Raw genomic sequence first — 288,358 nt, 5'->3', positions numbered from 1 at the left:
CCCAATATTACCTTCATCTTTCTCCAGAATTTCATCCTCATCTGGGAACTTGACATTCTTCTTTTTCTTCTTTTTATTGCCAAGCATAATGTCAAGGTCATCCTCTGGTTCAGCTGGTTCTTGAACATCACTTTCAATCTTAAGATCCTAAGAAATTAAGAAACAGTTTTGATGTTTTGATACTAGGACTTAAAACAACAACAACAACAAAAACAAAACATGGGCTGACATCCTTTTAGAGGAAAAAAATTAATATTTAAAATTTAAGTAACATATAAGAAATGTCTCTCACAGGTGAGCCAAATGGCTTAGCGAGTCTCTGTCATTTACACTGGAAATTCAAAACAGTTTTGTGGGATCTTTTCCTTTCTATTATTCACCAGCCTTGGATCTGAAAATTATTGTCCATATTTCCAAACCAGGCCACTGTCAGAATCACCTGGGAAACTTAAAAAGATTCTTAAATCTTTTGACTGACAATCTTTAGCAGAAACAGGGGTCAAGGAGTATCTTACAGAAGTTCCTAAGTATTCTGATACAGTGGGAGGGCTTTCTCCTCCAGACACCCAATATATGGTGTTTTCCTGCACCAATTCTTCAGCTCTCTGACACTGACTAGGTGACCTATAATTCATTTCAATTCTGAAACTACCTATAGTTAGTGACAGACTCCACAGGTTTAAGGGCTCAGTCCCACAATACTGTCCTCACCTCAGAGGCCAGTCACAAGCATCGGGTCCCCAGGTTACCCACACATATTTCTGACTTGGCTACAGATTTAGAGGTTCCCACAAACCCCTCCCTGCAAAGACGGATAATTTGCTAGAATGACTCAGAAGTCAGAAGTACGTAACTATTACCAGTTTGTTAGAAAGGAGGCAACACAAGAACAGCCAAAAGGGAGAGACAAACAGGGAAAGAGAGCTGGTGCAAAACTTCTATGACCTGTCCAGGTTACGCCACTCTCCCAACACCCTGCTTTGTTTGCCAACCCTGAAGTTCTCTAAACCCCATCATTTTATGAGTTTTTATGGAGTACTCATCATGCAGTAATGACTAATTAAGTCATTGACCACTGGTGACTGAACTCAATCTCCAACCCCTTTCTGCAGGGGATTAGGACGTGAGGGTGGCCCAGTATATATGAAACTTCCAATCATCTAATTATGGCTTAATCTTTCTGATGACCCATCCTGAAGTTATTCAGGAGCTTCCAACCACCAGTCATCTCAAAAGATACTTTCATCATTCCAAAGATTCCAAGGGTTTTAGGAGGTATGAGCGAGGAACCAGAGACAAAGACCAAATATTTTTTTATTATAAGCTTTACAACCAGACTGCAAATAGGTTTTTGGGCATCAGTTAATAGATGACATCATGAAAGGGGAAAGGCAGAACCCATGGAGAATTAGGATCATATGATGGATGGATGGAAACATCCATCCATCATATGATCCTGAAGAGCTGAAGAATTGGTGCAGGAAAACACCATATATTGGGTGTCTGGAGGAGAAAGCCCTCCCACTGTATCAGAATACTTAGGAACTTCTGTAAGATACTCCTTGACCCCTGTTTCTGCTAAAGATTGTCAGTCAAAAGATTTAAGAATCTTTTTAAGTTTCCCAGGTGATTCTGACAGTGGCCTGGTTTGGAAATATGGACAATAATTTTCAGATAATTTTCAGGTAAAGGTTTATCCCAAGATTAGTTGCTATAAACATGGATGTAAATAGGGCATATCACAGCCCAGAAATGAGTCATAAATACCCAAGAAGAGCAGAAAGGGTCAGTTTCGGTCTCCAATATCCTAATCAATCCCTCCTTTCACCAATTTATCCAGCTCCCTACCCTGAAATGTGCTGTCCACATTATCTATCAATATCTATTTGTGTGTACCTACACATTGAACTAGTATGCAATGGCTATAGTAATTTCAGAAATATTATCTGTAGAAAAGTTTAAATAGCTGGAATAAATGAAGCTCAGCTTTGGGATCTCATATCCAGCTATGTAGTTTCAGTGCCACATTCAGTCATCAAAGACCAAACAGCCCATGTGTATTAGCTGGATAACATATAAACAAGAAACCAGTTAGTGACCTAGTCTCTAAGATGACAGTCAATAAGTGAGAAACTCAGATATGCCAAATATAAAGTAGCACACACCAGCCAGCTTTCTAGTCCTGTACAATTATTTCACCCCAGTAAGATCTACTTCCAGACTCAGGCTAAGTCCTGCTGAAAGACAGCAATTAGCAGTGTTTTTCAAGATTTTTCAAAAGCCCTATGATAGTCTGAAAATTTGGATGTGAGAGTAACCAATGACGATCTTAACAATTAACGTCCATACAGTGCCTGATAAAGATATTTATAACATCTTATGTTATGAATTCAGTAGCAGAGAAAAAAGTATCCAAGCACTTAATTAGAATAGAGTTTATATAAGTGACTCTTGAGAACAAAAGCTACTATAGGAATCAACCAAAACAACTTTGTGAACCACGATTTTCTGTGGTTCATCTCTATGTGTCATTTTGTTACTCAGGATATTTAAACTTTGCTTGTTCAATATAATTTGAGCATTTCTCTTTTCCTCAATTTCCCTGCAATAGTAGGAAGAGAAGACAATCCCCAAACAGGGAGAGAATAGTATAAATCCAGGTAAAATAATCTTGTTCTAAAGGACTCCAAATTATCCCAGAAAACAGGAAAAATATCTCATTTCAGTACCTTAGCAATTAGCACACAATGCCTGATGACTCATTGTACTCACCAATACATATTTGCTGAATTAACCAAGTCATCAAAATTGTGAGTTGCCAAAATTTAATGAATTACTATATACATTCCCTGATACATATGGGATATACCTTAAGTATGAACAAATAAATCAAAGAAAAATTTGAGTAGAGGATGCAAAACAGGACCCTTAGTGCATGTGTATGTATGTTCTCAACTCCTGCTCTTTCTGTGTATACATAAAATCACTACTATCCTGGGTTTTATGAACAGATGTATGAGATCTGCTCAAGGTTCCCAGACAGGGTCTTTAAAATGGTAGCTCTAAATAAGGGAAGAACAGACTTTTAGCTAACCTCTTCATCCATCCTATTCACCTACCTACTCACCCATCTATCTATCTGTTCAAAACAATTATGAAATATTTGTATTAGAAATTGATCTAAGCCCTGGCTGGCGTAGCTCAGTGGATTGAGCATGGGCTTCGAACCAAGGTGTCGCAGGTTCGATTCCCAGCCAGGGTACATGCCTGGGTTGCAGGCCATAGCCCCCAGCAACCACACATTGATGTTTCTCTCTCTCTTTCTCCCTCCCTTCCCTCTCTATAAATAAACAAACAAACAAACAAACAAAAAACCAAATTTTATCTGATATTAAGACAATTCTTAAGATCAGAGAATTCCATAAAAACAGCCTGAGTGCTCTGATTCCCCCTACAGGCCATAAGATCATCAGCCACCAATCTCCACAGGCAGGGATTCATTTGGCTGCTCAGAGGTACACATAAATTTGTACCTCTTCAACATGCCACCAAAGTTTAACAAAGGAAACCATGAGAATATCTGCTTCACAGGATTTCTCACTTATTGAAATATCTCTCCCTCAGCCAATCTCAATGTAGTTAAAGACAAAGAGCATTTTGTAATCGATTTACAGGCACACAATACAATATATAAAACCTAAATTTACATGCCTTTGAGTCATAATCCCTTTAGAATACCTTAGTCAGACATAATGACCCTCACGGTGGTGATTAAGTACGTAGCAAAAGCAATGCTAGCAAGAGCTGAGACAAAGAGGGAGAAATATCAGCCATTTATCAACCTTTCAAGAGGTCAAATTTTACCTTCAATAAGAAAGCAATACTACCTTTACACCTTCTTCAGCCTCATCAATATCAAATATCTTTTTTGTTTTTTTCTTCTTTTTCTTTTGATTAAAGAAGTTCAAGTCATCTAGATCATCAGAAGCATCTAAAAAGACAGGTAATTGAAATGATCAATTATTAACAAATAGAAAGCAAAGCATCTAATTATGAGTTAAACCAACATTTCATCTATTAATGAATCAAGTCAACAGAATAAAGAGATTAAGTATTTATTAGTACCCTGGGTTCCTCCTCAGCCACAACGGTTATGGTTCGGAAAAACTCAAAGCTTTGTAGGTAAAATCTGGTTAGGGAACCATGTTGAGCGTATTTATGAATCTGATCATATCATGCCTCACTGTTTCCAAGACAAAGTCAGGGTTTTAACACAATTTCCAAGGCTCTCCAGCTTTCTCTCTCCAGTTCTGCTTTCCATCTCATCTCCCCTACCTCAATCCCTTGTCCCAGCCCAAATGAACTACTTCCACTTTAGTGGAGTGTTCGTGGTCTCTCACCTCTAACCCTTCCCATGGAACCTCCCAGGTAGCTTTACCTACCTTTAATCTTGGTTAAAAGTTACTTCCACCAAGAGGCCTTCTCTCTAAACCTACCGATACCACCTTTTTCTCAATTGGGTACCCCCCCAGATGCTTCGATAGTACCTTCTTTCACCCCAACAGAGGTATTTAACAGCTTGCTTATTTATCTCCCTACTAAATATTAAGGTGCTAATTAATGCCTTGTTTACCTAAATCCCAGTGCCTAACTCTACATGCTATTGTATCAATCAATCAATCAATCAATCAACAAAAGGCCTTATAAAGTATTTCACATTCTTTAAATGAGACTACAATATGAATATAATTTTAGCTATCACTAGCAAGTAATAATAGGTTTCATTCAAAATGTTTTCCATTTGTTCTGCCCTGTTGTACTCTAGGAATATTTTAGGATCCCTTGGCTACAAAGTTTTTCTTCAAGGGGTTATTTTAGAATTCATTTTGTCTTACTACAAGAATGACTTACTTTCCAAGTTTGTTTTAAACCTATGAAGGGGGACCCCAAAAATGGAATTTATTTATAAAAATTGTGTATTTTATTTTTACATACTTAAACTTTAGTCACCTTCAAACTACTCTCCATTTCATGCAATACACCTGTCGAGATTTTTTTCTCCACTACTCAAAAAAGTTTTTGAACTCAGCTATTTTGATGCTTTTTAGTACTTCTACCATTTTTTGTCCCACCTCTTCCACACCAGCAAAACGTTTCCCTTTGAGGACTTTTTTCATCCAGGGAAACAAAAAAAAAAAACCAATTACTCGTGGTGAGATCCGGTGAATAGGGAGGGTGAGGCACGGGGAATCATGCCATTTTGGCGGAAAACTGGTGAACATTCAGCATGGTGTGAGCAGGTGCACTTTTGGGGCAAAAGTGTTGAAAGAGTCTTCAAAAAAAATTCACTGAACCCAAACACAGCCTCTCACAACAATGCCAGCTGGTACCCTGACACAGGTGAATTCCTAGAACACTCACCCAGTGGAAAAGCTTATAATACAAGGGGCCCGCCCTCCAGAAGATAATTCCAGTTCTGGGAGTGTCTCCCCCTCACATACACAATGCTAAGCACAATAGATGTTCAAGGAATGTCAGTTCTCTATCCCCTGCACAGTGTCTTATATTCAACAGACATTATGTTTACTGATACTTTATTTCCAACAGTCAAATGGTATCTATGTTAAAGCACAAGAGTGGATAATTAATGATGGTGTCTAAACTGAAACATTTAAAAATAATTTTAATTTGTTTTATATGGTTTCAGACTTGCTAAGACACAAAACTGCCTATCTTGGTCCTATTTCTTTCGCCCCTACTCAAATACAACCCCTATTAAAATGTGAAAAGAGACCTGACAGGTTAGATTGGAAAATCAGCCCTGGAATGACAAGGTTTTGTCACTTCTGCCACTTGTGGATACAATGGGAATTTCCCTGTGTCTATCAGAAATCTGGCAAGGTCCAGTGCACACAGATGGTGGATAGTTTCAACTTTCGCTGGAATGGCTTCATCAGGCTGAGAGGTCAATGCATGCACAAAATCCAAAACTCCAATGGAAGAGAACCAGGTTTTCCAGTAAGACAGTGACTCTCGCCTTTACTGCTCACCTTTTTTCCTACTGTCCTCTTCATCAGCTTCTATATCTTTGTCCTCAGTTGGCTCTGGCTCCACTTCTTTTGTTTCTGAGGGCTGAGTTTCTTCCGTCTGGGCATCCCCTTCCTCATCTAGCATAAAAGGCTTCTTCTTCTTCTTTTTCTTCTTGCTCATAGTAGGATCAAAAATCATCTGTTTAAAAGACAATAAAAAGGGGACCAAGTGATTGTTTTTAACCATCCTTATATTCCAAACATGCTGTATCCTCAAAAGACACACTCTTAAGAGTATTTGATGCACTAAAGTACCAAAATTAGGATTAAAAAAGTCTACCCAACCTTCCTTATACTCATAAACACAGGGTAGGGGTCGAGGGTAGTCTTTAAACATGTATGCCTACCTTTCAATTTTTAAATTATCGCAAGACAGGAACTTCACTTTTAGTTTCATGAGCAAATATGCAGACTTTATAATGAATTAATCATGGAATTTAGGGAAGGGACATTAATAACAACCTATGCTACTCCTCTCGCTTTGTGGATGACAAGACCAATGCCTAAGCAGGTTATACACATTTAAGGTTGACAACCTGGGGTTGCTATGCCAGGAGACGACCTCATTTTTTTAAGTGTTTTTAAAATTATATCCTGAAGTTCAGACAAAACTTTAAGGAAACCCATTAGCAACCCTTCATATAGCAAATCTGTATCTGAATAAGAGAAACTTCTACACAACCTTTTACTCTCCTTTTTGTTTCTGGAACATTAAAAGTTTTCTGAGGTTATTTTTATCTAATGTCCACTACAGAATAAGTGAAAAACTAACTTAAAACTTTTTGTAGACTATATGTTTTTACTAATCACTTGGGAAAAATAGTTATTTTAGACATAATAGTTTAAATAACATATAGGGTAGATGTCAGTAGAGTAGAAAGAGTGAGGTCTTTGAAGTCAAACAGAACTGGATTAAAATCCCAAGTATTTCTTCTCTAACTCCCTTACCAATCTTTTGTCCAAATTCTACCATGCTTAAATTCAGCATTTCCCCCAATGAATTGCTGTTGACAGTGCAGTGAAGCGTCTGGAGCCTAAATGACTAAATTCAAATCTGCCTCTGGCTCTTACTTGAATTACCCCAGATAAGTTCTTGCCCTCTCCATGCCTCATCTGTAAAGTGTGGAGAGCAGTGGCAAAACCAAAACCAAACCTTGTAATAAGATTACTGGGAGGATTAAATGAGTAAATAAATATAAAACAACTGACACAGTACCAGGCACAATAGTACTCAATGTTAGCAATTATCATAATTTATATAATGCTTTACAGTTCATAAAGCATGGTATCTCTTCAGTCCTATTCTGAAATTTCATCAACTCAGGGTGATCTAATTTCCAAAACATAAAATGAAATTCTCAAAATAATTCCCCAAACAATTTTAATTATAGGGTAGTCATCTTCAATACATTCTGGAAATTGATACAGCCTCATTTCAAAGTCATCCTCTTCTATTTTAATAAGGATCTAACTGTATAAATGAACAATTCCAAAATGCAGTCAGTCTGAAGAATTTTTAATTTGGCAAACTTAAAGAAGAGAGAAGAATCCAGAGGCAAAGTTCCCCACTGCTAAACTCCTAGGCTGCAAGTCAGCCTACGTGGAGTGTTGCTATCTGTTCCAAGGAGGTAGCTACAATTCATCCACACTCTGGAGACATGTAGATTTGGCCAAAGGACAGTCAGCACTCGAGGCACTGTAAGTCTGGTTGTCTGGCAGGGCTTACAATTCATTTATTGCATTTTTTTCAAGGAGCAACTGCCCTAGAACATTAATTATCTTTTAACTATTACTCAGCAAGACAGACCAAAGATGGGAGGGATCCTGAAATCAGAAGACAGTAGCTTCACAACTGCCTTCTTATCCTCTGAAAAACATTCATATTTAGGCCTGCAGGTTAACAGTTTGGTTGTAGCCTTGTAAAGGGTATGAAACATGCAGGAATTATACAATGAAATTATTAACATCTCTCTTAAGTACTGTCTCTGGGTACTTAAGACATCCGCTCATCACCTCATTTTATTCACACCACTGCTCACAGAGTTAAAAATAAGGAAACCAGGGATTCTAAAGCAGTGCTCAAAGAAGCCCTCTACCAAACGGCAAGACCATGTTCAATCTTGACTAAAAAAATGGTTTAAGCCTTTCAAAGGACAACAAATTATCACATTCCAAATGTTTTGTTTATGAGACTAACTTGAATTTGAAAAGTAAATAGCTGCTGACAGTGCACTTATGGAAAAACCACAGACTCTCTTGATTTTTTTTTTTTTTATAAGTCCACAACAAAGCCTTCGAAGTTTTCCATTTCTATCTTTCCACTCAGAGCTGGGCTGGAGATGAGAAAAAGGAATATCAGCAAAAATTACCCTAATAACAGCCTAACATGCTTCATCAAATTGGAAACCTACTCCCAAACATCATACCTTACCCAAGATGTTAACTTTATGGACATACCACACCAGGAAGGGAAGTGTGAGTTACAAAAGAACTGGAGAAGCAAGGTGAACAGAACAAATGCCAAGTGTTGTCATCTCTGGGTAATAGGATTCTGGGAGATTTTAATTTCTCTTTGTATTCTTCTGTTTTGTAAACTTAGTACACCCCACATTCCATTTTTAATCAGAAACTTCTTTTTTGAGCTTAAAGCTTCTTTTGTAAACCACCTTATAGTGCTGCGTGGAAGCCCAATGTTCTGACACCTAATGAATAGGGTCTGGTATTGTAATAAGCAATGATCTTAAGTATGGACAACACTTTTTAAAAATTGGTCTGAAAAATAATGAACACCTGCAGATTAGGGGATTTTTTTCATATGTCTAGAATGCTGCTTTTTAAAAGTCTTGGTTCTATTACATTAAAAGAGGTTATGTTTTAGTGAGTTTTGGCTTATTGCCAAATTTAAAAAGAAATACGTACAGTGTAATTATTTCTTTGTGCAGATCTTCATTTATCTGTAAAGTAGTCAGAAATTAAGGATTGTCCTAAGAATACTTATCTAGTCAACAGTACTGGAGGAACCAGAACCTTCATATACCTCCAGGGTGGAAGCCAAAGGCTGGTTCTAGGCCCATTAATTCGCTGTGATCTTGAGCAAGTTAACTTCCATGGGGCTTAGCTTCCTATCTATAAAACAAAGTTGGATCTAAAAGTGCCAAGACGCTTATACTTTATTGGCTTCCAAAAGTTCTCTACTGGAACGCTGGTTCTGCCATATTTCAGTTCCTTCAAAACCTGATCCCACTGTTAAAACTGAATCCTCCAGCCCCATGAATCTGTGTAGGTGGTTCTTTCTACCTCCTGTAGAAACTGGCTGATCTCTTACCTCCCCCAAACAGTTGTGAGCACTTTGCCAGAGAAACCACACAAACAACAGCACACTACAGTACTCTGCACTATATTAGTGCTTTATTTGTTATGAAAGGCTTAGAAAATGGGTAGAAACAAAACAAGTGTGAAACACAGCCACTCTCAGAACCTTTGAAGAACAGTAGTCCAGAGCAATGTCCACCATGACTTCCCAAGCAAGGACTACCTACTTCCTTTAGACTCTCAATTTCTACCAAAGAGCCTTCTTAGTCACCTAGATAGAGGAACTACATAGATCTGGAATTCTACCACTGACTCAGCCACTTACTGTTTGATCATGGACATGATACAACACTCCAAGTCTGGTTTCTAATCCATAAAACGGGCCCAACAATAATACATATCTTACAGGGTTGTGGAAATCAACTGGAGTTCCCTCAGAATAAATCCAAATTGCTTAATTTGGTCTTCAAATCCAGTCATGAACTAGTCACTAGCGACATTTCAAGGAATTAGCTCTTACCAAATTGGGGAGCACTCTACTTTCTGTGAGCACGCCTACTTGCCTTCTTAACTGTGATCAGGCCTTTCCAAAAGGCAAGTCTAGGGACCGTTCAGGGACTACTTCAGAAGTCAATGCTCGAGAAAGCCTCGAATTTTTCCTCTTCCTTCTCTCCGAGGCCCTAAAGGCCAAGCACTCAAATGTTTACAGAAGTGAATTATAAATTCAAGAGCCTTTTTTTGGGGGGGGGGGCGGGTGAGAAGAGCTGGCCGGGAAGCGGTAGCTCACCCCCCAGTATTAATCAATACCTACAACTCTTAAAATCTAATTTCACTTTAGGCCTTTTAATTTTACATGTACCGGCATAAAGATGGCCAAAGGGAATTTGAGTAAATTTGCTGAGGTACAAGGACGACAGCAGTAGTGAAAGATGCAGCCAGCTTCGCAGCCGGGACTTCCCGCTCCCGTCGTTGTGAACTCTGTGAAGGAAACAGGGACTCTGTCCTAAAACTTTCCGAGGCTAGTCACTTCTCGAGGCTGAAGCATCTTTTCCTCTCGTCCTATCTACCCCACTCTCTGGTCTTTTTAAGAAATAATGCTGGAGAAAACGAGGGCTGATACCGGCCAGGACAAGACAACCTGCGAAAGTTTCTAACGAGAGCACTCCACCGGAGCTCAGGGAGGCTCCTCTTGGCACCCCCGGCACCCAGCGAGGAATGTTAGAGCTGCAGTGTCAAATCCAAAGGAATACGGAGGTCCCCAGTCCCAATCTCGTTCACTCGGGGCACTGCCGGCATTCAAGCCCAATTCTGCGAGGGCGACTCAACGTGCTCTCCATTCCGGAAATGCCGGCATCAGCGCCGCCACCCTGAGGAGAGCCGGGCGCGGCCAAGCCCGCGGCTCCGGAGTCCTCGCTGGCTCTACCGCTCCGGGACACCTAGGCCCGGGGGCCCCACATGGCGGCCGGCCGCTAGGCCGCAGACCGGGTCTCCCTCCCACATTGGGATGGGTTCGGCTACCCGCCTCAGTCCCCAGCCCCAGCGCCAGACTTAGGCCCTCACCTCGTCTCCGGACATGACTGCAGCTCCAGTAGGCTCGGCACGGACGGGACGTCAGACGGGTCAGCCCTGGGCCTCAGCGACGGAACAAACCTCACCTACACCTCTCCCACCACCGCACTCGGCTCTTGCATCAGCGAAAGGGAGCGACACCCCGCCCTCCCCTCCCAAGCGTTGAAATGCGCCTGCGCAGAGCCCGCCAGGGCGCAGGCGCGCGGAGGAGCTGACCTAGGGCGTTCTGGCGCGAGTTACCGGCGACACCGGGGCTCCAGGCAAGCCGGGACTTGTAGTCCCCCTAGAAGAGGCGAGCAGTTTCACGGCGGCCGCCCAGCGACCCCTGCGTGTGCGTGACGTCTGAGGAAGACAGTCGGGAAGGCTGGGTGTTACAGGTGGTGGCTTTTACCTCAGCCTTTCGCGGGTGTAGGGTCCGCGCTTTTTCCGCACTGCTTGTAAAGTGATTTGGGGGCCGTTTATCCTGGGTTAGGGTAGTGAGTGAGACACTCAGTAATATGAACCTGTTGAGGGTGTTTCAGTGTTTGAGAAACTTTTTTTTTAAGATTTTATTTATTTATTTTCAGAGAGAGAGGGGAGGGAGGGAGACAGAGGAGAGAGAGAGAGAGACAGAGAGACAGAGAGAGAGAGAGAGAGAGAAACATCAATGTGCGGTTGCTGGGGGTCATGGCCTGCCTGCAACCCAGGCATGTACCCTGACTGGGAATCAAACCTGCGACACTTTGGTTCACAGCCCGTGCTCAATCCACTGAGCTACGCTAGCCAGGGCCTGAGAAACTCTTAAGTTGGAGCTGGAGGCGCGCACTAGGGGTGTCTACTTCATGGGGAAGTTAACCTAACATTCTGGATTTCCACTTGGAAGGAAAACCAAAAGCCTCCTCTAAAAGAAAAGACGCAAGCTAAGGAGAAACGGCCTGGCAAGGGGCAGGCTGTCGGGAAGCCTCAAAACACTTCTTTATGAATTCTCTGCTTGAATGTGGTGGGCGCATCATGCAGTTCCCCTTGAGGTATAATCATAGCAACTGCCCTTTGGGGAGCTCCCGCTTTTGTTAATGCTCTCCAGCCAAAGGCCACCGAGAACACGCCTATAGTTGAATAAAGTTGGGCGTATTGTTTCCTTGCAAGGAGGGGAGACACATCATAAAGGACAGTGGGCATCTCATAAAAAGGGTGCTGGAAATGTTTACAGGGTTTAGGCTTGTGTTAGGTAATTGGGAGGAAGGTTCAAGGAAACAAGGCTTCTCTTTGGATGCTATTAGGAGGTGGAGCTAATTCTATGATGGGGTATTTGTCAATTCTTAATCTATAAAGGGAGAAGAACCAAGAGAGGCTGAGGCAATGATTGGTTAAGAAGCATCAGTACTTCATGCTAGCCAGGGTAGGGGGATATTTGGTCTTTTTGTGGTTGGGACAGTGTTCTTTTTTTGTTTGTATTCAGACGTGATTACAGAGTGGTTTTTTTTTGTTTTGTTTTGTTTTTGTCTTGATCCATCGTGGTTACAGAGTAGCTTTGTCTGATGTTGGTGTCCTGTGAAATTGTTTTTGTTCAACAGGGCAGCATATCCTAGCTAATAGTGTCAGCCTAGCCCCCACCCTTAGGGCTGCTTTTCTCCTCACTGTGCTTCATGTCACTAGTATGTATTCTCTGCTTCAGGCCTCAAAACAACTGTGGGTGACAATCTGCAGATATTTAGTACTCCCCATTGGGTACTGGTCCCTAATCTAAGCACGGACAGGTAAAATTAGGTTCCTGCCTCCAAAGAGCTTATAGCTTAATGAGAATGATACTTTATTAGCCCCCTTTTCCAGATGAGAAAACTGTACTTCCATGGCATTGAATAATTAATCCAAAATCATACAGCCAGCAAAAGCAGGGAACCTGGGAATAAAGTCCAGACAATTTGATGCCAGTGGCTGCCACCTTACCACCTTGAGGATCTACATCCCTAAGGAGGCTGTGCTGCCTCCTCAATAATCTTTACTGATATCTGTATATACCAGGGTTTCTCAACAGCAGCATTGTTGACGTTTTGGGCCAGCTAATTCTTTGTTGTTGGGAGCTGTTCTATGCATTGTAGGATTTTTTAATAGCATCCCTGGTCTCTACACACTAGATCAGTGATATTCAGCTTTTTTCATATTATTAGTTTATGGCACACATAAACTTTTACTAAAATTCTGCGGCACACTAACCTAACAAAAAAATAGGTATAATTTTTATTCATTTTCACTGGATGGCTATTGTTGTGTTGGCTGTTGTCATTTTTTTATTTGACAATCTAAGGGAAAAGAGGTCAGGTCCCCTGATTAAACAGTCAAGTAGTAAATGTTTTTAAAAGTCTTGGCTGCACACTAATGTGCCACAGCACACAGGGTTGAAAATCACTGCACTAAATTACAACAGCACTCTCCCCCTAGCTGTGACAACCAAAAATGTCTCCAGACGTTACAAAATTACCTCTGGTTGAGAGCCACTGGTGTATACACATTTATCTCCTCCTGGGCGCATGACAATCTCCAAGTCGCTTTGAGTGGGAAGGCCAGGCCTAGAAGAGAGAGGAAACAATGTGGCCTAAGTTTTTGAAAAGCCTTTTTGACTAGGAAAATGAAGACTGAGATAAGGCAAATGAAATGGGGGAGGAGGAACAATGATAGGGAGAAAAATGATAGAGGTGGAGAGGAGCTCATAGGAACTGTATAACCTTAAGTTATACAGTTCACACTAACAAAGACACATAAAGTCTTAATGAGGCCTCTTGTACCTCTCTTCCCTGTTTGGGAAATGCTGGTATGCTCAGCAAATAGTCTTGACCACTTGTGTGAAAAGATTTATTTTCCTTATAGCATGATATCAGGTATGACCCTAAACTGGCTACTTGCAGCAGAATTTCTTCAGAGATTTTCCCAAAGGTAGTTTTCCAGGGAAAGTCAAAATTCCCTAGGGAATTGGCAAAAGTCACAAAGCAATCAATGGTAGCCAAGCTTTTTCAGTTTTCCAAGAGATAGATCCTACTTAGACGAAGCTAATAACAGCATCAACACAAATCATTTGTATGTTCCTGAGCTCTTTCATCTAGGAACCTATGCAAATCACAGGCATTTATTAATTTCTTCCCATAATGGTGAGGGACATCATTGTGATTTTCCTGTTGTATAGATACAGAAGCCAAATTATGGAGTCCACAGAAAATAGTGAGAAATCCAAAAACAGACTACTAGAATGTTTATTCTGGAACATTCTTGATGCTCAGCACCACCCCAGGTCTCCAGCTGCCCAATAGTAAGCTAATGATTATAATCCTTCAATTGTATCCTAAATTTTATGTTTTCATAGGCTTTGAAATATTCCATAGTCTCTTCACTTGACCCATAAAATAGCAGGCCTATAGAGACTGTAACTCTTATAGTGACAGTACTTGAACTAGAACCCAGATCTCATGATTTACATACTCCTTTAAAAAGAGGTGGTAACCATCTTCTTGATAGATTAGCAGGCTCTTAGAAAGAAATATTTCAGCACACATGTATGCACTCAATACCTTGGATTGTCACTACTCATTCTCCATCTTCCTGCCTTGCTCTAGAGAGACCTAGTAACCCCAACACCCAGCACAGTGTCTAGAATTTATTAGGATCCCAATAAGCGTTTGTTGAAAGAATGCATGAATTCATATTTGAAATAAAAAAGTAATTTCCTCCCCTCTTCTTGTGGATAATTTACATCCTCCCTTTTAAAATGTTTGAGGTGCTATTTGCTCTTTAAAGCCTTTTCTAATCAGGCCAGACTACTATAATTTAACCTTCTCTATCTTCATGTAATACTTATAATTTCAACTATGCTATCTTGAATAATTTATTTTTTAAAATTATTTATTTACCTTTAGAGATGGGGGAAGAAGGGAGGGAGAAAGAGAGGGAGAGAAACATCCATCAGCTGCCACTCACAGGCCCCCAACCAAGGACCTGGCCCATAACCTAGGCTTGTGCCCTGACTGAGAATTGAACTGGCAACCTTTCAATTTGCAATATGATACCCCACCAACTGAGCCACAGCAATCTGGACTCATTATTTATTTTTAAATCCATGTGTCCTTTGTTTTCAGCTAGATTATGAAATCCTTGATGGCAAGGACTTTGTGTACTGTTGCCTCCTACAATGTCTTAAATCTAGTAGCATCTTAATACTGTAAATTGTTGGTGATGTTACCAAGGGTTACTTAGTGTTTTGGCATCTCTGCAGAAGACTTCAAAACTCTTAAGAAAAACCACAATGTGATTCCACCTCACACTCAACTTCTAGGTTTGTGTGAAGATCAAATAGGGAAAAAAAGTAACCAGTTACTCTTAAGATAATTTTTTTAGTCTTTTTCCAGTATTCTAGTGTCCCTGGTATCTTTTAATATTCATTGTAAGTTTCGCGTCTTATTTCATAACAAAATACTCCTAAAGATGCCTCAGCAATAACCTTTTACCACTTCAAAGGATATGAATGCTGAACTCTCAATTTGGGCTGCTCACCTTATAATTTAGTTCCAGGAAAACAGCAAATAAACAGTTTTTATGAGGACTATTGATGACCTAAGATGCTAATTACTAATGTAGTTTAGCATTAATTGAGGAAATACAAGCTAAGGATTTTCATGTGAGCATAAGAAAGCTGGTCCCAAACTGGCAGTAGAAGAGGAAGAATTAACATCTGCTGAGTACATACTAAGTGTCAGGCCCTACAGCAGATGTTTTACATGCATTATTTCATTTAATCCTCACAACAGACTTGTCAGGTTAATAATGTTATACTAGTTTTATAAACAGAAAAATGAAGCAGAGAGAGGTTAAGTCACCCAAGATCACACAATGAATGACGGAGACAAAATTCGAGTCTGAGTCTGTGTGACTCATACTCTTTCTACTCTGTTACACTGCCTCTCAAAAAATATCTGACTTTCCGATTGGTAATAGAGTTAATGAGAAATGATATATAGATATCTTAATATATTTGGACATTCACATCATTTATCTTATTTGGTCATTACAAATAAAATAGGCTGTGTAAGGGTGATTGTCATATTACAGATGAATAAACAGATAGTCAAAACATTTAACTTACCTAACATCAACCGACCAAGAAATGATAATAACAAGACATGAAAACAAGTACTACAGTTCTCAGACCCAGGCTCTTTTCACACCAGCATCATGAGAGTGGAATTTTACTTCTAAATTTTCTGTTTTTGACACTTATGGGAACAAAAGCAAGCATTTTGACAGTCTTGTGACTCTTGTTTTATATGGCCAGATTAAACACATGTTCATTTCTATTGTTTTTATCATTCCCAAATCACAGTGAGTTAATATTTTAAAGTTATTCACTCATGAGGACAGGGAGAATAAAAAAATAATAGCAAATGAAAGATATCAACAAATTTTTGAAAGATGGAAATGGAGCTGAAAAAATGAATTCCAAATGCTTGAGAGGGGTGTATTAACAGGAGGCCAGCAGCCTCTAGTGTTCCACTGCAGAACACTAGAGTTCCAGGAGTGGGAAGGAGCAGATACTGCAGCAGCAGGGATATTTGAGGAGCTGAAAAGAGGGGATTAGCTGAAAGTCTATATAAGAAGTTAAATCACCAGTTCCCCACTTGATCCTGCTTAGTTAGGCTACTATCCTTCCACCTCCTTAGCAGAACCCTGGGAATTTATTCTGTGGGGGAAAAAAATTGAACTAAAGAAGGCTCAGACTGATATACCTAGTACAACTAAAGATTATAGCTGGGGAGGCTGGATACCACACTGAAAGCAGAGATCAGATAATGCCTATGTACTGAATGATGAAACTTACCCAGTCCTCTTGCTCTGTTTTACTCCAAAAATTCTAACAGCAAGACATATTCTTCACACAGAATAGCAGAGAATTAATTTTGGGAGAAACTTAAAATTGAATAACTCCAGAAAAAAGATATAGAGATACTGATAATTGAGGGTCTCCTCACAAAACAAATAGGTCCCAATTTTATCATCCTATAATGAAGCTCACCAATTGACAAGCTCTTCTTGTTAACAGTTTCCAAATACCTTTGTAGTGTCTCACTCATACATGAAGGGACAGCAAAGGATCACCAGATAGTTGAGAGAAACCTTCACCAAGAATGACATTATCAAATAGAAATGGAAAAGAAAAAAGAGACTTCTGGCTAAGATGGAGGCATAGGTAGATACACTTTGCTCTCTTGCACAACCAAAGGAAGGACAACAACAAATTTAAAAACAAAAGATAACCAGAATAAGGTTAACATGCTATAATTAGGTTAACATGAAACATTGATTTAACTTAAAATATGGTAGTATAGCAATATTGGGAGGCTAGAGGGAGGGAAAAGAAAAGATGTTGGATCTTGATCTTTTATATTAGGTGCTGTTTAAAATTTACAAATCAAGAAATAGTGTAGACATTTAGGAAAAGGTTGGTAAATATGAAAAGAAGCAAGCAAAAGATTCTGGAGGGAGTCTCAGGTTTTGGGGAGACCACTGCTTTCTTTGTTGTTGTTATTAAGACTGTGTGTATGTGTGAAAATATACTCCTGCTACAATTTTTAGGAGCCTTATAGTTTCACATGACCTTTTATTTTAATCACATGACTTTCAAAGTATTTACATGTCTTATTTTGAGAGAGAGAGAGAGAGAATATTTTGTGTCAATCTAGACCTATGGTGTAAAACGACCTTGTGAATTTCCTTTATAGAGAAGTCCTAGAGGAATACTAGAAAATAACAACCTCAGATATTTGAGAAGAATACAACCTTAACTATTTAGACCATTTTCTTTGAGGTATCACATTTAGTTTGGGGTGTCACAGATACTCCTTTCCCCAAAATGAAAGAAAGAAGGTGGAATGCTAGAGCATTGCTCTCTTCTGAGTTCTAATCAGTCTTACTGGCTGATTTTTTAAAAAGTTGTAAATTAAATGAATTTTATAGATCTGGAATCTCAAGAAGGTGTTACCCTCAAGATTAATATTGTGAGATTGTCTTACATGTGAAATTAGGAGACCTATGTTTAAGTTCCCTTTCTATGACTTAGTGGTTTGTGATCTTAGCTATACTATTTTTTCTAGATTCCCCATTTCTTCTATTTACTCCAGAAACTAAATTGCAATGGATAATATTCAAAAAGAACTGCTTTGCCCTGGCAGGTGTGGCTCAGTGGATTGAGTGCCTGTCTGCAAACCAAAGGGTCGTCAGTTCACTTCCCAGTCAGTACATGCCTGGGTTGCAGGCCACATCCCCAAGTGAGGGGCATGCGAGAGGCAACCACGAATTGATGTGTCTCTGCTTCTCTTTCTCCCTCCTTTCTTCTCTCCGGAAATAAATAAATAAAGTCTTAAAAAAACCCAGATTGTTAAAAAAAAAAAAACTGCTTCATGCCAAATCCATCTGATAATAAATATGCTATGGGGTACTTCTTAGGGATTATTCAGTCTCCTCTATTAAATTATAAGAACTTCAAAAGTACCAGCTATGTATGTCTTTGCTTCTGAAATTTCCCACATGTCCTGTTATTACTGTTCTCTGCTTTTAATGGGCACCAAATTAATGTTTCCAGAAATTTATTGAGTGGTATTGTGAGGAGAATGTTTGTAATTAAATGTTCCTGTAATTCTGTGTTTGAAAAAGACAGAAAATTCCATATGCTCCTGGGAAATTCTATATTCATTATTAGAATTAGACCTAAGTTGGAGCTAACAATAAAGTAAAAACAAAATATTGTTTTCTTTCAAAGAAAGACCTTCTTAATAATTTATATTTTTTATAAAAAAGAAAGATTTTATCCAAGACACTGGAGTACCCCACAGATTTGGTAAACTTAATTCTTACTCTTATTTTTACTCCTGTTCTTATAAGTATTAACAGAAGAATCTGTCACCTATCTAAACAAATAAAAACTATAGCATGGAAAGATGAAGCCTATTGAAGGAGATAAAGAGGGCAGAATCCCCCCAAAACCATAGTTATCTTCTGGAGGGCAGTCCCCTTGTGGTACAGGCTGCCCCAGCTAGGTGAATGTTCTAGGAACCCAACTGGCATTGTTGTGAGAGGCAGTCTTCAGCTTCAGTGAAATTTTTGTGAAGACTCTTAATTTTTTTGCCCATTTTATGATGGATGATTTTGGAGCACACCTGCCCACACTGTGCTGAGTGTTCAGCAGTTTTTGACCAAAAATAACATGACCCCTCTGCCCCACCCTCCCTATTCACCCAATCTCACTTCGAGTGACTTTTCTTTGTTTCCCCAATGAGTAAAGTTCTCAAAGGGAAACATTTGCTGCTGTGGAAGAAATGAAACAAAAAACAGCAGAAGACTAAAAGGCATCAAAATTGATGAGTTCAAAAACCGTTTTGAGCAATAAAAAAAAGTCTCAATAGGTGTATTGCATCAAATGGAGAGTACTTTGAAGGTGACTGAAATTTAAGCATGTAAGAATAAAATACACAGTATTTTATAAATACCAGTTGTTTTGGGTTCCCCTCATATGAAGAGAGTTTTTATGATCTTGAAAAGTATAAAAAGAGTGAGACTCAATTTTTTGAACAATAACTAGCATTTGAAAACTTCAGATCATCATTGCAAATTTTATTTTGGGAAAATAGAAATAAAAGTAAAATGCCCTCTAGGTAGTGGATCTTACATTTATAGAATGAACCATTTCATATATTTTAGAATACTATGATTTTTCAATTAAGATTGTATTATTATAGCTGATATTTATTGCTTCCTTTTGAACACTTCTAAAATCCTTAATATATTATCTTATTTTCCTATTTCAAAAGCCCCTGTGTTTTTCTCAAATTCCAATTTGAACCTCACTGTGTACAGTGGCAGTGGATCAAATGTATTCTAAATGTGTCCGTTGACAAATTTCTTGGAAATTTAATTACCTCTAGAGCAGCAGGAGAGATCTAGAGTGAACATATTCAGTCATTTTGGAAGGCAGTGGTGATCTCTTCAGGGATGTTATTTTAAAACCAAAGCAACTGTCTGTGATGAAGAACGTCTCCATTTCAAAGCATCCCTTGAAATTAAACAGACTTTGTATTAGAGTATTTCTCAGAGTGTGGCTTGAAAAACAATTGCATGGGGAAGTCAGGGTGTTTGGGTTTGGGAGCTGCTGAGGATGGAGGAGATTGTTAACATTGTAGTTTCTTGGATCCCATGTCTGTGGGATGGGGTGAGACCTGACATCTAAATACTTTATAGATGTTCCAGGTGATTTTTAAAGCTTTTGTTATGAAAAATATTAATGATATACAAAAAAACCCCCCAGAAAACAGTGTCATAAATACCATTGTACCCATTCCACAGCTTAACAACTCATGGTCTCTCTCTTCTGTATCTTTTATAGCTCCTGCCACTGGACTATTTTGAAATAAGGTATATTATTTATTATTTTTATTTATTATATTGTTTCATCTGTAAATATTTTAGTATTTATCCCTACATGATAAATACTAAAAAAGCATAATCATGCTTTTTTATGATAAAAAAGCATAATCATGAACTATTATCATGCTAAGCAATTCTTGGTTACACTAAAGATCTACTTAAATCATTGAAAAATTACGAGGTTGTGCCCCCGTTTCCATTCAAGGTCACAAGGTTGTATATATCTCGCTAATATATCATCTCCCCAAGGCTCAAGATTATTGTTTATACAATGGCAGGTAGGTGTTTAAAATCGTAAATGAGTGTTGAATTTTGTTTAATTTTTTTTAATACATATTGAGATCGTTATACAGTTTTAAATTGCATCTGACTTCACCTTGGGTTTCAACATTTTTTTAACCACTCTCATCATTTATTTCTGACACCCAGGGATTTCTTTTTGTGGTTTTGGAAATCAAATATGTATTAAAAATGTTTTTGTAAATTTTATCCATGATTTTTAATCAGTTGTGTCTGTATTGCTTAGAAAAGGCAAGAGGACTTCCTGCCTCAGTTTAGACTGCCAAATTTGCCAAAAGTTCCATATATGCTAAGCCTGTCTCTTCTCCAATCTCACCTCTTACCATTCTTCTATTCTCTCAGTAAGTTTTAACCACATTGGCTTCTTTCCTGCCTAGGGGTCTTTCAAACAGCTCTTTCCTCTGCCTCTAAATCTTTACATGGCTGGCAACTTATTGTCATTCAAGTCAAATATCATTTAGGTGTTCTCAGACAATATAATCAAAATTGTTCCTCCTCACCCCTATAGTCTATTCCATCACCTTCTTCTGTTTTTTGTTTTTTTTTTTTCATAGCAGAGTCATTAGGTGAGTGACTGTTCTTTCCAGTCTCCAAGTAGGTTCTCTTTTTTTGGGACTGTGTCCATGAGTGGTCCTTCAGCTTTCATCGCTGTGTGTACTGCTTTGCGAAGCTTTGGCTTTTGCTTAGTACTGTGGTTCCTGAATACTATTGTTAAAGACAAGTTTCTCCATTTCCAGTCCTTGAACATTTTTCTCCATCTTGTTTTTGAGTATAGCCAAAGAAATATATATACAGTTTTGTCTATCATTTTAGAGGTTTGTAGCAGAAGAGAGGAGATTGCAACATGTGTAAATCTGACAATGACATAGAAGTCACAGCTATTAAAAAAAGGAATGAAGTGATTTTCATAGCTTTCACTGATCTTTTTCAATAAGTAACACAACTCCCCTGATGACATCAAAGGACTCAGGCCTGTCTAGGAACAACAGTGGGAGGCTTCTTCCTATTCCAGTGAGCTGATTTGGGTTCACTAAAATAGACGATCTGTTTTTATGGCCTTGTACCCTATTTCCCCTACGCTTCTCATTGGTGTTACAGACTGATTGATTGATAACTGCACATAGCTGCACTCTACCACTGTTTGATCTGTCTCCTTCCATCGTCTGTGAACAGCAGTCTTTGCTTTACCTCCACTCCTATCTCACCTCGTTCCAGCACACAAGCCTGCCTGATTCACTGCTTTGATTGCTTTCCTTCTGGGCTTGGGGGCCAGGAGTTAGGTAGAAGTTGGTAAGAAAAGTGTTGAAGAGTTGTGTCCAAGTGAAGTAAGTGGTTCACTACTTTAATTTGCTTTATATATGCGCCCCAAAAGGAAATCACCTTCCCTAAAACAGAAAATGCAGTTATAACCACCTATATATTTATTATGTAACTATATCCTATCATTCCATATTCAATAAAATACAAATGTGGCACAGATTCTTTGGGAAGATGAGAAGCTGAATGATTCTGAAGAGCAAGTCTTTTTTTATCTGTTTCTTAGGTAATGGCCACATTCAGTTCAAGAAATATTTTTGAGCAATTAGTACTAGCTCATAGTGCAAAAAGTACTAAGCTGCTATTGCAGAAAGACCCAAACCCAGTTACTTACATAAGATGTATATTTCTTCCTCATATAACAACTTGGAAGGCAAGTTTTCCAGCAAGGAAAATGGATATTGAGAGATGATGGAATCTCTGCTGTACCAACCTTGTGGTGAGCCCAGAGGCAGATCCAGCTCTTGTGGCTCCTGAGACATACAAATTTGGAGGCCTTCTTTCTGTAAAAGAATCTAGAATTATAGATACAAAATTAAGTACAGTGAAAAAGCTAGTGAAAGTCCCTAAAGTGAAAGTTTAATTGGCTTTTCAGTAAATCCAACTGTGTAGACTCCTGCCCTCCAGGCAAGATCTTCCCTTGAAGAAGATAGAGACCTACATAAGTTGGTGTATTATAGTACTGTCATTGACAAGTGGTCTGAAATAATTTCAGAATATTTTGCTGTACTTAAGGGTTATGAATAGTCATGAAGTGTTGAGAAAAGGGGAAGAGGAATGTTTGTTGAAGGTACCCATAAAGGCTTCATAAATGTGTAGCCAAGACCTCAAAGGATGAGTAGGACTTGGAAAGGCAGAATGAAGGAAAGAGGCTATTCCTGGTAAGGGATACACATATGCAAAGTCCTGAAGGTAGGAAAGAGCAGAGCAATTGGGAAATGGGGGACACTTAGACTGGGATTAGACTTAATGTTGGGGAACAATAGAAGATTAGGCAGAGACAAATGATAACATGCCCTGCTAAGATGCCAGAGTGAGGCTTTAAGATTTGCTCAGATAGACCAGAGGTTGGCAAACTATAGTAAGATGGCAGGCCAAATATGGCCCACCTTCTGTTTTTGTAAATAAATTGTTATTGGAACGCAGCTGTGCCCACATTTTTACATATTTCTGTGGCTGCTTTCTGGCAAAGACAGAGTTGCCATAGAGATGTTATGGCCCACAAAGCCTTTACAGAAAGTTTGCTGGTCCCTGAGATAAAGATTTAATGAAGGTAGGATTTTAGAGAAAGGCTTTCATTCAAACAATTTAAGACTATAAGCTAAAACTGATCTAAGATTTTGGATGTTTTCAGAAGCTTTCACACCAAAATAATGAGAATCTTAGGCCAAAGAATAAGGAAATATAAAACCCTCTAATAGGGACAAGAATTAAAGTTTTATCTAAGACAATTTTAAACAAATCTGGTATGTTTACAGATTTTTAAATAAAACTCCAAGGCAAGTTTAGAAAAACTTTAATTGAAATGTTTTTGTAGTTTGCAGAGAGTGTGCCTTAAGGAATAATTTAGGTTGAAATGAATTTCATTGTCATTCTTTAACAGTTCTTGAGCCATTATTTGTTTCCCCCACACCCCCTGGTGTTCTTTTGTTTATGAATCTTTCACACCAGTTGGGGCCAATTATCTTACATGCAATTAAAATCAAATAGTTTGTGCTTTTTAATGCAACCATTTCTTCTTAATCTTGGGCATTTTTTATGACACTATTTTCCCTCTTAACTAAAGCTCTCTCATCCTGTGATGGAGGTATCTGCAAATTAACATTCCCGGTAGACATTTTGTAGGGTTCAAGCTTTTCTGAATAGTATCTTCTCCCCTGTATTGATAGCCCAAGAGCTCCCTCAAGTTTAATAAAGTGTTATTTATTTTATTTTTAGAGAGGGAAGGGGGAGAGAGAGAAACATCAATGTGCGGTTGCTGGGGGCCATGGCCTGCAACCTAGGCATGTGCCCTGACTGGGAATCGAACCTCTGATGCCTGGTTCGCAGCCTGCGCTCAATCCACTGAGCTACACCAGCCAGTGCAATAAAGTGTTACTTTTATATTCATTTTTTATTTCACTAATGACATGCAGCAGAAGAAACAGGTAGGCTATAGATAGGAAGTGTAACTAAGAAATAAAAATGTAACATTTACGATGATGACAAAATATTCCCCTAGAAAATTACTTTCACTTGCTGACCCAAATTCCCACATTTTCACAATCAACATTACAATGTGCATGGCAATGGAGACTCAAAGAGGCATAAGACCTACTTCCTGACCCCTTTAAATTCTTAGACTTTTGGTTTCAGGACCTCTTTATATTCTGCAAAATTTGAGCATCCCTAAGAGCTCCTGTTTATGTGAATTTTATCTATTAATATTTACTGTGTTAGAAATTGAAAATGGGAAACTGTGTAAATATTTATTTATTTAAAAATAACAATAATATATATATGACAATGTAAATATTATAGCTTTATAAAAACTATTCTTTTGAAAACAAAAAGTTGTGAAAAATGGCCAAAATCAGTCAGGATGACCACATTTTTTCAGTTTTTTAAAACCTATTACTCACACCTGGCTGGTGTGACTCAGTGGATTGAGTTCTGGCCTGTGAACTGAAAGGTTGCCAGTTCTATTCCTACTCAGGGCACATTCCTGGGTTGCAGAACAGGTCCCCAGTTGGGGGCGTGCAAGAGGCAACCAGTGGACATTGCTTTCTCTCACACATAGATGTTTCTCTCCCTCTCTTTCTTCCTCCCTTCCCTCCAATAAACAAAATCTTTAAAAAAAGAAAAGCTAATGTTTTTTAAAAAATAAAAAAATAAAACCTATGTCTCTTTTAGTATATTGAATATCTTTCTTAAACTATACATAATCTCTTTTAAAATTCCCCCATCTTGAGAAACCCTGCAGCAGAAGAATAAACTGCAGCAGTTTTTTAATGGGATGTATTAACACCCAGCAAGGGCTATCAAGATGGGTTCTTTTTTTTAAATTTTTTTTATTGTTGTTCAAGTACAGTTTTCTTCCTTTTCCCCCCATCCCACCTCCCTCCCTTGTTTCTACCCCCACCCCACCCCCGTTATTGTCCATGTGTCCTTTATAATTGTATCTGCAAACCCTTCACCCTTTTTGCCTGAAATTTCCTGCCCTCTCCCCTCCGGTCACTTAAGGAGGGATTTTCATAGCATATGTAAAGAGAGGAGTGTCAACATGATGATGTTACATTTTGCATACTGTGGCTATCATACACAACTTGGAATGTGAATTTTAGGAGTAGTTTACAAAGCAGAATTTATAAGTATATTTAGTTCATTGACCTGAAGTTTCCTCTCCCAGTAATATAAGGGTCATACAGTTTTATAAATAACCATATTTATCTGTGCCATTAAACACAAATATAGCATTATCATTCATAATTGCAATATTTTGGAAGCAAATGATGTAAAAAAAAAACCTATGAAAAGTTTACATTTCTGTGAATCTCTTTCATGTCCGTCTTAATAAAAAACTAGATTTTTTAAAAAGAATTTATTTATTTATTTATTTATTTATTTAGATGGAAGGAAAGGGAGGGAGAAAGAAGGGAGAGAAACATTGATGTGAGAAATGTAAGGAGTAGGGAAAAACTTAGACCATGAGAAAATAGGAACCTAGCTAGCTAGAGCCAGGAGATTACTAGGTTAATGAATAAACATCCTGCCTTCCCGTCTTATACAAGAATGCTTGGTTTGAAATTCCTACATGCGGTCTTTGTAAGCGAATTGCTAACTGCCACGTCTGCTTCTGTATAACGCTTGCTTGCCCGCCCCTATATAAGGACTTAGTTGTAAGCAGCTCTCGTTTGCAGCTCCTTGTGGGCACTGTGTCGCTGGACACTTTGAGAGTTCGCCCCTGTGCAGGTTAAACTTGGCCAATAAAGTAACATCTTTGATACCCTGAAAGTCTCCGATATTTGTTCTCGCGTTTGCTGGATGCTACAAGAAACATTGACTCGGTTGCCTCTTCCATGCCTCCAACCCAGGCCCACAACCCAGGCATGTGCCCTGACTGGACATCAACCAGCAACTTTTCTCTTTGCGGTGTGAGGATCAACCAAGTGAGCCGTGACAGCCAGGGCAAGACAACTGGATTATCATATCTGCTTCTGTATTTAACCTGTTGAAATATCACATCATGCAGCATCTAGAACAGGGGTGTCAAACTCATTTTCACCGGGGGCCACATCAGCCTGGCAGTTGCCTTCAAAGGGCTGAATGTAATTTTAGGACTGTATAAATGCATCTACTCCTTAACTAGGGGCAAGGAGCTCTGCATTGCTGCTGGGTAGAAACAAGGTGCCAGGCTGGATAAAACAAGGTGGAGGGCCAGATTCAACCCACAGGCCTTGTGTTTGCCACCTGCGATCTAGAAAATTCTACCTGTGAGAGATTCAGAGTAAAAAAGGCAAATAATATCTTAGGGTTATTTTGAAAATAGTTTTGATCTCATGTACCCACTAAAAGGTAAGGCCTTGGATTACTCTTTGGGAACCCCTGTCTATGGTGAGAAAAGGGATCTGTATATGAAAAAGAAAATGAAAAAATAGGCAGTACATTTCAGGTGACAAAGAAAAGAGATTTCAGAGCAAGGAGCTATAATAACACTGGGAAAAAGATAACGAAGTAGGAAAAGGCTTTGGGAAGTAAGTAGGATTGGTGCTTGGCCTGGAAGGAATCATAGGACTAATACCTGGAGATCTTAGAGAAGGCCTTCCAAAGAAGTAACTGAATAAAATTTTAACTTGTCTGATGCAACATTATACTCCGTGTCTTGGGACTGTCTTATTTCTTTTGTTCTGTGAAGTCCATTGTGTCCCAAACGTCAATAAAAGTGATGCTTTTATTTACAAATAAATAAGTAAATAGATTTATAATAAATTAGAAGCTGTTAACAGTGTGTTCAAGCTTGAAAAGTGAATATCCTGGGAAATGACAAAATGTCATCTTGCTCCAGATACATTAATTTCAGGACCAAGAAGCCACCTAGAATAACCAATATAACAGAAGTCAGGAACCGTGAATTAGCAGGAATATCTTATATCAATCACCTGATCCTCCTAGTCATTTGATAAACAAACCAGATGTTGCATCTAGGATATCTCTGAATCCCACAAAAAAAGAAAAAAGAAACTGGATTGACAATAATGATGGGAATGTGAAATAGCCTGATATGAGAGCACTGGAGAAGAAATCAAGACCTCAAGTATAGTTCATAATTCTTCCACTAACTAGCTTTGTAAACCACTTAATTGCTCTAGGGTAGTTTTTTTTTTAATATAGAAAATCAATTTTATATATTAAATTATCTTGAAGAGCTCTTCCAATAATAAAGTTTTGTGAGATGGAAAGGTAAATAAAATTGGAGAAGCATCGCTTAGTAAAGGTCTTCTATGTCCTTTTTATGCCCAAAATGGTCATATTGTGCTCAAGGATAGAAGATAGAAAGTGCTGCTTCCCTTGCTTATTTGTCTCATTTGTTTTTCGGGAGGGATCAAAGCCTCCCTGGAATATCTTTCAGCAGAAGAATGCCTGTGGTGTCTAGCATTTCAGTTCGTGAAGGGAATGACTCCATGCACTCCAGAATACTGTCGGGACAGCTTTCAAGTCCAATAAGATGACTATACAAATTAGTAAAAGATAATGTACAGAGGAAAGAAAATTGTTTTGTGTGCATCACACTCTGTGTAATTAGTAATCACACTAATATCTTTATATAGCTATCTCATTAACATTTTTCATATGATGTAGATTTACTGTCCCCATTTTTTTTTAATTTAAACTTTTGGATAGAGAAGAAAGTGGTCACAAAGTTTAAGTGATTGGAAGCACATATTCTTTGCATATTCCATCCCATCTCTGTTTAAACAGCCAAATTCTTTCATGGAACCTTTCTATTCCTTGCATAGAAACTTCTTTGACCACACTGGCTGACAGTGATTTCTTCTTCTTCTGAGCTTCTCTAGTGTGTAATAACTATACTACCAATTTCACATCTATAACTTTTTGCAATGTTGGTTATATTTGATTCATGTGTTAATCAGTAAGCAATTATTAAATAGCCATCGTGGAACCCCATTAGGCAGTGGGGATACACAGATGAATAAAACATAGTCCCTGCCTTCAGGAATTAAAATCTAGTAGACAACACAACCCCATTAGCAGTTTATTAGCATCCCAATCCATTCTAAGATTAAATCATTCTCTCTGCTTCTCTCTCCTATAGTTTGGTACATTCCCATTTCAGCTCTGAGGCCAAAAAAACAAAAGTGAAACCAATAAGCCTGAGAGTAGCAAAATTAAGCCTTAAGAGAAAGGAGAATTTTAATTAATGAATTATATTAGCAAATAACCTATAAGTATCAAGGACAAAGCATAGAGGAGGTAATAATTGATAGAGAAACTTAAATTCTCCTAAGCAAATAGCACTCTTCCCAGGCAGAGAGGGTTTGAGCCAAGTTCCCAGCTCTGTGGCATTACAGAACAGCTGGTGGCACACTGCTGTCTTAACCCATCCCACAGGGGGAAGAAAAGTCTTATTACTAGGCTGGTGATTAGACATGGCCATAGGAACAAGACTGTCTATTCCAGCCAGTGTTGTAGACAGTTGAGCTGCTACAACATATTCCTAAAATAGTCTTCTTCAGTGCAATGACAACTTGCTAGCAGATGGTGAAAGTCCATAGATGAAAGTTGTATGGGCGAAGTCTGGTTCATAGAAAAGATTCTGCCCTGCTTTGGTTTCTTTCTGGTTTTTTTAGTCAGTTTGGATGTTGTTTTCTAACTATGTTAAGTTCCATTTTTTTTCTTCAGTTTCAGGTTCTAGGATACTAAATCCATTCAATCCAATTTAATGAGCATCTTCAATGTACAAAAGAATATAGTAGGTACTTAAGGTAGGTAAACTTGAATAAGAGAGGATTCCTCTTTTAAAGGGTTGAGAGTCATGTAGGTAATTATCTAGTATATGAGCCTGATAATGTCATGCTCTTGTGACAAGTATTTCTGTGCTTAAGACCCATCTATAAAAGCCAGATATGTAGCCTGGTACATTCCACCTTATATTGTAAGATGAAAATCACTGCCATCTCCAAGGTTCTGGGCTGGGCTATATTAATGAGTCCTGGCCATAATTCCTAATAGGCTTGTCCCAGAAATGAACATTGCAAGCATTCTCTGAAGTGGAGCTGAATTCAGAGGATTTCTTGGTCTTACCATTGTAACTTAGGATCTGAGAAAGAGAGAGACCAATCCTATGACTTTCTAGAGTGTTTACCCAACATCCTTCTTAGAGGTGTCCCTGAGGAATTTTTCTATCCAAGCCCCATCCTGCCTACTAAGCAAGAGGTAAAGCAGATGAAAAGATTTCCTCTAAAAATGTACAGAGTAGAGTTAGGAAACTGAAATTCATTGAGCATCTACCATGTATTATACATATCATATTTCATCTATGTGAAGTATCATTGCCCCCATTTTATATCTGAGGAAACTGAGGCCCAAAGAGGTTAAATAACTTGTCCAATGCCACATAGCTAGTAAATGGTATTAAATCAGCTTGGAGAATGGCATTGGTTGGAGTCCTACTTCAGAAATCTGTTGGCTTCTGACTCCACCAGGGATCTGTCATGGTTAAATGATGTTAAATTATCAAACTGCTCCAAAGCCATGGGCAGGAGGCCCCACACAGCACACTCGATCTCAGGAGCACCCAGACAGCACCAGAAATTTAATTGCACCAAATTTCTTTGGTTTCCAAAATTCGGTTACTTTGCACCTTAATTTCAGGTTGCCTTCAGATTAGAAATGTGATAGTTCAGTTGTCATAAAGCAAAAGAACTCACACCAGGGAATCTCCTGCTGAGTTGGCAGCACCCTGGGAGGTGGATATCTATAAGGCAGAGGAAGAGAGGGAGCAAGAGAATATAGAGGCCCCTTTGTCCTGAAAGCACAGATGATCTGGGAGGCCAGGCAGTCCCTTTCAGAAAACCTGTCTTCCTCTGGGGCTCCCAGAATCCAGTTTGGATGAGTTGTTCTAATACCATTTTATTCAGTCAGTCAGCTCCAGACATTTACTGAGCTTCTGTTATGCATGCCACCCTCCTAGGTACTACAGGGCATGCAAAAAGAGAAATCTTACACAAGGTTGTAAGAGCATTTACACAAACTTGTAAAGAAAGTAAAGTTGGCCTTTGAAGATTCTCCAGTTTATTTCTTTGATTTACTTGTAGTACTCAATAGCCCTAGTTTTAGCCCCCATATCCCAGGCCTGATTTACCCTCATGAACCAGATCTTCTGTTTCAAAAAGTTCAGGACAGGTACCAGTGGTTGTACATGAGATGACTTTAAGTTGCATAGGACATGATTTTAGGTGGTATGTGGGCAAACATAAAATAACAAAGAGTTATATCATGAAAAAGTAATTCCCTTTGCAGTTCTCTTTCAAGCATGATTACATGTAGAAGAAAGTCTCATTTGGGCCTAATAAGTCATTAACATATTCTTAATCTCCTCTTTAACCAAGAAAATAGACCACAGACCTGGAGTTTTCTTCTGGCAGTAGCTGTGTATTGTTTAATGCCACTGTTTTATGCATTTTCTTTTCTAGGGTTATATTATGTTTCTAAGCAATGACACTGATATAAATTTTTCTTTTTACATGTATATACATTTTTTGAAAAGTTAGTTGATTTAAAGAAAAATATTAAATAAGTAATAATTTAGGCAGTATGGGGATATGGTTGAGATCCTGATGATGCTATCCAAATGACTGAAGTTTGGGAAACACTCCTTTTTCTCACCTCCAGTTCCACCAAGGTTACTGTTGGTGATCCATTCCTGCCCTTTGCTTGACCTAAACCAATCCAAGATCATGATAATGACTGACAATGGGTTAGACTCATACATCTCTCCTATAAACACTACAATAGGACTTTCAGGTCTTGGGCCTGAAGAAATAATTGTCATGGTAGAAATTTTTCATGGTAGAAATTTTTCATGGTAGAAATTTTTCATAAAAAGATAAGTAAGATAAGATATTTGTAGTAAATTAAAATTTCACAATGATAATACTAAGTGCTGCCATTTATTTGGGTTTTTTGAGCATTCTCTAATCCTCACAACCCTGTGAAGCATTTATCAGATGAAGAAACTGAGGCATAGGGAGGTTGAACAAAACTTTTTCTTGGTCATTCAACCAGTAAGAATCAGAGCCAAGATTCAGGCCAAGGTTTTTTCACTACTCATTCTGTCTCTGGTCCCGGAATTTCTGGCCACATGGGTATCTGGTTCCCCTAAACCATAAGGCAAAACCTAGAAAATCTACTTAGAGAAACCCTAGAAAAGCCTGAAGAATTCAAAGGAGTACGTGAACATGTACAGTGAGGTAACACAGTGAAACTGAGATATGTAGAAGCATGTTCAGAGTGGGTGAGACTACCTGGAGGAAGTGAGGGCTCTATCAAAGGAGTGAGAAGTCACTTTACTGCATTCATCTCTGCCCTGCCTTCTGCCACGTGGCTCACAGACCTCTTTGTAGGGCCAGGCCAGGCTTTCTGCCTCCTGCTGACTTCAAGTACACAGGAAGGAGCAAGTGTTCTTGCTGCCTTATTTCTATCTCTGGAAAGGATACCTTTCCTCCCAGCCTGCAGCCCTTCCTCAGCTGGGGCTGGGGGACTGCTGCCTTCAGGACAATGCAGAGGCAGGCAGGATGCATCTGCTTCTACAGATGAGCCCCTTGTGGAGCTCTTGTCAGCTCGGCCACTGTCCCTTCAAGCCCAGGATCACAAGCCAGCTGTGTTCTTAACCAGGAGTCTAGGCAGAAATTTCAAGTCCTTTTAGGATTCTTATGTCATGTTAACCTGGAGATTCAAGTCAACAATTGGAATGTGCTCTGTGACATTATGTAAGGAGGGGATGCTGAATCAATCCCACTTCCTGCCCATCCAATGGATCAAAGTCAGCCTTGCCATCATAACAGTTACACCTAACTTTACCAGTTAGTTTACAGAACCTGATGAGAATTGAGTAAGAAAATAGGTATGAAAGCAGTTGGTAAATTCCAAAGCCCCAGAAAAGTGTGCAAGTGATGCTACCAGAGCTTTCCTAGCCTATTCCAGAGTTTAGCCCTTGGATCTCCATCCTTTTCTCTATTCTTATTCTCCCTGGGTGGTCTCTTCTGTTCCCCAGGTTTTAATTATGATCTGTATGCCAATAACACCCACATCTGCAGGTCTAGCTTAGATATCTATGCAGAACTTTAGTTTTTATTTCTAACATATACTTAGATATATCTCAGCATATCCCATATTGGAGTAAAAATAATTGACCCCTTCCCTCACTAAGCCCTGCTTTTCCTTTGGAAGTCAGCATCTAATTGGTGATAGCATCAGCCACACAGTCAGTCACCTGAGCTAGACCCTGAGAGCCTGTCTTGATGTTTTGTTTGCCCTCATCCCTTTGCAGCCAAGGTCCTTAGATCTCTTGCTTCTTCCCCAAACTCACTACTTCAGGTGCTCCTTTGTCTTTCCCCTGTATTATCCTGCTTTAACTTAGGTTATTTGCTTTGGTCTCCATGTCTTCCTCACATCAATCTATTCTCACACCTCTGCTAGCATGATATTTATAAAATTAAATCTGACTGTATATCTTCCCTGCTAAAAAAACCCTTCAGTGACGCCGAGGATATGATCCAGGCTCCTTCATCTGATATTTGTAAGGCCCTCCCTGTCTGCTTCTTCTGACCCTTGGGTCCCTCCTACTGCTACTCTCGTTTCCCTCCAGGTCTTTGCTATTGCTGGCTTTTCTATCTGAAATGTGGTCTTCTTCTGTTATCAACCCCCTGCCCCCGCATAGATAATCCTTTTTATCATGTAAGAGTCAATTCACATATCAGTTCTTCAGGAAGCCTTCACTGAGTAGCCCCATCCCCTGGTTCATTAGGTGCTTACATATCTTATGTATACCTCTATCAGTACACAGACCTCATTTATTATTATTTATTATAATTACATTATACTTATGCATCTCTTCTCCTGAACTATTAACTCTTTGTATGCAAAGACAATGCCTTTAATCTCCCATTTCTAGTATAGTGCATGGCATCAACTAAGCCCCCAATAATTGTTTGAATGATTGAATGTTAGAAAAGTAGCCAGCTTTTAAAATAGGTCTTCAATGGTAAAAACTGAAAAATTACTTTAGCTAAACCTCAGTTATTTAGCATTCTCTTGCCCCAAATCCCTGAGCATTGTAGCTAGTGAACTGAATAGATATTTCAAGTTTGTATGAATGTATTTTAAGTTTACGACAAAATTACAAAGTGACACTGCAAAAAGACATTCCTTAAACATTCCAAGGCCCAATTTGGTGATTGTGGGTCTTAGATTCTCTTCTTGTTTCCTGTTGCCGGGTATTCCCCAAAGACTTCCAGCTGGAAGAGACACACACACAGCTCAGATATTCTTCTCCCCAAAGTGTGGGGCAGAGCTCTGGTGTGGCAACCTGAAAAAGTGGAGACTTGTAGGTGGGTTTCACAGCAAGTTTTGGGGAGCCCCAGTACTGAGCAATCCCAGTTTTGTGTGCCACTCTGCCCAGCTCCCTTTCTTCCCACTTCCAGAGCATGTCCCTTGCCAAGTTTACCTTTGACTCAGCCTCCCATTGTCTTGGTAATGGGGGGACTGGAATGTTGCTCAGTAATGAGGCATGCTCACAGAGCAGCATGCATGCCTGTATACACAGATTCTGGAACACTTTTAGCCTCTCACTTCTGAGAAGCACGGTTTAAACACATCAAGCTGGAGGTTTCTTTTTTTATTGTTATTTTTTATTTTTCAATTACAGTTGACATACAATATTATATTAGTTTCAGGTATACAACCCAGAGGTTAAACATTATATAACTTATTAATCTCATATCCATCTGACACCATACACAGTTATGACATAGAATATTATTGACTATATTCCCTATGCTGCACTTTATATTCCTATGACTATTGTATAACAACCAATTAGTACTTCTTAATCCCCACCTTTTTCACCCATCCCCAAAACCCACTCCTATCTGGCAGCCATCAAAATAATTGGTGCAATTTGTCTGTTTCTGTTCTGCTTGTTCATTTATTTTTATTTTTAGATTCAATTGTTGATAGATACGTATTTATTGCCATTTTATTCATATTTTTTTTTCTTCTTCTGATTTGGTGGTGATGAACGCCTTTAGCTTTTTCTTGTCTGGAAAACTCTTTGTCTGTCCTTTGATTCTAAATGCTAGCTTTGCCAGGTAGAGTAATCTTGGTTGTAGGTCCTTGCTTTTCATCACTTTGAATATCTTTTGCCAGGCCCTTCTGGCCCGCAAAGTTTCTGTTAAGAAATCAGCTGACATTCTTATGGGAGCTCCCTTGTAGGTAACTAACTATATTTCTCTTGCTGCTTTTAAGATTCTTTCTTTATCTTTAATGTTTGACATTTTAATTATGATGTGTATTGGTGTAGGCCTCTGTGGGTTCATCTTGTTTTGGACTCTCTGCACTTCCTGGATTTATGTCTATTTTCTTCACCAGGTTAGGGAAGTTTTCTGTCATTATTTTTTCAAATAAGTTTTCAATTTCTTGCTCTGTGTTTTTTCCTTTTGCCACCTCCATGATGTGAATGTTGGTACACTTGAAGTTGTCCCAGAAGCTCCATATTATTTTCATTTTTTTTAATTCTTTTTCTTTTTTGCTGTTTGATTGGATGTTTTTTGCTTCCTTATATTCCAAATCACTGATTTGATTCTCAGTGTCATCTACTGTTGATGCCCTATAAATTATTCTTCATTTTAGTTAGTATATCCTTTATTTCTGATTGGTTCTTTTTTATGGTTTCTATGTCCTTTTTCATGCTGTTGAAGTTCTCACTAAGTTCCTTGAGCATCCTTATAACCATTGTTTTGAATTTTGTATCTTGTATTTTGCTTGCCTTCATTTCATTTGTTGTTTTTCTGGAGTTTTGTTCTGTCCTTGCATTTGTTTGTTTCCACATTTTGGCTGCTTCCCTATGTTTGTTTCTATGTATTAAGTAGAACTGCTCCACCTCCCAGACCTGATAGAGTAGCCTTGTGTAGTAGGCATCTTTTAGGGCCCAGTGGTGCAGCCTCCCAGTTACCCAAGCTACGTGCTCCAGGTCCGCCCCTGAGTGGGCTGTGTACACTGACCTGTTGTAGTTGAGCCTTGATTGCTGTTGGCGTCCCTGAGAGGGATTGACCCCAGGCCGATTGGCTGCAAGGACTGGCTATGACTACAGTTGAAGAGCTGCTGTGCTGGAGCTTACCCTGTGGAGCAGGACTTGGCTTGTGGGGCTTTAGTGCTCACCAAGTCTGCACCTTGAGTATGTCACTCAAGGTGGTGGGAGGGTTGTAACCCAGTGTGGTCTGACACTGTGCACTGGGCATACTGGGTCTGGGGCCTTCTGGGTGGTGCAAGGTCTGCCACTGCCTGTGACCTGCCTGGGCCCACCCATCACAAGCTACAGAGAGATCTTCAGATGGCTGCTACTTGTGCTAGGTTTGGAGGTGCCCAGGCAAGGCCAAGCTGCAAACCAAGGCAGGCTACTGCTAGTGCTGGGCCTGGGGCCACTTAGAAAGAGGTACAGGGTATGCAGAGGCCAGATGCTGCTTGTCTGAGAGATTTTAGGAAAGTCCAAAGCATAAGGCAGGAGAGGCCAGTTGTTTGACAAAGCCAGTGGAAATGGCTTGGATGGGCCTGAAAGCTGGGTGGGACAAGGTCTTAGGCAATCACCAGGGCTGGTCAAAAGTGTGAGCCAAGCTAATGGAGACTCAGATATGGCATCCGCCTGTCAACACTGTGTGTGTATGGGAGAGTGTCTAAGAAAAACACCCCCCAGCACTCACCTGAATTCCAGACAATTCAGTTCCTCACAGTATGTCCCTGGTTCCTTTCAAGCTGCTGCCCCAGTGCTGCAGCTCAGAGGGAATGAGTTGGAGTAAGTCTGCACAGTCCATTTAAGAGGACCTTCCTGGGACTCCAAAAGCCCTCCTTCTGACTCAGCCACAATTCCTGCTGGTTTCTACAGCCTAAAACTATGGGGACTTCTCTTCCTGGCACTTGAACCCTCAGCTGGAAGGCCTGGTGTGGGCCTGAGACCCCTTGTTCCTCAGGGGGGACCTCTGCTGCCATAATGTCCCTCCCGATTTTAAACCACCACATATGGGTGTGGGACCAGCCTGGTCTTCATCTCCATCCCTCCTACCAGTCTCAATGTGGCTTCTTTAAATTCTTAATTGTAGGACTTCCATTCAGCCAGATTTCAGGCAGTTCTAAATGATGGTTGTTCTGTAGTTTAGTTGTAATTTTGATGCGGTGTGGCAGTGTTCAAGTATCATATCTTAGCCAGAAGATTTCTTTAGTTTTCTAAATTAAATATCTTTGGTTGCCATCCACGTGTGGGTAGAAAATCCAACCTTGGTCCTTTTTCAGGAATGTACTGGTACTTGGGAGAAGATGTCTTTCAGTCAGTGACTGCCACCGTTGGTGCAATTTGTCAGTGACAATTGTCTATTCTAGGTTCTTTTCTCTAGGCCTACTGGGGTCATGGAGACTACATGAGACCTCTGCTGAGGCTTTCAAATAGCAGTGCCTTTGCTTACCTCCCTGACCGCACAGTATCTGCATGAAGGTCTCGCTGTTCCAGGGGTCTCTGGGAGAGCAGGAGCAGGATCTGGCTATACAAGAGGGTTCTTTGGCACCATCCCCTTCAGAGGCAGACTCAGGAAATTCTCTTTCTTCCCTCTTCCAATCCCAAGAGCCCTTTTCTCTCTCAAACAGCACAACTTTGTTACCTCTGAGATCCCAGGCAATTTTCAAAAACAAAAGTCTGTTGATTTTTTTTTTCCTGAAGTGAGAGAAAGTCTGATCTCCAGAACAAAAGGCCCTGATTACTCTTTTGGGAGCGGGGTATGTGGAGGAAGATATGACTGGCTCATTTTTTCACAAAGAACAGAAATGGCTGACACCACAGAAAATAAAACAGTTAATCCTGAAGCAGGTTAGCCCATCACCAGTGAAGCAATGCTTATCTCATACCTTGTTCCCAGGGTATGGAGCCTCTCCAGGAAGAGGCAGTAGGCCAAACTATGGATAGAGATCCACCTTGGTAATATTACAGCTTCAGACTGGGGGGTGCTTCAAGTAAGCAGGAAATGTAGGCTCCCCCCGTCCCACCTTCTGTGTAGATCCCAGATTAACTGGGCTGGGTGGAGCTGGTACCTCCAGATTTCAATTCCCTAGGTCTAGTTTATTTAGGCTTCCCATTTTCTGATCTCACCGGAAAGTAGTTTAAAGAATCCATGAGAGCCATAGTTAGCGTGGCTCAATGTATTGAGCACCGGCCTGCGAACCAAAGGGTCACCGGTTCAATTCCCGGTCAGGGTACATGCCTTGGTTGCGGGCCAGGTCCCCAGTAGGGGGCATGCAAGAGGCAACCACACATTGATGTTTCTCTTCTTCTCTTTCTCTTCCACTTCCCCTCTCTAAAAATAAATACATAAAATCTAAAAACAAGAGAATCCATGGGAGAATTACCCCAGTCCACATATAACCTTTGAATAATGAGCTGGGTAGTAGAGTAATAGAAGAGAGCTCCCTTGATCGTTGATTACATTTGCATAGATTTTTTAAATATTTCACTAAAATATCATTATTTTAGTGCCCCCTTAAATTTTGCACTCAAGATGCATGCCTTCCTTTTTTTACCCCACTCCCTGGATGGCTTCCCCTGCCTTAGCTACCTGAAGCTCTTGTGGTTTACAGGATGTGGGGACCTCATGAACCTGGTCCTCACTGTGTGAGACCATTGGTGGGATAAAAGCATCTCAGCCTGACCTTGGGTTAGAGTTAGGGGCTCAACATCCTGGTCTAGCACTTCTCCCACACCCTCAGCTGGACTGTATTGAGGTCACACCTATGAGGTACACTGAAACTTCTATGCGTCAAACCAAGAGTTCTTTGATTGATAATTGTCATAGGAGAGAATTTGCTAATATACCACTATTGATCAGGAAGCATATGAGGATCCAAGAATTTTACTCCAAAATTCAGATTGTTCTGATTTAGCTAAGTGCACATTCATTAGCATGTCCCCTAATAGGCCAACCCTTCACCACTTTATTCCACCTGTGTTTCTAGCCTCATGTGTAGTCATTTCACCATGCATACTCTGTTCTCATCACAGTAAGCAATTTAGTCTACTTGCTGTTTTCCAAATGTAACAAGTACTTTCATGCTTCCATGCCACTTCTTATGATATTTCCTTACCTGGAATATTCTTTTTCTTCCTCTCTGCATGATGAATTCTTTATTTATCTTCAAGGCCCAAATCAAATGTTATCTCCCTTGTAGTTTCCCCTGACATGTTCCCCTTATTGAAATTCACCAATACTACTCATAATCCCTGCTCCATTTTTACATAGCTGTTTTTTATATGTCTGCTTATAAGGTGGTGAACTTGGTGAGTAGCTTGAGAACTCAGGAGAGAGCAACTCCTGACTTTGTGTCCTCTCCCCATCCTCTTCAACCTATTACTTTATTCATCTTTGACTCTGCAGCTCTTAATATAATGCTGGGCGCATAGTAAGTACTTAACAAAAGTTTATTGAATATGATGAAAGCTGGAAGGTATCAAACAACATGTGGTTGTTCTTTATTTCCACTTCTCAGAAGATTTTGGTTATTGAGCTCAGTTTCCTCTCCTGATTATTTCTTTCCTTTCTAGCCACATGCATCCTATTCTGATTTTACCTAGCTTTCTTTGGCTAGCTCCCCCAGCCCTAACACTCCACTCATATATTCCCTCATTCAGCATTTATTTGTTGAACTCCTGCTGTTCTGCAGGCACTATTCTAGGCATTGAGGAATTAACAGTGAACAAGATAGATGGAATATTTTCATGGAGATTACATTATGGTTGGAAAACTAAACCAAAACTAGTAAGCAAACAAGATAATTTCAAATAATGATAAATTATCTGAAGAGAATAAAGTGATGTGATAGGCAGTGAGGTGGGAATCAAACTCTTCGAGTTTGGTCAGGTAAGCCCTTCCTGAGGAGGAGACATTTGAAATCTGGAGGACAAGGAGATGGCCATATGGGGATCTGCTGGAAAAACATTTCAAGTGGAAAAGTGAGCAAGTACACAGGCCCAGAGACGAGAACAAATGACTGAAAATTATAAAGCATTGTATAAATAAACAAGATGATTAAGGCCTTCCACAGTCTGTCACCATCCCTTCACCCCTTCCATACAAGAGTAGCATTGAGAAAGAAGCTGCTGGGGGCCTCTGCGCTGACAAACGGGAGTGTTGGTGATGATCTGAGATATCACTGACAAACTGGGAACTGGGGAGATGGCCGAGACTGACCCCAAGACCCCCTCACCTCGGTGGTGCAGACATTCCTGCAACAGACGCAAGATAAATTTCAGACCGTGTCCGACCAGATCATTGGAAGAATTGATGATATGAGTAGTCGCATTGATGACCTGGAGAGGAACATTGCAGACCTCATGACACAGGCTGGGGTAGAAGAACTGAAGCTGAAAACAAGATACCTGCTACACAGAAGAGCTGAAGGCTGCTAATTTACACTGAAATCTGGAATATTGTTTTTACAAGCCAAGAGAAAACCAAATGGCTTTGTGCAACTAATTACTATGTGTAGACAGGTTTTATATTATAAAGTGTGCATTATTCTGATCACATACTATATAGTGAGTTGATAGAGTGATTCTACCTACCTCCGGTTTCTTGAACATGGTACCTTCGCATCTTGGACCTTGGTCAGATATTAAATATTAAACACTAAAACTTTGATGGTTCCTACATAAAATTGTCAATTTTTTTAGTGTAAAAAAACAAAAAAGTAGTATTGATCCGTTTTTGCAAAATGACTGACTTCCTGTAGCCTTTGTCTTGCCTACCACTCAAATCGGATAATTTTCTTCCATTGAATCCCATTGAAGCTCATCTGAATTTTCCTAACTATAGTCATCCTGGTGACTGACACCCCAGTCTGGGATTAGAAGATTTGTGTGGTCCCTTGTGTCATACAATACTTCCCTCCCCTATCTCTTTCAGGAGGACTAGGTCCTGGTCTCCCATCTCCAGGGAAGGGTCATCTCACAGGGACTCAGATGAAACCCAAGGGTAGAATGGAGGGGAAACTCAATTTTTTGGACAACAACTCACAGGGGCCTGAAACTGGAGTTCACCTCTATGGATCCCAGAAGTCTCTTCCACCTTACAGTAATTCTGGCTTCCCTTCCTCCACTGAGCATTATCCTCCACTGGGCTGCCATGTCCAGCTGGTGAGAGTCTAAGAGATCTAGCTTCCTCTCTTAGATGCCAGAGTAGCTGCTTAAAGAGGCTGGAGGGCTTCCTGCCACTGGAGGCATGAAACACACTCAGTAAGCCAGGAGCCAAGATCAAAATCATATGGTTTGCTTTGTAGTGAAGTTCACAGGGCCTGAGGAAGGAGGGCCCAAAGAACAAGCTTTCTAGGGTATGGGCAATGCATCTACCCCAATCCTAGCAGCCCTGTACTCACAGTACTGCACTCCTGCCTCAGAGGTCTTCTGCCCTTGGATTCCCGGCCCACTTGGACTCTCTTCTGGCCCAGGCTGGTGGAACTTCAAACAGTTAAGCCTGGAAGAATGAGACTACCTACTCCCTAGAACTTCAGGGTCCATTTAAAGGCCTCCTGACCAGATGCCTTCAAAATGAAAACTGTCCCTATTTACTCTTTTCTCTAAAGAACTGACATACCCCACAAATTAGAAATACTGAGCAAGCAGCCCTTTATCTGCTTGTTTACTCTGGATCTAAATAGATATACTAAGTTCTCTAAGAAGGAGTTTTACTTTTTCCAACTTACTCCTGAGATAGAATCCCCACAAGCATTAAAAAGAAATTCATAATAATGACTCCTTCTAGAAGGATAAACAACATGTGCCCAGTGTGCCAAGCCTAGAACTGCATCTGCTTTTTTTTTTTAGTTGAATTTATTGGTGTGATATTGGTAAATAAAATTATATAGGTTTCAGGTATACAATTCTACAGTACATCATCTGAATGTTGTATTGTGTGTTTACCACTCTAAGTTAAGTCTCCTTTCATCACCATTTATCCCCCCACTTTGCTTGTGGACTTTAAATGCCAGGGTTTGCGTTAGTTCTAGTGGGTTCCTGTCCTTACTAATATGTGAGTAGGTATTGTTTATGGACAACTTGGGGAGGAGATGCTGCATCCCTGCAACTCAGATAGTTGCTTCTGTCTATTCAGACCAAGGCTAAGACACCTGAGAAAAGGTGGACTCCTAATTCTCACTGTCCATCTACTGCCTCTCTGCTCCACCACCCTGACCTACCACTTCAGTGTCTCCATGCAAAAGGCAGCACTTTTGGGAAAAGATCTTTGTCCAAATGTCCCGATGTCCATGCAGAAGAGTTTGGAGCAGATGCTTTGCTTTACAGCCCAGGCAAACCCATCAATGAGAGGAATGTTCTAAGCAGTCCTTTGCTGTGAGAAGTGGGTAAAGCCTCAGTGCCTCATTGTTCAGAGCCTGCTCCGTAAACCTCTCCCCTAACTGTACACCAGTGCAGGTCTGCAATATGCTGAGCCATAAAAGAAAAAAGCAAAAGTAAAAACAAAGCAAACAGGTTTTCCTAACTTTCTTCTACATTTATTTAACTTGGATGGGAAGGAAAACAAGTCTGTTAAAGAGGATGGTTCCCTTTCTGGGCTACTGTTAAAAGTGAATGTTTAAAAGGTTAGTGATTTGAGGGAAGGACTTTGTGTTAGCTTCCCAAAGTTGTAAGGATGACCCCGTCTACCTCCCAGGCCCCCTAACTTGCTCCACTGTATGCTAATGTCAGAGCATGAAGCAAGCTCCTGAAACCCTTTGGCTCCAAACGGGTCCCTTTCAGTCATCAAAGATATGACCCTAGTTATAGAAGCTTCAACCATGCATTCACAGGAGATTAGAAAAGCTGGAGCTAAGCCTTAGCTCATCTCCTGATGTTATTTCTCATTGCCCTTCATGGGTTACCCACAGAATCCAAGGGACTGGCTATTTGAGTAAGTTCAGTGGGGGCATTGCCAGTTATAGTTCATTCTTGTCAGTCACAGAAATGGGGTTAAGTTGTGTATTAGACACTGCTAGACTGATAGGATTGTTTAAAGTTTTTGACCAAAATAAGTAATATTTTTATACATTTTATATATTTTGTATAGACCCATCTTATTTAAGCTTTACAATAGTACTGTGCTTTGGAAAGGGGAAGTATGAGTATCCCTATTACATAGGTGAGAAAAGCAATTAAATGGCTTTCCCAAACTTATCTACCTCTGTTGTTACCAGAATCAAGACTAAGACATTGATTAACTTCCAGTTCAGTGCTTTTTCCACAATTCCACCTTAAAACAAGCATCCTATGAAATGTTACAATAAGACAGGGATACTTGGCAATAATTGAACCCCTTTCCTGGGCTCCCATTTTAATTGTAGGGTCTTCCTCTTTCAAGGCAGTGTCCTCTTTTGCTATAATGTGCTCCCCCAGATTTGCAGGCACTTCATATGCATGGAGCTCCACTTATCACTTTATATACCATTATCTCAATTCGTTCCCCAGTATCTCCATTATTACTTATCCACTGATAAAGAAACTGAAGCACAGAGAAGGCAGATAAATTAGCTTAAAATCCCAGAGTTTGTCAGTGGTAGTCTGGTCCTCTTTCTACTAAACCCTAGGGATCCAGAAATATTAGCTATAGTAAGAATCAAACATAGATTTTCTCCTAAAGACACAAGTGGATTCATGGACTTTACCTGCCTGAGGCAGATTTTGAGGCTAGGATATCATGCCTCCAGTTTCCCCAGAAGGACAAATACCTGTCTCACTGGGTATCCACACAGAAACATGAGCACGCTTACATGGTGTGTGCTGCTCCATCTTACCCTGCCCAGGATTTGGTCATAGCTACAGCATCTTGACAAATGTATTTAAACCAACTTGCACTAACTGGTGGCAAGGTATCATTCCCTGACAGGCTGAATCATTGAGCCTTTGCAGACTTTGGAAGAGGGAATCATTAGCCAAAAACATTAGAGAACCAAAGGGTCCCACAGAGGTTTATAATAATTTCATCCAGATGTTGGAATTGGTTTTCTTTCTTTTTCTTCTTTTTTTAATCACATTCAAAGAGTGACCAAGTTGTTTTCATTTTATTAGTTAAACAAGATGGAAAGAATTTAACTTCCTTTACTCTTGAGTTGGGCTGCACCAAAGGATGGAGAGGGCTAACAGCATCTGGGTAATTCAGGGAGGTACCTGAATTATTAGAGAGTACTTTGCACACATGACAGAATTATCCAAACACATAAATGGTGTTTCAAGTATGAGGCAGCCACTGGCCTACAGTGACTGAGAATGCTGCAGCTACTCATGATATGAGAGAAATACACACAGACGACCAAGTCCTGTGGAGGAATAGGAATGGCATGGCCACTCTCTCTAGTGAAGAGTGCACTGAGCCACCACCTAAGTAGGCTTTTTATTAGGCAGTATTGGGTAGGGGTACGGATACAGTTTGTGGATTATAGTCTGGCAGGGAAGATCAAATGAGTAGGTATCTTTCAAAGAGTTGACAGAGCTCATGCTGAGTTTGAGGTTTTATCACTTAAAAAGCTAGAGGGCTAGTTTCATCTCCTGCTCGTGTCTTCATATTCAAGAGCATCCTCAGCAAGCAGGTCTCACAGGATCTTGCATATTCTATGCTCAGGTCTAATTCCCCTGGGGGTCCGCCGACTCTGGTCTGGACTTCACTGCCCCTGTTATTTCTGCAGGCCTGAGTCAACAGAGGAGACAAAGGCAGCCGGGAGACTTGGATTTCTCACAGCCAGAACAAGGACTCAGGCTTTGTCAAAGCCAAGGGGTCAGGGGTTGACGTCAATCACCCCCTCATTTCCACAGCCCCCTGAGTCTCTTCCCTGGGGCCTCCACATGATCATGCGTATCTTAGGTGATTCCCCCCTTAGGGAATCCTACCCATCATTGGCTAACTGATCAAGCATTGGGGGCCAGGCAAGGAGCAAAAGCAGCATTCCTACCAGGGAGATAAGCTTGTCTCCTTAGTGGCTCCTGGTCCAGAGGTCTTTCACTCAGCCTTAGGCATGGGGATGGGGGGGGGGTGCAGCTTCCTGAGACCAGGCAGGGTGGACCCCAACACAAGTACATCAGCAAAATCCAACGGAAGCCTCCAAGTTCATTTTAATTTATAGTGTCCACACTATTTACCTGCAGCATAGGCAGCCCATTTGTTTTGAAGTCCTTCTAAGAAACTATGGCTGTGCAAATTGATCCAGCAAATAGCTGAATGTGCACGTTGCTCCTGTAGAGAGGGGAAGGCAGATATAGCCACAAGTATATTTTATCTCATAGCATCTGAGCAGCCTGGATGGCCTGGCAGCTTTGTTGTGCTATATGACTATCAATCAGGGCATTTGATAACGCATAAAACTCCTCTCTAGCAGCACAGGCTCCCCTGAGGTTAACTCTTGCCGTGGAGCTAGGATGAGGAAAAGCAAATCTTAAACTACGACTGCAATTGACAATCCCCTTACTCCATACCTGAGCTCTCACTCCCTGGAATCATTAGCCAAAAACATCCAGGAACCAAATGGTCCCAGAGAGGTTTCAAGACAGCTGTGGCACCAGAGAAAGTTTCTTCTTGGCAATGGCTGCTTCAGAGCTGTGGGCTCTGAGCTAGAAAGCAGTGCTGAGAGGAAGGGCCAGGAAATAAGTGACACTGGGAAATGGGAAACTCAGGGTAAGAAAGGAGCTGGCTTTCCTCCCCTCAAAAAGATGTGCTTTGCAAAGTTTATCTTTTCACCTGGCCTGATGAATCTCAAGATTTTTAGTCAAGCTACTTGAGCAGAAAAGATTCTGCTGTATTTACATCTATTCACTAGATTAAGTGAACAAGCCAGCAAACAAAAAACAAAAAAACCCTTTTGAGGTGTTTTTGCTGAATCCCTGTTATTATTTGTAGTTACTTATTTTTTTAATGTCCCCTATTTTTTTCAATTTTTTACTGAAGTTACTGGTGTGACATTGGTTAATAAAATTATATAGGTTTCAGGTGTACAATTCTATAATACATCATCTGTATATTGTATTATGTGTTCACTACCTCAAGTCAAGTCTCCCTCCATCACCATTTACGCCCCCCCCATATCCTCTTCTACCTCCCCCCACCCCCTTTCCCTCTGGTAACCACCGTACTGTTGTGTCTATGAGGTCTTTTTCTTTGCTTAATCCCTTCACCTTTTATACCCAACCCCCCTTTGACGGGTTTCTGTCTGTTCTCTGTATCTATGAGTCTGTTTTTAAACATGCTTCCTTTGACACTTTTAAGTTTTGATTGAAATCTGCAGTGAAAAATGTTTCAATGGAGTGGGGGATCACCCAACACACTTCTGTGCCTTGCATTTTAACCCAGCCCACAGAACAATTGGAAGAATCTTTGCAGACCTACTAGAGATCCTCAGATTCCATTGGAGAACAATTGATCTAAAATCATCATGATTTCAGAACCCTGTTGATTTGGAATTATCTGTCATTGACCACAGAGAGCAACTACTTACGATTCCTGGGAAAAGGCCCTGTATAGTGAGAAGTGAGCCCCAGTGTGGGAAGAATATCTTTCTCCTTCTCAGTGGTGTTTTTGTACAGTATGATATTTATGCCTAGTGTGCTATCTCTGGGCTCAATTTCTTCTCCTTTGCCTTCTCTTCTTCATCCTTCTTGTTTTCTCCTCCTTCTTTCTCCTCATCTTCTATTTTTTGTTTGTTTTCTTATTCTATTATAAAAATGTCCCCAAGTTGTGAGTGCCTAGATGATTTTTGCCTGGTATATTCTGCTAACTGGAGTTTTGGAATCACAGTTTCTTATTCTAGTGCAGAATTTTCCCAAATATTTAACCATCTAAATTGTTGTAAAAGCAGCTGGCCATGGCCCATTCCTTGTAGACAGGTTGCTGAGATGGTACCAGAGAAGAGAAGGCTGCAAGCCTATACCCTTTGCTGTACCAGAGTGCAGAGCTCTGTTGAGATACATTTGGGAAAAAAAGAATGTTTATGGAGGCAGCAGCTGTGTTGCAATGAGCTGACAACACAGACAATATAAAGAGCAAGTTCAGGGAGTAATGGAACCATACCCTGGAAGCATGAAATTACAAATCTCACAACGAAGTTGACCCTGAGAATGAGATAGTTTCTTTGGTCAAACTGCTCTGAAAAAATTTTAAAAACAGACTTCCGTTGAAGGTAGGGAGTGTATCTGTGTCCCCCCTGCTAAAACAATAGAGATCTCAGTAAGGATCTGGGCACTAACACTGATGGCTTCACTTTGGCCACAGCCCTCCACAGGATGGCTCTATGCAAGGGTGATAACCAATAATAAGGGTGGGAGGCATGGTAGCCTCTTGATTTGATCACTTAAACATCCTGTCAGATAGGTAGATGTAGAAAGGAGACCGACCCTTACCTCAAAAGAAGTAAATTGTAGGTTGAAGTATTTGGTTTTAGTTTCTGTCAGGTTGAGGCTTTGAAAAACAGATCTGCGGGTCTAGGAAACCAAATACCAGATGGTATGGTTTTGGAGCTCTGTGAATTCAAGGATATAAAGAAATGTATAATCCAAACTGAGACCGTTACTTTTAATAATTGGTTGTATTACTGTTGAGTGCAGTAACCCCCATCTTGTGAAAATGGCTCTGTGTTGGAATGCCATCTGGGAAAAGGGTTGTTTCTGGATCTTCAAGACAGTCTAGAGAAATCTTGAAAGTTAAAATGTAGTAGTCACCTTTCATTTGCAAGGGATATGTTCCAAGACCTCCAGTGAATGCCAAGAAGTGAGGATAGCACCAGACCCTAAATATACTATGTTTTTTCCATACACATACATACCTATGATAAAGTTTAATTTGTAAATTAAGCACAGTAAGAGCTAAACAACAATAGCTAATAATAAAATTGAACAGTTAAAATAATATACTGTAATAACAGTTATGTGAATGTGGTCTCTCTCATAATATCTCATTGCACTGTCCTCTTCCTTCTTCTGATGATATGAGGTGATAAAATGCATTAAGTTGACAACTTTTGTTTTCAGTTAAATGAAGCGCTTTATGGGTTCTCTTTGGCATGTCTGAATTGCCAGTATCACTTCTCTTGTCCTTTGAGGCCATTATTAAGTAAAATAAGGGTGACTTGAATACAAGCACTGTGTTAACTGTGACTGATAACCAAGAGGGCTACTAAGTGACTAATGGGAAGGTAGAGTATACAGTGTGGAGATGCTAGACAAAGGGATGATTCACATCCCGGGCAGGATGAAGTGAGATAGCAGGAGATTTTATTATGCTGCTCAGAATGACATGCAATTCAAAATTTATGAATTGTTTATTTCTGGAATTGTACCACTTAGTATTTTCAGACTACAGTTGACCACAAGTAACTGAAACCACGGAAAGCAAAAATGCAGATAAGGGGAACTATTGTAACATAAAACTTTCCATCTCTCCATTATACCATAAATACTTTTCTCTTCCAAGCACTTTGTACATGGTAAGCATTGTAGCAAAGATGTTGTTTCAGTCCAGCACAGGGAAGCAAAGGAACAAAGTGTTCAGAGTTAGGCAAGAGAGGTAAGGAACCAGAGCCAGGACACAAGTCAAAAAGAGAGGAGTTCTCACAAAAGACAAATAGAAAGTAGGAACCAAAAAGATTAGGTCTCAGGGGTGGGGAGGCGGGGAATAGGGTAGGGTGTCATCTTTGATTGAGATAAGAACACATTTCGGGGGAAGTGCACAAAGAACACACTGTAGTTGTGAGAAAACTGACTTTAGTTGGGTAGGGAAGATTATTCAGATTTGGGGGAAAATATTGTAGAGGACTGTAAAGCTAGAGTCTGTATCCAATTTACATACCTATGCAGTTGGGTCTGGGGGCCAAAATAGTCCCTAGAGCCCTTAAAGGTCTGAATTTTGCTCATAGGGCAGTTGTCTTGAGGAAAAATCAGAGGAAAGGGGGCATTGAAGAAGGAGAAAAGTTCCATAATTCCCTCTCATGTTCCCCACGAAGATAAGATCCAGACAGAAATTGCCTGCTAGACATCCACCAGTTCTGTCTCCATCTGTTCTCCAAACCCATGCTTAAAGATTAATTATTTATATTCAGCTGTTTTTAAGAAAACTCAGCTTGGAACAAATGTACTAAATGCAAAACATTCTAACTCACAATTTGAATCTTGTTTAAAAGATGAAAGGATAAGAAGTGTGACTACTCACTTGTTTAGAAATAATTGTTGTAGACAGGATTCCAGGCATTGTGCGTTTCACTCTTCCCTTGGTTAGGTCTGCGCTCAAGTACCTTTGGGCCTCATTCAATAGTCAGTAATGGGGCTTTTAGAAGGGCAAAATATTGTTTAAAATTACCTCTTTATGTCCCGTATTTGTGTCCTTTGACATTTGCCTCCAGGAAAGTGTACACAGGGATGACTGACTGGATGTCTGCTTTGTCAGTTCATACTGTGAAATAAATTAGGAGGCCATCTCCATCTTTGGCGTCACTGTAAATCAGAGAGATAGAGTCAAAGCATTCTCTGCTCAGAGCCTAGCCTCAGCGTAGTCAGGTGGTCTGACCCACAGGAGCAGCAGGCCTGGTGCACAAAACTCAGGAGCAGGAATTAAGCGGCCAGTTTCTGGTCCTGCATTCACCTCTAATAGCCTGTGAGGCTTTAATCTAGTTCTCCTCAGAGCTGCCACATTTCTGTGGATCAAATAGAAAAACAAAGATAAAATGACAACTGAAAGTCTCTGCCATAGCTGGGGGAGCAGGAATGGAGCCAGAGAGAAAGTGTGTTGTGAAAACTGATTTCTCACTTGATTTTTTTAATCCTCATCTCCTTCTTCCCTGGGATCCTGAATGATCTGAACGCACTTTTATTTTCTCTTAAGTGAAGTTTTTATTGAAAGTCTTTATGTTTTTAGTGAAGAAAAAAGTCTTCGGCTCGATGAAGTTTCACCATTTGAACACAACTTGGAAAACTGAACCTAGATCTAAAAATAGGACATTACCAGCACCCAGAGCCCCATCATACCCTCTTAAAGTCCCTATCTTTCCAGGGTAACCGCTAACCTGGGTAACCGGGGTAACCTTTACATATGTGTATGTGCTTTTATGTGTAACATCTTCTGCTTAATATTAAGTTTGTAAGATTCATTTATATTGTTGTATGTAGTAATATTTTGTTTATTCTCATAGTATTTTATGAGTTAATATTACCACAATTTACCCATTTCCTTAATGGGCATTTGGGCTATTATCAACAGTGCTACTAGGAACATTCTTGACCAGTTTTTGGATGAACATATGAATGTTTTCCTGTTCACTATATCTAGGACTGGAATTGCTGAATCAGAGAATACCTGTAAGTTCTGCTTTAATTGATACTGCCAGTTTAAAAAAGTAGTCCTATCATTTTACATTCCCACTAGTCATTTCTGAGATTTGTTTTTTCTACATTCTCACCAATACTTGGTATTATGTCTTTTCTTTTAATTTTTTATTTATTTTATTTTTAGACAGAGGGGAAAGGAGGAAGAAAGAGAGGGAAAGAAACATCAGTGTGTGGCCTGCAACCCAGGCATGTGCCCTGACTGGGAATCTAACCAATGACCCTTTGGTCACAGGCCAGCACTCAATCCACTGAGCCACACCAACCAGGGCAGTATCACCATTTTATAGGTGGGGAAACTGAGGCACAGAGAGATTGCTTGGCTCTCAGCTGGCTTTCAGTCACTTCTCCCCACTACCCACAAGGAAATCGGGCTCTTCTGGTGCTGATTTCCAGGTGGATGAATTTGTGTACATTCTAGAACCCTGTGGGTCTCTCTAATAAACTCTCCTGTGAGGCCGGGGGTTTCTCCCACCACTGCAACCCCACAGGTTTTTACAACCATAGGTTTTGAGGCTTTCTTTTCCTGCACTGGAACCTCAGGTTGTGAGGTCTGTCTCATTCCCCAGTTATTCCTCCCAGGTTATCAGCATACAAATGTGGGACTGCCTGGTTCTCCAACCACCAGCTTGCTGTGCATCCTCTCAGCACTGGCTGCCCATCTCCACCCCTCTTACCAGTCTGAATGAATGTTTCTTTTTTAACTCCTTGGCTGTCAGACTTCCATACAGGTTGATTTTCTGGCAGTTCTGGTTATTTTTTGTTTTTAAATTTGTTGTTGTCCTTCTTTTGGTTGTGTGGGGAGGCAAAGCATACCTACCTACACCTCCATCTTGGCCTGATGTCTGCATTTTTCTTAATAGCCCACACTGGGAGCAACTCACATGACCATCATAGTAAAATGCAAATAAATAATTATGGGATATTCACACAACTTAATACCATATACCAGCAAAAATAATTAAACAGCATCTTTACACAGTAATAGGTAAAACAAAAGAAGCAAGTCCCACATTAAACAAGCAAGGGAATTATTCAACTGAAATTCAAGATAATAATTTTGTAGTGTCTAGAAGACCATAAAAGGGTGGTGCTACCTCCAGGTAGAGGTAAGATTTAATTAAGGAAGATATTTTCCCATAGAAGGGCTTGGGGCCTCTTCAATAGGACCAGAGGGGATCTAGGATCCTGCCCCCGTAAGGGTGGTCCAAGCCTTACCTCTCAGAGCTACTTTCTTCCAACTCAGCAAAGATGAGTACAGCCCTCAAGACAGTCCTGCCCATAGAAAAACTATTTCAACCAGTTCCAGATATGGTTCAGAAATGGCATCATCACCACCACAGGCAGGCCACATGGCCCCTGCCTATCTCACCCTACACAGGAAGCTGTATCCTGAATGGAGTTGCCAATGGCCTGTTCAGAATCTCTCTGGAAATGCTGTGCAGCATTTCCAAGTTTTTAGATAGTTCACAAGCATCCCCTCATCACGTCTTCACAATCTTGTGACATGGCCCTTGACTTTGGAGAACTTCTCAAACACTATACTTATTAGAAGTCCTCTGGTCACCTACATTATACACCTGTGAAAACCAGCTGATGGCCTCTTGAGAGATGAGTCACTCAACTCTACCAATATGAGAAAACCAGGAGGGTCTTCAAAACTAACTGAAATGTCAGCATCCTTGGGAATAGAGATTAATTACCTACATCTGTACCAAGAACAATAAAAAAATGAAATATATTAGATGTCTGTAAGACTTCAGAAAACTTTGAGAAAGAGAAGGAAATTAATATTTATTAAGCAGCTATTATGTGCCTGGCACTGTTTAGAGCTGTTTATGGGTGCTTAATAAATATTTGCTAAATAAATTAATTTCTCACAATAATACTATAAGATCCCCGTTTTCAGATGAGGGATTCAGAGAGATTTAATAACTTGTCCAAAATTACATGACTAACTAATAAATGGCAGAGCTAACATTGAAACCCATGTTTTTCTGGCACTTGCTCTTTCCTTTCAACATACTCCACTGCCTTTGAAGAGCTGGAATGGTAGGGAAGGAAAACAGAGTGTTTCCTCTTGATAAGACTATTTATAGCCTGAAGTCAGAATCAATAGCTGTAATATAGGATTTTTAAGTGATCTTAAATATGTATTCATTTTATTCATTTGATGGTGAAAAGCTTCCTAATATGCATATGGTAATGTATATTACATCTATTAGTGTTCTTAGAATGAATGATTAACTATAAAAATGTGAGATTTCCTTTACTGTGTTTTCTTCATAGTTGATTATGAGTCAACTTATGCTTTGATTATGTGTTAAAGAAATATTCATTCTAACTCTCATAAGCAAATCAAATGCATCATGGAAAATAAACAGACATTTACTTATCTTTGAGTATTCACGGATTTAATGAAGATATCGTAAAAACAAACAATCTTGACAATTCAAATATAAACAGAGCAGTACTAAAGGAATTAGCTATTTATTCTTCTCTTGGTTTTCAGCTAAAATAAATAGGTGATGGTCATTTTAGTTGTTAAATGACCATCATCCAGGAGGTCTACAGAAGATGAGAATGAGGCTGATCTATTAGATCACACGCGGCAAACACAAGGCCCACGGGCCAAATCTGGCCCAGCACCTTGTTTCTACCCAGCAGCAGCGCCGAGCTCTCCCTTAACAGTTAAGGAGTAGTTATATTTATACAGTCCTAAAATTACATTCGGCCCTTTGAAGGTGACCATGAGGCTGATGTGGCCCCTGTGAAAATGAGTTTGATACCCCTGTATTAGACCATAACAGGTCTCATTTATCCATAACATTTTAGAGCTGGGCCAGACCTAAAGGAGGTCATCTAAGTCCTCTACAGAAACTCTCACATCTGTGCACAAGAAGATTATATTCAAAGATGGCCACTGACCTAACTATCCCCTCCATAGGGAACTAGTAGCCTAGAGTTAAAATGGATGAACTAAAAATTTTAAGTGTCCACATAAACCTCAGGTAATAGCAGCAAACACATAGTGCTTACTATGTGTAGTCATTATTCCATGGGCTTTACATGTTTTCACTTATTTAACTCTCATAGAAAGCACTATGATGTCAGTACTGTTACTATCCCTATTTTACATATGGGAAACTGAGTCTCAGAGAGGTTAAGCAACTTGCCCAAGATCATGCAGCTAGTAATGGTGAAGACAACATATAAGCTTAGGCTGCATACCCCGGAGTTGACCACCAGGCTATAGTGCTTCTCAATAGTTGAGATATTGCTGAAAAATCAAGATGCAGAAAGATCCATATAGTATAAAACCATTTACATAAATGTTCAAAGCCCTCCAAACATTTCTGTTTTTACAAAAACCATATATGTAGAAATGTAAAAATATTCATGGGAGTGGTACTCACCAACTCAGAATAGTGGTTTCCTCTGGGGGAAGTAGGAGAAATTAATGGGGAGCTATTTATTTCTTTCTTTAAACTTCTGAAGCAAATATGGGGAAGATATTAACATCTGTGGTAAGCACATGGGTAGATAGATATAGCACAGTTTGTGTGACTTTTCCAAGGTCACATATGATAACAAACATGGATTTTTTAAAAAAAGATCAGCTATCTAATTCCCTCATTTGTGGTTTAGAGTCTGTCTTTATAGATTAAGGGACCAACCAGAGAGTAATTTGTTCAGGGTCCTACTGCAAGACAGTGGAAAAAGCCAGGACCCCAGACTTCCAGGGCACTTTTCACCCTTACCCACCATGCCTACCCACATCCTGCCATTCTTATATATCTGTTTTATATCCTGATTTTTCCCCAGAGGTTCATGGTTTTGCCATTGTCCATCTTGTGTTTGTCCTGTGGGCTGATTACTTCTAAGAAAGTAATTCATTCCATTGCTTCATACTCAATAGGATTATATTTTACAGTCATAAACCCTAATCAGTACCAAAGCCAAAGCTTTCTCTAGGAGTTTGATATTTTTTTCTGCTTTTTCTCCTCCTCTTTTTTCTTTTTTCCCACTTAGTTTCACTTCCTATAACCCTGTATTCCCATCACCTAATGTCCATCAGATACAAGATGTTGTTCCCTCCTCCTACCTCCAAATGTGAATTCTTTATTTATCTGAGGAGCTTACATGGTAATGTTAAGGTGGAATGAGCGGCCAGAGGGGAAATATAGGCAAGGCCCTCACCGTTACAATATAACAAAGAATTAATACAAGAAGCTAAAAGCAAAAGCTCACACTTAGACCCAGTAATCCTCAGCCTGTCCGATGAGGCTGCCAGGCGTCCTGAACAACAAGTGAAACTATGATAATGTAGGAGAGGGGGAGCCCTTGAAAGACTGTGTGTATCACCTCCACTAGCTGGGAATAGGAAAACCTTGAAACTGTATATTTGTCCCAAGGCCTGGAAGGGAGAAGGGGAGGAGGTCCACAGTGTCCAAAAGAAAGCTCATAGAACAACTTTTGTTAACTGCCTGCCTCCCATCACATATGTAAAATGAACAAATAGAGTCTGGAGCAAGATAAGGATTCGGGCTAACAGACGACCCACACATACTTAGGTTTGGGTAGCTATATCTCTTCAGGGAGAAGCTGGCACCACCTTTATCCGTCAATCAAAATGTAACTTCTTCATCCTCACCCCATCAACCATATAAGTCCTCAGAACAAAGGACTCTTTCTCTTCTCTTGGCCTCTCAGCTTTTTACCACACGGAGGTGGAAGTGGGCAGATGGTGTGGCTCCCTCACCTCAAACCAAAAGTGGGAGGGCCTTTGTCCCCCCTTTTGGCCTCTGGCCACCCTACTTCTCCCACCCCTGCTCTACTCACACTTATTGTGCTTTCTTATTAGAACTTAGCATTAATAAACTTGACCTCCATGCTAGTAGGCTCACTGGCCTGTAATTCTTCACTGCATCAGTGAGAAGAACCAAATTTCTGGGAGTTTCTCCCATTACCATAGGTCATACAACGAATTAAATTTTAGAAAACATTCACATTTTTGGAGTGCTTCACAGTTTTCAAGGTGTCTGCATGGTCTCATTTGATACTCTTTTCAGCCCAGGGTAGTAGGCAGAGGAGACAGTGGGTTTAGAATGTAACAAAGCTTGATCTCCCCATGCCTTAGTCAGTTCTCCCTCCAATTGCCCCTGTCTCTACAAGCTACCAAAAAGAAGTTGTTCCCTAGAAATAAGGAAAAGCCAGTGTAGTATTGTGTCACACTCTTCCACCACCATCCCCACAAAAACTGACACGGCTCACTGCAGGGCCCTGTGGCAAACTGCTCCCTTCTACAGAGCCTCTAGGCTTCACATCACTCAGGGGGTCATAAATTGTGATCTTGTAAATTCTAGCTCGATCAAGAAAAACCTGAATGAGTAAGAAGAGGAGGACTACAGCCTAATAACTTACAGAGCCAGCAAAAGAACAGCCCCTTCAACTGATGGAAATTTACATAGAAATTTGAAAATTATGAGACCAATATTGAAAGTCCCCAAAGAGATTTTATTAATAAGACAAATAAGATTGCCTTAGTAATCTGTCCTCCTAAGGTTTAACTTTTCTGTGTGCCCCTTAGCCGTCTGAAAGAAGCTGAATTAAACCCTTCTCTAGCAGGATTTGTTTTTCCTCATAATTAACTCATTAGGCCAAAGTTTTATTCTGTCTCCATTCATTCCTTCTTAAATCCTGCCCATGAATATCCTCAGTGCAACTACTTCCCTTCCAACCCCTTCTAACCCCTTTTAACCTCACTGTCAACACCAATTCCAATTCTAAAGACTGGGAAGAAATAAGTATAGGGAGATCAGAGCACACGAAATGTGGCCATCTCTTAAAAGCCAAGAGATGAGCTGGAGAAACTGGTAGGACCCAGGGTCTTTTAAAAATCTCAGCAGTACATCTGGCCTCTGCTGCCTAAGGACAGGGAAGACACTCAGCTCTGGCTTCCCTTAGAGAGGCTGGTAAAGGTGCTGCAAATAGGAGGAAACCAATTTTCTTCCTTCCCTTTTTTTTTTTTTTTTTGCTGCCTATAGATGTTAACAGGAGAAACCTGGTTCTTTTTGCTGACACAGTAAAAAAAACATTACAGATTAGAAAGCCTATTAGCATGCAGGCAAAGTTTATTAGTGCTAAGTTCTGATGGGAGAGCAAAAGCAAGGGTGGCAAGAGCATGGGTGGCCAGCCCCCCCCCCCCCCGCTGTGTGACAAGAAAGGGCCAAAAGGCCAAGAGAACCGAGTACTTTGTTCTGAGGAGTTACATAGTTGGTGGGATGGGGGTGAAGAAGTTACACATTGATGGATGGATAAGGATGGTGCCAGCTTCCCTGGGAAGACGTGACCATCCAAATGAAGGTATGTGTGTGGGGGGGCTCTGTTAGCCTGATCCTTATCTTTTTTTCTTTATCATTTTTTATTGTTTTACAAATACAATTATCTCTGTTTTCCCACCACCACTTTCCCCTGTCCCATCCACCCTCACCTCCTACCCTCCATCCCTCCTTATCTTGCTCCAGACTCCATTTGTTCATTTTGCATACGTGATGCGAGGCAGGCAGTTAACAAAAGTTATTTTGTGGGCTTTTTCTTTGAGCACGGTAGACCCCTTCCCTCCCCCCCTTCTAGGCCTTGGGATGAATACAGTCTTCAAGGGTTTCCCTTTCCTAGCTAGTGGAGATGATACACAGACTTTCAAGGGCTCCCCACTGTACTAGCATAGTTTTGCTTGTTTGGAATGCCTGGCAGCCTTATGGAACCAGGCTCAGGACTACTGGTCAATGGGTAAGGCATGTTTTCCTTTGCTTTTAGCTTCCTGTATTAAGTTCTTGGATAGATTGCAATGGTGAGGGCCCTAACTTTGTTTCCCCTCTGGCCGCTTATTCCTGCTTGCTACCTAACTGCTAAAAGGTGTTGCCTGGCACCACGATAGCCACTGGCCAGCAATGGCAGCACAGTCTCAGGGCTCTTCCTATGCTATCTCCTGCATCATGGAGATCCTATTCTTCTTTAAGTTTGAGTTTCAAATGACCTGGGTTGCTAGAAATCCCTTCTGTAAAATAAATGCTACCCTGTACTTTTGCTTCTTTTATAAAACCTGCTCTTCTGGTCTGCTTGCTGCTGCTTTTCAACTGATGAAACACTTCTTCTTTTCATTGTGAATCGATGAAAATCTTCCTCCTGTGAGACAGAGTGAAGTTTGAAATAATTTTTGTACTATGGTTGGTTGTGTTCTTCTCTTCGAAATTACAGACAAGCAAGCAGAAAGCGCCCTCTCCTGCATAGCAAGAAAGGAAGTTCCTTTGGCCCCTGTTCTTTGCAGGAAGGATATGAGTTTAGTTGGCAACTTAAATATGCTTTTAAAGTGAGTGAAGCTGCTGCTCCTTTGGACAATTTAAAGACCTTGTCAGTCACCTCTCATTTCTTAATTTTCAGGAAAGCTAAACAGACTTTTTTTTGTTTTACTTTTTTTTAGGTCAGAATAGTTAGGAATTTAGAATAAAGAAAGCAGTCTACTTTTCACTAGCTAGTAGCTTCTTATTTCTCTTTACCCTGCTTTTTCCATTTTCTAGCACTAAATTATAAGATTCTTAGAAAGAAGTACCACTTCAAAATCTAAACCCTGGTACAAGAGTCACATTTTAGCACTTCTTTAATGTCTTCAGAAAGTTACTTATGGTATCAGATTTCTAATGACTTTTACAAAGCAGAATTTAGGATTTGGGATTAGTCTGCCTGTGTAGAACTGGTTCATTTCATATTTTTAAAGTTTTTTTTATAGATTTTTATTTATTTATTTTTAGAGAAAGGGAAAGGGAAGCAGAAAGAAAGGGAGAGAAACATCAGTGTGTGGTTGCCTCTCATGTGGCCACCACTGGGGACCCGGCCTAAAACCCAGGCATGTGCCCTAACTGGGAATCGAACCAGAGACCTTTTGGTTTGAAGGCCCACACTCAATCCACTGAGCTACACCAGCCAGGACTCATTTCATATTTATTAGAGCTGAAACAGATAAATAAAATTTGATTTATTGCAAATCCTCATTTTCCTTTCTAAGTTCTTTATTTTTCAGAATGGACGCCTATTTGGGCACATTTTAATGACTGCTAGAGGAAATCTCAGGACAATGTTTTCAATTGTAGATGAGTATGCTCTGCTTTAGTGGCATTGTACATTTGTTCCAGGAGGCTACAGAGAGGGCACACTGGAGTTGCTTTTTGTTTCTTTGGTTGTTTGGGGAGGTCTTTGTGGTGTCGAGAGATCTTGACCCACTCTAAAAAACACTTTAATTTTTTAAAAAGATTTTATTTATTTATTTTTGGAGAGAGGGGAAGGGAGGGAGAAAGAGAGGGAAAGAAACATCAATGTGTGGTTGCCTTCTGCGTGCCCCCTACTGGGAACCTGGCCTGCAACCCAGGTCAGGGAATGTGCCCTGAACTAAGGATCGAACTAGTGACCCTTTGGTTCCTAGGCCAGCACTCAATCCACTGAGCCACACCAGCCAGGGCTGAAAAACACTTTAATAGGTATCTATCTCAAAACCGTTTCTACTTTCTCTAAACAGAACTAATTCATACACAGCCTTAAGGTTTGCTAAGGTGTATTTCCTTAGTTCTGCTTTGATCCTTTTCTGCAGAAAATCTATCTGACATCAAAGCCTCTTCCCTTCCTTCTGCTGTCAAGTTGTTAAGAGATGTAGCAGACTATTGGCTCAGCTTCAGGCCAAGCATAGTGAGTGCAGAATGTACCCCTATGGAAAGTAAAAGGATTTCAGAAAATCAGAAAACAGCGTGATTATTAGGGCTAAGAAACGGGAGAGAAGTAGTTTCTGGAGGGCAAAACCACAATCGATAAAGTCACCCCTATAGTCTTTGTTGAGTGAAGAGCACTAAATCAGGCTGAGGAGAATGATGTCAGGAGATCAATAATTTCAGCAGCTCTCTTCCTTGTACACTGTGGGAATGAGTATCTGGGAAGCCTGAACTCTGATCCCTGTTTCAATAGAACAGGGAGACAGATTTCACACCGACAAGTAGCTGCGTGGATGATTCGTGTCCTTTTGCCCTTTAGGCAGAGCCTGGGCCTGCCACACGTTTCTTAGTCTCAGACAAATCCTGAAGCAGGCTGTCCATACATGACCCAAATCACCCATTAAAATACTATTCAATTTGGCATCTGTTAGTCATAAGAATTAAACTAGTTAATTAAAAAAAAAATTAGCCCTGCTGGTATGGCTCAGTGGATTGAGTACCAGCCTGCGAACCAAGAGGTGGCTGGTTCGATTCCCTATTAGGGCACGTGCCTGGGTTGTGGGCCTGGTTCCTTTTTGGGGGTGTGTGAGAGGCAACTAACTGATGTTTCTCTCACACATTGATGTTTCTCTCCCTTTCTTTCTCCCTCCTTTCTCCCCTCTCTGAAAATAAATAATTAAACCTCTTTAAAATTTTTAAAAATTAACTATTAAAAAAAGACTCATCAATTCAGTCACAACAGGCAAATCAGCCTATGTGTATAGATACAACCCAAGAGATCAATCATTTTGGTGTTGTTAAAGAAAAATTATCATGATGCTTGTTTAATTGGTAAGGAAGACTCTATTGAACACTATCATAATAGGGATATTGCAATGAGGGGTTGAGGGAAGATCAGGCTCACCTTTAATACAGCAAAGAAAGTTAAGGAAGTATAGCCAATGAGCAGAATGAGGAGGTCAGTGAATGAAAATTACTAAGAAGAGACAAAGGGTAGGAGGATTCTTCCAAAATTGACCTAATTGGATTCTTGCTAAAGGCAGGCTTATACAACAAAGGTGGGGGATGAGGAACTTGATCAGATATCAGGTGATCAGATATGAAGGGTAGAGGAATCCTCATTATATTATCAGGATTCTTGCTAAAACTGAGGTAGGTACGCCAAAGATAGAATGAGGGCCAAGGCTGAGGCCTAGCTGAGAAGAGGGTTCAGAGGAGCCTAGCTAAGCATTGGTCAGGGAGAGAGTCTTTCTTAGCATCCACAAGTTTTTTTCTCTTTCTTCCCATCCTTTCCCATCCGGCTTCCCCAACCCCAAAAGCTATAAGAGAGAAGTCTCCACTTTTCTTGATGGCCTGTCCCTTATACTTCCCAGACTTCCTCATTTAAAAAAAACAAAAACAAAAACAAAAAAACCAGCATGCCAGACTCTCGAGACTTCAGATTCAGAATCTAAACCAGCAGATGTGTCTCTGACTCATTCCAGTCCCTGATTGCTAGGGTGGGTTTTCATCCCTAAGGAAAGACCCAAGACCCTCCTCACTTTGGGAAACTTGCTTCCCAGACAGACATGGAGAGCCATCTCTGATGGACCGACAGCAGCAGCCCCCACCTCTGTGGGGAGACTTATCAGTAGAGGAGGAGGAGCTAGTGATTAAGCAAACACATCACCCTCCTCTTGGCTGGCACATTTTCAGGCAATCTAACCATCAACTATTAGTGATGGAACATTGAGTGTACAGAATTGAAGGAATTCTAAAGCCAGGGCTTGAGAAGTGAGGTAAATACTATTTCCTTTTCTCTTTTATTTCTACCATAGCAAGCTGGACTGGGACAGGATGGCAGATCACGAAACCAAGGTGCTTCTAGTTTCCCTTATTTTCACTTCAGGAAAAGATACCAAACTTCTAAAATTAAGCAAACTTGGGCTTGTCTTATCTCTCCTTTACTTACCACCTCTGTCCCTTAGGCTGCTCCAGGTTTCAGTTTCTTCAACTGTGCTGTGTGGCTGGTTAAGAGGATTAAATGTACATAATTGCCTAGAGTCGAGTCTGGCATACAGCAGATACTCAAACGAAGCTATTATGATTCATACTCCTGCCTTTGTCACTAATTAGAAGTTTGAGTTGTCTTACAGTGGAAAGAGTAGCACAGTAGAAGAGGTTCTAGTCTTGGCTCTTACTGATTCGAGTGTCTGCTTGGAAAACCTCCTTCCTACTCTGAGCCTAAGTTTCTTTATTCGTGGAACCTGAATGGATAGACAAACTAAGTGTTTCTCACTCATGGCTGAACATCACAATTGCCTGGAAACTTTTTAATAATGTGTTTCTCATGCCCTATCCCTGTAAATTTGGATTCAGTGGTCCTAGGGCAGGCTTTGGGGTTTACATTTTGTAAAAGCTCCCCAAGAGAATGGGTGAACAAATTTGGTATATATACAGTGAAATACTAATTAGCAATAAGAAAGAGATCAAACTCCTAAGCATACAACAGAATGGATAAATCTGAAAAGTATTATATTGAGAAAAAATGTCAGACACAAAAGACTTCTATCAGTATGATTTCATTTATATGAGTACAGAAACCAACAAAATTGATCCATGGTGCTGGGAGACAGAATAGATGTTGCCTCTAGTGGTGAAAATGGGTACTGACTGGAAAGAGGTACAAGGGAACTTGAGGAGTAAAAAAAAATGTTCTTCTATACCTTGATCTGAGGGTGATTATACAGGTGTATATGTAAGTTAAAATTCATCAAACTGGATACCTAAAATTTATACATTTTACTATATGTAAATTATATCCTAACCAAGTACTATTAGCCTGGGGGCAAAAAGCTCCCATGATAACTTCAATGCATAGCCAGGTTTAAGTTCCCTGACAAGATAATTCCTAAGATCTCATTTGGTTCCAAAGCCTTATGATTCTTTCCTTTTAAAATTGATTTGAGAGAGAGAGAGAGAGAGAGAGAAATGTTGATTTGTGCTCCCACTTATTTATGCATTCATTGGTTAATCTTGTATGTGCCCTGACCAGGGACTAAACCTGCAACCTTGGTTTATAGGGACAATGCTCTAAGCAACTGAGCTACCTGGCCAGGAAGGAGGCCCTATGATTCTTATATCCTCATCTCAGTCTCCTTGCCTGTCACTTTTACTCACAAATTAGATCACCTATTTTACCTTTCTTGATCAATACAAGATCAAAGATATTAAGAAAAGTCAGAGTCCGGAGCCTATCCTACCACTCAGATAAAGGATAGTGATGAAACTTAAGAGTCATCTATGCCCCAGTACTTCAGAACAAAGGCCAAGGAAAAGACATGGAATCACTATCAGTCTGACTGGTAACCTGTCCTCTTAGCCCAACAGGACCAACAAGCCTGAGGATTTTCTGTTGGTTTTCTTTTCTACCCATTCATTCATTTACCAAATATTTGAGTGCCTGCTTTGTGCCAGCTGTTACTTGGTAGTGGGAGCAGCAAAATGAATATGACAAAGGTCCCTGCCCTCAGGCGTTTTAAATTCTATAAGAGAAGGAAAGCCAATATGAAGATAAACAGATAATTGCTAACTGTGGTAAGAGTTATGAAAGAAATAAGATGATGGGATAGGTAAAAACTGGGGAAGAATACTTTTAGATAGAATAATCAAAGAAAGAAGTGATATTTGTACAAAGATTGCCAGTGATCCAGCCATGCAAAGAGCTGAGGGAATCAAGTTCAAGGGCAAGGAGTGAACTTTAGGACCAAGGTAGGAAAGAGCTGAGCATATTCAAGGGTCAGAAAAAGAATTACAATATGTCTAAAATGCAGTAATAGAGAGGGAGAATCTATCAGATGAGGTCAGAGAGAGTAACAGGGCTTTGCAAGCAATTTTTATTTTATTTCAAGAAACTACTAAAGGTTTTAAGCAGGGGTGACTTGAGATTTGAATTGTGCCCCTCCACCTCTCCCCCCAGACCACTTTGGCTGCTACTGGGAATGGATGGAATAGGGCAGGAGTAGAGGCAGGATGTCAACTAACAGATATTAAGAGTTATCCAGGCAACAGTGATGGTGGCTTGACCTAGGGTAGCTTTGGTTAGTGGTGCAGCACGCAGTCAGAACCTCTGGGACTGGGTTAACCAAAGACAGAGAGCAAGAATTGTCCATTTGAGAGGCTGATGAATTCCTCATGCTTAGTTGCCCTTGTCTTTCCATTATTTTTCCCACATGTCATAGATGAGACTAATTAAAGAATTCATTGGGATATTGGGCTCAGTCCCTGAAGTGCCTTTCTTTAAACCCATTCACAAAGTGGCAGTCCTGAGAAGCGAGCCACATTTATGGCAAGGGCTTCTCCGGGCCCTTTTCATCAGCCCCTTCCTACCTTCTGGTGTCCCATCCCCACCCTCAGCAGAATCTGCCTTTCCAACACCATGCACCAAAGTTCCCTGGACCCTTATTTCTTTGCTTCTCCCTTTCTTCCTTTCCTCAGAGGTAGGAAACAGAAAACTAATCCAGTAACACTAATTGCTACCAACCTAATCATGACTGAGAGCATTTTGCACTTTACTCTAGTAGCCCACAAGACATGCTATGGAACCTGGCTGGTTTAAATCCTATTTTGTAAGTTATCCCACTCTGCCTTCCCACAGAACTCAGGCTAGCAGAGAGAGGTTGTCTGAAGAAAAGCATTAACTGGAAACATTGTTGATCTTGGACCATGGTGGTCTGGGTCCTCGGGTAGAGGGATTTGGAACAACATAGGCGGAGACTGGCTTTCCATAGAAACTTTAAGAGATGACAATCCAGGCAGGGGTCTAAGAGACACCACTCTTATCTGGCAGAAGATAAAAGCCCAGAGATAGGCCAGAGAAGAGTGGACCTGGAGAAGGCAGGACTTAAAACAGCTCCTAAAAGGAAGGGTAGGATTTGGAAAAGGAGATGACGAATGGCCATGGCTTCTACACAAGATGAAAAGAAACTCACATTTGCAAACTAGAAGCTACAAGTCCAGAAATGTACAATCTGCCCTTACATTGCTCCCTATTCCCCACCTGTGGTTGTAGAGAAGCATGCTGGGGGTCAAGCATCAGCCAATGTCTGACAACAGCTGACTCTGACCCATGCCGTTGGGGCTGTTTTCCTTCCTTCACTCCCTTCCCCAACTGGGAAAGCTGGAGTCCACTTAGGAATGTGTAACACTAAGTCACAAACCCTAATCTTGTGGGTAAGATGAGCCATGCTGTATTCTGGTTAAAGAGAGCCATCCCATTCACAGAGAAATGGAACTACCATCTTGGCTTGACAGTAAATAATTGCCCCACTCTTAAACCATCTAAAGACCTAAGAGCACTGAACCCCTAATTGACATTTTAAAGGTCCATAATCTAGCAGATAGCAACCAAACTAGAGTACAGTTTACCTCTTTTTTCCCTTTTTAATATTGTAAGAATATTTTTAAATATAGAAAATTTCATGTAACCTCCACCCAGAATCATCCTTAATTATCATATTTGCTTCAAGTCTTTATTTTATTTTATATTTTTTAAGTCTGACTTTTTAAAAGATTTTATTTATTTACTTTTAGAGAGAGGGGAAGGGAGGGAGAAAGAGAGGGAGAGAAACTCGTGAAAGATGCATCATTCGGTTGCCTCTCACATGCCCCCAATTGGGGACCTGGCCTGCAACACAGGCATGTGCCCTGACTGGGAATTGAACCAGCCACTTTTCAGTTGGCAGGCCTGTGCTCAGTCCACTGAGCCACACCAGCCAGGGCCAAGTCTCTATTTTAAAAAGTCACAAATAAAGTTGTTCTTTTTACCCCACAACTCCAATCCCCATAATTCTTCCATTCCTTTGCTTTTTCCTTCCTAGTTTTCTTTCTTTTTCTCCTCTCTACTTTCCTTTTCTGCTTTTTTTATTCTTTTCATATAAATTCTAAAATCTAGTGAGCTTATTATTTTTTTAAAAGAAGACTAATTTACATTGATATTTACTTCTTTAAGGCTTTTGATTACTTTTTGGGTACATATCTGGTCCTCAGTTGAAACAGGCTGCCATCCCCGAGATAAAGGCTGTGATTATTAAGTTACATGGTGCTTTTTCTTATATGATTTTTAAATTGCCCCTGAAGGCATGTCTAGAATTGTGAAGATAGTTTAAGCAACTTGCAGCATGAGGATGAATGTATGGCCTCTCAAGGTGACAACTTTGAGGAAAAACACTCAATTAGCTCTCTTAATTCTGGTTGTGTCAGCTAAAAAATAAAATCATTTTTTAAATTGTGAAATCCCATGATTTGGGCCATACATTATTATCCTTACCATACTTGGCTACAAATCTCTCTCTACTTTCAGAAATTAGATTTATTCCCAAAGGGCAGTTCTTGCCATCAAAAGGAATATTCAAAAGGATGCCTTACAGCCTCTCTAAAGAGGATGCTGCTCATTTGGCATTATAGCAGGTCAGAGTTAGAAGAGAACTTAGACATCTAATTCAGATCCTTTCTCGTATAAGTGAAGAAAAAGATGCACATAGAGAAGAAGTGTCTTGCCAGGAGTTACACAGTGAATTACTTGCAGGGCTGGGTCTAGAACCCGGTCCATTCATTGGCCCTGCTCCACTGAGATGTCTGATGCCTTGGGCCCTGGTTAGGCAGCTGCAAGTGATGCCTACGAGCAGTCCCATTATTACACAACCTACTGCTGACACTAAGTGTATTTTAATGTTTCCCACAACACACAAACTTCTTCATAGCCACCATGCCACATCATCAGTGTCAACCTTCTCAACCTTGAAACCAGAGCTGGCTTCGTGGGGGTGCAGCTTGTGCCGTTGCACAGGCTCCACATTTCAAAGGCCTCACACTCAGTTTAATGTTCTCCTGTAACCTTCTTGAAATTCTTAATTTTCTAACAAGTGGTCCCATATTTTTCTTTTGCATGGAGCCCCCCTGCAAATTAGGTAGTCTGCCTATAACTTACATCCTAGGAGACAGGAACAAGAAGGAAATTGGTCTCCTTGTTTTATTGGGAGAGAGGTAATGAAATGCCTGTAATTATCCCTGGTGAGAGGATCGGGAATTTGGCACCTATAACCCCTGACTCAGGCCACCCACTACTTCCCATTACCCCAGGCTGCTGCCCTGATTTGGATGTGTAGGACCTAAAGGTCTTTCCAGTGTGAAGTTTGGCTTCTTAAGAAAAGGTCTAGCCAATATAACTGATTAAAATAGGATGGATGGAAATCTCAGTTGTTGGCCTTGACTATGCTCACCTGGCTACCACTGGCCTGATAGCTATGAAAGGAAGCCACCCTCTAGGGCAGGAAGTTAAAGGAGACAGCCAAGGGGGAAAGGTGACAGAGGATGGAGAGGAAAGGCTCCCCTGTCTGCCACACAGAACCATGTGAGAGAGGGAGGGCCCGGCAAGAGCAGCACAGAGGTGAGTGTGGGAGTACTCCAGGATCTGCAGCCAAAATTGGAAGGAGGCAAAGGAAATCAGAGAGGTCCTGGCTTGAGAATAACTCACCACATTATCCAAGACACTGTACTGTTTAACCACCCTCTTTCTGCCTACCCGAGGCATTTATTTCTGTTCTCCTCAGCTCCAGTGCTATTCTCCTCCCTTTTTTGTTAGTTGTCTTCCTTGCAGGACCAAAAGTCATTTAAAGACAGAGACTCTGTTATTCATCTACACTGAGCATATAGTAAATTGATTCCATTGAGAGAAACATTAACTGAGGCCTTATTTTGTGCTGTGCATGATGCTAGGCACTAGCACCAGGAGGCAGAGGGACAGGGGTGGGCATGGGGAGGAATAAGGCACAGGCTTTTCTCTTCAGTCTGAAAGAGACAAGCAAATGAACATATCATCACAGTACAATGTAGTACAATGTGTTTAGGGAGGAGGAATAATTAAGTTCCCTGGAGTGGGGGATCATGGAAGGCTTCCCATGGCATTCAAAAAATATTTGTTGCTTGATTAATTATTCCAGGACAAAACTAAGTAGATAAAACATATAACCACCCTCATGCTATCCCAGAAATTATTGTCACAGATAAGCCTGAGTGAACATTAAAGAATGGGCTAGTAGCCCACTGCAACCTCCTAAGCTCAGACCAACTGCACTTATCACAGATGCATACCACCAGCTACCCAAGTGGGTGAAGGTGTGTCGAGCAGTGAGATCCTTTTGTAGCCCTTGAACATCTGGTGGGGGACATCTAGGCAACTATGAGTAAGAGGTATTTCTCCTCTGGCCCTGATCTCAGTATTTGATACAGCTTGTTTGGCAGAGAAACTGAATTACAATAAAAATTGTGTTACCTCTCCCAGGATTTGGTGTATCAGAAACAATGGCTGAAGAACCAATAGAATAACAGGCTTTGAGAGTGTTCCAGGGCAGGTAAGGGGCCCCAGGTAAAAAGAAGATACACTTGGAGAAAGTCCTATGTTTTAGTGACAAAGCAATAGGTGCTGAGAGCAAACTTTACCTTGAATTTGAGGTACAAAGAAGGAGGGAGTTGCTGCACATTCTCTTTCCTTATTGTCACTACTCAAATATAACTCTCTATTCAGCTTCTTTAAATACTTGGATGAGATGTCAAGTGGCATCCAATATTTTATTTATATCATTCTTCATTGTTTTTATTACAAAGTAAATACATGCTTGTAAAAAAATTTCAAATACAGAAGTACATGAAGAAATGTGTGTCTCTACCTCAGTCACATCCTCAATTTCACTCCTGAGAAATAATCATTATTAAATTTTAATGTGTGTCCTTCCAGGCCTTTTTTTTTTTTGCATATGTAAGCATATACACATTTGAGGGAGATTTGATATTTTTCACAAATGTGACCACATTGTTTATAGTCTTCAGTTTGCTTCAATGTTATATTTCTTAAATATATTCTTTTTAAAATTTTATACATTTTATTCAATCTTTGTATTTTTTTCCCATTACCATTTAGTCCTCTTACATTCTTCTCCCTGCATTAAATATATTCTAAATCAGCACTAGTGTGGAATGGTGTGCCCCTTCCAACGAACCCTCTTCCCCAACTCTAGAAGTGAATTTGCCTGAACAGAAAGAAACCGACAGACTCTGCTCTCATGTGCCTGTGATTCTGAGTGAGCCCCACTCAGGTTGCAGGAACATAATATGCAAAGAGAGGGTCTCCATTTTAGCTCCTAGAAGCTGAGTGGTTCCAAGCTTATAGATCCTTTCCTGTCCCACTCAGACCTCCTGAGATGGATGTCACCCACCTGCTCCTGGCCACCCTGCTGGTCTGCCTGTGCTTCCTTGCTGCCTGTAGTCACTTGGCACCTGAGGAGAAGCCCAGAGATGACAGAAACCTGAGATGCAACTCCTCCATGAACCTGCTGGATTCCCCCTCAGTCTCTATCGTGGGTAAGTCACCTGGACCGGGGCCCAGCTTCTGGGCTCTAGCCCATGAGAAGGGGCTTCAAGATGTCAAACATGCTCTCCAGGCTGATACCAGGATCCACTGCCACAGGTCAGGACTCCTTCTTGTTCATTCCATGAAATAATCCTGGAGTATTAAAGCATCTCTTGACTCATTTGTTTTGCAAAAGCCCTGCATGCCACCCATCTAAAATGCAGCTTAGCATGTTAGAGGGTCTGAGAAGCCTTGAAGTTAAGACACTTGATGAACTTGGTGTAACTTAGCATTTCTGGAATTTACTGAATCACAGCACTCCTATCAATGGTAACAAACTTTAGGAAATCCTATAGAATATAACCAAGTGGAATGAACCAGTCTGTCATCCCAGGGTTGAGAATGACTGCTCAGGGAATAAATATATCAGAGCCATTAGAGCTGACACTGGAGACCTTCTGTTTTGACTTCCTCTGGCAATAATAACAATAAACATACTGCTTGTGTGCTAGGCACTGTGAGGTGAGTACTATTTTTACTCCTATTTGACAGTTGAGGAAATTGAAGCTCAGGAAAGTTAAGTAACTAAGATGAGCTCACACAGTTCTCAACTGGCAGAGCCAGAATTCAAACCCAGGTGTTTAACTCCAGAACCTAAAATCAAAACTAATATCTCTTACTGCCTTGCCTCTCACTAGGAAAAGAGGATATTCTAGATATATCAGTGAAGTGAGTCAAGGGAAAGGGTTTGGGCACATCAACACAGATTGATCCCCTTTGATGTGCTAGATTTTCTACTTCACAAACATCCTTATTTATGCTCAAGACAACCCTACAGGGTAGGTATTATAGTAGCTTATCTGCAGATGAGAAAACAGAGTCTTACGAAGGTTAAGTAGATTGGCTAAGGCTATGCAGCTGTTATATGTCAGAGTATGGATTTAAATCAGGTCTGCCTGGCTCCAAAGGTCTGAGAAATGGAAAATAAGACTACATGAAACACAGGTCCATCCATGTATAAGACACTCCAGGTCAGCAGCCAGGATAACAAGAACCTGATGGCCTAAGTACCAATATGTGATTCATCCAGCCAACATCTCAGCTTCTCCCCCCACCCTGGGACTTCCCAGAGCCCCCTCATCTCCTCCTCCTTCACTGCAGCTCAGGGCCCCCAGAAACAACTGTCTTTGCTCTTTCTGTCTCCCTTTGAAGCACTAAACAAGAAATCCAGAAAGATCAGTATAAGAGAGGCAAAAAAGGAGAGATCTTCCAAGGTAGGCCTGGGAGTTCTCACTGTGGATGTGGGACTGGACTTAAAAGGGAAGAACCCCCACGCTTTGGCTAAGAATTAAATGATTTTCTAGGCCTACATGTACAAAACAAGCTGACAGCTACCTAAAGACTTCCTGGCCCTGGCAGGTGTGGCTCAGTTGGTTGGAGCATAGTCCTGTAACTGAAAGGTTGTGGATTCAGTTCCCAGTCAGGCACATACCTACGTTGTGGGTTCGATCCCTGGTCCTGGTGCATGTGGGAGGCAACCAATCAGGGCTTCTTCTCTCTCTCATCAGTGTTTCTTTCTCTCCCTTTCTCCTCTCTCTCTGAAAGCAATGAAAAATGTCCTCCGGTGAGGATAAAAAAATAAAATAAATAAATAAAGGCTTCCTGGCCTTGAGCCCTGAACCAGACCCTCACAGAAGCCCAAGGAACTGAAGTTTGCTGAGTAAAATAGTTTACATGCTAGAAAGCATCTCCCTATACTAGCCAACCCTACAACTTTTGTCGTATCTGTGATTCATCTATTAAGTATACTGGTTTAAAATTAAAACTTAAAAAAAATGTAACTATGATAGAAAACCAGAATCACTTGTTGCAAGTAGAAGGTAACCATAAGTTAAATGAAAACAAAACATTGTTAGTGGATTCTAGCTGAATAGTGTTTCCTGTCAAAGGCTCTAAATCTGAGGCTTGCTCTCTGTGTTAAAAGAAAGATTGGGGAGGCATTGACATACTGGCACCAAACTAGCCTTTCAATTTAGACAAGATTGAAAAAGAATCAATTCTTTCTCACTGGGATTCAGCATTATATAATATTCATGCATCATTTAAAATCATACGACTATGGCCCTGGCTGGTGTAGCTCAGTGGATTGAACTCGGGCCTGTGAACCAAAAGGTCACTGATTCTACTCCCAGTCAGGGCACATGCCTCGGTTGCAGGCCAGGTCCCCAATTGCGGGAGTGCAAGGGGCAACCACACATTGATGTTTCTCTCCCTCTCTTTCTCCTTCCTTTCCCCTCGCTCTAAAAAATAAATAAATAAAATCTTTAAAAAAAATCATACAACTATGGTACACATGCCCATACTTTGGGAAATACTGGAGTAAGGCATTGTTGAAATGCACACATTATTCCTGTCTTAGTGTGCCTCAGTTTATCAGATCAGCTGTAACCACAGCAGGGAGTTCTAGACTAGGAATTAGGAGGTAGAACCTGGCACTGTCTGTCTGATCTTGAGAAAGTCTTTGCTCCTCTCTGGGCCTTCTGTAAAGTGTACAAGCAGATCAGATGATTGACAGATAAAAGTATATAATTGACAAATATGTTTATATGCTAGATACTGGGAATATAGAAGTGAATAAAGGAGATAATATCCCTGCTCTCATGGAGTTTACATTCTTGTGGGGGAAATAGGAAGATAGCAAGTAAACCAACAAATAGGTTAACTACATTTAGATTACAATAAACACTGAAGGAATTAAAGCATGGTAGTGAGGCAGTGAAGGGAAGAGTCGTTAGGGAGGGCCTCTCCAAGGAAGCAGCAATTAAACACGAGACTGAAAATTTCAGTAGTCTTGAACAGCAACACCCAATAGAAATATAATGGGAGTCACATATGATTTTAAATGTTCTAGTAGCCACAGTTTTAAAAAAAATTTTTAAGGTTTTATTTATTTATTTTTAGAGAGGGAAGGGAGGGAGAAAGAGAGAGAGAGAGAAACATCAATGTACGGTTGCTGGGGGCTGTGGCCTAGCAACCCAGGCATGTGCCCTGACTGGGAATCGAACCTGCGACACTTTGGTTCACAGCCCATGCTCAATCCACTGAGTTACACCAGCCAGGTAGTAGCCACATTTTTTAAAAGTAAAAAGAAACACATGTAGTTAACTTAATATTATATTTGACCTAATATATCCAAAACATATCATTTTAGTATGTAGGTAATATAAGAAAGTTGAGATACTTTATATTATTTTTTCTTGTATTAAATCTTTGAAACTTAGTTCATATTTTACACTTACATTTCAGTTCTGATGCTAATTTTTACCAAAGTCAAACATAGTCCTAGAAGAACAATGAAGTGCCCTGGCTGATGTGGCTCAGTTGGCTGGAGCATCATCCTGTAAAATAAAGGCTGCGGGTTGGATTTCCAGTCAGGGCATGCCTAGGTTGCATGTTGGATCCCAGATTCCCAATTTCCCGCCCCCACACTTACACACTGGTCAGGAGGCAACCAACCGATGGATGGGCATCGATATTTCTATCCCTTTCTCCCTTCTCTCTCTAAAAAGCAATAGGGAAAAGAAATGTCCTCGGTTGAGGATTAAAAAAATTTTAGTGTTTAGCGAAAAAAAAATTTTTTACACTGCTTCAGTTTTAAATTAAAATTAAATTTGAAAATCTGGTTCTTCAGTTGAACTACACATTTCAAAGACTCATTAGCCACATACGGCTAGCGGCTACATGTGTGGGGCAGCACAACAAAGCATGTTCAAGGGCCCTGGAGCAGGAGCACCTTTTCTGTGCTTCCTACACAGAAGGGAGGCCAGTGGGGAAGTGTGGGGAAGACAGGGTTGGGTGGGTAGGGGGCAGGTAATGGAGGGGGGTCAAGGGCTAAAGTTTAAGTTTTATTCTAAGCGCAAAGAAAAACCATTGGGGGTGCTTTAAACTAGAGTGGGATGCCATCGTAGGTCTTCTGAGAGGTTCCTTTGGAGCAGTGGAGGGAGCATTGTGAAGGGGTCAGACCAGCAGACAGAACACAGTGTCCTGGAGGACCCAGGACAGCAGAAGTGAAGTGAGTGGACTCCAGATTTATTGTGAAGGCGGAACTGAGAGAGACTGCACGTACACAGGAAGGGAGAAATCAGAGATGGTACTTAAAAACTGTGGAGCTAAATGGCGTCCCCTAGTGAACGAAGAAGGCCAGGCCAGGCCAGGTTAGTTTTGATGAGGATGCAGGAGGGATGTGATTTCGGGGGTAGGCAGGGTTCCCTTGGGCTGCCTGCTAGGCAGGAGTAGAACAGGTGGAGGGCAGTGGGTGGGGATGTCTGGTCCAGGGCCTCCATAGCCCAAAGAGTTCCCATACAGAGGTGAGGACTGGTGGGACAGGAGTGGGTGACTCGGGCAGCCCAGGCATTTCCCCACAGAAAAAGGCTTCAATCAAGAAAGTGGCGCGGCCCCGGGACCCGCCGCTGGTTCCCTGCGTAGTCACCCGTGACAGCTGCAGGCAGCCGGCGCCCGCCTGCCGGGACGCTTGCGCCTCCTGCAAGTGTTGCTTCTTCCACAGCGCGGGTTCCTGCCACGTGCTCAATGCTGCTGCTGGGCGCAGCTTTCAGTTGGCGGCTCTCCGGCAACCCTGGGGACCCTAAGAGGCTGGAGATCTCTAGGAGGTGTGGCTTTTTAGAATTGGATGCAGGCGTGGCTACTAAGGTCGGGACTTAGCTTTTAGAAGGGACTTAAAGGAGATGTGGCGTGGGCCGGGCTAAAATCCAAATAACATTATATATGCAGGCTGATTGAAAGTGTGTGGCTGTTTCTTTAAAGGAACCGAAAGCTCCTTTTCCCTTCGCTGAACCCACATCAGAAGTCCGAGTGTTTGCGCAAACGTTATCTCTGGGACCTGGGGAAAATCCGATTACCCCAACCCTAAATCTGTGCTTCGTTTAAGCCATTCTCCCCATCCTACAGCTAGAGACAATGCTGCCCCCTACCTTTATACTGGGGAACACTCGAATTGCCTTCAAATCCAGGGAATGCAGGCCTCCAGAAAGAAACGAAGCATTAAGGAGCTACCATTCAGTCTTTTCACCTTTCTAAGGAGCTCCCCCTACCCACTCTCAAGACAAACAAGAAAGGCTACAGTTCCGTACACATCTCACTGGGCTGTCTGTCCTGGGGAATCTGCAGACAAAAACAGGTGGTTGTGACGGGGCGATGCCATGGGTCCCTACAGCCAGAAGGTTCTGCCTTAGGAGGCTCCCAAAGATGTCACTTGTGCCCACACCTCCCTTTCTCCCAGAGGTGCAGGGGCCTGGGAGGATTTTCTCCCACTCCCAGGCTAAACACTGACTATTGGTCCCCAAGCATTTTTAACCATGACAGCCAGGAGTTGGGGCTCCCAAGTAAAAAGCAGGGGTTCAGGAATCCTCCCTCACTCATACCCCAGCTCTGTCAGATAGTAACCTGGCAGTGGGCTTGGATCTGGTGCTCTGAAAATAAAAGAAAACCACTAAAATGGAGGCCAGAGGCCAGAAGGAGGAGCTCAAACACAGTACTATTATTAGGCAAATAATTGCCAATTACCTCAACAGAAGAATGAACAGGGAAAACTCAATTATAAGCACCAATAGGAAAGGATGTACATTGCATCTCCTGCAAGAAATCAACTACCCCAGCAACTCAGCCAATGAGAAACCATTATCTCCCTGAAATCTCACTTGTCTCCAGTGGACTTTGGTTCAAAACAACCTCTCCCAACTTCCTCTTTCTCCATAAAATAGTTCCTTTCCTTCATTTGTTGGACGTGTCTCTGTGGCGTTTGTTATAGCATGCTTGTCCTGATTTGCAACTCTACTCTTCCCAAATAAGCCTATTTTGCTAGTAAAATAACTGACTTTTACAAATTTATTTTGTTTTAAAATTTGTATTTAGTGATTTCAGAGAGAGGTAGAGAGATAGAAACATCCTTCTGTTGATCCATTTATTTGTGCATTCATTGGTTGAACCTTGTGTGTGCTGACTGGAAATGGAACCTGCAGTCTTGGCGAACCAGGACAATGAGCTAACAAATGGAGCTACCTTGCCAGGTAAAATAACTGACTTTCATTTTTAAGGTCAAAAGTGAGTAGGCAACAACCTTGGTCCTGAATTATCAGGGTCTGTCACCTAAAATGTCCCAAGCTGTTGCCTGAAGTTTCATTGTTAGAGATTCTGAGTCTTTGAGAAACTGAGTACATCACATCTTTAGAAGGACCCTAGAAAAGGGAACACCTGAAATATTGTTTGGGGGAGACAGGATAGAGGAGGAATAGAGGCGGGAGCAGGGTCTGTGAGGAAGGACCAGCTAAGGTCAAGGATCACATAGAAACTCCCAGCACCTTGAGGCACAAGGGCTGCAAATGACATCATCTGCTTGAACTGCCAGGAGGGGAAAAGCTGAGATGCCACTTGTCAGTGCACCCTGGCAGAATCATTGTAAACGATAAATGGGAAGTTGCAAACTAGTATAAAATGATTTTTTTTTAAATGTGTACAAGAAAGATTCTGAAGGCTGAGACAGAAAAATGTGGAGCAGTTGCCTCAGCCCTGATAACTACCATGTATCTCTGTCCCTGGAGGTGAGGACAGTGAAGCTCAGGGGCCAGCACAGCTGGAGTCACCTTCCCTGCCCACTTGTCCACTCACAATCTTCCACCTCTCAAATTCCTTAAACCCCTCCTTTCCAAGGACCATGAAGACCCAGGTTGTGCCTGCAGTGACACAACCTGTATGCAATAGGGGGCAAACTTCAGAACCTGGACTGGAAGAGCAGGAGCCACCTGAATAGAGTGCAAGAAAAAAGGTGGGTGTTCTGGAGTAGACTAGCAAGGCAGTTCTGTACACTGGGCAAGTCTGTTTCTCTGGCTTTCCTTTTACTTGTCTATAAAGTGGAAGTCCCTACTATTTGATTATTCCTGCTGTTCTTCTTATAAGTCTGAGAGAATGATACTTCTTGTGCCTTAACAAGAAATATGGTAGGCGGGGGTGGGAGGGGAGCTGCCAGTTGCTTGTTTTTTTATCATTTAGGCTGCATGCCCACAGGACAAGAACCTTTTGTACCCTGTACACCACAGCTACTGCTAATAAATGCCATCATTAATGAGAATACTGGGAACATATTGCAGCCACTGCTCCTGTGTTTACCCAACATTGCTCACCAACCAGGCACCATTTGACCCCCAGGGTTGAGGCCAGGGATGCAAAGCCAAAGAAAGACCCAGTCCACTAGTGATAAAACCACTTAGCTGCTGGGTCCAGATGAGTATGTGAAAGACTAACTATTTATGCATTCAGCAAATGTGTACTGAGCAACTACTGTGTGCCAGGTGCTGTGAATACTGTGGACAATTCCAATATGGATCCTCTCCTTACAGAACTTACACTCCAGTGGGCTGTGACCATTGGCCCTGGTAGAGGCTAGAACAATTGTTAGGAATGGTTTCCTTTCTGGAAAAAAAAAAAAATCCAGCCATGGCCAAGTTAGATACTACAGGACCCTCAGCCAATTCCTTCTTTCCCCATGAAGCTTTCTTTGATGGCAGAGCCCAGACATCAGGAGTCAGGGTTGGGTTGGGAGCTTAGGAGACATATCCTCTTTCATTGTGAGTACCTGGTCAGTGTCACCCATGTGACAGATTAGCAGACCCAAGATCAGAGGTAATAAGGCTGAGACCAGACTGGCAGGACACCTCCAAAGAGAAAAGGGAAAAGGGCTTGGATAATAAACCAGAATCCCTGGGGACCAGAAGTTGCGGGGGGGGGGCGCTACATGGGATCTCACAGGTGGGAACATCTGGAAAGGTGTTTCCTGCGTCTGGGTGGAGGCAGACAAGGAAAGGAAGTGTGCTAACACCCAGGCAGGGGCCCCTTAGAGGGAGCAGCGTGGCTATGATGAGAAATAAGGCATTGTTTATCTCTCTGGCTCAGATAAACAATGTCTCCCTCCCCCTTTCCCACTGAGAAGTCATCTTCCCGAACACCACCATGGTAGAGTGGCTGAGGCAGGTGCTGTGGGCAGCACTCTTTGGTGCTAGTCTTGCCTGTAGGGAACTTGTGCTCCAGTTCCAGAGTTACTGCTCCAAGTGTTGGAGGGTCTGAAACCAGGCTCCCTTCCTCCTAAACTGGGGCCTGTGGGTATAAAAAGGACTTGAGGCTGAGAGTTCTACCTAGCACAAAAGCCAGTTCACTCTCATGGTGTCTCTCAGAGCCTGCTTCCTGATTTGTAAAATAGGAATTTAAGTCCCTATAAGGTTATCGTGAAGAATAAATAAGCACCTACTTAGCACAATGCCTGGCACATAATTGTGCAAGAAATAACAGTGGGCATGGTAGTGAACCTTGATCTCTTTTGATCAGTGGTGTCATGATCAGTTAAGAAGTGGGTCCCATGTCATTTTTGACTAATAATCATTTAACCACCAAAGTTGGTAAATTATTTACAGCAGAGTCATATCATATATACATACAACTTACCATATAATCTAGGATCAGCCAGTTTGACCTTTCTGAATCTCTGTCCTCATTAGTAGCATAGGAGTAATAATACCACCTCATAGCCAAAGGCTGAGAACACAAAAATGAATAAGCCACAAGTGTGGAATGTTCAATCAAGAAGGGACATTTCGCCCTGACTGGTGTGTCTCAGTAGGTTGGGCATCATCCCACAGACCGAAAAGTCGTGGGTTTGATCCCCAGTCAGGGCACAGGCCTGGATTGACTGCCAGGTCCCTAGTTGGGGGCATGCAAGAGGCAACCAATCGATGTTTTTCTCCCCCCCTTTCCCTCTCTGTAAAAATAACATCGTTTTTAAAAAAGGACAGCTCAGGAGTCTGCAGCTCAAGGAGTAAAACCAAAGGTCTTCTCTTGATGCTTCAAACCCTCCCTTCCCGTCCCCCAGGCCACCTTTCTAGTCCTCCATCTCATAACTCCCCTAAAGCACAGCCAAACAACTCTCCTACTCCCCACCCCCTCACTCACCCCTGCTTAAGCTGTTCTGCTGCCTGGAATACCCTTGCTTTCAATTCCTTCTGTTAAATTCTCTCTCAAGATCTATTTCAAGTTCCACCTCTTCCCTGCTGCCTTTCTCTTACTGATCCTAAGACTGAGCAGATAAAGATGTACCAGTAGATGGCAAAGCTGCTTGGGTGCTTGCCCATTCCCTCTATCTTGAGATCCCAGCAGGCTGGCATCAGGTCTCAACCATCCCCATCAGGCCTTCCATCCAGCAGATGACCCTTAGAGTAGTTTCCAGTTACCGTTCCCAGGTGGGTTCTTATTTTGCTTTGATTTCCAAGACCAGAACAGGGGTTCAGTAAATGACCATTGAGACAAATAGGAGGGAACCCAACTTTCCACCCACCCTTCTGTGATTTCATTCATGCTAAGGCCTCTTATAAACTGTGTGATTTTAGGAAAGATACTTAACCTCTGTAAGTCTCCATTCTCATCTATAAGATTAGGATGTTAGTGATAAACTTGTGAGAATAAAGAAAGTCAACTACAAAGCTCCTAGCACCCAGTAGGTGCTCAATAAATAATAGTCCTGCAAAGATCAATCCAAAGTGGGTGTGGGAAGAAAAAGAATGAAGTGGGACACAAAAATTAAGGTAGAGGAAATAAATGCAACTAGGAATTATAATAAATATAAAGGGTTAAATTCACCTGTTAAATGACCGTCTTAGATTGGGTTAAAAACAGCTGTTTACCAGAGACAGGCCTAAAGAGGTAAGAGTTCTCTACACTTTACCCATCTTTGCAGGCCCAAGGGTTTGCCTGCAGCACTTATAATCCCACACCACATCTTCATCAGCACACAAATATTACCCCTTGCTCATGGCTGACATTGCTGGCAGCGGATTATCTATAATAAAGGCTCAAACTTCTTTTAGGCACCAAAATTTTTATTTAGTTACCTTTCTGCTCAAACATAAGCATTATACAAATAAACATTATAAACCAAATTAATCTCTTTTTGATCCAGGGTTGTGATAGGAACCATTACAAAGTGGTGGCAGATCTATGCCTGCTTTTAAGATTCTTTGGCCCCTCTCAACCTCTGGCTGTCACTTCTCTTGTCTTTTCTTGGCTATCCCATAACAGTATATTTTATAACCCCTGTAAAATAGGGACTGAAAGTACCAACCTCATTGTTCTGAGGTTTAAGAGAATGTCCAGCACTAACTAAGCCAGACTCTCAGGAGCATTCAAACTCCAAAAGTTCCTCCCTGCCCACTGATACAGCTCCTTCTCATCTGTCACGGGCTGAGGAGCCAGTGAACCTGTAAACCAAGAACGTGGGTACAACATCAATAGGCCAGGTGAGAGGCAGTAAAGTGCACAGGCGTGGTGACCATCACTTCCAACTCCCAGCCTAAGGAAAGACTGACTGAGTGAGCAGTTCTAAAACCCCTGAGCTCTTGGTTCCCATGTATATCACGGTGACCAGGGCTGGAGGAGGGGTTTCTCAATTCCCCCTGCCACACATGGAACAGTATGAGGGATGCAGCGGAGGCCAAAGACTGAGTGAGCAGCCCCAGGAAGTAAATGGGGGGACATTAACAAACCATTCTCAAAGTTGGCGCCATTTGCTCTTGGGGAGGAGAGGTGGGACCTGGGCAAGGACAGCAGCTAGAAGGCAGAAAGGGCAGGCCTGGTCCTCAGTAGCGGTAGTGATCTGGCTTGAAGGGGCCATCACGGGGCATGCCCAGGTACTGGGCCTGCTTCTCAGTCAGCTTGGTCAGTTTCACATTCAGCTTGCCCAGATGAGCTTCAGCTACTGCTTCGTCCAGCTGGGGAGAAACACAAGAAGACGTGGTATCAGGACCATGCTCTGGAACCCTTACCTGCAACCTGCTGCCAATAAAGGTAAGAACTGCTCTGTTGGGGTACATGCCACGTGTTACACATACTACCTCATCCTGTCCTCTTCCTCAAGATGGAGTCATGCTACACCCTCCCCTCCAAGTAACCCTGGGGGGACCATCAGTTACATTTCCTTTCTCACCTTCTACCAACCCAAGAAGCTAGGACATTTTTCTTTTCTTTTTTTTAAAAAAGATCTTTATTATTTATTTTAGATTTTACTTATATTCCAGAGAGAGGGGAATGGAGAGAGAAAGAGGAGAGAAACATCGATTGGTTGCCTCTTGCACAACCCCAGCTGGGGGCTTGGCCTGCAATCCAGGCATGTGCCCCCACTGGGAATCGAACCGGCAACCTTTCAGTTCTCAGGCCAGTGCTGATTCTACTGAGCCACAACCAGCCAGGGAAGACTTTATTTATTAATTTTTAGAGAGAAGGGAATGGAGAGAGAAAGACAGGGAGAAAAACATTGATTAGTTGGGGCCTCTTGCATGCCCCCAACTGGGGACCTGGCCCGCAACCCAGGCATGTGCCCTGACTGGGAATCAAAGCAGAGTCCTATTAGTTTGTAGGTCAAAACTCAATCCACTGAGTCACACCACCCAGAGCCAGAGCAGTTTTCATAGCAGGAGGAGATAGGATCTCTCTAATTTCCCTGGGATTCCTAAACTGGAAGGGTATCAGTCCCAGCCTACTAATGTTAAGTCTATTTGACAAGTGGCATAAATGTTTAAATAAAAATAGTAAGAGACAGAGAAACACAGAGCTCCAATAATCATTGAATCCCTAGGCCCACTATCTGAATCTTGGACTCTTCCATTGTACAGTGTGGGACAAAAGCAGGTTTACAGTCGTGAGTACATGGAACACAGCTTATTCTTATATTACTAATTATTACTTATTGAATTATTTTCCATATGGACAACTGTAAACCTACTTTTGCCTAACCCTGTATAGCCAACAGAGTTTATTTTCAGATTAAATTAGTTGTGGTTGTTTTAAAATATGCTCTTCTTTGTCTAGAAATTGATAATATTCCTTCAAGAGGTAGAGCCTAATTCCTTGCCCCTTGAGTGACTCACTTCTAATGAACAGAATACAGCAGAAGTGATGGTGTGTGACTTGGAGACTAGGTCCTAAAAAACATTGCAGCTACCTTCTTTCCTTTCCTGGACCACTTACTCTGGGGAAAGGCCAGCTGCCATCTCATGAGGACACTTCACCAGCCCTACGGAGATACCCATGCAGCAAGGGCCTAAGACCTCCTGCCAACAGTGAAGTGGTTCTTCCAGCCCCAGCCTGGCCTTCAGACAACTGCAACCTCACGGAGAACCTCAAGTCAGAACCACCCCACCAAAGTGCTCTCAAACTCCTGACCCACACAAACTTAAATAATAAATGTTTACTGTTTTAAGCCACAGATTTTGGGGTTAAATTGTTATCTAGCAATAGATAACACAACAGTTTAAACAGGGTTTCTATCTACCAATTGCCACCAAAAGGATCCTGACCGCTAAAAAATTGCCATCCTATTTTTACAAATGTAAAAATCAAGGCTCAGAAAGGTAAAATCACTTGCCCAAGAGCACATAGTTAGTTACCCTCAGAGCTACGATTTGAACCCTAGTCCAAAACTCCCAAACTTGTCTCAAGTATCTCAACTAATGGACTCCAAGGCAGCTTTGAAAAGATGGAACAGAAACCAAGGAGGACAGAGGCTGGGGTTAGATAAAGCCAATTTCTAGTCTGACCAGTGCCGGAATGCATAAAAGGGTCTGCAAAGAAGGGAAAGTGTTTGCACTTAGAAAAGGGTCAACTGTGTGTTTATGTGTGTGTGGGCAGGATGTCTCACTTTCTCAGTTTCTGGCTCTGGGTGGGGTCTCTATCTCGAATATCCCAAGTCCCATCCTATGATGATACAACAGCTTTGGACCACAGCCCAGCCCCGAGAACTTTTACATTTCCAAGTGGTTTCACATGCACTGTCTCATTAGACCCTCACAAATACCCCTAAGGAGGGCAGGATCTATTCTTCTTTTTAACAGATGAAGAAACTGGGGAGAGGCAGGCAAAGATATGAGCAGAGACCAGGCCCACGTTCATGTTAGTCCTGGAGGCAGAATGAAGGTCTTCAACTCCTGGAGTACACAGTGAATCTTATCTTGGCCTGGCCTAGCCCTGAACACACTTCTTCCTTCTCTCTGTACCCACACTCAAAAGGCAGGGTATCATAATGGTGAACAACTTGGACAGAAAGTAGAGCTGGGTTCTACTCCTGGTCCAGTACTCGACAGCTGTGGGAGCAAGTCAATCTCTGAACCTTAGTTTCCTCATTTGTAGGATGGATCTCTCAATGGCCATTATGAAGATCAATGATAGACTCCTTGGTGCAAGTCAATAGCTTAATAAATGGCGACTGTTCTCTCTGTCATTGTTAACCAAGGTACCTAATCCCTGGCCCACTTATCAGAATGGAAGGCATGAAGCAGAGGGTGTCTTGTCCCCTGTCCATGTCTTGCCATTGACAAAGGAGGGAAGGATGGGGGTCATGTGCTGGGGTGGGAAATGAGATCTTTGCCTTATTACTTCCAATACTAACCTCATTTCAAAGGTTTGTCCAATTTCTCACCATATTCACAGCCATCTTTCCTCCAGGTGGAATCAGTTGGAGGTCAAATGAGACTTTTCTAACTCTACAACAAGGCTGGGCACCTGGCAGGCTGCATAGAACAGGACAGCCCTTGGGGCGCTTATGGGTAAAACATTTGGTCCAAGGGAAGTGCCCAAGGAAAACTAGGGGGAAAGGAGTTGGCTGGCTCTGGGGACAGATAGCTCAGGCCTTGAGAGGACACCGGGCCTCTTCCTATTTCACTTTGCAGGACCAGCCTTTCAAGGGGTGAGAGGAGTAGTCATGGAGACTCCACCACAGCCTCTCCAGTAGCCAAATGCTAGAGAGCAAGAGCTACTCTTACCATTTAGCTGATAGGGAAACTGAGGCCCAGACAGACTATGTGGCAAAGCCATGTTCACCCATGACACTGGCAAAAAGAAAAAAAAAAAGCCAGGACTAAAACATAGCAATTCTGACCCCTGAGGGTATGCACCTTACATGGGGTGTTAGAAGGAGCACTGGGTTTGATGTCAGAGGACCTCCCTGTCACGGTTACTCTGACCACACACCCAGGGTGTGTCAGGTGCTATGCTGGGTGTGTTAGTGGTATCTCATTCCAAGGCCACAGTCCTACAGCCTGCAAACCGCATATGGCTTACAGATATTTCCAAGTTGACCCACCTGGATATTTTTCAAAACTGTAACAAGTTGCCTATATTTAAAAATTGAGTATTTCATACAAAGATCTTAATATCTGGCTTCTCTTAAAATGTCAGGAGCCCTGGTCCAATGGGCCCGGGTTCCAGGTTATCGACAGTTAGAGAACCCCTCCCTGGGGTATGTGCTCTTCTGTTGTAGTCCCCCACAACCCCAGTTCACTCACTCACCTGCCCAATCTCTATGGGCATGTGGGTTTGTGACCCCCAATCCTTACAATCCTTAAAGGAGGGAGAGGAGAAAGTAGGTCTCAAAGAAATTAACTTGCCCCAGTTAGACAGCCTCTAAGCGGTAAGGCTGAGATTCAAACAGGGGTGTGTCTCCCTACAAAGCCCACGCTCCTCTCACCACCTAGCCCAGCCACTCTGGGAATCATTCCCTATCCTGGGCATGAGTTTCCTCCTCTATTAAATGAAAAGAATGATTTCTGCTCTGCGGAATACTGTGTGGATCTCTAAGAGGGTAGAGAAGTGAACTCTGGCAAAACCCTGTGTGGTGAGCCCAGGGTTGGAGGTGGGTACCCACCTTCTTGGGTAGGAAGTGGACCCCAACAGGGTACTTGTCCGGATGGGTCCACAGTTCAATCTGGGCCAGCACCTGGTTGGTGAAGGAGTTGCTCATCACAAAGCTGGGATGCCCCATCGCACAGCCCAGGTTGACCAGCCGGCCCTCGGCCAGCAGGATGATGCGGCGCCCATTCTTCAGCCGGTAGCGATCCACCTGCAGGTGGGTAGAGCAGCACTGAGGGCTGGTAGGGCAATGCTCCCAATGTCCACCCCTGCCTCATCCTACCCTCTTATCCGGCAGGCCTCCCTGCTTCCAACATCACCTGTGAAGGGCCTGGACTGCCCTAGAAATAATAACCTCCAGCATAGTCCCTGGCACATTCAGTAACAGACAGTATTTATCAAGCACCTCTGAGCTACAAATCTCACAGGTCTGCTGTGAGAATTTAAAGAGAATTGTAAGGTACTTGACACACGGCTTAGCACATACCAGGTACTCAATAAGTATTAAGCTAATGTTGTTATTGTCATTATTATTATTATTGCCATGTGCCCTGGGCTAAGAGCATACACATAACTATACCTATATGTATACGTATACAGACGACTAATAACAGCCCCAAGATTTATCGCCACTTGACAGATAAACAAAAATTTAAAGGGTTAAACTTGTCTGCAGTCACATACTAAGGAGGAGCTCCTATCCGAGCCTGGACAGTCTGAGGACAGAGCCCATGCGCTCAAACACCACGCTTAGTAAGTCGAATGCAGTGGCACTAAACCTTGGCTGCACGTCATAGTCATCTCGGGACCTTTAAAAAACGGGATGCCTTGGCCTCACTCTGAAATTCTGATGGAAGTGACCCTGAAACCAAGCCCTCTTCCCCCCATCCTGCTGCCCAGGTTGCCAGAGCCTCCTCATCTGCCCTCCTTTGGTGGCCAGCCCATAAGCATGACCCCCTCAGCCCTCCATCTGCCCTCCCCGCTGGAAGGGCTGGGCCTTCTCACCTGGGGCTTGATGTTCACTTTCTCCACAGCATTCTCATTCAGCCATTTGACATCAATTTCCACATCAAAATGTCCAATGTTACACACAATGGCGTCATCCTTCATCTGCTCAAAGTGTCTATGAGAAGCCCAAACCCATAGGAGACCATCAGGGACAAAGAGCAGCCCCAAGCCAACCCCTTCCCTCACTCCCTAGGAATCCCTACCTGGCACCTACCTGCCGAGGATGATGTCAATGCAGCCTGTGGTGGTGACAAAGATGTTGCCCTCCTGACAGGCCTCGTCCATGGTGGTCACTTCATAGCCTGTGCAGAGACAGTGGCCACAGGTCATTTCGGGTGGCCTTGCCCTTCCTCTGGTCCCAGTGGCTGACAGCCATCCCTCACCCTATCGTACCCTCCATGGCAGCCTGAAGTGCGTTGATGGGGTCAATCTCAGTAATGATGACTCGGGCCCCAAAACCCCTCAGCGCCTGAGCACAACCCTTGCCCACGTCGCCATATCCTGCTACCACTGCCACCTTGCCCGCAATCATCACGTCTGTGGCCCGCTTGATGCCATCCATGAGGGACTCCCGGCAGCCATAGAGGTTGTCAAATTTGCTCTGAAAGGAGAGGGAGCAAGGGGATGATAGGGACAGGCAAGGTCCCGGGGCCTCAGACCCTTTCCCAGAACCTAGGCCTGGTGGGCCTTGTGCTGATCATCTGTGACTTCTCCCCACCAGCTAATGTCCTCATATGCCTCTCACCCTGATCAGCCCCAAGACCTTCTTGCTAGGCTTTCTCTGCTGATCCAGAAGGCTTCTTCAGGATCAATTACTAGGAGAGATTGCCCAGTCAGAGAATCTGCTTCACTTTAAAGCTCCTGATGCCCAGTTCTCACTGTATAGTTCTTCCCCTCTTTAATATACTAATTACCCTCAGTCTACAGTCTCCTTCCTCTCCTCAAATGAACCTTCAAGTCCCTAGCCTGCAGCCTTCCTGGGGGTCCTTACTCTGGGGTCTACTCCTGAGCTGCACTGAGAGCCAACAACTAGAATTGTCATTGCCCCACATGCTCACCTTTGTGACGGAGTCATTGACGTTGATGGCAGGAACCTTCAGGATCCCATTAGCCATCATCTTGTATAGGTTGTGGACCCCCGTTGTGGTTTCCTCAGAGATACCTCGGATGCCTGAACATGAGGAGGAGGGGTGAGCCTCAGGCTTGGAAGGGACTGCTCAAGGGACTGGCCAGGGGAGAGGATCCCTCTGGAATGAAGCCCCAAGAGCCTATACCTTAACTCACCCAAATCCCTCATCTTTGCCCCCTAAAGCCACTCCTCTTTCTGGGTTCAAATCTGTGACTGATACCACAGTCCACACAATCATCCATCACCAGGACACTCCCAAACTTCCCAACTACTTCTGAACTCTCTGTTCCCACTGCCACTGCCCTAGGCCCTGCTACCATCCTCACTCACCTGATCTCCCAGCCACAACCCATCCTCCATACAGCAGGCATTTTGAACATGTACATTGTCAGAGAAATCTTTTCTAAACCCTCCAATTATTTCTATTTGCTATTTCTATTTGCTCTCAAGATCAGGCCAAATTCATTCATTTATTTATTTATCCTCACCTGAGGACAATTTTTTTCATTGTTTTCAGAGAGGGGAGAAGGGGTGAGAGAGAGGAAGAGAGAGAGAGAGACATCAGTTGGTTGCCTTCTCATATGCACCGTGACCGGAATCGAACCTGTGATCATTTGGTCTACAGGACGATGCTCCAACCGAGTCACACCAGCTAGGGCTCAAGCCAAATTCTTTTAGCCTATTAAGTACTCATACATCAGGCCTTCACTAAAGTTCCAGCCACATTCTATAGTACTCCCTCCCAGTGAAGGAAACTACTATGCTGGCTTCCTGTTTCCTGAGTCAGTCCTTTCTTGCTTTAGGGCCTTTGCACTCACTGCCTCCTTCACCCTACTTTCCTCTCTGCACTACTTTGAACAAAGCTGACTCATTCCCAGCCCTGACTTATACTTCCTCTTAAACCACCATCTCAGCCAGACCCCCTGCCCCCACCCTGCCATCACCATTAGAAGTCAGGATGCCCAGGCCCCAGCATGTCTGTGGGGATCTGCCATTCTCCTATCTTTCACAGAATCTGCTGCTTGAAGTGCTGGGAATCCTGCCAGGCCTGCTGCATCCTCACAGGCAAGCAGGCTCCATCTACACTGCCAACACTCAGCCTACCCATCCACCCTACTCACCTGACAAGAGCTGTGGGTACTTGGTATGGATGAGGTTGGTGAGATCGCCGCCATCGTCCAGAATCATGTTGAGAGGCCCATTTTTGAAGTACAAAGTCTGCTCAATGCACCACAGGTACTCTTCATCTGTCTCACCTTTCCAGGCATACACTGGGGAGGGGGGGTGAGTGGCACATCAGGGTCTGCCTTCCTCACTGGTACCTGCTGCAGGGCAACTACCTGGAACAATACTACCTCCTTCCTAATTCCCATGCCCAGACACCTCTAGCCCCTCTAAGGACTCAGCAGTAGTAAGAACACAACTTGGAACCAGAGAGATCTAAGTTCAAATCCTGCCTCTGCACTTGCCAGCTGTGTGATTTTGGGCACATCCCTTCACCTCTCTGAGCCTCAGTTTCTTCATCTGTGAATGGGGAAAACAGTATGGATTAAGTGGGATGGAGGCCGGATATAGGTAACTGGAAATAATTATTTACTTTCCTATCCCCTTCCATCTGGGCACCAAGGACTGGAGCATCAACCCACTGACCAGGTTCCAACTCAAAATGCTGGGACGGGGTGCTGCAGAGGCAGGGTGGCAAACTCAGGTGGACCCACAAGGCAAGATCTAAGGACTGTTCTGCACTGAAAGGACTTGAGGGCCCCACAGTCTCTGTGGTGGGTGGTCTCAGGCAAAGTCTGGCCAAAAAATTACTAATAGCAGCTACTATGTATGAAGCACTTTCTCTGTGCCAGACATTACTGCCAGTCCAGGCTTCTCCCATCACATGGTATGACTAGGACATGTGCTTGGGGCTCCCATGAACCTCCTGTGAGCAAAGGCCACCAGCCAAGCAGGGAAGGCTGCCCCTCTGCCAAACTGGGGTAGACAACAGTCTTCAAAACAAAGCATTTCCCAGAAAAGGGCCATGAAGCCCAACTCAAGGCTGAGAAATGGGAGACATACCTATCCAGCTCCAGTAAGTCTCTGGACGGATCCTCCTGACCCTTTCTTCTTCACCTGAGGCTAGTTAGGACTAATGAAGGTCCTACTTAATCACCATCAGAGCTAACCACTCCCCTCCACAGGCCCAGGAAAACATGCCAATTCCTCCAGCAGCTTATGAAAGTTCTTCCTCCTAGTTTTGGTCATTCCCCAGCATCCTAGACCATCAGACCCCAGGCAATGAACCTCTGGGGCTCTTTTTCTCACCAGTAGTCCCCACCAATTCTTTTGGAAACAGACCCACTTCCTTTAAGGAACTTCCCCTCCTCCACACCAAGTGGTTCCCAACCACAAAATCCTGACCTTGTTGATCACATGACTTAAGCTGGGACAATAAGCACCTCCCATAGAATTTTAGATGACAGTAGGACAAAATAGCTCTTTCCTATGGGTCATCAGGCTAGGATTATGTGGCCATGACTCCTCTCTGCTGCCACAGGGAAGTCTTGACACAGTAGGAGTTAGTGAAGCAAACATGGAGAAGCAGAACCCCTACCCCAGCAGCAAGCAGGACTCACCCGGAATGCCAGCCTTGGCAATGGCAGCTGCTGCGTGGTCCTGGGTGGAGAAGATGTTGCAGCTGGACCACTGCACCTAGAAGAGCCAGCAAGATGGACTGTGGTCACAGAAGCACTACGGTCACTAGACAAGGATAAGGAAAAGCCCTGGAGCTAGAGGTGACAGGCTTGTGATAGAGGCCCAGCCAGCTCTGCGAACATAGAGTGGGGGCCCTGGTGAATGAATGGATGCCAAAGGAGTGACAAGGCCCAACTTATGTTATAAAAACATCACTCTGGTGCTGTGAAGAACAGGTTCACAAGGAAGCAAGGAGACAACTGAAGATGTTGTAAGAGGCCAGAGTAGAGATGTGACAGTGGTCGTGGAGGTGATAATGAGTATATTTTGATGGCTAAGCTAACCAGATTGGCTGCAGGATTAGTTGTGGGAGTGAGAGAGAAAGAAGAGTCAGTGATGACCCCAGGTTCTTGAACTAAGAAAACCTGGAAGGCTTAGTTTCCATTTGCTTATGTGGGAAAGACCACAGAAAGGGGGTGGAGAGTGGCCTATGAAATCATGAATCTGTTTGGACATGCTGAGGTTGATATGTCTATTAGATTTCTTAGTGGATATAACACATCAGCTACTGAATATAAAAGTCCAGAGTTCTGGGGAAAAGTCTAGGCTGGTACATTTTTCTGGGAGTCATCACCATATAGACAGTATTTAAAACCATAAAATCAGATCACCAAGAGTGTGAATGTTGAAAAGAAAGAAGAGGTCCTAGGACTGAGCTCTAGTGTAGTCTGTTAGTTGGTTTTGGCTGCTATACCCTGACCTCCTTAGGAAGCTATCTAGTTCTGAAACTCCTGAAGAGGCTAAAAGAGCTGTCAATCACACACACATGACCCAGGCTGAACCAATCAGAACAACATCCTTCTGGCAGCCATGATTGGCCCAGGGCAGGCAGACAACCCTAGGAGGGCCAATGAGAGCCAGTTCTTTCATGATTCAGTTGACACAGGATCTGAATTTCTCCTACCACAGCTCCTTTATGGAGGATGTGAATTGAGGACTATCTTCCCAGTCAGAAAAAGAATTTGCACAACAGTCACCACAAAAAGTGAAAACACTGTGACAAGGCTGGCGCCCCAGATGGGCCCAAGGGGGCACCGCACTGGATTTCCCACTTTGCACGGAACAGCTGCAGGCCTCACCTCAGCTCCCAGGGCGATGAGGGTCTCAATGAGGACGGCTGTCTCAACGGTCATGTGTAGGCAGCCAGCGATGCGGGCGCCCTTCAGTGGCTTGGAAGCCGAGTACATCTCCCGCATGCGCATCAGGCCCGGCATCTCATTCTCGGCGATGTCCAGGGCCTTGCGTCCCCAAGAGGCCAGGCTGATATCAGCTGCAGGGGCAGGATGGACGGCAGTTCCATGAGCAGCTCACCCCACCAACCAGGCTGAGCAATCTAGTCACTGACTCTCACTCATTCAACAAGGATTTATGGAGCTGAGGCAGTCAAAAAAGAAAGGCACGACCCCTAGCTAACCTCAGTTTATAGTCTTCTGGGAAAACACATTTAATCAAAGAATCACACAGGTACATGTAAATAACACAGGTAAGTACCCTCTTGAAAAATTAGCTATCAGCACGCGCTCGCGCGCGCGCGCACACACACACACACACACACTTCCCACTACCCTTTCTGCTGCCACCTACCAACCTCCTCATTCCCTAACTTTAGTTCCGGCTGTCCATCCATCTTCCACATCATCACTCATGCTGACTTCAACACTCGTGACATTATTTAACACCTTGGATTCCACACAGTTCTTTGATCTCCTTAAAGGTATGAAAACACTTCTCCCCCACTCCTGATGTTTCCCCATGGAGAGAACTCATCTGCGTAAGTGACACTCTCGGCTCCTCTCTGTCCCAAGGGAGGGAGTGACTTGTCTGATTAGTAAACTTGGGAGGAATAAATTGGGCATGCTCAGTTCATCTCTCCCTTCTTTAGCAAACAAGCACCAGTCACCCTGCCTGCAGGAAGCATGTTCTTCCACAGAGACCTACCCGGCCCGCCTCACTTGAAACTGATGTGTAACTGAATTTTGGGGATCATTAGACTGCACACTAATCTACATCCTCTGGCTCCAATGTTATTAGTAATGGAGTTTTATTTTGGCTTCTATCTGCCACCCTAATGTCTCAAATTTGTCCAACTTCTCAGGTAGGAAAAAAGGATACTATTATGAGCTTTATAAAATTTACGTTATGTCACCTCCATCCTTCTGCTAAGGTAAAAAACAAACCTCCAGTGGCTTCCCCTAACCCATGAATAAAATCCCAACTCCTCACATGGCCTCAAGGCCCTACCCACATGACTTCTGAGCTTGTCCACCTACCTCCCCACCTTCTTTCCCCGCCTCCTAGCTGCTTAACCACACGGATCTGCTTACAGGTGGCCTTCAGACAAGCTAATAAGCTCACTCCCACCTCAAGGCTTTAACTCAAGCAGTTTTCTTAGCCTGGATGGCTCCTCCCCAAGCACCTACTACAGACTTGGCACATAGTAGGTGCTCAGCAAAAACCTGGGCATAGGAAAGAACTTGGTATATTCCTGCTGGAGGAACGGAGTGAACCAGGGTGATTCTAGTAGAGGGAGCAGGATAAGTCAGGATTTTATTCTCAGTAAGGTGGGAAGACTACAGAATTTTAAGGGGAAGTATTGTACAATATCATGAATAGTTGGTCTTTTCAAAAGACCTCTTTGGTTGCTGCATGTATCTATGGAGCAAGAGATTGACCCAGACCCAGGAAGAACTGTGAGGTTGACCAGAACTGGGGTGGTGGCTGTGGAGATAGAAGTGGACAGAACTCCACGCTTATAAAATGGGGACAACGATACTACATTACCTGTGTACAAGTCTGTCCCAACCTCATCCTTGAGTCACCTTTGTATATCCAGTGCCCAGCAAGGCCTGGCACAAAGAAGTGGTCAGCAAATGTTTACTGACCATATCTGTTGTTAAGACTGAATGAGAGAAAGTCCTCGAAAGGGGCTGGCACAAGACAGGGGTGGCAAAAAAAAGAAACAAATCTAAACCCTGTACAACTTGCAGCATTTACCAATGAGGAGAGGGCCCAGAGAGGGGTTTGCCCCAGGTTCCACAGCCAGTCAGTGGCAGAAGTGGCACTGGTGGCCAGGAAGAGCTAGAGCCAGAGGCCTTCCCTAGGCTCCTGAGAGGGGCCCAGCAGTAGTGGACAATGGTTGCTGTCCTATCCTGCTAAGCTCCACCCCCTCTGTCACCATCTGTCCCTCTAGCTAAAAATAACTCCCCTCCCCTCCTGGCAACTATGCCAGCTTCAGATTTTCCATGGATCCCTCAACCCCAAAGGCACAGGAGGTCTGGCACCCTAAGCTCTGGGGCTTTTGGTCCTGCAGGAGTTGAGGACTTAAAGAAGTTGCAGGAACACCTGTGCCCGGACAAGCCAAGAAGAATAGCAAGACCCTCTCTGAGCCTCACTTTCTTCATCTGTAAAGTGGGAATAATCATCCCCAACTTTGCTGAGTCCTGAGGATTAAAGATGTCATATGGGTAAGGTCCGACACAGTATGCCCTCCTCAATGGGGGCTTCCTCCCTCCAACCCTACCCAGCTGAGCTACCTCACTTCCAAATGCAGCCTTCTCTCCTCCCACGCAACTTGATGCCCTCAACCCTGACCCATCATTCTCTTAGTAGCCTCTATTCCAACTCTGCCACTAATGTGACCTTGACTTATCCTTTCTGGGCTTTAGTTTCATCATCCACAAAATGGGGACAACAGTCTACTCTGGCCACTAACTACTTCATGAGCTACTACTGATAAGTTATTACAATTGACCCTTGAACAATGCAGGAGTTAGAGGCAATGACCCTGCGCAGCCAAAAATCTGGGTATAACTTCTGACTCCCCCAGACTTCAGTCATCCCTTGGTATCCATAGGGGATTGGTTCCAGGACCCATCCATGTAGATACCAAAATCCATGGATGCTCAAGTCCCTCATATAAAATGGCATAGAACAGTGCATTCAGTTGGCCCTCTGCATGGACTAATTCCACCAACTACTGATGGGAAAATACCATGAATGTGAAACCCAGAGACATAAAGGGCCACCTGTATATTTATTGAAAAAAAGCCACATATATGTGGACCCGCGTTGTACAAAGGTCAACTGTATTTCACAGAATCTCTACAAATCACTTCCCATTAAAGCCCCAGCTTCTTTCTCTGTATAGCACAATGGGATAAAATTCACCTCTTCAAGATTATTCTGTTAACACATGCAAATCACCAGATACACAAATGCTCCATAAATGTTGATGCCTGACCCCAGATTTAAAGTCTTGAATTTACTTTAAAACTTACTAACCAGCCCGAACCGGTTTTTGCTGAAACTTCACTACTAGTGTTGTTCCAAGTGTGTTCACAAATATACACTGGTGAAAAAGCATACTCAGAGGCCTACACAGCCTGGGTTCATATACTGCTCCACCTCGTCCCAGCTGTAAGATTGTAGGCAAGTTACCTTTATTGCCCGTGTTTCAGTATAGCCACCATAAAATGAGGAAGAGTAAAATGAGTTAATCTAGAATAAGGGTAGAAGGTGGAGCCCAGCCCCCAGTGAACGCCCAATAAACGTAAACTATCAGTACATCAGCTTCAATCCATAGGACAGCAGGAAGGATTTTTCTAGTCACTCCAAATTTTCCTCCAGATTCTCTGCAGGTCTTCCCCTGTTGGCCAGGCGGGTGACCCTAGAGGTTAAGTAACAAGCTCAAAGTCCCCTGTGAGCCGACCAGTGAGCAGCCTTGGGCTCGCTGTCCAAGCCTCTCTTCAGCGGCCTTTGGGGGCTCCAGTGTCCTCGCCTTCCATGGAGGAGGCTCAAGAGAGGGACCAGCTCTTGTCCAGGACCACCCAAGTGGCCAAGAGGCCGGTCCAGACCCCGGAAGTTGTTTCCGGACCTCCTAGAGCAGGTTCTGGCATATGCTAGCGGTCCCTCTCTGCCGCCAGGTGCGCACTCCTAGCCTGCTTCAGCAAGCCGTGCAAAACACGACGGCGCTTAGCGGCTCCGCTCCACAACCCGCGCCGCTGCACTAGGCCTCGCGAGACACGCCGGGATTTGTAGTCCGCGGCCGCCTACCACGACTAGCTGGTCACGGCGCGAAAACTCCAACCCCCAAGCCGCCTCGCGCAGCCACAATCGCGCCCAGCCAAGCGATTCAAGGGGGTCTTGAGCCCCCGACTTCATCTCTGCGTTCACCACCGTATAGGCCTCAAGGTGCACATAGCAGAAATGGCCTGCTGCATGTCCTGAAACTCACCAACTTTGTAGGGCAGTTTGTCCGACATGCTGACGGTGACTCCGCACGGAGTGATAGAGGCGAAGGGGGCCGGGCCTCAGACTGGGTATCGGGACTGGGCGGGCTGCAACGGTGAGAGATCTGCGCCTGGCGCCCGCGCCTTTAAATATCTTCCATAGTTTGCATATTCATGATCCCGCTAGGACTGAGCCCTCCGGGGCGGGGCCCAACGCACAAGGGCGGGACCAAGAGCCGAACTCCGATCTCTGCTGAGAAAAGAGCAGGTTTTATCCCACGTGGGTCAGGAAGGGAATCTGAGAGCAAATGAGAGGCCGTTCTTTCGTTCAGCCAGGGAATTGGATGTCAAAAAGAGTGGCATTGAAATTGCAACCAGTTCACGTCCCTGAGCCTCCATTTCCCCATCTGTAAAATGTGCCGAATGATATCTACCACACAGGTTATATGGAAATTTGCAATTTGTCAAGTACCCAGAATTACAGACCTTCCACCCTCTTCCAACCTAACTGATAGGGGACTCAAGACTTGGAAAATTTTAGCTTAAGGTAAAAAGTTATAAGTCTCACTAGTAATGTGTATGTTAAAGCTTTTGTTTTAGAAACTACAGATAAGGCCCATCCTGGTTCCTGGGGAAAACAACCGACCTCCTGGGGCACTGGCTAGAGATTACCGCCTGGGGACAAGTTGGAGGCATCCGGGCCTTTTGTGTGACCACCCCTCCCTTGGGAACAGCTAATTGCCCAGGACAGGAATGTTGCATCTTCTGAATCTCAAAGCCCTCACGGCACCTTGTTTGTCCTCCCCTACCCCCTCTTATAAAAGATCTGGCCAGGAAAGAGAAAGAAAGATGGTTTGTTAGGGTATGAACCTACCATCTTCTTGGGTCGCCAGTCATCTGGATAAAGCGCCCATAAAAGATACAATCACTGTCATTGTTTATTGGATTTGGTAGTGACAGGTAGCCCTAACACCAGTGTCTTTTCCAGTTACATAACCATTATCCTGAGTTTAGATAAGTTTGTATGCGTTTTTATACCTTTACTACATGTGTTTAAATCATTCAATGCTTCATAGAATTTTTGTATTTAAAAATTGGCTGAATCCGGCAGATGTGCCTCAGCCTGCATCCCAACCCATCTATGTGCCCTTGGTTTCCACTCTCCTACCTCTCTTCCCACTGTTCACAGGATTCCTTATCAGGCCTTAGCAACTTCCTCCTTCACTAGCGTCTTCAAGTGTTAATGTTCCCTTTACCTCTTTTTTTTAAATTAAACAATTTTTTAAGATTTTATTTATTTATTTTTTAGAGAGGGGAGGGAGAAAGAGAGAGAGAGAAACATGAATGTGCGGTTGCTGGGGGTCATGGCCTGCAACCCAGGCATGTACCCTGACTGGGAATCAAACCTGCGACACTTTGGTTCGCAGCCCGTACTCGATCCACTGAGCTACGCCAGCCAGGGCTTCCCTTTACCTCTTATTACACTCTATCTTCCTGGGCCATCTCATCCACACTTATGGCCATTGTGACCATATATATTCAGGTAATTCAAGTGTTCATTCAATAAAACACTGTCTTACTCCAGGTGACACCTGTTTCCCTTCTCAGTCACATGCTCCTCCCCAAGCCTGGAGTTATCGCTGCAGTGAATTTTGTCGTAATCTTTTCACCATCACTAAACAATACGTTGTTTAGTACTAAACAATACGTTGTTTAGTTTGACTGTTTTTTGCCTTTTTGTAAATGAAATCATACTGTATCTATTCTTCAACTTGCTTTTCTCTTTCAACGTTACTTTTGAGAGCCATTTGTATAGATGTTGAAAGTTGTGGACTCACTTATTTTCATTTTTGTATAGCCCATTTATTTATTCATTCTATTATTGATGGACTTCGGGTTGTTTTAGTTTTTGTTACTACAGAGAATACTGTTCTAACATTCTGGGATGGAGATGTGTGTGTGTGTGTGTGTGTGTGTGTGTGTGTGTAGTTGCCTGAATGGATGTGCTCATTACCAACTTAACTAGGTAATATGAAACTTTCAGCATGGTTGCATCATCCACATTCTCACCAACAGTGATAAAAATTCTTGTTTTATGCCCTTACCAACACTTCCTATATAAAATTTTTATTTATTTTTGGTCAATCTGGCAGATGTGAAATGATACCTTATTGTGGGTTTAATTTGCATTGCTTTGACTACTAATGAGGTTGAACATTTATTCACATGCTATAACCCATCATGTCTACCCATTTAAAAATAGATGGTTTGCTTTTTCTTTTTAGATAATAGGAATTCTTTACATATTCTGTATACTAGTCCTTTGCTAATTATATATATTGCAAATATCTTCTCCAGGTCTGTAGTTTGTCTTCTCACACTTTTAATGTGTTTTTTTTAACCTTTACCTGAGGAGATTTTTTCATTGCTTTTATTTGAGAGAGAGAAAGGGGGCAGAGAGAGAGAAAGAGAGAGAGAGAAAATATGGAAGTATGAGAGAAACATCGATTGGTTGCCTCTTGTAGGCTCCCTAACTGGGGATTGAACCAGCAACCTAGATAAGTGTCCTGACCAGGAATCAAACCTGCAACCTATTGGTGTATGGGATGACCCACCAACCAACTTATACCAGCAAGAGCCATGTTGTTTTTGGTATTTATTTAGATATTCTTTAATATCTTTCAGTAAAGTTCCATATTTTTCTCCATAAAGATCCTGAATATATTTTTGTTATATTTATTCCTATGTGTTTTTTGTTATTTATTTATTTTTTAAGATTTTATTTATTTTTAACAGAGGGGAGGGGAGGGAGAAAGAGACGGAGAGAAACATCAATCTGTGGTTGTTTCTCATGTGCCCCCCACTGGGACCTGGCCCTCAGCCCAGGCATGTGCCCCGACAGGGAATCGAATCTGCGACTGTTTAGTTCACAGGCTAGCACTCAATCCATTTAGCTACACCAGCCAGGGCTATTTTTTGTTATTTAAAGTTTATCTTTTAATTTTTTTATTTTTCGATGTTTGTGGCAAATATATAGAAAAGAATTGCTTTTAGTAGATTGGTCTATTTTGCAGTTTAATGAATTCCTATTTGCTTATAAATTCTTTGTAATAACTGTGTATACAATCATATTATCTGTAAGAAATAACAGTTTTCTTATTTTTCAGATTCTGACAGTGTTTTGTTTTGCTTTCTATTTTCTCGCCTTACTGCACTGGCTAGACTTCTAGTACAATGGTAAATGGAAAAGGTGGACATGGGTACCCTTATCTTGTCCTACTACTTCTTATGCTCTTCATCTCGTTGACTGACTGGCGCCTCCCTCCATCCAGTACTTTCCCGTTTTATCATCAAAAGAGCCCTTAAATTCATCCCCTTCTATCTACTCCATGGCCAATAGCCTTATTCCAATTTTCATCATATCCCATCTGGATCAGTGTACCAATCTCCTCACTGTTCTCCAGGCATCCAGCCTAGCAGGACCCTTGTTCAAAAACCCGGGAACTAGGGGGCTGAGGACTGGTGGTATGCCATTAAAGGTACTAAAATATAAAGCTTTTGCCTTTCTTCTAAAGTCTCTCTCTTGTCTTGTTATGGGGCTTTAAAATTTGTAATGTCAGTCTAAGTAAAGAAAAAATTTTAAGTTAAATTTTACCATTTATCTTTATATTGTACAATGCCAGTTTTAAAAGTAAATATAAGAGCATTTAATTAATATGCAAAATCACCAAAATTACACAATTTGTATTTCGTAGCTTGTTACATGCATATGTGTTTTGTTCTCCAGAAAGAGGAAATGCTCAAAACCAATTTCGTTTCACTTTTTGGTATGTGCACGTTTTGTCAACACTCTATCTTCAGCTTACTGATGAGCAGGGAAGGTGTTTGGCTAGTGCAAAGTAAGTAACATGGGAAAGACATGACAGGGTCCCTCAGTTGGAAAGTGCCTCTGGGAACTGTCGATACTCCTGCTTATGTAGATTTAACAAGCCTACCTTGTATGTACTCGGGGTGCCAGAAGGAGAAGAGGAAGAGCAAGAAATTGAAAACTTATTTGAAAAAATAATGAAGGAGAACTTTCCCAATCTGGCAAAGGAAATAGACTTCCAGGAAATCCAGCAAGCTCAGAGAGTACCCAAGAAGTTGGACTCAGGGAAGCACACACCAAGGCACATCATAATTACATTAGCCAAGATTAAAGATAAGGAGAGAATCTTAAAAGCAGCAAAAGAAAAGGAGAGAGTTCCCTACAAGAGAGTTTCCATAAGACTGTCAGCTGATTTCTCAAGAGACCTTACAGGCAAGAAGGGGCTGGAAAGAAGTACTGGAAGTCATAAAAGGCAAGGACCTACATCCAAGATTACTCTATCCAGCAAAGCTATTGTCCAGAATGAATGGGCAGATAAAGTGCTTCCCAGATAAGGTCAAGTTAAAGGAGTTCATCATCACCCAGCCTTTATTATATGAAATGCTAAAGGGACTTATCTAAGATAAAAAAGATGATCAAAAATATGAACAGTAAAATGACAACAAACTCACAACTATCAACAACTGAACAAAAAAAAAACAAACAAACACACACAACAAAACAAAACCAGATTGAGCAAACAACTAGAACAGGAACAAAATCCACAGAAATAGAGATCACATGGAGGGTTATCACCAGCAACTGATCTGTTTCTTTCTCTCTCTCTACCCCCACCTTCTTCTCTCCCTAAACTCATAAACATATTCTCTGGTGAGGATTTAAAAAAAAGACAACAGCTGGCACTGGCCAGCTAACTCATGTTGGTTAGAGCATTGACTGGATACACCAAAGTTACGGGTTTGACCCCCAATTAGGGCACATACAAGAACCAACCAGTGTTGCCCTGGCTGGTATGGCTCAGTGGATTGAGTGCTGGCCTGCAAACCCAAAGGTTGCTGGTTCCATTCCCAGTCACGGCACATGCCTGGGTTGAGGGCCAGGTCCCCACATGGGGCATGCAAAAATCAATATATCTCTCACACATTAGTTTTTCTCTCCCTCTCTTTCTCCCTTCCTTCCCTTCTGTCTAAAAATAAATAAATAAAATGTTTTTTAAAGAATAAACTGAGTAAATAAAGAAATAGAACAATGAAGGAATGCTTCTCTCTCTCAAATAAATATTTAAAACAAAATAAAATTGGTTGAAAAAATGACAATAGTCAACACAATAGCTGTCCAGTGTGAATTAATCAAAATTATACCTTTTGTGGGGTCAGATCAGCAGAAATATATGTTTTGGTGTGCTGCAAAATTTTGGTAATTAGTTCATGTGTACCATGAGATGGAAAAGGTAGAAAATCATTGCATTAATTTGACCCCTCTGATGCATTATGGCTTCAGATAAATTTCAAGAAATAGAATTGCTTGCTTAGGGAATATCAATATTTGTCCAAGTCTTGATCCAATTTGCCAAGCTAATTACCCTCTGGAAATGTGGTTCAGTACTCTCTGAAAATGAGTATAATTATGTACTTCAAATATTTCCTAATTTATTGGGTGACAGAACTTTGCAATAAGCTCCACAGCAATAGGCATTACCATTTATTAATTTTTTATTCTCACCCAAGGACATTTTTTTTCATTCCTTTTAGAGAGAGAGGAAGGGAGAGAAACATTGATGCAAGGTAGAAGTACCGATTGGTTGACCATTGGTATGCACCTGGACCTGGACACCTGGACCAGAGATCAAATCCACAACTTAGGTATGTGCCCTGACCAGGAATCAAACTCACAACCTTTTGGTTACAGGAGGATGCTCCAACCAAGTGATCCAGTCTGCCCAGGGCTAAAATCTCTTTTTATTCATTGATTCATGAGACAGCCAGACAGAAACATTGAGTTGTTGTTCCATTTATTTATGCATTCATTTGTTGATTTTTTAAAAAAAATTTAATCATTATTTATTTAATTATTTAGAGGGGGGAATGGAGGGAGAAAGAGAAGGAAACACTGATGTGAGAGAGAAACATCAATTGGATGCACCCGTATCAGGAGTTGAACCTGCAAGCTAGGAATGTGCCCTAATGGAATCAAACTGGTGACCTTTCACTTTCCAGGACAATGCCCACCCAACTGGGCCACACTGGTCAAGCCTGGATTCTTCTTTTTTTTTAAATCCTCACCTGAGGATATGTTTTTGGGGTTTTTAAAATTGATTTTAGAGAGAAAGAATGGGAGAAAGAGAAACATTGATTAGTTGCTTCCCATATGCATCCCGACTGAGATCAAACCCACAACCTAGGTACTTGTCCTATTGGAAAATCAAATCTACAATGGGACGTGTATGGGACGATGCTCCAATCAACTGATCCACCTGGCCAGGGCCATTGGTTGATTCTTGTTTGTGCCCTGACAGGGGAACACCCTTGGCATATGGGGACGATGCTCTAACCTGATCATTCTCAGCTTTTTTCATCTCATGGCATACATAAAATAATTACAAAAATTCTGCAGCACACCAAAAATACATTTTTGCCAATCTGACAAAAAATAGGTATAATTTTGATTCATTTACACTGGGCAGCTATTGTGTTGGCTTCGGGCATTTTTTAAAAAGATTTTACTTACTTATTTTTAGAAGGGGGAAGGGAGGGAGTAGACAGAGAGAAACAATCAGTTGTCTCTTGCACACCCCCAACCAGGGACCTGTCCTGCAACCCAGGTGTGTGCCCTGACTGGGAGTCGAACTGGCAACCTTTTGGCTCATGGGCTGGCACTCAGTCCACTGAGGCACACCAGCTAGGGCTGGTGCTTTTGGTTTTTGTTTTTGTTTTGTTTTTTTGACAATGTAAGGGAAGAGAGGTCAGCGCCCCTGACTAAAGAGCCAGGTATTGCATGTTTTAAAAATTCTTGCGTCACACAGGTTGAAAGTTGCTGCTGGGACCAACTGAGCTACCCAGCCAGGGCGTTTGTTATTGATTACCAAGTTTGATTCCACTGTGATTAGAGAACACATTCTGTATGATTTCAGTTATCTTAAATTTGGTAAGATTTGTTTTATGTCTCAGGATATGGTCAATCATGATATACATAAGTGCTTTTTAAAAAACTTTTTAATTATTTTTTTTATTTTAATCATTGTTCAAGTACAGTTTTCTCCCTTTTACTCCCATTCCAGCCCACCCACCCAACCCTCCCCACTTCCCTCCCATTACCACCCCCCCTTAGTTTTTGTCCATGTGTCCTTTAAATTTGTTCCTGTAAACCCTTCCCATTCTCCCCTGAAATTCCCTCTTCTCTCCCCTCTGGTCACTGTCAGCCTATCCTCTATGTCAGTGTCTTTGGTTATATTTTGCTTGTTTCTTTGTACATAAGTGCTTTGAGCACTGAAAGGAATGTGCATGCACTGTTAGGTGGAGTGTCCTGGATGCATCAGTTCGTACTTGGCTGATGGTGTTGTTGGGTTCTATATCCTTGGGGATTTTCTGTCCAGTTGTTCTGTCAATTGTTGAGAGGTATTGAGGTGTCCAATCATAATTATGAATTTGTCTGTTTCTCCTTTCATTTCAGTTGTGCTTTGTCTTCTTGGTGGGTTGCCCCTATTATTGTTATATAATGGAAAAGAAACAAACAACGACAGAAAAATAAAAACATACCAGGGAGGGGAAGGGATTTCTTAGTAGTGCTAGATGGGGTGGAGTCCAGACTCCTGACGTGGTTGGCTGGTGGGGTCGGGGAGGTAAACTTTGCAAGTGTACCGTCAGATGGATAAAAATGAAGACATGTGATAACTGTTGGTGAGACTTTGGGGAAGCAGGTTCCCTCATACTTTGCTTTCGGGATTGTACTTTAGTCCAACTTTCACGGGCAACACTCCGGTAATAGCTAATATTACAAACTCACATACCCTTTTACCAGCAGTTCCACTTCTAAGAGTTTATCTCAGTGAGATGAAATGCTGTGAGTTAAATGAGGATAAGAACAAAAAACTGGAAACAGTCTAAATGTTGTTTGGTAGGAGACTGGTTACATAAAAAACGGTGCATTCCACCTGGTGGAATGCTGAGGCAGCCACTTTTTAAAAAAGGAGATGTTGCCCTGGCTGGTTCTGGCTCGGTGCATTGAGCACCAGCCTGCGAACTGAAGGGTCTCCAGTTTGATTCCCAGTCGGGGCACATGCCTGGGTTGCATGTTTGGTCCCTGGTTGGGGAGCATCCGAGAGGCAATCAATCGATCAATGTATCTCTCACACGTTGATTTTTCTCTCCCTCTCTTTCTTTCTCCCTTCCCCTCTCTCTAAAAATAAATAAATAAAATCTTCAACAAATAAAGAGGAGATGTTTATCCGTTGATAGGGAATGATCCATTGTCAAGTGAAGAAAAAAGGAAAGCAACATGAACAGTATGTCTACTATGTTGCTAGTTGTATAAAAGGCAAAAAACAGACAAATAGGTATTTTCCTATATGTGCCAACAGGCCAGATACACAAGCAGCTGCTGACAGCACGTCCTCAGGGTTACCCGCTGTCCAACTCCACTGAAGGCTGCCTTGGATAAATAATTGTCAGATTGGCCTTCTTCCAGTCTGGGCACCAGCAGCAGACTGTATGGTGGCTGTGTGTAGGGGGTCCCCCTGAAACAATAGGCAGAGACAGGCCAAGCATGTGGCTGCATTGCCTGCCCTTTGAACCTGCCCTTTCAGTGTTTGCTTTTGTAGACACTGAGATCCCCAGTGTGGAGGCAGGAGAGGGGCGGAGAGGGAAGGAGCCTGCCCATTGGCTGAGGGGCCATCTGTACTGGCCTCGTTCCAGCATCCAGCGCTCAGACTTTGGATTAATTGGGACGCTGTGAGATGGGAGAATCTCCAGATGCTGAAGACACTCACTGGTAAGGATGTGACAGAATAATGCAGTTCTGGGAAGAACCCCCACTGCTCCAATCCTATCATGATGTCTACCTTGTTCCCCAATTCCTTCCACATCTCTCCCTCCAGCCTCCCTTGGATTTATAAACTGTCCTTTGAGTCTGCCCTGATGTCACTGCCTGGGCAGTGGAGTACACAGGTAGGAGGATTTCTTACAGACCTTGGAACAGGGCTCCCTCTCCCTCCAAGCCCCCTCATCCCAGACTGCTCCATTGTGGCTGGTGAGGGAGCTCACGGAAGTTCCAGGAGCTGGCCACACTCTCCACCAACACACTTCTCCCCTTGAAGGAGTCCTCCAGACTTATAGAATACAAGGAAATGTTCCCCACAAGGTGAGTGCTCTCGCTGAGCCTCAGTCATTCTACCTGTAAAATGGGGGTGTGTGTGATTATATGTCATTATGTCAAAATTATGTGATTATGTGTATGGCTGTCCCACTACTTCTGGAAGGGTCAGGAGTGTGTCTGGTTTTGTCTGTTGCTGTATTTCCAATGTCCAGTTCAGGTCCTGGCACACAGAAGGCACCCAGTATTTGTAGAATGAATCGTTGCTCCCAGGTGCCTGCCCAGAAGCTCATGTTGTGGTGTTTCTTGGCTTCAAACTCCAGATCGGCTGTCCTTGGGGTGGAGGTCAGGATGTCCTCCAGTCCAGGCCTCAAATGTCCCCGAATGAGGCTGGAGTCTTCCCCAGAGGGGCTGGCCAATTCCCACTGGAGTCAGTATTTCATTCTTTTATTCTAACATTTGCTGAGAACCTAGTCCAGAGACACTAGGAATTCAACGGTCTGGGGTGCTCCACTCCTTTTCATTTCTCAGATGATCCTTTCCCTTGTGGGAAGATATACATTGCTTAAACAATCCCACAGAGGAATGCAAAATGACACAGAAGCTGCTCTGGAACTTGTAGCAGGGGTTCTCCGCCCAGGCTGGTCCAGGGTCAGGGAAGACGTCCCGAAATGAGATCTGAAGGAGGAGGAGTTTAGCAGGCAGAAAACGGGAGGCAGCTCCTGCTGTGAAGCTGTAAGAGTCCCCTCCCCAGCCCACTGCCCCGTTTGCTGGGTGTCCTGACAGCACCCCTCAACCTCCACCATCAGTCTCTGTCTGGCAGGAGCCAACCATTACCCCATACTGCCAGGAGAGGGCACCCTGCTCCTAGGTTTTGCCTGCCTCGGTTGTGTGATATGTAAACCTCCCAGCTGCCCTGACAGACTGGCAAAAGGCAACTTATTGCTCCCTCTGATACAAGAAACCAGTGCTCAGAGAAGTTTAATGGACTTAGATAGTCAGCAGTTTTTTTACTTGTTTTGGGGGCTTTTAGCCCATGGAAGCATCAGCTCTGGGTGTTGGTCATGACCAACAGGAAGTTCCTTGAGGGCAGGGGCCAGGTTTGAGTCAGCTGTTCTCCCTGGTCGCCTGCCCCTAGCGGGCAGCTGGCAATGTTTGTGGAATGAATGGAAGGGAAGAGGAAGGGAGGGGTGTCATGGTCAGCTCACAGATCACAGGTCGAACCTAGCGCCCCAGGACCCTGACAATTAAAGCACTGGTCTTGAGTAACACCTAACTGTGCATGTCTGAATATGTGTGACTGAGTATATGAGATGTGACTATGAGTGCATTGTGTGAGTGTGAATATATGTGTATGTGTACATTTGTGGTGGTGGGGAAAGTGTATACTGTATGTGTGAATGAATAGGCATCTGAGAGTCTGTATAACTGTATTCATGTGTAAACACACATATGTTCATTTAGATGGAGCTGGGGAGCAGGGTCTTTGTCCCTTTCCTTCTTGTGTCTTTACATCTAGCATTCTCAAATGAATGGGTGGTGGTGTAGTCTACAGCCATACCACCCTGAACGCGCCGGATCTCGTCTGAATGCGTGGTGGCCGGTACAGCGGAGAGTATGATGGGAAAGCAGAGCAGCATAGTGCTTACCAGTAGAAGTTCTGGAATCAGACACCATTGGTGCTTCCTAACTTTGGGCCAATTGACCACAATAAGCCTCATTTTTCTTTCCTCTGTAATATGGATACAATAGCAACACTTACCTTATAGGGCGGAGCATAGGAAGTACTTAATAAATTCTAACTAGTGTCTTTATCCTGTCATGACCAACACCCAGAGCTGATGCTTCCATGGGCTAAAAGCCCTCAGAACAGGGGGGAGAAAGACTCACCAACAATTGCCACAGTCATGGATGCCAGGGCAGGTCTGGGTGGAGCATCTAGAATGGAGGGAGGGGCTCCCCTCCTGGACACACCATTCCTGGGGGCTGTGGGTGGTTTCTCAGAGGAAAAGACTCCCACCTGGGCCAAGGTGAGAAAGCAGAAAGAGACCTACCCAAGTGTGGGGACAATATTTGCGGTCATGGCAGAGTAAAAATGGGGCAGGGGGAGAATAGCCAATATCGGCTCTGGCCAGTTAGCTCAGTTGGTTAGTCAGTTGGTGAGCTCAGTTGGTCATCCGATATGCCAAGGTTGCAGGTTCGATACCCAATCAGAGCACATGCAAGAATTAATCAATGAATACATAAATATGTGGAACAACAAATCGATGTTTCATTCTCTCTTTCTGAAATCAACTTAAAAAATAGCCTATGTCATGAACTGTTTCAAACCCTCTTTGTAGATTATCCTATTTAACCCCCTCAACAACATTGTGGGATAAAAAGATAATTAACTGCATTTTGTAGGTGAGGAAACTGAGGGTGAGGAAGACCCAGCTGGGAAGCTGCAGAGTCAGGATCTGAACCAAGGTCTGCCGGGCTCCAGGGTATAGGCTCATGGCCCCAGGGCTCTGCTGCCTTGACTGTGGTCACTTCTGCTTTGCACACATGTACACCGTCCTTCTCTCTCCCTCTGCTCCTGAAGGGGGTGCTGAGAGGTGCACCAAAGCAGTGTACCCTCCTTACTCCAAAACTCATCTAAGTACCCCGATGCCTCCTTCTGCACCCAGTGTGCCGTTCTGCCCAAGAACTTTTGTGCAGCGTGTCCTTATGGACCACGTGGTTCTGTCTTGTTTTTGGCAGACATCTTTGTAAAATGTGTAATACACGCCCCTAAATTCTTTGTGGAGGACTGAAAGCTCAGAAGACCATGGATTCCTCCAGGCAGCCACCAAACCTTGGGTGTCTCTGCAACCCTGGGCATCCAGCTCCCGGCCTGGCCCCAGGGCAGCTAGCTGGTTAAGGTCTGCAGACTGGCACGGATGATACATGGGTCTGCGCAGAGGTTAGAACATGGTAGTCCTTGGAATTTTTGCCCCAAAGCTAATGTTTTCTGATGTTTTAAATTAGTGTTCAATTTTTAAAAATTGGGGGGATCACAAGGAAATTCATATCTCCAGCTTCTTTTAAAAAATGATCAGATCTGGCAACTGAGCCTAGACTGTCCTATGGCAAAGGGTGGGTGAGCTGGATGTTAGCTACCCTCTTTAGATGGTGTGTAAGCTCTCCAGGCCAACATATATCCCCACCTGACAGCCTGAACTCTGGCTTAAAGTTTTCTCAATAGAATGGAATCCTCATGGATTCCAATGGAACATCCAATCAATGAACATTGGTTGTCTTTCTCATTTGCACAGCACCCATTGAGTTGTTTGTAACTACATTGCAGGACTTCCTGAATTCATCTGTTGGTTATAATTTACCTATCTCCTAGTTGCTAATCTGGATCCTAAAATGCAAGCATTAATAATAACTACTCGCCCTGATTGGTATGGCTCAGTTGGTTGGGTGTCATCTTGCAAAACTAAAGGTTGCTGGTTTGATTCCTGATCAGGGCATATGCCTGGGTTGCAGGCCAAGTCCCTTGTTGGGATACATGCAAGATGCAATTGATCGATGTTTCTCTCTCTCTCCTTCTCCCTACCTTTCTCTCTAAATAAGTGAAATCTTTAAAATAATAATAATAACAACCCCTTAAACTCAAGCTTTCAGACTGGGATCCTTACTCATTCTACAGAAGATGAAACTGAGGGGTGAGTACTTTCCTGAAGCTTCACAGAATCAGCATTGGACGAGAGCCTGGGGCTTGAGGAGCTCAAACCCAAGTCAGCAGATTGATGTTCCAGGGGGCATATGGTGTGCGAATGAAATGGTGAGGGTTGTGCTTGGAGATTCTGGATCTCGGGGGTGGGAGAGGAGGGTCCAGAAGGAGGACAAAGAGCTTGGCATGGCGGTCTGAGGCTAATTGTGGGTAATTCTCTGCCCTGCCATTCAGTTATCCATTACTGTGTAACAAACCACCCATGCTAGTGGCGTAAAACAACAATAATCATTTATTGTTTATTTTTTGGTTTGGGGGGTTGATTTAGCTCAGCTGGGAGGTTCTTGCTTGTGTTCTCTTGCGTGGTTGCAGTCAGACAGTGACTGGGCCCGTGTCATCTTGAAGAAGCTTCCTCACTCATATTGCTGCCAGCGGATGCGGGCTGCCAGCTGGGACCCCAGTGGGGCTGTCAGCAGGAAACCCGAACCTGGCTTCTCCATGTAGCCTGAGCTTCCTCACAGCATGGGAGCTGGGTTCCGAGGCTGAATGTCCCAAGAGAGAGCCAGGCAGAAGTATCACCTTTTAAAATGTGTTATTTATTTATTTACTTATTATTTTAAAAATCCCCTCCCAAGGATATCTTCATTGATATTTTTAGTGAGAGAGAGGAGGTGGGGGGAGGGGGAGAGAGACATCAATGTGAGAGGGAAACACCCATCATTTGCCTCCTGTACGTGCCCCCATCAGACATAGAACATGCAACCTAGGTATGCGTCTGAGTGAGAGCCTAACCCACAACCTTTTGGTGCACAGGACCGTGCTCCAACCAGCTGAGCCACTCAGCCAGGGCAAGTTGCATCATTTTTTAAAAAATATATATATTCTTTTAAAATTTTTTCTGGCTTTATTGAGCTATAGTTGACATATAACCTGGTATAAGTTTAAGATGTGTAATGTTATGATTTGATACACATATATGTTATAAATGATTAATACAGTAAAGTTAATACATCATTGACCTCATGTAATTAATGGTAATTTTCTGTTGTGGTGATGGAGGTAGTGAGAACATTCATGATCTACTCTCTTAGCAACTTTCAAGTATATACTATAGTTAACTACAGTTGCCCTGCTGAACATGAGGTCCCCAGAACTTATTCAGGTTAGGGAGTTTGTGCCTTCGACCAACACCTCCCCATTTTCCCTCCACCTCAGCCCCTGACAACCACCATCCTATTTTATGTTTTTATGAGTTTGGCTGTTTTAGATTCCATATGCAAGTGAGATCACACAATATTTGTCTTTGTCTGGCTTTTTCACTTAGCACAGCACCCTGAAGGTCCATCCATATTATTTAAAATTCCAAGATTTCCTTCTTTTTAGGGCTGAGTAATAATATTCTGGGGTGTGTGTGTGTGTGTGTGCGTGTACCACATTTTCTTTATCTGTTCATCCATCAATGGACATTTAGATTGTTTTTATGTCTTGGCTATTGTATGTGTCACCTTTTATTTTTATTTATTTATTTATTTAAAAGATTTTACTTATTTATTTTTAGAGAGAGGGGAAGGGAGGGAAAAAGAGAGGGAGAGAAACATCAGTGTGTGAGAAAAACATCGATCAGCTGCCTCTCACACATGCCCCATCTGGGGACCAGCCCACAACCCAGGCATGTGCCCTGACAAGGAATTGAACCAGTGACCTTTCACTTTGCAGAACGACGCCCAACCAACTGAGGCACTCTGGCCAAGGCTGTGTCACCTTTTATGATCTAGTCGTAGGATTCTTATGGCATTACTTCCACCATACTGGTAGTTGAAGCAGTCACAAGAAACCAATAAAGTTCAAGAGAAGGGACCATAGACTTGACCTCTGATTGGAAAGTTGCAAGGTTCTAGAAGAACTTGAGGGATAGGAAATATGATTGTTATTATTTTTTAATTTAATTTTTTTTTAAATTGTCGATTACAGTTTGCATTCAATATAATTTTGTATTTGTTTCAGGTGTATAACATAGTGGTTAGACAATCATACACCTTACAAAGTGTTCCCCCCAATATTTCCAGTATCCACCTATCATCAGTGGGGGCCCAAAAAGCCTGGAATTATCTTCTGGAGAATTATCTTCTTCCTTTGTAGTACAGGTTTCCCCCACTAGGTGAGTGTCCTAGGAACCCATCTGTATCTGTACCAGCTGGCATTGTTGTGAGAGGCTGGGTTTGGCTTTTGTTAATTTTTTTTGGAAGGCTCTTTGCATTTGCCCACTTCATGATGGGTAGTTTATGAGTGCACCTGCCCACACCATGCTGAGTGTTCAGCAGTTTTTTACCAAAAATGGCATGATCTCTATGCCCCACTCTCCCTATTCACCCGATCTCACTCCACGTGACTTCCCCCATCCCATTGAAGAAAGTCCTCAACAGAAACATTTTGCCGATGTGGAAGAGGTGAAACAAAAAATGGCAAAAGCATAAAAGGCGTCAAAATCAACAAATTCGAGAACCGTTTTGAGCAGTGGAAAAAAACATCTTGTTAGGTGTATTGTATCAAATGGAGAGTAGCTTGAAGGTGACTAAAGTTCAAATATGTCAGAATAAATACACAATTTTTGTAAATAAATTTGGGGGTGTTGGGTCCCCCCTCATACATAGTTATTACAATATTATTGACTGAATTCCCTCCACTGTGCTTTACATCCCCATCACTGTGATCATTTAAAAAAAATACACTCTGTCACACCAAACGGGGTGAGTTCTGGAGTCAGATGTGTGGGTTAGAATCCCAGCTCTCCCATTCATGGCTCTAAGTCTCATTTTCCTCATCTCCACAGTGGGGCCAATAATAGCACTTACTTCATGTGGTTGCTGTGAGGGTTAAACAAGTTAGGGACCCAAAGTACAAGGTACCTGGCACATGCCTGGGGCTCAGTGGGTATCACCATTGTTGGGACAGGCCATCGCGCTAAGCTCTGATCAGTGTGGTCCATCACACTAGGGCTTTAGCCTGTTTGCGTGTGTATGAGGAAGCCTGGAGGTGTGTTCAAAGCTGTGTGTGCAAGTGGGTCCATGTGCTCATGGCCACAGGAGCTGAAATGAATGTGTGCACCTGTGGTGTTAGTGGGTGGGAACTTGGGTGGAGACCTGCCTGCGCACATGAGAGCACATCAGGACTTTGATGAGTGGGAATGTGTGGGACAGGAGTGGGGATGGCTGAGGCCAGGTGTGAGTGTGTGTCCACAGGGGTGCGAGATTAGCACTGGGTGTGGGCAGACTGAGCCATGAGGGTGTACGAGAGTGTGGGGCACGGCCAAGCATGTGCGTTAGATTGTGTGTGTTTGTGTGCACGGGTGTGCATGTTTTCTAGAAGTTGCCTGTCCCTACTTGGAGCTTGGAAAAAATGAGAAAATGTAGAAACAAAGAACCCTTTCAGAGCTTCCCAGGGATGTTCGAATCAAATGAACCCCTGGTGACTACAACCAGCTGGAAAGACGAGGCGAGCCGGGTGGAGGGGCGTGGGGAAAGGCTTTTCTGAGGTTAGTAATCACGCTTGGGCTGGGAGCCAGGGTTCCTATTAGGGCCAACTGCTTCCCACACAGAGTCGCCTCTTCAGCTTGGATGACAGCTTAGCGTTGCAGCCTTCCTCCTCCTCACTCCCATTGCAATTAGTAGATAATTTGTTCATTTATTCAAATATCTATTGACTACCTACTATGGGCCTGGCACTGTGCTAGAGGCCAGGGATACAGCAGTGAACAAAACCTCCATCCTAGCCCTGGCTGGTGTAGCTCAGTGGATTGAGCACAGGCCTGCAAACCAAAGGGTCACTGGTTCAAATCCTAGTCAAGGAATATGCCTGGGTTGTGGGCCAGGTCCCCAGTTGGGGGCACGTGAGGGGCAACCACACATTGATGTTTCTCTCCCTCTCTTTCTCCCTCTCTTCCCATCTTTCTAAAAAATAAATAAAATCTTTAAAATATATGCTATGAACAAATATAACATCAGGTGGTGATGAGTACCATAAGTAAAAGGGATGGGAGTGACTGACTTGGGAGATGGGAGGTCCTCTAGAGAGGAGATCAGGGCAGCCTCAGAGCGGCCTCTCTGTGGGGCAGACAACTTAAGAGTGCATGAGGGGAAGACATTTAGGCAGAAGGAACAGAAGGAACAGCAAGCATGAGGACCTTAAGGTGAGGATGTGCCTGGCACATTCCAGGAATGCCAAGGAGGTGGTGGAATGACCCGGGGGCAAAGGGGAAGAAGTTGGGTCATAAAGCCACCAGGAGGTAAAGAACCATGAGCTTTTGCAGGGAGGATGAGTCTCCTTCCTTTCCTTTCCCCTTTCCCCTGACCCTGTGTGTGTGTTTCCTGGGGGTGGTGCAGTGAATTACCATGGACTGGTGGTGTAGAATGCAGAAATTTATTCTCTCACAGCTATGAAGACCAGAAGTCCAAGATCACCGTGTCAGCAGGGCCACATTCCCTCCGTAGGCTCCAGGGGAGAATCCATTTTGCCTTTTCCAGCCTCTGGTGGCTCAAAGATTTTACTGGTTTGGGGCTGCCTCAGTCCTGTCTCTGCCTCCTTCTTCACATGGCCTTCTCCTCGTCCTCCTCTGTCTCTCTCCGCTTGTTTCTCCTGGAGCACTTGTTATTATATTTAGGATTTAGGGCCCACCTGGATAAACTCATCTTGAAATCCTTAACCACATCCACAAAGACCCTTCTTCCCAACAAGGTCACAATCACAGGCTCTGAAATTAGGACGTGGATGTATGTTTGGGGGCGGGGTGGGTCACCATTCAACACACTCACTTCATTTTTTCAGGATCTAAGGCAGAGCCAAGTGTGGCCAGCCTGGGTTTCAGTTTCCATCTTTGTAAAAGAAGACAACAGCGTGGGTTCTGAGCATTGTCAAGAGGGAGAGATGTAGCCCTGGCTGGTGTGGTTCAGTGGATTGAGCGCAGGCCTGTGAACCGAAGGGTCGCTAGTTAGATTCCCAGTCAGGGCACATGCCTGTGCTGTGGGCCAGGTCCTCAGTAAGGGGCTCATGAGAGGCAACCACACATTGATGTTTCTCTCCCCCTCTTAAAAAAAAAAAGAGAGAGAGCAAATTAAAAAAAGGGAGAAATATAATGATGAATGTAAAGTGCTTTCACTAGTGCCCCACATATAAAAGCAACTCAATTTTGAATTGTTATTATTTGAGTAATGTCCCCATGAAATTAGGTGACTTGATTAAGTTTCTCAAGCTTCTTTTGAGTACAGATCCTCTACTAGGCACCACGAGAGTCAGAAAGAAGGGGCAGGCCCAGCACAGGAACCTCTGCCTGCAGCTGCTCTGGGCAGCAAAGGGTACCTGCCACCCTCACCCTTTGTGATGGTTAATTTCATGTGTCAACACGACTAGGCCGTAGGATGCCCAGATTAAACATTATCCCTGGGTGTGTCTGTAAATGTATTTCTAGGTGAGATTAGCATTTGGATCAGTGGACTCAGTAAAGTAGGTTGCCCTCCTCAACGTGGGTGGGCATCATCTGATCCATTGGCAGCCTGAATATAACAACAAGCACGGTGCGGGAGGACTCCTTCCTTCCTGACTGCCTGCGTGAGCTGGACGTTGGTCTTCTGCCCGTGAACTAAATTACACCATCAGCTTTCCTGGGTCTTCAGCTTGCAGACGGCAGATCGTGGGACTTCTTAGTCGCTGTAATCATGTGAGCTGATTCCTCAAAATCAATCTCTCTGTCTTTCTCAACATGGATGACTCTCAGATACTGAGTGGTGAGAGAAGCCTAACAAAAAAGAGCACATGCTGTATAATTCCACTTGTATAAAGTTCAAGAACAGGCAAAACTAATTTACGTTTATAGAAATTAGAATAGTAGCTACTTTGGCTGGGAAACTGGGGACTCTCAACTTGGACAGAAATAAACTGGACAGAGGTTACACGGGATTAACAAATGTAAAAATGGATGAAGCTAGACACTGAGGACAATTGCACTTTATTTACTTAACTGCACGTATGTTATATCTCAGCCAAAACATTAACAAGTCTGTCAGTGCTGAGTGTTGGCAAGGATAAGGAGCACCGGGACTTCTGCTTTGTTGGTAGAGAGGAGTAAATGGGTATAAACACTTTGGGGAGCCACTTGGTAATAACTTCCAAGGGTGAAGTTGTGTATGCCCTTTGACCCACTGATTCATTCCCAAATCTATACATGAGAGAAACCCACAAGAGGACATGTACAATGGTGTTCACTGCACCACTGTTAATGCAAAATATTAGAAGGGAGACAAAGGTCCATCAACAGGATAATAAAATGTGGTATACTCATGTAATGTAATGCTACTTTCCAGGTTAGAGAGACGAGGTAAGAGAAACATAGGTAGCAGGTTGAGGAGGGCCTCAGAGATGAGGTCCATGCTCTGCTTTAGACATAAAGAAACTGAGCCTCCGGGAGGTTGACTGATTTGCCTCAGGCCACACAGCAAATTAATGAACAAGTCGTGTTAGGCCTAAATTTTCTCCCAATCCAGCACTCACCCCTGGAGATAGAAAAGGAAATTTGTTTGTTTCCAAATATTACAAATGAGCCCTGGCTGGTGTGGCTCAGTGGATTGAGTGCTGGTCTGTGAACCAAAAGGTCGCCGGTTCCATTCCCAGTCAGGGCACATGCCTGGGTTTCCGGCCAGGTCCCCAGTAGGGGGCACGCAAGAGGCAACCACACACTGATGTTTCTTTCCCTCTCTTCCTCCTACCCTTCCCCTCTGTCTAAAAACAAATAAATAGATTTTTTTAAAAAGACATAAAATATTACTAATGAATTTATTTATAAAACAGAACACATAATCACACATATAACTTGGTCTTACTAGTCCATCTACAAAATATTAAGCTTTTATTTACCAAGGACCAAACAAAATGCTCATTTGGGTATTATTCAAATTGACAACAAAAATAAGGGGAAACCAAGCTTATCTTCATCCCCTTGAACCCAATAGGAAGGAAATTAGTTTTAATCCCAGCCCTGTCTGGGCTGCTGGTGACATCAGGAAGCTTCCGTGGGAGCCACGGGCACAGACATGGTGGGGCAAGTGCAGTCGTGTTTGGGGTGTCCTATGCCCAGGTCAACACCGTGCTGCTCCATTACAAATCTCATGACACCTTTACCACCTCTCTGGGACCAGGCCAGGATTGCTCAGGGACCCTCAGCATTGCTGCCACCAGAGGGGGTTGGGGCAGAGTGATGACGCTGGCGCCAGGTCCTGCCACAGAGACTCTCAACCCCTGGGATCTAAACTCCGTTTCCACCCTGGCCCCACCCCTGCCCTGCCTGGAGTACTCCCACCCTTAACCCTACTGTCACCTTAGCTGCTCCGGGCTTTTCTAACCCTGGTCCCTCCCACAATGGTCCCTGTCTTAGATACTTCCTCTGTGGCCTCTGAGCTGCCTTTTCCATACAAAGTACACTTCTTGACCCTCCTAGCATGTCTCTTTCCTTCAGGGCCTCTGTACAAAAGTAAATGGGGGGCCTGACTCTAGGCTGACTTCAGTAGGAAGAAAGGTGCTTTGCAAATTTGTCCTGGGAGGTGTCCTAATCTTCACAAAGGCTTTTGTGGTGTCTTGTCTCTTCTCCTGAGCCCTTGGAAGCTGAGGCCCCTAATTCCCTGACAATCACGTGCATCTCAGAGCCACCTTCATTCCCCAGTGCTCCTTGCACATTGTTGCTTGTAGTGGGTGTTGAACATTCCTTTTAGATATCCAGAAACTGAACTCCTTTGCTGGGTTGGGGAAAATCCCCTGCCTCTGAGACGGAGCCCTCCTTCCACACTAGAAACTAGAAATGCCACCCTTGCTGTGACCTGACCTAGGCTCCATCAACAGACACTCACAGGTCCACAGAGACTCTGCGTGGGGACAGGTATGTCTGGGCTGCTGGTGACGTCAGTGTTCTTTCTCTTCATAGGGCCAGTTATGGCCTATGCTTTGGGGCACAAACCGTGGCTCAGTAACCTCCAAGCCTGGGTCTGTACACATCCAGAGGATTCTGAGTTATCCATTATCTTTCCGTAAGTGCTTTTTCTGCTAAGTTAGCCAGAACTATTTTTTGTTGTTGTTTATAACCCAAACTGTCCTGATTGATACACTCTTCTTCCTCACATCCAAACCCCAACTCTTAGGGGGTTTGTGCTACTTCATTACATCCCCCTCTACCTGCTTTGCTGTCTACCAATCTCCCCTTCATTCACTGAAGACTTTGGCCCCTGCCCCAAACTCTTCCTCTCCTTTGCAAGTCCTGCCTTCTCATACACTGACCTCCATTTTCCTCATCCTCCTGATTGTTAATGGCCTTCATCTGCACTGCATATCGGCCACCTACTCCAAAGGCCATATCCTAGGCCTTTATCATTTTGCTTGTACTAGTTAGAATTTTGATTGCAGATAACCTAAAACCCAAATAAAATGGCTTTAACAATAAAGGGAATCTGTTACCTCAGGTGACAAGAATCTGGAGATAGAGCGGCTCCAGGGCACATCAGTTCAGGGGCAGCTCTGTGACTTCATCAGGCAACCAGGTTCTTCCTTCTCTCCCTTCTGCTGTCCTCAGGTACGAACTGTCATCAGGCCGGTTCCCCACGTGCTCACGAGATGGCTGCCCCAGGCCCAAATATCACATCCTATGACAATGTTAAGAAGCAGAAGAAAGGGACCTTCTCTTCCTTATGTCATTTTATAAGATGAAAGGAAAACTTTCCTGGGTGTGTTCTCCTCCTCCCACTCCCACCACTTGGCAATAAACTTCCCCAGCAACCAGAACTGCATCATCTACTCATGTCTAAACTAAATCCTACTGTATCAGCAAGAGTTAGACTTAAGTACATGGAACTGAGAGGAAAATTTGGCTTAAAAAAAGAACTAAGTTTTGCTCTGGCCAGGCAGTTCAGTTGGTTAGAGCATCGCCCAGGTACACCAAAGTGGTGGGTATGATCCCCAGTCAGGGCACACACAAGAATCAACCAATGAATGCATAAATAAGTGAAACAACTAATTGATGTTTTCCTCTTTCTCCCTTTCTCTATCTCTCTCTTCCCCTTCTTCTCACTCTCTCAAGTCAATAGATTTTTAAAAAATGTTTTTCAAATCCTTAAAAAGTAACGAAGCTTACCAATTATGTACAAAGATTGGAGGTGACCTGGAAGTAGGCTGTCCAGGGCTATTAATGGCAGCCTTATGGTATCATTAGAAACCCAGAAGCTTATCTTTCCACTCCACCATCCTTAATGGTTTCCATTATTGAAGTCATCTCATAGTTCAAAAGGGCTGCTTGAATTTCAGTCATTGTATTATCTTTCTAAGCAAGAAAAGAAGAAGGAGGAAGGTATGACATCTTCCCACCCCCAACCCCCAGATATCTCAGAAGTCACCACATCTCACAGGCCAGACTTAATCATATGACCACAGCCAGTTGAAAAGGATCGCCACATCTTTCCCTGAACCCAAACTTCCTTTCTTTGGGATGCCAGGAAGCTGGAAGGAGAAACTCATGGTTTGGAGTTGGACATATTTGAAATTGCATCCTTTGGCCAAGTCAGTTGAATTATCTGAACCTCTGTTTTCTCAGTTAAAGTAGATATTGTCAAAGTATTACCAAAGAATGCTCTTGGTTGCAAGTAATAGAAAACTTGACCAATAGTAGATTAGGAGACTTCTTTGTCTTACAGGAAGTCACAACACAGGAAGCTGTTTGTATTGTTTCACTGGCTTAGTGACGTCACGGCCAATCTCTCTGTGATTCTCTTGGACTTTTCCTCATGTTGTAGCTTCACAAAATAAGTTGTTCCATGGATGATATCATGTCCACGTTCTAGGAACAAAGCATGAGCAAACTGAGTTCTTAATTCTCATTCAAAGACATATTCATTGATTTTTAGAGAGAGGGGAAGGGAGAAGACAGACACATTGGTATGAGAAACATCGATCGGTTGCCTCCTGTATATGCCCTGACTGGGATCAAACCTGCAACCTGGGTGTGTGCCCTAATCAGGAATTGAACCAGTGACCCTTTCATGCATGGGACAATGCTCCAGCTAACTGAGCCACACCAGCACGGGCCTGAGTCTCTTCTTCTTTCAGAAAAGCCAACATGTTCCCAGAAGTCTCACCTAACAGATATTCTCTTCTGTCTCATTGTCCAGAACGATATCGCAGGGTTCCCCTTAGCTGGAAGGTAGCTAGAAAGGAATGTGTTGATAAAGTCGGCCACTAACCACTGTCTGCACACACATCTGCCTCTCGGGGGTGACATGAGTATTAACATAGCTTGGTGCCAGTGGAATAGCTAAAACTGGCTATCAAGTGTTGATGAAGATGTGGAGCATTTAGGACTGTCATTTGATACATTAATGGTAAGAGAATAAATTGGCACAACCGCTTTGGAAAACTATTTGGCAATGTATGCTAAAGCTAAATATATACCTCCCTTATGACTCAGAAATGCTTCTAGGTTTATGTATCCAAGATGAGTGATACGTAGGTCTACCAAAAGATGTGTACATGAGTGTTCATAGCAGTCTTCTCTGAAAACAATCCAAATGCCTGTCACCAGCCAGACAGAGAAATTGTGGACTATTCATACACTGGGACACTGCATAGCCAAGAGAGAAGGAGGAAATAGAGGAGGAGGGGGGAAACATGTCCTCAAAAACATGATTTGTCCAGAGTCATGTTGCAAACGCAGGACTCAACCTCAGATATGGTAACTTCAAAGTCTGTGCCTCTTAGAAGTAATCGGTGGGAGTATAGACTAGAAAGGCCTTTTTGAGAGAGGTGTGGCAGTGTCACAATTAATAATGTAATGGCCTTTGACCGAGCAAGTTCACCATCATAACCCATTCCGGGAAACATACCTGTGTGGACATAAGGAAGCTTGTGCAAGGTCTGCCTTGTTTGTAATGGGGAGAAATTGGAAACAACCCAAATATCTTCCATCAGGGTAATGAGTTAAATAAACTGTTCCATTTAGGAAGACAGAAGAGCAATGGTTAAAAGTGTGGACTCTCAGCTCTGGCTGGTGTGGCTCGATTGGTTGGATCATCATTCTGTGGCCAGAAGGTCACTGGTTCGATTCCTGGTCAGGGCACAAAGAAAAAAAAGGATAGACTCTCAGTTCAAATCTTATTTTATTCACTCGGTTAATATACTTAGCCTCGCCAGGCTTCATCTTCTTCATCTTTAAAGTGGAAAGAATGCTAGTGGCCACAGGCAGGAGGGTTAAAATCAGATACACATATGAAGCATGGAAGTTGGGGCCTGGTACCCTGTAGGCTCTTGGGTGTATTTTCCCAATATACATACTGCGGAATACTGGGCAGCAGTTTCAAAGAACTAGTAAATCTATATGTACTACATAGAAAATAAATCTCCAACTCATGAGGTGAAGTGCAAAAGGCTAGTTGCAGAACAACATGACCCCCTTGGAAAGCAAAATGATAGATTTCTATATGTTTATGTCACATATGCATAAAAACAAGACCTAGGATGACATGCATGACATTGATGACAGTGTTACCTCTGGAGCAAAGAAGGCATTTTGCTTTTTTACCCCTGGGCTCTGCTACTTACTAGCTATGTGAACTTGATCAAGTTATAGTGCCTCATCTTTAAAGTGGAGGTACCCTAGTAGCTCCCTGAAAAGTGGCTGTAAGCATTAAATGAGTTAACACGCATAAAACACTTAGAATAGTGCTCGCCTGTTGTGCAGTGTAAGATCATTGTTAGCTATTACTCATGGAATTAAGTTTATTTTTTTCTCCTGTGCCCTTTCCCTGGTCTAAATAACCTCTCTGTCTTCAGCCTCCCACTCACAATTCCTCCAGGGTCTTATGCAGGAAAAAACTTCAAAAAGTCTGAAGGACTATATTGGAGACAACTCCATCTTAATAGGATTAAGACAACACTGCAAGGCAAGAACAAGCTTGTGGGTGTGAAAAGTGGTGGCCAGGGGAGGGGCGGGGAAGGGACGCAGTAGGGCCCAGGCTCCAAGAACAGCACCTGGATTTCACCGTATTTCACCAAATTTAATCCACCATTGTAATGTGCATGATTACTTTATTTTACAAAACACTACATAATTTTTTAAATGCTGCATTTAGTTTATGACTTGTCATCAGCTGTTACATGCATCCCAATTTCAAAGATATTAAAAGGCAAACAGCTCTAACCTGTGTGGCTCAGTTAACTGGGTGTGATTCTGCAAAGCAAAAGGTCATTGGTTCAATTCTCAGTCAGGGCACATACCTGGGTTGCAGGTTCAGTCCCTGATCGGGGCTCATATAAGAGGCAACTGCTTGAGATTTCTCGCTCTCTTTTCCTCCCTCCCTTGACCTCTATCTAAAAATAAATAAATAAAATATTAAAAATAAATAAATGTAAGGCAAACAGATGTGCATTGTAGAATCATTAAAATATGGGTTCCTAGGGCCCTGAAAGATTATAATGTCCTCACCCCAATTTTTTATTATCCCATTAAACTATAAAATAAGTATAAGAGGATTTTCCCCATGATGATTCCTTTGAAGTTTTTTTGGGGGGTGTGGGGGAGAATAGTAAATGTCAAATTCTTTTCCTAAAGCATAGCTCATCTCCTTTGTTCCCCTGCAGGGGCTGAGTCAGCCTGTTGGGTGACCCAGTCCTGCCCTGGGGGAGGAGGGAAGTCACACAACAACTCTTTGAGCTTCTCTACTGCAGCAGCAGCTGGAAAGGGGCCCGGCTTTATGGGGAAACAATGGTGCCAGCCAGCTGCGGGTGAAGCAGAGCTGAGCGGCCTGGCCTGACCTGGCCTGGGTCCAGAAAAGTGACCCTTGCACCTGAGGGTTCCACTTCACTTGGGCAAAAGCCTAAGAGATCCAGGGGCCCTGGAGAGGAAATCCCGTCAGCCTTCCCAATAACTAACTGTACATGGAATCCCAGAACCTCTCAGTCAGGGGACTTCAGGGCCCATGAAATTAATCAAAATGCTCCATTGCACAGACAGGAAAACAAAGGCCTCAAAGGGGCTGCTGCTTGCCCGAGGTCACACAAAAAGTCAGTTGTAAAGACGGAGACAGAATCCAGGTCCCTCTTGACTTACCAAGTTTACTATCAAGTGACGATTTGTGCAATCTTCTCTAAACATGCCCAGGGCATGTTGGTTTGACAGAGTGTCTGTCTGATGTATCAGATAAAGTGGCTGATGTACATGATCCCTGGAATGAGATGCATGTGACCTTTAAGTATGAATACCTCCAGGAAATGGGAGACCTGTGGATACCTGCCTGCCTCTACTCCTTCAGACCAATATTTGCTGTGACATAGTAACTGGCTGGGTTCCACGTCCACCTCTAATGCCTTTCATGTTTTTGACCTTGCATAGATTACTTTGTCAGTGATCCTCACCCCCTGGTATTCATACCCTTGTGTAGCCAGTCCCCTCCCACAACGATTGGGGCCGACCTGTGTAACCACTGGAACAGAGCAGAAATGACAATATGACCTCTGAGGCTAAGTCAGAAAAGACATTTCAACTTCCGGTGTGCTCTCTTGGATCACTTGCTCAGGGGGAAGTCAAGACACATGGTGATGTAAGAAATGCTCAAACCTGTAAGAATTGTTAGGCGTTTATTTGAGCCAAACTGATGACAACTGCCAGCAAGCAAAATCTCAACAGATTGAGAAAATGCTCAAGAGAAAGGCAGTTTTGCACTCTATCGTGTACAATGAAGTCAAAAGGGAAGACATAAGGGCTTACATGAAATTCATTGGTGATGCATCAGGAAGGCAGAAGAACAAAAAGGGAGGGCAGAATCTCTGAGACTGGATGCAAAGAAAACTGAATTAGACACTTCTTTTACATTCTTGGGTATAGGAGTTAACAGTTAATAACACAATTGTAATAACAATGAGGGGTTGTGTGATTTGTGCTCTGGTGCAGTGATTGTGCCCTGAGGGATCTGGAAAAAGGAAATTACCCTGATATTTCAAAGGTATATTTCTGTAGATGCAGAAAACAAAAACAAAACCAAAAAACCAACAACAACATAAGCTCAGTTAAGGTAAAGACTGACCTTTGTCAGGGAAGATACCAGCCTAAGACATGACTACCTGCCATGACCTGCTTTTAGTTAGGAAGTTTTCATTGCAAAGCACCCTATATGGTTACTTCAGGTCTCTGAGTTTGTAAGGCCCACCATGCAGGCCTCCCCTGAGCTTATCAGGTTTAGGTTGTGGCCCCTTTTCCTTCTTCACACTCAAGCAGCCCAATGGAGAGACCCACATGGCGAGTGACTGAAATATTGACCTTGTCCACTGCCAGATCATTTGCCAGTCATGTGAGTGGGCCACCTTGGAATTAGATCCTGCAGCCCCGGTCAAGCTTTAAGAGGACTACAACCCTGGGTGACATTTTGGCTTGGACCTCCTGAGATGCCCCAGGCCAGAATCAGCCAGGTAATCTGCTCTTAAATTCCTGACCCACAGAAAATATGGGAGAGAATAAATGTTTATTGCAGTTGTAAACTAGATAATTTATCATACGGCAACAGATAATAAGTACAGTCACTCCTTGCCTCCATTTCCTCATCTTTAAAATGGAGATGATGATAGTACCTGCTTCATAGAATCATAGTGAGGATTCAACAGGATGATGTCGGGAAAGGGATTGGCTCACAGCAAACACTTGTTGATGGGAGCCAAGTTTGCCGTATTATTTTACGATCCGCATTAATGGAGAGCAGAGGTTAAGTACTGTGTGAGTAAGGGCCAGGAAGGAGGATGAAGTAGCAACGCCCAGTATCTTCTTAATTTTCCCTGCAATTCAGCTTCGACTGTATACTTGCATACTTTCTCCCCAGGCAGAAGTCTGTAGAAGAGACTGTTCGGTGAGGAGACTACTGCCAGACAGAACAGAAATGGTTTCCCATAAATGCTCCCAGAGACTGCCTGATGGACCCCTCCCCTGTGCCTCGTGGGCTGCTGATTCCTGGAACAGCCCACTGCCCTGAAAAGTGAGGGATCTCTCCTTATCTGGGGCAGGTCACATACTAGTACCCCTGTCCACCCTGCCCAGTTCTGTACAATTCTCTTTTAAGACTTTATTTATTTATTTTTAGAGAGAGAGGAAAGGAGGAAGAAAGAGAAACAAAGATGTGAGAGAGAAACATCAATGGGTTGCTTTTTGAACCTGCCCTGTGCAGGACCAAACCTGTAATGCAGGCATATGCCCCGACCGGGAATTGAACTGACGACCTTTTGCTTTGCGGAATGACGTCCAACCAACTGAACCACACCAATCAGGGCTATATAATTCTTCAGTGCCTGTCACACTGTGCAGAGGATATTCGTGTTGTCTTGCCACTGCTCAGGGCGCACGTTGCTAGGAGGCCCTACCAAGGCAATTTGCTTTGAGTCAGCGCTTTGCTGGGATGTTCCCTTACCCCTGGCAGCTAACCTGCTAAGGATTGCTTTCCTCAACTTCCTCTGAGTTTAAATTTTAACTGTGCTACTGATTTGCCCTTTGTCGAGTCAGCCAGCCTCTTAAGCATCATGTTCTCATCTGCCAATCAGAGGCACTGAATTTTGCCTCTGGATTGTTGGGGGAAGAAAATGAAGCAAGACAGTATGAAAACTTTGTTAAATAGAAATAACGAACTGCAGTTGACCTTTGAACAACACTGGTCTGAACTGCACAGGTCCACTGATACACGGATTTTTTTCAATAAATGTACAGTTGGCCCTTACCCTGGAGTTTCTCATCCATGGATTCAACCAACTGCGAACAGAAAACGGTATTTTCTGTCCACAGGTGGGAATCTGTGAATGTGGAGAGCTGCCCACATGCATTGTTCTCTGCCATTTCATGTAAGGGACTTGAGCATCTGCAGATTTGGGTATCTGCTGGGGTCCTGCAAGCATTCCCCCTCATATACGAGGGGCTGTAGTCAGGGTTTGTGGGGAGTCTAAAGTTACAGGTGGATTTTCAACTGCATGGGGGTCAGTGCCCTAAACCACTGAATTGTTCAAGAGTCAACTATGTAAATGCACCCAGTCTGCAGCCCAGCTCCCTGCTCTGCCCATTCTCCCCTTTAGCTAGAGCTACTTAACTCTCACATGCGGGCTCATCCCTGCTCTGGGCTTGAGACCAACTTTGTTTTTTAATCAGGGCAACTTAAAAGAGATTTCATCTCTTTAATCATGAGCTCAGCTATAAGCTGAAAATATGCCATAGTACCTTCGCCAGACAAATAAAATCACAGTATAGAATACTGATCCTGCCCTGGCTGGTGTAGCTCAGTGGATTGAGCGTGGGCTGCTAACCAAAGCATTGCAGGTTTGATTCCCAGTCAGGGCACATGCCTGGGTTGCAGGCTACGGCCCCCAGCAACCGCACATTGATATTTCTCTCTCTCTCTCTTTCTCCCTCTCTTCCCTTTCTGAAAATAAATAAATAAAATCTTAAAAAATTTTTCTTAAAAAAATCTTTCGTTAAAAAAAAGAATACTGATCCTCAAATCTGGATATGGATTAGTTAATGATGCCTGCACCCCACCTTCAGAGATTTTAATTTAATTCTATAGGATGTGACTTGGACATTGGGAATTTTAAAAGCCCCTCTGCCTTACACCCTGAATGAAACAACTCTTCTCAAATCACTGGACTTCAGGTAATGAAGGACAGTGATCGCTGAGACTGGAAACAAATGAAGTAAGACCTATGATTTCCCAAAATTACTGTCTGGAGAGTTTCCAAGCTATGGTGCAAGGAGGTGAACCCAGGTGGAGCCCAGTAGACTCTCCGAGCTGGGGAGACAGAGCCGGTCTGGAGAAACCAAAGATGCTAGAGTTGGCAGAGTACCAGAGAGGAGAGAGCATTGTGTTTAGAGAGAACTCTGGAAATTTACTCAAATAGTCAGCTGAGTACTCACTAGCACGTGCACTAGTGATCACAAACTTGGGACCTGCTCGATGATTTTAAAAGACTATTGAAGGGGCCACTGCATAATTAGGGTTATTATGTGAGGACCTTTTTGCTTATCTGTGGTTATGGATATCATGAAAATTATGCATGGACCTTTTTTGCTCATCAGTTTTCGTTAGTGTTTGTGTATTTAATGTGTGGCCCAAGACAACTTTTCTTCTTCCAGCATGGCCCAGAGATGCCAAAGTTTAGACACCCCTAGACTAAGCACTGCTTTGGTCCTGCCTAATTCTAAAAGCCAGACCCAAAAATAGCAAACAGTTTCCAAATAACTGCCTTCCAGAGCAAAGTTCAAAAATACTTACAAAAATTACAGAAATATCCATCAGCCAACAGGTAACATTCACAATATCTGGCATCCAATAAAAAATTTTACCAGTCATGCAAAGCAGGAAATAATAAGGAGAAAAATGAATTGAAATTGACCCAGAATTGACATAGCTATTAGAATGAGCAAAGACATTAAAACAATTGTTAAAACTGTATTATACATGTCCAAAAGGATAAGCAGAGATATGGAAATATAAAAAAGAAGTCAAACTTCTAGAGATGAGTGAGACTGTTTTTTGAGAAATTAAAGCTTTTTATTTCTTTTTCAAGAGTGTATTTGTTTATTTTTAGACAGAAGGGAAGGAAGGGAGAAAGAGAGGGAGAGAAATATGCATGTGCTAGAGATACAGCCAACCAGCTGACCCACACCGGTCAGACTGTGTATTGATCTTGTTGTTAGTTCTAGTAGTTTTAGAAACAGGTTCCATTGGGCTTTCTTTCTACGTAGACCATTATGTCATCATATTTGGACATTTTTCAGCTATTATTATTTCAAATAATGTTTCTATCCCACCCTCCTCTTTTTCAGAGCCTCTAATTACACAAGTATTAGACTACTTGACGTTATCTCACAGCTCACTGGTGCTCTGTTCTTCATTTTAAAATTCTCTTTTCTCTGTGTTTTCTCCTAGATATTTTCTATTGCTGTATCTTCACATTTATCAACCTTTTCTTCTGTAATGTCCAGTATACTTTTAAATCTCACTCATCTCTAGCTCAGGCTGATGTGGCTCAGTGGATTGAGTGTTGGCCTGTGAACCGAAAGGTCACTGGTTCGATTCCCAATCAGGGCACATGTCTGGGTTGCAGGCCAGATCCCCAGTAGGGGGTATGCAAGAGGCAGCTGATCAGTGTTTCTCTCTCTCTCTTTCTCCTTCCCTTCCTCCCGCTAAGATAAATAAATTAATTGATTGATTTTAAAAAATAACACCTGCTTCTATTACCTTTATCACGCACCTAGCCTGTGCCAGTTGTGGCATGTATCTTCTCTCATTTGGTCCTTATGGCACCTCATTATTTTCCCATTTTACACATGAGGACAAAAGACTCAGGGGAATTAAATCATTTGCCCAAGACCACACAGCCAGGAAGTTGCAGAGCTAAAGTCAGTTCTGAGTATTTCTGGCTCTCATAGTCTTTGCCCTTTGCAGAGTATGAAAATTAAATAAGATAATGGGCATGAGAGCATTTGTACCAGGTTAACACATTCTTATGAAAATGACTTTTAAAAGAATTCCAGCCTGGGCAGTGTGGCTCAGTTGGTTGAACGTTGTCCTACAAAGCCAAAGGTCGCTGGTTTGATTCTGAGTCAGGGCACATGCCTGGGTTACAGGCCTGGTCCCTGGTTAGGGTGCTTGTGAGAGGCAGCTGATGGATGTTTCTCTCTCACATTGATGCTTCTCTCCCTCTCTTTCTCCCTATCTTCCCATCTCTTTAAACTAAATAAAATCTTAAAAGAAAAAAAAATACTCCGCGTTTCCTGGACCCCATCTGGCAAAGCAGGCTGGCACTCCCTGCCAGTTCTCCTCCAAGAATTCCTCTGAATTCTGGGGAATCTTACCTGCATTCCTGTCAGCTGCTACATGACCTTTGCTAACCCTAATTGAATAGGCATTTACAGTGTACCTGGCCTCTGGTACAGCCCTTTACATACATGATTTCCTATAGGTGTTCACACACCCCTAAAATATACAAGTATATTCCTGTTTCACAAATGAGGCACAGAGAAGTAAGGGTGGTAGCTGTTGGTAACATCCCAGGCTCAGGGTGGGCAAAGTGAGCTGTCCTTGCGCTGCATTTGGGACTCGGCATCTTTCCTAGCCTTCCTGAATCTCTGGGGTGATTTTGGGAGTTGCTCCTAACTGCACACAGCCCACAAGCCTAGAGCTCTGACTTTCAGGGAGATTCTTTGAGCCACTCAACATCCTTTAATAAATGTCTTTCTTACTCAAGCTAAAGAGAGTTGGTTTCTCTTATTTCAACTAAGAATCCTGAAATAACTCATAACAACTCTACCAGGTATGTATATCTCTTATATTATTTTAACTATAACTTGCACTTAACTATATGCCCTCCCCCACTCCTGACCCTTTCCCTACCAAGATAACTTTCCTCCTGCATCTTGTGTTTATGGCGCCTCTCTTTTTAACTATTAAAATTTTATATTGAACTATAACATATGTACAGTAAATGGTACAAATATTGTGTACAATTGAATTTATATGTGTGCATATGTAGAAGATTTCTATGTAACCAGATCAGATCAACATATAGAGCATTTCCCATGCCCCTGAAGGCTCCCTCATGACCTCTCCCAGTTAATTCCTGCCACTCCAGAGTAACCAGCATTCTTACCTTTGTCACCTTATGTTTGTTTTACTTGCTCATAAACATTAAAAACAAGTACAGTTTTTTATGGTGTATGTTTTTTTTGTTTGTTTGGCTTCTTTCACTCATCATTATGTTTGTGAAATTCATCTATGTTTTTGTGTGTAGCAGTAGTTTGTCCTTTTTATTGTTCTATGTATTCTATTGGGTGAATATATTATTTTATTCAGTCTCTGTCTTTTTTTTAAAGATTTTATTTATTTCTAGAGAGAGGGTCAGGGAGGGAGAAAGAGAGAAATGTCAGTGTGTGATTGTCTCTCACGCACCCCCGACCGGGGACCCACCCCACAACCCAGGCATGTGTTGTGACTGGGAATTGAACCAGCAACCCTTTGGTTCACAGGCCAGGACTCATCCACTGAGCCATACCAGCCAGGGCTATTCATTCTCTCTTTGATAACATTTGGGTTGTTCCCTTACTGTCTTTTGTATATTGCTTTGTTTTATATGTATATGTTTTGAAAGTATCATTTCCATGTTTATAGCTGAGGCAACTGAGGTTCAGAGAAGTTAGGTGATTTGCAGGAGGTCACACAGCAAATGATTAGAACCAGGATTGACTCCACATCCTGAGTTTTACACCTCAACTGCAGAGGACTCTCTGGGACTGAGGGATTGCCCTGGATGCCCAAAAGACCTGATCAGTGATGCAGTGTGGGAGTTCTGTGGGTTTTTAAAAAAATTTATTTACTAACTTTTAGAGAGAGAAAGTGAGAGAAAGAGATAGAAGCATTGAGTTGCTCCACTTATTCATGCATTCATTGGTTGATTCCTGTATGCGCCCTGACCAGGGATCAAACCCATAACCCTGTTGTAGCAGGACAACACTCCAACAAACTGAGCTCTCCAGCCAGGGCTTTGGGAGCTCTGCGTTTGACGTAAGCCTGTTTTCACCCTCCCAGACAGCAGTCACAAATACCTGGCCAATGGGCCAAGGGTTCCATTGTACATCCATTGTCCTGGTCAATGGGCTCAGGGCTCATGGGCCCAGTCTCTGTCCCTCCCCAAGCGAGGTGGAGCAAGGTGTGGAGTCACCAGGTAGGCTGACCTAGGCCAGCCGCACTGTTAGATGGCTTCAGGTGGGCTCCCAGCCACACGTGTCCACATCCTGTCTCAGTGGTTTGTCTTTCTCTGCATACACTCTATGATGTGACTTACATTTTTCTCTATGTCAATTACATTTTAAACAATTTCAGTTATTTTTTAAAAATCTGTTTTTCAAATAGCTAATACAGGTATCTGATACATTATTCAAAAAGTATGAAAAGCTATTGCCTTGATTGGTGTGGATCAGTTGGTTGGACATTGTTCCACAAAGCCAAAGGCCATCCGTTCGATTCCTGGTCAGAGCACATGCATGGGTTGTGGGTTCGGTCCCTAGTCAGGGTGCATATGAGAGGCAACCCATGGATGGTTATCAGCGGGGAGGGGGGGCAGGATGGGGGAAAAGGTACAGGGAATAAGAAGCATAAATGATAGGTACAAAGTAGACAGGAGGAGGGTAAGAATAGAATAGGAAATAGAGAAGCCAAAGAACTTATATGTACAACCCATGGACATGAACTAAGGTGAGGGAATGCTCGTGGGAGGTGGGTGCAGGGTGGAGGGAGATAAAGGGAAGAAGAAAAATGGGACACTTGTAATAGCATAATCAATAAAATACACTTTACAAAACTTAAAAAAAGAAACCAATGAACTTTTTCCAAAGTGGCTATACCATTTTAGATTTCTACCAGCAATGTTTGAGGCTTCCTGTTTTTCCACATTCTTGTCAGTCTTTGTTCATGTCTGGAGTTTTATTTTTAACAACCATTCTAGGAGTATAAAAATGGCATCTTGTGATTTTAATTTGCATTCATTAATGACTAATGATATTAGACATCTTTTCATGCACATATTGGCAATATCTTGGTGAAATGTTTATTGAAATCTTTTGTCTTAATACTGAGTGTAAAGAGTTTGTGTATTTTGGATAGAAATTCTTTTTTTAAATTTATTTTTAGAAAGAGGGCAAGGGAGGGAGAAAGAGAGGGAGGAAAACATCGAAGTGCAATCAGTTGCCTCTTGCACACCCCCAGCTTTGGACCTGGCCCGAAACCCAGGCATGTGCCCTGACCGGGAATCAAACCAGCAACTTTTTGGTTTCTAGTCAGGCGCTCAGTCCACTGAGCCACACCAACCAGGGGAGAAATTCTTTATTATACATGAGTTTTGCACATATTTTCTCCCTGTCTGTCACTCATGTTTCTTTTTTAAAATTTATTTTTATTTTTATGTTTGATTTTAGAGAGAGGAGAAGGGAGGGAGGAGGAGAAGGGAGGGAGAAGGAGGGGGAGAGAAACTTGATGTGAGAGAGAATATTGATTGGCTGCCTTCTGCTTGTGCCCCGACTGGGGACCAAACCTGCAACTCAGGCATATGCCCAAATCAGACACCTTTTGATTTGTGGGATGATGCCTAACCTACTGAGACACACCAGCAGGGGCTCTGTCACTTGTTTCATTTTTTTTAAAGATTGTTTATTTTTAGACCGAGGAGAAGGGAGGGAGAAGAGAGAGAGAAATATAGATGCGTGGTTGCCTTTTGTGTGCCCCCCATCGGGGACCTGGCCCACAACCCAAGCATGTACCCTGACTGGTAATTAAACCAGCGACCCTTTGGTTTGCAGGCTGGTGCTCAATCCACTGAGCCATGTGTTTCATTTTCTTAACGGAGTCTTTAAAAAAAATGTTATTGAAGTAAAGCTCATGTAACATAATATTAACCATTTAAAACCCAATAATTTATTAATGGTATCTTTTGAAGCAGAAAAAATTTTTAAAATTATTTATTTATTTTTAGAGGGTAAGGGAGAGAGAAAGAAGTATCAATGTGTGGTTGCCTCTTGCACAGTCCTAATTGGGGACCTGGCCCAGAACCCTGGGCATGTGCCCGATTGGGAATTGAACCAGTGACCCTGTGGTTCGCAGGCCGGTGCTCATCCCACTGAGCCACACCAGCCAGGGCTGAAGGACAAAATTTTTTAATTTTGGTGATCTAACTTCTCAATTTTTTCTTGGATGTCAATTTATAGATAATACTTTTTGTTAGGGTGGTTGGTGACAAGGGCTGTGAAAGAATTCACAAAGAGAAGAAAGTGCAGAGAGTAAAGGTTTTATTTTTACTTTCCCAAAGGAGGAAAAGGGCTAGGTGTGGCGAAATGCACCAGCACCAGCACCAGCACCAGCACCAGCACCAGCACTGAGGTGTTCGGGCTTTGAGTTTTTATCCGGTGATGGGGTGACTGTAGAGCAGGATGTTTCAGGTGGGCTGTAACTCGTTTCGATGTTATCTTTGGGTGCAGGGTGCGGTGGTCGTTGAGGTCTGATATGTCTGTTCTGTAAGTTCCCGGGGCCTCTGAGCCTTCAGAGGTCTTCCAGTAACTCTAGTCCTGAGGATAAAGAACAACTGGGGTCAGTTATGCTTTATGGGGTCCAGCTAGCTCTGGGAAAGAGGGCCTGAGAAAGTGGCTTTTGTTCCATTACTTTTGCTGTCATATTTAAGAAACCTTTGCCTAACCCAAGGTCTTAAAGATTTTCCCCCAATATCTTCTTCTAAAAATTTTAGTTTGATTCTTCTGTTTAGGTTTCTGATCCATTTTGAGTTATTTTTTTTTTTGTATATGGTGTGAAATAGGGGTATAAGTTCATCTTTATACATGTGGATATTTTGACATATGTATTTATTTAACTTTAAATTTTTTTGGTATTTATTTGAGACAAAGAGAGGAAAAAAACCCATCAATTTGTTGTTACATTTATTTATGCATTCATTGGTTGATTCTCGTATGTGTCCTAACCAAGGTTTGAACCCACAACCTTGGTATCTTGGAACTGTGCTCTAACCAACTGAGCTACCTGCCTGGGACTATTTTTAATTTTGATAGAGATGGCCAAATTGTCTTCCTGCCACACAACTGGCATCACAATAGTGAGCAGTGAGCCTGGCTGTTTCTCACACCCTTGGTAACACAACTGAGATATCAAATTTTTTGTTTTCGGTCAATAGTGAAAACATAGCATCTCAAGAGTTTTAATTTGCTAAGGTCTTTATCCACATCTTAAGCATTATCTGTGAAATGATCAGCTCAATGTATATTAGCTACATACTGTTTCAGTATACAAACTGAAAAAAACACAACTACTAAGATAAAAAAAAGTTACCATACAATTTACCAAAATAATCACAGATAAAATGATATACTGCCTGGGATTTGCTTCCAAATAAGGTATCAGTGGAGGTAATGGATGAAAGCAGTTTTTTCCTGAGTTGATACTTGAAGCTGGATGAAGCTGGAGATTCATTATAGTATTTTCTTTTTCTTAGATATCTTTGAAATTTTTCATAATGAAAACTGTTTTTTAATGGCCATCGATTGCACCACCTAAAAGCATCTCGTGTACATCCATTAATGCACAAGTCCTTAGGAGATGCTGGCTTAAAGGTTAAGAAAAAGGGCTCTCAATTCAGACTGACCAAGTTTGAGTCTTTCTTCCACCAGTTACTAGCTGATCTCAGGCAAGTCATCAAACTTTTCTGGAAAACAGTTGCCTAATCTGAAAAACAAAGAGCTAACTTTAATCGAACACTTACAATGAATGGTTCGGTGCTGTGTTAATGTTTTCTCATTTTATCCTCCCTACAATCCTCAAGATTCAAGGTATTATTATTAGTCTTGTTTTGCAGATGAGGAAACAGCTTGAATGCAGATGACTGCACCATTTGACCTTAAGTGACCTGCCTCTCCTCCAAGTTTAGAAAATCCTCATGGACTAGAAACAAGGTCACACACCCCTTTGTATTTCAAATTATACTTCTTGCAACCTCAGGAGATGTTTACCTGAATCAGAGATGAGTTCTAAGATTCTCAGGAGCATTTCCAGTCTGACACGCCTTCCCTCCTTGCATATTGCATAAGGTGACCTGGATGCTTTTCACTTGATTCTATCTTTGCCTGAGGAATTTGCAGGCGTGACTTTAACTTATTTTTTTTTTTAAGATTTTATTTACTTATTTTTAACGGGAGAAGGAAGGGAGAAAGAGAGGGAGAGAAACATCAATGTATGATTGCCTCTCGCATGCCCCCTACTGGGGACCTGGCCTGCAGCCCATCCACGTGCCCTGACTGGGAATCGAACCAGCAGCCCTTTGGTTCGCAGGCCAGTGCTCAATCCACTGAGCGACACCAGTCAGGGCTGCTTCTTTTTTTTTTTTTTTTCAAGTGATACAGATTTTGGTTGAGATAGACATTTCCAGTGAAAACTATAGGCAAGAAAGGATTCTGATCTGCAATCTGTAGAGATGGACTCATGGGTCTTTCCTCAGGGGAAGGACACTTTAGGTTTGAAAGCCAGAACAGAGGGAACTGAGGATCATGAGCAGGACTAGAAGTTCTGCCATGCTGTTTATATTTTCTAAGAGAGTTCCTCAGTCCTGCAGTTGCCCATCTGACTGTCATTTCTCCCAAATACTGCAGGAGGAGGGGCTGAGAGCACCTTATGGCTATTTATTTATGTGAATTTTAGAATTTATTAAGAAAGCTGTCAATCTGAACAAGAGGTAAAATTTATTTTAAACAATAACATTTACCAGAAATCAGCCAAAAAGGCAGAGTGCATGATATGCTTCTCTATGTCAAAAAGTAGCTAGGAAAAAAAAAAAGCAAGCTAGAAAGGCAACCTGGGAGACCTTGTGCTAACCTGGGAAGGCTCTGCACAATCTCTGAATTCCTTAATTCTAAACTCCGTTGTACAAAAGGCCACTTGGAATGAGTATCAAAACCCTCTAGCCAAAACCAGTTTTTCAAATCTAAAGGCCTCTAAAAAGGTGAGTTTCGATAGCTTCACAATATGGAATCTGTGCTGACCTTAGTCCCTGTGGGAGGATGGCAGTGTTCTGGCCTGCAACTCAGGCGTGTGCCCTGACAGGGAATCAAACTGGCAATCCTTTGGTTCACGGGCTGGGGCTTAATCCACTGAGCCACACCAGCCAGGGCAGTACCTTTGTTTTCTTATATATAATTTATTTCAGGTATTATATCCAGGTCTTCGATCCATGTTTAGCCAGTTTTGGTGTATGGTGACAATTAGCAGCCTAGTTTCATTCTATGGGACTTTTCAGTTTTCCCAGCACCATTTATCAAAGAGGCTTTCTTTTCTTTACTGTATGTTTTTGGCTCCTTTGTCAAAAATTTAATTCACCATATACATGTGGGTTTCTTTCTGGGATCTCAATTCTGTGTGTCTGTTTTTCTGCCAATACCATGGTATTTTGATTATTGTCACTTTGTAGTATAATTTGAAGTCAGGGAATGTGTATGATACCACTGGCTTTGTTCATTTTTTCTTAAGATTGCTTTGGCTATTTGGAGTCTTTTGTGGTTCCATGCAAATCTGATGACTTTCTGTTCTATTTCTTAAAAAATGCCATTGGGATTTTGATGGGGATTGCATTTAATCTTTGTACTGCTTTGGGTGTTATGGCCATTTTAACTACGTTGATTCTTCCAATCAATGAACATGAAATATCTTTCCATTTCTTTGTGTCTTCAATTTCTTTTAATTATCTCTTGTAGTTTTTAATGTATAGGTCCTTCACATCCTTGATTAAGTTTATTTCTAGTTATCTTATTGTATTTTTTGCAATTGCAAGTGGAATTTTTTTCTTTTCTTTTTCTGAAGTTTCATTGTTAGTATATAGGAACACGATGGATTTTTGTACATTGATTTTTAAATTTTTAATTCTCATTTATTTCTTTGTTTATTTAATTTATTGATTTTAGAGACAGAGAAAGAGAGGAAGGGGGAGAGAGAAAAAATCAATTTGTTGTTCTACTTACTCATTTATGCATTCATTTGTTTATTCTTGTATGTGCCCTGGCTGGGGATCAAACTGACAACCTTGGCATATTGGGGCAACACTCTAAACAACCGAGCAAACTGGCCAGGGCTGGATATTAATTTTGTATTCTGTAATTTTGCTGTATTTGTTTATTGTTTCTAATAGTTTTTTGGTAGAGTCTTCAGGGTTTTTTATATAAAGAATCATGTTGCCCTGATCTGTGTGACTCAGTTGGTTGGACGTCATCCCACAAAGCAAAAAGTTGCTGGTTTGATTCCTGGTCAGGGCACATGCCTGGGCTGTGGGCTCGGTCCCCCATTGTGGCATGTGTGAGTGGCAACCAACAGATGTTTCTCTCACGCATTGATGTTTCTCTCCCTTTCTCCCTTCCCTCTCTCTGAAAATAAATAAATAAATAAAATCTTTAAAAAAGAGAGAATCATGTCATCTGCAGAAAGTGACAATTTTACTTCTGCATTCCTAATTTGGATGCCTTTTGTTGCTTTCTCTTGCCTGATTGATCTGGCCAGGACTTTTACTACTATGTTGAATAATAGTGATGAGAGTGGTCTTGTCCCTTATCTTGGAGGAAAAGCTTTCAGTTTTTCACCACTGAGTATGTTAGCAGCTGAGGGATTGTCATATATGGCCTTCATGGAGCTTTTCAATCATAAATGGATTTGGTATCTTGTCCAATGTTTTTTCTGCATCTGTTGATATCATCATATCAATATCATTTATTTTGTTAATGTGGTGTATCACATTGATTCATCTGCTGATGTTGAACTATCCTTGTGCCCATGGAAAGAACCCCACTTGATTGTGATATGTTATTTTTTTAATGTGTTGTAAATATTTATTTATTTATTTATTTTAGAGAGAGAAGGAAGGAGGGAGAAAGAGAGGGATCGAAAAAACATCGACATGAGAGAGAAACATCGATAGGTTGCCTCTCTCACACAACCTGCCGGGATGGGGATGGAACTACAACCTAGGTATGTGCCCTGACTGGAAAGGAACTGATGACCTTTTGCTTTGCGGGGTGATGCCCAACCAAGCCACACCAGCCAGAGTGATTTGGTACATATATATTGATTTGTTGTGTCTTCTTGATGTATTGTCCCCTTGATCATTATAAAATGTCCATTTTTGTCTCGTTACCTTTTTTATCTTGAAATCTATTTGTCAGATATAAGTACAGCTATACCCACTTTGAGAATACATTCTTAATGGGACAAACATTGGTTGGAGGTGAAGAGGATATTTATAAAAACTTTTTAATGTAAAAACACAGGTATTCATATAGTAAATAGATACATACTATATTTATGATATTAAAATTTCACATGGGGCGGCCCCTGGCTAGGTAGGTCAGTTGGTTAGAGTGTCATCTTGATGTGCCAAGGTTGTGGGTTTGATCCCTCGTCAGGGCACATACAAGAATCGACCAATGAAGCCCTGGCTGGTGTGGCTCAGTGGATTGAGCACTGGCCTGTGAACCAAAGGGTCACCAGTTTGATTCCCAGTCAGGGCACATGCCTGGGTTGCAGACCAGGTCCCCAGTAGGGGGCATGTGACACCTGAAACTAATAGAAAATAGCATTGAATATAAACTAATAGACAATAACATTGAATGTAACCACACATTGATGTTTCTGTCTCTCTCTTTTTCCCTCCTTCCCCTTCTCTAAAAGTAAATAAATAATTTTTTTTTAAAAAGAATCAACCAATGAATGCATAAATAAAGTGGAATAACAAATCAATGTTTCTCTCTCTCTCCCTCAAAAATCTAAAAAAATAAAAGTTTTAAAATGTTATGGGGGAATGATTAGGGAAAAAGTGTCTAAAGATATTCCTTAGAGAGATGATTTAAAAAAAAAGCTGAACACCTGTTAGAATGGCTGTCATCAACAAATCCAGAAACAAATGTTGAGGATGTGGAGAAAAGGGAACCCTCATGCACTGTTGGTGGGAATGTGGATTGGTGTAGCCACTATGGAAAACAGTATGGAGGGTGCTCAATAAGTTAAAAAATTGAATTGTCCTATTCCCCTCGATTCCACTTCTGGGTACATATTGGAAGAAACCCAAAACACTAACTTGAAAGAGTATGTGGGTCTCTATGTTTATTGCAGTGTCGTTTACAATCGTTAACATATGAAAACTACTCAGTTGCCCATCAATAGAGGAGTGGATAAAAAAGTTTTGGTGCATCTATATAATGGATACTACTTGGTCATGAAAAGGAATGAAATCTTACCACTTGTGACAGCATGGATTGACCTAGAGGGCATTATGCTTAGTGAAATAAGTCAATCAGAGAAAGACAAATACCATACAGATTCACTTATATATGAAATCTAAAGAACAAAATAAGTGAACAAATCAAATTGAAACAGACTCACAGACACAGAGAACAGACTGATGGTGTCCAAAAGTGACAGAGGTTAGAGACATGAATGAAAAAGTGAACCGATTAAGAAGTACAAATTGGTGGTTACAAACTAGTCACAGGGATGTAAAGTAGAGCATAGGGAATATAGTCTATAATATTGTAATAATTAAGTATGATGTCAGGTGGGTACTTGTGGGTGGGGGGGACCTGATACCACTTTGCAAAGTATGTGACTGTCTAACCACTATACTGTACACCTGAAACTAATAGAAAATAGCATTGAATATAAACTAATAGACAATAACATTGAATGTAAACTGTAATTGGAAAATAATTTTGAGAAACAGTGCCCTATGGCAGTGATTCTCCATATGTAGTCCTTGATTAAAAATGTACATTTTCAGACCCACCCCAGGGGGACCTACTGAATTGGAAATTATGGGGGTGGAGCCCAGGATTCTACTGTTTAACAAATCCTCCAGGTGATTCTGGTGGGCACTAAAGTCTGCAAATGACTGCTCTAGAGAATCTCCATGGCATACAGGTCTAGGAATCCATATCTTTAACAAAGTCTCCTAAGACATATTTCAGGAAACATTAACATGGAGGATTTAAAAGTACTTTGAAAAGTGTGAGTGACTTTCCAGGTGGTAAAAGATTATTTTCATTAGGAGGAAACATGTTAAACAATAATAACAAAGATCACTAATTACTAAGCCCTTACTTGTGTTTCTGAGTGTAATTGCACAGTATCAGTCTTCATTCTCACAAAGAACCCATGAAGGAAGTTAAGAGGATGGACTCTGAAGCCAGATGACCTGATTTATGCATCTGTAAAGTGAGGATAATGAAGGTACTTCCCTTGTAGATTTGTTGTGAGAATTTAACAAGCTTATTGATCAGCTCTTAGAACATCTGCCAGGTTGTGTAAGCTATTTTCATCATCCCTAAATTCACCCTTGTAAAAGGTAGATTTGAACCCGATCAATGTTAACCCCAGAGTGTACTATAATCCAGTGTTTTTCAAAGTGTGATCCTCCACCAGTAGCACACCACAGAGCTTATTAGAAATGCAAATTATTACAATAGAACCCATCCCAGATCTACTGAATTAGAAACTCTGGGGGTGGGGTCCAGCGGTGTAAGATTTAACAAGTCCTTCGGGAGATTTTGATTCACACTGTAGTTTAGGGACCACAGTTACAGACTTTAGAGATTATGCTGTTGGTGGGGGTGGGTTAAAACAAAAGCCTAGAGATGTCGTGAGCAACTCAAGAGCCCCTCTCACTTGGGAAGGCAAGCAAACCAATCTAGCGTCGTCCACTAACCCCCTGCCTGTTCTGGAGGGCACAGACCAGTGCGCAAGGCCTTCTGGGGATTGTAGTGAGAATCGGTCCAAATCCGGAGGCGCCTGCGCATTGGCCGCCAAGTCGCTCTAGTCGCTGTAGTCGGGTCTTCGTACCGGCTGCCATCTTAGTCGAGGGACTGAAGAGTCGCCGCCGCCCCGAGTCCCGGTAAACACCCACTGGCGGACTGGGGGCATTTCTGGGGAGAGGGGGGAAAAGAGTCTCGGAGGAGAATGAGGAATGGAGGAATGCGGCGCGCAAGCCTTAACCAAGAGCCGCGGCTGCTCCCTCTTCCCTCAGAGCCGGTGCCCATTGGGGGCGCGGAGACCTCGGGCTAGTGGCTGCGGCCGGGTTGGGGGTGGGACGGCCGGACGCGCCGAAGGGCCACTGTCGGGCTGAGACTCTGGAGCTTCTTGGCGCCCCGCGAGCGCCAAGTTATGAGAGGGATGGGCCGTGGCGAGAACCGTCAGGGTCCAGCCCTCCGCCCCGCAGGATCCTGCCCGCGGCCATCCTCTCGCGGCCCGGTCTTAACGCGGGGTCCGGCGGCAGCGGTCGGCGCGGGCGACGTGGCCCTTTAAGGGGCGGTGGCTGGGCCCACCTGCCACCCGGCTGGTCTTCCCGAGAGTTTTTGGAGCCCACAGTCGTGTGGGGGGCCTAGCACAGAGGCTGCTTCCCCTTGTTTCTGTGTTTCCTCCCTCCATTGTCCTCCAGCGTGGTGGTCCCGGCCCGGGCGCCCTCCTTGGTGCCCGCTTCTACCGCGGCCCCGCTGGCGCCTCCCGGCACTAAGTTTTGCAGACGTGGAACTGTCACTGTCCTCCCTCCTCAAAGTGCCCTTTTCTTTAGTAGAGAAAAGAAATGAGTAGCCGTGAATGTATTCTAAGGGCCGAAACAGGATGAGGACATTGAGTTGGTGAGGAACTCAAGTTTTCAGACTTAGTTCCGAGTCGCGATTTACAGAGATAAAACACACGGTCTGTCCGCTGAGGTTGGGCCTGAAGTTAGAGATGTAACCAGGTGAACTTGCAAACTACCCGAAATTCATGATTTCCCAGTAACAACTCAACCATTTTTCTTGGTTATATTCTATCTTAATGTTGTTACATTTTATTGGGGGGAGTGAGGGGTGGAGAGGGAAGAATGGAATTTTTCTTTGAAAATGACTGAGGTACTGGAGTCAGCCGCATATCACTACACTAATTTGGGGTCTCTGACGTCTATTCCTAATGCAAATCGATCTTATGGAAGTATGTAAAGGTTGTATGCATTTCTACCCTCAAAATCGGCCAAGGGTTTTTACTCAGCCAAAATAAAGTTCTTGTGGCAGATCTGGTGAGAAAGCCTGCATTGTGTATTCATGGGTTTACTCACTTAATTTTTAATATTTAGATATGAAAGTGGAAATTCAACCACTTTTTTGAACAATGAATGTAAATTTTGGAGATGTGTGTCGAAAAGGAATTCCTTCATCTTCAGCATGAGCCGGGTCAACAAAAACATGACATGAAAACAAAAGAAAAACCAAGTGCAGAATACTTCCCTAGTGTAGTCTAGTGTAAATTATTCCTACATTCCTTAAACACACACACACGCACACACACACACCTTTACACCTACTGGAAGAGAGAGACAAACAAGTAGTACCCAAATTTGACCATTAGAATAATTAGGGGAACTTTTTATAAGTAGAAATTCCAAGGTTTCATCTCCTGAGATTGATTTAGTACCCCTGGGTTGGACCTGCAGAATTTCATTTTAAAACATGCCTCAAGCAGTTGTGATAGCTTGGGGAACCACTGAGGCAAACAACACTGTGAACATAACAAGGACAGCTCAAAAAACTGTGAGATAGAAGAGGAAGTGACCAGTTCTGTCTGAGGTTGCCAGAGGAGGAGGCAGGACCTACCCATGCCCCTAATATGGGTCTTATTGATAAATGATAAGTAAATGTGATAGGGATGGGGAAAGAGAAGAACAGGGCAGGCAGAGGAAGCACTTTAATGCTTTGTCAATGCTGAGGATTGTGGAAGAAAAGTTTCAGGGAACAGAGTGGAGTGGAGAAGGAGAGCATTATGAGATGTGAGGCCAGAAAAGTACAAGGAGGCAATTATGAAAAGTTGTAAGTATAATGCTAAATATCTTGACTAAATATTAATGCTAAATATCTTATGTTGTTAGCAGTAAATATCAAGTTTTAAATAAGGAAGTGATATGAATACATGTGTGTTTTGATAAGTGAAAGGATGGAATAGTGGTTATTGCAGAGGTCTAGGTGAGAAGTGAAGTCTTGACCTTGGAGACAGGCTGCAGGGATGATCAGAGGGTTGGATTTAGTTCTTTACTGGTGCAATATTGTTGGCATAATTTTGGATGATGATTTTTTTTTTAGGGCCAGTCTGGGTAAAGGGTTCCTTTTCTGTCCGCCCCCCCCAAAAAAAAAAGAAAAAAGAAAGAAAAAAACCATTAGCAAATGTAAATAATGTCAGGCTATATATGTTAATGGTATAGGAGTATATTGTTTATTAGCATCTTTCAAAAATTGGAAAGAACCAGATTGGGTTCAATTTAGAGGAGAACTTGGATTTTAGACTGAAATTTATAACTGTCAACATTATTGATCTAAGCCTGTTAGAAGTGTTTTTCTTCCATCCTCAGAAACTTGGTATTAGAAATTTAGAGATTGCAGAGATTATCTAGTCCACAGTGGCAAATATATTTTGTTTTATGGGCCAACTCTGCTTTGAAGTAGCTTCTGGAAGTAATGTGTTGAGAAAGGATTTTCATCCTATGGGTTCTCTGGGAAAGTGAGTTATGATTGATTGGTGATACCTCCTGTGGACATAGTTCTCTAGTGGGAGGTATATGTATCACATATATGCTAGTCTTAGACTAGTCCATCCTTTTAGTTTTCTGGGGTTTTTTGTTTGTCTTTTTAAATAAAGTCTTAAGCAGGTTAAATTATTTACCTAAAACTAGTTAAGAATCAGAGCTAGAAGTAGAACCAAGCTTTGTAACTTTTTCTGGGTTATTTTCCAGTGTACCAAGATGGAAGTGTGCTACTAAAGAGCTTTTGGTATTAGACCAAGAGAAAAAAAAAGGGTTTTCTAGTCTCTGCCTCTTGACTGTTTAGGCAAGAGTTGAACAACGAACTTTAGCCTAGAAGTAAGTTTTGTTGAATTCATTCTGGCTTAAGAAATTTGTGTTAGTACCGATAAGAATTAGTTAACTGGTTTTTTTTATTATTTTCTTATTTTTCGTCTCTCAATTTTAGGTTTTGGGGGTTGGTTTCCTTTATACAAGTTAAGGCAAAAGTGTATACAGGGTTTTTTTTTTTTTTCTGTATTTATAGTACCTAGTCAAATTCTGGGCTCATAATAAGCGCTCAGTAAAGGCGTGTTGATTTTTGTGGCTGTAAATGATACTGGCTCTGAGTCAATATAAATTAGCAAGGGGGGGTGTTGCGGAGTTGAATTGCAGTATTCTCTGGTTGGGAGGTTGGCACTCAGCTAAAAATGTTCGGTTGGAAACTAGCCTCACAACTAGAAGTACATAGTTAACCAGAAGTTTTTTCTGCTTCTGTCCTTCTTCAGTCTAGCAGTGTACTGACTGTCCTTGGAAAACTGCTGCCAGCTCGGCTCTTTTGCTTCTTTTCAGAACTGACTATAGTCAGATCCTTGGAGTGGTTTTTTAATCCTCCTATTCCTAGGAGCTTCCAGATTGCAGAGACTGTCCTTAGGGTGACTAGAGGTAGAATATGTGTTTATATGGCTACTCTCATTTTTTGCCATGTAGCCATCTTACCCAGAATAACCCACTATGTATGAGTCTCCTGCCTGCCCTGTGAACAATTATCTATCCAGTGAACCTTTAAAAAATACTGTGCTGTCAGATTCCCAAGGTCATTACTAATTTGATGCATTTAACTATAGAAGCAGTGTGTTAATGGACCCTTTTTCCCCTTTCAGGTAACATGCATTTAACAGTGGCCTTCTGGAGACAACATCTTAACCCAAAGAAGTGACTCGTGACTTGAACGGTGAGAACTTCAGGTATGATGGCATGCCTGTGAGAGAGATTGTGGCACAGGAGTGGTGCAGAGGGTGAGCCTTGGTCATATAACTGCTGTGGGAGGCATGGTGATAGAGCACTGTTAATGCTGGCTATATCAGTTAGTTGAAAAAAATAGTTTCTACCTAGATCTGAAACCCAAAGTCTCCCCTATAGGAATTAGCATGTGATCCACACTGTGCTCTTTTTAAAATTTATTTATTTATTTATTTATAGAGGGGAAGGGGAGGAGAAAAAGAAGGAGAGAAAGACGAATGTGTAGTTGCCTCTCGCACACTCCCTACTGGGGACCTGGCCTGCAACCCAGGCATGAGCCCTGACTGGGAATTGAACTGGTGACCCTTTGGTTCACATGCCTGCACCCAGTCCACTGAGCTACACCAGCCGAAGTCATATGGTGCTCTTAATATGGCCCTCTGACTTTTCTGTTTTTCTAGCTTCCTTAGATACACACATACTTTTCCCATTTGTGCTGTTTTATAAACATCTTTGTATACTTGTCTAGGCATTTGCATGTGTATGGTAAAGAAGTGCAGGCATTAAAAAGGCGGCAACATGGTGCAGTGGAAAAAAAATGGAGGACTTGGAAAGATTAGGTCTGGGTTCTCATTTGATTTTTGCCACTGACAAACTGACTTTTCACAAATTACTTAATCTTTCTGGGACTCAGTTTATATTTCCGAAATAGATGTATTTTTACCTGCCTCCCTGGCATTGTTGTAAGGATCAAATAAAGTAATACATATTAAATCTGTAGAAAACAGGAGTTTATAACTTAAGACATTATCTAGATCTACAAAGGGGAGAAGTTGGCAATAATAGTCAAAAAGAATATATGAGGACTGTACAGATTCAATTTAAAAGATCAGGAGAGAGGAAAGGAAGACTACTGGATTAAAAAAAGTAGAACATATAAAAAGACAGCAGTAAGAGAACAGGGAGTAAGTGAAGTAGAGCAGATGAATTGATAGGTAAGGAAGCTGAGTAAGAAGAGAGTGGCCCCTTTCCCTTGCCTAACCTTTACCTTTCTGTTTGTTGTCATTACCACTTCCCTTCACATAAATGTTCTTGTCTCCACTGTAAACATCAATATTTATTATTCAGTCATCTTTAGGAACCTCTGTTTATTTTATTTTTTGTTAACTAATTGCCAAGACTGTGATTTGCTTATTATGGTGTCCCAGTACTATAATCAAATGTGTGCATAATCTGTTCTTTTTTATAATTGTGGAGAAAAAACAAGGAGATGATGGGATGATATGTGAGAGATAGTAGGAAAAAGAATGAGTAAGAAGAAAAGTAGAAATGGTGAAAGGAAGAATTCTTAGAATCTGACAGTGAAAGGAAAGACATGAACATGAAAAGTATATATGTAGAGAAAAAAGGGAGGGAAAGGAGATGCTGTTATCTGCAGTAAAGAAGCATGGCAGCTTTCATTTATTTAATGGTGATGTAATATCTCACAAAAACTTACATTCTGGGAAAGATCATTCTCCATACCAAATTTCTTTAAAATATTTCTAAAAGTATCCACTTCATTCTGAGCTCACAAAGTACTTCTCTGTGGAAAGAAAGCTGGGCGAACATTCAGAAGACCTGGGTTCTAGCCTTGGGTTGCTTGTTACTTAAATTCTGTGATCTTGGGCAATTCACTTAAATCTCTCTGGGCCTCTGTTTCCTCACTTGTGTATTCAAAGTATTAAACATGATCTCTCAGGTTCCTTCTAGCTCACTCTTTGATTATACTTAGTACTTCCTGTACTAGTTCACTAATTTTTCAGGGGCTTTGTTGATAACACAATATAGGACTGGTTTCAGAAATATCTCATAGTAGTACTTCATAATATCCAGTGCTTTATAACTGAGAAGCATTTTAAGCTCTATTTTGAACATAAGTAGAAAGACTCGTAGGGAACCCAGGTAAAGAAATGTTAAGTTTGTAATATTCAGCAAGCATTCATTGAGCTCCTGTTGTGTTAAGTCCCAAAGGTTGCTTAATACAAAACCCCTGCCTCAAGGATTTTCTGTTTTTGTCAGGAAAACACACTTACCAGTAATTATTGTAAAAAGCAAGATGATATAATAAGGATTGCATTGAATTGCAGTTTAAGATATTAACTTTGGGTTTCTTGTTTCTAACATAATTGAATATATATGTTAAGAGCTGCTTTATGCTAGGCATTACAGGGACTCATGATGAAAAAGCAGTCCCTGCCCTAAAGAAACTTGCATTTTATTTCATGTCTATAAACTGTCTACCCTGATAGATAGAAAAAGAAGTTTTGTACATGGAGCTTTTCTCACTCCAGAAATGCCTAATAACATACATACTTTCTGAGAGTTTATTGGATTCCTTAACCCTTTCTCTGTCAATTACAGAGAATTTTTTTCTTGTAAAATAAGGAAAAAATCCATAAATGCCATCTGCATTTGGGTGAACTTTGGTTTACTACTTAGTTATTTGTGCAAAGAAAGACTAGACTCTAAAATTTAGTGTTTTGATTCTTTGTTTCAGAGAATGAGTTTAGTTCGTCACAGAGGAAAGGATTCTAGTCTTAAGGAATCATATAGGGATTAACAGTGTATGCTACAGTTAGATTGTCTGATTTTGAATTTTGGTTCTACCATGTATTGGCAGTATGACTTTGACCAAGTTGCTTAACTTCTCTGTGCCTTAGTTTCTTCATTTGTTGTAAATTAGGAATGGTAAAAGCATATGTCCATAGTGTTGTGTGAATTAAATGAGATAATATATATATATATATATATATATATATATATATATATATATATATTTTAGGGTCCCCTTTTTAAAAAAGATTTTATTTATTTATTTATTTATTTTTAGAGAGAGGGGAAGGGAGGGAGAAGAGGAGAGAAACATCAGCGTGTGGTTGCCTCTTGCGCACCCCCTACTGGGGACCTGGCCCACAACCCAGGCATGTGCCCTGACTGGGAATCAAACTGGTAAACCCTTTGGTTCATAGGCTGGCACTCAATCCACTGAGCCACACCAGCCAGGGCAGAGTCCTTTTTTTAAAAAAAGTATATTTTATTGATTATGCTATTACAGTCCCAGTTTTCTCCTTTTACCCCCCTTCACCTGGTGCCCCCCCTTCCCCTGCAGCAATCCCCCCAGTTAGTTTGTGTCCATGGGTCGTGTGTATTAGTTCTTTGGCATCTCCATTTCCTGTACTATTCTTAACATCCCCCTGTCTATTTTCTTCCAACCAATTATGCTTCTTAATCCCTGCACCATTTCCCCCATTCTCTCCTTTCCCCATCCCAGCTGATAACCCTCCAAATCATCTCCATACCTATGATTCTGTTCCTGTTCTGGTTTTTTGCTTTGTTTTTTTTTTTTTTTAATTATGTTTTATTGATTATGCAATTATAGTTGTCCTGATTTTTCTCCTTTTGCCCCCCTTTACCCAGTGCCCCTGACTCCCTCAGGCAATACTCCCACCATTGTTCATGTCCATGGGTCATACATATAAGTTCTTTGGCTATTCCTTTTCCTATACTGTACTTTACATCCCCATGGCTGTTCTGTAACTACCTATTTGTACTTCTTAATCCCCTCACCTTTTTACCCATTCTCCTGTCCCCTGCTCCCATCTGTCAACCCTCTGGTAGCTAACTTCTTATCTCTTGCTGCTGTTAAGAGTCTCTCTTTATTTTTAACAGGCCTTTTAATCATGAAGTGTTTTGGAGTGGCCCTCTTTGCATCTATCATAATTGGGACTCTCTGTGTTTCCTGGACTTGCAAGTCTATTTCCTTCACCAAATCAGGGAAATTTTCTTTCACTATTTTTTTCAGATAGATTTCCAATTTCTCCTTCTTTCTCTTCTCCATCTGATACCCCTATGATGCAAACATTGGACCTCTTGAAGTTGTCCCAGAGGCTGTTTATGCTATCCTCATTTTTTTTTTATTATTTCTTTTTCTTGTTCTGATTGGTTATTTTTGCCTGTCTTATGTTCCAAATCATTAGTTTTATTCTGGGCTTCATCCACTCTGCTGTTGTTTCCCTATAAATTGTTCTTTATTTCAATTAGTCCACAGGTGGCAAATACAAGATCCTGCGGGCTGAATCCGGCCCTCCACCTTGTTTTATCTGGCCCAGCACCTTGTTTCTACCCGGCAGCAGCACCGAGCTCTTGCTTAACTGTTAAGGAGTAATTACATTTATACAGTTCTAAAGTTACATTCGGTCCTTTGAAGGCAACTGTGAGACTGATGTGGCCCCTGGTTAAACTGAATTTGACACCCCTGAATTAGTCTATCCTTTGTTTCTGACTGGGTCTTTTTTATGCTGCTGAGGTCTTCACTAATTTCCTTGAACATCCTTGTAACCAGTGTTTCGAACTTTGCATTTCGTGTACAGCTTATTTCCGTTTCATTTAGCTCTTTTTGTGGAGTTTTGATCTTTCATTTTGGCCATGTTTCTTTGTCTCCTTGTTGGTAGTGCTGCTTTGACTTGGTGTCTTGGTAGTGTGGCCCAATGTGGTAGGTGTCCTGTAGGGTTCAGTGGCATGGCCTTCCCTACACCCAAGCTGGGTACTTGAGGTGCACCCTCCATGTGGGCTGAGTGCAACCTCCTCTCATCGTTGAGCCTTGGTTGCTGTTGGCAGATCAGTGGGAGGGATTTATCCAGGCCAGTCAGCTGCAAGGACTGGCTGTGACCACTGATCACCAACCTCTGCCCTCTGTGGAGGATCAGCTGTGCAGGGGCAGGGTGATTGTACTCTGAACGTGGTCTGTAGCTGTCCACTGGGTGCACTGGCCCTGAGGATTCCCAGGTGGTGCAGGCCAAGGTCAGTCTCCACCTATTTTTCCCATTGGGGCACCTTGCCCGAGCTGTAAAACAATCTGAGATGGTTGCTGCTTGTGCTGTGCTTAGAGATTCCCAGGTGAAGCCAAGCTGTGAATCTCATATGGCTGCCACTAGGGCTAACTGAAGCCAGTAGGATTTAGGAGCCAAGACCAGCCGTTCTTATGGAAAAGGAGTTTGGTTGGGCCTGCAAGTTAGGTGGGGCAGAGCCTCTGGAGATCTCCAAGGTGGGTCAAACAGTGTTAGCCAGGTTGTTGGAATCTCAGATATGGCACCAGCTTGCCAGCTCTGTGTGGGGTAGGGTTTAGCAAAGGGACAATGGCCTCTGCTCACCCTCATGCCAGACACTTTAGTTTCTCCGTTTGCCACTGGTGCCCTTCAAGCTGCCTCTCTGGTGCTGGAGCTTAGAGGGAATGAGTCTGAGTTAGGTGAGTCTGTGTGTGGGTTCTTTAAGAGGAACTGCTTTTGACTCAATTCCCATTGATTTTTGCAGCCAGAAGTTTTGGGGACTTAAGTACTTGGCACTGGAATCCTGGGCTAGGGGCCTGGTGTGGGTCTGGTACTCCTTGCTCCTGATATATCTCTCTGGAATTTTTATCCACTGTATGTAGATGTGGCTCCTGCCTGTTTGGCATCTGCACCCCTCCTACCATTCTGGATGGATGTGGTTTCTTTAATTCCATAATTGACAGACTTCCATTCAACTTGATTCCTGGTGTTCCTGAGCGATGGTAGTTCTATATTTTAGTTGTAATTTTGATGTGGTTGTGTGAAGAAGTGAGCCATGTCTGCCTATGCTGCCATCTTCAAAAAGATTTCATTTCTGTTTTTTCTTTTTGATTCCATTGTTGATAGTTGTGAATTTGTTGCCTTTTTAATGTTCATGGTTTTGATCTCTTTGTCTTAAATAAGTCCCTTTAACATTTCATGTAATAATGGCTTGGTGATGATGAACTAACTCCTTTAGCTTTACCTTTGTTGGGAAGCACTTTATCTGCCCTTCCATTCTAAATGATAGCTTTGCTGGATAAAGTAATCTAGGTTGTAGGTTCTTGCTTTTCATGACTGTGAATACTTACTTCTTGGCAATCCCTTCTTACCTGCAAAGTTTAATTATGGTGTGTGTTGGTGTGGTCCTCTTTGGGTCCAACTTGTTTGGGACTCTGTGATTCCTGGACTTGTATGTTTATTTCCTTCACCAAATTAGGGAAGTTTTCTTTAATTATTTTTTCAAATAAGTTTTCAATTTCTTGCTCTTCCCCTTCTCCTGGCACCCCTATTATTCAGGTGTTGGTACATTTAAAGTTGTCCCAGAGGTTCCTAAGCCTGTACTAATTTTTTTTTGAATTCTTGTTTGTTCTTTCTGTTCTGGTTGAATGTTTATTTCTTCCTTATGTTCCAAATCATTGATTTGAATCCCAGCTTCCTTCCCTTCATTGTTAGTTCCCTGTGGATGCTTTTTTTATTTCACTTAGTGTAACCATCGTTTCTTCCTTAATGTTTTTGCTGTACTCAGTGAGTTCTCTGAGCACTCTGATCACCAGTACTTTAAATTCTGCATCTGATGGGTTGACTGTCTTTGTTTCATTTAGTCCTTTTCCTGTTTTTTTTTCCCCCCTGTTCCTTCATTTGGGCCATATTTCTTTGTCTCCTTAAATTGGCAGCCTCCCTGTGTTTGTTTCTGTATATTAGGTAGATCTGCTTTGACTCCCTGACTTAGCGCACCTGTTAAGTTGTATGGAGTGGAGCCTCAGGTATTTGCTAGGGTGGGGTGACTTTGTGGCTCTGTGTCTGGGAGGGCCTAGAGAGGGGACAGTGCCGCTGCCTGGTTTTTGGAGGTTTTTCTGGCACTCGCCCCATTCCCAGTCACTTCACCCACTTCCTGTATGCACCTGGCACCCCTCCAGCTACTGCCCTGGTGGTGAAACCCTGAGTGTGTGGGTTTGTATACATTCTAAGTCCGTGCGGGACCTTTAAGTGGTGAAAATCTGGCAGTTTATTCTGCTGCCCCAACCCCACCCTGGTTTCTACAGGCAGAGGTAATGGGGATTTATATTCCTGGTGCTGGAACCCTTGGCTGTGTAGTCTGGCCTGGGGCTGGAATTGCTCGCTCCCAAGGTATCCCTCTTGGTTTTTATCCACTACATGTGAATGTGAGACTGTCCTCTCTGCTATTGCCACCTCTCTTTGCCACACTGTGTCTCTGCCCATGTCTGTGACTCCACCCCTCCTACCTGTCTGGATGAATGTGGTTTCTTTAAATCCTTGGTTGTCAGACTTCCATACAACTAGATTTTCTGACAGTTCTGGGTGTTACTTGTTTTGAGATCTGGTTGCCATTCCTTCTATGGTTGTGCAAGGAGGCAAAGCGTGTCTACCTACACCTCCATCTTGGCCGAAAGTCTGCGATAAAGAATTTTTTTGTACAATAGTTAGCTCAAAATAAGCATGAAATGTTAATTTACTATTATTGTTATTTTTTATCATTATTATCATTACCACCAACCTTGTCATTCTTGAAATTATTGTCAATTTATTCATTCAGTAAGCTTATCCAGGGTGAGCATTATAAATTCAAAAGCCAATAAGGGCTAGATGAACATTTTAAATAGTAAAGATAGATTATATTGGGACTGAAGTGAATGAGGGAATTTATGTCTCTCCAGTGAGACAACTGTTAGGCAGCTTTGATTCACTTTTCTTTTTCCCTTTTTAAAATTTATTGATTTTGGAGAGAGAGATGAACATAGAAACTGAGATACATCGATTTGTTGTTCCATTTATTTATGCATTAATTGGTCAGTTCTTGTATGTGCCCTGACTGGAGATTGAACACACAACCTTGGTGTATCAGGTCCATGCTCTAACTAACTTAGTTACTCGACTAGGGCTCTGACTCATTCTTTTTTTTTTTTTTTTTAATTGAGGTAAAATTCACCATTTTAACCATTTAAAAATATATACTTCAGTGTTGGTTCACTATTGATCTAGCGGAGAGTATAGATTGCCTGTAGTCTAAACATCTTAACTTTTTTCTGAAGAGAAGCTGGAAATTCAGTTTTTGTAAGAACTCTTTATTTTTAAATGTTGGCAACTTATAAATTCATAATATAAACACTGTGGGCCAAACAAATCACCACTGTGGGCTGAATTTATCTTGTGGGTTACCACTTTGCAACCTCTGATCTGGGGCTTGACTTTTTGCAGCATAACCCATATTCCCTGCCCTCTGGGAAGAAAGTCCTTACCCACATAAAGATTTAAGACAGTTCAAGTAATACCTCAAAGCAGTTTAGGGCTATAAGAGGGGTATGTAGAATAATTATTAAGGCAGAGAGAAAAAGTGAAGTTATTTAAGACCGGGATTCATAATGGGCAAGGGTGAAGAGGCAAGAATGAACTTGAGGTGGTGGAAGTGCAGAGAATAGATTAGTTGGAGTTTAGATCAGTCTTGAAAGGGTTTTGTGTGCGCCTGGTAATAGGAGAAAGTTGGGAAGAATTAAGAGACCTTATTTTGGGATAACCTGAAGTCCTATTGGCTGACAAATTTAAATGGGTTTTTATGAAGATTTATTTGATAATATTGAGGTCTACAATATTTACTAGGGTTGGTGGGGTCTGGAGGCAAGGAGACCAGACTAAGGAGGTGGTAGTGGGAATACAAAGGAAGGAACAAAAGCTTGTATTTCGGTTACCCTGTGTCACTAGAACCCTACAGTAGATAAAGAGGGCTAATTTTGAAAGATTTTTTTTCCTATTCATTTTGTAAAAACTGGGGTAAGTGAGGATAACACTGCGTGGACAGGCTATTCCTCTTCTTTCATGTTGTGGTTCTTGCTTCATCACACTCTCAGCACCAGCACACTCCTTAAAGATGGATCACATGTATAGTCTTACAATTTTCCAGTTTGTACAAGTGGAATAGAAAGACAAGTAAGTTTTTATGTGCTATACAAATGGTTGAAGGTTAATTAGCATAACTAAATATAAATGCTGCCAGTTTCTGTCAGACAGTTTTATAAAGTGTACAGATGAATTAGGTAAAACGTAGATCTTTATCTACAAATACACACTTAGGGTTTTTTTGTTTTATGAGACTAGGATTTGGAAAGATTACAGTTTTGAAAAATGGTGTAATATGATGGTTTTAAAGCATGGGATTTGGATTGTCCTCCAGGAATGTACTATAAACATAGATACTCTGACCTTCATTTTTTTTTCCTCTGAAAAATGGGTATAATTTCTACCTCCCACGGTTGTCATGAGACTGCACATTAAAAAATGTTGACTACATGATAGCTATTATTAGTAACCTTGTTTTTAAAAAAGAAAAAGGAAGTATCAAAGTTGTTCAATTGCTTATCACATTTCTAGTTTTTGGATTTTTGGTAATGTCAGTTAACCCCTGGCAAATTTCATTAAACTCATTTATATGTGGAATTTTTGTATCTACTAAGGTTTGGAAATACTGAAAAATGGTTTGGTCATGGAAAAAATATAGAATTTTGCAGCAGATACTTGATACAATAATTAATTTATGATTCAGAATGTTTAAAGAAACTGATAAATATTGTAGAAAGGTGGAATGTGTTTATTCTGTATAACATGAGAAAGTGATTTTTAGGATTTTATTTTCACCAGGCTCTTTGTTCTGTTTCTACTTTATCATGAAATTTTTTTGACGTACACATGAAAGTCATTCCTTATTTTTGGCTAAGATGAAAAATGTAGTCTTGTAAGTAGTTTGTTTGTTTGTTTTTAGTAAGTAAACTGAAAAAATAGTGTTGGATGTAGCCTGAATATAAAATGTTGGAACACTGACTGGTGTGGCTCATTGGATTGAGTGCTGGCCTGAGAACCTCAAAGTCACAGGTTCGATTCCCCATCAGGGCACATGCCTGGGTTGCAGGCCAGGTCCCAGGTTGTAGGCCAGGTTAGGGGCTTGTGAAAGACAACTGATTGATGTATCTCCCAGCACATGGATGTTTCCTTCCCTCCCTCCCTTCTTCCCTTCTCCTCTCTCTCTAAATAAATAAATAAAATGTAAGAAAAATAAAGGAATATTTGAGATACAGTAACATTTCCCTCATTGATGAATAAGAGGACTAAACTGAGCCTCTGAAAAGTACACAAAAGTTGCTGCCATTATAGAGATGTAACAATAGTGTCAAATTGAGCTAAATTTTATTTAAAGAGAAAGGATGTGTTTTTGCTTTTGCTTTTGCTTTTGCTTTTTCTTGAGACTGCCTAACCTAGTTTTTGGAGTTCATTTGTCCTGAACATTAAAAGGGATTTTCAGATCTAATTATAGATCTGCTTTGGAAGTGGGAAGGAAAGGAACATGGGGACATGGGAGAGGGATTAGCTGCATTTGCTTCTGTGAAATGTCAGTAGTTAAAGGGAAATCCCAGACTTTTTTTGTTCTTGAATTTTTTGGAGGAAAGATATTTACTATCAATCAGTCTTAATTAGAAACTATATTTTATGTATATTGAAATGTGCAGAATGTAACTACTACTCCTTTTCATTGTCCAGAATGTTGCTGACATTTAACTGTAGAGCTCTTCTCCCCTTTTGTCTTTGCCCTTAAGGGTTTATACTTTTTTATTCCTTTACTTCATTTTGCCAGGCTTTCATGAGGGAATGAAGATGGAGTACATAAACCATATGAATTGATGCTTTCATCTCTAAGGGACAAAGAAAATGATGAAACTCTCTGTCCTGATTATTATTTTGTTTGTTTCTTATTGTAAAATATACGTACATAAAATTTACTGTTTTAACCATTTTTAAGTGTTTGGTTCAGTAAAATTAAGTATATTCACATTGTTTTTTACCACTGTGCATTTCCGGAACTTTTTTAGCATTCCAAAATGTTACTATTAAACAGTAACTCACAACCTTCTACCCCAGTTGCTGGTAACTACTGTGCTACTTTTTTCTCTATATAGAATGAGACTATTCAAGATACCTAATGTTAGTGGAATCATACAACATTTTTCCTTTGTGTCAGGCTTATTTCACTTAATGTAATGTCTTCAAGAACATTTTTGTAGCATATGTCAAAATTTCATTTCTTTTTAAGTCTGAATATTACTCCATTTTATGTATATGCCACATTGTATTTGTCCATTCACCTGTTGATGGACATTTGGATTATTTCCACTTTTTGGCCATTTTTTTTGAATAATGATGCTATGAATGTGGGTGTACAAATATTTCTTTGTGTCCTTTTTAATTCATTTAGGCGTATTCCTAGAAGTGGACTTGGCTAGATCATGTAGTAGTGCAAGTTTAATTTTTTGAGCAACTACCTTACATAGTTTTCCACAGCAGCTGTGCCATTTTACATTTCTACCAGCAGTGCACAAGAGTTTCCGTTTTCCACACCCATGTCAACATTTGTTGTTTCCTGTTTCTTGATATCTCACTGTGGTTTTGCTTTGCATTTTTCTGTTGAGCACTTTTTATGTTCTTTTTACTATTTGTATATCTTCAGAGAAATGTCTACGAAAGCCCTTTGCCCATTTTTTATTTTTATGTAAATTTAAAAAAATTTATTGATTTTTTTTTTAAGCGAGAGAAAGGGAGGGAGAGTCAGAGAGAGAGAAAGAGACAGAAACACCAGTTTGCTGTCCTACTTATTCATGCATTCATTGGTTGCTTCTTGAATGTGCCCTGACTAGAATCGAACTGCAACCTTGATGTATTGGGAGATGCTGTAAGAATTTAGCTATCTGGCTTGAGCCTTTTGTCCCGTTTTTTAAATTGTTTTGTTTGTTTTTTTGACATCTTAGTAATTTTCCAGGCTGCTGTCCATATCTTTTTTTTTGCTCCTGGTTCTACTGCTGGTCCTCCTTCCCTATTGTTGACAAAGTTACTGGAACCATTCTCAATATATTGTCCTTTGGTAAATGTTTGATGACAAGAGGTTACAAGTGAAGGTGAGTTGGGGCAAGACCTTCATTACATGTTTTTTAAGTTTTGAATTTCTCTGTTCTTCTCTTTTAACCATTTACTTGGTGAGGTAAACATTTATAAAGGATTAAGCCTTTATGAAAGGAAGTGTCCCTGTATCATTTAAATTTTACTTTAGAGAAGGAAAATATACGATCTTGTTAAAAGAAATTTGATTCTTGCTGTTGTTACTGTTTCCCTAAGAAAATATAAGTCAGCCTGAGGCATCAAACAAGGATTTTACCATTCATAATTCTGAGGGGAAAAATTCTGTTTCAGTCATGTCAGTGATTCACTTCTTAACATGATTTCATTGTGTGATGATGAGAAGTTTTGAGATTGTGGTATTTGTTAGGGTTTTTGTCTTTGTCAGGAGAGGGTTGGAGTGATCCTAGACTCAACATACTTTAATAATTTTGAAAAGGACTAAATTGAATAAGTTCAAATATAGCAATAAATGTTTTTTGTTTGTTTCTCTTTTATCTTTTTTGGCTCTTTTATGGAACCATGGTTTTAAATCATGAAATTAACACTGAGCAAGGCTAGAGATCTCAGTTTTTTTGGCATAGCTTATGTTCTGACATTTAATGGTCCATTTTGATTGGGTTGTTTGCCTTATTTTTTAGTTGTGAGAGTTTTTTGGGGGACGTGTGAATTCTGGACATAAATCCTTTATCGGATATGCGACTTACAAAATATATTTTCTCAGCCTTTTGCTTGTCTTTTTTTAAATTATATTTTATTGTTTATGCTATTACAGTTGCTCCAGTTTTCCCCCCTTTTAATAGTGTCTTTTGAAGAGTAAAAGTTTCTAATTTTGACAAGGCTTAATTTCTCAGTTGTTTTTTTGTTTTGTTTTGTGGGTGGTACTTTTGGTGTTACATGTAAGAATTCTTATGTATAGCATATGTAAGAATTCTTTGTCTAGCCCTGGCTGATGTGGCTCAGTGGATTGAGTGCTGGCCTGTGAACCGAAAGATTGCTGGTTAAATTCCTGGTCAGGGCACATGCCTGTGTTGCAGGCCAGGTCCCCCATTGGGGGTGTGCAAGAGGCAACCTTCTCTCGCACATCAGTGTTTCTCTCTCCCTCTCTCTCTCTCCCTTCCCCTATCTCTAAAATATAAATAAATAAAATCTAAAAATAAAAAAAGAATTATTTGCCAAATTAGGCAATCCATTTAACTTTCCTTGATTTCAATTTGTTTACCTGTGAGAACAAAAAGGATGTGTGTGGTATTTTGCCCTCTTTGAAATAATATTTTTATTCAGTTCCTTTTTAGATTCAGTCAAAGTAGAGGGAGTAGTCTTGGAATAAAATAAATAGTAAGGGGAAAGTATACAGACCCAATTTTTTTTCAAGTGTAAAGTTGGCTCTGCTTTCGTAGTCCTGTTTGTTTCTTAATGGGTAAGTGGTAATTTGTCCCATCATTTCTCCCCCCACTATTTAGGGCTCTCAGTGTAAGTGACTCTTTGATTTTTTTTCTGGTTTTAAATACTATCTGAATAACAATTTTTTAAAATTCCTTTTTAGTAAAAATGCATACATTTGTTTCTAAAGTGTGCATAGGTTACTCAGTAACTTACTAGTATTGACACCGAATTTACTTGATAGTTCTTAAGTGTTTAGAAATTATATGAGAAAGCTTGCTGGAAGGTTGAGGATAGAGGACATCAGCGTCTTATATTTTGAGAATTCATGGATATTGAGAGATGATCAGAAACAAGAATGTTTTAGGAATCAGGAAATTAAACTTTACATGTAATGAGGTGGTATATTATTACACAGCATTGTTTATAAAAGAGCAATATTTGTAGTAGCACAACAGTAGTTATATTTATTGTGGCATGTCAAATCCTTTAAACTCAAGCAGTGAGTAATGAAAGCTGAGAAACAACTTGTAATAGTAGTTAATATTAAAATGTTTGTTGGAAAGCTATTTGGGAGAACAGGGAAAAAATTGACTTCTGGAATACTGGTACAGAGTTCAAACCAGCAAATGAATGCTAAAAGTTAAGTTCTGGTGCCAGTTTCCTTAAACTTTGTTTTCATACTATTGAACTTTGAAAGTTGTACCTTCCTGTTTTTCTCTTTTGAATAAGATAATCATATCTGTGTATATTCTTTACAATTCATGCTGATACACTTGGTTGAAAAATGGGAAAGGAGCTTTCAATGAATGACATGTGATGTTCAGAGCCAAGGTGTCACTGTTGTGGGGAGAGAGGATGGTCCATATCCTGCTTCCCTGTTAAGGTAACTTTTTCCAATAAATAGGAAAGCAACTTTTCTCCATCATGTGTGGGTTTGAGTTCATTCCTCCTCTTTTGTTGAGAAATTAAGTTATAGAAATGAGTATTTATTTACTTTCTACCCCAACCCAAAGAACTCTTAGTCTCTATGATGATACCTTCAGCAACCCCATATACCAAGGCCAGCTCCTTTGCTATCACTAGTAAAGAACAAGATCTCAAAACATTGTTCCTTCTAGTCGGTCTCTGTTACTGTGGCCTTAGGGAACAGAATCTAGTTTTCAACCACACTGGGTATTGGTGGCTACTGGTTGCATACACAAGAACCGTCATTAACTCTGTGGTTTCACTTCCAACTGGATTGAAGCTGGAATCCATTCTTCACCGTAGTGGCTGGTGAATGACGACAGATTTTTCAAAACAGGTCCTTTGATACACAGCTCTTTGACTTGAGTCATGGTTTGAGAACATGGCTGAGTGGTGGTCCTATTCAAGGGAGACTACTCAGTATTTACAGTTCCCATTTATGCTTCTGTATTTTAATAAGGCTGTTTGAAGGTTTGACTTCATTAGGTTTTAGCTCTTTGAATACTACTGAGTACTTGAGCTCTGAACTTTGTTCTTTGTTTCAATAACCAGTTTTTCTCCTCATCAGTTTTTTATGTTATCCGAAATGTCTTTTTGGTGGCTTTTAAGGAAATACAGGCCTTATTAAATTATTGAAAGGTCTTTTAGGTCAAAATAGATGTGGCCTATAAAAATAACTGATTGTTAGATATGTTATTTCTGAAAATAAACCAAGTAAATTTCATAATATTCTACTTAATAATTTATAAATAGGATACATATTTTTAAAATAAGGCCAGAAATGTGTTTGCCTCTTTATTGCTTATGGGTCAGGATGTTACTGAAATAGTCTTTTGAATATGTCTCTCTTTTCATATTTTTCTCTCCACTGCCTTTCAGGAAGATGTTAACAGTTTTTACCTCTGGTAATGTTTTAGCACATTTTTTTCTACATTAGATATTTTTTCTTTTTTTTTTTTTAAGATTTTATTTATTTATTTTAGAGAGATGTGGAAGGGAGGGAGAGAGAGAGGGAGTGAAACATCAATGTATGGTTGACTCTAGCACACCCCATACTGGGGATATGGCCTGCAACCCAGGCATGTGCCCTGACTGGGAATCAAACCAGTGATGCTTTGGTTCACAGGCCTGCGCTCAATCCACTGAGCTACACCAGCTAGGGCTACATTAGATTTTCTGTCTGTTGTGTTTTTATAGTGTGATAGTAAACATTACTCAAAATAAATTATATAAAAGTGCTAAGAATTGACTCTATTTTGTTCCTTTGTAACTGACAAGCTAATAGATAATAGATTATTTTAACATTACATCTTATCTTAGATTCAAACTGATACCTTCATTGGTTCAAGTCACAATGGTTTATTAGGTGGAAACACCTAGTAAACCATACCACTGTACTTGATTGTGAAGACTTTTAAAAAAATCACTTCAAAAATCAATTATTTCCATAGGAAATTCATGCAGAGGCATTTACCTCTGCTTCTGTTTTGAATTTTAAAGCTATAGATGGAGGCAAAATTGAAATGGCTTTAAAAATTGGGTGTTGGCCGTGCATCATGGCCAGCTGAGTGATCCTGCTGAGTCTCTGGCCAAGACCTTACCAAAATGCCATCTCAAATGGAACATGCCATGGAAATCATGATGTTCATGTTTTACAAATTTGCTAGGGATAAAGGCTACGTTACAAAGGAGGACCTGAGAGTACTTATGGAAAAGGAGTTCCCTGGATTTTTGGAAGATCAAAAAGACTGTCTGGCTGTAGACAAAATAATGAAGGACCTGGACCAGTGCTGAGAGGGCAGAGTGGGCTTCTAGAACTTCTTTTCACTAATTACTGGGCTCTCCATTGCATGCAGTGACTATTTTGTATTAGGGAAAGAAGTAGGTAGCACTGAGCAGCTATTTCTGCCCTGATAAAGAGTTCTCCAAATTGGTTGCTTAAGGGATTTCTTTCCCACAGCTTCCTCCTATATAAAGTTTTAATGAGCTGATTGGGACCCTTAGAAAAAATGTACAAATAAAATCCTACGCCCATTTGACAACAGAAAGAAAAGTCAACTAAAACTAGATAGGTTTTGATTTTTATATTACTTTCATCCTCTTGCCCTCAATAAACAAATTTATTTTTTAGTTCCCCCACCACCAAAAAAACTGGAGTGTTAGGGGGAGGATGGAAAAGGTGAAAGTAGGATAGATTGTAAGATGAAAGGGACATTAGGAAAGAAAGGTTAATCTAACAGTGAGCTGTGGAGGTAGAAAGGAGCTAGAAATGGGTCTCCTCAGATAAGGAAACTAAGTCGGTTTTCTTTTTGTTGTAGAAACTAGATTAACAGCATTTTTTTGCCATTCACACTGGGAATGCATTTAAAATTTTTTTTATTGATCCTAGAGAGAGAGAGGAAGCAGGGGAAGGGAGGGAAAGAGATTTGTTGTGCCACCCATATATGCACTCATTGGTTGATTCTTGTATGTGTCCTGACTTCGGATCCAACCTGCAACCTTGGCATATTGGGACAATGCTCTAACCAACTAAACTACCTGGCAAGATCAGGGAATATTCTTCTTTTTTTTTTTTTGTCAAGTTTATTGAGATATAATTTATACATAATAAAATTAATTCTTTTCAAGTATACAGGTCTTTGCATTTTGATAAACACTTTACTTGTGCTCCTTTGCAGTCATTCATCTCTTCCCAGTCCTACCCCCTAGGAAGCACTGATGTGTTTTCTTCCCAATAACTTGGTCTTTTCCAGAGTGTCATAAATAGGATCATAGGGTATATTAGTTTCCTAGGGCTGCTGTAACAGATTACTACAACCAAGGTACCTTCTTATTCTTATTATTTTTTAAGATTTTATTTATTTATTTTTAGAGGGGAAGAGGAAGAGAGAACTATTGATCGGTTGCCTCTTGTACATGCCCTGACTGGGGACTGAACTCACAATCCAGGCATGTGCCCTGACTGGAATCAAACCAGCAACCTTTTCCTTTGCAGAATGACACCCAGTCAACTGAGCCACACTGGTCAAGGCTAGGTAGTTTTAGAAACTATAACATCTTTATTGTCTCACAGTTTAGGTGTCCAAATGGCCAAAATAAGGTGTCAGCAAGGTTGGAAACTCTGAGAGGGAGGATCTGTTCCATGACTATACTAGTTTCTGATGGTTGCCTGTAATCATGGGCATTCCTTGGCTTCTGTACACATCTCTCCAGTCTCTGCCTCCATTTTCAAGTAGTATTCTGCCTGTATGTCATCACATCATTTTTACTGTGTGCATGTCTCTATGTTCAGATTTTGGTCTTATAAGGATACCAGTCATTGAATTAGGCCTCACCCTAGTGCAGTTGGACCTTACCCTAAACTGATTGCATCTGCACAGCCCTGTAAGACCTCTGAATAAGGTCACATTCAGAGGGTCCATGTAGACATGAATTTGCAGGGAGACACTGTTCAACTCATATTAATACATGGGTATGTAGCCTTTAAAAATATTTTAAACGTTAACTTTAAAAATTATCATATAATGGACTTCCGGCCAAGATGGAGGCATAGGTGGACGTACCGTACCTCTACACACGACCAAGATTGGAACAACAACAATTTAGAGGCAGAATAACACCCAGAACTGACAGAAAATTTATCTGCATGGAAGTCGGACAGCCAAGAAGTTGAAGTAGACCCGTTCATCCAGACCGGTAGGAGGGGTGGAGATGAGCAGCTGGGCGCGGGTCACAGCGCGGAAAGCAGGGAGAGTTGGGCGCATAAGGCATCTGGGGTACACAAGATCGCAGCAGGTGAACCCTGAGTATGCAAGCGGCAGCTGGCAGACCCACTGAGGCCGCGATTGTGGAGCAGGGCAGAGCGCACAACCCAGGATCCCAGGGAAGGGACTGAGGTCCCACGGAGAACAGAGCTACCGCCATTGTTCCCTCTTGACCCCGCCCTCACATACAATGTCACAATCTAGCGACTGGCGTGCCCATTCCTGGTGAACACCTAAGGCTCCGCCCCTCACCATAATAGGAGTGACCAGACCCCCCCCCCAATAAAAAGAGAGAGAGAGATGGCTCAAATAGAAGAACAAATCAGTGCCCCAGAACTCATCCTTTTGAGCGACCAAGAGATAGCCAATCTATCAGATGCACAGTTCAAAACACTGGTGATCAGGAAGCTCACAGAATTGGTTGATTCTGGGCGTAAATTAGATGAACAAATGCAGGTTACCATAAAAGAAATGAAGGAAAATGCACAGGGAACCAATAGTGATGGGAAGGAAACTGGGACTCAAAACAATAGAGTGGACCAGAAGGAAGAAAGAAACAACCAAACAGGAAAGAATGGAGAATTAAGAATTCAAAAAAAAAAAAGGAGGAGAAGCTTAGGAACCTCCAGGACATCTTTAAACGTTCCAACATCCGAATTATAGGGGTACCAGAAGGGGAAGAGGAAGAGCAACTGATTGAAAACGTATTTGAACAAATAATAAAGGAGAACTTCCCCATTCTGGCAAAGGAAATAGACTTCCAGGAAGTCCAGGAAGCTCTGAGAGTCCCCAAGAAGTTGGACCCAAGAAGAAACACACCAAGGCACATCATAATTACATTAGCCAAGGTAAAAATGAAGGAGAGAATCCTAGAAGCAGCAAGAGATAAGGGGACAGTCACCTACAAAGGAGTTCCCATCAGACTGTTAGCTGATTTCTCAAAAGAGACCTTACAGGCAAGAAGGGGCTGGAAAGAAATATTCCAAGTCATGAAAGGCAAGGTCCTATATCCCAGATTACTCTATCCAGCAAAGCTTTCATTTAGAATGGAAGGGCAGATAAAGTGTTTTTCAGATAAGGTCAAGTTAAAGGAGTTCATCATCACCAAGCCCTTATTTTATGAAATGTTAAAGGGACTTATCTAAGAAAAGAAGATAAAAAGTATGAACAGTAAAATGACAGCAAACTCACAATTATTAACAACCACACCTAAAGCAAAACCAAAAGAAACTAAGCAAACAACTAGAACAGGAACAGAACCACAGAAATGGAGATTACATGGAGGGTTAGCAACAGGGCAGTGGGAGGAGGAGTAAGGGGGAAAAGGTACAGAGAATAAGTAGCATAGATTGTAGGTAGAACATAGACAGTGGGAGGGTAAGAATAGTATGAGAAATGTAGAAGCTAAAGAACTTATAAGTATGACACATGGACATGAACTAAAGGGGGGGAGTAGGTGGGAGAGGGTGTACAGGGTGGAGGGGAGTGAAGGGGGGAAATGGGACAACTGTAATAGCATAATCAATAAAATATATTTAACAAATTATCATATAATAAAATTGGCTTTTTTTGGACATGCAGTTGCATGAATTTTAACACATGTATAGATTCTTAAAACCAACACTACAACCAGGATGCGGAACAATTCCATTATACCCAAAACTTTCCTTATACTGCTTTTTTGTAAACATACTCACCCTCTACTCTTAACCTCTGGTAGCTACAGATTTGTTCTCCCTTTTGGAAACTGTCACAGAAATGGAAAACATGTACCTTTTTGAGACGGTTTCATAACACAGCACGTTACCTTTGAGATTCCTTCAAAGTTTTGCATGTATCAGTACTTTTTTCTTTTTATTGCTGAGTAGTATTCTAGTGTATGAATGTACCACAGTTTATGGTTTACCTGTTGAGCTACTGTAAACATTTTTGTACAGGTTTTATGTGGATATAGTGCTTTTTGTTTGTTTTTCATTCCTCACGGGGGATACATTTATTGATTTGAGAGAGAAAGAAGCATTGATTGGTTGCATCCCATTTGTGCCCTGACTAGAGACGAGGGACAGAACCTGAAACCTGGGTGTATGCCCTGATTAGGAATTGAACCTGTGAACTTTCTGTGCACGGGACGATGCTCCATCCAACCGAGCCACATGGGCCAGAGCTGGACAGAGAGAGAGAGGGGGGGGGGGAGAGGGGGAGAGGGGGAGAGAGAGGAGAGAGAGTTTGAATAGAATATGAAATTTTAAAAATATATATTTTATTGATTATGTTATTACAGTTGTCCCATTTTCCCCCCTTTATTCTCCTCAGCCCTGCACACCCCCTCCCACCCATGTTCCTCCCCTTTAGTTCATGTCCATGGGTCGTCGTACATATAAGTTCTTTGGCTTCTACATTTCCTATACTGTTCTTAATCTCCCCCTGTCTATTTTCTACCTACCATTTATGCTACTTACTCCCTGTACCTTTTCTCCCTCTCTCCCCCTACCACTCCCCCACTGATAACCATCCATGTGATCTCCATTTCTGTGATTCTGTTCCTGTTCTAGTTGTTTGCTTAGTTTGTTTTTTTATAGGTTTGGTTGTTAATAGCTCTGAGTTTGTCATTTTAGCGTTTGTATTTTTGATCCTCTCTTTCTTAGATAAGTCCCTTTAACATTTCATATAATAAGGGCTTGATGATGAGAACTCCTTTAACTTGACCTTATCTGAGAAGCACTTTATGTGCCCTTCCATTCTAAATGATAGTTTTGCTGGATAGAGTAATCTGGGATGTAAATCCTTGCCTTTCATGACTTGGAATACTTCTTTCCAGCCCCTTCTTGCCTGCAAGGTTTCTTTTGAGAAATCAGCTGATAGTCTAATGGGAACTCCTTTGTAGGGAACTGTCTTCTTTTCTCCTGCTGCTTTTAAGATTCTCTCCTTATCTTTAATCTTGGCTAAGTCATCCTCCTCTCCATAAATGAATCTGTCCCCATTTTCCTTGTTAGTTTGGTTCATTAGATTACACATATGAGTGAAATCATATGGTATTTGTGTTTCTCTGACTGGTTTATTTCACCTAGCATAATGTTCTGTAGGTCTATCCATACTGTTGCAAAGGGTAAAATTTTCTTCTCTTTTTTGTGGCCAAGTAGTAGTCTGTTGTATAAATGTCCCATAGTTTTATCCACTCACTTACTGATAGACACTTGTGCTGCTATCATATCTTGGTAATTGTAAATAACACTGCAGTGAACATAGTGGTGCTTATGTTCTTTTGAATTAGTGTTTTGGGTTCCTTCAGATAGAGTCCCAGAAGTAGGATTGCTGGGTCAAAGGCAGATCCATTTTTAATTTTTTGAGGTATCTCCATACTGCTTTCCACAGTGGCTGCATCAATCTGCATTCCTAGCAACAGTGCAAAAAGGTTGCTCTTTCGCCACATCCTCTCCAACACTTACTGTTTGTTGATTTATTGTTGATAGTCATTGTGACAGGTGTGAGATGATATCTCGTTGTGGTTTTAATTTGCATTTCTCTGATGATTAGTGACATTGAGCATCTTTTCATATGTCTGTTGGCCATCTGTATGTCCTCTTTGGAGAAGTGGCTATTCAGGTCCTTTGTCTATTTTTTAATTAGGTTGTTAGTTTTTTTAGTGTTGAGTTTTGTAGGTACTTAATAAATTTTGGATATTAAACCCTTATCACTTATACTAGCAAATTTGTTCGTTGTCTACTCTGTGGATTATTTTTTTTATTTTGTTGATGATTTCCTTTGCTGTGCAAAACCTTTTTAGTTTGATGTAGTCCCATTTGTTTTTGTTTTTTTTTCTTTTGTTTCCCTTGCCTGCATAGGTATATCCAATAAAATACTGCTGGAGCGATATCTGAGATTTTGCTGCCTATGTTTTCTTTTATGATTTTCATGGTTTTGGGTCTAACATTTAAGTCTTTGATCCACTTTGAATTTATTCTTGTGTATGGTGTAAGAAGGTGGTCTAGTTTCATTTTTCTCCACATACCTGTTCAATTTTCTCAACACTATTTGAATAAACTATCTTTAGCCCCCTGTATGCACTTGCTTATTCTTTCAAATATTAACTGACTATAAACGTGTGGGTTTATTTCTGGGCTCTCTATTTTGTTCCATTGGTCTGTGTGTCTGTTTTTATGCCAGTACCATGCAGTTTTCATTACTATGGCCTTATAGTATAGTTTGATATTAGATAGCATGATTCCTCAAACCTTGTTCCTTTCAGGATTGCTGGTTTTTGTGGGATTTTGTGGTTCCATATAAATTTTTGAAATAATTATTCTGGAAGTTCTCTGAAAGATGTCATTGGAATCTTGATAGGAAGTGCATTGAATCTATAGATTGTTTTGGGTAGTATGGACCTTTTGATGACTTTAAGTCTTCCTATCCATGAACATGATATGTGCTTCCACTTACTTGTATCCTTTGTTTCTTTCTTCATTGCCTTACAATTTTTTGAGTGCAGGTCTTTTACATCCTTGGTTAGGTTTATTCCTAGGTATTTTATTCTTTTTGTAGCAATTGTGAATGGGATTATTTTCTTAATTTCCCTTTCTGTTAATTTGTTATTGGCATATAAAAGCACAAGTGATTTCTGGATATTAATTTTGTATCCTGCTACTTTGCTGAATTCATTTATCAGTTCTAGTAGTTTCTTGGTGGAATCTTTGGGATTTTCTATGTACAGTATCTTGTCATCTGCAAATAAAGACAGTTTTAATTCTTTCCTTTCAGTTTGGATGCCTTTTATTTCTTCTTGCCTGGTTGTTGTGGCTAGTACTATGCATTCGAGTATTATGTTGAGTAAGAGAGGTAAAAGTGGAATCCCTGTCTTATTCCCAATTTTAAGGGGTTATAGTTTTTGCTCATTGAATGTGATGCTGGCAGTGGGCTTGTCATATATGGCTTTTATTATGTTTAGGTATGTTCCTGCTAATACCACTTCGCTGAGCGTTTTAATCATAAATGGGTGCTAGATTTTATCAAATGCTTTTTCTGCATCTATTGATACGATTATGTCATTTTTATCCTTCATTTTGTTTATGTGGTGAATCACATTTATTGATTTGCAAATTCTGTACTAACCTAGCATTTCTGGAATAAATCCCACTTGATCATGGTGTATGATCTTTTTGGTGCATTGCTATGTTCACTTTGCTAATGTTTTATTGAGGGTTTTAGTGTCTATGTTTATCAGGGATATTGGCCTATAATTTTATTTCTTGTGTCTTATCTGGTTTTGGAATTAGAATAATGCTGGCGTCCTGAAGTGAGTTTTGGAGTCTTCCTTCTTCTTGAATTTTTTGGAATATTTTCAGAAGGAGAGGTGTTAGTTGTTCTTGAATGTTTCATAAAATTCACCTGTGAAGCCATCAGGTCCAGGACTTTTGTTTGTTGGCAGTTTTTTGATTACTGCTTCAATGTCATTAGATGTAATCTGTCTATTCAGATTCTCTGATTCATCTATGAATTAATTTTAGAAGATTGTATGTTTCTAGAAATTTACCCATTTTGTCAGGTTGTCTAGGTTGTTGGCATATAGTTGTTCATAATATTTTCTTACAGTCCTTTGCATATTTTTGGTGTCAGTTGTTACTTCTCTTTCATTTCTGATTTTATGTATTTGATTCCTTTCTTTTTTTTCTTGATGAGTCTAGTAAAGGGTTTGTCAATCTTGTTTATCTTTTCAAAGAACCAGCTCTTGGATTCATTGATCTTTTATATTGCTTTTTTATACTCTATTTCATTTATTTCTGCCCTGATCTTTATTATTTCCTTCTAATCACTTTGAGCTTTGTTTATTGTTCTTTTTCATGTTCTTTTAAGTGTGAAGTTAGATTGTTGATATGAACTTTTTCTTGTTTTTTGAAATAGGCCTGTAATGTTAGGAATTTCCCTTTTAGGATTGCTTTCTAAGTGTTCCACAGATTTTGGATTGTTGTGTCCTCATTTTCGTTTGTTTCAAGGTGTCTTGATTTCTTTCTCGATCTCGTTGTTTGACCCATTCACAGTTTAATAACATGTACTTTAGCTTCCATGTCTTTGTGTGTTTTTCAGTGTTCTTGTAATTGATTTCTAGTTTCATAGCATTGTAGTCACAGAAGATGCTTGATGTGATTTCAGTCTTCTTAAATTTATTGAGACCTATTTTGTGTCCCAGCATGTGGTGCATCCTAGAAAACATTCCGTGTGCACTTGAAAAGTATGTATATTTTGCTGCTTTGGGGTGAAATGTTCTAAAGATATCAATTAAATACATCTGATCTAGTGTGTCGTTTAAGGCCACTTCATCCTTGTTGATTTTCTGCCTGGAAGATCTATTCATTGAAATCAGTGGGGTTTTACAATCCTGACTATGACCATATGTCTGTAAATCTCTTCCTTTATGTCTATCAAGATTTGCTTCATATGTTTAGGTGCTCCTATGTTGGATGTGGATGTTGTTAGTAAATTTTACTAGGGTTATATCCTCTTGTTTGATTGTTCCCTTTATCATTAGGTAGTGCCCTTATTTGTCTATTACTATTGCCTTGGTTTTAAAGTCTGTTTTGTTGGATATAAGTACTGCTAGTTCAGTATTTTTTTTCCTTTCCATTTGTATGAAATGTCTTTTTCCATCCCTTTACTTTTAGTTTGTGTGTATCTTTTGATCTGAGATGGGTCTCATGGAGGCAGTATGTATATGGGTCTTGTGTTCTTCTTCATTCAGCTATCCTGTGTCTTTTGGTTGGAGCATTTAAGCCATTTATATTTAAGGTGATTATTGATAGATACATATTTAGTGCCATTTTATTGTTAGACTAGTTTCCTCCCCCCATTACTCCCCCCCCCCCCCCCACTTCTTCTTTCTCCCTTTAACATTGCAATACTAGTTTGGTGTTAACAAACTCCTTTAGCTTTTTCTTGTCTGGGAAGCTCCTTATTTTTTCTTAGATTTTAAATAATAGCCTTGCTGGGTAAAGTAGTCTTACTTGCAAGTTTTTGCTTTTCATCACCTTGAATATTTCAGACTACTTCTTTCTGGCCTGAAATGTGTCTGTTGAGAAATCAGATGACAGTCTTAATTGGTGCTCTCTTGTATATAACTACCTGTTTTTCTCTTGAAGCTTTTAGGATTCTCTCCTTGTCTTTAAGCCTTGTCATTTTAATTATGGTGTGTCCCAGTGTAGGCCTCTTTGGGTCCAACTTGTTTGGGACTCTCTGAGCTTCCTGGACTTGAGTGTCCTTTTCTTACACCAGATTAGTGAAGTTTTCAGTCATTATATCTTCACACAGGTTCTTGATCCCTTGCTTGCTCTCCTTTCCTTCTGGTACTCCCATGATGTGGATGTCGTTATGCTTCATGTTGTCCAAAATGTTTTTTAAGCTCTCCTCATTTTTAAAAATTCTTTTTTCTTTTTGCTGCTCTGCCTGTTTTTTTTATTTTCTTCCTTGTCTTTCAAATCACTGATTCAGTCTTCTGCTATATCTAATCTGTTATTTATTCCTTCCAGTGTATTATTAATTTCATTTAAAAAAAAAAAGATTTTTATTATATTTAGAGAAATGGAGGGAGAAAAAAAGGTAGAGAAACATCAGTGTGTGGTTACCTCTTGCACACCCCCAGTTGGGGACCTGACCCGCAACCCAGGCATATGCCCTGACTGGGAACCAAACTGGTGGTGACCCTTTGGTTAGCAGGCTGGTGCTCAACCTACTGAGCCATACCAACCAGGGCCATTACTTATTTCATATATTGCATTTTTTTATTTCTGACTTTTTTTTTATGGTTTCTATGTCTTTTTTCATGCTGTTGAATATCCTTATAATCATTACTCTGAACTCTCAATCTGATAAGTTGCTTGCCTCCATTTCATCTAGTTCTTCTGGGGAATCCTCATGTTCTTTCATTTGGGGTCTGTTTCTTTGTATTTTTTACCTTAGTTGTTAAACTGATTAGTGATATAGCCTCAAGCTATAATCAGCAGCCTGACTTAAGCTCCACAGGGTAGGACAGAGTCATTCCTGCAGGCTGGGCTCTTGCTTCCCCTCAGGCTGATGCCACTTGGAGAGGAGTGCTTTGCCTGACAAAGATGGCTTCTGCTGTATAGGGAATGACTCAGCACAGGGATCCTGGTGGCTGTTCCTTCAGTTTTTTCCCTGGAAACGCCAACCCCAGACTCCCTCCAAGCATCTATAGTACATTCTGCCCTCTCTCTGCCATAGCCCAGGGTAAGTGGCTACAAACCAAATTTTGTACACTGGCCCTTTTAGAGGCTCTTTTGAGTCTCCAGCTGTCTCCTGGCAAGACAGAAACCCAGCTGCTTTTTACAACTGAAATGGTATCTGGGTTCCTTTTCAGGTCTGCTACTGTAGGCTGGGGAGTCCAGCTGGAGGTTTAGACCCCTCACTTCTTAGGTGGAACCCCCTAGCTGTTGAAATATTCCTTCAGAACTTCAGCTGCTGCCCATGGGAGCCCAGCTAGCCCTCTTACACCTCCTCCACACTCCCGACCAGTCTCGTTGTGCTGAAGTGGTTTCTTCTGTCTGTCCATGATTATAAAGTGTCTCTCTAGCTAGTTTTCAGTTGGTTATTCAGGATGATGTCCCTACAGTTTAGTTGTAATTCCAGATTGGTCCAGGAAGGAGGTTAATGTAGCTTCCACTTACTCCTCTACCATCTTGGATCTTTTGATGTTATAGTTCTGTGGCAAATAGCCTTGAGTATTGAGGAGAGGGTAATAACTATATAGAATGTGGTAATGTCATCTTTGAGGGTCCTTTCTATAACAAGCACTTGGAATCAGAAGAGTATCCTATGCAATGCATTATTAAAACTTACCTGTTAACGTCTCATTTTCTTTATATTCTGGGTGACTACTAATGACTTTAGTTGTGGTGTATGCCTTTCCTATTTAAAATAAAAGGGCTCTTTTAGTAAATTGTAGCTTATAAAACCTCTGAAATGGTACAGTTTAAACAAACAAAGGAGGTGAAGGGAAGAATATATATACCAGACTGAGGAATGAGCTTAGTCACTGTAATAAGGCCACATTTTATCTTCGAGTGTTTTCATGTGTAAGTCAAGGAATAAAATGCTGGATTTTCTAGAGTTCATTTCAGTAGGGACTGTTGTTCCATTTCATTTTGAGAGATTTGTGAAGACATCAGAATTGTTTTATATTTAAAATGTTATTAAAGTCTGATTTTTTATAAAGTTTAAGGTAATATTTACAGTTTAATGATATGTCGTTTGCTTTTTTGTATTTGTATACCTATTTTATAGTATCTGGGAAGTAGTGCTAATTAAATTTTTTTTTACTTTAATCTTTACCTTGGCCCACTTAAACTATTTCTAATATTTGCATCCAGTCCCCAAAAGCCCAAGCACAGATTTTTATATTAAAACATACTTAGTTTAATTCAAACATAGTTCATGATGTATTTTTTTCAATTACAGAATCATTTAATCTTGACAACAGCCCTGTGATTTAGAGATGGTATTATCCCCATTTTTCTGGTAGGAAACTGGGACCTCAAGAGGTTGTATAACTAAAACAGTATCATAAAGTAAGTATTAAGCTAGGAAATCAAGCCCAAGTATCCCTACACTTAATAAAATCTTCGTTATACCAATTATGCTGTTTTTACATGGGGATTAACTTGCCTGATTAGGGACTGAAGAAGATAATGTTGCAGTTTTTCATGTGTAATTTACGATAATAGCCATTTCTTTGTTCATTTTATTGAACAGATATTTAAGTATTTGCTGTGTGTCAGGTACTATTTTGGGTTCTGGGTTTCAACAACACAAAATCCCTGCTCACATGGACTTTATAGTCTAGACAAGAACATGAAAACCCATAAACTATGGAGTAAATTACTTAGTGTGTCAGGAGGTGATATATTCTGTAGGAGGAGAAAATGACTTGGATAGGTAGAACAGATTGTAAAATTGCCAAGAAATCAAATAGAATAAAGGTCTCTAAGGCTAGAGCATGCAGGAATCATAAGGAAGTAAGGTGCCTGAGTAGGGGAGGAGGATAGAAGGAAATAGAAATAAGATCAGGAAGTTGTGAGCAGGGGAAGCACATGATACTAGGTCTGTTAGGTCATCGTGTGGAATCAGGCTTTTACTCAATAAAAAGGGAAGCCTTTTATGGGTTTTCAGTATTTTAAAAAGAGTCATCCTGGTTGTGTTAAGAATAGATACTGAGGCTAGGCAAGGGTAGAATGTTAGGTTATTGCAGTAATCTAGGAGATTTACATAATCTAGGCGTGATGTAGGAAAAAGATGGCTGTCAGAGGCAGCTCTGAACACATTAGTGGTAGAGGTAATGAGAAATGTTGGATTCTGGATATGTTTTGCAAACAGAAAGAACAAAATTTGCTTTCAGGTTGGAAGGGAAATATAAAAGAAAGGAGTCAAGGAGTATTTGAAAGTTTTAGCCCTAGCATCTGAAAGGTTGGAGTTGCCATCAACTGAGATAGTTTATAGAGAAGATGAGGAGTTCAGTTTTGGATATGTTAAGTTTGGTATATCTTGAAATACCCAAATAAAGTTGTTTAGAGTTGAGGAGTGAAGTCTGGGATAGAAATGCAAAGTTGGAACTCTTTGTTATATAGATGCTATTTAAAGCCACACCACTGGATGATATTTTTGAGGAAATGAGTATCAAGAAATACAAGGGAACCAATAATTGATCCCTAGATTACTCCAACATTAAAAGAATGGAGAGAAGAGAAAGAATTGTTAGAAGAGAGTAAGAAGGAACAATCATTGAGGTACAACATAAACTTAGAGAAGGTGCCTTGGAAACTCAAGGGAAGAAGGTAAACCTTGGGAAGAGGAATAATCAACTATGTCCAATTTTGTTGCCAATAGATTAGGCAGGATGACTACTAGAATTGAAAATTATATTTAGCAATGTTGAAGGCCACTGGCAGTTTTGTGGCCTTCAGTGGGATGTGGAAATGGCCTGGTTAGCACTATTTATATATTTTTTAAATGGGAATTTTTGATGTTTATAAGTATTTTCTTTGCAATGTTCAGGTTTGCCATCCTATTGGTGGTATGTCTGACAGTGGATCACAACCTGGTTCAATGGGTAGCCTGACCATGAAATCACAACTTCAGATCACTGGTAAGTCTTTAAAAAGACCTACTTTTTTGCCTTCAACATAAAAAACAATCTTAAGAGAAGAAAATCTTTAGTGACTGCTTCATATCAAGTGCTAAATTAATATTTGCATTATGAATGAACAAATAAAATGTGTACATGTGTAAAAATCACATTTTTATTTCAAGGTATTCTCGAGTAGTGTATATTAGTATTTCATTTCTTTTTATTGCCAAATAATATTTCATGTGTGGACATACCACATTTTATTTATACATTTGTCAGTTGATAGATGTTTCGGTTGTTTCCACTTTTTGGTTATTATAAATAATGCTATGAACATTTATGTACAAGTTTTTGTGAAAATTGTATGTTCTTAGTTCTCTTTTGAGTATATACCTAGGAGTGGAATCACTGGATCATATAATACCCATTATTTAGCATTGTGAAGAATCCCAAATTTTCAAAGCATCTCACATCATTCAACATTCTTACCAGCTTTGTATGAAGGTTTCAGTTTCTCCACATCTTTGCCTATATCTGTTGTTTGCTTTTTGATTATAGACATCCTTGTGAGTATAAAGTGGTATCTTGTGTGGGTGTGATTTGCCCTTTTCTGGTGGTAATGATGTTGAGCATCTTTTCCATATGTTGTTGGCCATTTTTATATCTTTTTTGAAGAAATATCTGTTTAAATGCTTTGGTTGCTATTTTTATTTAACTAATATATCTGTCTTTGTTTCTTCCTCTAATCTATTAACCAAGTATAGTACTTTCAGATTAATGTTCTTAACATGCCACCTGATGTTGCATGCCTGCTCAGAAAACCTCAGAGCTTTTCCTTTCCTATGGTATAGAATTTCTTTAGCTTGCACTAAGTTATTGGTCTGGCTCCATATGATCTCTTTGTAGTTCTTTATACATATGAATTATTTGTACTAGTCAAGGTGAATCACTGGATTTTCTTCAGACATGCATGTGTCTCTATCACACAGCAAAATCCCAGTCTCTCCCTTTTAAAGTTAATAGCATTTATTGTTCATAGAACAGTTATCATCTTCTGTATGTTATTTTAGTTTCTACCATACTCACCTATGTATTATGAATTATTAAACTAAAAAATTAGTCTTATTGTCATCCTCAAAAGCTAAAAGTGATTGAAGTATATAAAGTATCACTTCTTAAGGTAACAGGATCTTATGATTTATTTTTGGGAATTCCTTCACTAACTAGAGTCTGTTTCCTAAGAAATGTCTGATTTCCTAAAAAAGATATGTGTGTGTGTGTGTGTGTGTGTGTGTGTTTTGTTTGTTTTTTTGCTGAAGTCAGTTTCTAATTGTTTCCTCTCTTCCCATCCTGAAGTTAGACTGAGTACCTGATTAAATTGGGCCAGGATTCTTATGGCTTTTCTTTTTGAGAGGAAAGCTTAATATTGAGATCTTTAATTGGAACAATCTTTTAAAAAATTCTTTGATTTTCAGATTAGACAAGTATTGGGTTGGCCAAAAAGTTCGTTTATTTTTTTCCATGAAATAAAAGACATTATTCATTTTCACCAGTAACTTTATTGATTTGGATATTTTGAGTATGTCTACTATCTCCTTCTATTGGCTTCTAGTTTGCAGAGGCCAGGGGTGCTGCTAAATGTCTACCAATACACAGGACAACCTCACAGCAAAGAATTATTTGGCCAAAATGTTAGTAATACCAGGAAACTTCACAAACCACCTTTGAGCACTCAGTCAGTCACAGCACCTTCTCCATATAGCACACAAATCATTTTTTGCATTTCAGTTATGTTTTTACCTTTCTTGAAATAATAAAGTATAATATGCTGAAAATGTTGAATATTTTCTTCCATCTTCAGTATGAAAATGGCTACACAAAAATTCACCGATTTTGATGTTTCTTAAAAAATGCACACTGATAAGACAGCTGTCACAATACAACCTAACAATTGTTTTGAAAGAAGTTAAAGACAAGTAAACACTACCAGAACCATCGTGTGGAAAAAAACTAAATAAACTTTTTGGCCAACCCAATAGTATACATTAGTATACATGCTTTTTATTTTTATTTTTATTTATTTATTTATTTATTTACTTACTTACTTACTTATTTATTTAAATCCTCACCCGAGGACATGTTCATTGCTTTTGGAGAAAGAGGAAGGGAGAGAGAGTGAGAGAGAGAAACATCAATCGGTTGCCTCCCCTGCACACCCCAACTGGGGACTGAATCCTCAACCTAGGTATGTGCCCTGACCAGGGATTGAACCTGCAACCTTTTGGTGTATGGGATGGTGCTCCAGCCAACTGAGCCACCAGGCCAGGGCTACATGCTTTTTATTTTAAACACTCAGTAAAATAATGAAGTGAGGAATTCTAATATATCATTTCAGTCTTCAAAGACAAATATTGTTATATTCATTTAAATTTAGGTTTATCTTCCTTTATTTTTTTTTTTTTAATTTACTTTTTAGAGAGAGGGGAAGGGAGGGAGAAAGAGAGGGAAAGAAACATCAATATGTGGTTGCCTCTCAAGTGCCCCTTACTGGGGAGCTGGCCTACAACCCAGGTGTGTTCCCTGATTGGGAATCGAACTGGCAACCCTTTGGTTCGCAGGCTGGCACTCAATCCACTGAACCACACCAACCAGGGCCCTTTCTTTTTTAAAATTATATTTTATTGATTATGCTATTACAGTTGTCCTAGTTTTTCCCTCTTTGTCCCCCTCTACCCAGCATCCCCTACTCCCTCAGGGAATCCACACACCATTGTTCTTGTTCATGGGTCATGTGTATAGGTTATTTGGCAGATGCATTTCGCAGTATACATCTCCTATACTGTACTTCCATAGCCATTCTGTAACTTCCTATTTGTACTTCTTAATCTTCTCACCTCTTTACCCATTCTCCCTTCCATCTGGCAACCATCAAAACACTCTCTGTATCAATGTTTCTGTCTCTTGTTCTTCTTGTTTGCTTAGTTTGTTTTTTGATAGAAATGTATTTGTTGACATTTTATTGTTCATAGGTTTGATCTTCTTTTTCTTAAATAAGTCCCTTTAACATTTCATAAAATAATGCATTGATAATGATGAACTCCTTTGCTTTTTCTTGTCTGGGAAGCTCTTTATCTGCCTTTTGGTTCTAAATGATATCTTTGCTGGGTAGAGCAATCTTGTCTATTGGACCCTCATTTCATGATTTTGTGTATTTCTTGCCAATCCCTTCTAGTCTGCAAGTTTCTTTTGAGAAATAAACTGAAAAACTTATTGGACTGCCCCTATAGGTAACTGCTTTTCTCTTGTTGCTTTTAATATTCTCTTTATCTTTAGCATTTTAATTATGATGTGTCTTGGAGTGGGCCTCTTTGTGTCCATCTTGTTTGGGGTTCTCTCTGGTACTTGGACTTGCTTGTCTATTTCCTTCACCAAATTAGGGAAGTTTTCTTTCATTATGTTTTCAACTAGATTTCCAAATTTCTTGCTCTTTCTTTTCTACATCTGGCACCCCTGTGATGCTAATGTTGTAACATTTGAAGTTGTCCCAGAGGCTGCTTACACTCTTCATTTTTTTGGATTCTTTTTTCTTCTTCTTGTTCTGCGTGGTTATTTTTTGCTTCCTTATGTTCCAAATCATTGATCTGATTCTTGGCCTCATCTACTCTATTGCTGTTTCCCTGTAAATTGTACTTTATTCCAATTAGTGTATCCTTTGTTTCTGGCTGGATGTTTTTTATACTGTGAGGTCCTCACTAAGTTCCTTGAGTATCCCTGTAACCAGTGTTTTGATCTCTGCACCAGTGTTCTTTTTCTGGAGTTTTGCTCTGTTCTTTCATTTGGGCCATGTTTCTTTGTCTCCTTGTTTTCGCAACCTCCCAGTGTTCATTTGTTTGTATGTATTAGATAGAGCTGCTGTGACTCCCTGTCTTGGTAGTGTGACTTGTAGAGTCCAGTTGCATAGCCTCCCCTATCACCCAAGCTGGATACTGGAGGTGCACTCTTCATGTGGGCTGAGTACACCCTCCTACTGTAAGGGAGCCTTGATTGCTGTTGGCAGGTCAATGGGAGGGATTTATCCAGGCCAGTCAGCTGCAAGGACTGATTGTAACCACTGTCCACCAGCCTCCGCCCTCTGTGGAGGATCAGCTGTGCAGGGGCAGGGTGGTTATACTCTGACATGGTCTGTAGCTGTCGACTGGGTGCTCATCCTCTGGGTTTTCCCTGGGTGGTACAGGCCAGCGTCAGCCTCACCTGTGTTTTGCCTGGGGCCACCCTGCCTGAGCTAAAAAGCAGCCTGAGATGGCTGCTACTTGTGCTGAACTTGGAGATTCCCAGTTGAAGATAAGCCAAGAGTCTAGTTTGTCTGCTGTTAGTGCCTGCCTGGGCCACTTAGCAAGAGGTATGGGGTTGGTGATTCAGGTGAGGCTGGCTGTTGCCTGTTTGAGAGGATTTAGGAAGTTGTGAAGCATGAGCCAAGACTAGCCATTATATGGAAAAGCAGCTTGAGTGGGCCCATAAATTGGGTGGAGTCTCTGGGAATCTCAAGCCTAGGGCAAACTCTTTGATGGAGTCTTTAGATTGGTGGCACCAGCCTGCTGTCTCTGTGGCCCTGCGGTGGGAGGGTTCAGGAAATGGATAATAGACTCTGCCTGCCTTTCTATCTGGGAGAAAACTGTTCCCCAGCTCTTGCCTTCATGCAAGACAGATCAAGCCTCCCCCGTATGCCACTGTTGCCTTTCAAACAGCTACTCTTGTGCTGGATCTCAGAAGGAGGAGTGAGTCTGAGTTAAGTCCGTGTGTGGGTTCTATGAGAGAAACTGCTTAGGACTCTAGAAGTTTCTTCCACCAACTTAGTCCCCCCTGTTTTTTGCAGCCCGAAGTTATGGGGACTACCCTCTATAGGGACTACTTTCCTGGCACTTGAACCCTTGGTTGGGGGTCTAGTATGTGGCTGAGACTCCTCGATTCCAAAATATCTCGCCCAAATTTTTATTCACCACTACCCGACCTGCACTTTCTGCATCTCTGCCCCTCCTACCAGTCTGTATGGGTTTGGTTTCTTTAATTCAGCAGTTGTCAAGTTCCATTCAACTCAATCTGACAGTTCTGAGTGATGGTTGTTGTATATTTTAGTTGTAATTTTGATGTGGTTGTATGAGTAGGTAAGTTGTATTTACCTATGCTTCCATCTTGACCAGAAGTCCCTTTGTTTATATTCCTTAGACTTTCTTTTCATAAAGTAACTGTCTGATTTATCATTAACATATTATCATAGTAAGAAAAATATTTAATAAATGCCAGAAGACATATCAAGATGTGTAATCCTCAGCCATTTAAAAGTTTTTAATCTTGGGTCTAAAAATTCTGAGAATGCAAGAGTTTAGGGTAAAAACAATTTAATAAAAACAAAATCTTGAATAATGGATAAAAGTTATTTATTTAGCAAACATCATTAGTATGAGACAAATGGAAAGCACAAGATAATCAACAATAAAGTGGCAAGTTGAATAGAAACAAGTGCCCTTCATAATTCATTGTTTACTTTTCTGCTTTTAATGCTGGGACCTGCAGATCTAAGGGTTTATTTGCACAAATCTCCTTAATGACATTGTGTTTTTTATCCTGTGTTAATGAATCTTATAGTATTTTTTTGTTGTCGTCGTTGTAAGCTGCTTTGACATCTTTCTAGAATTGAGGAAAGCATAAGTACGTAGGTGTAAAAAATAATTGCCATGGTGGATGGTAATGGCCAGAAGAGATAATAAGTTTGGTCACGAAAGAGAGATCACTATTTGGCTAGAATAGCTGGCAAAAGAGGTGGTGCTTGAAGCATTGCTTCTGTTTAAATGTAGAGAGGTAGAACAGGATCCTTGCAGGAGAGAATATGAGAAAAAGGAATGAAGAAATGCACAAGCTTTCCCTTTATGCCCCCAAAAGCTACTGCTGCATAGAGGGGGCGTCATGAGAATTAATGGAGGTGGATCATCATCTTTAAGTATGTCAGAGCTACAAAAAAATCATTGCTAAGGGAGATTGGAAGTAATTAGAGTTTTTAACGAAGAACAGTCATTCGGATTTGTGTTTTTATAAAATTGATTTGAAAGACTGATAGAATTTAGAATCAGAAGTTAAAATTCTACTCTGTGGTTCTGATCAAATTTATTTTCTTAACTCTCTGATACATACACACATACATATATTCCTGTTATTTGTTTACAATATATATTTGCTAATTTGTTTTACCAGATTAAGAAAGGGCAAGTGGAACACTTATTTCAGAGAAATGACATCTATATACATTGTAGCAAAATAGAGGTTTAAAAAAATAATTCATAGTGGTGTTGATCAATGGATTGTTGGATGAGCTTCATCAACTTGGGTGAACTTTAATATCCCTGAATTTTTTATAGGAGTATCAAACGAAAGGCAGCCTCACCTTTCCTTTTCAGTATTTACACAAAATAAAGAAGTGTAGTACCAGTGCATTAGTTAATACCTTCTATAACTTGAATCTAATATATGGACATAAGCTGAAAGCCATTTAGCTGTTCAGGTTTGAGTTGAGTAGGAAAGATTATCATTTTTGCTGCTCTTTCACATAGATTCCAGGCAGTTCACTGAGGTATTCCCTTTGGGAAGTTCCATTGGCTTTTAAATGATCTTAACATTTTGTCTGGTATTGAATATACTTGTATTGTCCTTGTGTTGGACAGTAGCTTAGCTGTATAATTTGACAGATAGATGCAAAAATTGTATTTTCTTTACCTTTTTGTTTATTATCCTTTGCATCCCTGCCCATCATTAGATTCTGCTGATTTTTACTTTTGCATTTCCTGGATCATGTACTCTTTTTCTCTAATCCTGTTGTGTGGATACCTTACCTTGGATGTAAGTCTATTTTCTTACATCCTTTTCTGTCTTTAGCCATTTCCTGTTTAATTATGTTCTATACATAACCTCAGTTATACTGAATTTATCTCTGTTTTTTATTTGATGTTTGCTGTTTGCTATCATTATACTATATTGACAAAATAAGTACTTTGGTATTTTCTAGAAATTTCTTAGTCTCAATCTCTACTCAAAACTCATTTTTTAAAAATACTCACTCAAGGACATTTTTTCCGTTGCTTTTTTTAGAGAGGAAAGGAGAGAGAGGGAAACATTAATGCGAGAGAGAAACATCAATTGATTGCCTCCCATGAGTGTAGGGACTAGGGATCAAACCTGCAACCTTTTGTTACTGGACAATATTCCAACCAACTGAGCCATACCAGCCGCGGCTCAAAACTCATTATATGAGGAAAAGAAATCATCTTATTGTAATTATTAATAATTGGAATTAAACATTACTGTATTTGCCTAAATTTACTGGAATACCATATATTTAGCTCTGATTGTTTGGTCCTTCATAATTAAAATTTAAAGTCAAGAATATATATCCAATTCTACCCAGCCATGACGTAATTCTGCCAGAGGCCTGTCATGACTTTTAACTACAGAGGTAGCCCTTTCCTAATTGGTTTTATCTTTTATCAGCTCATCATATGGCTAATTTGTCTAGTCTTAGCACCTTTTAATTGTTTTCCCTTGTTCACTATAGCCTCCTGGTTCCAAAAATAGTTTAGATAAGTTAAGGAGTCACTTTTGTTTTTCTTGATATTTAAATTATCAAAGTTTTTATTTTGTATTAGAGAAACAAGATGAGGAACTGAAATTAGGTCAAAGCATTTATTGATCAGAACAATACTAATATGTACCACAAACTGTATATGCAGTAGATATTGTATGTGTATGAGAGAGAAATAGACAGAGACAGACTGACCATAAAGCAGGGAAACTTGTTTTCTACTATGACTAATCATTTGGTTCAACAAATGTATTAAATGTTTCTGAGGTTTATTTAAATCACTAAGTGTTGTAGGAGTTATAAAGACTGACTACACTCTTACCATGATGGTTATTACAGGGTGAATTAAACAAGTATAAACTAATAAACTTTCTGAAAAACTAGGGATGAAAAGTTCTAGGAGGCATACATAAATACAAAAATGCTATGGAAGCCTGGAGATGGGAACAATGAGCTTTGTAGGTTTATAGAAGTATTCAGACAAAGAGAAGGAAGCATTTGTCTTTTAAGAAGTTGGATTTTTTTTTTTTTTTTTTGCCCTGGCCAATGAGGCTTGGTTGGAGTATTGTCCCATGAGCCGAATGTTTACAGGTTCAATTCCCAGTCAGAGCACATATCCAAGTTGTGAGTTCGATCCTCTGTTGGGGCACATTTTAGAAGGCAACCAAGGGCAACCAGTTGATATCTCTCTCTTTCTCCGTCCATCCATGTGTGTGTATGTGTGTGTGTATGTGTCAGCAATGAAAAAATGTCTTTGGCTGAGGATAAAAAAAGAAGTAGGATTTTATTGAGTTGAAAAGGGGAAAAGATAGAGTACACAGAGGCATGAAAAGTGCTTGGCACTTGTGAAGGAAAGCAAACAACTAATGATAGTTAGAATGCCAGGTGGGATTTGGTATAGGAGAAGGCTGGAACAGTACATAGTAAAAAATGTAAAATGCTCCAGAAGAGTTTAAACTTCATTTTGCAGAAATTAGGGAATCATTGAAAAATATTGACATGATCATATCTGTTTGAGGAAGATAATTCTAAGAGCTGTGAGGGATTGGATTAGAGAAGTGAGAGTAAAATCAGACAATTATTAGAGGTCTCTTGAAGTGGCCTAAGTAACAGATAATACTAACTTTTTTCTAGTTCCTTTTCTTCCAGTTTACAATTGGCAGTTAATTTTATTGTTAATTTATTATGAAAATTTAAATTCCAGTATCCTGTCGAGGGTTTGCAGTAACCTTTCAGTAAACTTTTAAATTTTGTTGAGCTTGTTTTTTGATGTTTAAAAATTAAGATCGTAATACCTACCTCACAGAATAGTCATGAGTATTAAAATGACAATATTTAAGCATCAGACACACAGTAAGTACTAATAATTGGTATTAGTTTCCCTTACCTCATTTATTTCCCAATTTAAAGTTTCCCAAAACAGCTTTGTGGGATTGGGTGGCATTATGTGTCAAAATAGCTTTCAAAAGTTTGAACCCTAAAAAGCCACTGAAGAAAGAGTATTTCCTTCTTGTCAGGCCTGCAGTTGCTCTTTGTTCTAGGTTTAATCTGTTTCAGAGGACCACAAGAGTCCCAGAAATATAATGGGTTCATGCATAATTGTTTTGACTTGATTACCCCTTTTCTCATGCCAGAAATGAATTAAAAATAGGGATGTAGTATATTTCTGTAACAACTCTGTGATTAAATTTGCCTATGTATTAAGTACTAGAGCTTTATAGTACACATTATTCAGAGCTAGGTCTGGTCCCCATTTGAATATATTCTGTTCTGAAAAAGACTTCTTAGTGTTCCCACTTAGATGCCTTACAAGTATCTTAAATTTTGTACCTTCATTATAAGACTCTTGATTTCCTGCCCATGCCACCCTCCTCAAACTTGTTCTTTTCCATGTTATTAAATAACACTATCTTCCATCCAGTTATTCATGCCAGAAACCTGGGTGTTATCCTTTTTGCTTTTCCCAACTTCCTCATGCAATTTAATCCTATTGGTTCTTCTTAGAAAATAGTTATTCTTCCCCATATCCATGTCCAAACCACCATCAGTTTCTTGATTAGATGACTCTATTAACCTCTTAACCTCTACTTTTGTCTCCCTTTCAACTTAATTTTCCAACAGTAATAGAGTAATGTTTCAGTGTTAATTTGATCATCTGTTTCCTCAGTGCCTGTAACAATACCTGATATGTTGTGGGCACCCAGTAAATCTGTTGAATAGCACTCTTTTACTTAAATGTCCTCAGTGGCTCCTTATTGCCTACTTTTCTAGCATTATCTCTTGCAGCTCTTGTTTTTCTTTGACAGATATTTTTGGTAATGCATATTGATTTCAAATCAGATTGAATTTTATTATACCAAGCATTTGAAAAAATGATGAAGCTCTTAGCCCTGGCAGGTGTAGCTCAGTGTATTGAACAGGGGCTGTGAACCAAAGGTTCGCCAGTTTGATTCCCAGTTAGGGCACATGCCTGGGTTGCAGGCCAGGTCCCCATTGTGGGCCACGTGAGAGGCAACCACACACTGATGTTTCTCTCCCTTTCTTTCTCCCTCTCTTCCCCTCTCTCTAAAAATAAATAAAAGAAAAAGGAAAAGAAAATATTAAGAAAAAAGATGAAGCTCTAATTTATAGAACGTGCATACATTGTTAGAATAGCAAGTCTATAGTAGTTGGCGTGAATGCTACCAAAATGACACAGAACTACAAAAGGACAGAAATATTTGATCTAGGTGAAGTCAGTAGATTCAGGGCTGCCACCTGGAACTGTGCCTGCCAGGATGTCCAGACTATCTATGATTTAGACTAAATATTGATTGAGCTTCTTGGGTAGCTGCTATACAAACTCCTCTAGCAACTCTAAGGGTCCATTAACCTTATGGGCAATGGCATTCTCTAAATTTTTCTGCTGGAGTAGATATTCAGATGGTACAGTATTTCCTTGGCTGTGATCACCTCATTGATAGGGAAGCAATGAGTTGTCACATGTGAAAACCATGGGGTGCTGTGCTAGATTGAAATCTATTTGTTATACCTTCCACAGGTCTTTGGCAAGGCTATTTAAAAAAAATTTTAACACACTGTTGTCCGTGTCCATGAGTCCTGATTGCTGTGGGGAGGAAGGTAAAAGGGGACTAAATGGTAATGGGGGAAAATATAATAAAGATTAAATTTCCTGGCTGGCGTAGCTCAGTGGATTGAGCTCAGGCTGTGAACCAAAGTGTTGCAGGTTCGATTCCCAGCCAGGGTACATGCCTGGGTTGCAGGCCATAACCCCCAGCAACCACACATTGATGTTTCTCTCTCTATCTATCTCCCTCCCTTCCCTCTCTAGAAAGTAAATAAATAAAAATTTTTTTAAATTTTATTTTAATCATTGTTCAAGTACAGTTTTCTCCCACTTACTCCCATTCCAGCCCACCCACCCAACCCTCCCCTCTTCCCCCCATTACCCCCCACCCCTAGTTTTTCTCCATGTGTCCTCCAAATTTGTTCCTGTAAACCCTACCCATTCCCCCCTGGAATTCCCTCTTCTCTCCCCTCTGGTCACGTCAGTCTGTCCCCTATTTCAGTGTCTTTGGTTATATTTTGCTTGTTTCTTTGTTTGGTTGTTTAGGTTCCTGTTAAAGGTGATATCATGTGGTATTTGTCTTTCACTGCCTGGCTTGTTTCGCTTAGCATAATGCTTTCCAGCTCCATCCATGCTGTTGCAAAGGGTAGGATCTCCTTCTTTCTTTCTGCTGCATAGAATTCCATTGTGTAAATGTACCATAGTTTTTTGATCCATTCATTTACTGATGGGCATCTAGGTTGCTTCCAGCACCTAGCTATTGTAAATTCTGCTGCTATGAACATCGTGGTGCAAAGGTTCTTTTGTATTGGTGTTTCAGTGTTCTTAGGATATAGTCCCAGCAGTGGAATTGCAGGGTCAAAAGGCAGATCCATTTTAAGTTTTCTGAGGAAGTTCCATACTGCTTTCCATAGTGGTTGTACCAGTCTGCAGTCCCACCAACAGTGCACTAGGGACCCCTTTTCTCCACAACCTCTCCAACACTTGTTGTTTGTTGCTTTGTTTATGATGGCCATTCTGACTGGTGTGAAGTGGTTTTAATCTGCATCTCTCTGATAGCTAGCGATATTGAACATCGTTTCATGTGTCTTTGGATTTTCTGTATGTCCTCCTTGGAGAAGTGTCTGTTGAAGTCCTTTGCCCATTTTTTAAATGGGTTATTTGTCTTCGTAGAGTGGAGTCGTGTAAGTTCTTTATATATTTTGGAGATTAAACCCTTGTCTGAGGTATCATTGGCAAATATGTTTTCCCATACAGTTGGTTCTCTTTTTATTTTGATACTGTTTTCTTTAGCTGTGCAAAAGCTTTTTTATTTTGATGAGGTCCCATTTGTTTATTCTTTCCTTTATGTCCCTTGCTCTAAGAGACATGTCAGTAAAAAAGTTTCTGCGTGAAATATCTGAGATTTTCCTGCTTACGTTCTCTTCTAGGACTTTAATGGTGTCACGGTTTATATTTAAGTCTTTTATCCACCTTGAATTTATTTTTGTATAAGGTGTAAGTTGGTGCTTGAGTTTCAATTTTTTACACGTAGCTGTCCAGTTCTCCCAACACCATTTGTTGAAGAGGCTATTTTTATTCCATTCTATGTTGCTGCTTCCTTTGTCAAATATTAATTGACCGTAGAGACTTGGGTTTATTTCTGGGCTCTCTGTTCTGTTCCATTGGTCCATGTGCCTGTTTTTATGCCAGTACCAGGCTGTTTTGATTATAGTGGCCTTTTAGTATAGTTTAGTGTCAGGTATTGTGATCCCTCCTACTTTACTCTTCTTTCTCAAAATTGCAGCAGCTATTCAGAGTCGTTTATGGTTCCATATAAATTGCTGAAGTGTTTGTTCTATGTCTGTGAAATAAGCCATTGGTACTTTAATAGGTATTGCATTGAATGTGTAAATTGCTTTTGGTAGTATGGACATTTCGATGATATTAATTCTTCCAATCCATGAACACGGTGTATGTTTCCATTTGTTTGTGTCTTCCTTGATTTCTCTCCTCAGTGTTATGTAGTTTTCTGAATACAGGTCTTTTACCTCTTTGGTTAGGTTTGTTCCTAGGTGTTTTATTTTTCTTTTTGCTATTTCAAATGCGATTTTTTTCTTGATTTCTGTTTCTGCTGTTTCATTGTTGGTGTACAGAAATGCCTTTGATTTCTGGATATTGACTTTGTATCCCGCTATTTTGCCAAATTCATTTATTAGGTCAAGCAGTTTTTTGGTGGAGTCTATAGGATTTTCTATGTACACTGTCATGTCATCTGCAAACAGTGACAGTTTTGTTTCCTCCTTTCCGATTTGGATTCCTTTTATTTCTTTTTCTTGTCTGATTGCTGTGGCTAAAACTTCCAGTACTATATTGAATAGAAGTGGTGAAAGTGCACATCCTTGTCTTGTTCCTGTTCTTAGTGGAAAAGATTTTAATTTTTGCCCATTGAGTATAATGTTGGCTGTAGGTTTCTCATATATGGCCTTTATTATGTTGAGGAATGCTCCCTCTGTTCCCACTTTGCTGAGTGTTTTTATCATAAATGGGTGCTGTACCTTATCAAATGCTTTTTCTGCATCTATTGATATGATCATGTGTTTTTTGTCTTTGCTTTTGTTTATGTGATGTATTACAGAAAGTAAATAAATAAAATCTTAAAAAAAAGAAAATTAAAAAAAATTTTAAATAAAAATAAAAGATTAAATTTAAAAAGTAAATAAAATAATTTTTATTGATTGATTTTATAGAGAGATGAAGGAGAGAGGGAAACATCAATTTGTTATTCCACTTATTTATGCATTCATTGGTTGCTTCTTATATGTGCCCTGATGGGATCAAACCTGCAACCTTGGTATCAGGACAACACTCTTAACCAACTGAGCTACCCTGTCTGGCTGTTTTATGGCAAAAGTGACTAACTCAATGGTAAAGGCTAAGGAGTCATTATCTCCCAATGCACAGTGTAGGAAGGTTGTGCTAAGATAATATGAGATATATGGATGCTAAAAGTAATCTTATTTGTAACTCTCTTCCTCCAGTGGCTTTCCAGTGTGCTTAGAATAAAATCCAAATTCCTTATCTTGGCTAAACATAATCTCACCTCATTTACCATCCCTCCCTGGTTGCTGTATTTTTCCACAGATAGGCCAAGCTTTGTCTGTTTCCAACTCCAATCTTCACATGACTAGTGCTGCTTGTCATTTATATGGTTGCTTAAAAGTATTTCCTCAGAGGGCTTCCTTACTGTCAAGTCATTCTGCCACATTAGCCTGTTCTTCATCACAAGAACTTTTCTCTAACTAGGATTGTATCTCCTTGAGAGCCAGTGCCTTTTCTGTACTGTAGATGGCTCTATCCACAGTTTAGAGCAATATCTGATACATGGTAGGTGTTTAAATACTTGTTGACCAAATTTGTTAATGTACTTTTTAATTGACTTTGGAGTTCTAGGACAAGTAATACTGATAGTGGGCAATTATACTGATGATACTGTTGGGAATTTAGGAGGATGGGGTGGGGAAGTCCAATATTTATTTACTAGGCTGGGAGGAAACACAACGGTCATGAGTAAATAAAATTAATAAATATTTTAGAGTAAAACTGCTTCTCTGAGTAAAAGTAATTTTTTATATAACCTTTATGAAATTAAAGTGATTTGAAGATGAACTAGCTTGTCAAATATTGAACTATTTCTTTTTCTTTTTCTTTTTCTTTTAGTCATTTCAGCAAAACTTAAAGAAAATAAAAAGAATTGGTTTGGACCAAGTCCTTATGTGGAAGTCACAGTAGATGGACAGTCAAAGAAGACAGAAAAATGTAACAATACAAGCAGTCCCAAATGGAAGCAACCCCTTACAGTGTAGGTTTGAAAGTATTTTCTACAGTATGTTTTGTTTAGTAGGTGAGCAAAAATGTAGCTTGAGAAAAATTTCTCACTTGTTTTCTTTGCTTCTTTCCTCTCTCATCTTTTTCCCCTGTCCTAGAACTCCTTTTTTTTAGCCCCCTTTTTGTTTTCTTCAGATATTTCTGTTTTTCTAGTCTCTCTTGTTCTTTACTTTCTCCAGTTTAGTTGATGATGGTATCATTATTGCCCCTGAACAGCAGCTGGGTGAGCCCATGGTCATGAACCATTCTTAGTACCTCTTTCCTTAACTTAGGAAATAGAGAGCTATGAGTAACTCAGTTTAATTTTTAAAAATAACTTGTCTCTTGTTTTTGTTTCTTAATTACAATGCCCACACAGAAACTACATAGGGATTTTCTTCCTTTAAAAATAAATTACACTATGTATTTTATTCTGCAACTCTGTTTTTACACTTAGCATATATAACATGGTTATCTGAGTATATACCAGTCTAATTTCTCTTATATAGCTACATAATATTCCTTAATATGGATAGACTGTCACTTAATTTACTAGTTCTTATTGATCAACTAGTTTCTAATGTTGTGCTTTTAGACACTGTTAAAACATATATCTGTGTGCATATATCGGTGTTCTCCCTAGTATGAATTCATAGAAGTAGGAACCAGTTTCAACACTCATTGACAAAGCCCCAAAAGTTGGTATTGAGCACTCACTGTAGGAAATTACAGGTTGATTTTAACTATTTTTATTAAAATGAAAGGAAAAGTATGATTTATTAACAAAAGAATTTTAAAATAATAGTGCATTTTTGGTTTGGGGACCAAATATATACAAAAGTGTAGTGCAAATGTTACTAATTGTCACATCAAATATACACAAATTGCTTTTATTACCTAACATTTGGAGTTCTTGTATTTTTTTTTTCCCTCAGAGAAATAAACTAGTGACTAAAAAAAAAATTTTATTTCTAAATGGTCAGATGAAACATTTAAAATTATAAACTCTTTTCTTCACATGATATATGTTTATGTGATTAGTATTTATTCCTAATAAATGACAAAAGAAATTGGATATACCTATATTATTCTTTCACATGGATTTTTGAAGGCCTGAGGCAGCTTAATGTACTTCATGATGATTTTTTTATGTATATTTTTTAAGATTTTATTTATTTTGCCCTAGCTGGCATAGCTCAGTGGATTGAGCGTGGGCTGTGAACCAAAGCATCGCAGGTTCAATTCCCTCTCTCTCTCTTTTATTTATAAAATAAATAAAAATATTAAATAAATATTAATATATTAATATTATATGAATAGTGTATATAATATTAATGTATAATATAAATATATCATATTATATAATGTTAATATAAATATAAATAAATAAATGATAAATAAATAAAAATATTTTATTTATTTTATAGAGGGGGAAGGGGAGATAGGGAGAGAAACATCAGTGTGTGGTTGCCTCTCATGTGGGCCCCACTGGGGACCTGGCCTGCAACCCAAGCGTGTGCCTTGACAGGGAATCGAACTGGTGACCCTTTGGTTCGCAGTCCACGCTCAATCCACTGAGCTACACCAGCCAGAGCACTTCATGATTATTTTGAGTAAATGAATGAAATTCAAGAATTCTCTGAAGATCATCTTGAGGCCTATTTGCAGAAGTATTCTAACGTTGCTCATCTGTATTCATTTCAACATTAATTTTCTTAGGCTTTGTTTTTAATTAATGGCTCATTAGAGATTGAATCTAAATTAAACAATTATGAATAAAAATTTAAAAAATCAAATGAAATTTATAAAATTTCATAGCCTCCATAATGACTAGAGATGTTCAGCAGAATAATGGACTGAATGCTAGTCATCTTTCTGTCAGCTGCTATCTGTGCTCACTAGATCCACACTTTGAGACTCTTAAGCTGATAATGACATGAACTCCTCCTTAGTGGTTAAAAAGTTAAGAAAAAAGAAACTTTCCTTGTAGCCCCATATGGTAGGTAGTGCTGTTATTGAGCCCAGATGTTTGGGGGAAGATGTAGTTCACTTTCTTCTCCTGAATTTTTAATTTGCAGCAGATTGGCCTGTGATTTTTAACACAGCTTCCATTGCTATATAGCAGACTTTACAAATTTCTGTCTAGAATTGAATTGAAATGATTTACATAAGATCATCTGTGATAGTATACTTGATCCTGTCTCTAATTAAAGTAAAATTAAATTTATTACCTCTTTATATCTCCAGTATGATTTCCCAGATGATTAATAGAGAAATGTTTTCCTGCTATATACTATGTTCTTCTGAAAGTAACATTTAAGAAATTTGAAGAGAATGAATACATTGTACTCCCCCAACCACCACCAAAAAAAGAGAGGCAAAGTTAAAGTAAAAATTTTTTAGTTTGTTTAAAATACCTGTTATTAAAATGATGGTGGAAATATGATGATGGAGTTACAGGATAGGCAGACTTACAAAGAGGAAGGTATTTATTTGTCCCCCCAAATTCGATCACATTTTAGAGAGAATGAGGTATAGAGCAATTGAAAGATTTCAAGAATTTGCCTTTATAGCACTGAACCATATGACTATAGTAGATTATATGGTGTTCCTGTTTTTCTAATTGATGACTCTAAAATAGTTTGAATACAATTTATTGCTAATACAAATTTCCCAAAGTTTGCTTTGGAAATTACCATTACAGATAGCATTCTTTATTGGCATTTAGCATGGTATGAGTTAATCAATATATGACATTTGTCCTAGACACTTTGCCTCTAGTAGTGTGAAACTTGAGGTTTCACAATATAATCCTCAAATCATCATTGTGTAGCTGACTAACATTTTAATATAATTTAATGATAGGCCTTTGTTTAGATTATAGTCTGCCACTAACTGTGATGTTGGGCAATTTGCTTAACCGGTTTGAGTATCAGTTTTTTTATCTGAAGATTGGGGTGCCAAGTTCCATCTCCTAGGGTTGGTTTGAAAATTAAATGAAGTAACCTCAAGTTTAGCATACTACCTTAGATAAAATAAGGATTTAATTTATAAATTCACTTTTTTATACCACTATATAGTTTTCCAACTGTTTGTAGCATGATGAGCAGTTTCGCTTTTGTTGATGATACATGGGTGAAGTTGCCCCTGTAGTTCAATGATCATGCCAGCATGTAACATTCAGATGTTTTTCATAAGATTGTAGAATATAGGCAATATTGGTTGAACAGTAAACTATGAGGGGAGCAGTAAGATTTTAGACATTAAAACTTAATTGTAGTTTACATAGCATCCCATTGTGATACTTAATGAAAACAATTTTTCACCTTTCTTCATTTTTAGTATCGTCACCCCAATGAGTAAATTACATTTTCGTGTATGGAGTCACCAGACACTGAAATCTGATGTTTTGTTGGGAACTGCTGCATTAGATATCTATGAAACATTAAAGTCCAACAATATGAAACGTATGTATGTAAAATAGAAATTGTGCTCAGTTTTTTTTCCCCCTGTAAGAAATTCATATGCCAAACATACAGAATAATTATGTTCACTAATTGTTTTTAAGTTTACTTGGTTATATATTAATAGGGAGAAGAATCTTGAACTATTTAAAGCATTCTGGGTAACTCTGGTTTGACCATTCATTTTGGATCCAGTATTTTAAAGAAATATTTACCTAGTAAATAGATATTCATTCAAGTACTACATAACTCAATTATGGAAAACTATAAGGTAGAGAGCAAAGATGAAGGAAAAAAATTCCACTTAAGTGAGACAAATATAATTAATATGTTGGCAGATTTCCTTTTCCAAATGCTCATTTCAAAAATTTCCTCATTTTAGATTTTTTAAAATTTATGCATGGTGAGGGAAAGTAGATTTACAGTTATTCATAATGGAAAATAATAAAATGTTAAATAATACAAGAATAAACTGTTTCATGTGCTTACAACTGGAAACCTACTTTTGCCCCACTTTGTATGTGTGTATATAAATACAGAGATATATAAAAACTGGAAACATACTTGTTTTGATTAATATATTACCGTATTTTGGGGACTATAAGATGCATCCCCCCAATTTGGGAGGAATAATGGTTGTTAATACTGCCATTGAGTTCTGTTTACATTGACATTGGTGAAATATTATGTTATTTATGTTATTAAATATTTTACCACATTTTTTGCTTCAAAAATTTTTTCCTGTTTTCCTCCTCTAAAACCTAGATGCATCTTATGGTCTGAAAATACGGTATGATTAATATGTCATGATTTTTAAAATATATTTTCAATCCCTTGACTATCTAAAACATTGTAAGAATTTTATTTCTCATTTAGAACTTAAGAGATATAATTGATTGTGGGTTTTTTTGTTTTTGTTTTTAAGATTATATTTATATACTTTTAGAGGGAAGGAAAGGGAGGCAGAAAAAGAGGGAAAGAAACAGCAATGTGCAAGAAATACATTGATCACTAGCCTCTCTCACACTCCCAACTGGGGACCTGGCCTGCAACCTAGGCATGTGCCCTGACTGGGAATCAAACCAGCAACCTTTGAGTTCGCCGGCCTGCACTCAATCCACTGAGCTACACCACCCAGGGCTAATCTGTGGTTAAGTGATACATTTTAGTCAGTATTATTCAGGCCCATTGCTGAATAATCTTGATTGTTCTGCTGGCTCATTTTATACAAGGATGGAATGTGGACAAGGGGCAATTCCCCCCCAAAATCCAGAATTATCTTCTGGAGGGCAGGCTCCTTGTAGTACAGGCTTTTCCCAGTAGGTGAGTGTTCTAGGAACCCATCTGTATCAGTATGTTAGCTGACATTATTGTGAGAGGCTGCTTTTGGCTTCAGTGATTTTTTTTTTTCCCCTGAAGATTCTTTCATGGTGAGTGATTTACCCATCTTGTCCCTGGTGATGTGGGGTTTTTTTGTTTGTTTGTTTTTGTTTTTGTTTTTGTTTTTGCCTGAATGAAGAAAGTCCTCAGTGGGAAACATTTTGCCCATGTAGAGGAGGTGAAACAAAAAGAAACAGCAAAACACTAAAAGGCCTCAAAACTGACAAATGCAAAAACTGTTTTGAGCAGTGGAAAAAACATCTCGATAGGTGTATGGCATCAAATGGAGAGTAGTTTGAGGATGACTGAAGTTGAAGCATATAAGAATAAAAACACGATTTTTTATAAATAAATTTCAGGTTTTTTTGGTCCCCCCTTGCATAATAAATGAGATGATTGAGCTATTTATTTAGCATTATGAATATTAAACATCAGCAAATTCTGTTCTATTTCTAAAATGTTTAATTGGCATAAATCCTGAAACCTTGGGTGAAGAATATTAAGACAAATGTATTTTTTTCTCACATTGTTTTTTAACAGTTATGATGACTTTAAAGGAAAGTAAAAGTGACCATTATGTAGATATTTTTCTGACATTAGTTTTTTAACAGTTAAGATGATTTAAAGAAAATAAAGTGACCATTTGTCCTGTAATTTATTCTCTTCCAGTTGAGGAAGTAGTTGTGACTTTACAGCTTATAGGTGACAGAGAGCCAACAGAAACAATAGGAGACTTGTCAGTGTGTCTTGATGGGCTGCAATTAGAGTCTGAAGTTGTTACCAATGGTGAAACTGCATGTTCAGAAAGTAAGTAATTATCTTTTTAAAAAAGAAAAGATTTTATTTATTTTTAGAGAGAGGGGAAGGGGAGAGAGAGACAGGAAAATATCAATCAGTTACCCCTCACATGTCCCCAGTTGGGGACCTGGCCTATAATCTAGGCACGTGCTCTGACTTGGAATCGAACTGGTGACCTTTTGGTTCAGAGGTGGGCGCTCAGTCCACTGAGCCACAAGAGCCAGGATGTAAGTAATTATTTTTTGTATAGGATCTTTAATGATTCTTTTTGCCACTCTAGTATGCTATATATAATTTTTACTCTTCACATTAAAGAAATTTCCTTTTTAAAAAGAGATACTGATAATTTTAAACATTCTACTTTTAGTGCTTTGTTTCTACGAATAAAACATTTTTCTATAAGTTGAAAGGTTACCCGAATAAAAGTTGAACTACAATTGGCCCTGTGGGTAATAAATTGATTTATTAAGTATTTATTCTCTAGGCCAACAATAGCAGTTAATGTGGCATATGGCAGACATAGTTTTTTGTCTGTAGCAGTGTGTGGTTGAGTTTAAATTTAACTGAAAAATTCTTCTTTGTACCAGACAACCAAAACAAGCTTAAATTTATTTGCCACTTGTCTTCTATTTCTGTAGGTTAAATTTACAGAGATATCTTCGTGTTATAATAATGACAAAACCAATTCATTATATGTATGTTGATATATCTTACAATTTATGATTTACTAGTATTTGTTAAAGGGAATGAACGTGAACTATAAATTGAAAGAAGTTCGATGGCACCCAAGTTGTGCCTGCTGAGCTAGCATGCTTAATAAAACTACTTTCCAGTGGATTCTCTTTAGATATTTCCATCACTTTTCTTGTGCTAACAGTATTTTTCCTTGAAACAGATTTTATAGGCTGCAACACAGAGAACAGACTAATGGTTTCCTTGATTAGTCTGACAAAGATCTTTTTGTTTACTTAGAAACTGCATTATGAAACATTTTGTGATTGTTGGGTGCTCTTATTCTTCTGTTTCTACTTTGGAAGACTTCCTACTTCTTTAACTCATGACCTTTTTTAATAGCAGGATCTTCCAGATGGTCCTGGTGTATCTTCCAGATTGGTTCTTTTGGGTAAATGAAAGTGAAGTTTCTGAAATGGTCATACTGCTTCACAGTTGATATGTTCATTTTAATTGGCAGCAATTTATGGGAACTCTGTAATAGTTACATTTTTCTTTAAAGTGGAGTTCTAGAATATATAGGTTAAGTTACATTGTTAAACTGCTCTAAACCTCAGTTTTTACAGCTTCCTAAGTTTTATCTCCTACAAATTTGAAACTATCATTAGTTCAGAATATTAATAGTTAACAAAAATAAGGTATGTCAGTGTTCACATTTCAGAGTAGAATCTAAGCTGCTTATTTATATTTAAGACTTTATTGTTTATTTTCTACAGAAGTGGACATTTCTGTGCCATCCGTTTTCTGCTCAAGGAGGAAAATAATTGGCAGAATTTAACATGATTCCTTGAAGTAAAATGGTTTTAACTGGGAAGTCACAGTGGATTTTAGGGTTAGGGTTGCCAGATAAAATAGCTAGGTTTTTTTTGTTTGTTTTTTTGAATGCTTACCATGTGCCAGGTACAATGTTGGGTGTGTTTACACACATACTCACTTAACCATCACAATCTTGTAAGGCATTATATTTCCTTTCCTTTCCAGTACACACTTAAAATCTAGCAACTTTAAATTACATCATGAGTTGGTTGTGAGCAAACAAAACTCAGTTCAGCCTACAAGCAGTGTGGTGGGAACTGCACTTGCATTTTCCTTTAATTGGTTCCATTTCTGTAACTTGAACTGCAAGCCAGAAATGAAAAGTAGAGTTTAGCACTAAAATTGAATTTCTGCTACCTGGGCATTGTTTGATGGGACTAGAACTGGGGCGGGGGGTATGGGTAGAGGCGTAACTTTTGTATTCTCATATTTTTATAATGTTATAGGTTTTTAGATTTTTTTCCCCCTGAACATATTCAGTCAGAAGTCTGTGGAAGAACACATAGATAGGAGGGTTCTTATAATAAAATCTGTTCTTGTAGACTTTGGTATTTTTGGTTAATTAGGTAATATTTATAAAAAGAATCATTGTCTGAATTTTGGTATAAAAAATAACCAAGTAATATAGCTTGCAATTATATTTGGATATACTGTGAACATTGGATTTTCCCAATGAGAGAGACATTATGTCTTTTGGTACTTATGAGTTTTGGGTTCATTCTTTTCGGTGGATAAATTTTCTAAAGATGACAGTTATATAACTAAACCTTTTCCAAGTGAAACAAAATTTACTCAGCATTTTTGTTTGTTCTTCCTACTTTTCTTCCAACTTTATTTAAAACCAGAGCACTCCCATGTTCTCACTTTCCCTACCCCAACCCTCACTCAGGGAATAAGTTTAACATCCAGCTGAGAGTCTCAGTTGTAATGTTTTGATGCTCTTTCTTATTTCACTGATTTAGAAAGTAACTACATAATTTGCTCAGATGTTTTCCTCTACTTAAGTGCAGAATTAATCTGCTTTTGTAAGTCTCTGGGAAGAAGCCTTTATTTAATTTGCTAGTTGGTAGACTTATTGCTGTATCCCTTAGATATATCAGTAAATTAACTCAGCAAACTGAGTGAGCAGTTCCTGTCTACAACTTCCCATTCATTTGTTTTTAGTTCTTGGGTGGGTGGTAGTGGAGTGTTAGTTTAATACCTGTCTTTCCAAATAGGACATCTAACAAGAAACACCGAAAATTATTGTTGTCAAAGACATTATTTTTCCTAAAGAGAAATTTTACTGTTAAATTTATTATTATAAAATAGGAGCTTATTCTTGTGAAGATCTATATTCTATACCATGTATACTCTAGAAATGTATCTAAAATTAATTTAGGACTGTCTTGGCATATGTGACCCCTGGTTTTATTATATATGTTCCATTTCATTTTGACTTTATTTTATTCTTTCTTGCATTGGACTTTCTTGCATTAATTTTAGGCTCAGTAGCCATTTTCAGTGTGAATATATCTATAATATTCTTTACCAGTATACTAAAATCTAAGAAATAAGCCTAAATTTTTTGATTTACCAAATATTACTTGAAATTACCAGATTTCAACTGAATCTGGGTACCAACAAATTGTTTTTATTGATTTAAAAGACAGATAGACATCAGTTTTTTTGTTCCACTTATTTATGCATTCATTGGTTGATTCTTGTCTGTGCCGTGACCAGAGATCAAACCCAAAACCTTGGTGTATCGAGAAGACACTCTAACCAACTAAGCTACCAGGCCAGGACCCCAACTAATTGTTTCATAGACAGAAACTTTGCTATACTGGTATTTTAAAAATTTGACTTACATTTAAACATTTTCATGTATGCCCATAATATTAACTAACTTACCTTCCCCCAAAAGCCAATAAACTGTCCTTTCCACACTTTTATATTTCTACCTTACTTTATCAGTGCTACTTTAAAAATCCAAGTATTAAAGCTATAATAAGGTCATTGGTAGTTTTAACAATACTGTGTTCATTCATTTTTGCAATTTAGAAAGGGCTTTGATTTATACTCATATTTAAAACATAGCAGATATTTTCACATTTAATATGTGTAAAATATAAACCAGCGTAATAAAATGACCGCCATGAACTACCACATACCTTAAGAATTAGAACATTAACAGTGTTATTATGTCCATCTGTAATTTCTTCCCTATATCATTCCTTTATTTCCCCTAAGATAATCACTATTCTGAATTTTGAATTTATCATTTTCTTGTTTTAAAATTTTTTTAATTACATATGTCACCCTCAACAGTGTATTTCTTGAGTTCTATGAAAATGTTGATGTAGCCCTGGCTGGCATAGCTCAGTGGATTGAGCGTGGGCTGCGAACCAAAGCATCGCAGGTTCGATTCCCAGTCAGGGCACATGCCTGGGTTGTAGGCCACAGCCCCCAGCAACCGCTCATTGATGTTTCTCTCTCTTTCTCCCTCCCTTCCCTCTCTAAATAAATAAATTAATTAATTTTTAAAAAAGAATGGAATCTCTCGATTCCCTCACAAAAAAATATTGATGTTGCTTTTTATGATTTAACCATGTTACTGTATATATAACTAATTTATTTTCACTGCTGTATACTAATCTGTTGGGTGAATATGCAATAGTTACCCATTTTTTATGTCAAAGGACATTTGGATTGTTTGTCGTTTTTTTGCCTTATAAATATATAGTGATATATTGGACATTTTTGCATTTATATTATATATTTATATGTCTCCCGATACACAGGTTCAGGAGTATACTATGTAGGATATATATTTGGGAGTGAAATTGTTGGAATATGATGATATGTGCATTTTCAGTTTTATAGCATTGTTTCTTCAAATATGCTTTTTTTGTTGTGATTCTTTTAATTAAGGTGAAATTTGTATAGCATACAATCAGCCTTATAATGTGTAAAGTTCAGTGGCATTTAGTGTATTAACAGTAATATGTATTTACCACCTCTCTCTAATTTCAAAACTTTTCCATCACCCCAGGGGAAAAAAAACTACTCCCCATTACCTCCTCTCCCCCATCACCTGGTAATCTTTAATCTGCTTTTTTCTATGTGGATTTGCCTATTCTGGATATATCATAAATGAGGAGTCATACAGTATCTGACCTTTTGTATATGGATTCTTTTATTTAGCTTAATGTTTTTATCCAAATCAGCACATATATCAGTATACTTTCTTTTTGTAGCTGAATAATATTCCCGAATGTGTGTGTATGCCACAATTTATTTATTTATTCATCCACTGGTGGACATTTGTCTCATTTCTACTTTTTGGTTACTAAGGACTTATAAATGATTCTGCCGTAATCATTTGTATACAACTTTCTTTGTACATGTTTTCATTTCTCTTGGGTATATACCTCAGAGTGAATTTGCTGATGCTTGTTTTTGACAGTTTCTTGTTTCTTCATAATTTTCTTTTGCTATGTAGTTTTTTTTACATTCTCTATTTGAAAATTACAGTATTAGAAATCTTTGGAGATGTAAATGTTATATGTCTCTTCTTTATTGAGGTTTTCTTATGTGTTTGTTGCTCTTTGATTGCAACTTTTTATTTGATCTTAGTCTGTAGGAATCTTAAGGGCCTAAACAGGGGATTCTTTGCTCCAGAGAACATTTATTTTGCATCTGCTAGTGCCAGGGATTGCCACCTATCTGGGAAAACTTGAATTCCTTTCCAGGATCCCTAGCCTAGTGTGACTGTCTGTGGGACAGCCCCCTCACTTTGCTGCTAACCCAAGCTCTTCTTTCTGATCCATCTCAGAACTGATATTAGCTCTTAGACTCAGAGCATCCCTTTCTTTCACATTTGCTTAGTGCATCCTGGTCCTGTTCTGGTATTGATTCACTTGTTTGTTTTTCTTTTGAGATTGCTCAATACCCAGGAAATAGGAACAGTGTGTTAAATTATTTCATTTAAGAGCTAGTTATTTTGTAACCAGAGGGCCCTTTTGAATAGCTCACTGAATAGATGAGATCTTGGTGGATCTTCCAAAGTGACCTGTGGATAAAATGTTTGCATTTAGAAATATGATCAGTTTTTCTTGAGGAAATTTTGATTGGGAATACTTTAAAGAGCAATATATTTGTAAAAAAATGCAAACCTTAAGTACAGGCATTGCTCTCTTGGACATTGCTTGTATAAGTGTCAGATATTTTATACGCGAATGTGTGTTTTTAAACTGTTCTCTGGATGAAAGCACAGGACTAGATCTAAATAACTTATGCCATAATTGATAGTGATGGCTTCACTCTATATTGAAGCAAAATAAAAGATTGAACAAAAAATGGCCATTGTTCAAACTGCTGATGAGATGTAAATTGTGAGAAATAATATAATAGCTAATATTTATGGAGTGTATTTTATATGTGCTTGCCAGTGTTCTACATCTTTATGTTTAATTCTTACAGCTGTTCTAATACTATATTTTATCTATTCATCTCTACCAATTTTTAAAATGTAATATTTCTCAACTAGATGAGATACTTGCCAACCTTGCTGTATAGTATAGTGGTGACTCAGCATCTCTTTAAGGAGTTAATCTGTTGATTATGATTTGGAGTAATATAGTGATGATTTCTCTGTTTGAAATTAGGACTGTTTTCATAGGGACTATTGTTCTTTAACTAAATAGACCTAGACTGTTAAATTTGAGTTCTTATTTATGCATTTTATAGTTTTTCCCTCTCTGTTTTTATGGCAGCGTGCTTATATCTAGCAGCCTCTTCCTAATGTTTTATAGTATACAGGCTCTTACTGAATTGTGGGCGTACTTCCCATGGATAAAATTTGAAGAAAGTGTGAACATTATGGCATTCCTTTTGGTTGCTTTAAGATCCATTTGTGCCTTTTCCATTCTTGAAGCTGTTTTCCAGGCCCTAGTATAAGAGAGATGTTACTGGTTTTTCTGTTTTCAGAGTCTATTTTATTAATCATTCTACTGGCGATCAGGACTTTTTTGTAAGGCATTTGGACTACAAAAAATGGCTAAAATAACTAGATTTACATTAGAGTCAAGCAAACATGCTTCAAGAAGGCAGAAGTAGCCCAGGAGTGATATACATTGACTAATTAATATCTCTTACACATAATCATATGCGTAAAATGTTGGTAAGACTTTTCTTATTTCAATCATATGAACATTTATCACAGTTTCTTTTCAAATGTCATGTTGGAATTTAAGTTCTAGTACCTTTTTTCTAGAAAGATTCAATAAAAGGCTTTGTTTACATAGCATATTGAGAAAAAACATGAAAACCACTTTTGAAACTCATTTTCCATCTAAATTTTATTGCTGTTAGGTGCTTCACAGAATGAAGATGGCTCTAGACCCAAGGATGAAACAAGGTAAGAGTTTACTTATTGCTTATCAAGAAAGCAGGAGAGAGATGGGGAAAATTAATAAATATTTATTTTAGTCAAAACTTCAAGTTCATATTGATAGAAGAATAAATAAGTTTCAAAAAATTCAGGGCCCAAGGTAAGAAAGGGAATATTTATAAAGGTTTCAGGACTCTTAGGTGTAGGAAGATGAACCACAGAAGCAGTAGTCAGAAGAGGTGAAGAATCAGAAAAACAGTGTCACAGAACATAAGGGAAAATCTAGAAAGATGAGTTTATTATAGTGTCAGATACTTCAAGGGAGAATAGGTGGAACAAGTAGAACAAATGAGGGTTGTTGAAGCTGAGTTGATAGGGGCATGGGAATTTGTTATGGTTGTCTGTTTACTTTTGTAATGTATAAAAATTTTATAATAAAAAATTTTAAAAATACAACTCATTAAGATCTTTAGGAAAATCACACTTTACAAAGCTATTGTGTTTTACCTAATAGATTTCTGCCTTCAGAGTCAGTCCTGTGACAAAGAATCATCTCCTATACTAATCTCACAAGAAGTGTAGAATATTAAGGAGTGATAACTTCTTGGCCAGAGAAAAATATCTATTTTATTTCTCATTGGAAATAAAAGCAATAGAAAAGGTTTTGTGGTGTGTGTGTGTGTGTGTGTGTGTGTGTGTGTGTGTGTAGAGAGGGAGGGAGGAAGGGAAGGGAGAGAGAGAAACAGTGATCGGTTGTCTCGCCCTTACTGGGACTGAACCCACAACCTAAACATGAACACCAACTAGGAATCGAACCCATGACCTTTCGTTTTACAGGACAGTGCTACAACCAACTGAGCCACACCAGCCAGGACAGAATAGTTTTTAAAATTACATACATGTTTCTGTGGACTAACTGGAAGACAACTATGCCTCTTGTGCCTCTTTTTAGTTTTATGTTTAATAAAAGATTTCTTGAGTTCCTGAAAGTTTTCCCATAAAAATGTTTTACTATTTCAGTTTACTTTGACCAATTAATTCCTCTTTTGTATAGTAAACCTGTATTTTTGCATTAATAAGTGGTAATGTTATAGAATTTTGTATACCCATTGAAAGGTTCTGTTATGCGACTCTTTTGTTTCGTTTTTGCAAACCTCTCTCTTAACAATACTCTATGAAACCACTCTCGACATATATATATTTCTTGCAAAGGCATTGTTATAGGTCTTAATTCATACCATTTATTTAATCAGTGCTTCAGGAGTGTCCAACCTTTCAGTGTCTTGGGGCCACATTACTAACGAAAACAGAAAAAAAATCTCATAATGTTTTAAGTAAATTTATGATTTTGTTTTGGGCTGCATTCATAGCCATCTGGGCTTCAGGTTGGATACCCCTGCTACATCTTCCCAAGTGAATCGTTATAAGTAATCTGAATAACGGTGTCTTCTAGGTTTCTGAGGCTGCCAGACTAGTCTTTGAGCATGTGGGGGTTTTTTTTATTTATTTTTTTAATCCTCACTCGAGGACATATTCATTGACCTTAGAGAGAGAGGAAGGGAGAGGGAGAGAGAAACATTGATCTGTTGCATCTTTTATGCAACCTGACCAGTGATCGAACCTGTGCCCTAGGTATGTGCCCTGACCAGGGATTGAACCCAAAACCTTTTGGTGTGTAGGATGAAGCTCCAACCAACTGAGCCACTTGGCCAGGGCTGAGCATGTCTTGTATGTTAAGCATGAATTCCTTTGCATTAGCTTTTGTTTTAGAGAGCATGTTGCTGAGATAATTGGTTTGAAAAGCATTTTGTAAACTGTCAAATGCTGTTTAAATGTTACTACACATAACTATGACCATGGCTGGTTTTTCCTCTTTGCTTTTATTTGCAGACTTCATAAGTATATGACTAAAGAGCAGTACAGTATATATTCAATGAACAATGTCTTCTACTCCTCCCTGTCCCAACTATCATATAAGAAGTTTGTTGAACAGTTTTATGTTGTTTTACCTTTTTGTCCTAGTTCAAGCAATATGTGTACGGGGGGAGGGGGGTAGCAAAAAACCCCTTGGACTTTATTTATCAAAAAATTGTGTATTTATTCTTACACGTTTCAACTTCAGTCACCTTCAAAGTGCTCTCCATTTGATGCATACACCTGTTGAGATGTTTTTTCCACTTCTCAGAACAGTTTTTAAATTTGTCATTTTTGATACCTTTTAGTGCTTCTGCCATTTTTTGTTTCACTTCTTCCACATCTGCAAAACATTTCCCATTGAGGACTTTCTTCATCCAGGGAAACAAACAAAAAAGTTGCTTGGGGCAAGATCAGATGAATAGGGAGAGTGGGGCATGGGGTTCTTGCTGCTTTTGGTCAAAAACTGCTCAATACTCAGCGAGGTATGGGCAGATATGCTTGTAAATCACCCATCATGAAATGGGCAAACACATTGAAAGAGTCTTCTAAAAAATTAACTGAAGCCAAACTCAGCCTCTTACAACAATGCCAGCTGGTACACTGATGCAGATGGGTTCCTAGAACACTCACCTAGCCAAGGAAGCCTGTACTACAAGGGGCCCATCCTCCAGAAGATAATCCCGAGGTGTGTGTGTGTGTGTTTTGGGTCCCCGCTTGTATCATAAATGTAGTCTTGTTGGTCTGCTTTCCCCCATACATGTTGGGATGTTTTATATTTCTTAGTGTTGTCTTGTCATTTTTGTGAAGTATCAAGATGATTGGTCTCTGATGTTCAAGATTTTGTTGTTAGATGTGCTTTCTTATTTTTTGGTCTGTGTATTAGCATCTTGGTTCTTTATCCTGACCATAAACATCTTATGTGTAGATCAGATATATTATGTATGGTGAGATAAGCAGAGGTTCGTAAGATTGTGGAGCAAAGCTACAGTGGCACATAATTAGTAGCTAATTGCTTTTATCTTTTTTTAATACTTGCCCAAAGATACATTTATTGATCTCGGAGAGAGAGACGGGGGGCAAAGTGGGAAGAGAGCAGGAGAGATGTGAGAAACATCTATAGGTTGCCAGGCTGGGGACTGAACCCATAAGCCAGGTGTGTACCCTGACCAGGAATCAGAGCTGTGATCTTCTGATTCCAGATCAGAATCAACCAATACTCCAACCAATTGAGCCACACATGCCTGGCAATTAGCTAATTGCTTTAAAAGACAGTAGTGTGATGAGTTCACACTGACAGTTCTGTTTATTTAGTGTGTTGGTTTTCAGGATCCCATTTCAGGCTTTAGTTTCATACCTACTTGTTAAAGGAACTAAAACAAAACAATAGTGCTATTTTAGTATAGGCATGTTCCTTAAAGTTTAGCATATATTAGAATTATCTAGAGGACTTGTTCAACCACAGATTGATTGCTAAATCTCATCTTCAGTTCCTGATTTGTTGTACTTCTAGCATAGACTTCAAGATTTGCATTTCCCACCAGTTTCCTGGCGATAGTGATGCTGCTGGGCCAAGATAAAGATGTTTCTTAGATTATGACAAACTATTATGGGAAATCCATTCAGTTATGTAACAAAGTCTGTATCTCGAAAATTCGGGCTTGAAGAATGTGCCAGAAATGTCACTTCATCTTAATCCCTATTCTTCTATTTCCAAGCTAGTTTTAATCTTTTTTCTCTTTTGAACTGTTTTTATTGTTAGAAAAAAAAATACATGATTGTTTTTGAAAATTAAAATTGTATAAAATGTGTAAAAGCTTCATGGAAGAAATAGTATTTGACCTGAGATTATAAAGCATAGCTGTAATTTGGGTGTGCGTGTCTTGGGGGAATTGGAGAGAGGAAGAATTTCTGGGTGGAAAGAAGAAAAACAATCACAAAGGTGGGGAAGAACTCAGGGTGTTTCATTGGAAATCTTTAGTCAGTGTTTAGCTGAAAGAATAATTGAAAGTTGGAAATGGCAGGTAGTAAATCTGAGGGTAGGGTCAATCAATTAATAGTATAATTAAGAATCAGATTACCATAAATAATCTGAGGAACAGTGTCTCCTAGGTTTCTGAGACCTAGAGGACATAGACATTTCTGTGAGGGAGGAAGGTGTCATTTTTATAGGTGATGAGATAATTGAGGCTCCAAAAAGGAAAAGAACTTGCCTGAGTTTATGGTTTAAGTAGCACAGTTGAACCTGGGACTGTCTTCAGAGCCCGAGCTCATAATTATCATGCTTTACTTTTGCCTAAAATGGAATGCTTTTTTTGTGTGTGTGTGTTTAAGTGGGTGCTCAGTCATTAGTAAATGTTAGTTATTTTTAGTATTATAGAAGTTGGAGTTAGATGATGATTTTGGTTTGCAAGTATAGGCTTATAGAGTCTTTCTCTGTGGAGAGGATTGTCTCTAAAAATATTTGAATAGGGCGTCGGTATGATCAAAACTCCACAGCAAAAAATTATTTTATTTGATAGCAGTATGTAGTTTGGATTATGTGGTAGTAAGTGAATGTGGGAAGCTGTGATTCTAGTCCACTGAGGGTTAAAACCAGAGCAGTAGTGGTAGAAGAGTAGAGAGAATGTGGAAGTGAAATCAGTGGAACTTGGTGTCAAGAGGCACAGGAGAGAAAAAAAGTCAGATTGCATGGGGTGACAGCAGTGTCACCTACAAAACCAATGTCTCCTGCATTTAGTTGATAATTTGCTACCAGAGGATGGGAACAAGACAGAGATTAGAGATTCTGATTTGGGAATCATTTTAGAGATAATCTTTGAAATAATGGAATTCAAGACTGTAGGGGAAAATCCATGGAGAAGGAGAAGGAAGACAAGAATAGTACCTTAGGAACTTATATTTAATAAACAAGAGGAAGAGGATAAACTGAATAAGGAATGGTTAGAGTTTAGGGTATAAGATTAGAATAGCATTGTCACAGAAGTCAAGAAGAATGCTTTTAAAAGATGGGTTGTTTAACACTGCCAAATACTGCAGCAGAGAGCAAAGTGTTAGACTCATCAAGCCAGGACTGGCTTGGCCTTCCTTCAGGCAGTTAACACTAACCAGGTCAGGTGCTGACAGTCAGTTACTAAGCTCTCCCCTTTATTCAAAATAAGCATTTGAGGAATTCCTAAAGCAGTTTGTCATACCCTACTATTTACACACATCTGGAGATCCTGTTAAAATGCTAGTTCTGATACAGGTTGAGAGTGGAGTCCAAGGTTGTGCATTTCTAACAGGCTTATGTGTGTTGCCCTTGGCTTCTGGTGCAAAGACCATACTTTAAGAAGAAAGGCTCTAGCCCTGGCCAGGTGGCACAGTTGGAGCATCATCGTCCCATACCCCAAAAGGTTGTGGGTTCAATCCCTGGTCAGGTTACATACCTAGGTTGCAGAGTCTATCCCCAGCCAGGGCACATACGGGAGGCAACTGATTAGTGTTTCTTTCTTGCATCAATGTCTGTCTGTCTGTCTGTCTGTCTGTCTGTCTGTCTCCTCTCTCCCTCCCCTGTCCCCCATCTCTAAAATCAATAAACATAACCTCAGGTGAGGATTTTTTAAAAATTAAAAAAGGAGAAGAAAGGTTCTGAACTACTTCTGGGAACTTAGTTTGAAATCTTTTTACTATTTTAATATGTTTAGGTTTGTTCTAGATCATGGCCCAGGATTATAGATTAATACTGTGTAGTGGTTTATTACTTACCAGATAATAGTTATCAGAGCCTTAGCAGAGACACCTGTAAACTGATAACTCACGGTCTGCTTTTTTTTACTTGTTTTGTTTTGGTTTTGCCTGGGGAGAGAAACATCGATTTGTTGCTTCACCCATCCATGCATTCATTGATTGACTTTTGCTTGTCTCTTGACTGGGGATTGAGCCTACCACCTTGGTGCATTGGGACTACACTCTAACCAACTGAGCTACCTGGCCAGGGCACTCACATTCTCTTTTCTAATCCATGAATAAATTCCCCTTGGGAAACAGAATCAACTATGTTTAGCTGGCAGTAGTAATAAAATTCAAAATGACATTTCCTATTACTGTTCTCTTCCCTTTTTCTTTCCCTCCAGTTGATGTCATTGCTTTGAAGAAATGATAGCTCCTTTTAAAAAAGGTCTTTGGGCACCTCTCCTGTAGATCATTAACTTTGAACATTTTCCATACCATTTACTGGAATTGGGGGAGCACATACCCTGGGAAATAAGTGTACTTCTTTCTCTTGTCATGGGACAGTCAGTCCTGCCCCAACCTAAAAGCCAGTGGAAATCAAGAACATTATGAAGTTATCTGTGCTTGTGATAAAATAGTGTGCCCTTTTCTAAGGCATTTGGGATTTTGAAAATTTGATTATGTTTATGCTTATAAAGGGCCTCAGTATACTTATTTGAAATCTGAACCAGTGTACCTAGTGGTTTTAAATGGCCCCAAGTGGTTCTGTGCCCTGACTCCTCTTACTTTGTTTCTGGATGGGCTCTGAGGGTTATGTATAAGACCCTACCCAAGGGCTGTTGATATATTTAAGGCTAGCCAGAAATTAGAAAGCTTTTCTCAAACTCCTAAAACTTTTCAGTTTTGGTCTTTCTGCTGATTTTTGCTAAATTCAAAGATCATTTCCCACCTTTCCCTTTCTTTACCATCTTCTTATCCAGAGTGAACACAAATGGATCTGATGACCCTGAGGATGCAGGGTCTGGTGAAAATAGGAGGGTCAATGGGAATAATTCTCCATCACTCTCAAATGGTGGTTTTAAACCTTCTAGGCCCCCAAGACCTTCACGACCACCTCCACCTACTCCACGCAGACCAGGTGTGTATTCCAGTCATACCCTAGGGATGTAGCTCGTATACTATGATTGTAAGAAATATTCTGTTGGCAACTGATCCTCAGGTAAGTGTCAAGAGGACCTTTCAGGTTGGTTTTCTAGCTGTATTCTTACATTAAAATTTTGGCCAAGAATGATCTTTCTGTAGGTAATTAAGACATGCCTTTTCCCTAAGTTTTTTCTCCAGGGGTGAAGTTATTGAGGCACATGGTCAATTCAGAGTGTAAATCACATGTGTGTTATATAAGCATAGGCAGTACAGATAAGACTGCAGCTTTCTGTCAGGGTTTATAACTGTGTGGACATAAGGACATATGTACATATCAGGATAAGTACATATCATTAGAAAAGTAAACTGGTTGTTCACAAATTATTTTAGTAAATGACTTTGTGTTTCATTGTACATCTTCCCCTTTTTTCTGTAGATATTTGTGTTGACAATATATTCCCAGTCTTTAAAATCAGAAACTACATTGTCAAAATATTGGTGACTTCTATCAGGAATTTTTTGTCAACGAGTATTTTTTGAAGATGTAATATGTACTCAATAACTATTTATAAAAACCTTATTGTTTATCAGTCATATCTTCTGTATTATAATATCAAAATTGGTTTCTGATCTGCAAGATCTCATAGGAAAGATAATTTTAAGGATCTGGAAAATTACTAAATGAACTTACAATATTATAGAATATCAATACTTATCTATTCTAAAAGTTTTTAATATTTCCTGTGACTTCAAGAAATCAGAATCTGTGCTTTATAATTATTAACAGGACATGGGGTAGACAGAACATAAAATAATATGAACAAGCCTGCTTAGTTGGGACCATTGACTGTTTCTCATTATTTAAGTAATTTTCTCCTGCATATCCACATAGTAAATTATATATTTTTCATTTGCCTTTTTACTTCTTAAAGTTAAAATTTTATTTTGATTTCTGAAAATAAAAGATTGTTTTCCTGTTTTTTCCAAATCTTTTATAGCATCTGTCAATGGTTCACCTTCTGCCACTTCTGAAAGTGATGGATCTAGTACAAGCTCTCTACCTGCAACAAATACAAATTCAAATACATCTGAGGGAACAACATCTGGGTTAATAATTCCTCTTACTATATCTGGAGGCTCTGGCCCTAGGCCATTAAATCCTGTACCCCAAGCTCCCTTACCACCTGGGTGAGTAACTGTTTTTGGTTAATTTTTTTTTTTTTTTTTTAGATTTTATTCATTTTATTTTTAGAGAGGGAAGGATAGATATAGAGAGAGAGAGATCAATGTGCGGTTGCTGGGGGTCATGGCCTGCAACCCAAGCATGTACCCTGACTGGGAATCGAACCTGCGACACTTTAGTTCTCAGCCCGCACTCAATCCACTGAGCTATGCCAGCCAGGGCTCATAATGTTTGTTTTCTTTAGGCTTCTGCATATACTTATTAATAAGGAAAATAATACTAAACTCCATTCTTTAAAAAACTGTCCTCAAGCAGTTGTAACTGATTTTGGTGGGGATCTAGAGTCAAACTGAACCAAAAACAAAACAAAAACCTCCCCATATCTGAAATTTTCTCCCTTATTTCCAGGGCAAGGAGGAATAGTAGAAGATTCTTTCTTTTCTTTTCTTTTTTTTTTTTTTTAATTTACTGAAAGACACTGAACCATAGAAAGTTAATCAAGGCCAAGTAGTAAAATAGTCACCTAATTCATATTGCTTTTTTTTTTTTAAGGGAAGAAAAATATTTTTTGAAATAAAATTTCCATTGTAAAGTCATTATAGCAAAGTAGTAATAATTTAGGAAACTGAGAAAATTAGTGCTCACAATCCCATTTTTTTGTTGTTGTTAAATTCTTAACTTACTTTTAGGGAGAGAAAAAGCAAAACATCAATTTGCCGTTCTATTTATTTATGCATTCATTGGTTGATTCTTGCGTGTGCCCTGACCAGGGAGTGAACCCACAACCTTGGCATATAGGGATGATGCTCTAACCAACTGAGCTACCCAGCCAGGGCTCATAATCCCATTTTAATCACTACTGGTTATTTTAATTTAATACTCTAATAGATTTTATATGTATATGCATTATTTCCTTCAAATTAATTTAGAGCTTAGAATGCTAATCAAAATTAACTGATTGGCAGTTGTATTAATAAACTCTCAGGAAGATAATTTTAATTGCTAAACAGATTATATAATACCTGTGTGGGTAGTTAGGCTCTTTTCCTTTTAGAATGCTCCATGGGAAGCCAAATTAGAAAGTTGTTAGTGTAAGGGATTACCAAAGAGAAAATGGGTGCTCGTAGAAGTGATTGGTACTTCTAAGTTACAATGGTTTACTATTCTTCACTTTGGAGATAACCTACCAAGACTAAAATACTTAGAATGACTTTGTCCATTGTACTGTGCAGAGACATATCTGATAAAACCTTACTCTTTGATTTTAGTGTTTCTAGAACCCAAACAATTCTTTATCCTTCAGTTAGTAATTCTTTAGTTTTTCTTTAGATTTCATAACATTAATTACAGCTTTCTTTTCCACTCAAGCCCTGCAAATATCCTGATCAGATTGAGACAGATTTTGTCTCCTGAATGCTTCAATCTTAAACCTCTTTAGAAATACAAGACTTCTCATAGCAGGGGTGTCCAGCCATGGCTCAACACAAACTTGTAAAATTTACTTAAAACCTCTTCTTTGCTCATCAGTTTTCATCAGTGTTTGTGTATTTAATGTGTGGCCCAAGACAACTCTTTTTCTTCCAGTGTGGCCTAGAGACACCAAAAGTTTGGACACCCCTATTAGAGCTTACGTTTCTGCATAGGTAATCTCATACACTGTGTGTCACCCTCAGGATAACATTTCTTGATTTTGTCCCTAAATTCTTCTTATATCTTCTTTATATACTGATGTACTTATTTGCTTCAGTTCTGTAACATGATCATATAAGAGAAAAAGTCAAAGACAGGATTAAAGAGCCAGGCTACTAATACAATTACCATACCAGCCTTTCAAATTTTGTGTTTAAGTTGGGAGCAGAGAGTGGACCAGCATGGGCGAGTTTACTATGTAGATCATATTGAAAAAAGAACAACGTGGGATAGACCAGAACCTCTGCCTCCTAAGTAAGTATCTGAATTAAAGAAGAGAAAAAGTATTTATTCAGAACTATACATTGTATCTCTACAAAATCTTCACTACTTTCTTGCTAGAAACTAGAAAGAAGAGAGTCAGAATTGATTGAGCATAATGAATGGTTTCAAATTTCATGCATTTCTGACCTAAAGACTCTATAGATCTTGCTACTCCCAAATTTTCCTTTCTGAATTTTAACCACCTCAAATCACAGGGTTTTAGGATTAGTTTCTCCAAGAGTAATTATTTGACTGAATAAGAATTGTAGCCCTTTACACATATGAGGATAAAGTCCCTATTATATTGAAAAAACTTTGTTATGTAATAATGAAGTCATTGCAAAATAGTTGGAGGAATAAAGACTATATTAATATAGGATGTTAAGCACTGAAAATTTTACATTATATAATTGGAAGGAAAATATTTTTATTCGAGGGAAGTCAGTAGCAAACATGGAACTATTTAATTTTGCTAATAATCTTAAATGCACACCTAAAAGGTACTGTTTTACTTGTTAAATTATCAGATAATATTCGTTATAAAGTTGTGGAGAAACTTTACCTCCAACATTGCTGGTGGTAGTTACAGTTCTTGCAGAAAGTGTATATAACTGTAATAATGCACATACTCTTAGTAATTCTCTCTAGGAAATTTATCTCAAATAATGCAGAGGAAGAAATATTTTTTGATATATTAAATTGTTATTTTACTATTTATGGTCATCAGAATATTGGAAAGAACCCTAATCAATCAACCAGATAGAAATGACAGTTACTGTATCAGTGTTTACTTAATATGCTCCCATTTGAAATGATAAGTTAGATAATTATATTCTTGTGGAAAATGCTTTTTGGAAAGAAAATGAAAACTTTTTCCTTAATGACTATTTGGGACTTACTCACTAGACATTGTGTTTAAGTTCACTTACAAGCTATTTAAGAATACATAAAATAAAAGGCTTCAGGTAAATTAAAAGTAGTTTCTCAAGGTAAAATGTTACCAAATGTGCATCAGGGCCAAGCTGAAGTCCTGTTTAATTCTTACCTATTTCACAAGTGTTTGTTGAATTAGGTTGTTTTTGTTCTGATTTAGCTGGGAACGCAGAGTTGACAACATGGGACGTATCTATTATGTTGACCATTTCACAAGAACAACCACGTGGCAGAGGCCAACATTGGAATCTGTCCGGAACTATGAACAGTGGCAGCTCCACCGTAGTCAGCGTCAAGGAGCAATACAGCAGTTTAATCAGAGATTCATTTATGGGGTGAGCAACCTGTTTGTTGCACTATAAACTTAATAAGAGTATTTGGTTTTTAACCTTTTCCTGCATATGAAATGTAAAGTGTTAATTAGAAGGAAGGTATAGGTAGGATGGCAACCCATTTGTTGCTGTCGATAAATAGTATTTTTAGACCTTATCTCAAGTGTCCTCTGTGTGTGATCTCTTCTTTCCTCCTTGAAATTTCCTGAAGTTCAACTTGCTTTATTTTGTTAATGTCAAAAGCAAAAAAAAAGGTAATAAGATAATTTAAAATCCATGGGCAAAAGAATAGTAAAAACAAACCGAAGCAGTTTGAAAAGAATTAGAACAGTTCTAAATTTAGTACTGCCTAACTTAGAAGAACATTTGAAGGCTTGAGTCTAAGAACACCTGACTCTTGAGTGGTTGTACGGAATTAATGATAGAATTGAATCACTTTGTAATGTATAAAGGTAAAGTATACCTCATAAATTGGTGGTCTGGGAGACTACAGAAATTTAACTTCTTATAGGATTATGCTAAGTATATTATTCTGGCATCAAAAGCAAATTATCTTTGGTATAAAAACATTTCCTTTTTGAAAACGGTTTAAATTTTACATATTTTCTCCCTGGCTGGTGTGGCTCAGTGGATTGAGCACCAGCCTGCGAACCAAAGGGTAACTGGTTCAATTCCCAGTCAGGACACATGCCTGGGTTGCTGGCTAGGTCCCAGTGGGGGGCATGCGAGAGGCAACCACACAATGGTGATGTTTTTCTCCCTTCTCCTCTTTCTAAAAATAAATAAATATATAAATCTTTAAATTTTACATATTTTTCTTTAGAGTAATACTGCAATAGTAATATGCACCAAAAGGTATTAAGTGGTTTGTTATACAATCTTTGGTGCTAGGAATTTTACAGTGTTTCTAGTAATAAAGTATCACAGATCTTTTCTCTGGGGAAAGGAAAATAGTCCTTGGAGAAATTTGATTCTGTGTGCCAAATAAGAGGGATTTGTTTTGAGTAGTATATAGAACTGAAACAGAAGAAAGTTAGCTCTCCAAGAGTTCAAGAGAAACCCTTTCCATTGCTCTCTCTTCCCCTCTACCACCATCCGTACAGTTCCTATTAGACTCTATCAGAGTAAATTCCTGTTTTCACTAGACTTTACCTTATTTTCTTTTCCCCATGTTCCTGTGTATTTCTTACCTCATCCCCATAATAGATATCACTCACTGACACATTCACCTTTATTGTCAACCTTCCCTGGTTATGACTGAGATCACTTTTTTCATATAACAGTTTTTCCTGTCACCTTTCGTAGATAGCTATCTATCACTGTCTTCCCCTTCCTAGTGGTTTTAGAGGTGAGATTAATTGTCTCATGTCTACCTTACCTTTTTTTTCCTACACTGTTTTTACATCTTCTTTTCTTTCTAAATTTTAATCACCTTTGGTTTGCCTGGACAAATTTCTTTTAGGTTTGAATGCCTAATTTGCCTGCCTTCTTTAAAGCTAGTTTCCACGTGGGTGTCCAGTGGAAAGAGCATGGGCTTCAGAGTCAGACACATCTGGGTTCGAATCCTGGTTTCACAGTTACTTTCTCTGTATGATTTTGAGTAAGTTACTTAACTTCATCAAGACTCATTACTTTATAAATTATATTTAATTACCTCAGAGGGTTTTCTTGAGGATTCTGTAAAATAAAGTTTCTCATATGTCCAGCACATACTACATGCACAGAAGTATTAGTTTTCATCTTCTCTTGCCTTCATATCTACAATTGTAAATGTGCCGTTTATCTCACTTTTACAATGCATAATCTTTTAAAACATTCTATTATTGGAAGATGAACAAATTTTTGGAGCACCTATAGTGTACTGCTTCATTATAACCTGACCAGTTTGATAGAGTCTTTGGAACTTTCCTTGAATTGCAGCTTTTACCTCATTGTCCATGGATTTTTCCCCCGCCCCATCCAAAATAATCTGACCAATTTTCTGAAATTCTTGCTTTTTGCTCTTGCTATAGAATGGTTTTAAATCATAAGGAACTTATTTTAGTTACACTTAACTTCACCAGAAATATTAATTGAATTAATTGAACATTCTTAATGCCAGCTACTTAAAAAGTTATGGGGTGTTGGGGTGTTGCTGAGAAAGTCTACTTATTGGGCACATGGAATGGCCTTTGTTCTGACTCTGGCTGCAGGTCAATAGGCTATTATATACCAGCACTTTTAACTTCAGAATGTATATGGTTGATGCTGTAACACTGTGTGATAGCTCTTTCTAGCCCATGGCTTCCCAGCTTATCTGTCCAGGGAGAGCCAGAGGGAAAGGTTTGGATTAGAAAATTATCAAAATAGTTTGTCACATGACAAACTTTTCAGACCTGTTCTATAATCAGGGTTCAAACCTTATATTGTGTTCCTTCCTGGCCTCCCACTTTTACTCCTTTTCATAATTGTGTCTATCAGGAGGAGCAAGGCCAGTTCTTGATAGGTCTGTCTTCCAAGAACAGTTAAATCAGGAATGAGGGTATCTCTCATATGCTATAAAACTTTTAATTAGTTAACTCTTTTTCTGCAATAAGTCAGTGAAAGTGGGGAAAACTAATATAGATCAAGACTTAAGGGACTCCATCAACTGTAAAGTGAGGACTTTGAATTCTGATGTGAACAAATAAGCAGTTTGAGGCATTTAATTAGAGATTGGATGTTAGATGATGAAACCAACATCGATTTTCGTTAGTTGTGGTAATGGTATTGTGGTTATGTAAGAATATGTTCATATTTTTTAGAAAAGCTTACTAAAATACATAGGGGTGAAATGATGACAGTTTCTTCAACAAAGAAAAGGAAAATAAAGATAAGGAAACATGTTGAGTCTTGGTGCTGGGTATAAGGGCTGCACTGTCCTATTTTACTTGTGTATTTTTTTTTCTGTAATAATTTTTCTAAAACAGAGTCTGTTATTTAGTTGCCTTATCATTAAAGGAGAAAGGGCTTAACCAAATCTTAATAAGAGACCACAAATTATCCCTACTTTATTATACATTTAAACCAAACACACTCATTAACTTTACACAGAGTCCGTATTACATTTGCATCTCTTTTTCCAGTGGTTGACCCTTGCTTTTATCTATCTAGCCAAACCTTTCTCTCCACCAGTGTGATAATTGCAAACAGAAATTTAAGAAATCTTCTATATAGTTCTAAGCTTGTCAACTCCTTTCACCTGGAATTCTTTCCTTTTACTCACCTGACAGCCAGTTCTTCCTACTACCCCAATTCTCTTCCCACAGTTCTTTGTATATACGTTCTGTAATCCTCTCTTTTTTGAGTTAGAAAAAGATTTTAACAGTTCTCCAATGACAGTTACTTATAAATAACTTTTGGAGGGTTATACACAGAGGTGGGCAAAGTAGATTTACTGTTGTTCATATGGAAGATAATACAATAATAAATAATAATATGAGAATAAACTCTGCATTTTGTGTACTCACAACTTTAAGCCTACTTTTACGCACCCCTGTATTTCTGTAACTTAATGATTTGTAGCTAACAAAGATAAAAACAGTCACTTGGTGATGAAGATTATATATTTGTAATATTTGAACTTTGGGCCTTAAATACTGTTTGCAATGATGTTTTTCCCACCAGAGTGTTCTGACATTTATCCATGATGGTGTGACATTTCTCTAAGATGTGAACTCTGTTAGAGTGTGTTATGTTGCACATGGACAGGGAAGGCATATCAGAATTTAGTTGTCTGTGTAAATTCAGTATTTCACCCTTTTGTTGTTGTTCTCTTTAGACTCAAGATTTGTTTGCTACATCACAAAATAAAGAATTTGATCCCCTTGGGCCCTTGCCACCTGGATGGGGTAAGTTGTGTGAATTTTTTCATTGAATTTGGTCATTTTTATTTTATTTCATTGAAATTTATTTTTATCCTCACCTGAGGACTTTTTTTTTAATTGCCTTTAGAGAGAGAGGAAGGGAGGGAGAGAGAGAGAGACAGAGAGAGAGAGAGACAGAGAGCGACATAGATTGGTGTCCCTCTCATATGTGCCCCAAAACCAGGGATTGAACCCACAACCTGAGAATGTGCTCTGACTGGGAATTGAACCCACAACCTTTTGGTTTACAGGATGAGGTTCCAGCTAACTGAGCCATACCAGCCAGAGTAAATTTGGTCATTTTAAAATCAGGTATTTATGGATAATATCTTGCTCTTGCTTGAGTGAATCTCTGGGAATATTTTTGGGTGTGTTGGTTTAATTCAGAGTGCTAAAAAAGCATTAAATTTCCCAAAAGTTTTAAGTTGACCTTTTATTATAGTAAACTTTTATTGGGGTTCAGAATTATTTTATTCCTCTAAAGTTTAAAAATATTTTGCTCAGCAATGAAAAGAAATGGATTATTGATACATACAACAATCTGATGGACCTGAAGGGCATTATGCTTAGTGAAAAAAGTCAGTCTCAAAAGATTATATATATTGTGCCCTGGCCAGGTGGCTCAGTTGGTTGGAGCATTGTCCCATATACCAAAAGGTTGTGGGCTCAATCCCTGGTCAGGGTGCATATGGAAAGCAATGAGTTGATGTTTCTCTTTCTCTCAGATCACTAAATGTATCCTCAGGTGAGGATTTAAAAAAAGAGATTGTGTACTGACTATATGCTTTAATTTATATAATTAAATTTGTCAAAATGACAAAACTGTAGAGATGAAACATAGATTAATAGGTACCAGGAGACAGCCAGTAGATTAGTATATATACAGAAGATAAATAGTTCTTATGTGGTGGTGGAAGGGTTCTATACCTTGACCATGGTGGTGATTACACAAATTTGTACATGAGATAAAAGTGTATGAAACTATACATTGACATAAATGAATTCATTTTTTTTAAATTGGTGAAAATCGATGCCTTGGCCAGGTGGCTAACTTGGTTGGAGTGTCATCCAGTGCATCAGAAGTGTTGCGGGTTCAATCCCTAGTCAGGGCACATACCTAGGTTGCATGTTCAATCCCTGTTCAGGGTACATATGGAAGGCAACTGTTCTTTGTCTTTCTTTCCCTCCCTCCCTCCCTTTCTCTCTAAAATCAACTTTTTAAAAATTGGTGAAAAATGAATAAAACCTGTAGTAAATATTTACTAGTGTCAGTTTCATGACTTTGATATTACACTATCTAGCTACAGCTGTATAACATATCACCATTGAGGGAAATTGGTTGAAGGATACATGAGATTTTTTTAATGATTTATGCCACATTCTGTGAATAATAATTTTTTTTAAACTTTAAAAATATTTTGATTACATGGTACTTCCAAAACACAGTTCAGAACGTGGTTGAGTTGATGTTACCTTAGAACAGTGGAAGGGGAACATGTAAGGATGGTGACTTTGTGTCCTATGTCATGGAGCACATGAACATGTTCTGTTATCAAGTATATTTGATACCTTAATTATTCAAACTTGAATATATACATGAGATTCTGTTTCATATATCATAGCACTGTAGCAAGTTTTTAGAATATACTGCCTGGCATTATAGAAGCAATTTTTCATGGGAGCCAAAGAGAATATAGAAAGTGGAAAACAGGAAAGTAAAGCCTGTTATGAGACAGAGCTGCAGATATTTCATAATATTGGGGTCGGTTCAGAAAGTGGTATTTCTGGATAGCTTTATTGGGAAGCACTGGTCCCTAAGATAAATTGCTTTAGCATTACTTCACTGAGGAATGGAGGGAAAAAAATTGATTTGCCAAGATCCCTTGAATCTGGGCAATAAATGGTACTGGCTGTATAAGCCTGCCTTTGAGAAATGCCATTGCTCTTAAGAGGTTATTTTATCCTTAATACTCCTGTGAGTCAAAAAATACAATAGATTGTACTTATAACTGTTACTGTTACTAGTTTGAAGCAAAAGGAGGCCGTATGAAAGTTATAAATTTCTGTCTTCATCAAAACCTGGCAGTTTGATAAGGAGTGTTTTGGCTCTGCTGGATCCTCAGATTGGACAGTGTATGGTTAACATCAAGTTCCTTTAGAAGAGGGGATGTTGTCCTTATGAGGTATATTGAACCAGACCTGTCAGATTGTATTCCCTGACATGGATGCATTTCTCAGCTTTTTCTTGAGTTTGTCTGTGTCATGTTACAGAGGAGAAATTGATGCACTGAAAGGATATATGAAAGGATATATGTGAAGGTTATATATTATATAGTTATCCTTTTAATTTTATTACGGAAAAACCATGATCCAGTTGGCTTTTGTCAGAAACATAGACCATTTTACTGCTCCAGATCAGCTGCAAGAAAAATTGCCTCTTGCTCATAGAAGCATGAATTACAGGCATTGTTGCTTTTATTCAGAAAGCTTGTCCTTGCCTTCTGTATTTACCATTATTCTCATAATCAAGGTCTTTCTCATTTTCACATTAGCCAACATCTTAAAATACCTCCTCTAAAGACCCGGTCCCAGCTTATCCAGGTCATAAGAGTGTTTGCCTTGCTTATTTTATATACAGCCTGCTTATTTTTAGGAGTCACACTCCTCAAGTTGAAGTGTGCCCTCCTTCATAAATGAGTTCATGATTATCCTGTTACTCAGACTATGCACTGCTTATGACTCTGCATTTGGGGCATATGTCTTATTTGTGGAAACAGTGACAACACAGGTATTGTGACAGATGAGACCCCACCTAACATACCCTCAGGATTGACCCAGGAAATAAAATCACAGTTTATATTCTGTGTTTATGTTATGGAATTGATAGCTTTATTTTTGTGATACCAAATATATTTAAATCCAATTTCCTCACCCTTTCAGACTTTTATATGTTAGGACTAGACATTACTGCCTTGAAGTGGAGAATTTGTTAACACACACAAACTACACAGGCTGGGTAACAGAATATTTTTGGTTCAAATGTGCAGTCTTTGTACGTATATAGCTGGTTTTACCCACCAAGTATAAAGATACTTCCTCATTTTCAGGGTTGCTATGAAAGAATACATAGAACAATAAGAAGCTTCTGCTTTTTACTGTTTTATTCATCAAGTCAGGAAGTGCTCTGATTTGCATTCAGGGTTTGATGTTCAGTAATTTCAGTATTGTCTATCATGTGATTTTTCCACAAAGTAGAAAGTCATTTGCATAGCCATAGTTCTCCCTCTCATTGAATAGATAAGCTTTCAGTTTGCACTACATCCACCTTTGAAATTTTGTTTTTTATAGCGTCTTTTAAGAAATGCTGATATTAGCAGTATATACTTAGAACATAACAGACAACAAGTTTTAACTTTATTTTGCGTCATGTTAGCTTTTGAAGAGAAAATCTCTGGTCCTGAAATATGAACTTAGATAGCAGATAAAAGATAAATATATACTTAGCTATGCAGTTATTAGGGTATTATTTTTAGATGATAAAAATTCTTTGGAATCAAGGAATTTATAGATTCTCAAGTATATTTGAAAAATTTAAATTATAGTGGTTTCCAAGAACATGAACTTACTTTGTTATCATGTGGCTGGCTATAGTACTGTGGGTGCTTCTTTTTGCCTTAGAATGGATCTTAAAGTTAGTTATATGTTTTCACACTCAAGATGCCATGATCAGTGAAGCCAGTGTTAAAATATTCAGTGTGTCACAGGATGCAGAGTCCATTTTCCTGTATACAATGTACACCTGGAGTTCTGTTTCCATTTCAGTCTCAGCTAATATAGAAATTAGCCGATATGTCAGGAGTGGGTTCATGATACTCATGATACAAATATATTCTTTAACTTCCCCATATCATCACTGCTACTTGAAATCGTGGAGCCAGTGCTGGAGAAATAGTTAAACATTAACAAATACTAATTTGATGAGACTCATCATTCAATATCTTGCTTAAAGATCGGAGGATCTAAATAAATGTTATTTGAAAAACAGATAAAACTTTTCAAATCACAGGAAATAAAAATTGGCCTTATCGGCATGGAATTAAGTTTAAAGTTTTATTTGAAAATTGTTAATTTTTAGAAAATGCTTGTTAAAAAGTTGGAATGCATTCTATACTCTGTAATACTTCAGTTATTTTGAGACATCTTATACAAATTTTAAAAATTCAGATGTAGGACTAGACCTATCTTTTGAAGAATTAATGGTAATGGAGCAAAGAAGTCAATAGATCAGAATAACAGAATATTAAAATTTTGAAACTATGCCCTGGGTGGGTTGCTCAGTGGTTGTGGGTTCAGTCCCCAATCAGGGCACATACCTAGGTTGTGATTCCCAGTCAGGGAACATACGGGAGGCAACCAATAGATGTTTCTTTCTCACGTTGATGTGTGTCTGTCTGTCTCTCTTTCCCTCTCCCTCTCCCCCCTACCCTCCCTCCTTCCCCCGTCTGAAATCAATAAATGTATCCTCAGGTGAAGATTTTTTTTTAAATTTCAAAACTATTTGGCTATTAAAGGAGGAAATTACATTTACATGTCTTCAGGACCTTGATGAGAAAGCACAGGGAAGCAGGGAAATTTTTTTTTAGAAAGTGAACAAGAAAACAAGGAGAATCCTAAAGTAAGGGAGTGGAGAGGACAAGCAGCAGCTTCAGATGCCCATCCTTTGTGCAGAAAGTTACTATAGATATTTAGAATTTGAGAGCAGGACATATTTTGAAACAGTGTCTTCCCCCAGTTAAGTAATGCCAAGCATATAACAAACAATTAAGATATATTATCATTAAATTTTAAGAAAACAGTTTGGTATGAAAAAAAAATCCCTAACTGAAGGCCAGAGTTTCCATCCTGTCATTGCCACTTAATTCTGAGATTTTGGGCAGACCACTTAAGCTGTCTGAGTTTCTTTATTGTCAAAATAAACTAAAACAACCTACCCCATGGGACTGTTAAGGATAAATGAGGTCATCTATGAGAAGTTAAAGCAGTTAATCAATAATGCTGCTGTTGGTTGGAGCAGAAAGGTTCTATGGGCAGGATATTGTGAATTAAATCTGTTCAGCTTCTAGGATGTAATCATATTTTATAACTTAGCAAGTATGTGAATTTAATAGTAAAAGAATAAATTAAAGCTTTGAGAGTTGTGATTTAAAAACTACAAAACCAATAGTATAAAAAGAAATGGACAGACTCAGCTCATCTTACTATTTTAGTTTGAGGAAGAAGACTATGCCAACTCTAATGCTTTGCTTTCTTTTCTTTCTTTTTTTTTTCTTTTTTCTTTTTTTAATATAAGAGAAGAGAACGGACACCAATGGTAGAGTATATTTTGTCAACCACAACACTCGTATTACCCAATGGGAAGACCCCAGAAGTCAAGGGTAAGAGCTTTTAGTTACTAGTTTATAGATAACCTCTTAAAAATTGTACCCTATTTCTGATTCATTTATTAAAAAGATCAATTATATATTCTTTCCCCAAAGGCCTTAAACATTAGCCACCCACATACATACCTTATAAAGAGGAAAAAATAATATTATACTATTTCATATAATGAATATGGGTTTCTTAAGGGAAAAAAATCTCAACGATATATGCCAATATTAAAAGTACCTAGTTATTATTAATAAGATCAGATAAGTAATTCTAAAGCAGGCTTTTGTAACTGGGGATCCACTGGATAAACTTCACGGAGTATATGACTTAGGGAGGAAAAAAATCAAACATTCATTTTTATTAAACTTTACCTGAAATTGAGTGTTTTCTTCCATTGTGATTGTAGGCTACAATCATAGTAAAATTAGCAATGCCTAGGACTTCGCATCAGTAGAAATCACAGGTCTTTTATATCATTCTGCAGTTGTTGCAGATACAGCAAATACTGCTTACACACATCATTATAGGAACTTGCTAGTTAATATATTGATAGACGCATTATTAGTATAAGTTTGTCTTTTTAATGTTTTGATAACTATGTATATATAATTGCTTTTCTTTGTAACATTATGTAATGGTTTGTGTATCAGTTTCCTGGGGCCACCTCAACAAAGTACCTGTGAGTTAAACAACAGAAATTTGTCTCATAGTTGAGGCTACAAGATCAGGGTGTTGGGAGGCCTGTGCTTCTTCTGAAGGCAGTAGGGAAGAACCTGTTTTCAGGCCTCTCTCCTAGCTTCTCGTGGTTTTTTTGGCTTGTGGCAGTTTAATTCCAATCTTGAAATGACACTCTGTGTGTGTGTGTGTGTCTCTGTGTTCCAATTTTCCCTTTTTATAAGGACACCAGTCATAATATTAGTGGCCTATCATTTTCATCTTAAGTAGTTACATCTGCAACAATCCTGTTTCCAAATACGGTCACATTTTGAGGTCCTAAGGATTAGGAATTCAACATATGAATTTGCAGGGCCCATAACAATGTGGCCCATAATAATATATAATACTATGTATTTATCAGGCTGCTGGAAAGATTCCATTCTGTGAGGAATTCGGCAAGGCATACAGTCAGAGAGCGCAGTCACTACGTGGTTGCCCTAACTTCAGACATTAGCCATAAGCTGGGAGGTCCCCAGGACTACTCTCACTTCAGACCAACTGGCTACAAATTTTACAAATTTCAGTGGTACCCATAAGCACTTTCGCTAGAGACTAGAACTCAAATGAAGCCTCTTGACCTCAGTCACATTTATTATAGGGAAAGGCTGCAAATTAAAACTGACAGAAGGAAGAGATGCAAATGCCAGAGTCTGAGATGGTTCCAAACATCCAGAATTAACATGGAGCAGTATGTGTGGAGTATTGCTAACCATGGAGTCTCAACTTGAGTCTCTGGTATCCAGAGTTTTTATTAAGGCTTCATCGTGTACTGCATGTATGACTAACATTTAGTCTCCAGCTGTTTCCCAGAGTTTGGTCTAAAACCTTTAGTTTTCAGTTGTTGGAACTGATACAGAATATCCCAAAGTCTCCATCATAAAACACATTCCAGAGGCATAGAGAGTACTTCCCAATAGCCAAGGGCAAACACCAGACCTTTCTTTAGGTATGATTAATTCTTCACTTAACACATTCAGGGCTCAGAGTTTTAAGAACTGCTATTTTAAAGGCATGCTTTAAATTTGAAATCTATTTGTGGGTACTAATGGGTGGCTTGGTTGGAGCATTGTCCTGTGCACCAAAAGGTTGCAGGTTGGAACCCCAGTCAGGGCGTGTGGGGAGGCAACCAATTGATGTATCTCCCCTCCCCTCCTTTCCCCTCCCTCCCCCACCCCCGTCCCTCCCTCTTGCTCTAAAATCAATAAACATCCTCTGATGAGGAGTAGGGGGAAAAATTCTCTCTCTAAGGGTAGAGTAGACCATGTCACCTAACTGTAATTTGCTGCCATTTTTTGTTCCCCCTTGGACCTTTAAAGTTTCAGAACTAAAGTCAGAATCATTTTAACATATAATAAAAATAACCTAGGTCTATTTGATTTGTTTTGCTTTTAAAGGCAACAACTCGTTACTAAGTCTGTCTTACAAATACAATTACAACAGATGAGAAGTGTTATCTTTAAAAAAGTTTGGTAGTCTGTTTTATCTGACATTGTATTCAGTTCTATGAATACAACTAAATGTTCGTAGCCTCTTGACATAATAAAATAAGCATTCTGTGCAATGGTTCTCAGACTTTGGTTCTTCTAAAGTGTACTTGAAGAAAATGATGTTTGTGTTGCAACTGTAGCTCTCTGAAACAATGAGCTTAAGTGCTTTCAACTCCTCCCTTTCTTCCTTTCTCATGTGAACTTGAACATTTCCATTGTTCTGTCTCTCACCAAACCCATCAGAGGTATTCAGTAGTTCCCTACTCATTCTAGTATTCTAGTGTAATATTTTGAAATGTAAAAATAAATTTCTCAGTTCAGTGAATATGCAGTTTTGAATATGTATGCTAATGCCTCAGTTATTTTAATATATAACAAATGAAGATCAAGTTAAGTCACTGTTGCCTAATAATGTAGTTCCTGTTTTAAAATTCATATGTAATAATATTTTCAGGGAGGGAAGTTGTTGCCAGGCAACACAAGCTGAAATACTTGATAAATGGTGTGATAGCAGTATGAAGGAAGTGCTTTGAGAGACCTGAAAAGAAGGATCAGTATATAGTAGGAGGAATAATAACAGTTTGAGGGCTTACACATACTTCTTTTAAATAGGTGGGTACAAGATAGTTAAAAGCCAACAATTAACATGATGATGATAATAATTACAATGAGGGGATTTGTGGTCTCCTGCCCTGGTGCAGCGGTTGTGCTTCAAGGGGTGGAGGTGGGGGACAGAAATTACTTTGTTATTCCAGAGCCTTCCTAATCATGTATGTTACCCTATATGCAAAAAGACAACAGATAGGCTCAGTTAAGATAAAGACTGACCTTTGATAGGGAAAAAATACTGCCCTCCACTGTAAACCACTTTTAGTTAGAAAGTTTTAATTTCAGACCATCCTATGTGGTATATTCTGTCTGAGTTGTGAGGCCTCCATGCGGGCCTCCCCTGAGCTTCTCAGGTGTAGTACGTGGCCGCTTTTTTGTCCATACTTCCCCCTTTTGGTCATAAAACTACGTGCTAAGCTTTTTACTTGTATCATCTAATTGATTACTCATATAGTCTTATTACATAGACATTATCTCTATTTTATGGACAAAGAAACCGAAGTTTAGAGAGAGGAAGCAAGGTCTTAAAGGTAGGTATTAAGGAAGTAGATAGGAAGGAATACTTGGTAAAGAACATTTGAGTTGTCTTAACAGAGGAGTAATAGAGATTCTGGACAAGAGGAAAGTCTTCACTTGGAGGTGTGGCAGATCATACCATGCTTAGGGAAATAGTGATGTTATTGTTAAACACTGAAATCACAGAGTTCAGGGAAGGGATTTGAGGGCAGAGTATAGATCCAGAGTGAGTGAGGTATAGTGATTTAGACTTAGATCGTATCATTGGTTGTGGTGAACAGTGCTATCACCTTAAGGAAAGAACTAATTTGATCAGACCTCTATTTTAGTACTCTGTCAGCAATATGAAATAAACAAGTATAAGACCAGAGTAAGACTAGAGGCAGGAAGAACCAGTTAGGTGGCTATTGTGAAAGTTTGAGATGAATAAAGCCAGAGTAAGAATGGTGCTGGGGATTGAAAATAGTAATGAACATGAAAACTTCTGAGGCAGAATGGGGAGAGTTTGGTTGCCATGTGATGTTTAGGTGGGTTATTAGATAGATGGGGAATACAAGTCATGTAGATGGGAGAAGACTGAATGGTGGTTGATGGACTTGTTGACAGGTTAATAACATGCTTATAGGATAAAGAGGATACAGGTAAAGAGGTCTTGTAAACAACCAGATATACTCGACTAAATAGTTTTCTAGAAGATTTCCACTGCATTTATATTTGTTTTTTGTTTCTGTATTTGGCAGACAAGCAACTCTTTAACTTTTTTGTTTATATTTTTTTCCTATGTTCTTTAGTCAATTAAATGAAAAGCCCTTACCTGAAGGCTGGGAAATGAGATTCACAGTGGATGGAATTCCGTATTTTGTGGACCACAATAGAAGAACAACCACCTACATAGATCCCCGCACTGGAAAATCTGCCCTGTAAGTTTTTTAAACATTGCAGATTAAAACAAAAACCGATTCCAAGATTTTGATGTAAAATATCTAAATTAGCAAGAAGTATGGTTTTTTTGAGTTGGCTTGCCCATAGATTTCTGTTCACTAGCTACTTTGTATTGCCATTACCTTCTTGAATATTTTCTCCTATTGACTTTTGATATTTGTTACTATCTGTGCACTCAGCACTAAATGAGGCTTTTTAGAAATTATCAGTACAGTACTGCTCACCAATTAATCCCTAATTTCTGGTACTTGTTTTCTTTCATTTCTACTGCCTTGGAACTTAAAAGCTCCCTTAACTTTGCTTGTCTTTTTCATTTTTGAAAAGCAACTTATGTTTTATTTAGGGTTTTTTAAAATTATGGTAGCCTTGACTGAGTGGTTCAGTGGGTTAGATGTTGTCCCACAAACTGAAAAGTCACTGGTTTGATTCGTAGTCAAAACACATGCCTGGATTGCAGGCCAGGTCCTCAGTTGGGGGCATGTGAGAGGCAACTGATCAGTGTTTCTCTCAGCACATTGATGTTTCTCTCCCTTTTTTTCTCCCTCCCTTCCCCTCACTCTAAAAATAAATACATAAAATCTTTAAAAAAATTTTTAAATAAAATAATGGTGAAACATGCATAACAAAATTCACCATTTTAGGTGTACAGTTTAATGGCATTAAGTACATTCACATTGTTTTGCAACCATGTCATCCTATACTGAAACTCTGTACCCATTATGTAATAACTATCCAATCCTCCTCCCCAGCCCCCAATAACCGCTCTTCTACTTTCAGTCTTTATGAAGTTGGCTACTCAGTGTAAGTGGAATCGTACAATATTTCTTCTTTGGTGCTTATTTCACTTAGCATAATAATATTTCCAAAATATATCTGTGTTGTAACTTGTTTCAGAATTTCATTTTTTAAGGCTTGATATTATTCCAGTCTATGTATATACCATTTATTTTTTTATATATTGATTCATGGACATTTGGGTTGTTTCCACCTTTTGGCTGTTGTGAGTAACACTGCTGTGAACATGAGTGTACAAATAAGTGTTCGAATCCTTTAAATTCTTTTCTGTGTATATTCAGAAGTGGAATTGCTGGATCAAATGGTAGTTTTGTGGGGTTTTTTTTTTTTAGTTGCTGCCATACTGTTTTCCACAGCAGATACTCCATTTTATATTCCCATGAGCAATGCAGATGGGTTCGGTGTTTTTTTTTTTTTTTTCCCAATCCTCACCAACAATTGTTGGTTTTTGCTTGTTTCTTTCTTTTTTTTTTTTTAAAGATTTTATTTATTTATTTTTAGAGAGGGAAGGGAGGGGGAGAGAGAGAGAGAGAGAGAGAGAAACATCAATGTGCGGTTGCTGGGGGTTATGGCCTGCAACCCAGGCATGTACCCTGGCTGGGAATCGAACCTGGGACACTTTGGTTGCCAGCCCGCGCTCCATCCACTGAGCTACGCCAGCCAGGGCGCTTGTTTCTTTTTTATAACGCCATCCTATAGGTATGAAGTAGTACCTTATTGTGTTTTTCATTTTTATTTCTTTAATGAGTCACAATATTGAACATCTTTTCATGCACTTATTGTCCATTTGTATATCTGAAGAAATGTCTGAATGTTTTGCCCAATTTTGAATTGAGTTACTTGGATTTTTTGCTGAGTTTTAGAATTTTTTGTATATTCTAGATACTAATACCTTATTAGATATGTCATTTGCAAATATCTTCTAGTCTGTATGTTGCCTAAGAGTTCTATAGCTTTAGCACGTTTAGGTCTTGGATCCATTTTTAGTTAATTTTTGCAGTAGTGTTAGGTAAGGATCTGTCTTCATTCTTTTTTGCATGTGGATATCAGTTATCCAAGTCCCATTTGTTGGAAAGACTGTCCTCTCCCCATGGAATGGTCTTGACACCCTTGTTGAAAATCACTGGACCATATACACAAGAGTTTATTTCTGGGCATTCTATTCTCTTAGTCTAGATATCTGTCTTCATTCCAGCTCCAGTACCACACTGGTTTGGTTACTTTAGCTTTATATTCAATATTAAATTTTGAAATTAGGAAATGTGAGTCCTCCAACTTTGTTTTTATTTTTTGAGATTGTTTTGGCTTTACAGGGTCCCTTGAGATTCCATATGAGTTTTAGGGTGGGTTTTTCTCTTTTCTGCAAAAAAAAGTCATTGGGATTTTAATAGGGATTGCACTGAATTTGTAGTTTGCTTTGGTTAGTATTGACATCTTAGTCTTCTGGTCTGTGAACATATGCTATGTTTACATTTATTTGCCTTTTTAAATTTCTTTCCATGGTGTTTTATAGTTTTCAATGTGCAAGTCTTTTACCTTCTTGGTTAAGTTAATTCCTAAATGTTCTGTTGTTTTTGGTGCTATTTGTAAATGGAATTATTTTCTTAATTTTCTTTTCAGATTGTTGAGTGTTTATAAAAATGAAGCTGATTTTTTGTGTACTGTTTTATATCAGACTTAGCTGAATTACTTATTCTAATGGTTTTTTTTTTTAAGATTTTATTTATTTTTTTAGAGAGGGAAGGGAGGGAGATAGAGAGAGAGAAACATCAGTGTGTGGTTGCTGGGGGTTATGGCCTGCAACCCAGGCATGTACCCTGGCTGGGAATTGAACCTGTGATGCCTGGTTCGCAGCCCGCGCTCAATCCACTGAGCTACGCCAGCCAGGGCAATTCTAATGGGTTTTTTGTTGTTGTTTTTTGGTCTGGAAGTTTTAGGGTTTTCTGTATATAAAATCATATCTTCAAACAAATAATTTTTCCTTCTTATTTCTTTTTATTGCCGAAGTGCTCTGGCTAGAACTTCCAATACTTTGTTGAATACAAGTAGTGAAAGCAGATATCCTTGCACTGTTCCTGATCTTAGAGGGAAAGTTTTCATTCTTTCAATTATTGAGTGTGATACGAGCTGTAGGTTTTTGATATACAGCCTTTATTATGTTGAGGTAGTTTCCTTCTAGTCCTAGTTTGTTTTGTGTGTGTGTGTGTGTGTAATCATGAGAGAATGTTACATTTTATCAGATACTTTTATTTGCATAAATACTGCTTAGGTAAATATCAAGAGTCTGATTTAAGGACAAAGAAGAAAATGGGTTTATGGAATAGACAACATTCTCAGACAGAATCTACTTTACCTAGTCCTGTTGGATTTGAGAAAATCTCACAACAGTGGCTTTAAATTCTTCTTTCTTTTATTGATTCTAGAGACAGGGTAAGGGAGAGAAACATCAATGTGAGAGAGAGACATCAATTGGTTGCCTCTTGCATGAGCCCCAACTGAGAACCAAACCCACAACCCAAGCATGTGCCTGAACAAGACTTGAACCAGCAACCTTTTGGTTTGAGAGAAGACACCTAACCAACTGAACCACACTGGCCAAGGTCCCACAACAGTAGCTTTTAAAAGATGAAAATTTGCCCTGGCTGGTGTGGTTCAGTTGATTGAGTGCTGGCCTGTGGACCAAAGGGTTGCCAGATCAGTTCCCAATCAGAGCACATGCCTGGGTTGTAGGCCAGATCAGAACCCCAGTAGGGGGTGCACAAGAGGCAACCACATATTGATGTTTCCCTCTCTCCCTCACCCTCTGTCTAAAAATAAATAAATAAAATCTTTAAAAATATAAAAGTAAAAAGATAAAAATTTATTTCTGACTTTTACTTAAAAATAGCTTTGGGAAATAAAAACTTTAAAAGGTAGTGGTAAGAGTATGTTGTACTAGGGTGTTTTTGTATTTGACTGCTAAGTACTGGGGGGGCGGTATTTTGCTTTTCCTCAATATTTTATCTTGCAAATAGCTATTTATGTCATATTACCATTTTTCCTCAGAGACAATGGACCCCAGATAGCCTATGTACGGGACTTCAAGGCAAAGGTTCAGTATTTCCGGTTCTGGTGTCAGGTTAGTATTGGGACTATATTTCAGTACTCCCTTTGTGTTGTTTATGTTGCTTATATTACACAGTCAGTGATTGTCAAAATAATTCATAGAAAAACAGGTAAAATGAAAGCATCAGAATCTCCTATTTCAAGGCAAAAAAATAGATTTATCAGTTAGATAATTTGCCGCTTCTGTTGTCCAGAATAATAAATTTGAAACCATTTGAATAAGAAAACATTGTTATTCTCTTTCCACTAACCATTATGTTCAGATTGTAGAAATCCTCAAATGAGCTGAAACATTTTTTCTGATGCATAAATTATTACCGTCCCCTTTCACATTAGCATTTGATATATACGGGCATATATCACTTTAACAGATATATATATATATGGTTATATTCAGAGTATTTTCTCAGATGTGATCAACTATTTCTGATGTATAAAATATTTATTGAATTAATTTCATTATAGGTTTTAAATAAAATTAATATACTATTCAAAATGTTACTATGATGCTATTTCTAAACTTCAGACTTATAATCAACTGGACAAGCAAGAAGAATCTGAATTAGTGTTTTGAAAATAAAATTAAATAAAGATTTGTCTCAGTAAACTCTGCATATGAGATCTTGTGTTCCTCTGTATTTTATATACCAAATGATCTGTAATTATCATAAAGGTTCACAAATGCATGGTTAAACATTATTGCATATAAGTTCATATTCAAAGTCTACTTGTTTCTGTAAACAGAGATAAAAGTAAATAAAACTTTATCCTTTTGGTTTTTTGATAGGCCATTTTAAATGGTGAGAGTTGACTTAAAGTCACTTTTATATTTCAGCAACTGGCCATGCCACAGCACATAAAGATTACAGTGACAAGAAAAACACTGTTTGAGGATTCCTTTCAGCAGGTACTATTTTTCTACTCAGTAGTTTGCTCCCTGGCTGCCAGCCCCAAATCATCTTTCGGTGTTGGCAGTTTAAACAGTTTGGAATTTTTGAGTTGGAGTCCTTGAATTGTTAAATCTAATCTCATTGTCAGCTACTTTACTGCTTAAATTTAGGAACATGCAGGTAGTTCTGTGTGTGTGTTTTGTTTATGTGTAAGTTCTGTGTTTTTGAAATGTCAGAGTAACTGAAAGTAATTAATGAGTTTCAAGTTTCCATTTCTAAGCTTAGTATTTGATTTGAAATAGATATTTAAGTAAGAAAATAGGCTTTTGGTAGACAGAAGTGTGGAAATATCCATGTGAATGTTATTGGATAGGTAGAAAAGGATTGGGAGGAGACTTTACAGTTTTTTATAGTTCTGTAATACTTGCATTTTTACAATAAGTGATACTCATAATTAAATTTTTTTTTGTAGGAAGGAAAGATATTGGCGACAATATCTAAAAACATATTTTTAGAAGTTGTCTTTTTTTTTCTTCAGTTTTTCTCAAAACCTGAGTTAATTTATTATTTACCTTTGTTTTGCAACTTTATTTACTAACCAAATGCAACTGTTAAGTGACTTTGTTATAAGGAAGATTAAATGACCAGTGGAAAAAATGTCTTAATATGAAGACATCCAGTTAGTCTTTGTTTTATGGCCAGATGTGGATGTGATTCTTTATTACCAAGCCCCTTTGTAATTATCAAAGGGGCTTGGTAATAAAGCCCCTTTATTGTAATTACTGCTTCAAGAAGTGTCATACTGAATGCAAAAATTTAAAAAATTGTCTGAGATAGTGAAAGTAGCTGTCTACTTCCTTTTGGAAACAGTTGTGTTCATTTCTTAATGGAACCTCAATTATTAACATTGAAAAGGAGAAATGCAGTTGGCATCCTGCTAAATAGGAGCAGATAGCTTCTTAGCAGCAGTACTCAACTAAGGCTGTTTAGAGAATTATGAGTCATTCCTTTGATATGATGTATATCTCCAAGGCCATTCCCTACTACATTTGTTACCTTTTTCTAATTTTCATTTTCATAACCACTGTGTAGTCACTGAGTATGCAGTTTCTGGTGGGCAGCCAGTTTCTTGGAACATAACTTGCCTATAGAAGTGCTGGAAAGATGCAAAACATGTTTAAATGTCTCTTTATCTTTTGACTTATGAAACCAGAGGATTTTGCAGAATGACAGACCAGATGGTGCTAAAACAGTTGCTTAAAGTTGTCATCTTGGATTTGACATTTATCAATTAAATATGAAATTAAAATTTGAGAAATATTTGATTGCTTTGGAAGAATGACAAATCTGATAGCAAAATTAGCATCAGATTTTTTTCATAACTGTTGGATAAAGTTATTTTGGGATAGTAAGTATTTTTATTAACATGGCACAGCTGCTTATCAGGGAAATTGCAGGACAAAAATTTTTTTCCTTTCATATTAGGCATTTGTTAAAGGATATTTAAAGGTATTTTTTCCAGGGAAGAATGAATCCTCAGATATCAAGCACAGGGCAAAGAAACAACCAGAATTTCCAGGAGAGCAGTCTCAGATTTGGGGGAACAGTCTCAAGGGAGATCAGGGATAGCCCTCGGGTTTGGAGAGCAGCCATGAGGACAAAGAATAGCCAGAAGGAGAAGACAATAAAAGATATGTTTATTGATTTGAGAGAGAGAAACACCAATCAATTACCTCCCATACACAGGATTGAACTGCAGTCTAGGTATGAGCCCAGACTGGGAATCAAACCCACAACCTTTTAGTGTAGGGCAGGGGTGTCAGACTCATTTTCACCAGGGGCCACATCACCATCTCGGTTGCCTTCAAAGGGCTAAATGTAATTTTAGGACTGTATAAATGTAACTACTCCTTAACTAGGGGCAAGGAGCTAGGCGCTGCCCCTGCCCCGTAGAAACAAGGTGGAAGAGGGCTGGATTTGGCCCCGAGGCCTTCTGTTTGCCACCTGTGGTGTAGGTGATGACAACGCTCCAATGAAGGAGCCAGAGCAACAATAAAAGATATTTTTAACCTCTTTGTTTTTTCATTGTTATGTATCTAGCCTATAGTATTTATAGACTATTTGTCATAAACATGAAATAAGCATTGAATTTTTTTTATTACATCTTGGATTTTCTTGTTTGAGTGAAATATAAATATGAGTGGGAAAAAGAAGCCCTGGCATAAGCAAGTAAATTACTGAGCCTCTCTGGATATTTATTTTCTTATTTTTTTTACTTTAATTGTTGTTCAAGTATAGTTTTCTGCCTTTTACTCTCATCCCAGCCTACCCCCCACCTCTCTGGATATTTAAATGTGAGAGTTCATTCATATCATTTCATTAAATAGAGGCATTGTATCAACTTCTCTCTCTTTAGTTCCTGTCATTTTTCTAAGGGTAATTAATACTGTAATGTTTTAGTGGCCCAATTTTTGACAGATAAGTAGCTTTACAAAGAAAGAACCCAAATGACCTATTTATTATAGCTCAGTAAGGGTACTCACCTTCAAAGATAAAGATGATCTTATTAACCACTGTAGTGGGACACAAAATTTGAGTAATATTTCTAGGTACTTAAAAGTTTCTACTGAGAATGAGTTTCCAAAGTTAACTATATTCTCTCTGCAGCCACTGGTTCTTCATTTCCACATTAGCCAATTAGCTATTATGTGTACCTTTTGACTGTTAAACAACCCAGACTTAACCAAAACAGAACCAAAAAAAGCACCTGACCTTTGGCCAGGCCCATAGTTACTCTGCTCTAAGCAAGTGAGAGAAGCAACTTTATGTCAGTATTAGACTTATTTACAAGAAAATTAATTTGTATAAAGTATATAAGTACATAGATATGTATAATATAAAAATACTATGGAATGTTAATGTATTTTCTGTATGTGTGGTACTGATTAGACCACAGACACCATTCTGTGTCAAGCGGAATTTAAGTACTTAAAATGAAGAAGATTTCAAACCTGAAAGTGATAGAATGATGTTTCACCAACTCCTTTTACCAATTTTTTCACTTTATTGTTTTGTAGATAATGAGCTTCAGTCCCCAAGATCTGCGAAGACGTTTGTGGGTGATTTTTCCAGGAGAAGAAGGTTTAGATTATGGAGGTGTAGCAAGGTAGTGATAGTATGAATATTCAGAACTTATAGTTTCTTTCCTTCAAAGATATCATTATACTTTGCTTGCAAATATTATTTTCTCAAATCTTACATTTTAGGAAAATGAAATGTAGGAAATTATTGTACCTTTATTCTGCAGCTATAGCATTTCAACATTAATTCAGAAGGTAACTAAGGTATTGCCAGTTGGTTTCTCCCACATTGCTCTGTGAAATTGGATTGTTTTTCATATCTGTCTAGGATTTAGAGAGCAGTGGTACTTGATGTGGATGATTGTAGGACTTATTAATAGATGGAATAATATTAGACTTGTTTCAGCTGCTCTAATCACACGGGTTAATCAGTGAAGTTTCAACTTGACTATGTGTAGTATTTTATTGGTTCTAAGACTAACATTTTTATATTTTAACATCTCTGAAATTGGGATTTGTATCACAATTATAATTGGAAAAAAGTTTTAGTGGTTCATTAAATAATGGTGTCTTTAAAGTTGGTGGTATCATAGATTCTTTGAAATGTAATAATAAGCAGTGTATAAATATCATCTCTATAAAATATATGTCAATTTGAACAGAAGCAGTAAAATCAACATGATAAATTAGGTAACTGTTGCCATCTGAGGAGTGTAGATTTTTAATTTTGTACCAGTGCCCTCTGATTTGTTGTCATGGTCACGTGCATGATTTTTTTACCCAAAATTTTCTTTTCATTTCAGAGAATGGTTCTTTCTTTTGTCACATGAGGTGTTGAACCCAATGTATTGCCTGTTTGAATATGCAGGGAAGGACAACTACTGCTTGCAGATAAACCCCGCCTCTTATATCAATCCAGATCATCTGAAATATTTTCGTTTTATTGGCAGGTTTATTGCCATGGTAAGTACAGCTGGAGAACTGGGTTTACTTTGCTAATTCAGCAATACTAAAGCATTGTTTCTTTAACTTTCTCATTTGAAATTTTCTCATCACTAAGACATTTCTAAGATTGGATTTGTTATATTTGCCCTTTTTCTAGAAAAAGGGGAGTATAATGGAATCATATATCAGGGGAGCTTTTCTTTAATGAAGAACTCATCTAACATTCTGAAATACAATGAATGTTATAAAATTATCTTAAATACTACTTGTTTTTTCTTTTATAGGCTCTGTTCCATGGGAAATTCATAGACACAGGTTTTTCTTTGCCATTCTACAAGCGCATCTTGAACAAACCAGTAGGACTCAAGGATTTAGAATCTATTGATCCAGAATTTTACAATTCTCTCATCTGGGTTAAGTAAGTGTGTTTCCATTTATTTTATCAAAATATAGTCTGTATGCTTTCATTACGGTGTTGATATGTAAAACTGTAAGCATGGTCTGTGTTAAACATTTTGTTATTCAACATGATAAATTTTATAAAAATATACCCAAGATCTTACGCAAAATGTGATGACTTTAGAACATAATTTTTTTAGTTTTCTTGTTATTTTGGTTTATAGTTATTTAAGAACATAGTCCTTTATTTAAAACCCTGTAAATAATTGAATTAGTATAACAAATAGTGTTAATTTCCCTTGTGCAGAGAAAACAATATTGAAGAATGTGGTTTGGAAATGTATTTCTCCGTCGATAAAGAAATTTTAGGTGAAATCAAGAGTCACGATTTGAAACCAAATGGCGGCAATATTCTTGTAACAGAAGAAAATAAAGAGGAATATATCAGGTGAGAGAGAATGCTCCCTTTGACATAGTTGGTGGCCTTTCTGTTGGATTACAGCATGTTGATAATTGCCTAGTAATACTAGTGGACAATGTGTTTAAAATAATTTTTGCCTAAAAAGTAAAAACTAATTATGAGAACTGAACGTGTATTATTAAGGATATGAATGATTACTTTTTCTTCCTTGTAATGTTGAGAGAGGAACAAGGAAAGTGCTAAGAGAAGTCTAAAGAAGATGACATCATTTCATCTAGTTATAATCATGGAGCAAGTAGTTGATGGTACTTAAGTTGAGCCTTTCAGTTGTGTAGACGTGAGAGCAAAAGTTTTGAGCAGAGAGATGGAGGCTGGAAAACACAAATCACAGACAGTAATAGGGAAGAATATCCATGGTGTGTGAGGTGCTGTTGGGCAGCTCAGGTTTGACATCCTGTTCTGCCATGCCCTGCATTTCAGAATCCAAAGAAAATGAAGACTCTTTAGAACAGAGTTGTCAAACTCATTCTCACCAGGGGCCACATCAGCCTTGTGATTGCCTTCAAAGGGCCAAATGTAATTTCAACTCCTTAACAGTTAAGGAGTGGTTACATTTATACAGTCCTAAAATTATTTCAGCCCTTTGTAGGCCCTTTGTGTAGTGGTTGTTCATGAGTTTTATACCCTTTTTCTGGTATATTTTCAACTTAACCAGAATTTTGAAGATGTATGAAGTGATAGGAAAGAATTTTGGTTATAGAAAACTTTCACTTTTCTCCAAAAGTAGGAATTTTAATGGTAGAAAATAGTGCTAGATCACTTTAAACAACCAATTCTGTTATCCGCTATGCCATGTAACATGTTGTTGAAAATAGTCTCAAATTTATGTGCAGATATTTTCATGGGGAATATTGTAAGGTCAGGTAAAATTTACAAGTAAAATGATGGTTTATAGTACATCCTCTCTTACTGTTTGCATTGGTTCATACTTTTAGTCTCAAGAGTTTTTGATTCATTCACATATTCTCAACACCAATTCAGGGTTAGATTTCATATATGTGCTGCTTCTGGCATTCCAGTTTCTGGGAATTTTGCCTGCTTTTTACTTTTTAAATATTAATATATTCACTCCAGCTTTCCTATGAATAGTATTTGCATGGTATACCTTCCTTCATCTTTTACTTTCAATCCTGTGTTTTTGTATTTAAAATACTCATATGTTTCTTATCAGCAGCATGTTCTTAGGTCTTGCTGTTTTTATCCAGTCAGATAATCTTTACTTTTTTAAAGACGTATTTATTTATTTATTTATTTAATTTTAGAGGGGAAGGGAGGGAGAAAGAGAGGGAGAGAAACATCAATGTGTGGTTGCCTCTCACATGGACCCCCCAGGGACTTGGCCTGCAACCAAGGCATGTGCATGTGCCCTGACCAGGAATTGAACTGGCGACCCTTTGGTTTGCAGCCTGTGCTCAATCCACTGAGCTACACCAGCCAGGGTTGCCAGGGCTTATTTTTTAATTGCACTTTTTAGTACAGTTACATTTAGTTTTGTTATATATAATGGACTTAAGTCTGCTACCTTGTGATTTATTTTTCCCAGTTTCCTTTGTTCCTCCTTTTCTGCTTCTTTTGAATTAATAGTGTAATTTTTACTTTTCTGTTTTAATCTCTCCTATTGGTTAACTATATCTCTCATTTTATAGTGAATGCTGTAATGATTATAAAAATATGAATTCTTATCACTTGGAAATAATATTCTATTAACATTAACATTATGTATAATAATGTAACATAATTAATAGCACACTATTTATACAGTGTAAGAGGCTCATGGTGGTATAATTTCATTTCTCTCCAGCCATTTGTGCTTATTGTTGTCATATTTTATTTCTTATGTTATAAACCCATAATACCTTATTATTAGCTTTGCTTTAAGCAATCAATAGATTTTTAAGGAAATTAAGAAAAACTAGTTTTTTATGTTTATTTACATTACCATTTCCGGTTCTCTTTATCTCTTCCCACAGATCTATTTTTCCATATGGGATAATTTCCCTTCAACTTTAAAAGCTTTCTTTGCCATTTATCTTCTTGTGTACCGGTTGTCAGGTTTTGTGTTCAGGTTTTGCCTGAAACCATATTTATGTTACCTTTAGTTTTAAAGGATATTTTGATTTTTTTTTTTTTACTACTTTCAATATCATTTCCTTTTTTGAGCACTTTGAATAATGTCATTTCATTGTTGGCAGCTATTGTTTTTGATATGAGCCATTGTTTTACTGAATGATGTGGAGTTCTTTCCCTCATGGTTTTTAAAAGATTTTCTCTTTAAATTAAGAAAGATTTTCTCTTTAATTTTGGTTTTAGCATTTTGACTCTGATGTAATTGTGATTTCTTGTATGTATATTTATCCTGCTTGGCTTTTCTGACCTTCTTGAATCTGCTAAGGATGCCGTTTCAGTAGTCATGGAATATTTTGGGGCTTTATCTCTGTGGATGTTCCTTCTCCTTGATGCCCTCTCTATATAGTTCAGAGATGTCAGTTACATACATACTTATCTTTTGATATCATCCTGTGGTTCCCAGATGCTGTATATATATTTTTTATCTTCTCTGTCCTTCAGTTTGGATCATTTTGCATTCACTTCTCTTAAGCTCATCCAATGAAATTTTTGTTTTAGATGTTTTGTAATTTCCATTTGATTCTTTTACAAATTTCTCTGCTAAGAATCTTCACCTCTATTTTATCCATCTCCTGCTGTAAATTCTTTTAATATATCTTTAATAGCTTTTTCATTTTTTAATCCTCACCCAAGGATATGTTTATTGATTTTAGAAAGAGAGGAAGGGGGCAAGATAGACATTAATCAGTTGCTTCCCATAGGTATGTGCCCTGACTGGGGATTGAACCTGCAACCCCTTGGTGTACAGGACCATGCTCTAAGCAACTGAACCACTTGACTGGGGCTCTTCATATTTTTTATATGTATTTTGTCATCTTCTTAAAGAAGACCCTTTAACATTTCATGTAATACTGGTTTAGTGGTGCTGAACTTGTTTAGGTGTTTGTTTGTTTGTTTGTTTGTTTGTTTTATCTGGGAAAGTCTTTATCTGTCCTTTGAGTCTAAATGATAACTTTGCTGGATAGAGTATTCTTGGTTTGTAGGTGCTTGGTTTCCATCACTCTGAATTTTTCTTGTCACTCCCTTCTGGCCTACAAAGTTTCTGTTGAGAAATCAGCTGACAGTTTTATGGGAGTGCCTGTGTGAGTAACCAACTGCTTTTCTTTTCTTTTTCTTTTTTTTTTTTAAGATTTTATTTACTTATTTTTAGAGAGGGAAGGGAGGGAGAAAGAGAGAGAGGGAAATATCAATGTGCGGTTGCTGGGGGCCATGGCCTGCAACCCAGGCATGTGCCCTGACTGGGAATCAAACCTGTGACATTTTGGTTCGCAGTCCACGCTCAATCCACTGAGCTACGCCAGCCAGGGCTCCACCTGCTTTTCTAGTGCTGATTTTAAGATTCTCTCTTTGTCTTTAACATTTTGCATTTTAATTATGATGAGTCTTAGTGTGGGCCTCCTTTGGTTTCTCTTATTTGGGACTTTTTGTGCTTCCTGGAATTGTATGTCTATGTCCTTCACCAGAGAAGTTTTCTTTCTTTATTTTTTCAAATAGGTCTTCAGTTCCTTGCTCTCTTTCCCTCCTCCTTCTGGCACCCCCCCACAATGTGAATGTTAATATGCTTGAAAGTTGTCCCAGAGACTCCTTATACTATCCTCATGTTTTTTATTCCTTTGTTCCCCCTGCTCTCATTGGATTTTTTAAGCTTCCTTATATTCCACATTGCTGTGTTGATTTTTGGCTTCATCTCTTAGACTCTTTATTCCCTGTAATGGATTCTTCTGACCAGTTACTCTTTATGGTTTCCATGTCCTTTTTTATGCTCTTAAAGTTCTAAATTTGTCTACTCTTCCCCTAAGTTCATCGAGTATCCTTATCACCAGTGTTTTGAACTCTGCATCTAGTAGATTGCTTGTCATCATTTTGTTCTGTTCTTTAATTTGGGACATGTTTCTTTGTTTCCTCATTTTGGCAGCCTCCATGTGTTTGTTTCTATGTATTAGGTAAAATTGCTATATCTCCCAGGCTTAGTAGAGTAGCCTAATATGTAGGTGTCCTGTGGGGTCCAGTGACATAGCCTTCTCATTCACCAGAGCTGCACATTCCAGGTGTGCCCCGCATCCCCTTTCTTGCCCCATGTGGGCTGTGTACACCCTCCTGTTATGGTTGAGACTTGATTGTTGTTGGCACGCCATTGGGAGGGATTTACCCCCAGGCCAGTGGGCTGTAAGGACTGGTTGTAACAAGTCAGCTGTGCAGAGGCCCACCTCATGAAGGAGGACTTACTTCAGCAGAGCTCTGGTGCCCTTTGAGTGTGCCGTTTGTGGAGTGGTTGGGTAGTGCTTCGATGTGATCTGAGCTATTCACTGAGTGCACTGGCTCTGGGGCCTCCTGGGAGGTATAGGCCAAGGTCAGCTACCACCTGTGTTCTGTCTGGGGCTACTTGGCAGGAGCTACAAAGTGATCTGAAGATGGCCACTACTTGTGCTGAGCCTAGAGGTGCCCAGGAGAGGCCAGACTGTGACCAAAGGCTGGCTGTTGCTAGTTCCAGTTAACAAGAGGTACAAGGTATTACTCTGAGGCCAGATACTGCTTGTTTGGTAGATTTTAGAAAAGTCTGAAGCATGGGCCAAGAAAAGTCGTTTGTATGGAAAAGCCACTGGAACTGGCTTGGGTGGGCTCACAATTTGGGTGGGGTGGGGTCTGAGGGAATGACCAGGTCAGGGCACAGTGATTGCCCAGTTGATGGAGACTCAGATGTGGTGCCCACCCCCCAGGATTTCTGTTTGGCAGAAAGCTGCCCCTCTAGCTCTTACCCTGATGAACTGATAGTTCAGTTCCTTCCTGTTTGTCCCTGGTGCCTTTCAAGCTTCTGCTCTAGTACTCGAACTCAGAGGAAGTGAGTCTGAGTAAGTCCATGTACAGGTCGTTTAAGAGGAACTGCCTGGAACAGCAGAAGCCCTCCATCTCACTGAGCCACCCCAGTCCCCCTGTATTCTTACAGCCAGAATATGGGGGCTTCTCTTACTGGCACTGGGACTCCCTGACACTGCGTTGCTCACAGGAGACCTATGCAGTTGAGATATCCCTCTGGGTTTTTATCTGTCACACATGGGTGTGGAATCAGCCCATTTCACTTCTGTGACCCTCCTGTAAGTCTCAGTGTGGCTTCTTGTTTGGTTCTAAACGATGGTTGTATAGTTTGGTTGTAATTCTGATGTGGGTGTGAGAGGTTGTGAGTCCTGCCTTAACCTATACTGCCATCTTGACTGGAGCTCTGTAGCCATTTTTTATTGTGGATGATACTTGGTAGTTACTCTGGGTTATTTTTTCTTCCTTTGTAAAAATATCGAGTTTTGTTTTGACAGGCAGTGAAATTAAAGGCAGATCACATTGATCCTGTGGAAGTCAGTTAGAGTTGGTCTATTTCCATTTTGCTTTTGATCCTAAAACATAGCCTTTATTCCCAGAATATGGTCTTTGCTCCTTACAGTGGAAAACCAACCCAAGGTGTTTACCATGTAATTTTGTGAAATACGAACACTTAAATTCTGTCTCTTTAGCATTAAGTAGCTGCTGAAATTTCTGCTTGGATCTTTGGTTGGCTTACTGCTTTGCATGGGATTCCTTGGAGTCTCACCATTTTATACATATGTATTTAGGAGTCAACTAAGATTTTTTTTAAAAGATTTTTATTTATTTATTTTTAGAGAGAAGGAAAGGGAGGGAGAAAGAGAGAGAAACATGGATGTGTGAGAGATACAGTAGCTTCTTGCATGCCCCCTACTGGGGGCCTGGCCCACAACCCAGGCATGTACCCTGACTGGGAATCAAGCCCACAACTTTCTGGTTTACAGTCCAGTGGTCAATCCACTGAGCCATACCAGCTGGGGCTCGGCTAAAGTATGTTTCTTCTATACAGATTTGGGAACTCCCTCTCTGTCTTCTTTCTTCCTGGGATATTCCCATAGTGTCTTTGGCAGCTTCAGGCTCCCAACGTCATGTTACCTCTGTAATATGTAAGACTGTTGCCTCTGTGCTCTGTGTAAACTGGGAAGTGCCCTTAGGGAAAAAGCCCATTAAATGTGGGTCTGCTCCAGTGTCCCAACTCCTTTAAGAATCTCATCCCCAACAATTAATTGCTGCCTACCTTTGACTTTTCTCTGATAACTTCAAACATCTTTATATAATTTTTCTAGTTTTTTAAAAAGAATTATTTATTTATTTTTTAGACAGAAAGGGCGAGAGAGAGAAGGAAAGAAACATCAACAGCCCTGGCTGGCATAGCTCAGTGGATTGAGCACGGGCTGTGAACCAAAGCATTGCAGGTTCGATTCCCAGTCAGGGCACATGCCTGGGTTGCAGGCCACAGCCCCCAGCAACCGCACATTGATGTTTCTCTCTCACTCTCTTTCTCCCTCCCTTCCCTCTCTAAAAATAAATAAATAAAAAATCTTTAAAACAAAGAAAGAAAGAAAGAAAGAGAAAGAGATCTACATGTGGTTGCCTCTTATACACCCTCTACCAGGCACCTGGCCTACAACCCAGGCATGTGCCTTGACTGGGAATCGAACTGGCGATCCTTTGGTTTGCAAGCCAGTGTTCAGTCCACTAAGCCACACCAGCCAGGGCTGTTTTTCTACAGTTTATTATTGTAATTACCAAGAGGATTCGTCTACTACAACCTGCGCTGCCATTTTCAAAAATTGCAGAGTTCTCAGTAAACTTTAGAACTTTAGTTGCCTTAAGTTGTCATTAAGTAATCACATTTGTTCATTAAATTTTTAAAAAATATTTTGTAATAAAATAGAAAGAAGTTTATATTTGTTGTGATTTTAACTTTGTTCTATGTCTTAGCTATGTAACTATATATGAAGATTAGAAGGAAGTGGAAGTTGTAATCTACAATATTTAGTAGAGGACAATTTCCTTTAAAATATTTTCATTGAAAAAATGCAAGGTGAAACCTATTATTTAAAAGAAGCTTAAGAGACTTGCAATGCATGAACTTTCTTTAAAAAAAAAAAAAAAAAGATTTGCCGTGGCTGGTGTAGCTCAGTGGATTGAGCGCGGGCCTACGAACCAAAGCATCATAGGTTCGATTCCCAGTCAGGGCACATGCCTGGTTTGCAGGCCACGACCCCCAGCAACCGCACATTGATGTTTCTCTCTCTCTTCCTCCCTCCTTTCCCTCTCTAAAAATAAATTTAAAAATCTTTTAAAAAAGGATTTTATTTATTTATTTATAGAGAAAAGGAGGGAGAAAGAGAGGAATATTAATGTGTGGTTGCCTCTCATGTACTCCCAACTGGAGACCTGGCCCGTAACCCAGGCATGTGCCTTGACTTGGAATTGAACCAGCAACTCTTTAGTTTGCAGGCCAGCCCTCAGTCCACTGAGCCACACCAGCCAGGGCAAAATGTATGAACTTTCTTACAATTCTGATTTAAGCAATATTTTTTTAAAATCAGTCATTCAGTGGAATTTAAGAACTGAGTATTTGATATAAAGTAATTATTCATTTTTTTGTGTGATAATAGAATTGTGGTTATATTTTTTAAAAGAGACCTCATCTTACAGAGATACATACTAAAATAATAATTATGTTTAAAATTAAGTTATATCTCAAGTATGGGTAAGGGACATAATGAAGTAAGATTGGTATTGTATGGAAGCTGGGATATCTATGTATGAGGTTTCTTATTTTTTTTTATTGAATTGAGAGAGAGAAACAGAAATATTGATTCATTATTCCTTTTATTTATGCATTCATTGGTTGATTCTTTTATGTGCCCTGAGTAGGAATCAAACCTGCAACCCTAGGGTATAAGGACAACACTCAACCAACTGAACTACCCAGCTGTGGCCTATATTCTTTTGTATATGAAGTTTTTCCTAATAGTAAAGTTTTAAAAATTTATTTTTGTACTCAGAATTTAAACATAAAGTTTAAAGTTCCTGATAGCTTTTTTTATATTTATTTACTAGAATGGTAGCTGAATGGAGGTTGTCTCGAGGTGTTGAAGAACAGACACAAGCTTTCTTTGAGGGTTTTAATGAAATTCTCCCCCAGCAGTATTTGCAATACTTTGATGCAAAGGAGTTAGAGGTAATGAGTTTTTCTTCTTTCCTCTGTAACATGCTAATAAATAATGCCTTCAGTTACCTGCTTTCAGCTCACTTCCCTATCTCTCCAGTGGCAATATTATTTTTTATGCAGGCAGGATGTTTTGAAGCATCCCCTGTGGTTTAAAAGTCCATAACTTACCCAAATATATCAAAGTATTACTGTCAGAACGTCTCTACAATGAATAACTCATTTACCTTAATCTGCATACATATGACACTATACTTTGGAAACTCAGCCTTCAGAAGTATTGTAGATATAATTCTGGATACGCGGTTTACAAGCCAAAGCCTCCTTATTAATTTGTTTTTGAAAGTTGTTTAATATTAATCCTTTCTTATCTATGTCTAGTATTATTATATAGATTATACAATTACCTATAGAAATCATTTGGTTTTTTTTCATCCCTAAAGGTCCTTTTATGTGGAATGCAAGAGATTGATTTGAATGACTGGCAAAGACATGCCATCTACCGTCATTACACTAGGACAAGCAAACAGATCATGTGGTTTTGGCAGGTTTGTCTCAGTTTTACTTTTATTGACAAGCACACCATAATTAAAACAAATTTCTTTTTACCATATATGAAAATAAATCACAGAAAAAAATGTAGCAATATGTTCCGACTCTTTATTCCATCTTATACATTATAATAAATGAATACAGATTATAGCAGCATCTTTTTAAGATTAGTAAGCGGCACACACTTGCACCTTTGCCCAGGGTATAAGATAACTCTAGATGTTAAGATTCTCCTGCATTTAATCTAAATGCTTTGAAATTTTATAGAATGGAAGGATGGCTTTCATCATTCATACCTCATTAAGAATTACATAACGTTAAGCAAGCAGACTTAATGAAGAGACTTGGTTTGGAATCATAATGGTGTCTTCTTCAAAAAACGTCTGCTATAGTACATGAAAAGATTTTCAGTATCACTAATCATTACGGAAGTGCAAATCAAAATCACAGTGAGATACTATTTAATACCCATTATAATGCCTATTACCAAAAATAATCATTATCATCATCATCCTTAGTGAGGATGTGGAGAAATTGGAATTCTCCTGTATTTATTGGGAATATAAAATGGTATACCACTGTGGAAAACAGTTTGGTAGTTCCTCAAAAAGTTAAACATAGAATTAACATGATCCAGCAATTCTAATCCTAGGGTATACCCAAAAGAATTGAAAGCAGGGACTCAGTCTGTGTTCATAACAGCATTAATCACATAGTCAAAAGATGAAAGCAATCTAAGTATCCATCAATAGATGAGTGGATAAACAAAATGTGACATGTATAATATGTACAATGGAATATTATCCAGCCTTGAAAGGAAATTCTGGCATAGGCTACAACATGGATAAACCTTGAGGATATTATGCTAAGTGAAATAAGCCAGCCACTAAAGGACAATTATTGTATGATTCCACTTACATGAGGTATCTAGAACAGGCAAATTCATAGAAACAGAAAATAGAATAGAGGCCACCAGGGGCTGGGGAGAAGGAACAGTGGGGAGATAACTTTAATGCATTCAGAGTTTTTGTTTAGGATAAGAAAGTTCTGGAATTAGTGGTGATAGTTATACAATAGATTTAATGTACTTAATGCCATTGAATTATATACTTAAAATGTTAAGTATGTTATATACATTGTATCATAATAAACACTTTTAAATTTATATTGCTGCTGTTCTTTTAAATTCATAAGAAAGATGAACTGAAGTTCTGTAACAGATCAGATTAGCATTTAAAAATACTTGACAGTAGTACGATAGGAGAAAAATTATTCTTTACCAAAAAAATTTGGCTGTACCAAAATACTTATGCTATAGGCTAAAAAGCATTCTCCCGAAACCTAATGTTTTTTGTTTTTTTAGGATTTTACTTATTTATTTTTAGAGAGGGGGAAGGAAGGGAGAAAGAGAGGGAGAGAAACATCAATGTGTGGCTGCCTCTCAAGTGCCCACTACTGGGAACCTGGCCCACAACCCAGTCATGTGCCCTGACTAGAAGTCAAACCAGCAACCCTTTGGTTTGCAGACCTGCACTCAATCCACTGAGTTACACCAGCCAGGGACAGAAACCTAATGTTTTGAGTCAGAATTATTATACGGGAGTTAAAAGCCACATAATTCTGGCAACACTTAGCTTATTCGGGTATATCTGGATCAGAATTCTGTGAGTTTGATTTCATTTGTTCCTAAAACCAAAAGTCTGTATGGCCTCCAGCTGTGTCCTATGTAATGACATGAGTCTTCTATAGGATAAGCATATCTGGGGTAAGGGAAAGAGGGGCTGCCCTAGAAGAACTGATCTTGAGACTATGAGTAGGGAGCTCTTGGGCCCAGGACACCCTCTTTTTCTGTCTCCCTATAAGGATGTGGTCTTAAGATTTACATAAGGGAAGGTTGGTGGGACTTTGACAACCATGGAGAAGCTCCTCCATCCATAGTGGTGGGTACAGTCATTAGTGCATCTGACACTGGGAGTTCGTTTAAGATTTTAAATAATTGTTTTTCTTGTCTACTATGCTAAATATAACATATGACCCATATATCCCTTTAAATGTGCTTTAACAGTTTGTTAAAGAAATCGATAATGAGAAGAGAATGAGACTTCTACAATTTGTTACTGGAACCTGCCGATTACCAGTTGGAGGATTTGCTGACCTCATGGGTATGTGTATAGGATTACTTCTCCTACACAGAAAATTGTTTATCACACTGCTATTACATCAATGTAATGGCATCTGGCAATTCTAATCCTAGGGTATACCCAAAAGAATTGAAAGCAGGGACTCAGCCTGTGTTCATATCAACATGTTATACATACTTATCAGAAATAACAAAGATAAGTATAACCATTTTCTTAAATAGTCATAGTTAACCTAGGTTTGCATAAACTTTTAAACACTTTGTACTCTTTACCTCTAGAAATTTTAATCCCTTACACTACACCCCACATTTTAACTCAGTAGGATAGTAGTCTTCTATTTGTAAATCCATTTCTTCATTGAGTCATTTGGCAAACATTTGTGTGTCTCCTCTGAGGCGTTATTGGTTATATTATACTATATTTTAATGATGTTTTTACCACTCTAACCTCTTATACCTGGAGCTTCTTAAGATACAGATCCATATCTTCACCTTTTTATTTCTGACACCTAGCATAATGCTTATCACATAATACCAGATTGAAGTGCATTGTTTTGAAATGAATGATTATGAAAATATTTTGCGACTAAATAATAAATTCAAGTCTTCCTTTAAAACCAATATTATGTCAACTAACATAGGAGGATAGAGGGGAAGTTGTGATCTCTAAGCTTGCTTCAGCTAAAACAAAGAGTCAGAATAAAAAGAACTAGGCAATTTTGGACAAAGTGTGAAACCAATTTCAGTGTCTTTAAAAGGCAGACTGAAAGAATTTGGACATTACTCTGAGAGTATTATAAGCTATGGAAACTTTTTGAAAAGAGGAACACTTGCTGAAGCTGCATTTTAGGAAGGTTTGACGGCAAGGCATAGTATGCATCAAAAGGTAGGGAGAGCCTGGAGATAGGAAGAAATTATTGGAGCAATGACGAGAACCTGATCTTAGGAGATGAAAGTAGAGATGGAAAGGAGTGGATAAATGCTAAAGAAATTCCAAAGGTAGAAACAGTACTTGATTAAACGATAAGATAAGAAGGAAGAATGTTGAAGGTAATTATATGAAATCTGGAAAAATTGAGAAGTTGTGACATGTAACGAACATGATTTGGAGATATTGGGGGAGGATAATGAGTTGCTTAAAATCTGCTGAGTTTAAGGTGACTGCCAGACAACCAAGCAGAAAATAGTCAGGAGGCAGGGAGTAATTTTACAGCTGTTACTAAAGTATGACTTCAGAGATAAGAGTAGAGAGGGGAAGTAGAGCCTTATATTTGAAACTGTGAGAATGGGCTTATGCAAAAAGAGAATCAAGGGTTGATGCTTAAAACATCTGTATTTAGGTAGGGATGAGACTAATAGCTTAGAGGCAGACTTAAAAGGGAGGCCTCAGAGTAAAGAAGAGAAATATTCTAATTTCTCAGAAGGAATATAGAAGGGAAGTTTTTAAATAGTGCTAGAGAGAGTATGATTTCTAAATAAGTTATTAGAGAGGGGCACCTTTGAGAATGCTCTCTAGTTTGAAAAAGAGAAAACATGTTGGGGGTTAGGAATAGTGACCAAAATGAGGGGGAGAAATGGTACAAGATTCTCACTATAAACTGGAAATCTGATTATTAGAGATGATAACTAGATCTATTCTTGGGAATATTTGGGGTTGGGTGGTGCTGTCTAAAACAACACAGAAGGCTACCTGTGGAAGGCAGAGACAGCAAGATCGTGATTCATAGAATTTTAGAAGCCATCTGATTTAACCTTCCACCCAGTGTAGGATAAAGTTGTAAGAGTGATATATATAATAATTTAATTTGGTGGTGCTTGAACTTACCAGATCTACCATTCCATTTTTGTAACAATATTTATAATCTCCTCTTTAATACTCCGCAATGAAATTGGTAGATGTGAAATAACACCTTTTATTTCCCCCAAAATACATGTACATAACAGTAACTGTAATATAAAGGGGAAATTTTTAAGACATAATTTATAATAAAATAATATTTATTTCAATACATGTATATTTGGGAACAGCTATGTTAGAAGACACAGATAAGTAGTCAGATACTTGGTTATGCTTAAGAAAAGGTTTGGGTTTAAGGGAAAATCAGAAGCCCCTCTGTATAAGAAGCACTGGAATATGGAAGAACAGATAGAAAAGGTAAGAAAAATAGACTTAAATAAATATCATAAGAAAAAGTGGGAAATAACCTAAATGAAGTAGGGATACTATACCTGCCAGAATTAATTATAAATAATCAAAGTAGAGAAAAATAAGGTAGATCTGAAACTGTAGTGTCTAGCCCTCCCCAGGTAGCTCAGTTTGGTTGGAACATCATCCTGTGCTCCATAAGATTGTGGGTTTGATTCCCGGCCGGGGCACAGACCTAGGACTCAGGTTCAGCCCCCAGTTGGGGTCCATACAGGAAGCAACTGATTGATGTTTCTCCCTCTCCCTCCCTCTCTCTCTTTCTCAGTGTCTCTCTCTCTCTCTTTCTCTCTCACCCATCTCCCTTCCCCCTCTTTAAAACCGATAAAAACATATCTTCGGTTGAGGATTTTTTTTAAGCATAGTGTCTATCATGAAATTACACTACAGTCCGAGGCTCTGATATGTAAAAAGGCTGCAGAGTCCATATCATTTGGAAGTTTAAATAGGTTGAAAATAGGAACATAAGTGCAAGAGTCTACATAGAAGTGTCTTAGTTTAAGGAGAGTGTCAGAGTAAGATTGAAAATAACAGGTAACCTAAACATAATTGCAATATATAATGTTTACAACTTGATGTCTTACCATTCCATATTAATTAGCACTATTAAATGAAACTTTTCCATTCATCTAACTAGAAATGTTGTAATATGTTGATAGAATGTACAGTATGAATAAATTATTTGATAATTTTGAACTTAATTATTTATCCTTTTAAATAATAACCATTTCCTATATTACTGGGCTTTTCACTTAACTACCTGTGAAAATACTTCAATGTTCATTAGATACAAAAACATTACAGATTTATATTTCTACAAGATTTATTCTTGTGGGACATGAGAAAATTCTGAGTACAGCTGTCCTGACACATTGTAGAACATTTAGTGTGCCTAGTCCCTTCTAATGAGGAAGTAGCACTACCAATCAGTCATCAGCATTCACAGCTGTCTCCAACAGAAGATAAATGAAAAGGGAATTAGGTGTGTATAAGGATATGCCCTACAGGACAGAACTTCTGTGCCACAAGCATTGTTAATATGAATTCACTGGGTTGTTTATTTACATTTTATAAAGTTTAACCATTTATGTTTAAATCGTGTTTTATTATATAAGACAAGTGGTTTGAACTTTGCCTCTGGTGTTTAAAACCACAAGTAAGCTTTTTATGTGTCTCTCTCTTTTTTTAAATTTTATTTTAATTGTTGTTCATGTACAGTTTTCTGTCTTTACTCCCATCCCAGCACCCCCCCACCCCTCCCTACCTCCCTCCCATTTCCACTCCCCCTAGTTTTTGTCCATGTGTCCTTTATACTTGTTCCTTTAAACCCTTCCCCTTTTCCCCTGAAATTCCTTTCTCTCTCCCCTCTGGTCACTGTCAACCTGTTCTCTATTTCAGTGTCTTTGGATATATTTTGCTTTATGTGTTCTCTTACGTGATTATAACATTCTGTTATTCTGGCTAAAGAATGCTAAATAAAACTGCATTTTCTCTTCTTGTGTGCATACATTAGCAAAATGGTTGTCAAACCTTCACACCCATCAGAATCACCTGAAAGCTTATTAAAACATATTTCTGAGCCTTACCCCCAGAGTTTCTGATTCAGTTCAGCAGTATGTTTGGGATAGGGCCTGTAGTTTTGTGATTCTAACAAGTTCCCCGGTAATGCTGATATAATGCTGCTGGATTGGGAATCACAATTTGAGAAGCATAGCATTATCAATCTGTTGATTTTACTATGTTTTAGGGAGCAATGGACCACAAAAATTCTGCATTGAAAAAGTTGGGAAAGAAAATTGGTTACCCAGAAGTCATACCTGGTAAGTAAAATCAGGAAGAGTAAATTGCCATTTCCAGTTGTTCTTTAGATATTAAAGCCTATTAGAAATTAAAAATGAAATATTTTCCCATTGTATTGAATTACTTTTAACAGCTTTATTAAGGCATAATTTATAATACATACTATAAAACTTACCCATTTTAATTCAATGAGATTTAATAGATTTAGAGTAGTAACCATCACTACAATCCAGTTTTAACATATTTCCATTACCCCAAAACAATTTGCCCATTTGCAGTCAAATGATGACTTTAAAAACCAGTGTTGTGCCCTGGCCATGTAGCTCAGTTGGTTAGAGCAACGTTCCAATATGTCACGGTTGTGGGTTTGCTCCCTGGTCAGGGCAATTACAGGAGACAACCAATGAATGCATAGATAAGTGGAACAACAAATTGATGTTTGTCTCTCATTCTCACTCCCTCTCTCTCTAAAATAAATTAAAATAATAATAATAAACAGGGTTGTTGTATAATACACTGCCTATATAGGATTCTTTGTACATTTCCTTTCCTCAAACTAATAATTCTTATTTTTAGTTTTAACCGCCTGGACCTGCCACCCTATAAGAGCTATGAGCAACTGAAAGAAAAGCTGTTATTTGCAATTGAAGAAACAGAAGGATTTGGACAAGAGTAACTTCTGGAAACTTGCACCACCAAAGGACAAGAACTTGTTTGCAATGTTTGTCCTTTTCCTTCTCTGCCTTTGCACATCTTGTTGTAAAATTGGACTGTGACTGTTTAGAGAGTTATCTGAGTGTAAGTAAATTAATGTTATCATTGAGATTTATCTCCCAGTGATTCTGGATTTTTACTCAAATGTTTCCAGAAATCAGATCTGCAAATGACTAGTCAAAACCTTACTTAACATGAGATTTAACACAACAATGAAATCTGCCTTGTTTTATTCCACTAGATTATTTCCTTAATTATGTATATGTGTATCAGAAGTCTCACTCTTTTACATCCTAGAACAGTAACAGAAACATTGTTAACCTCGTGTGTGTGTGTGTGTGCTCTAACACTGCCGTCCTACAGCAGACTTGATGCAAGTGACAGGATCACCTCGTCCAGAAGTTGTCAGCACAAAGGGGAGGCGGTTAGGGTCTGCCCAGCCCTACATTCATTTGCTTTTTTATGCCACCTACTCCAGAAAATGTATGTGGTATTGTCTCTTAAAGCCCTAGTTTTTGTTTGTTTTGTTTTGTTTGTTTGTTTTTTTCCCAGAGTCAAGGCTCCACCTTTCCATTGGTAGGGGAAAAAAATGCTATTGCTTTGTCTTACGGAGCGAATGTCTGCCCCCTACCCATTTATTGTATTGAATTTTGGTAACATAAGGCTATGGAAATTAAGCCTTCTATAAAGACTTCCTATAGAGGTGAATTCTCATATTGAAATGTAGTTACCTGCAATATTTACTAGAGATTTATGAGATTAAATTAAGAGATAATGTAAGAAAGTAGACTTTTTTGGTTCTACATAATGCTTCATGATTCATTTAGGGACCTAGAAATATTGTGTGAAAATGTATAAATATCATCCAAAAGGCTTTCTGCCCTATATATTTTTAAAATACAGAATAGTTATATTTTAAGTAGCCCCGGCCCTAGTTCTATAGGGCTTGGCTATTTAATATTTTTATGCAAGAAACATTTAGTTCTGGAAAAGGTAAATGCTTGTATATATTTTTGCAGCCTGGGATCTCCCTTACTGCATTTCTTTCTTTAATTTAAGTGGCCACATGTATATGTCTTCCTGCTGTGTTAGAAAAATGGGGGCTGGATATCCCAAGAATCAGAGGTTTTATAAAAAGACTGCAGATAGACAACAGACATAAATATCTACCAAATGCTATCTTAAATTTTGGTCCAAACTGAACATTTGGAAATAGATTTATTGTAAGTGTTTAATTAGAGTGATTTCTTAAATATGAACTAAATTGCTTTTAGAGTCCTTTTTCTTTGTCAGCATTGTAAATGCTAATAAATTGTTAATTTTTTTAACTGCATGTTATGTTGAAATAAAAACAAAGTAAAATGAGCAATTGCCTTATTCTTTTGCTCTTTTGGGAGGTTGGGGAAAGCAGCGTTTCACAGCCTGGGTCAGTATGGAAGGACCTCAATTGTTTCATCAAACAGAGTGGTTTAAAACTGACCCAGCTGCTTATAATAATGAAGTCCTACTTTGTCTTTTATGATCTTATATTGTACAGAAGAATCTAACTTTATAAGACTTACAATAACTCTATTTAAAATCGAGGCACTAATTTTTCACCAAAAGATTGACATACTAATGTTGATTCATCAGAAATTTAAGTGAAACATGACTCACCTGCCCACAGAGGTCTCATGCTAAATGAGCTGTTTTAGTCAGTCCTGCCCTGCCACTTTTTCTTTATCTGGTTAATCATCTAAAATGTTATCAGGGATGACTCAGAATTAAGACTTATCTATATTTATATCCCTCCTTGGTTTGGATGTAACTCTCATTTAAACTCCTTAAGATTAAATATTTCTGTTTAATAGTTGGTATCTCCAGCCCCCTCATTTTTTTTTCTCTTTTAGAGTTATTTACAAGTTTATTTGTATATATGCTATGCTTTCATTAACTAAAAACGGAATAGTATCACTGGATTGTATATTACTGTATTGGCATTCCTTTTTTTTCCCTTGAACTGTAAATTCAAATACTCAGGTAACTCTTCAGATATCACAGGGAGTCAAGTGCTCTTATAAAGGTCCCTCAGGGGCTGCCTCACTTGCATTTCCTTAAAAGATGTAAGACTGTTTATAATTAAAGTTTTTTGGTCTTTCATTTGCACATTTTTCTGTAGTCTTGTAAGGTTTCCCCAACTGTAGAAAAGACCAGATCTTACAGATTTCCGACTGCTTTTGTAAGTGGCTGGGTTACAGCCTAACTGTACTGTAGAAGGGGTATGACCAAAAAAACCCCCAAAAAAACAGAAAGATCCACCAAGGTGAGATTTGGTGTTGTGAAGAGAACCAAGATGAAGACATCTGCTTTTCTGAGACAGCTACAGGTGCTCTAAGTCAGGACCTTAGCCATGGGTGCTGAGTAGAACCACCAGCTAGCTACCAAGACTCACTGCTCTCCGTAAGCTTTTCTGCTCACTAGCTTCAGTAGACCTTTTTCTTATGGGGAAACAAGGTGATCAAGCTCATTTAAAAGAGAACCAGTGGAGAGAGGCTAAAGGAAGTGGGATTTATTTTTTTATAATTTTTTATTTAAAGGTTTTATTTCTTTTTAGAGGGGAAGGGAGGGAGAAAGAGGAAGAGAAACATCAATGTGTGGTTGCCTCTCACGTGGCCCCCACTAGGGACCTGGCCCACAACCCAGGCACGTGCCCTGACTGGGAACCAAGCCGATGACCCTTTGGTTTGCAGCTGGCACTCAGTCCACTGAGTTACAGCTAGGGATGTAAGTGGGATTTCTTAATACATATGCTGATCTAACAGTGACTGGAGGACAGAAACTGCAGGTTCCTCACCAGTGCTGAGAAGTAGTATACCCTCTCCTCTTTAATCTGTCCCATATAAGCAGAAAACTCTAGCCTTAGTATAGCTAGGAAAAGAGGGGAAGGGGTGTTCCCCACAGCATGAGAAAATCTTCCATGGGAAAATAAGTAATTGTTCTTAGTGACCATTTGACTCTCCGGCCCCAAACTGCGACCTGGGACTCAGCTGTTGCTGACTGGCAGCTGTTACCTGAACTTACACAATCTCACATTGTATAACTCAAGAACAGAAAGCTGTCCTGGTCTATTTCAGTTGTTAATTACTGTGTGTCTACAGGACTTCTTCGTGTCAGGACATTCATGGGGAGGATCCAGGGGGAACTTCCTGGTTGACAAGGAGAAGGAGGGTCTTCAGGGGAGACCTCAGAAAGACATGTTGGTCTCTCTTTGTCTTTGCTATCCTAGCAACTAATACCACGACTATATTCACTTTGTCTCAGGACAACTGTCAACACTTACTACTATGTCCCAAACATAGATACACTGCATGCAGTCTTTTAATCTTCCTAGCCATTCTCAGAGAGGGATAATTATCTCTATTTTACAGGTTAAAAAAATGATCAAAGTGATTAACTTGAAGTGTACAGAGCTATTAATTAGTGAGAGGGCAAACTGGAATCTGGACTGACTCCAAAGGCTGCATGCTTACACATTTTGCTATACTGCTACCCATACACTGCAACCCTTGTAGTCTTCCATAGTTGATTCAGCTGCTCCATCCAATTGTTTTCCAAATCCTGTCAAACCTACCTCCAAAACGTCTTTTGAATCACTTCTCTCAGAGATGTTCTCATTGTCACAGCCCACATCTTCATCCCTGGTTGAATGTAGCGACTTCTTGTCATTGCTTTTATTCTCTCCCCTGCACTCCATCTGTGCAGCCTCAGATGACCTGTGGAAGACCTTAGTCTCATGCTTCTTCCCTGCTTAAAATCTTACAATGATTCCTCCATTAACACAGAATAAACTCCAGAACTCAGAAACCTGCCATTCATTCAAAGCCAACAATTATCTCCAACTCCTCCTTCCCCCTCATTCTGGCTCCAGTCACATGAACTACTGGTCAGGCTCTGTTTTGCATCTGTGATTGTAATCTTGTGAAATCCCTTCAGCCCTCTCAACCTGGTTCTCCATATTCAAGAGGGTGGTGATCCCTTGTGTGCTTATTTTCCAAGATGTTCTGAGATCCAGTCTCTGCAGACCCTTAGAGACAGAACTGTTGCAAAGATAGTGTAGAGAGATCCTGCACACCCTTCACCCACCTTTCCCCAATGTTAACATCCTGTATAACTTGTTAGTTTTCAAAACTAGTAACTGACATAAGTAAAGTAACACTAAACTACAGCCTTAATCAGATTTCACCAATTTTTCTACCAATCACATTTTTCTGTTTCCTCCAGTCTGTGACAGTTCCTCATTCTTTCATGACCTTGACATTTTTTGAAGAGTTCTGGTTAGATACTTTGTAAAATGTCCCTCAAATTTGGTTTAATGTTTTCTCGGAGTAAGGCCATGGATTTTTGTGAAAAATACCACAGAGGTGATGTGCCCTTAGTGTATGATATAGGGGCAGACATCAATATATCTGTCCCATTACCAGTAATGTTATCATCGATCATACAGTTAAAATGGTGTCTGCCAGATTGCCTGTCAACTCACTGTAGTACAAGACACCCTTGAAAGGAGCACCAACTCCTTCCCCAGTTAAAGAGAGGCTAAGTGGAATGAAAATCATCTGTGTTGAATTCAGCCAGCTCCAGTGCCTCGAAGAAACATTTGTGAAGGGATGCTGAGGCTCCTTGCGATAGCACGCATTAAGTGTTCAGGCCGGCGATGAGGCACAAGGTTCACTAAACGGCAGTTGTTTTAACAAATTACTTTTCGCTACAAAACCTAGAAAATTTTATGGTCTGCGGGAGTAGAAAGCGAGGGGGCGGGAGAGGACAACATGGAGCTTTGGAAAGAAGGGTCCTCCTTCTAAAGGTAAGAAAAGGAGGGAGCGTAGAGATGTGAAGTGGCTTCTTCCAGGTAACACAGGGATGGGGCTGAGCCCTAAGTTTGCAGACTCCCAGGCCAGCCCTAGCCACTTCATCTCCGAGCCTGCATGGAATATTCCCAACAGGGTCGCTCTGAGAACCCAGAGACGCTTGGAGTCCAGACCAAATCGCGGACTCTCGCATATCTTCAGCACATTTTGGCTTCGCGCTTCACTTTGCCTCATATTCCCAAGAGGGTCGCTCTGAGAACCCAGAGACGCTTGGAGTCCAGACCAAATCGCGGACTCTCGCATATCTTCAGCACATTTTGGCTTTGCACTTCACTTTGCCTCAATATGGACGCAGAGGGGATGGGGGTGTCTCAGCAACGCCCCCCCCCCTCCTCGCTCTCATACTCTCCGACAACCCTCCCCCTAGGCCTTTCAGAGCCAGGCCTCGTAGACAGTTGAAAGCCTGCCTCTTCCGACAGCGAGAACCAGCATCTCTCCGGCACTGCTAGCGCAGAGAATTCTCCATAATTAAAACACTCCCTGGTTCTTCGCTTTCGGAAGGCGGAGGGCAGATTTCCCACGAGCCCTGGGGGAGGGGTCTAAGGTCTGCCTGCCCATCCGCCTTACGCTGGCTCCTGATTGGCTACTAAAGCTGTCCGTTTTGACGTGATGTTTTGAGCAGGCGCAGAAATTCCTCCGGACTGGGCTGTGCTGTGGAGACCCGGAGCTACCCGATCGGTCCGAGATGGTGAGTGTGTTTGTTTAGCCCGCGGCTGGCGGTGGGAATCTGGCCGACCAGGGACGCCCCACTGTGCCCCTAGCCTTCCATCCTCCGGGAGTGTCCGTGCGCGGGGCTGGTTTGGGTCCAAGCTGACGGAGGGCGGAACGCGAGTGGGGTGGGCCTCCAGACCCCGACGGAGGGGACTCTGGCGGGGCCAGGGCATCCCGCTGCCCCTTGACCGGAAGTGGAAGCTCAGGCCTTAGCTGAGATCTGAGGGAGATGGGGAAGCCGGGCCAGCGGCCGGTGCATCCTAGTATCCTGGGCCTGTTGCGCGAGTACAACAATAGCGATAGGGTTTCCTGGAAGATTAATTTGTTTGAGGCACTAAAAGCGCTGTGTGTAGTTTGGCTTTCCTCCTCACCACGTCTCTGTGAGACAGATACGGTATCGTCCTCGATTTTACACACTTGAAGTCCAAAACCTGGGGAAACCTAGTGCTTTGTCCCAGGAAATGGCGGAAGTGGATTGGAACCCTCGAAGCTGACTCCTGCCTTTTTGTCCTTGTGGTTCTTTGGCGCCGCTGGGACTTGGTTGCCTGAATCAGAAAAGGGCGGGTCCGCCCTGGGGGATCCCTGCTTGCTGGCTGGAGCTGCGGGCTCCTTAACGCCTTTACAAGTTTGTTTTTTTCGTGTCTTTAATCCTCCCAACCTGTAAAAAAACTTAGAAAGACCTTTTAAATATTTAGCTATGTGAATGTGTTACTTTTCAAAAATCTTACTTAAAAATTTAAAGTCTGTAAGAAAAATTGAAAAGGAAAAAGAAACAGTGCCATAATCTAGAGACAACTGCTTATATTAGCATATAGTGTTTTTCTCTTCAGTTTTTGCTGCATTGGGTTTAGCTCTTAATGTACAGTTGTGGAGTCTGATTTCTTCATTTATTACTCTTCAAAGAATGTCTTTACATCACGAAAAATATGTGCTAATGCTTCGAACATAAGTAACTTTGTCTTGCGCATCATGTTTTATTTCACATCAATCTCCCACTGAACCCTTACCCGCCTAGCCTCAGTCTCTTCTGAAACATTGTTAGTTTTTTGTATGTCTTATTTGAGCATGTATGTGTCCCTTCTTTTTCTCACACCAGTTGTAGCTCACCGCTACTTTTACCATGCCGTTGTGTTTATATTCCTAAGAACAAAACAGACTTAGAAAATTCAAGCAGTACCGAAGTATATGATGTAGGAACCGTCTCATTCCCCTGTGGTAACAACTGTTGGCACCTGGGTGTGTTTCCTTCCAGATTGCTCCAGTGCATAAGCACACTTACATGTGAGCTATTCCATTGCGTGAAACGGGAGCACACGTTTATAGATACTAAGTTTACGTTAGGCTGTGTATAGACGTGTTCTGCAACTTACTCTTCATTTAAAAATATCAAATATTTTTCCACATCAGTATAACAGATATACTTTATTCTGTTTTAAGGACTGTATAGTATGCCGTTGCAGTATATACATTTCAGTGATTTACAGTTTTCAGACAAGGCTGCAGTAACTGTTCTTGTCTCTCTCTCTTTTTTTTTTTTTAACATTCATGCTAGTGATTACTGTTTATGTAGGATAGATTCCTAGAAGTGGTACTTCTGGCATGCCTATTCTACACTTTGGTGGAAACTGCCAAGTCGCCCTGTAGAATGATGATCATCCATAATTCTCAACCGGTTTTACTCCACCACACAACTATTTTCATTTCTGTATGTTCTCCCTTGTCTTTGTTTAAATATGTGTATTTTTTGAGATGTATATGATAGTTTTTCTTTTTTGTTTGGTTTAACCTTGTTGCTGCATCATCTTTGTGATGAATAACTTTGTGCTGTGTCATAATCAGTGAATTGGCTGTACCATTTGCCAAACCATTCCCCTGGTGTACATTCGTGTTGCTTCTAGTTCTTTGCTAGTAGAGCTTAGTGCTGTAATGAATGCTTCTGACTGTGTACAATTTATTTTTCTTTTTTAAAAAAAGTTTACCACAAAAATAAAAATAAAGTTTATCAGATTATTTCCATAGGCAAAAGTGTCAAGAAAAGAATTTTTGAGGTGAAAGGACCAATACTTTTTGGTACTTGAAATAGTGTTATCCTGTAGCTATCCCAAAAAGTCATATTGCCTTTGTACCAATTTTGCCATAACATTGCCAACATGAAAAAAAATTACCTCAGCATTGCTATCATTTTTCATTTCTTTATTTACAGGGAACAATGAACATTTTTCTATGTGTTTGTAATTTCTCTTAGGTGTATTTTCTACTAGTATTATTTTTGTCCTCTTAACTTTTAAAGACATGCTAGTTTTCTTAATTGCTTTGTGTGATGTTTTGGAATCACTCTTTTGTTTGTTCTATTTGATACAGATGTTTTGTGTCCTTTTGATTCATTCTTTTATAAAAATTCAAAAACACTCAAAGATTTTATTTATTTATTTTTAGAGGGGAAGAGAAGGAGAGAAACAACAGTGTGTAGTTGCCTCTTCTGCACCCCCGACCAGGACCTGGCCTGCAACACTGGCATGTGCCCTGACTGGGAATTGAACCAGCCAGCCCTTGCTTTGCCGGCTGGGACTCAATCCACTGAGCCACACCAGCCAGGGCAAAATTCTAATTTTTATGGTTAGTAGTCAAATTGGTCACAGTTCCCTTGTGAATCATTTGCTTCAGATGGTTATTTCTCCTATGCTGAACCAATAAATAATCCTGGAGTTTTATTACTACTTACATTTCCATCTGTCAGCAACACGCACCCTGGGAACTGATAACCCCAGAGCTTTGTCCTTTCTCTGTTGCAGACACCATGTTGATAGGATAGTCCTACATACCCAGAATCCTGAGGACACCAGTTGGGTGCTCTCTGTGAGCTGACTGTGCAGGGCTGCATGTCTAACCAGACATTACTGGTACCCATGCACTAGCACTGAAGGGATAACAGACTGAGTTTAAGGCAGAGCTGGCATGACTTGGACGCCTGAGTAGAACTGTCCTTTTCCATCTGCAAATGTCCCTGTTGCGGCTTGTTGGGGGGAAGGGGGGAGTTGGCATCATTTGTTTTCCCCTCCCTCCCTTCCTCTCTTTCTCACCCCCCCTTCCTTTCTTTTTTTTTTTTTTCTCCTGTAGTGCTGAACTTGAAGTTTGTTTTAAACAATGTCTTCTGAACCCAGACGGGTAGCTGGTGCCCTGTGCCTCACAGAGAGTGCTTAGACTCCATGGCCAGCACTCACTCATGCAGGCCTTACCCTACCCTGCTGGTTGGGGTCAGGTAGAGAAGCTATTCTCTGCTCTTACAGAAATAAAATATTTTGACTGTATAAAAATTGTTAACTCCTGATTACTGAAAAAAATCAAAAGATTAAATGAAAAAATAGGGGAAGTGTAATTTATATGATGGACAAAAGTCTATTATTTCTAACATATTAGGTTGGCCAAAAAGTTTGTTTGTTTTTTTTTCTGTAAGATGGCGCTAGTAGAGCTTAGTTGCCTTTAACTTCATTTGAAATAGTTTTGTTAGATTGTATTGTGACAGCTGTCATATCTGTGTGCATCAAAAATAAAACATCAAAATTGGTGAATTTTTGTGGAGACATTTTAATATCGAAGATGGAAGAAAATATGCAACATTTTTGGCATATTGTGCTTTATTATTTCAAGAAAGGTAAAAACACAACTGAAATGCAAAAGAAACATTTGTGCAGTGTATGGAGAAGGTGCTGTGACTGATCAAAGGTGTCAAAAGTGGTTTATGAAGTTTTGTGCTGGAAATTTCTCACTGGGTGATGCTCTGTGGTCAGGTAGACCAGTTGAAGTTGATAGTGATCAAATGGAGACATTAGTTGAAAACGGTGCCACACGGGAGATAGCCGACATACTGATGAAATGAAAAATGTGTCTTTTTATTTTATTGAAAAAAACATACAGACTTTTTGGCTAACCCAATACAAGAGTTTCTGAAAATCAGTAGATTTGCAGAAAAGTCAGGAGACTCAAAAGAAGAGAGATGCGATCAGTAAATTCCATTTTAACTTTACTGATAACTCTTAAAAATTAAAGAAAGGTTGGCTTTCTATTATTTGGTCTTTGCCTATCAGATTAGCAAAGAATCAAAAAAATGTGGCAATACAGTCACCTCTGTTCCTTGAAAATGCTGAATTTGTTCCTGGTTCTCTGCCTTTGCTTTTATCCCATTGCCTGGAGTGCTTTACTTGCTCATCATGTAGTTCTTGGTTTAAGGATTTCATCCTCAGGTGTTGCTGACCACACTAGCCAGATTAGCATTCCCCTGCTGCCCTCCCCTGTCCCTGTGCCCTGCGGGAATCTTGGTCACTTGTTATTTAAAGTTCTCTTCTACCAGAATATGGTTTGATGATGCAGGGACCTCATCAGTTATTGTCAAAAGTATATTCAGTTCCTCTTGACCTATGTGTCCTAGGGCAAAACTCTTCATCTGCACCTCTGTTTCTTCTCTGTAATATGGGAATCATACTTACCATGGGAGGGTCAGAGGACAGGTATGTCTGAAAACGTTCATCCCAATATCTGACATGTAGCAGGTGCTGAATAGTCATCGTATACTTGTACCTCCTTCTTGGTAAGTGTGTGTTTACTTTAAGCAACCAGACGTCAGTGACCGGTTCTTATTAAATTTAGGACTACCTAAAACCCTAGCTCTTATTTACACTGGGTACTGTAAGGCCTTGTCCCCTGTCCTATACTTAGAAAGGTCAATTTTTGTAAAACAGTTGTAGAAATGCTTTTTATTTATTCCCTAAGCATTGAGCCTAAACGGTGCCAGATACTAGGTCTAGAAGGTCTAAGTCCCTGTTCCCAGGGTGCTTTGGGTCTGGAGGAGATAGATAAGAGACAGGCATTTACACTCCATTGTGATAAGTGCTATGAAGGCAGGGTGCCAAGAATACCTAGAAGGGTAGATGTCAGAGAAGGTCTTCCAAGGAGGCGCATGAACGTAACGTTCCAAAGGGTTTGGAATCAGTTACATCAAGTCGTGAGCGAGGGAGAAGGTTGCATCCTTGAGAGGGAGCGTCACATGCTTAGGGCACCTTGCTCAAGCAGGCTGTGCCTGCCCCCTGCAGTCCATTCTCTGTACAGCAGCCAGAGCTGCCTTTTGAAACATCAAAACCTTGCCAGTGGCCCCCCAGGTCATTCATACTAAAAGCCAAAGTCATTACTATGGCCTACCAGACCCTCTGAAATCTGATCTGATCCTGCTTACCTCTCTCATTCGGCCACCTGGAACTCACTGCACTTCAGCCGCAGCGCAGCGGCTCCTTTGCTTTTCCTGGAGCTGCCACTCGCCTGCCTCCAGGCTCTTGTACTCGTCCTCTGTGCTGTCCGGAACTCTCTCCCTGGAAGTCTCCGCATGGTCAGCTCCCTCTTATCCTTCAAACCTTGACTCAGCTATCACCTTAGTGAGGACTTCTCTGACTACTTCATTTAAAATTACCATCAGCCCCTACCTTCCAGATAGATCCTCCTTCCATACTGTATCTGATTCATTTATAGTTTACTTTTTTGTTTGTTTAATGTCTGACTCCCCACCCCCAAATACCAGCTTCGTGAGGGCGGGGATGTTTGTTATGTTTTGTTCACTATGGCATCCCCAGGTCTAAAACAATGTCTGGCATAGGAGGCACCCATAAGTTATTAAATGAAGAGCAGTTTTGTGAGACTTTATCCTTTTTCATTTTAGCCCCACTCTCCATCCTCCAGAAGATATTTTGGACCTCGATTTAGTTTTAGTTCTTTCCTCTTCCTCAGGTTGGTTGCAGATTGAGCTATCCTAAATTGTCATCCAACTTATTATATATTCTTATTCTTATAATGTTGAGCACGTCAGAGCCCTATAGTCCCATATCAGACAGAGATCTCACTCTTGGATACACCGAGGGGGGTTAAAAAATGTCTTTAAGTAGAAACAAGGGAATAAAAAGGCTGTTTTGAAAAAAAACCGCTTTATCTAGAATTCCCTTCTCTCGATGTGTTTTATTTTTCATAACCCCCTAACCTTCTTGTTTTCATGTGGTTGCAGTCACCAAGCACTTCATTTTTGCATTTAGCTGTTTTTATGTAAAGTTACATCATAAACCTTCTGTGGTTTATTCTGATCATCATTGTTACTGTGTGTATTATTGGGTTGGCCAAAAAGTCCCTATGGTTTTTTCCGTAAAAGACACATACACCCTAGCTGGTGTGACTCAGTGGATTGAGTGCTGGCCTGCAAACCGAAGGGTCGCTGGTTTGATTCCCAGTCAGGGTACATGCCTGGGTTGCAGGCCAGGTCTCCAGTAGGGGGCACATGAGAGGCAACCACACGTTGATGTGTCTGTCCCTCTCTTGCTCCCTTCCCCTCTTTCTAAAAATAAAGTTATTAAAGTGGAAAAGGCACATATATATTTCATTTTCACCAATAACTTTATTGATTTGGCTATTTTGAGTATGTCAGCTATCTCCCGAGTGGCATAGTGTTGATCTCAATTAATGTCTTGATTTGATTGCTATCAGCTTCAGCTGGTCTACCCAACCATCGAGCATCTTCCAGAAAGAAATCTCCAGCACAAAACTTTGCAAACCACTTTTGACACATTTGATCAGTCACAGCACCTTCTCCATATACTGCACAAATGTTTTTTTGCATTTCAGTTGTGTTTTTAACTTTCTTGAAATAAATAAAGCACAATATGCCAAAATGTTGCCTCTTTTCTTCCATCTTCAATATTAAAATGGCCACACAAAAATTCACCAGTTTTGATGTTTTATTTTTGATTCACACCACTATGACAGCTGTCACAATACAATCTAATAAAATTGTTTCAAATGAAGTTAAAGACAACTAAGCACTACTAGGGCCATCTTATGGGAAAAAATCAAACAAACTTTCTGGCCAAACCAATATATTCCTGTGAAATGTACATTCCATAATTTATTTGGCCTTTTCCCTAATTATTGGGCATTTGTGGCCCTTTCTGCTTTTTGCTAATGCTGATGTCACTGAATCTTGCTGTGTTTTTCTACTTCTCTGGATTATTTCCTTAGGATGATTTTCCAGGAAGGTTACCAGGTCAGACAGAGTACTGTGGTGATCATATCACACTTCACCCCACCTCTCCACAATAGTACATAGTAGGAACTCAGTGAGTCCTCTGAGTGAATTCTGATCTCTTTCTTCCATGCATGACCCACTGTACTGTACTCTCATGTAGCCTTGTCCTTTCACACAGGCTCCAGGTTTTAGAGGTGACAGGCTACTTTGTAGGAGGAACTTGTTTGCCCCTCTCTCTAGCATTTGAGTATTCTTACATCATAGGGGAGTGGGTGGCAGTGACTGGAATGTTAGCCTTTTTCCTACTAGAAAGACAGTAGTTCATTGTGCTGTCTCCATCCACTGTTTAGAAGCTCCTCCTCCCAGGCCAACTCATGAGCTTCTGGGGGTGTGGAACCACTTTTTTGGAGAATGGAGCCTCTATTTCTAACATAGTCTAACTCTTAGCCTTTGGGGTTTCTGGCTGGATTCTGGACCCATCTGGAGGGGCCTTCAGAGAACCAGCCCACTGCAAAGCCAGTTTCCGTCCACAGGAAGAGTTAGGCTGGCTTCAGCTGGGCACTTGTTATATTGAGTTTCTGTTCTGCAGACCATTCTGTATATCTCCAGAAAGGTACAGTGGAGAGTTGCAGAGTCATAAGTGGTAGACTCCACTGAGTTGGGGATCAGTAAAGGTTTTTGAAGGAGGCGATGTCTTAAATGTCCAGAAGAATTTGTTGGATTTCACCAGAGAAGAGGCCTTGTTGGTATAAAAAAACGTGGAAACAGAGGTGTGGGCATGCAGATGAAAGAGTGGGGTGTAGGGTGAAAGATGCACGTGATGACATAGAAGGCCTTGCATGGCAGGGAACCAAATGTCTGATCGTCCCCTCTGCTTACAGATCCCGTGCGTCAGAGCATCCCACTCGGACTACTTTCTGGAGAATCAGGATTAATGAGCCCCAACCCCAGGCCCATTTCCTGTGGCTGTGAGCCACATGTTATACTATCTCAGACACTAGCTTATTAAGTCACTGAGTCTATCCTCATGGGGTCATTTTGCTTCCTTTGGAATGTTTTCAGTTGTGCTGTTTGGGCTGCAAATGACAGTGTCTCCTTCCTGTTAGATACCACTGTTTGGGTTTTTTTCAGATCATCGTCGTCGTCCTGTCCCCTAGGTGTACCAGATATGTGAGTCATGGATGTGTCTATACTCCCAGGAATGGCATCATTGTTCTGCTCCCAAATAGCTGAGGCAGGAGGGGTAATAGTGCCTGGTAGGCAAAGGGCCCAGAGGAGCCCTGCCCTATGCCAGGGGTGTGAACAGATGACTTTGGTGCTGCTGGAGGCTTGGGAACCACTCTAAACACGCCTGGAGAGCTTTGTGGAGGTGCCACGTGTCCAGGTGTTACTTGTTTGTTGTTGGAAAACAAATGTGTGATTCATCTGCCAGGGTATGAGGAAGTTAATCCAGCTCTCCTGGCCCCTCCTAACCTTGGTCTTGTCCTTTCTGGCAGGCAGAGGTGGAGGAGACACTGAAGCGACTTCAGAGCCAGAAAGGAGTGCAGGGAATCATCGTGGTGAACACAGAAGGTACGCCCTCCCCTCCGACCGTGACCAGGACTCAGGCGGGCCCCAGAAAACGGCCCGAACACAGCACAGCACTTGCTGCTTACCAAGCCCCTTCATGTGCATGAATTTTCACCCTTTTTAAAACACCTGCGTTGGCCTAGCACTATTACTGAATTCTCCGTTTTAATAAAGGAAAGGCCACTCAATCCCACTGCCCTGACAGATCACCCTTTTCAGTGTGCCGTGCTTTTCGGCCCTTGTTCGGGTGCGTTTTCTCTTCGCCATAATTATAGCTGTTTCTCTTTTTTTTTTTTTACTTTTAAGGGAGTTTGAGTTTCTAATTTATACATCTTTTTTAAAGATTTTATTTTTAGTAGAGGAAGAGAGGGAGAGAAACATCTGTGTGCAAGAGATACATCAGTGGGTTGCCTCTCGAACACCCTCAACTAGGGACCTGGCCCACAACCCAGGCGTGTGCCCTGACTGGGCATCAAACCCATGACCTTTCAGTTCGCAGGCTGGCACTCATTCCACTAAGCCACACCAGCCAAGACTATAGTTGTTATCTTTTGCATATGTTTACTCATGAAGTTTGCTTGTTTTGCTTCATGGTTTACATAAACAAGTTTTTTTTAACTGCCAGTACAACGTTGATTGAACTATCCCCCATTTTATATTGTTTCCACTTTTTTGCTAGGTGACACTCTTATCAACTTCTTTATGCCCGTAGTTTTCCCTTCTCTTCTGGAAGGTTATGTCAACAACTAGAAGAGTTCAGACACTAATTTTCCCAAGCTGCTGTAGACATGGCGAAGAGGGAGGCTAACGTTTCTCCCCTGCCTGTTCTGTGCCAGGCCACGGACTGGTGCTTTACAGACACTCTGTTTCAGTTATCCCTTAAAGCAGCCCTTTCTCCATTTTGCCGTGGAGAAAGCTTGAGTCGAGAAATCAGTTGACTTGCGTGCCACCACAGAGCCAAGGTGTCTTTCCGAGTCTGTCCGAGGCACCGGTGCGCCTTCTCTTGCACCGCTGTGAGGACCAGGGGGTCGCTGCAGGTCTGTGGCCCACAGGCGCCCGGCTGGGCTTCGTCAGTTCCCTGGTTCAGCGTATTCACTCGTCTCGAGTTGTTCGAGGCCCCGTGAGAGCCCCGTGAGAGCCCCTGTGTGTGTCACCGTTCTGGGCCTTGTTTTGGAAAGGCCAGGTTCTCCACAGTGCCTTCTTTAGTAAAGCAGAATGAACGTCACCAAAGGTGACAAAGTGGAGGTGGCATGCCCTCAGTTAGAGTGTTGTTTTCCAAGTCGTTAGACCCTGGCCAGCCCAGAGGGAGGCAGAGGCTGCTCCCCGGCTTTATCGAACCCTTGTTAGACCATGTGGTCATCGCATGTAAAGGAGGCAGCAGGGTGGGAGCACTCAGCGCACTGGGAGGGGCAGCAGGCCCCAGCTTAGGTCTGCTAGGGGGCAGCAGGCGGGCCTGGGCCTCCGCCTTCTCCCCGTCAGGCCTCAGCTGCCCCGAGTGGAGCAGTCGGTCCAAGTCCTGAAGGACTGTGTGTATGTCACTCAGAGCGAGACTGTCTTCTGAGACTGGACCTTTTTGACCCCAAATGGGAGGGAACAGCCCCAGGAGCTGACTCCCCAGCTGGGACCCCTAGACCTTCACTAGTGTGGTATTCGCAAACCATAAGCCTCCATTCTTGCCTTAAAACTGCCCAAAAGTTGAACGTTTTCATTGGAAAACTATAGCCCCAACTGCTTACCTTCTGGATACTAATGAGCTTTTTTTTTTTTTTTTTGTATACTGATGTGGCAGTATTTTTTTTTAAAGATTTTATTTATTTTTAGAGGGGAAGGGAAGGAGAAAGAGAGAAACATCAACGTGTGGTTGCCTCTCGCATGCCCCCCACCAGGGACCTGGCCTGGAACCCAGGCATGTGCCCTGACTGGGAATCAAACTAGCGACCCTTGGGTTCGCAGTCCAGCGCTCAATCCACTGAGCCACACCAGCCAGAGCATGATGTGGCAGTATTGCTCAGTGATGGAGAATGTGGGCTGTAGAACCAGACTGCCTGGGTGTGTGTTTTGTTTTGGTTTGTGTTTCCCCTCAGGAAACAAGTTGCAGCAGCAAAAGAGGGGCCATTGGAGTGTAGGAAAGAGAGGCAAGGAAAACGCGCTTGAAATCTTGGAAAAACCACTTTGCCTCTCTGTTTCAGTGTCTCATCAGTAAAATATAATCATACTACCCCCCTTTAAGGGAGGCTTTTAGAGTAGTAAATGCCATTGCAGTGTTAAAGTCATTGTGTGTGTTTATTTTTGTGTCCCGTTCATAGAACTTACTCTTCAATCTTATTTACATTTCACACAGCGACCCTGCAAGGCAGGGTTTTTCTCATTTAAAAAAAATTTTTTTAACGTGTTTATTGATTTTAGAAAGAAAGGAAGGGAGGGTGCGAGAGAGGCATCGATGTGAGAAAGAAACAATTGGTTGCCTCCCATATATACCCTGAGTGGGTATTGAACCTGCAACCTAGGTAAGGTATGTGCCCTGACCAGGAATTGAACCCCCAACCTTTTGGTCTGTGGGGCAATGCTCCAGCCAACTGAGCCACACCGTCCAGGGCTGTTTGCCTATTTTTCAGATAAGAAACCTGAAGTTGAGAGAGACAAGGTCACCCAGCTGTGGGTGGGGATGGCCAGAATTCACTGCTCAGGGGGCCTTTAGACCATCTGGAAGTTTCCAGTTAAGGACGATCAACTCAGTTGCCTCTTCCTGTGGGCCGCCTTCCCTGACCACCCAGCCCCGTGTGGTCACTCTTGCCCCTGAACTCATGCCACACCTTGTTCTAACACTTACCAACAGCCTGCCCCTGCATTTTGACATCTCTGTCTTAGCCAGATGCCAATGATGTTTCATGATAAAAGTCTGAGTTTAAGACAACTTAGAATTTAAGGAACATTCTGGTCCATTTGTACTTCTCCAGCCCCCCTGCTGTCCTCTGCTGCTACCAGCACAGGGCGGTCTAACAACTCAAATGTGTAAGCTCCACAGGCTGGGGGTTTGTGTCCGTGTTCACGGCTGTACCCCGGCACCTGGAACAGTGCTGACACAGTCTGTGTGTAATAAACGTCTGTTAAGTTTTGTTAATTTTTATTGCTGATTGATGGGGTTGGGTTTGGTGGAAGGACCTGGCTGTACAGCCTGACAGATCTGAGTCTCGGGTTAGAAAGTGTGCCCCCTGGTGACCAGCGGCTCTGCAGCCTGCACGGTCCCCATTTGTGAAGGCAGTGGCCTAGGGGCAGGCGGCCTCATCACTGCGGTGTCTTGGCAGTGCCCCAGCTCTGGCACCCAATGATCTCTTACCTTTTTTGAAATTCTCCCCAGTTTTGGTCCCTGCCCTACTGCCACCTTCGTGTTTTCTTTCTTTGTTTTGGGTCGTGTGGTTTTTGTTTTAGTTTTTATTTGTTGATATTAGAGAGAGAGGGAAAGAGAAAGAGAAACATCGATTTGTTGTTCCATGTACTTATGCAGCCATTGGTTGGTTCTTGTATGTGCCCTGACCAGGGATTGAACCCACTACCTTGGTGTGTCAGGACAACGGTCAACCAACTGAGCTACGCGGCCAGGGCCTTCTTTTGTTTTTCATGTGAGCCAGCAAGTGGTTCGATTCTTGTCTCCTTTACACACCCTTTCACTTGGTAGGAATGTAGTCAAACACATGTCTAAACTGCTGAAAGTAGCCCTTGTGACTCCTCATTTATCGGTGGCAATAAATGCTTAATGCATTTTCTCCAAGGACACCAGTGAACAAATCAGACCTGGCCCTGGCTGGGGAACACACGTAAGGGGTCACCTCCGTAAAGGTGTGACGTCAAACTCAAGTAACTGTGAAGGGAAATCGCGTGGTGCTGGGATGGTAGAACGGCGCACTGACCACATCTGGGGGTGGGAGCGGGCACCAAAAGATGGAGGCCTCAGGGACCAGGGGGAATTACGAGAGAATAGGAGAAGAAAGGAAAGTTCCAGGCAGAGGAACCTGAGAGTAGGTGCCCTTGTATATAAAAGAGAGGGTCAAGGGGTTTGATCTAAACTTTGCCAGGCCTTGAGGCTTGCCTCTCACGTTACCTGGGGGGTGGGATTTACTGTGTGGGTGATATTGCTAAACCACCAACATTTAGTACATGCATACTCCTGCTAAGTATTCTTTTTTCATAAAATATGTGTATTGATTCTGGACAGAGAGGAAGGGAGAGAAGCATCGGTTGGTTGCCTCGAACACATGCCCCAGCCGGGGATCAAACCCAAAAGTTAGGTATGCGCCCTGACTGGAGATCAAATCCCCACCCTTTTTAGTCTACGGGATGATGCTCCAACGAACTGAGCCACACCAGCAAGGGCCTCGCTGCACATCCTTAAGTCATACTTAATCCTCACAGCAGCACTCTGAAGCACAGGCATTTTACAGATGAGGAAATGGAGGCGTAGAGAAGTTTGACCGCTTGTCTGAGGCCACATGGCCAGGAGGGGGCAGAGCAGGGGTATAAGTTCAGGTCACCAGACTTCAGAGTTCCCACTCAGTCATCACCCGAGCTGCTCACACCACCATCCTCAGAAAGGTTTTACTGTACTACAACCTGTTCTCCGGCTTCAGTTGGTTCAGAGCAGCCTCTCTGACTCAGCTGCTTCTCTTGCTCTGTGTCCTCTTCTGCCCACTGTCGTGTTCCTGTGCCCTCAGAAGACAAGACTGGGCCAGTTTCTTGCCACCTGTGGGTAGGCCTGAGGGTGGCTGCTTTTGGCTGATCCTCAGGCTGGTCAGTCGTGGACCAGATGAGCAGGACCTGCGTCCCAAATCCAGCCACTTACGTGTGAGGAGCCACGTGTATCACATTCATCACAAGTGCCTGTGAGCTGTGGGCACCTGGGGCCTCACTGACAGAGCCTCCTGGTGGCATGTCACAGTGAGTCACAGGCACCTGATGCCCCACTTGTGGGCTGAGGTCACTCGGGCTGAGTCCCGTTCCTCCCCTCCATGACAGCAGGCCCTGTCCGGCAAGGGAGATCCATGGAGTAGTTCGGCGAGAGGAAACAGTCTTCAAAACAGTGGTGTTTGTCACACAGTAACACAGTAAACGAGCCAGCCTTAGCGCTGGCCGGCGTGGCTCAGTTGGAGTGCCGTCCCATCCACCGAAGGGTCGCGGTTCAATGCCCGTTCGGGGAGTATGTGGGAGGCAACAGATGGATGTTTCTCTCTCTTTCCCTTCCTCCCCCTCCCACTTCCATCCCCTCTCTCTAAAAATCCGTGGACCCTCAGGTGAGTATTTAAAAAATAAATAAAAATTTTTTTAATCCAGCCTCAGTACCCAGCAGTGGAGGCACAGTGAAATCAGTGGAATGGCCACTTGCGGGCTCTCTGAAAGTCGTAGCTATGCTGTCTACGAGGGCGTGTGCAGGCGGAGAAACGGGGTTTGATTTGGAGAAGTGGCTGCAACTAAACAGTCTGTGTACAGCTGGGCCCTGAACCTCCCTTGGTGGGAACATGAGCAACACACTAGGGATGCTTACGTCTTGGCACAAGCTGAGCTGTTTTCTCCCTACTCTTGGGTGTTATAGACTTGTAGGAGTTGTCCTCCTTGCCCGGGTTCTAAGTGTCCTGAGTGATAGTCTCTCCTTTTAGCGCCAGGAACCGGTCAAGACAGTGCGGCCTTACAGGTGGAGCCCCCAGGCCTGCGCTGCGTCCCGGCTCCACCGCTTGTCTGCTCTGTGGCCGTAAGCAGGCCGCCTTCCCGCCCAGAGTCCGTTGCCCCGTCGGCAGGTGGAGATGGTGACACCACCCTCAGAGTGGTTCTGGGGACAGGCAGTGACGCACTTGAAGTGGTGCTCAGCACTGTGCCCGCCAAGCCTCCGGGGATAGTGGCGTTGACTGTTCACTGCCAGTCCAGTGCTGTGGAATCGGGGGTGTGGGGGTGGGGCTGGGCAGAAAGGGCCTCGGCCTCCCGCTCAGCCTGTCTGCTCTCCCTCAGGCATCCCCATCAAGAGCACCATGGACAACCCCACCACCACACAGTACGCCAGCCTCATGCACAACTTCATCTTGAAGGCCCGGAGCACCGTGCGTGAAATTGACCCCCAGAACGACCTCACCTTCCTTCGAATTCGCTCCAAGAAAAATGAAATTATGGTTGCCCCGGGTAAGAGCCTTCCACATCCCCTCCTAGGATTCGGCCGTCACAGCACACGCTGTGCCGCTTGAGGAGAAGGCTTGGCACGGTGTGTCTGCTCAGGTTCCGCAGAAAGGCCTGGAGAGTTGAAGGGCAGAGGTGGTTGCCTTGCTGCCTGTCCAGCCCCTGGCTGGCACCCCAGCCACGACTCATGGGGGGAGACAGACTCGTGAGCATGACCCAGTGTAACCCTCACCTTGATGTGAGGCGTTCAGGGAGCGCTTTGGGACGTAGAAGAGGGTGTGATTAGGCCTGCCCGGGGCAGTCGGCAGCAGCTTCCCAGAAGAGGGGACGTTTCAGCTGAGGTGTGTCATCTTGAGGACGCAGGAAAGAGTGCAGGCAAGCGGAGGGGCAAGAGAGCCTAAGTTTGAAGGAAAAAAGATTCAGGGATTTTAAACCAAAGCGGAAGGCAAAAATACCGTATAGTCATTTTGTCTTTGAGAAAAGGTTCAGTTACCCTCCTCTGAACGACAGTGCTGTCTCTCTGGGTCCCACACAGCCAGCTCTCCCCCGCGCCCCGCGCCGGCACTGGCCGCTGCTTTCGTTTCACGTGGAGTGTTGGCTTGCACTTCGGAGCTGGCTGTGTGGTGCAACACCCGTCTTCAGGGTGTAGGGTCATTCCCAGGGTGGTGATATGCTCGTCCTGGGAGGAGCCCACGAGGCCGGGGACCACAGGCGGCGGCGGCAGGACCACCCACCCTGCCCCCCCTCACTCAGCATGTACAGACCATGGGCAGAGTCTCTGGGACAGTTTTCGAGTTGCTGCTTCTCTCGGTCCCTCTCTTCTGGGCCGAGCCACAGAGTTGAGCGCGCACGATGATGCGGGCAGGCTGCCGTGGCCGTTCGTCCGGGGCGTCAGAGTATGTGCAGGAGGGACAGGGAGGCGAGGCGTGTGTCCAATTTAGAAAGGGCCTCCAACACCAAACTGGGCTGCGTGGACTTGCCCCTGTGAGCAGAGGTTTTTAAGGCAGGAGGTGATGTGACTGTGATTGGGGCCTAGATGGAGGAGCCAGTAGGGAGGCTAGGGACACTAATGCCCCGGGCTTGGCGACACAGATGGCAGAGACTGGCTGCAGAATTCTGGGGTAATTCGGTGCCCACAGGCTTTCAGAGTTCATGGGTGTGGTTGGTGCTTGAGTCCAGTTAAAGGTTCTCCTTTGGGTGCACAGCCTTGTCAGTGGAGGCGAGGGTGAAGTGACCAGACGCTGGCTCTGGTGACACCCAGAGAGGCCTGAAGGGAGGGAGGGTATCCTTGTGCTCTCACTGGCTCACCGTCTCGCACTCACATCCTCATGGGGCACGCACACACGCCCCTTGTTATGCTGGCGGGGTGTGGCTTTGCCATATTGCCTTAAACACAAGGAGTGGTCCTTCGAACACCCTCACCACCTCTCCAGCCACCCTGCCGCCTTTAGGAGCCTCGCCCTGGCCCTCACACAGGCCGCCCTGCTGTTGGCTGCACTCCCATCCTGCCTTTTCACTTGGCTCACCGGCCCGTTTGTCTGCATGTTTAAGTCTTATCTCCCCCTCTAGACAATTCCAAAAACAGAAACTTGTAAACACGTAGTAAGCATTTCACAGATATTTGTTGAATAAGTAAATGAAGACTTTATAAACCTCCCTCTGTTGCTGACCCTCCCGCTGTGGGGGTTAGAGGTGGGGCCAGCAGTGGAGCTGGGGACCAGGGATGCCCATGGGACGTGTTATTTAGGATGAAAACACCTTGATTACACCCACTTCGGTAACGGCCAGAGAAATAATGCTGTGTCAGGAGCTGCTGAGCAGAGCCTCTGAGGCATTTGGGCTGGATCGCCTTAGGGGTTGTGTAGGGGGCGCCAGTCCCCCGGCCTGGCTGCTGCGCCCTTCAGGTGGGCCCTCCTGGGGCTGTACTTAGCACCCGCACCGGGGAGCAGCCTGGAGCGGCCCTGCCCAGGAAGGAGGCCCAGGTCCCTTTCTTCCCACCTTAATCTTCCTCATTGATCAAACTGAGAAGACCACAAGTAGCAGAAGGTGGTGTCAGTTTGGTTCCCCATGTACGGGTACGTACCACATTCCGCCCCACCCTGGCCCAGGGTAGCCCATGTGGAGCGATGTTTTTAAGACTGTCTTTTGGTGCTCACTTACTAACCTCGCGCATATAACCCTAAGTTGTCAGCCTATTCAAGCTTTAAAACTCTGCTCCCCACAGAGCACCTGGAGTGATATTATTGAATTCATAGCTAGATTATTTGGAAGAAAAGACACTATTGCTAATTATGTCTGCCTCTGTAGGTGGCTTTAATTATTTTTATTTTTATTAGGAAGTGATATGTATCTTTACTTACACAGATTGTTAGCCATGGAACTATTAGTCATATAAGATCTGCTTCTTCCCAGTCCCGTCAGCCAGCCATCATGGGGAAAGCAAGCTTTAGGTCTAAATCAGCAGACATGAAGCAGATGTGCTCGAGGTCCTGCCATTTTGCTTGTGTTCAGGAAGCCGTCAGACCCAGCTACCCCACCCTGCATTTTTGCCTTGGTTTCTGCAAGCCATTTAACTCTCCGAGCCTCAGTGTCCTCGTTTGTAAAATGAGAAACACTAGTATGTGCCTCATAGAGCAATTCGGGGGTTCATTGAGGTGCCCCGTGAGAAATGGTCGACCCAGGGCCTGCCACGTGGAAGCCTCGATGAATGTTTGCAACTTGATGATGAAGTGGGCCAAGCCCAAACTCGCTGCTTCTCCAGTTTCCTCATCTGTAAAAGGAGGGGCAGCCAGGCTCAGCCCTGAGGCCTCGGACCTGCGATGATTTCACCAAGGACATTCCTCCTTACTGGGCTGGATCCCCAGAGCTGGGACCCAGGTAGCGTTGGCCCCCTTGATCTGGCACCTTTGAAATATTCTCATCCAGCCTGTGACAGGACTGACGTTAACCCAAGAGCAGTGGGGTCGAGGTTGGAATTGCATCTTTGACACCAGCCGGCTGGGTGACCTTAAACTGCTGGTTCTCCCAGAACCTGCAGCGTGAACATGACCTAGGAGTGTTAAAAATACAGATTCTCGGGCTCTGCCCCAGACCTACCGACTCCACAGAGCTGGGAGTGGGGCCCAGCCCTCCAGGTCATTCCATTCTGAGAACCACTGCCACAGGCAAGTTACTGAAATTCTCCTAACCTGAGTTTCCCCACCCCAGAAACCAGTGACGGTGCCCTACCTCCCTCTTAGTTCGGGGACGATGGGGAAAGAGGCTGCCCTGCGGGGTCGCGCTGGCAAAGGTCCCCACGGGAAACCTGCAGGTGCCTCCCGTTTCCCAGCCGCTGGCAGTGGCCCAAGCACGAATACTGTGTGCTCACCCCGCCTGTTCTGCGGTGGGCGGTATAGTGATTTATTTCTTTTCTAGTGTGTTTTTCTCCCTTTTTACATTTACTGATGATATGTTTTCGTTTTTCTCTTTTGCAGATAAAGACTATTTCCTGATTGTGATTCAGAATCCAACTGAATAAGCCGCTCTCTTGTGCTCCACGCATCAGTCCTCCATTCAGTGTCCCCAAGGATAATAATAGTGTTAATCATGTCAACTGACTGGCAGGTAGAAATCACCTGAGAGCCCATGCAGACCAATCAAGTGGCCACGGTGGGCTGCAGCTCCACCCCATCCCACCAGAGTCATCCCCCTGCTGGCCGGCCCCCCCGAGTTCCCAGGAGGGCCCTCTTGCCTCAAGTCCAGGTTTTGGAGCAAGAGCTTGTGAGAGGCCCACACCCCACTTCCTTCTAACCTTCAGTCCACTTTGTTGCCCTCGGAAAAGGCTGTTTTTCTTTGACTAAAAATAACTGAAACTGGCCCCGCTGTGTATCTTTATAAACACTGGGTTGAAAGGGCCTCGCTCCCCCATGTCATCACGTGGCCTGAGGGCTGAGCCCGGTGCCGCCTCCAGCCTTGCTGCAGATGGGTCCGCGGCCTGGGAGGCCTGCTCCGCGCTGCCCCCGTGGCCGCACTCGCGCTCTGAGCCTGGTTTATCGTTGGCACCCAGATTTCTGGGTCTTGTGGTAAAAGATGTTTTCTCTTACACTGCCTTGGGAAAGGACAGAAGTGATATGTGTCGAGTGCCCAGAATGTACCTGGTGTGTTATGTGCCATGGCCCATACCATCCTCATGGAACCCTACGGAAGGTGTCAGAGCCCCATCCTCAAAGTGGGGAAGTTGGGTCTAGGAAGGACTTGCCTGAGGTCTCACACCTGGGAGCACAGGTCTGCGACTCCAGACGTTCTGCCCTTTCTGCTCTGCCTTCCCAGGAAATCCTGGACGGTCGCACTCACCTGAGGGAGCTCGTCCTGGGTGCACATCCGCCTTCCCTTGGGTTCGTGCGTGGGGGTCCCAGGAGCTGCCTGCTGCTCTGGGGGTCTGTAGGCCACCCACCATTCAGCAGCACTCTGATTTTCCTCCAGAAATCACGTGTTTATTTTTTCGTTAGGGGTTGTTTTGTTGTTGTTTTTTTGCCTTTTGCTGCTTCTTACAGAGGGAAAAGATATCTTGAAATCCCTCTTCACTGTCCTCTCCCCATAAGGAACCTTGTCTACAGTGTGAGTTCTTCCCTCTAGCAAAATACTTTAATAAATTTTCCAGTGAAGTCTCCTGAAACAGTATCAGAGAAGTAAAACATGTACCCTTAGGAGCCTAGGGGTGTATCGGCTTGGCCAAAAAGTCCATATGGTTTTTTCCATAAAATAAAAAACATTTTTCATTTTCACCAATAATTTGATTTGGATATTTTTAGTATGCCAGCTATCTCCTGCTTTTGGCTTCTAGTTGGCAGAGGCCAGGGTTCTGCTAAATGTCTTCCAGTGCATAGGACAGCCCACAGCAAAGAATTATTTGGCTGAAATGTCAGTAGTGCCAAGAAACTTTGCAAACCATTTTTGACACATTCAATCAGTTACAACACCTTCTCCAGGCACTGCACAAATTTTTTGTTTCAGTTTTGTTTTTACCTTTCTTGAAATAATAAAGCATACTACACTGAAAATGTTGCATATTTTCTTCTAACTTGAATATTAAAATGGTTGCACAAAAATTCACCAATTTCGATCAGTTCTTTTTTAAATGCATGCTGATATGACAGCTGCCACAATCTAACAAAATCATTTTGAATGAAGTTAAAGATAACTAAGCACTATTACAGCCATTGTATGGAAAAAAGCTAAATGAACTTTTTAGCCAACCCAGTAGTGTATAGGGGCTTGGCACATCTCTTCAAAATCTCCTATTTTAGTGAAAGATCATAGGAATTTTCCATTGTGTAATATATCCATGTTTGTCTTAATGCATTTCAAGTAAATTTCCCAAATCTTCAAGTAGAACATGCCTGGGAAACCACTGCAGGTGGGCCTTGTCCCTGGGCCTCAGGAAGCACACCCCGGAGAGCATGATCGCAGGACTGGAGCAAAGTGACCCGGGATCCGTCTTTGTCTCGGATTCTGTTTTAACAGTGAGGCGTGGTGACCAGCATCTTCTCTCTGTTCTCAGAGGCTAAGGGTGGTCGGGATCTGGGTCTGAGGTTCCTGTGTACTTCTGGTTTGAGTTTCTCCAAGAAGAATAATGGGGGAAGATCCGATAAACACATTATCCCTGCTGGGTGAGGGGGGAAGGGCCTCCGGGAAGAGGTCTGACCTGGCCCTACCCCTTCCCATAGTCCCTCCCTCTTATTTGCCTTAAAGTTCCCAACCTAAAACTCCCTCGAGGTCCTGAGGAAAGTTTAGGCTCAGTCTAACTTTGGTGAAAAGCAGGAAACTCACGAACATGAAGATGCTGCACCTCCCAGTCCCCCGTGGAAGCCTCCTGGGATGCATCCCAGTTTGTCGTGCAGCCTGAACAGTGGTGGAGCACGCGCAGACACCTAGTGTTTCTGTACTTAAGAGGAGTAGCAAGTGTGTGGAAATGCAGTATCTACTAACCTCGTAAATCGATTACTGCCCCGGGCATGGAGGGACAGGCGCAGCGTCTGGGTTTCAGAGTGTATTTGCCTAAACACGGTGTGCCGGCTCCCAGCATCATGAAGAATTTCAAACAGTTGAAATAATTTTACCTTCTCCATTTTACTCCACAATTAACATCACATAACTCCATCCATCCCATTGGGTGTGTTTCAAAGGAGTTTGCAGACAGGACACACTCCTAAATACTTCATGTTATCAACTAGCTTACCCTTTTTGGTAGGTGGGTGAGATTTTCATACAGTGAAATTTACACATGAGTATACACTTAAGTGACAAATGTGTGCACCTGTCAACCTAACGCCCCCTTCGAGATCACATCATCCCAGTGATTCCCCCGCCTGGAAGCCCATACCCACATCTCCAGTTCCCATCAGCTGTGGACTTCACCCTCCAAGGTGAGGCAGGAGACGGCATGGGAAGAACTCTGAGACTGCAATACTTGTGGCCAGCATTTAGTAGCACCCTGGTTGGTAGGAAATGCCTTTTACCAATCAGGTAGAATAAATAGTAAACCGAGGCAGGGAGGAGGAAAGAGACAAATCTCACGCACTAACTCAGCAGTCCTGAGCCTGGTCTGACAATATTGCCAGGTGTTCCATCGTCACAAGAGACACTGTGTTAGCAAGAAAGAAGGGAAGTCCTTGAAATTCTGTGTAGCATTTCCACTATCTGGGAAAGAAAACCTTGAAACTGCATTCATCCCAAAGCCTGAATGTGGGAGAGGGTCCCCGGTGCCCAAAGAAAGAGCTCATAAAACAACTTTGGGCAATTGCCTACGTCTGGTCACTATCTGTTTTACAAGGGAGTCCCTGATGCTTACAGAAAGAGCCCATAAATAACTTTGGAAAGTGCCTCAATTTTAATTAACTGTTAGGTATTTGTTGTACAGCAAGATGACCAGATGGGGTCTGGAGCAAGATAAGAATTTGGATAGTCACATTCCCCCAGGAAAGCTGGCACCACATTTACCCACTGATCAATATGTAACTTCTCTTCCTATCCCACCAACTATGTAAGTCCTGAGAACAAAGGTGCCCCTCTCTCTCCCTCTCTCGCCACCCTGGTCTCCAGCCTCTCTTGCTTTTCTCACCCTGCTTTGCCCTGAAACTTTGCCTTTCACCCCCTACTCTACCCAGTCCTGTTCTCTTCCATGGGAACGGGCAACCAATAAACTGATTACATACCACTAGCCACTAGATTTGCTGATACGTAATTCTTTACAAGCGTCAGCAAGAAGAACCAGGTCTTTCCCGTCAACAAAGGCACAGCGCTTGGCTGGGGTCCCAGTGCAGAGGGCCGCTGTCAGGAAAGTCATCGCCTCTCAGGGAAAGTGCAGCAGCTGCTACCGCCTCTGCTCATTCATTGCTCTGCTTCCGCACTCAACAGTGTTCCTTGGAATCCCGCTGTTCCTCTGTGAGTTGGTACCACCTTTACTCAAAAAAAAACAAAAAACGCGGTGGTGGGGCGGGGGGAGTTTAAAACACTCCAGGATGCCCTGACCAGTGTGGCTGTGCATAGGGCTGCAAAGTGAAAGGTCACCAGTTAGATCCTGGTCGGGGCACATGCCTGGGTTTCAGGTTCGTCCCCCTGCAGAGGCGACCGATTGTAAGTTCCAGTATTTGCAGCAGGTAGAAGATAGATGCCCAAGACAATTCAATGTCAGTGAGCTTCAGCTGATCCATTATGTTCAACTGAGAAGGAAAGTAACACAAAGTACGAGTCCTATTGTTATGTTAAACAAGCTCAGTTGGATAAAAGACCAATTTTATCTTGGTTTCCCACTGTCTTAAATTCCTTCCCTGGGGTTCAACTACCCGCCCCCAGTGTAATGTGTAGGGAAGTCCCAGGCCTCGCTTACCACTTTCGGGTGCTGAAGGCCCTGCCTTGGGTGGGTGATGTGTCTGGTCCCATGTAACCAACCACAAAACCTTTGACCTGCCTCTGGAGATAGAGGCCACCCTTCCCCAGCTTGGGCCTGCTGCCAGCCTTTCCCCTTGCAGGGGGGCGGCAGGGGGCGGGCGGCGAGGAGGAGGCAGCAAGGCTTGGCCTTGTTTCCCCACCGCATGCTGTAACAGTGCTGTTGTGAGCTGGCTTCCAGCTCTCTGAGCCGGGTGTGTTTAAAGCTGAAACATGCTTCTGGCACATGTTTCATGGGTTTGCAAAGATCTGTTCCTTGTCCCCACACCCCATCATCCATTCCTCTCGTCCTCCTGCCTGCCATTGCCTTACTTTGGATGATACACTCTCTCTGGTTGGCTCCTTACAACCCTTTGTTGTCCCCTGGTTTTCAGGCCCCCTCTGTTGACTCGAGGTGAAGCACCTCCCTCCGTGGGTGGCGGGAGTCGCAGTGCGTCACCAGCTTCTGAAAGTTGTTCTCTGACGTCCAGCTCTTCCACAGGCTGAAGGTCAGGCAGAAAGAAGTCTGAACTCACTTTGGGCCGCCTTGTTGGTCTCGCACTGACTGGTTCTGCTCCTGTCCTTGGTATACAGCAACTGTTGCCTTGGGCGTCACGGCAGAAACTGAAATGAAAATAATTACACTTGAACTTCCTAGTTCATAAGAAACATGGTGTTAAAGACTGCCCAGCCCTGGCCAGTGTGGCTCAGGTGGTTGGTACATCGTCCCATAAACCCAAAGGTCATGGGTTCGATTCCCAGTCAGGACATATATTTAGGTTGCAGGTTCAGTCCCCAGTTGGGGCGAGAAGCAACCAGTCGATGTTTCTCTCTCACATCAATATTTCTCTCCCTCTCTCTTCCCCCCCACTTCCCCTCTTAAAAAAAAAAAAGACTGCCTAAAGGCAAGATGAAATAAGGAATGTCAAAAATGTTTTTAACTTTTTGAGTTTAATACTTTGACATGCAAAACTAGTATTTGACTGGTTTTCAGATATTTTTAGGAAAACATGAACAAAAGTAGATTGCCTATAAACTGTTCCTATTTTATAACCAACCTTTACAAAAGTGCTTCATTCATTTATTCATTCAGCAGGTATTTAGTGAATGCCTATTATGTACCAGGCTTTAGTCTAACCATAAAGGAGATAATGACAATTGTTTAGTGGAGATGAGACAGCCAATTAAAAAAAAAAAAAACTATGCTTGGGACCCACCCTAGACCAATTAAATCATATTCCCTGAGAGTAATCCTTGGGCATCATTGGTTTGTACCAGCTACCCAGGTTTTTATGGCCACTGGAGTTGAGAACCACTGGCGTAGCACCTTATACCCCATGGCGAAGTGTGCAAGAGCTATAATAAAAATAGCAACAAGGAAGAACTCTTGAAAGGTTAAAAATGTGAAGGGGGTAAGTTCAGCAGAAGAGCTGCACATAGAAGCTGAGAAAATCTCTGAAAAAGTGGGGAAAAGAAAAGGGAAGAGAACGTGCAGGAAAATGAACAGGATCAATCAGTCTAGAATATTCAACACCTGACTAACAGGAGACCCAGGAAGGGAAAACGGGGTGGAACATTATCAGCAGGAGACTGTGAGAAAGGTACTCCCTGGACTAAGGACATAAGTTTCCAGATTGAAAGATCTGAGTGTGCAAAGCACTTAGTTTGAACCGGTGCCAGGCCGCATCGCATCACCGTGAACTTTCAGAACACGGGACAGACCCGGTCCAGAGACGGAGAGGAGAAAGAGTACCGAGGATCAGACATTTAAAAAGTGATGAGCATCCCAAACAGCATCACTAGAAACAAGGCAGGTAAATCAATGCCCTCAAAATTCTGATTTTAAAAAATTTATTTATCCTGGCTGGCGTAGCTCAGTGGATTGAGTGCGGGCTGCGAACCAAAGCATCACAGGTTCGATTCCCAGTCAGGGCACATGCCTGGGTTGCAGGCCATGACCCCCAGCAACTGCACATTGATGTTTCTCTCTCTCTCTCTCCTTCCCTTCCCTCTCTGAAAATAAAGTCTTTTTAAAAAAATTTATTTATAACCTAGACCTTTATACCCAGCCAAAGTATTGAGTGTAAGAGTAAGATAAATATTTTCAGGCATATAAAGTCATTTGCACTTAGCTACCATGCACCATTTTCCAGAAAGCTACTGAAGACTGTGCATCCAAGTAAAGGAGCAAAGCAATGAAAGTGAGAATTGGGACTCAGGCAATCTGAGAACGGGAGACAAAAGGGGCAGCTCAGGGTGGTGGTGAAGGGCGCTGGGGCTGGGCGGAAGACCTGGAGAGAGTCTGGAACAGAGTAGGAGGGTGTTTCCAAGAAAAAAACAAAACCAACAGATTATCTGTTGTGTTTGAATATATCTAGAGGAGATTTTTAGATCTGCAAGGAATTTACGGATAATTTAGTATTGGGGCATGGAAAACAAAACAAGGAATGGCAAATTAAGCCATAACTCAGAACGTTTTTAAAAATGCACAATAAAAAGCAAATCCAGGACACGTGTGGCTCAGCTGTGAACAGCGGTTGTGCAGGCAAAATATTAACCCTCCAAACTGTAACTGCCAGGGAGGGGGAGGAGAGGCCACAGGCAAATCCCCTTCCGTCGTCAGAGCTACAGAAACAGTAGGAAAACCACGGTGCTTAGAAACGTGGACGTAAATATCAGAATAACTATTTAAATTGCTATTTGGCTTTTTCATACTGTATTATTTGGGTAAAATTAAATTTTAAAAGTTTGAAATAACCTACGCCTATAATCTAGGTGCTTCGAGCCCTGTTGCAATGAAGTAACTGGAGAGTGAGAGTTTTCCAGAACTTCAGGGAATGTGGAGGGGTAGATCAGGGGGAACCCACTGCAAACACGAAATACCTTTGAATCTCCTGTCTTTAAAACTGCACACATATTTTGCATCTCGGTGGCTCTGGGGAGAAGGCGGGGCCCAAGCAGAATCGGAGCCCCGTGCAAACCCTGATGTGTCCTGGACCACAGGGGTAACTCGGGGTCATGGCGAGGGTGGCGGCAGATCCCCAAGGAGAGCAGCAGGACCTGCCGATGAGTTTTGAACGTGGGAGTGATGGGAGGAGACCTCCAGGGGCTCCTAGGTGCCCACTTGAGCAGCCAGGTGCTGCCACTTAGTGAGTGAGACGTGGCTGACGGGGGAGCAGGTTTAGAGGGATCAACAACTTTGAAGTGACCTGCCCGATTCGAACCTATCAGACATCGGGGTGCCCAATAAGACATGCGACAGACTCTTGAGAAGATACGTTGAATACCAGCGCTGCCAGGCTGTGCGGGACACGCAGGTTTGCTGCCATAGCCTGTGGGTCAAGCCGAGGGGGCTTAATGAACTCACAAGAACGAAAGGAGGGAGAGGAGAGGAAAGGTGTGAAGACCTCGCTGGGGACACTTGGCCTCTGGAGGGGAGGTGGGAGGCTTGCTGGAGGAGCGGGAGCCAGCAAATGAGGACAGCGGTCAGGAGAGCCAACTAGAACAGAGGCTACTGGGTTTCGCCGTGTATGATGCACACCCATGTTTTTGTGCCCGTTCTGTGTGGGATTATCATACCCGTTACTACAGCCATGGTATGTAGTCATTACCCCCACGTACAATACACATCCTTACTTTTCCCTCAAAAATTTGGGCGAAAAGAGCACATTATACGTGGCAAAATACATGATTTCAATTAGGGTTCAGTTCAGCTGCACAAAACCCAAAACAACTGTGGCTTAAACAAGAGAAAAGTTTATCTAGTGAGCAGACCAGGGTTGGAATGGTGACCCCACAAAGTCGTCAGAGACCCAGGCTCCTACCAGCTTTAGTTCCACTGTCGCTAGGGCACCGCCCTTGTCCTTGCGATTCAAGACAGCTGCCGAGCCCCAGCTGTCAATCACACTCAAGTTCAGGTACCCTTTCCCTTTAAGGAAATTTCCCAGAAGCCCCCTACAGCACTTTACTTTCCCCCCCTCCTCACCCCCACTCCCCCTTTAAGAGAAATCTGGGTCTTTCTTGGCTGAGGCTGCTTGAGGAGGATGCAGCAGGAGGGCCGGTGGCCCAGAAGCCGGGCTTGCAGGTGGTGAGGAGCTCGCCCAGGTAGTGACCACTCATCTCCGGCGTGACTTCTCCTGGTTGAAGTCTCGCTGTCGTAAATGCTCCCCAACACTTAGTTTGCTGACTAAAAGTTTCATCACCGTGCCCCTTTTAATGCGGTGGAAGCTGAGAGACCAGGCTGGGTGCATGGCCACCTGAGGAGATATCCAGGGGTACCGGGTGGTCTCTGCCATGGAAACCAAGAGAAGGAAGAATTTCAGGGAGAAAGCAGGGCTGGGAAGGGAGCAGAGAAGGGGGGCTGGGCTGGAGAGGGGTGTGAGTGCTGCTGGGAGATACTGAGGGGCCTCCTGGGGAGCAGAGCCGTGGGAGAGTGAGGAAGGGTGGCACCAGGCCCAGGGCGAGGGCTGGCCGGAGTCTGGAACGGGGACAGCTGTGATGCTGCCACCTGAGGGAGGACAGGACGCGGGCACAGGACAGGCAAGGTCTGAGGTGCTGGGGCTGTAGGGGGAGGACCCAGACTCCTGGGTTTGGGTCAAACCTCGTGGACGGCTGGTCAGGGCCCAGCTGAGCGTTGTTGAGTCAACAAGTTTGCGTCATCAGGTGCAGCCCAGGTGCAGCCGTGTAGCGAGCTCGCAGCTGGCTTTAACCAGGACTGGATTTTGCCAGACTCATTCAGGTCCTAAAAGAAGGAGGGAATTAAGCACTTTTGGAAAGGAATTATGGTGATGGGCTGTGGAATTTGTGCTGGGCCAGGAGGACGTGGGGACAGGTAAGGCAGCAATCAATAGAGGATGGAGGCAGAAATCATGTCTTGCTCGAAGGGTGGCGGCCAGGGACCCTTGGATCTGTGTTGTCAGGAGAGGTGCGTTTGTGGGGTGTGGTCTAGACTGAGGCTGGGAAAATGTGAGGACAAGTTCAAGTGGAGCAGGTTCAGGGGAGAGCCTACCCAGAGGAGCAGCAGTGGAGCGGGGAGGGGACAGATGAGTTTGCGAGGACTCACAGAGCGACTGGATTGGCAGGCGAGGGGTGAGCCCAGCTGAGGCCTGGGCCAGGCTGCGGTGATGGGACGTGAGGGCAGGTGCGCGTTAGCTGGAGGCAGGTTCTGGGGAGGATGGTGCCTCCATCTGGACATGCCGAGGGGAGTTCGAGAAGCCTAAGCCTCCATCCGAGTCAGCCGGATCCGGAGGGATAGTCGGGGCTGGAGGTGGGGATTAGGGATAAGCTGTCATGTTGGAGGCGCTGATTGGTATGAACTTAGACATGACCGAGGGCGACACGGGTGGGATGAGAACTGAGGGCCATGATAGGAGGAGAATGCTGGGGCGCAGCCAGAGGCTGGAAAGGCCGGGGGGGCGGCAGCCTCTCGAGGTGACTGGCCAGCTCCCAGTGGGTGTCTGGGGAGGGCAGAGGCCAGGGTGTAGGAGGAGGGGGAGAGGGAGGGAACGCTGCCCATTGCCCAGGGAGGTGGACTGAGAACTGAGAGGGAGCTGCTCTTGGCCAGAGAGAGAGGAGGGGGGCGAGGGAGTGAGACCCAAAGGAAGGGACAGCCAGGTCCAAGGCCACACGTGAGAGGTGGGGCGGACGGTCATGGCCTCCACCTCCCAGTGCAGCCAGACAGCTTCAGGGGTGAGGTGGGGCACCCTATGCCAGTGGCTTGGGGACCTCTGGGTGGGCTCCAGTCCCTCCAACCTTGGGAAAATTGCTCTTGGAGTCTGTAAACAGGAACAACTCATCCTCACTCAGAGATAATGACCCGGACTCTGACCTCATTTCCCCTGGGCCCTCCCAGTGTGAGGCCCATTTTACGAGTTCATTTCCTTAAATAAAATTCCATTGGCACCGTGGCGATAAAGTTGGTCCATCCGATTCCAGGACCTTTTCCCCAGGACGCTGTGCCCTCCTGGTCACTCACTAACCCTCACCCTCAGAGGTAGGTTGTTACTGTCTCCATTTTACAGATGAAAAAATAGGCCTCCAGGGGGGACACATTTGTTCAAAGTCATCCCGTAAGTGGTAGAGCACTCCAGACCCAGGTCTGTCTGCCGCTGTGCAAAGCAGCAAACGGGCCCAGAGGAGGAGCCTGCCGTGGTCACACAGTGACTGGTGGCCGCTCAGGTGGGGGCTGCTCCACCCTCGCGTGACAGGCCAGCCGGCTCCCTTTTCTCAGGCCCGCGAGTCCTGGTCTGCAGCCACAGATCAGCAAGAACGGGAGGACTGGGGAGGGTGAGCTCGCCCGTGGGAGAGACGCTGCCCTGAACAGGACTTACCCTAATCATCCCAAACGGTCCTCTCAGACCCCTTAGTGCCCCCCGCCGGTGCCTGGCCCACATTCAGTCCCCACACATGACCTAGAGAGGAGACCGACCTGGGATGGGCTGTGACCCAGAGAGATGGCGCGTGGGGGCGGAGGAGAGCGGCTCAGCCAGCAGACGCTCGCTGAGCACCTGCCCTGTCTGTGTGCAGCCCAGGGGCCAGGGCGAAGCAGGGGCCACACACGGAAAACACTGCCCTGGAGGGGCTTGCACATTAGTGGGAGGGAGAAATAGAATAAAGACTCAATTATATGGCATATTAAATTTAAACCTACACTGAGACGCCACTGCACACCTACCAGAACAGCTAAAATGAAAACAACTGGCCACACTGAATGTTGGCAAGGATGCAAAGCAACTCAAACTCCCATATATTGCTGATAGAAATTAAAATGGAGCTACCACTTTGGAAAAAGAGCTGGTAATTTCTTTTTTAAAGAATTTTTAAATTAATTTTTAAATGGGAGAGAGAGGGAGAGAGAAGAAGAGAAACATCAAGTTGTTGTTCCACTTATTTATGCATTTGTTGCTTGATTCTTGTATGTGCCCTGACTGGGGATTGAACCCGCAACCTTGGCGTATTGGGACAACGCTCTAACCAACTGAGCTACCCAGCCAAGGCAGAGCTGGTAATTTCTTATAAAACTAAATACACACCTGCCCCATGACCTAGCAGTTCCACTCCTAGATATTTGTCCAAGTGAAACAAAGTGAGTATGTCCACACAAAGACTGTTACAGGGATGTTCATAGCAGCTTTATTCACAGTTGTCAAAAACTGCGAACAGTCCAGATGTCGTCAGTAGAAGAATGAGTAACCAAACCATGGTACGTCCATTGATGGAACCTTTGCTCTGTAATGTAAAGAAATGGCCTACCGATGTCTGCGACACCGTGGATGAACCTCAGAAACTTTATGTTGAGGTAAAGAGGCCAGAAACAAAAGAATATGTGGTATAATTTCATTTTATGGAGTTCTGGGCCCAGTCAGACTAATCTATAGTGAAAAACTCAGGGTGGTGGTTGCTTCTGGTTGTGGGGTGCAGGTGGACGGACGCAAGAGGGAACTTTCTGAAGAGGTGGTTGTCGTGTTCTGTATTTGATAGGGGTTTGGATTACACAGGTCACAACTCAGTCGCACACTTACAGTCTGTGTGTTTAATTGTATGTAAATTTAATCTCTCCAAAGGAGAAGTTGCAAAACAAATACTGGCCCTGGCTGGTGTGAGTCAGTGGATTGAGTGCCAGCCTGAGAACCAAATGGTCGCCAGTTCGATTCCCAGTCAGGGCACATGCCTGGGTTGTGGGCCAGGTCCCCGGTGGGGGGGCGTGTGAGCAGCAACTACACACTGATGTTTCTCTCCCTTTCTCTCTTTCTTTCCTTCTCTTTGAAAATAAATAAAATCATTTTTAAAAACCCCAAAAACAAAAACTGATATGAATGTGAAGGATTTAGGGATAAAGCAAACTGATATCCGCAGATTACTGTTTTTGTTCCTTTTTAAAAAGCTGAGCGATAGAGCACAGAACATGGTATTAGTTTCAGGTGCCCAGCACAAGGTTCACTGTGTGTACGTACTGCGGCAAGTCTGGTCAGCATCCGTCGCCACACATACTTACATTTTTTTTCTTGTGATGAGAACTTTAAGGTCTGTTCTTTTTAGTAACTTTTAAATATGCACTAAAGTATTTCTATTTCTTTTTTAACTTTTTTATTCACTACAGGACTTCTAACTATCATCTCCATGCTGTCTGTACATTATAGCCCATGACTTTTTATTTTATAACAGGAAGTTTTTACCCTTTGACCCCTTTACCCATTCACCCCTCCGCCCTCCCCCCACCTTTGGTGCCTACGAGGTTGGGTTTGTTTGTTTTAGATTCTACATATAAGTGACATTATGGCCTATTCATGTTGTTGCAAATGGCAAGATTGCCTTCACTTTTATGGCTGAATGTGTGTGTGAGTGTGTTTGTACACACACACACACACATTCACCTTTCTTTATTCATTTATCTCTCTGTGGACACTTAAGTTGTTTCCACATCTTGCCTAAAGTGAGTACTGCAGTGACCGTGGAGGTACATATGTCTTTTTGAGTTAGTTATTTCATTTCTTTTGGATAAATAGCCAGAAGTGGAATGGATGAATCATATGGTAGTTCTACTTTTAGTTTCTGTTTTTAACTATATATATTTAAAATGGTTAATTTGATTGATTTTAGAAGCATTGATTTGTTGTTCCACTTAATTATTGTTCCACTCATTGGTTGATTCTTGTCCGTGTCCTGATCGGGGATCAAATCCACAACCTTGGTGTATCGGGACAACACTCTAACCAACTGAGCTACCTGGTCAAGGGCTATTTTTAATGTTTTGAGGAACCTCTATACTGTTTACCATAGTGGAAATTTACATTCCCACCAACAGAGCACAAAGGTTCCCTTCATGTCCTCACGGACACCTGTTGTTTCACATCTCGTTGATATGGCCATTCTGACCAGTGTGAGGTGATGTCTCATGGTTTTGGTTTGCATTTCCCTGATGGTGGTGCTGTTAACCACCTTCTCACGCCCCTGTTGGCCATCTGTACGTCTTCGGGGAAAATGTTCACGTCCTCTGCCCATTTTAAAAATATGATTGTTTGGGATTTTGCTATTACGTTGTATGAGTTCTTGATATATTTTTGATACTAACCCTTTATCAGATATATGTTTGCAAATAATTTCTCCTATTCAGTATGTTGTCTTTTTATTTTGTTGTTTCCGTTTGCTGTGCAGAGGCTTTTTCATTTTGATGTAGTCCCACTTATTTTTTACTTTTGTTGCCTTTGTTTTGGTGTCAAATCCAAAAAAATCATAGGAGACTGATGTCAAGGAGTTCACCACCTATGTTTTTGTCTAGGAACTTTATGGTTCAGGTCTTCCATTCAAGTCTTTAATCTATTTTGAGTTGATTTTTGTGTATGGTGTAAGGCAGTGGTCCAGTTTCATTCTTTTGCATGTGGCTGCCCATATCTCCCATGACCCGGTGGTCATCCATGGTCTTTATGATTTACTGAAGAAACTGTCCTTTCCCCATTGTGTATTCCTGGCTCCTTTGTCATAAATTAATTGAACATATATGCATGAGTTTATTTCTGGGCTCTATTCTGTTGCATTGATCTATGTGTGTGTATTTTATGCCAATACCATACTGTTTTGATCACTATACCTTTGTAATATAGTTTGAAATCAGGGAGCCAGATGCCTTCAGCTTTGGCTATTTGGGGTCTTTTGTGGTTGCACACAAATTTTAAATGTGTTGGTTCTATTTATGCAAAATATTCCATTAGAATTTTAATAGGGGTTGCATTGAACCTGCAGATTGCTTTGGGTAGTATGGGCATTTTAACAATACTCTTCCATGAGCACAGAGTATCTTGCTATTTGTATCTTCTTTAATTTCTTTCATTGACATCTTATAGTTTTCAGTCCTGGCTGGTGTGGCTCAGTGGATTGAGTGTCGGCCTACAAACCAAAGGGTTGCTGGTTCTATTCCCAGTCTAGCACACATGCCTGGGTTTCAGGCCATGTCCCCAGTAGGAGGTGCGTGACAGGCAACCACATATTGATGTTTCTCTCCTCCTCTTTCTCCCTCCTTTCCCCTCTCTAAAAATAAATAAATAAAATCTTTTAAAAAATCTTATAGTTTTCAGAGTAGGTTTTCCCCCTACTTTAATTTCATCCCTATCTTTTCAATGCAATTTTAAGTGGAATTGTTTTAATTTATTTCTGATAGTTTGTTATTTGTGTATAGAAATGCAACAGATTTTTGTGTCCTGCAACTTTACTGAATTTGTTTATTCTAAAAGTTTTTTTTATAGGGTCTTTGTTTTCTCTATATAACATTATGTTAACAGCAAAATGTGACAGTTTTACTTCTTCCTTTCTGATTTGGATGCCTTTTCTTTTTCTTGTTGAATTGCCCTGACTAGGACTTCCAATCCTATGCTGAGTAAAAGCGGTGAGAGTGTGCATCCTTGTCTTTTTCCTGATCTTGGAGAAAAAGCTGAAAGCTTTTCACTGTTAAGTATGATATTAGTTATAGGCTGTCATATATGGCCTTTACTGTGTTAAGGTATGTTTCCTCTCTATTCACTTTGTTGAGTTTTTATCATGATGGATGTTGATTGGCAACTTACTCTGAAGTGCATCAGAATGATAAAATATGTGGATAGATGGATGGACAGACAGATGAATGGACAGGGAGTGTAGCGACAGTGACAGAGCAAATGGCACAAGATTTAGTGTAACTGGTGAGCATATGAAAGTAGTTACTGAACAATTATTTCAATTCTGTGTGCTTGAAAATTTTCATAATAAAATGCTTAGAAAAATTATTTAGCCTATTAGAAGGTGATAACTGCTCTGGCAAAAAGTTAAGCAAGGTGGGATGGGAGTAAAGGACAGAAAACTACTTGAACAACAATTAAAATTAAAAAAATAACAAAAAGTAAAAAAAAGTTAAGCAAGGTACTGGGAGAAGAACAGGGGGTGCCTGGGCCAGAGGCTGCAATATTAAATAAGATCTTTCAGGAGGGCCTCCTTGAGGAGACATTGGAAATCAGAGTGTGAACCGTGCAGAGGTCTTGGGGAAGAGCATTCCAGGCAATGGGGCAGGAAGTACAGGAAGGTCCTGGGGCTCGAGTGGGCTCCTGAAACAGTGGGGAGGCCAGCACAGCTGAAGTCAAAGGCAGAGAGTGAGTGTTGAGGCCAGAGGACCAGCAGGGAGGCAGATCCCATAGGCTTCATGGGCCACTGTTTAGCCTTGACCTTTGCTCTGACAGGTGGGATGCAGGAACCACATGATCCAACAGGATTGCTCTTGTCGGTGACTGAAGCAGGCAAGGCCAAACAAGGAGACCAGGAAGGAGGTGATGGTAGCAGTCCGGCAAGAGATGATGGTGGCTCTGGCTTGAGTGGCTGTGGTGGAAGTGGTGAGATCTTGGAGATATTTTCAGTGTAGAACCAGTAGGATTTGGGCGTGGATTGGATGTGTCTGTTGAGGGGGGTGCAGGGGAGTAAGGGAAAGAAAAGAGTCAAAGATGACAGATGGGGACAGGGAAGATTACAGCTGGAGCACATGCTAGGGGAAGAGGATGGGTTCATTTGGGGGAGGTCATGTTTCTGATGTTTGCTAGACTTTCAGCTAGAGACCAGTAGGCCAGCCCTTTGGATTCAGAGGAGATGCGGGAGAGGAGGAAGCAGTGATGTGAGAAACCAGAGGATCAGAGGGTGGGGGGCGTGTTAGCCCTGCCCACTGGTCAGGTAGGTAAGAGGAAAAGTGAACGCAGACCTTGATATTTGGGGGATGCCCCCCACCGTGGTCTCAGCCCAGGGCTCAGTCTGAACGAGAGGTGTAACCACTCCCCTAGGCCATGGCTGACCTAGTTCTTTGGCTTGTTCTTATTGGCGGTGATTACACTCAGTCTCCTACAACTTCCGGTTTGTGAGCTATGTGTCCACTTTGACACACACAGCTCTAGGTCACGAGTCAGCAAACTAAGGTCCTCAGGCCAGGTCTGTTTTAGCACACAGGGTTTTGCTGGGCTACAGCTGTGCCCATTCCCGTTGTCGAAGGGTGCTTCCCGCCGCAACAGAACCGGGTGGTTGCCGGAGACCGTATGGCCTGCAAAGCCAAAAATATGTACTGTCTGGCCTTTAGAAGGAAAAGTGTGCTGCCCCCCACCCCCCATCACTGTAACAGTGTATTTTGTTATAGGAACACACCAGATATTTAATTGGGCATGTAGGTGCCCCAATTTCTTGCTGTTATGAAGATGCTCCAATAAAGACACCTAACCGTGTTTTCTTGGGCTCCTGTGCACACCAAAGTGGAATTCCTGGCTGGTAAGATACCGGCAACTTCAGTGTTAGATTTTGCCAAATTGCTCTCCAGTGTGGCCGGAACGATTTATACTCACATCAGCAGTGTAAAAAGTTTCTATATGCCTCTAAAACCTGGCGTCGTGCTGTCAGACTTTATTAGTTAGCAATTTTTTGTTTGTAGGTTCCTTTTGTTATTCTGACATGAATAGTTTTTTGCTTCTATCCTTTCTGTGTCTTGGTGGCTCTGGCTGGGACCTCCGTATAAGGCTGCATTTTGGTTCAGTGAAAAAATTTTAAATTTTGTTCCTGGCTTAACATTTTACCATATACTGTGGTGTTTTACCCTCAAGGATAACGTTTGCTGTAAGGTTTTGTTTTTTGTTTTTTGTGTGTGTGTGTTTTTTTTTGAGCAGGGGTGGGTGGCCAGAGGAAGGAACTCACTTAGAAAACCATTTGGACTAGTTGATTTCTAGAAGTATATGGCCATTCATTTTGTCTATTTCTTTCTTTCTCTCTCTCTTTTTTGCCTATTTCTTTTTAGACTAGTCTTGGCAAATTATCTTTGGTTGAAGAACTTAGATGTATGGGATTACATGGGTCCATGGACGTGAACTAAGGGAGGGACAATGCAGGTGGGAGGGGGGTTGCAGGACAGAGGAGAATAAAGGGGGGAAATGGGCAACTATAACAGCATAATCAATAAAATATATTTAAAAATTATCTTTTGCTAGAAAATTGTCCATTTCATCTAAGATTTAAAATTACTGGCATGGAGTTTATAATCTTATTTTTGTCATTTCTGATATATCTGTAGTTATAAATCTTTTGTAATTAATGTTTATTTTATTGGTCTTTTCAAAGATCTAGCTTTGTTTTGTGGTCCATACTAGTGTTTTTATTTTTATTTATTTTTTTAAAGATTTTATTTATTTTTAGAGAGAGGGGAAGGGAGGGAGAAAGGGAAAGAAACATCAATGTGTGGCTGGCTCTCACGTGGCCCCCACTGGGGACCTGGCCTGCAATCCAGGCATGTGCCCTGACTGGGAACCAAGCCGGTGACCCTTTGGTTCACAGCCTGCACTCAGTCCACTGAGCCACACCAGCCAGTGCCACACTAGTGTTTTTGTTTTTATATTTCAATTTCTGCTTTTCATTATTACCTTTCTTCACTTTCTTTGGATTTACACTGTTACTCCTTTTTAAAATTCTTTGACACTGCTCATACATTTCCCATATTTCTTCTTACCTAATAAGGCTATACATTTTCTAAATGCAACTTTAATTGTTCCCTTCCCCTACCTGGAGTTTTTATATGTATTCTCATTCTTTTTTTTTCTTTTTCTTTTTTTTTTAAAGAAAGCCAGGTGTCCTTCCTTGGAACAACTGATTTTTTAAAATTTATTTTTAGAGAGGGAAGGGAGGGAGAAAGAGAGAAACATCAATGTGCATTTGCTGGGGGTCATGGCCTGGAACCCAGGCATGTACCCTGACTGGGAATCGAACCTGCGACGCTGGTTCGTAGCCCGCGCTCAATCCACTGAGCTACCCCAGCCAGGGCTGTATTCTCATTCTTGATTTGATCCACAGTTTTCATTTCTGTGTGATTTCATCTTTGAGTAATAAGTTTTTTTAGAAGAATATTTAAATGTCCGAACATTTGGAGATTACTTGGCTTGTGTCCATAGTCAGGGAACATGGTCTGTATGAAATTGACTAA

General features: G+C 40.8%; 5 protein-coding genes and 1 pseudogene across 12 annotated transcripts in view; 4 read left to right on the top strand and 2 right to left on the bottom strand.

Annotated features, from left to right (window-relative positions):
• Positions 1–11,119, bottom strand: part of EIF2S2 (eukaryotic translation initiation factor 2 subunit beta) — an 18,282-nt gene extending 7,163 nt beyond the window's left edge. Inside the window, exons 1-4 of the mRNA XM_045833470.1 lie at positions 10,962–11,119; positions 6,051–6,228; positions 3,888–3,991; positions 12–147 (exon numbers count right to left, since the gene is read on the bottom strand). Of these exons, the coding sequence (XP_045689426.1) occupies positions 12–147; positions 3,888–3,991; positions 6,051–6,228; positions 10,962–10,976 (433 nt within the window). The 5' untranslated portion in view covers positions 10,977–11,119. The remainder of the gene's footprint in view (positions 1–11; positions 148–3,887; positions 3,992–6,050; positions 6,229–10,961) is intronic.
• A 28,392-nt stretch (positions 11,120–39,511) lies between these two features.
• On the top strand, positions 39,512–39,734 carry LOC123815337 (annotated as a pseudogene).
• Positions 39,735–67,675: 27,941 nt separating this feature from the next.
• On the top strand, positions 67,676–72,470 carry LOC123815029 (agouti signaling protein). Its single transcript, XM_045833192.1, has 3 exons — positions 67,676–67,835; positions 69,037–69,098; positions 72,249–72,470. Exons 1-3 carry the CDS (start codon positions 67,676–67,678, stop codon positions 72,468–72,470), a joined length of 444 nt encoding a protein of 147 aa, XP_045689148.1.
• A 5,271-nt stretch (positions 72,471–77,741) lies between these two features.
• On the bottom strand, positions 77,742–92,819 carry AHCY (adenosylhomocysteinase). The gene is made up of 10 exons (XM_045832915.1): positions 92,670–92,819; positions 88,516–88,706; positions 87,319–87,394; positions 85,816–85,965; positions 84,624–84,736; positions 83,959–84,166; positions 83,780–83,867; positions 83,563–83,680; positions 82,574–82,768; positions 77,742–78,647 (listed from the first exon to the last, which is right to left on the bottom strand). Exons 1-10 carry the CDS (start codon positions 92,695–92,697, stop codon positions 78,516–78,518), a joined length of 1,299 nt encoding a protein of 432 aa, XP_045688871.1. The 5' UTR covers positions 92,698–92,819; the 3' UTR covers positions 77,742–78,515.
• An 18,321-nt stretch (positions 92,820–111,140) lies between these two features.
• Positions 111,141–248,241, top strand: ITCH (itchy E3 ubiquitin protein ligase). Of its 8 annotated transcripts, none has more exons than XM_045832880.1 (26): positions 111,141–111,249; positions 139,847–139,930; positions 167,302–167,411; positions 168,895–168,985; positions 183,361–183,502; positions 186,850–186,974; positions 189,021–189,158; positions 196,053–196,098; positions 202,680–202,837; positions 203,841–204,030; positions 205,874–205,969; positions 207,072–207,246; positions 211,043–211,112; positions 216,478–216,562; positions 220,678–220,806; positions 224,669–224,741; positions 225,564–225,635; positions 228,696–228,784; positions 229,502–229,661; positions 229,928–230,061; positions 230,350–230,490; positions 238,579–238,699; positions 239,131–239,235; positions 241,305–241,401; positions 245,330–245,402; positions 245,959–248,241. In XM_045832880.1, exons 4-26 carry the CDS (start codon positions 168,916–168,918, stop codon positions 246,056–246,058), a joined length of 2,589 nt encoding a protein of 862 aa, XP_045688836.1. In that variant the 5' UTR covers positions 111,141–111,249; positions 139,847–139,930; positions 167,302–167,411; positions 168,895–168,915; the 3' UTR covers positions 246,059–248,241. The 8 variants fall into 8 exon arrangements, with proteins under 8 accessions (XP_045688836.1, XP_045688835.1, XP_045688833.1 ...); XM_045832881.1 differs by lacking the exon at positions 111,141–111,249 and adding an exon at positions 135,967–136,052 and having other exon boundaries at positions 139,847–139,917; XM_045832878.1 differs by lacking the exon at positions 111,141–111,249 and adding an exon at positions 135,967–136,052.
• Positions 248,242–251,590: 3,349 nt separating this feature from the next.
• Positions 251,591–270,349, top strand: DYNLRB1 (dynein light chain roadblock-type 1). Its single transcript, XM_045832971.1, has 4 exons — positions 251,591–251,691; positions 260,265–260,340; positions 266,332–266,499; positions 269,967–270,349. The coding sequence occupies exons 1-4, from the start codon at positions 251,689–251,691 to the stop codon at positions 270,008–270,010; spliced, it is 291 nt and encodes a 96-aa protein (XP_045688927.1). The 5' UTR covers positions 251,591–251,688; the 3' UTR covers positions 270,011–270,349.
• Positions 270,350–288,358: the final 18,009 nt, after the last annotated feature.

This window comes from Phyllostomus hastatus, unplaced genomic scaffold, assembly GCF_019186645.2.
Source record: "Phyllostomus hastatus isolate PE091 unplaced genomic scaffold, TTU_PhHast_1.1 phas_contig_17, whole genome shotgun sequence".
Classification (NCBI taxonomy): Eukaryota; Metazoa; Chordata; class Mammalia; order Chiroptera; family Phyllostomidae; genus Phyllostomus; species Phyllostomus hastatus.
Note: the sequence above shows the minus strand (reverse complement) of the source record. Positions and strands in the feature narration are given on the sequence as shown.

What these genes read in the sequence shown, in the direction of transcription:
- LOC123815029 (XM_045833192.1), top strand. Translation starts at nt 67,676, where the DNA reads ATGGATGTCACCCACCTGCTCCTGGCCACCCTGCTGGTCTGCCTGTGC. An exon ending in CCCCTCAGTCTCTATCGTGG is followed by an intron (nt 67,836 to 69,036) that starts GTAAGTCACCTG and finishes CTCCCTTTGAAG; the next exon opens with CACTAAACAAGAAATCCAGA. An exon ending in AAAAGGAGAGATCTTCCAAG is followed by an intron (nt 69,099 to 72,248) that starts GTAGGCCTGGGA and finishes ATTTCCCCACAG; the next exon opens with AAAAAGGCTTCAATCAAGAA.
- AHCY (XM_045832915.1), bottom strand. Translation starts at nt 92,697, where the DNA reads ATGTCGGACAAACTGCCCTACAAAGTTG. An exon ending in ACTTCAGGCTGCCATGGAGG is followed by an intron (nt 83,868 to 83,958) that starts GTACGATAGGGT and finishes GTCTCTGCACAG; the next exon opens with GCTATGAAGTGACCACCATG. An exon ending in TCCACTTCCTACCCAAGAAG is followed by an intron (nt 78,648 to 82,573) that starts GTGGGTACCCAC and finishes GTTTCTCCCCAG; the next exon opens with CTGGACGAAGCAGTAGCTGA.
- ITCH (XM_045832879.1), top strand. Translation starts at nt 168,916, where the DNA reads ATGTCTGACAGTGGATCACAACCTGGTTCAATGGGTAGCCTGACCATG. An exon ending in TGAAACTGCATGTTCAGAAA is followed by an intron (nt 189,159 to 196,052) that starts GTAAGTAATTAT and finishes TATTGCTGTTAG; the next exon opens with GTGCTTCACAGAATGAAGAT. An exon ending in ATTTCCGGTTCTGGTGTCAG is followed by an intron (nt 224,742 to 225,563) that starts GTTAGTATTGGG and finishes TTTATATTTCAG; the next exon opens with CAACTGGCCATGCCACAGCA.
- DYNLRB1 (XM_045832971.1), top strand. An exon ending in CATCGTGGTGAACACAGAAG is followed by an intron (nt 260,341 to 266,331) that starts GTACGCCCTCCC and finishes GCTCTCCCTCAG; the next exon opens with GCATCCCCATCAAGAGCACC. An exon ending in TGAAATTATGGTTGCCCCGG is followed by an intron (nt 266,500 to 269,966) that starts GTAAGAGCCTTC and finishes TCTCTTTTGCAG; the next exon opens with ATAAAGACTATTTCCTGATT.